Source organism: Trachurus japonicus, chromosome 12 (genome assembly GCF_045865225.1).
Source record: "Trachurus japonicus isolate A0001 chromosome 12, Traja_1.0".
Classification (NCBI taxonomy): Eukaryota; Metazoa; Chordata; class Actinopteri; order Carangiformes; family Carangidae; genus Trachurus; species Trachurus japonicus.
This window is the reverse complement of record NC_140918.1, coordinates 6,292,452-6,577,564: the sequence shown is the minus strand read 5'-3', so window position 1 is coordinate 6,577,564 and position 285,113 is coordinate 6,292,452. Positions and strand designations below refer to the sequence as shown.

The 285,113-nt window shown below is 41.3% G+C and overlaps 19 protein-coding genes across 28 annotated transcripts in view; 11 read left to right on the top strand and 8 right to left on the bottom strand.

Annotated features, from left to right (window-relative positions):
- The window catches only part of agpat2 (1-acylglycerol-3-phosphate O-acyltransferase 2 (lysophosphatidic acid acyltransferase, beta)), an 18,408-nt gene extending 3,204 nt beyond the window's left edge, over nt 1-15,204 (top strand). Inside the window, exons 2-6 of the mRNA XM_085792806.1 lie at nt 3,463-3,596; nt 10,216-10,391; nt 11,828-11,923; nt 14,788-14,860; nt 14,975-15,204. Of these exons, the coding sequence (XP_085648932.1) occupies nt 3,463-3,596; nt 10,216-10,391; nt 11,828-11,923; nt 14,788-14,860; nt 14,975-15,132 (637 nt within the window). The 3' untranslated portion in view covers nt 15,133-15,204. The remainder of the gene's footprint in view (nt 1-3,462; nt 3,597-10,215; nt 10,392-11,827; nt 11,924-14,787; nt 14,861-14,974) is intronic.
- A 4,911-nt stretch (nt 15,205-20,115) lies between these two features.
- Nucleotides 20,116-32,331, bottom strand: egfl7 (EGF-like-domain, multiple 7). Of its 2 annotated transcripts, XM_085792804.1 has the most exons (9): nt 32,187-32,331; nt 28,459-28,801; nt 27,139-27,264; nt 25,926-26,056; nt 24,745-24,840; nt 24,288-24,485; nt 21,496-21,572; nt 21,127-21,289; nt 20,116-20,592 (listed from the first exon to the last, which is right to left on the bottom strand). In XM_085792804.1, exons 2-9 carry the CDS (start codon nt 28,557-28,559, stop codon nt 20,573-20,575), a joined length of 912 nt encoding a protein of 303 aa, XP_085648930.1. In that variant the 5' UTR covers nt 28,560-28,801; nt 32,187-32,331; the 3' UTR covers nt 20,116-20,572. The 2 variants fall into 2 exon arrangements, with proteins under 2 accessions (XP_085648930.1, XP_085648931.1); XM_085792805.1 differs by lacking the exon at nt 32,187-32,331 and having other exon boundaries at nt 27,139-27,261; nt 28,459-28,659.
- Nucleotides 32,332-54,517: 22,186 nt separating this feature from the next.
- Nucleotides 54,518-68,515, top strand: LOC146976992 (torsin-1A-like). 3 transcript variants are annotated; one of them, XM_085792801.1, is made up of 5 exons: nt 54,518-54,861; nt 59,947-60,215; nt 60,293-60,468; nt 61,811-61,938; nt 68,257-68,515. In XM_085792801.1, exons 1-5 carry the CDS (start codon nt 54,630-54,632, stop codon nt 68,499-68,501), a joined length of 1,050 nt encoding a protein of 349 aa, XP_085648927.1. In that variant the 5' UTR covers nt 54,518-54,629; the 3' UTR covers nt 68,502-68,515. The 3 variants fall into 3 exon arrangements, with proteins under 3 accessions (XP_085648927.1, XP_085648926.1, XP_085648928.1); XM_085792800.1 differs by lacking the exons at nt 59,947-60,215; nt 60,293-60,468; nt 61,811-61,938; nt 68,257-68,515 and adding exons at nt 55,430-55,698; nt 55,788-55,963; nt 57,258-57,385; nt 57,484-58,044 and having other exon boundaries at nt 54,550-54,861; XM_085792802.1 differs by lacking the exons at nt 54,518-54,861; nt 59,947-60,215; nt 60,293-60,468; nt 61,811-61,938 and adding exons at nt 63,286-63,494; nt 66,686-66,954; nt 67,033-67,208; nt 68,044-68,171.
- Nucleotides 68,516-69,357: 842 nt separating this feature from the next.
- Nucleotides 69,358-71,851, top strand: LOC146976991 (torsin-1A-like). The gene is made up of 5 exons (XM_085794310.1): nt 69,358-69,553; nt 70,588-70,856; nt 70,940-71,115; nt 71,299-71,426; nt 71,516-71,851. The coding sequence occupies exons 1-5, from the start codon at nt 69,358-69,360 to the stop codon at nt 71,758-71,760; spliced, it is 1,014 nt and encodes a 337-aa protein (XP_085650436.1). The 3' UTR covers nt 71,761-71,851.
- A 1,242-nt stretch (nt 71,852-73,093) lies between these two features.
- Nucleotides 73,094-79,573, top strand: LOC146976989 (torsin-1A-like). Of its 2 annotated transcripts, XM_085792798.1 has the most exons (7): nt 73,094-73,274; nt 73,344-73,374; nt 73,862-74,130; nt 74,300-74,475; nt 74,848-74,975; nt 75,072-75,317; nt 79,505-79,573. In XM_085792798.1, exons 1-6 carry the CDS (start codon nt 73,101-73,103, stop codon nt 75,314-75,316), a joined length of 1,023 nt encoding a protein of 340 aa, XP_085648924.1. In that variant the 5' UTR covers nt 73,094-73,100; the 3' UTR covers nt 75,317; nt 79,505-79,573. The 2 variants fall into 2 exon arrangements, with proteins under 2 accessions (XP_085648924.1, XP_085648923.1); XM_085792797.1 differs by having other exon boundaries at nt 73,094-73,374.
- LOC146976990 (torsin-1A-like) lies at nt 77,120-79,573 on the top strand. Its single transcript, XM_085792799.1, has 5 exons — nt 77,120-77,392; nt 78,204-78,472; nt 78,556-78,731; nt 79,036-79,163; nt 79,259-79,573. The coding sequence occupies exons 1-5, from the start codon at nt 77,152-77,154 to the stop codon at nt 79,501-79,503; spliced, it is 1,059 nt and encodes a 352-aa protein (XP_085648925.1). The 5' UTR covers nt 77,120-77,151; the 3' UTR covers nt 79,504-79,573.
- Nucleotides 79,574-79,814: 241 nt separating this feature from the next.
- Nucleotides 79,815-84,087, bottom strand: nsa2 (NSA2 ribosome biogenesis homolog (S. cerevisiae)). The gene is made up of 6 exons (XM_085792803.1): nt 83,950-84,087; nt 82,748-82,935; nt 81,317-81,467; nt 81,044-81,223; nt 80,737-80,929; nt 79,815-80,110 (listed from the first exon to the last, which is right to left on the bottom strand). The coding sequence occupies exons 1-6, from the start codon at nt 83,950-83,952 to the stop codon at nt 80,043-80,045; spliced, it is 783 nt and encodes a 260-aa protein (XP_085648929.1). The 5' UTR covers nt 83,953-84,087; the 3' UTR covers nt 79,815-80,042.
- Nucleotides 84,088-84,335: 248 nt separating this feature from the next.
- Nucleotides 84,336-97,414, top strand: gfm2 (GTP dependent ribosome recycling factor mitochondrial 2). The gene is made up of 20 exons (XM_085792795.1): nt 84,336-84,620; nt 84,711-84,795; nt 85,290-85,335; nt 85,435-85,532; nt 85,636-85,761; nt 86,367-86,455; nt 87,217-87,305; nt 87,410-87,470; nt 88,526-88,720; nt 89,392-89,472; nt 89,568-89,716; nt 91,601-91,741; nt 91,854-91,953; nt 92,482-92,662; nt 92,764-92,840; nt 94,173-94,311; nt 95,187-95,357; nt 95,990-96,105; nt 96,810-96,992; nt 97,114-97,414. Exons 1-20 carry the CDS (start codon nt 84,579-84,581, stop codon nt 97,240-97,242), a joined length of 2,298 nt encoding a protein of 765 aa, XP_085648921.1. The 5' UTR covers nt 84,336-84,578; the 3' UTR covers nt 97,243-97,414.
- An 816-nt stretch (nt 97,415-98,230) lies between these two features.
- Nucleotides 98,231-109,468, bottom strand: hexb (hexosaminidase B (beta polypeptide)). 2 transcript variants are annotated; one of them, XM_085792794.1, is made up of 14 exons: nt 109,145-109,468; nt 108,834-108,985; nt 107,246-107,311; nt 106,695-106,741; nt 106,496-106,606; nt 105,842-105,943; nt 105,601-105,733; nt 104,798-104,978; nt 104,632-104,718; nt 103,880-103,952; nt 103,126-103,297; nt 100,183-100,273; nt 98,644-98,748; nt 98,231-98,534 (listed from the first exon to the last, which is right to left on the bottom strand). In XM_085792794.1, exons 1-14 carry the CDS (start codon nt 109,438-109,440, stop codon nt 98,471-98,473), a joined length of 1,680 nt encoding a protein of 559 aa, XP_085648920.1. In that variant the 5' UTR covers nt 109,441-109,468; the 3' UTR covers nt 98,231-98,470. The 2 variants fall into 2 exon arrangements, with proteins under 2 accessions (XP_085648920.1, XP_085648919.1); XM_085792793.1 differs by lacking the exon at nt 103,126-103,297 and adding an exon at nt 101,317-101,497.
- Nucleotides 109,469-111,194: 1,726 nt separating this feature from the next.
- On the bottom strand, nt 111,195-117,805 carry LOC146976985 (torsin-1A-like). Of its 3 annotated transcripts, none has more exons than XM_085792790.1 (5): nt 114,824-115,224; nt 112,778-113,043; nt 112,526-112,701; nt 111,689-111,816; nt 111,195-111,619 (listed from the first exon to the last, which is right to left on the bottom strand). In XM_085792790.1, exons 1-5 carry the CDS (start codon nt 114,951-114,953, stop codon nt 111,372-111,374), a joined length of 948 nt encoding a protein of 315 aa, XP_085648916.1. In that variant the 5' UTR covers nt 114,954-115,224; the 3' UTR covers nt 111,195-111,371. The 3 variants fall into 3 exon arrangements, with proteins under 3 accessions (XP_085648916.1, XP_085648914.1, XP_085648915.1); XM_085792788.1 differs by lacking the exons at nt 112,778-113,043; nt 114,824-115,224 and adding exons at nt 116,512-116,780; nt 117,611-117,805 and having other exon boundaries at nt 111,351-111,619; XM_085792789.1 differs by lacking the exons at nt 111,195-111,619; nt 111,689-111,816; nt 112,526-112,701; nt 112,778-113,043 and adding exons at nt 115,536-115,663; nt 116,256-116,431; nt 116,512-116,780; nt 117,611-117,783 and having other exon boundaries at nt 114,998-115,452.
- Nucleotides 117,806-117,969: 164 nt separating this feature from the next.
- LOC146976984 (torsin-1A-like) lies at nt 117,970-120,033 on the bottom strand. Its single transcript, XM_085792785.1, has 5 exons — nt 119,802-120,033; nt 118,854-119,122; nt 118,590-118,765; nt 118,314-118,441; nt 117,970-118,226 (listed from the first exon to the last, which is right to left on the bottom strand). Exons 1-5 carry the CDS (start codon nt 120,031-120,033, stop codon nt 117,985-117,987), a joined length of 1,047 nt encoding a protein of 348 aa, XP_085648911.1. The 3' UTR covers nt 117,970-117,984.
- LOC146976983 (torsin-1A-like) lies at nt 120,024-122,793 on the bottom strand. Its single transcript, XM_085792792.1, has 5 exons — nt 122,538-122,793; nt 121,075-121,343; nt 120,815-120,990; nt 120,509-120,636; nt 120,024-120,426 (listed from the first exon to the last, which is right to left on the bottom strand). Exons 1-5 carry the CDS (start codon nt 122,668-122,670, stop codon nt 120,182-120,184), a joined length of 951 nt encoding a protein of 316 aa, XP_085648918.1. The 5' UTR covers nt 122,671-122,793; the 3' UTR covers nt 120,024-120,181.
- Nucleotides 122,794-123,713: 920 nt separating this feature from the next.
- Nucleotides 123,714-129,612, bottom strand: LOC146976982 (torsin-1A-like). 2 transcript variants are annotated; one of them, XM_085792786.1, is made up of 5 exons: nt 129,256-129,612; nt 127,750-128,015; nt 127,482-127,657; nt 125,218-125,345; nt 123,714-125,107 (listed from the first exon to the last, which is right to left on the bottom strand). In XM_085792786.1, exons 1-5 carry the CDS (start codon nt 129,458-129,460, stop codon nt 124,863-124,865), a joined length of 1,020 nt encoding a protein of 339 aa, XP_085648912.1. In that variant the 5' UTR covers nt 129,461-129,612; the 3' UTR covers nt 123,714-124,862. The 2 variants fall into 2 exon arrangements, with proteins under 2 accessions (XP_085648912.1, XP_085648913.1); XM_085792787.1 differs by lacking the exon at nt 129,256-129,612 and adding an exon at nt 128,680-128,964.
- A 13,582-nt stretch (nt 129,613-143,194) lies between these two features.
- On the top strand, nt 143,195-169,944 carry jmy (junction mediating and regulatory protein, p53 cofactor). The gene is made up of 10 exons (XM_085792784.1): nt 143,195-144,223; nt 152,699-152,872; nt 162,764-162,914; nt 163,368-163,537; nt 164,498-164,663; nt 165,368-165,558; nt 165,672-165,758; nt 166,275-166,370; nt 167,808-168,354; nt 169,588-169,944. The coding sequence occupies exons 1-10, from the start codon at nt 143,300-143,302 to the stop codon at nt 169,899-169,901; spliced, it is 2,820 nt and encodes a 939-aa protein (XP_085648910.1). The 5' UTR covers nt 143,195-143,299; the 3' UTR covers nt 169,902-169,944.
- Nucleotides 169,945-177,344: 7,400 nt separating this feature from the next.
- homer1 (homer scaffold protein 1) lies at nt 177,345-200,220 on the bottom strand. Its single transcript, XM_085792783.1, has 9 exons — nt 198,940-200,220; nt 188,682-188,838; nt 185,823-185,954; nt 185,451-185,543; nt 182,757-182,899; nt 181,329-181,488; nt 181,089-181,199; nt 180,305-180,385; nt 177,345-179,100 (listed from the first exon to the last, which is right to left on the bottom strand). The coding sequence occupies exons 1-9, from the start codon at nt 198,942-198,944 to the stop codon at nt 178,912-178,914; spliced, it is 1,071 nt and encodes a 356-aa protein (XP_085648909.1). The 5' UTR covers nt 198,945-200,220; the 3' UTR covers nt 177,345-178,911.
- Nucleotides 200,221-202,254: 2,034 nt separating this feature from the next.
- LOC146976979 (uncharacterized) lies at nt 202,255-206,096 on the top strand. Its single transcript, XM_085792782.1, has 2 exons — nt 202,255-202,677; nt 203,419-206,096. The coding sequence occupies exons 1-2, from the start codon at nt 202,553-202,555 to the stop codon at nt 205,694-205,696; spliced, it is 2,403 nt and encodes an 800-aa protein (XP_085648908.1). The 5' UTR covers nt 202,255-202,552; the 3' UTR covers nt 205,697-206,096.
- Nucleotides 206,097-207,924: 1,828 nt separating this feature from the next.
- On the top strand, nt 207,925-213,670 carry dtwd2 (DTW motif tRNA-uridine aminocarboxypropyltransferase 2). Its single transcript, XM_085792781.1, has 6 exons — nt 207,925-208,209; nt 208,481-208,571; nt 210,464-210,558; nt 210,667-210,865; nt 212,359-212,487; nt 213,251-213,670. The coding sequence occupies exons 1-6, from the start codon at nt 208,040-208,042 to the stop codon at nt 213,428-213,430; spliced, it is 864 nt and encodes a 287-aa protein (XP_085648907.1). The 5' UTR covers nt 207,925-208,039; the 3' UTR covers nt 213,431-213,670.
- A 1,655-nt stretch (nt 213,671-215,325) lies between these two features.
- Nucleotides 215,326-227,904, top strand: LOC146976977 (cytotoxic granule associated RNA binding protein TIA1-like). Of its 2 annotated transcripts, none has more exons than XM_085792780.1 (12): nt 215,326-215,522; nt 218,088-218,184; nt 218,648-218,746; nt 220,510-220,564; nt 220,650-220,737; nt 221,919-221,994; nt 222,125-222,230; nt 222,387-222,485; nt 222,585-222,669; nt 223,764-223,902; nt 223,996-224,141; nt 225,564-227,904. In XM_085792780.1, exons 1-12 carry the CDS (start codon nt 215,497-215,499, stop codon nt 225,706-225,708), a joined length of 1,161 nt encoding a protein of 386 aa, XP_085648906.1. In that variant the 5' UTR covers nt 215,326-215,496; the 3' UTR covers nt 225,709-227,904. The 2 variants fall into 2 exon arrangements, with proteins under 2 accessions (XP_085648906.1, XP_085648905.1); XM_085792779.1 differs by having other exon boundaries at nt 223,993-224,141.
- A 1,047-nt stretch (nt 227,905-228,951) lies between these two features.
- On the top strand, nt 228,952-242,972 carry LOC146976976 (uncharacterized protein C2orf42 homolog). Its single transcript, XM_085792778.1, has 10 exons — nt 228,952-229,076; nt 231,225-231,599; nt 232,903-233,135; nt 234,323-234,888; nt 235,976-236,095; nt 238,283-238,387; nt 238,489-238,596; nt 238,735-238,835; nt 240,032-240,194; nt 242,326-242,972. The coding sequence occupies exons 2-10, from the start codon at nt 231,264-231,266 to the stop codon at nt 242,583-242,585; spliced, it is 1,992 nt and encodes a 663-aa protein (XP_085648904.1). The 5' UTR covers nt 228,952-229,076; nt 231,225-231,263; the 3' UTR covers nt 242,586-242,972.
- Nucleotides 242,973-285,113: the final 42,141 nt, after the last annotated feature.

Below are 285,113 nucleotides of genomic sequence, written 5' to 3'. Positions count from 1 at the left end.
GAGATATGGTGAATTGCTGTGAGATATGGATGTGTCAGCTTTACAGTGGACTCCAGTGAAGATCATTCAGCTTAAGGTTAAATCACTAGTACTAGCTTTTAGTAGTTTAGGAGTTAAAGTTATGCTCAATTAGGTTTTATAATATGACATAAAACGAACAATTATTATTAAAGATCATCACTCTGCAGCTGCTTCTTCATGGGCCAAGTTATCACAAGTAAAGGGAAGAGAGAAACGAAACTTGAGAGATTTGTTCATGTGTCACAATCCAGACTCCAACAGTGTTTATGCCCAGTTAAAAAATGCTCATCCTTAGTGAATGGGTAAAAGATGATCAGCTCTGGCATCCGGGGGGTGAAATTAACTACTGTATATTGAAATTTCCAAATGGCTTTTGCTGTTTTCAAAATCTCCCTGCCATAATCATTATATTTTATATATATATATATTAAATATGTGATTATGGGTGGCAGGATTGTGTACCAGAAGTGGAAATTTGCATGTTTTTTTCTCTCTTTTTTTCTCACAAAGTAGCTTCCTAGATAACAAGCCAATCCGAAACCAGAGGTACAACTTTATGATAAAATAAATTACAAGGAGGACAGATTAGGACAACAACATGAGGGACATGTTTTGAGAGAAGAGGAGGAGGAGGAAGAGGGGGGGTATGATTCATGAGGTGTGTTTTTTTTTTTCTTTTTTGAAGTGATGGTTTCTTGGGCTGAGACAGAAGACGGGGAGTGACTCTGCTGTTTTTCCCTGAGAGGGAAGGTCATTCAAGTTGGTGGTGTAACAGAGAAGCCAGCTTTGGTGTGTTGCACAGCAGAAACAGCTGGTTTGTTATTCAAAATGTGTGGTCTGGATTTGCATGGTGGGGTGGGGGGGGCGGGGTGGTGGTGGTTCTGGTCCTGCAGATTTTGAATTGTACGTTACGGCATATTCTCCCTAGAAGTGAAGTGATCCAGTCTTGTGCAAATCCTCAATAAATATTTGAAGATTTTTTTTTTCATCTCTACGTTTTAGCTTGTTTTTCCTTTTTTGCTTTAAAGTCTGACATCGGTGGTGGTCTGGGCCGTTTGCAGGATGTCGGTATGAGGCAGTGACAGGTGTGGAATCTGGAATCAGCTGCTGCCTGAGGACTTTTGGATGTTAATTAGCAGCAGATTGCAAACATAAATTCACTGAAAGGCTTTGAACAGATCTGCAAGGCGCTCTTCATTTATGCAGTTCTGCTGCCTGGTGTCTCCCCTTCCTTTTTTTTTTCTTTTTGCAAACTTCAAATGCTGCTTTTTTATTTTATTTTATTGATATATTAACATTCACCACTTGCAGCGTTGCATAACTTTTTAGATTTATTTGCTACCTCCCGGCTGCAGGAGGGGGAAAGATGCAAATCAGATCAGATGGAACGGTCAGAACGAACTTCATTATTCAAACATAATTTGAATTATTGTAAAAATGAGAATATTCAAAGTTGGAAACTGACTTTCGAACGTTTGCCTTCCGCAACGACGCAAATTAACCTTGTGCGTCGCGATGTTCGGCATTGTTTACAAGATAGCAGGAAGCAGCGGGGGTAGTAGGAGCCTAAACGTGTTGATAAAACAAACAATGTTGTCCTTGTTCTTGTGCACGACGTAGAGCTGCAGCTTGAAATATACAAGCTTTTATCCGAGATTTTAATCGGCCATTTATTCAGCTGGGGCGGTGCACCTGCATGTTTTTGTTTGTTTTGTTTTTTCATCAATCGGCATCACAGATCAACTGCGATCTGCTAACGCTAACTTATAATATTAATTTATTAATTTAATTTAATTAATATAATATTTAGATTTCCCCAAAGTGTGTTGCTGTTACATAACAGATTTGGTTGGAATGTCCTTTATTGGATGCGGGACGTAATAATAAGCTGGTATAGGTGTATATAATGAGTTTTAAAAAGACATTAAAAGTTTGAATATAATTTGAATATTTAACATAAGAAGCATTAGAAATTTGAATGTGATTTGGGGGGAAGATTGACAACCCTAGATCTGATACTGGCGGGAAATACGCAGCTGATTAGCTGATTGCAAACATGGGCCTGGGTATTTTATGTCCAGACCAACTCCACACTGCAGTCGAACACACCACCACCACCAGAGTAGTGTAGATAAATTTAAATTGGCAGTAACATAAGAGGGACCGGTTTGAAGACGAGCCAGTTTTCAGAGCGAGACGGAGGGTGGTGGGGTTAGGTCGGTGCGTGAATTTACATAGGAAAGGATTAAATCTTTAACCTTGACGGGTGCCATGGTGATTGGTGAGGAAGGATTTTAATAGCATCTATTCTGCATAATCAATTTATGACATGGGTCTCAGCCCGGAGCTGGATGTTTTGAATCTCAATGAAAGCCTCAGTGAGTCGGGGGCAGAGGTCACCTTTGATCCGAGTGGTTATCGTCTTCTGTCTCTACAAAGGTCAAGTTCTGCTATAAACAGGAAACCATGAAACTCACATTCTCTAAATTTGCTCATGTGTTTTATAAAACCAGAACCTGATGTACTAGCTGGCTTTACAGAACCTTTTAACCTCTTTTTTAGCTTGTTTTTGTTCTGGGTTTTAACTTTTTAGGAAGTTTTCAACCAAGGAGACAGTTGATTGAACATTCAGGAAGTAAAGATCCAGACATTTCTTCTCTCAAGAGCTGATGAGGACAAACAGGCTAAAAGGAGAGGGCGGTATTGAAGTTACATTTGTCCGGTGGCTGGAAATATGACACGACATGATAACGGCGGTAACGGCGTTGCTTCCTGTCTTGCTGGATGCTGAGTGAAAGTAGGCCACTGCTTCCAATTACAACATCATCAGCTGGTGTCATCATGGCGCTGGCTGGCTGTAAATTTTTTCAGCCCTTTTTGGAAAGTTTGTATTAGTTTATGGGACACAAATCAATAAAAAGGACCTTTAAGTAATGTGTATATCAAATATTAATGTGCAGTGGCTAAAATTGGATATTTTACGACCCCATTTTTAAGGTGGTAATTGCAGATAAAACAGTGTATTGATTTGATTGGACTCATCACAGTGCCCCCGTTGGCTGTAACTTCGCTTTTCTTTCCAGCGTCGGACAGGACAGGCAGATGGTCAGACTCACTAACAGGCAATTATTTAACCAACCAAGAAACAAACAAAGCTAAATATGTTTGCAGTGTGGGACACGGATTATCTTCCAGATGTCTTGTACCTCATGCACCCCCTTGTCTGATTAAGGTCAAATTAAAAAATATCCAAGCTGGTGTTTTCTTTGTTTCTGTTGTGTAAGGAAATACCTCCAGTATTTAACATTCCTCCCATACCGCCAAACTCTCCAACAAGGCTTTTTAGTTAATAATACGTAAGCTGCTGCTCTCACATGACTCTAAACAGTAACCTATACTCTAGAGGACTATATAATTAACCTTTTTTCCTCTCCCCTGTAGGATTATCCGCTCACTTGTTCGACATGTGAAATATTTCCTGGGTCTTCGGTTTGAAGTGAGCGGCTGGGAGCATCTGCAGACGGAGGGACCCTACGTCATCATCTCCAACCACCAGAGCTCCCTGGATGTTTTGGGTGAGTATAGAGATTATATAGATTTTTTTTTTTTTAACTTTACTATGTTTGCTCCATCGAATTAAAGGTACGATTGTGTAGGAATTACTCCCATCTAGCGTTGCGGTTGTATATCGCAAGCAACTCAATCGTATTTTTCATGCTGCATTCACGTGAAATTGGGCAGACAGCAGACGGACGACAGCCGCTGTACGTAACGGCATAAACAAGCCTCTATGTAAACAAGTGGTCCGTCAGCACGAGGCCAAACAATACACGTGACAATATGTTGCCATGGCGATGTCGTATTGTTTACCTGACCCACGTTTTACCGGCTTTCTCTCGACTTCTGTGACTAAAATGACATCTGGTTTGTTACTGACGGCCGTCTGCCCGACTGCAGGTGAATGCAGCATCAGTGTAACGCTCCATTCCTCCTCCTCACTGCGTTACCGCGGTGACTTTTCACAGACGCCACCTCGACCTGAGCCGACAGCTCCGGTGTCTCCGCTGAGTTTCCGTGGTTTCCTACCGTCACGCTGCCACTGAACGTAAAAACATGGCGACACGACATGGCAGCCAGCACCGAGCTTACCCGCTCCATGTAGATATGATTGATGGGGGGGGGTTACTGATTAATGAAAAACATACTTTTGAACGAAATAATCGATTTTCGTGAATAGATAACAGGAGAAGTTACACAATGTCCCTTTAAATCTAAAAGGAAACCATAACCTTGAGGCTGAAGTGTTGACTTATGGCTTTAATTTTAGATTTTTAGATATTAACACCCACTGTATGTTGGCATCACTGCCTTCTTATTGCCCTGCTGCACTGTTCAAACACTGGAGATTGTTTGTGTACAAAGAGCTGTGACGCGCACATTGATCACACAGTTAAACACACAGACCGTGAGTCAACAGATCTATACCTGCCAACACCGGCCGTCTGTCATTTCTGTCAAAGTGAGTGTGAAACAACGGTGAAAGGTCTCGTCTTTTCATTTTCCAATCCTGGCTGCTGTGTTTTTCTTGGATGATGATGACGACTGGTGCAAGATGGTTGCACAGATGGTGGCTTCTCCTCAGCAGCTTTTATTTTTATTCTTGTTAGTTTGTTTTTGTCTCCTCATCTTCAACGGCTCAAACGCGATCAGATTTTAAAAGAGGAAGAAGAAGAAGGAAGAGTCGGATGGAGCTGAGCTGTTTGATGGGGTGAAGCACCCAGGGAGGTTTCTTTACATTTTAATTTGACGTATCCACGGTCCGCTGCAGCAGAGAGAAGAGTCAGAAATGGTTGGAAGAAGTGAACCAACTGTGGGGGATTTCTGAATTTGCTTTTTGAGTACACACGAGGCGAAGCTCCACTCCCCGGCCAATAACACGGACAAGATGCTGCAGCTCAACGGAACTAACGAGGATTATTCACACTCTGCTGCTCTGTGCTTCATGGAAATGAGGCGAGGTGAGCGTTTACACGTTTACAGAGTCGACAAGGAAAACAAGCGGAGTGAGGAGGACGTGCTTTTATTAACCAATGGATGTTGATGCTGGCCTGTTATGTGTAGTGAGAGCTCAATGCTTCTGCACACCTGACTGACCAGGTAATCCCCGCTGAGTCCAGCGTCTACACTCGACTTGTTTAACCCAGTGACCGCGGTCAACCTGGATGAGCTCAGTGACACCCTGACACAGGAAACCATCGTCTTCTCTCACATTGTACAACGACTGACCGATGGCGTCATCACATGTTTTACTGTAGGGTTGACGTCTGACCCCTGGTCCAAAGTAATAAGAATTGAATGAGTGCTCGCATATGGAATCCATCAACTTGGCGACCAAACGGCACAAGGACACGAAGAAGCTTGGTTGTTCAGACCTGGTATCTGATCTCAGCAACCAACACCCTGTTTACACCAGCAGTCGGATAGAGCTTGACCACAAGAAAGTACAGGTGTAAACACACCCAAGACACACTGAGGACGGATCCAATCAGCCAAACCACCTTCTAAGGTGGTCAGGGACGCATTGTGACCACATTGAACACAAGTGTAAATGGTAATGTGTCCTATATCCGCATGCAACTACGCAGGCAGAAATACTTTGACTATTTCTTTTCTTGTTTAATTTACCCGTGCAAATATGTGATCGGATGTCAATTGGATCTCAATGTGGACACTGGAGACGCATATCAATAGCAGGTGTAAATGGTATCCGCAGTGTTTCCCCCAGAAAATTTGTTAGTTAAGGTGGTGTCTGACCTGTCGACGGGGGGGGGGGGGAGTTTCGAACCCAGGTTTCCCGCACCGCGGGCGACGTTGCTAACTGTTTTGCCAAGAGGTCAATGACCACTTGGCAAGTGGGTTAGCACGTCTTTTATGGGCGAGTGAGTTTAACTTCAGTACCGCTAACCGCCACACACCGTCTCCTCACTGGTACCTTGTGACTGTGGCTATACCCGCGGACCTCTGTTACATGTGTAAGGAGCAGGGGCCAAAATTTGGCCTACCAATCAAATTAGTGTCAGACAACTTTGGTTGGATGGCTCATCTGTAAGCCAAATCATGCAACCGACATTTACGTTTGTGGGACGGAGGGGGAAACAAATCGAAGTCCAGCCACGTAGTAGTAGTAGTAGTAGTAGTAGTAGTAACTTTAATGCCAGGTGTAAATGGGAAGCAAGATGCATCTGAGATCCGATGATTCTGACCAGTGACCACATGTGTCCACGTTTCTATAGCAGTGTGAATGCAAATATGTCCTAACCACATTGGAGGACGACCTCCTCTGCAGACGTCCTCTGAAGGACCGCCCACGCTATCGACGTCCTTTGAAGAACAACCTTCTGTACTGACGTCCTCTGAAGGTCCGTCGACTGTACGGATGTCCAATGTCAGAGATTCATTATAGCCCCCAAAATAATTTACAATGTCAAATGGATAAAACTTAATTAGATTGTGAGAACTGTGAGCAGAGCATTAATTCACTCAACCTCTCCCATACACTCACGCTCACACACACACACACAAGCCAATTGACAATGAACCGGTCCGATCATGTACCTGCTCATTAGTACAGAACACGTTAAGTGAGATCTCAGCACAAGTGGTTGATATGCATTGTAAAGCAGGTGCAAACGGACGAACTTGGAGCTGATCGATACGGTTGATCGCTGAAGACGCAGGTTAATACCAGGGGTCAAGACCAGGACGGCTAAAGACAACAGGACTGTTCCCACCGTCCAGAACGAACAACGTCTCTCTCCTACTGGTCCTGCCAACTTAATCACATCCAAACTTTAAACTACTTTACGTTTCAGACCCTCGACCCTCGCTTGGATTTGGTTTCTAAAGCAGGTTGAGCAATAGTCCTCCTAAAACCGGGTGGGAGGCGCAAATGTAAAACAATCCAGGCTTTGTGCTGACAGACCGGAGCGTGATGATGTGCTGCAGACAGAGTGCCGTCCAACCCGCAGAAATGGTTCTAGCGATGTATTTAGCGGTTTGGATTTGGCTCAGAAGATCATGGAGTGGAGTGTTGATCAATACATGAACCAATAAAAGATTCATACATCACCGGCCTCACAGGACCCGGGATACTCTGAGATAAAAGCCGTCGGTAAATTCACTGGACAGCGTTTAAACCTGTCGATTTGAATCAGAGCACGTTGCAGGGAGATTCCCGTTCGTCTGATTCTTTTTTTATTTTTGGCCGGGTCTTTGAACACACCATCATTCCTCCTACATCTCATTGTTGAGGCCGCTGATTTAGCAGGTAGGTATGTTTTCTCTCCCATCCAGGCTCCAGGCCAGCGTAGAGACAGCGGGGGGAGAACCAGGCATCTAATTAGTGCCGAAGAAACTCAGCACGAGACCGATTTGGCGTCCAAGTTGCCATGCCGACAGTTACACCCTGAGCCCATTAATAGCTGCTCATCCTCAAGATGATGTGATAAAATCCTCACCTCTGCAGAGAGGCCGCGGTCGTAAACACCGTCTGTGACGAAATTAATAATGTTTGTACTGAACAGACTGAACGGACACGTCTACTGTTTTCTATATTTTATTTCCGTTATCTGCTCTGCTCTGTCTCACAAAGGTCAATCAAACACACATTTCATAATGTAGGTAGCGGTCACAGAGATAAGTCTCATCAATAAAGAAATCCAGGGTTTCACAAGTTCGTAGATAAATATTATGTTGAGACCAAAGGTCATCTCACATTCAATTATTGGACGTCACATTCATCCAATAGGAGACGGCGTGTTTTTATCTTTGAAAGGTGTCTTTTTAATTTATTGTCAATAGTAAATAAACCAGAAACTGTACAGGGAGAGGATTTTCAGTTTCTATACACAAGCTTCTGTAACTGTAACAACAACAAGATCTTCGGGATGAATAAAATGAAAATTATAGACAATATATCAGAGAAAATGTCTGTAAGTGAAATTTAAATGAAATAAATTTGTAAGAAATTAATGTAAGGTTGTATTGGTCTCTGGATACAACCAGTTAAATGAACAACCAATGATTTTTGGGAAACAGGAGGGGTTAATTAAATAACTTAATTTCTTCTTCCCACTCTTTTTCAAATATTTATGTAACACAAGTTATAATAAAGTTCATTGTCTGTTGTTATTGCCAGTCTGGCATTTCTTTTTCATTACATATTAAGATAAGCATTTTCAATTCTGTTGTAATTGAATAAAGAAGTGATGAAATGATAAAGATTAAAAAAGAAAAAAGATAATATATAAAGCAAAGTTCAAGCAGCTTTATTGCCAATGATGTCAATATGCAAAAACAGACAGAAATGAGATGCTTTTTCACACAGACCCATCAGTGTAGACAAACAGCTCACAGTTAAAGGACAATTCCAGGCGAATTCAACTCAGGGGTGTATTTTCATATCATTTTAGGTCTAAAAGAATGAATCTGAAGATTTTCAGTTTAATTGCTCCTGTTTTGCGGTAGTTGCGTCTGTCCGCGCATCGCCACGGCAGCAATGAATGGGAGTGGATGTAAGTTCCGCTGTTTAGGCTGTTTCCAGCCCTCAAAGCCGCAATTTTTTTCCACAGACAGCGTCAGATGGCTCCTCAAACATGCACCGAGAAGTTTATTTACTTCAAGCAAGCCGACATGTTTGTAAAAGTCGATCTAATTCAAAGTCTCCCGGAGTCTCGCGCGAGACCCAGTTGCCGTGCTCGGTGTGTTCACATGCAGTGGGAAAAGCTACCGTTTGTGTCATAAACATAGGAATATCAACTCTTTACTTGCGTCAAGTAAAAAAAACTTCTCGGCGCATCTTTGAGTAGCCATCTGACGCTGTCTGTGGAAAAAAATGTACACTTCAAGCAAGTAAAGAGTTGATATTCCTGTGTTTATGACACAAGCGGTAGCTCCTACTGCGCCTGAATACACCAGCACTGCAACTTCGGGCTCGCGCGAGACTCCGGGAGACTTTGAATTAGATCAACTTTTACAAACATGTCTGCTTGCTTGAAGTAAATAAACTTCTGGGTGCATGTTTGAGTAGCCATCTGATGCTGTCTGTGGAAAAAAATTGCGGCTTTGAGGGCTGGAAACAGCCTAAGCAGCGGAACTTACATCCACTCCCATTCATTGCTGCCGTGGCGATGCACGGACAGACGCAACTACCGCAAAACAGGAGCGATTAAACTGAAAATCTTCAGATTCATTCTTTTAGACCTAAAATGATATGAAAATACACCCCTGAGTTGAATTCGCCTGGAATTGTCCTTTAAGAATATAAAAGTGTAAAGTAACAATTTAAAAAGCACAAAATGTCAGGTAATAAAAGACCAGACAGGTTTCCTCCAGTGTGAGTGTGAACCAGAGCCTGAATCCACTTCAGTCCTGTGACTCTTACTGTCGTGCTGCTGACGTGTGTCACTCTGACAGGTGTTTCTATTATTTACTCTGCCTACCTACACTGATATAAATGATTTGGACATAATGTGAGGAACACGCCTCAGTGTGACGCAGCCGCTGAAATAACCAATCGACACCAAACAAGAAGCACATGATAACATTCATAGTAGGATTTAGTACAGGCTTTAACCTGGTTACACTTAATAATAATCTACAAATGTAGTGTATTTTGATTATTTATGTGACTTTTCATGAGTAATTTAATGAATTTGAGCTGTTTTTGTGAATCAATTTTCAAATCTTAGTATTTATTGGCACATTATTTGTTCATTTATAAATTCCTTTTGTTTCTATTTCATTTGCTACTTGAAACATGAAAGCTGTGACGTCCCCGGTCCTCTGTAGACTTCACCTGCCACGAACTCTGATCTGAATAAATAAACAGAAACTTTCCTTCCCTCAGAGAGAAAAGCCTCAAATGACCAGAAAAGTGGTCAACATCTTATTTCTCAAACTTTACAGATTTGCGCCTTATTATCTTTTTTTTAATTTTAATAGCTCAGGTTTGCTTTTGAAACTCCATCAGATGTTATAATTGAGTTTTGTATTTTTAATCTCAATAAATTTTTAAACGTATTTGGAGCTGGAGGATAAACCAGGTAGAGAGTGATGAAGACCCTGTTTGACTCTTTTATCTCGTTATAAAACGATCAAACGAACGCGTTCTCTCTGCTCCTCTTTGTGTCTCAGGCCTGATGGAGATCCTCCCGGACCGCTGCACCATGATCGCCAAGAAGGAGCTGATCTACGCCGGCACGGTGGGCCTCATCTGCTGGCTGGGCGGCATCGTCTTCATCAACCGCAAGAAGACCAGCGACGCCAAGAGTGTCATGGCCGACGCAGCCAAAACCATGTTGGACGACCAGGTAATCCGCCTCCTGTCTCGGCGACGACAGACTGAGCTTTGAAGCTTGAGCTTTATTTCCTGTTTCCAGAGTTAATGTTTATTTTCCTTCATCATCGTCGTCATCATCTGGGTCGTCTTATAGATTCTCCTCGGTCAGACTCAGGCTCATTTACATGTGATGGTGTTAAATTGAGGGGAACGCAGCGATGAGACGGGCACCGTGTTATTACTCTGCAACACGATCCTGATCCTCCTCACACACATTTTTAAAATCCATGTGGTGAGACGGCGTCTTTGTGGCCTCTTCGGTCGTAATTGTAGAAAAGGCTTGTTATTAGCTCTTGGCTTCTGTGGCGTCTGAAATGACATATAATCGTGTTTTTGCTTCTGTGTGTCGGGCCAGTGTTTGTTCTCTTGACACTATTTCTCCTTTCTTTTTTTTTTCTTTTTGATGAGTTCTCCTTGAGTTTTATGAGTTTAAAGAGATAGTTCAACGGGGCGGTGTTTAGCTCAGTTGGTAGAGCACCCGCCTCATGTGTTGAGGCTATAGTCCTCGCTGCAGGCGGCCCCGGTTCGAGTCCCGCGTCGGACGGCCCTATCCTGCATGTCATTCCCCCCATCTCTGCCTCCCATTTCCTGTCACACTCTCAACTGTCCTATCGAATAAAGGCAAGAAAAGCCAAAAAAATATACTTTAAAAAAAAAAAAAAAGAGATAGTTCAACATTTTGGCCATAATCCCTATAGTCACAGCAGTAGGTTCATTACCTTTAATTATCGGTGCATGTTGTTTTGAGATCGGCGGGGCAGAGACGTGAGCTGCTCAGTGAACACAATGGAGGTGAACGGTACAGGTCCCCTGTCCCTCATCAAACTCATCAAGTTCACAATCTAACAACTCCACAACGCTCTGGTGGACAAGTTGTGATCTGCACATTCACCTTGCTATGAGATAATCATGTATAATTAGGAGATGGACTTGTTTTAGCGGCAAATGCGAAGCCGGAACTACATTCCAGACAATGGCTGCTGGGCGGAGGGATTTCACAAGCGCAAGTAGTGCCAAGTATTTGCTTTGTGTGTCGTAATGTTACATAATTATACATGATTATTTCATAGTGTGATGACCGTTCACCTACATTGTGTTCACTGAGCAGCTCACGTCTCTGCCCAGCGGATCTCAAAATAACATGCACCGATAATTAAACGTAATGAACCTACTGCTATGACCAAAATGTTGGAACTATCCCTTTAAAGACATTTTTTTTTTAATTTATCTGTTCTGTTTGTTTGGTTTTTACAAAGAAACAACCCAAGATAAATCAGTTCTCCTTACTCTCCTCAGGGCTCATATTAGTCTGTCACTCATATGTTTTTGGTTTTATGCTTTCCAAACTCTTGTGGGACGATGTAAGATAATAAATCTCCGTTCTCTCCGAACCTTTGACTCCGGCAGATCCGACTGTGGGTGTTCCCGGAAGGAACGCGGAACCAGAGAGGCGACCTGCTGCCCTTTAAAAAAGGTGCTTTCCACCTGGCAGTGCAGGCACAAGTGAGTCCCATTTTATTTTTTTATTTTTTTTGCCTCTCCTCCTCAGGTTTCACCTCCTGAACGTGTGAATTAAGTCGACGCTTCATGTGGCGTAACCAAACACCCTCGCCCTCCTCTCCTCCTCTCTTCTCCTCCACACTTGTGACGGCCCTGGCCCTGCTCCATTAAAGGGATAGTTCACCCAAAATTGAAATTTCACTCATTATCTACTCACCCTCATGTGGACTAAGGGCTGGGAGAAGTTTCAGAGTCCTCCGTGGCTTCTCTGAGTTACAGGGGGTCTCGGCGTAGCAGTGCATGTCCATATATAACGGTTGCAAATGGATACCAACTGTCTTCGTAACAAAAAGACACACCAAAAAACATCCAAATACCTCCATGCTGCTCGTATGTAATGTCCGTCTTGTATTGAAGCCCCGAAATACGAAATTGTCCCGAAAAAAATTAAATATGTCTATATTTCAAGCTTGTTTTGTAGCGGAAGCTTCTCGAAGCTCCACTTCCTGGTCAAATTCGGACAAACTGGGAAGAGGAGCTTCCGCTACAAACAAGCTTGAAAAATAGACTTATTTAATTTTTTTCGGGACAATTTCGTATTTCGGGGCTTCAATACAAGACGGACATTACATACGAGCAGCATGGAGGTATTTGGATGTTTTTTGGTGTGTCTTTTTGTTATGAAGACAGTTGGTATCCATTTGCAACCGTTATATGGACATGCACTGCTACGCCGAGACCCCCTGTAACTCAGAGAAGCCACGGAGGACTCTGAAACTCCTCCCAGCCCTTAGTCCACATGAGGGGGAGTAGATAATGAGTGAAATTTCAATTTTGGGTGAACTATCCCTTTAAACTCCTGCCAACATGTAGAGAGAGGGAAGATGAGGTGGAGGTTGGGGAGTGGGGGGGGGGGGGGGGGGACTGTGCAGCTTCCTGACACACGGGGGCGCTAGCGAGCCGACATGGCACCAGGCAACAGGATGATGATTTCACCACATCACAGTCTGGTTCACAAATGCATCGGCCAGACTTAACTCAGGAGGAATGCTTTGAAATACTCGGAGTAGAGAGTAGTTTAATCTATTTATGTTATTCCCAACTCTCCTCCGTCCTCACTGCAGCAGACTATCAGAGGACAGACTCCAGATCAGCTCGCTGCCTTTTTACGAGCTCTATCTACATTCACACACATGCACACAGGAGGTCGTTTTGCTCCAGAGTCGAGGTTTCGTAGCGCACACTCAGACAGGTGGGATGAATTAAAGAAAGAAAAAAATAGAAAAAAAAAAGAAACCGCAACTCGGTTCAATCCAAAAAGAAATTCTCTGGTGTGTGTCTGTGTGTGTGTGTGTGTGTGTGTGTGTGAGGCCATTTTTTTCTGGCTGCTAAAGATTAATATCAGCTCTGTTCAGATGTGCACTCAGGCTTAGAGGCTACGAAAATAAACCCCCGCTGCTCCTAATTAGCAAACGCATTAATATTTTCTTATATTTTGTCGAGGTGGGACGGGTTCAATTGGCTCTGAACCTGCTGTTACGTTACACACACACATGGTGGTTAGGTTTGTTTAGTGCGTTGTGTTTGGTTTTGTTCCTGTGTAAAGTGAATGTGAATGTGAATGTCAAGTGTTTGAATCTCCTCCTCCTCTTCTTCTCCTCCTCTCCTCCTCTCCTGCTGCCGCTCCGTCTCTCAGAGCGTTTGTGCCCGGCCCGGTTGAGCGGAAGCAGGACAGCCCCCAGGGGGAGCCACGTTTGGCTCAGCCCGGTCCTGCTGAAGGGCCACTGGGGGCCGAGAGAGAGGGAGAGAGGGAGGGAGGGAGAGAGGGAAAAGGAAAGAGGGAGGGAGAGAGAAAGAGCAACTCGGCCTCTATTAACAACAGACGAGGAGATGGAGATCACTCGTGTCGTGCTGCTTTTCTGTCTGTGTGTGAAGCTTTTCCTTCCTGTTGGTTTTATCAAATCAAATTCTTTCTTTCTTTTTTTTCATTTTTCCACAAAAACAAAACATTCACTGACATAGGACTATATGAATTGAAATACAGGTAAATAAAATGCAGTTAAAAATACCGTAAAGAGAAATCACACGGAGAATAGATATTTGCACCAAAGGGAATAACAGTAGTACAATATCAATATTAGAGATGTATGACAGTCTTATAATAACCCATATTCCTCCATTAGTCCTCCAAATAGAGAGTAATACGGTTCCACCTTTGTTCTATCAAATCAAATTCAATCAGATTTTATTTATATAGCACCTTTCGAAGCAAATAAATGCTTTACATTTTGGTTTAAAAAGTATAAATGTACTGTATATAAGAAGTGAAACAAGAAGAATGACATGGAGACTAATGCATGAAGATTAAAAACAACAATAAAATAAAGCAATAGTAAAAAAAAACAGGTTTAGATGAAGTGAATTTGAATTGAATAGAATAATGCCCCCGTTTCTCCCTAAAAATCGTTGCTACAGCCACAAATGTTTTGGTGTAATTCTTTAGTTTCCAATTGAACAACTACGACGGAGTATTAGGACCATATTTTTTTGTTTGTTTGTTTTTTCTCAATGTGGCCCTAATACTCCGTTGTAAACAACACAGAAAAATGAGAGGGAAAAAAAGTAAAATCTGAAATTTTTTTCCAACAAGTGGATGGGACAAAATGTTGTGAGATAAAATACATCACACATGCTTAAAGTGAACATATGATGGTCAGATCGGCACCAAAAGACACCAAACATGTGCATGGAGAACATTTTTTATGTGGTATTTTTATATGAAGGCAAAAACCCAAAGTATTTTTATTTTAAAGGTTCAAAATTGATTAATAAATAAAGTTTTAATGATGTTTTGTTGTATTTTCCAGGCGCCCATCATACCCGTGGTGTTCTCCTCCTACAGCAACTTCTACCTACGGAAAGAAAAGCAGTTCAATTCAGGTAACTAACTCTGCCCCGTCCCCGTCTCCACATCTGTGTGACTGATCCACATCTGTACGCAGAGACAGAGCCGCTAATAAAAGTTTGTGTGTGTGTGTGTGTGTGTCTCCTCAGGGACGATCACATTGAAGATCCTTCCAAAGATCGACACGAAGGGGATGACGTCGGACGACGTGGCGTCTCTCTCCGACAAATCCTTCGACGTGATGCGCTCAGCCTTCCTGGACATCTCCCGCTCCGTAACCCAGAGCAACGGGCCCTTGAGGCACTGAACATTTACCACACTCCCCCTCTCTCCCCCCTCTTCGCCTCTCTCTCTCTCTCTTTACCCTACGTCTCCCCCTTTCCCCTCCCCATTCCTCCTCCTCCTCCATCACCTGGCCAGGAAACAACATGACACAGGTTTTTTTTTTATCTCTGTCATGAAATCTCTTCTTGTCTAGTTGACGCCTGGTCCGGTCCGACTCCGGTTCGATTCCGGCCCCCGGCCCCTCGACCATACAGCACAGTCAGTCCCGACCCTCACTGTGTCGGTGAGCGGAGTGACGGACGGACGGCGAGCCGAACAGTATGGATGTGTGTCGTTCTTCATGCATGCCTTTTTTGGATGGCTCAGTCCACCTACAGCAGCAACAACAGCAGCAGCAACGCTTTGTTTCTCCGGCCGTGGACGCCACCGCATCATCGCTTTTTATTATTATTATTATTATTATTATTATCACCATTTTATACTTTTTATTTTTCTCTCCTTTTCCGCTTCTGTTCAGCAGATAAACTTTGGCATTTGCGGCTCTTCTGTTGGTAAATGTCAGTGGGTGGTTGTGCTTCTCTCATGGCCGCCTTTTTGTTTTTCTTTCTTCGGACACATTTCAAAGAACCCATCTCCTCCTCCTCCTCCTCCTCCTCTTCTTCTTCCCTTCTTCTTCTTCCTCTCCTCTTTAGTGTGCTCACCCCCTTTTTCTGCATTCCAGTCTCAAGCCTAAAAAGACTTAAAGGAGCGGGGTCTCCACGAAGGGGTGGAGCTGAGTGGAGGTGAAAGGTCGACAGCGCCCGTTGACCAGAGGACTTCTATTTTTTCTTTTTCTTTTTCTTTTTTTGTTTTTTCGCTCTGCTGTCGCTCTGGCTCTTTGGCTCTTTTGCTATTGACCAATAGTTCATGAACATGCCTCGTGATGTCAGAGGAGTGTAACTGTATCACACGGATTAACGGACTCCATTGGACTGGTCAGATGTCGGTGTTTGTGCATCGTCGGTGAACCATTGTGCTTCTTTCTTTCTTTCACTCGCTCTCTTTCTTTCTTTCTCCAAAAAGTTTAGAAATAACCTGAGCAGCAAAGTGTCTTCTGTGTTTGGTTTTTTTTGCTCTATTTATTTCCACGTCGGATTTTTTGTTGTTTTATGTTTTTCTTTTCGTGAACACAAGTTTTCACTCTTCACCGGTGAACCTATTTAAAGATGTGTCAAAATGAAAAACAACAAAAAAGGTGATTTTCATATTATTATATATACAGTATATATATAAAAAAAAAAGTGCAATGTCCAACAGTTTTAACTTTACTGTTCCAAAGTGCAAGCCACCTGCTGTGCCATGTGACTGAGGAGACGTTTCCCCATCGCTGATCGATCAGTCGCCCCCTCCCCTTCCCTCCTCTTTTTTTTATACCAATAATTTTATCTTGTACCAATGATTGATGGTGGATCAGACTGGAAGGAAGAGGATGATTAATGGGATTATTATTATCATTTAGATTCTATTAACTTTAATAAATTAACTAATTACTAACAGTCTAAACCTGCATCTCAACAAGAGTTTATTGATCCATTGGAAATGTGAAGGGTCGTCCCCCTGTTTTCGTAAAACGGCTATAAAAAGTGAATGAAGTTGTTTTTAATTGTTATGAATTAACCTCATACAGAGTATTTAGATGATTTTTTAAAAAAGAACAAAAGAGTTGTTGTAATTTTTTTGGCCTTAAGTTTGATCGGTCGTCGTTATCGTCGTCGTTTGTTGATGTTGCACTTTTTTTTCCCCGCTCGTTCACTGACGATCAGGTTTTTGTTTTTTTGCTTTATTTGTAATTACTTCTCATTTCAAACTAGATAGAACCGAACTGACTGAGCTTTGTTTTTAGTTTTTATTTTTATTTTTATTTTTTAGTTTAGTTTAGTTTACATCCAGGTCTTAAATTTCACATTAACTCACTGCCTTTTTGCAAAAAGTCACTGTTCGCCGCTTCAAACGCCATCTGAGAATGTATTTCAACATTCAGGATATTTATGTGCTACTAACTGCATCTTAACTGTTTTTGTTTTATTCTTTTTTTTTATTATTATTATTAATATTGAAGTTATTATTTTAAAGTGTGCTGCTGTCGGCATCCAAACCTATGAAATAGTATTTATTGGAAGCGTTAGAGTTTAGACACACAGACCTGCTTACGATTAGTAAACTGGGGAATGGATTTATTGATAACGTGATGATCAATACGTTGGTACTCGTACGCTGCTGTTCACGTCGTGAGTGCGTCAGTCAGTAGTTGTTGTTTTTTTTTTACTGATTTCTTGCTGCACTCACCTGCTTTAAACTCACGGCAGTCAGGGTCTCATCCATGTTCACCACCGGTGTGAAATAAACGCCCCCTAATTAATAATAATATGAATAATTATCAATTATTCTTTTGTTTTTGTTTTCTTAGTTTGAATATTAGTATTTATTGACTTTTTCTTAACTGTAAGAAGCAGATTTAACCTTTGCAGCAAGTGGTTTGAATGTTTAAAAGAAGAAAAAGAAAAAAAAAACTACTTTACCAAAATGGTTTCTTCCAAAAAATATGAATATACCATAAACGTTTTGCTAATGGAGTGTTTATCCATTGATTATTGATTTCCTGTTTGTTTTATTATGTGTAATTTTCTCAGCTTCTTCTTCATGTCATGAGCTTGAACGGGCTCTGCAATAACCGCTGCTGGTTGACTCCTTTTATTATTTTTTTGTTTTTGTTGTTTTTCTTTTTCTTTTCTTTTTTTTTTTGGGCAGTCGTTTACAAACTAATATGTAAGATACTGGAAAAAAAAAAGATTCAAAAGTATTCTGAACCTTAATAAAGCACCTTTCATGCTGAGTTTGGGTGAAAAAAAAAAAAAAACAATAAAAAAAAACCAAGGACTTCAAGTTTTTCTCTGATTTTCACCAAAGCTATTAAAGTGTAATTGGTGGTTGTAGCTTTAGATGGATACAAGAACCAGAGCTGACGTCCTGCAGAGCCTCGTATGTGTGTGGTCCCCTGATGTTACACTATAGTGTGTGTGTGTATAGTGTACATATGCACACATGGCATAGACACGCTATTATAGTATCGGGTTTTACATTGATGATGTAGTGTTCTTGACTTCACCTATTCTTCTTGGGTAGACGTGAATGCCTTTGCAAAAGAATAAATAAAAATAAATTATTTTCTTTTTTTTTCTTTTCCTAAGTTTTTTTTTTTTTTTCTTTTGGGCTTTCCACTGTCGCTTCTGTTAAAGTCAGTGATGGACAGTAAATTAACTTGAGAACAATATTGCACACGACCTTTTTCATTTCTTGCTTTTTACTGCACATTCAGTTTTATTTTTATAGCACTAGTTTATAAGGCACGTTACCTCAAGACTTCAGTTTATTACAGTGAGAAACCAGAGAGGATGACATTTAACTTTAATAGTGTAAAAAAAACAAAAAACGACTTGGTTTATTGTTATAAACAGGAAATAGATGGATAAATAAAAATAAAATGCCTTATATGGTGGCCCTGAGAGCTCAATGCTCTGCAACTTAAAGCACGTACACTGCAAAAACTCACAACACAACTGTGCATATTAACAGTAATGTGATGTGAATCATTTGATATTGATAAATTAATGTGCCCCAGCTCGGTGCGTCACTTTATTGTGTCCCCAGAGAAACAGTTGTGTTGTGAGTCTTTGCAAACACATGTGTTGTCAAACAATGAAGTTGTTTTGCTATAAATTAGTAGCACATTTGTGCAGTGAAATGAGCCTTCCAGGCCACCGTTATTATTGACTCATAAAAGTCTCAATATTCTTGAAAGAAGTGAGATGAGAACAAAGTGATAAAACGTATTTGTTTACATTTTAAAGGAGAATTCCGGTCATTTTCTAAGTAACGCTCTACAGCTCTAGGTTCTCAAGTGCTACCATAGCAAGAGACCTGAGAAAAATATGTGCAGCCCAGACCTAGCTCTCCTCTGCGAGCTGCGCAACATTGCAGTTAAACAGTGAAGTAATGGGGGCAGAACTTTAAAACTGTGACTTTTGCCTCTATTATGCTCAAAATATCACTACACATGCTTTGCAACATACAGCAGTTCCTTACCACACAACACTGACACAACACTTACTAGTCGACTGTCGAGCTCGGGACTGTTTCCATATCAATGAAGACTGCTCCTCATCTGTATTCTGGTTCGAATTAACACGCACAACCATCAAATTCAAAATGTTCCTCCATCTCTTCAACATTGGATCCAAACATATTCTCCTTCTTCCACTTTCTGCACCAATGCAGACTAGGCATGCGCTCAACAGTCGACTACTATCGGTCTACCAAGGAAGCTAGCATGAGCAGAGCTACGTGACAAAAACACACATGTAGCACTAGTTTATGCACAGTCAGTGCTGTGTGATAAGGCACTGGTGGATGGTGCAAGCATGTGTAGTGATATTTTGAGCATAATAGAGGCCAAAGTCACGGTTTTAAAGTTCTGCCCCCATTACTTTGCTGTTTAACTGCAGTGTAGCGCAGCTAGCAGGAGGAGAGCTAGAGCTGTAGAGCGTTATTTAGAAAATGACCGGAGTTCTCCTTTAATGCATGGAGCTATCTGGAGGTTTAGCTACTGCTACGTAGCCACCATTAGCATTAACAATAGTTAACAGTATCAACACACTGCAGTGACTCAGTATCGGAAAAAAGTGACGGGACACTAGACCAACCAGGCTGGGGCTAGCTGGTTAGCATGTGGCGAACTCCAGTATGAAAAAGAGACACAGATAAAAGGAAAATAAGAATGATATTAGCAAAACTTACAAATAGCTTCTTTAAAAAGCTACTTTTTATACTTAATAGTTATCTAATACCATTATTTATTATTCTTAGATTTCACAGTTGACGCTTTAACATATATTAAATGTCTGAATGCTTCACCCTTGACTGATTGGAGGATGTGTAATAGGGGAGAGGTCAGTGAACACACCACATGTTTCGATTAAAGCTTTTTATTACAAAACGTTACAAAACTAGGTAAAAAATGTATAAAAAATACACAGAAACCGTCTAGTGGAGCTGAGTTATTATAACTACAAAGTAATCATCATCATAATTTAAATAGATAAATACAGATGTCCAGGTCTGGGGCTCAGACGCAGGACACAGCTGCACTGATTCAAAAACAAAACACAGAAACAAAGTGGCCAGTTTAACCTTTGACCCTCAGGGGGAGGGGGGTGGATTTGGATGTTAAAGGGGTGATGTAATGGTAACACACACACACACTCAGACACACATACACACACACACACACATCCTGACATGGGTACTTTTACAAAAAAAAATCAAGCGTTTGACAGTGATTGAACACGTAACAAGTACAAAAAATGAACCTGTGGGGTAAATTATCACATGATTGGTTGTGCCGTGAACGCATCACAGCTCGGTTGTTAATTCTCCTGACAGGAACCTGCAGAGAAAGGGGAAAAAAAAGTAGAAAGTTGAATTAATTCCTTAATTATTGGTAGAGACTGTGAAATTTAAAAACGAACCCTGAGAGGAATGGATTTCCAAATTTCTAAAGTCCCAGAATTCAATAATTGAACGTAACGTAATAAAAAACCAAATGTGATAAAAGAAACCCTCCAGAGTTTTTATTAAAACTGTAGGTCAGAGGATGTCTATCACGTTTCCCTGGCGACGCTCCTCTAGCGCCCCCATGAGGTCGTCATTTCTTTTCTTTTCTTTTTTTTAAAAATCTTGTCCAAACACCTGCACAAAAATTAGCTTTAAATTGAATTTCTCTTTTACTTTTGATTTCGCCATTTAACTTATCATATCACCGCCAAGACGGTTATTACATTAGAGACACAAGATTTTATTTTATCATTATTGGATTTTTAGATTTTATTCAATATGGGACACCTGAGGGTTTTTAACGTTGGACTTTTTTCAACTAAGCAAATATGGATTTTTAAGTCGTCGCTGGTCGTCGTCAACTCACATGTGCCGAGTCGCTCCTCCAGGAAGCCGATCTGCTCGCTGAGGGAGTCGATGCGGTCGAGCTGCTGGAAGGAGTGGGACAGTAAGGTGGTCTTCTCCGACAGACCCTCGTCCAGAGACGGCGGGAAGAAGCTGCTGAACGGAGTCAGGACCAGCTGCAACTTCTGCACAGAAGGAGGAGGAGGAAGAGGCCGTTAATCACCTCGTAAAACAGAAATAATTGCACTTCATATGATCTTTCCTTTTTTTTTTTTTTTTTTTTACGCTCAGAAACCTCGTAAAGAATATTTCAAAAAGCAGGTCTGGCGTTTCAAAGAAAGCAAGAGTGTGTGTGTGTGATTTTATGTGCTCATGTGTTTTCTTCCTCTACCTTCTCCAGAAGCTCCACTCTGTTCCTCAGGCTCTGAACCTCCTCCGTCACGTTCTCCACCAGCCGGAAGCTCCCACCTGGACAAACACATAAAAAAACAAACAAAACACAAAGTTGAGAGCTTGTAACTTTATTGATACTTCACCTAAAAACAAAAGATGAATGATAAAAAGACAGTTAAGCAAAGTAAAAATAAACAGACAGAGGAGAACAACATGGAGAGTTTAAAGAGACTGAAACTTGAGACAACCCATAATGCACCAGTGAAAATGGCTGCTCATGCAACAAGAGAGACACATATACAGTATATATAAATGTAAATATTTTCCCCATTGATAAGAATATGTTCAATAATAGTTCCTTATAGAGAAGTTTGAAAAGTTTTAACATATTTTCTTGATGCAGCTGAAGATTTGAAATGTAACTTTTTAGTTTTACAGCTCGTCTGACGTCAGTGCGCCATGATGCGTATTTCAAAGGGGAATATTTTGGTTGCAAAGTGACGAGGCAGGTGAGGAGGTCTCAGTCTGAACCTCCATCCAGGTGTTTGATCATGAAAAGTGACCACAAGGATTTTTAAATGAATTATAATAAATTTCCTTCGTCCGAAAGCTGCATCGTGGGATGTTTTACTTTTATGGACAGACAGAGGAAGATGACGATGACGGTGTCTAAGATCTGAGGCGAGACTGTGATCCTTGACGGTTTCCTTGGAGACATCCTGTTCCCATCGCTCTCCTCTCCTCCTCCTGACGAGTGATTCACGGCCTCGGCAGCCGCTGCACACTGGAAACCAGGAGGAGGAAGAGGAGGAACCGTGGGGGTGCAGGGAGGGAGGGAGGGAGGCCGAGGGGTGAGGGTGCACTGCAAAAACTCAAAATCTTTCCAAGAATATTTGTTTTATTTCTTGTCAAAATGTCTAATTTCTAGTCAAAACTAAACTCTTTTCCCGTAAAATAAGACTCATCACCTAAAAATCAACTTGTTTTTTGTTAATTTTCACTTGTTTCAAACAAATATTCACTTGAAATAAGTAGAAAAATCTGCCAGTAAAAGGATGTTTTTTGTGTTTGTAATAACAAGGAAAAACTTCAGATTTTTTCTACTTATTTCAAGTGAAAATATGCTTGAAAGAAGTAAAAATTGTATTAAAAACAAGCTAATTTCTATGTGATGAGTCTTATTTTAAATATAATTTGATTTGTTTTGACTAGAAATTACATTTTGACTAGAAACAAGACAAATATTCTTGGTAAGATTTTGAGTTTTTGCAGCGTGGGTGAGGGTTGGGGGATTATTTGGGGTATGGGAACCAGGAGGGGAAATCGTCTGCCCCCCCTCCTCAAGGGACGAGGAGAGGGGGGGTGAAAGGGGGGGGAGAGGGGGGGTGAAAGGGGGGGGAGACCGGGGATGGCAGAGTCACTCCGCTCTGTGGCTGCTCCTCAGCACCACAGGACGAGAGGCTCAATCTCTCCCAGATGTGGTCGATTACTGATACAGGAATGAGTCGAGAAACGGGGGGAGGAGGAGGGAGGAAGGAGGAAGAGGAGGAGGAGGGAGGAAGAAAAGGAGGAGGAGGGAGGGGGGAGCTGGCGATGACCCCCAGCAGACAGGGTTGATGGAGCTGGAATGAGAACACAAGCGTTGGCCAAGACGGAGACGGAGACGGAGACGTCGTCGTGGGGGGAAGGAAAGAAAAAAAAGACAGAAAGAGAGAGAGAGGAGTCCAACACTCCCTCCACTGTAGCTTGGCAACCGTCCGTCTCCTTCATCACCACGTAAACCTGTGTTTACATCTGTGATGATCCCACAGATAAAAAAATGAAGCAGCTTCAAACTCAAACTTCTCCTCTGGCTCCGAGTCGAGGAGCTGAACTCAGTCCCACAAATAACTCACATTACTTTTTTCCTTTTCCATCTTTTCTTTTCTTTTCTTTCTTTCTTCATGTGTTTCTTTTTTTTTTTCTCAGACTCTTTTCGATGACTCAGCTCTTCTCACAGGACGCTCATCAATCCATATCACACACACACACACACACACACACGAGTCACGGGGGTGAAGCTGAGGAGTTTCACTTGTGTGTGTGATTTTTATGTTGTTTTTTTTTCTCTGCTGATAAATCTGAGGCCGTTTGGAGCCGAGCCTGAGAAACCTTCAGCTGCATATTAATATAGAGATTTCTATTTCATTACATTTATATTTTTTTAACAATATATGACGCAGCTCCTCCTCCTCCTCCTCCTCATATATATCTTTTTTTTTCAGATTTACAGTGACTTCCCCCAGAGGAGGAAAAATTTGGGAGAAATCAGATTTTGAAGTTTTCATGTTGCAATAAATCTCCTTAAAAAAAAAAAGGAGCGATAAGGTCGACACAGATTAGAAACAACCTCAGGTCAACGACCACATCTGTAGATATGGAGAATATTATTATTGTTGTTACTGGTTGCTAGGATACGGGTGGGAACACAGAAGTGAAACTCCTCACTACAACGAAACTAAACGTCGGACTCAGATGTTTTTTCTTTTAAATTTTTTTTGCTTCTTCACTCATGAGCTGAGTCGTTATTTATCAAAAGTTCGTTTTGGTCCTTGAACACATCACATGACATAACATCTGTCTGGAGTCGGCACCAGTCGCAGTGCATTATTACTCACGGTACGAGTTGAGAGTGGCATAGCGCGTACCAAAAGTAATAATGGACCGCGAAGCTGGTTAAGTTCTGTCTCTTCTTGTTCTTCTTCTTCCTGCAGGACACAGATGTTACAACATCTGGCACACGACATTTACCTGCATCGTGGTGACCGCCCACTGGAGCCTGGCTGGGCTGAGGAGGAGGATGAGGAAGAGGAGGAGGAGGATGAAGGCGATGACAGGAGCGTCCGTCTCCGTCCAGCCTGAACTCGTCTCTGCAGGAGCATCGGTAACTTCCAGCTGTGTTGATGCAGTCGTGGGCGCACGGACGCTGCTCGCTGCACTCGTCCACATCTGGCAGGACAAACGAGAGAGAGAGAGAGAGTGAGTATACAGACACAACAGGTGTTCATCTCCAATTTTTCCCTGTTAAAAGGGTTTTCCATGGAGTTTTTCCTCAGTCGATGTGAGGGTCTAAGGGCAGAGGATGTTGTTGTGATGTCATGTAAAGACCTTTGAGAAAAACTGTTTGTAAAAACGGGCTATACAAATAAAATTGCCTTGCCTTGCCTCATACAGGTAAATGTGTGTGTGTGTATGTGTGTGTGTTTACCTGTTTGGCACTGGTGGCCCGTCCAGCCCAGTGGACAAGCGCACTGGTTTGGTCTCAAGCAGGTGCCTCCGTTCACACAGGCCTGTCCACACACAGCTGCAGGACGGAGACGGAGACAAAACATTAACACAAACTACGCGTGATACCCCTATGTCGCCATTTGCATCAAATTTGATACATGAAAATACTAATATGAGTTTTTTTAGACCTCTACATCCTCACTGTGATTTTTTCTTTCCTGAAAAACCTAATGTATACAATCAGATAATCCACCAGGGTGCAGTTATTTATGCACCAGCAGGAACTTCACTTGGGACATCCAATATGGCCGCTGTCAGTCAGTGACCCAAATGTGTTTTCTCATGGATATTTTTGCCAATTTTGAAAAAGTTAAAAAGGGATAGTTCAACATTTTGGCAAATTGGCCCATTGCCATAATCCCAATCGTCATAGCAGTAGGTTTGTTACCTTTAATTGTCGGTGCAAGCTATTTTTAGAACGGCGAAGCAGAGCTGCTAGCTGCTCATGGCTCATGGGATTTCTAGGTTTCCTTCATCAAACTCATCAAATACACAATCCAACAACTCCAAAACGCTCTGGTGGACAAGTTGTGACCTGCACATTCACCACGCTATGAGATAATAACAGAACGTTACCAGACAGAGTTGTTTTAGAGGTAAATTCATGCAAAACCGCTGATGCACGTTGCCTTCAGGGACAGTTTTTCAGCAAGCAGTCTGTATTTCCCTCTAAAACAACTCGGTCTCGTAACGTTCTGATATTGGTGAATGTGCAGGTCATAACTTGTCCACCAGAGCGTTTTGGACTTGTTGGATTGTGTATTTGATGAGTTTGATGAGGGAAACCAGCAGCATGCACCGACAATTATAGGTAACAAACCTACTGCTATGACTATAGGGATTATAAGAAGAAAAACTTATATAGTTACTGCATTAATGCAAAGTAAAACTACTTAAAATTACATAACTTATTTTATCGTAGAACCGTGTTGAAATGTGTAGGTCATGCAAGGTCATTTTCTATGCAATTTTTTTTTTGTGAGAAGGTCCAATAAAGGGTCCAATTTCAAATTTTTTTTAAATTTCTGACAATTATTTAATGGTTCAGGCTTTACAGGGAAGCCACAGGCCCCGCCCCCTCTTCCACCTCTATGTTTCTACCTTGGTTACAGTTGTGAGAGTGAAACCTCCTCCACCCCGGGCAGCACTCTGGGTAGAAACGTGACGTTGTCGATGTTGCCGTCGCCGTCCCGGCTCTGGTCACCTGTCGGTACGCCACCGTGTACACCGTCCTGCATCACACAACAACAACAACAACAACAAGAGTCAGAGTCAGAGGGTCACAGGTCCTTCACTTCACGCCGCCATCGCCTCGACACGTGTTTGACAACGGAGAATGTGGTGGATGCCATGGCGATGGAAACCACGGGCCGGCGACTTCCAAGTGTGTGTGTCCGATCAGATAAGAGACGGAGATCAGATGCAAAATGTGAGATTCCTCCGCAGCCCGCTGCGCTCAGGCTCTGGTATGTTCAGTTGGCGAGCAGAGATAGATAAACCCCGGCGACGGCTAAAAAAAAGAAAAAAAAAAAAAAAAAACGAAGACGAAAAACATCCCATAATAATCATAATAATAAATATGATGATAATAATAATTTAATCAAAACCAGAGCAACTACAGCAGGTTTTAAAAAGAAAAGGCCTGCAACTTGTTGTCTGAGGGCAAAAACACAAAAACTGTAGTGATGGAGAGGGAAGAGTTAAAAAAGAAAGAAAGAAAGAAAGAAAATGATTAAAATGGAGGGAATCAGAAAGAGAGGGAGAGAAAGAGGGAGGAAAGGGAGGGAGAGAGGGGGAGGGAGGGAGTATGAGGGGGGGAGACGTGGTCCAAAATAAACATGACCACAGTCTCTGCAGGCAGCAGTTCATTTCCCGTAGTTACACAAAGTGCTCGATATTTAGATTCCACCCAAATATGTGCCACCATGACCCAGTTCTGTGCAAAATGCATATTTGTGTGTGTGTGTGTGTGTGAGTGTGTGTGTGTGTGTGTGTGTGTGTGTGTGTGTGTGTGTGTGTGTGTGTGTGTGTGTGTGTGTGTGAGTGTGTGTGTGTGGGAGAAAGTCTAGATCTATTTATGACCCCCCTCCTCCTCCTCCTCCTCCTCCTGCTGAACCCTCTCCGGTCCTAAACATGTCAAGTTGTTGTTTACGCTGTAATTAAATAAAAATCTTATCAAGGCTTAATTTGGAAAAACCTCGTTCTGACACTGTTATGACTTCACGTACAGTAAAATGTTTGAGCTCAGACAAAAATAAATGAAGAAAAAAAACTAATTGTGTCATTTTGTTGTGTTTTTGTGTTGTCGTCTCACTTGTATGTGCTGCAGAGTCGATGCCCCTGACACACCGTGATGTAGGGCTTGTGCACCGGCTGGACGTAGGACTCGGTTGCCGTGACAACGTTGTGACGTCGCAGGTCCTGGCCGCACACCCTCCTCCTGCCAGAAATGTAAAAAAAGACAAGAGCAGTGAGATTAAAAGTAGAAAACTGGAGATAAGAGAGCTCCTCCTCTCCTTCTATGGTCGTAATTTCTCTTTTTAAATTAAAAAACATGACCTAGCGATTTAAATTCCCACTTCCTGTTTCGGTTTTCAAATCTTTTATATTATCGTATGCATATTTGTTAAACTCGTAACTTTTCATCTCTCATAGATTTGGTACGTTTCCCTCTAGGTGAGTTGTTTTTGAAAAGATGTGAATTCACTCGTTTATTTGCTGTCGAATAAAAAGAAACGCAGCAACACCAAAAAGTTTCAGCATTTAGGCAAGAATTTCAGAATAAAACCACTTCCTGTTTGCAAAAAAAGAGTAATTAGGAGCTTTAATCGCTGCCTGAACCAGAAGCTGAGTTAGTGTTAAACGGTTCTGGTTAATGTGGTGCTCTAAGCCCCGCCCACTTGATTCTGAGAGGTTTCTGTTTGTTGGCGTGCAGCCTAATCGTTCCTGACTGACTCATGTAATCACTCCCGAATGTGTCAGAGTTAAGAGTCGACCTTTGACCTTCAGTGGCTCGGCTCGACCTTTAGTTTTTTCTCTCTGGGTTTATTTTTGCTCTTCGGTCTTTGTCGTGACACCGCTGAGGTTCTGAGGCGTCGGCGGCGTCAGAGTGACGGATCCACACTGCAAAAACTCAAAATCTTACCAAGAATATTTGTCTTATTTCTAGTCAAAATGTCATTTTTAGTCAAAACAAATCTCATTATACTTAAAATAAGACTCATCACATTTTTAAAAAAAGTAGCTTGTTTTTATACACTTTTTTAAAGCATATTTTCCACTTGAAATAAGTAAAAAAAATCTGATAGTGGAGCAAGTTTTTTTTCTTATTACAAGCACAAAAAACTTGCTTTCACTGGCAGACTTTTCTACTTATTTCAAGTGAAAATTAGTTTGAAACAAGTGAAAATTATCTAAAAACAAGTTAATTTTTAGGTGACGAGTCTTATTTTAAGTGGAAAGAGATTAGTTTTGACTAGAAACGAAACATTTTGACAAGAAATAAGACAAATATTCTAGAAATAAGACGAAAGATTTTGAGTTTTTGCAGTGCACAGCTGACGGACCTCACGTACCAGCAGTAGTGACAGCCCATAATAATAAACACAGGAAGGAGCATTAAGTGAGCGGTTACCCATGGTGATGCTGGTGGTGGTGGTGGTGAGGGAAGACGTGGGGGTTGCCCATCACATGAAGGATGAAGAGGGAGGAGGAGAGCAGCAGCGTTCGGTACATCGTCTTCCTCGTTCCCACGTTCAGTCGCTCGCTGTGCCGGGCGGAGGGAGGAGGAAGAGGAGGAGGAGGAGGAGGAAGAGGAGGAGGAGGAGGAGGAGGAGGAGGAGGGAGGATGAAGAGGGGGGAGGGCAGGGCAGGAGGGGTCGTGGACGGCGGCCAACGACGTCTCCTCACTCTTCAGTGTGATGATGGTGGTGGATTTCTCCCTTCAGGAGGACGATGGCGGCGGCGACGGTGGCTACCTGCAGAGAGACGAAGACATGAGACGTGATGATGATGATGATGATGATGATGATGATGATGATGAAGCAACTTTTTTCAGAGGAGAGAGGAGTGAGTTTCGCTCCAGAGGTCAGAGGTCACTTCCTTTTGAAGAGGCCGAGCACACGGAGCTGTCACTGTCAGCTGGGTCGTGTCTCAGAGAGAGAGAGAGGCGAGCGCTTTAAATAAAGTTTTAACAAAAAAAAAACCCCAACAGAGCTCATTTTAAAAACTTTAAAAAATAAAAAATAAAAAAAAAGAAGGAGAAACTGTGAAACTGAAACACGAACAGTCGAATTTTAACATCAAGAGCGAGTTCAAGCTGTGAAAAACAAAAAAAGAAAACTCAGACTTTCTCCCTTTTTTAATTAAAACATCACTCAGCGGTTCAACTCACACATTTCCTGCTTCACTTCTCAAATTATTGCTTTACATTAACTTTTTTTTTTCTTCTATTTCTGGTAGATTTAGTGGGGGGTTTTTTCCCCTCGTAAAACTTGATGTAACATAGACATAGACGTAGACGTAGATGTAAGCGTGTTGACTCAACAGCTCCAACGTCCTGCAGACTGAAACGTCTTTATGAGCAGCACTAAAAGATCCGACCTGTGTAGATGTTTGATTTGTGCGCAGGAGGAGGAGACGGACGTGTTGCTAGGCAGATTTATTTTATTTTAATTTTTTTTTTGAACATGGAGCTGGAAAAGCAAAGGCCACATGCATTTTTTTTTATATAGTGATACTACTAAGCTACTCACTCGATGCACAGTCATGAGTCATGAGTTGAACTCTCTCTGACCTGCACCTGAACGCACCATGAGAGAAGAAGACAAAGAGCTGATTGGCTCTGATCCCTTCACACCGCGTTAACCACATCATTACACACTGCTCAGGATTAAGACGACGAGGACGGAGGAGGAGGAGGAGGAGGAGGAGGAGGAGGAGGAGGACGCCCCAGCTGCAGCTTGGACCAAACTCCTGCTCTCTGATGCTACACAGCCCCTATAGGTGCTTCACTATTCACTATATAACCCCCCCACGGCCCCCCAGGGAGGGATCAACAGCAGGTTAGTGAGCCCAGAGGTGAGGCTGAGTCGTGGACTGACAAGAGCTCACGTCTCCCTGATCCTCGGCTGGCTCAGCGCCTGGAGACACGACACGAAACGAAACATCTGAGGCCGAGTTCATTCACAAATCACCACAGAAAGAGAGAGAGAGAGAGAGGGCGACTCTCAGGGGGGTGTGGGGTTGAGGTGGGGGGTGAGGGGCTTGAAAGACGACATACATCAAGGTGTGACAGTCTGAGCATCAACACTTTAAGTTATTGTGAAGTTTATCTGACCTACAGTGACCCTGGCTGCTGGTTTCTGCTTGGTTTTGGTTTTTGTCTGTTAATAGAAACTATTTGAATAAAGTTTTTAAAACGTATAAACCATAGATAGATAGATAGATAGATAGATAGATAGATAGATAGATAGATAGATAGATAGATAGATAGATAGATAGAGCACTGCAGATCAATAAAGTTTCTGGTTTTGTATAAAGTACATTTCCACACATGCCACTGAACTAACAGCATTGAGCCGAATTTCAAAATAAAAGCCCTTTAAAAGACTTTACTCTGAAGAACACATCTCACTTTCCAGAGTGTGTGTTTGTCACTACATCTGCAACTGTGTGTGTGTGTGTGTGTGTGTGTTCTGTCTAAGCTTCCAAAGTGACTCACACTGACACACACACACACACAATTTCACGCACACACACACTCACGTTTCCTCTCTCCGCCATGAGAGGGCGCTGTTTCTCAGACTTAGATTTAGCGCAACACGCTTCACTCTCACACATAGAAGTTACACACACACATTATTGATTAACACACAAGTGGCTGCATGGATAAAAAAAAACACACAGGAAAACCTCGTATCTACTCTGAGCAACAGGCGGAGGATGCTGAAGGCACGCGCGCGCGCACGAGCCAACACAAGGAATCCGCGGGCGCATGCACGAGAGCAAATGGCACAGAGTAATGATCACAAACCGTTGCAGATGATCAATGATCAGATCCACTTCACCCCCCCCGAGGGTAAAGATCCGCCACACAAACAATACAAAACACTCCCGGAAGTGGAAAGGAAAAGAGGGGGGGGATAAAAACACACAAATACACACTCATACACACATATACACGCATGCACACACACAGGTTATTATAATCCCTCCGCGAGGACTTCAACGAGGAGTCCGCTGCGAGCTCGAGACTGTCAGAGAGGAGCGCATGGGGGGTGATGGTGGAAGGACCTCCTCCCTCTCTCCTCCAGCTGGGAGGAGGAGGGGGGGGGGGGGTGACGTCACAGCACAGAGTCAGACTACACTTATTTTAGTTTGTTTATGTTTGTTTTTGTTTATATATATATATAACCCACTCAACTCAGACTTCCCAAGCTGCTGTTTAAAGACATTACGCATTAAAGGGGAAGTTCGCTTTGTTTAAATGGAAGTCAATGGGAATGAAACTTATATCCTATACTAAACTTGTATTTTTGGTGTAAAATGATTTATTTTAAGCGTAGATTTTGTATTGCACTAAAGATTTCGCCCCACATCACTTCCTGTAACCATAACCCCATTATGTAAATCTTCATATTTCATGCCAATAAAAACAATACCCTGCTCTTATCGTGCACCTGATGTTGTTTTAGGACAGATTTGGAAAGCTGTGAACCCACTGGTTGATTAAATTCAACTGTCAGAGGAAACAAAGCTACACAGGAAGTTACAACAAAAAGGAAAAAATGTGATTTTAGGTCAGAATTTCAAAATAAAATGAATTCCTGAGTGCACAAAACTTAACATCTGTTAAATAGAAATTTGAGCTTTTAAGATTTTCAGTCAGTGCCATCCCTCTTCCTTTGATTTTTACATCCAATGCAAATTGGTTACAAATTAGTTTACTTTATTTTACTTTACTTTAAGGTCAATATTAAACCAAGAAATTAAGTTTACTTCACTAATGCAGATTGAAACTAGAATGTAAAGGAATCACTATTCCCAAAGAGTGCATGTTATTAAACACTGTGTGTTTTACAGCTTTGTAAAACACACACAGTGTTTAATAGCATGCATCCAATGATGCCTTCACTGTCACACAAGCCTGAATAGGATTTGTTTTGTGTGCATAGTGCATACACTCTCAATAAATAGATATAAAAGCAACTTTAGCTTCACCTGTACCTGCAGCTTCACTCCTCCACTTCCTACCCGATTATAATGTTTAAATCTCATCAGCTGTATTTGCTATAACGACATGGAGAAGAAGGGGGAAAAAAAGGTTTGAAAACTAAATAAAACACTTTTAGAAAAACTTACCCTCGCAGTATGGGGTCGTCAGGTGCGTGTGCGCGCGCAGGCCGATGAGCAGGCAGCACGAGCCATGGGCACGAGCCGCCGGCCTGGTGGATCAGAGGACTCTTCCATGGCCGCGTTGCGTTTTCTTTTTAATGAAAACTATTTTAAAACAAAGTCTGTTATGTGCGTCGGTTTTCAAAAGCGCGGGAGGAGAGAGGTGGTGCTCCCCGTGAGTCGACCGGCGACAAATGAAATGTCTTTGGGCGTTTTTCAGTTGCTTTTTATGCAGAGCTTCCTGTGGAACGCAGGAATTGGACGGACAATCCCAAACCGGACTTCCTGTGAGTGTTTGCCGCTGATAAAACCCCTCTCCTGCACAAACACTCTCCATCCTGCTCAAACCGCTTCACCAATCTGATTTTGAAGCATTTTTCTGTCCTCCCTCCTCCTCCACCACCTCCTCCTCCACCTCCACATCTTGAAGGAGGTTAGTAATCACAATAGTAAGGTGAATTATGATTTAAAAAATTAAAATTATACTCAGCCTTCCCAAGCCATGACGCCTTGCCTGCAACCTCCCTTCTCATGCGGCCTTTAGAGTCCACAGGAAAACATGGGAATTAACAGCACTGGGAGGTTATTTGTACTTAGTGAACCTTAACACCAGGTTTAATTCAACAGCACTTCACTGCTCTGTCTGTCAGACTGTGCAGAGTCGCAGGCGGCTCATATATGCTCATGTTTACAGTCAGTAGTGCAGGAGATGCAATCTGGTAAATTGCAGCTTGTTAAACCCAAACAGTTGTGCACACGATAAGGAGAAGAAGTTTCATTTCCCCTCACACACTTTTCCTTGAATGCGTCTGCTGCAGCAAAATGTAAAAATCTGGATTATATAGTGATTCATTTTACTTTTATATATCTTTTCTCTTCACTCTTTCATTGCATATCTGTGTCTTTAATCATTATTGCTCTGCAGCAAACAACTGGTTCGAGTACGTTTGTATACTTCTTTTTAATGGAAGGGAAGGGGAACTAAACTTTATGTTTTCAGTATAAAATCCTTTGTTGTAATTGCGATGTATGGAGGAAATCCACTTATATTTGCTGCTGCACACTATGGATTTCATTCCTCCATCACTTTGACTTAGCAGCAGTGAAGCTCAGGGGATGTTAAACCTGTCTCACAATAGTTTAAAACATGTTTTAGATACATATCGAATATGAATTGGGCCCATTTTATTCCTTTAATTGTCATTTTGATGCATTTCTGTGCATTTAAACAAAGGCTATCTTGCTAAAAACAGCCACTCAGGGGTTGATAAACAGTTCATAAATATGACAGACAGTTGATAAATAGGCCTATAATAAAGATGTCAATGAAAGTGTTAAAACCGATGAGAAAAAAGTTTAGCAAAAAAAGAAACAGCTTTCTGAATTCACAAATCTACTGAAATCTACCGTTAAAGGACATTTTAGCGACTCTCTGTTAAAGGGTCAATGGTCATGAGCCACTTTTTCACAGAGCACAACAACAACTTTATAGTATTTGCAAGTGTTTTTGGAGTCCGTCCAGGTGAGGTCGGGCCAGTCTGGTAAAAAAGTACCTCAGTAAAGGTATAAATATCTGACCAGGAAATTACTTTAATAGAAGTTAAAGTCACATTTTAGGACAGTATTTGAAAGTCTTGAAAGTATCTGATATTTAACGGCACTTAAGTATCAAAGTAAAAGTAAATCAACTTTATTATTGCTTCTTCATAGTACAGCACAAATTCAAGGACCAGACAATATATTTAGAGTCTTTCATTGGAGGTTTAAGAGGCAAATCTGACCACAGCTGTGATTCGCCGACTTTTATTTTGTAGTAACGTGTAGCTTAACTGCAGTTTTGGAGTAAAAAAAAAAAAAGGTTCACATTTTATTCAGGAAATGTCGTGGAGTAAAAAGCGAAAGTTGCCATGCAGGATTATAAGTAACAGAGTGAAGGACGGATATGTGAAATTACTACTTTATGAGTATTTGTACTGCGTTACATCACAACACCTGGGTCAGGTGACAGCAGGTACAGGGATCTGCTCTTCTTCTGCCTTATTCGAAGCTTAAATCGGTCTGACAGCCAGGATTCATTTGTCATTTTGTAAACTCATGCAGAACATTTAAACACACAAACACACACACACATGCAGCAGGTTTGTGTGTATATGTGTGTGTATATGTGTGTGCTTCAGGGGTCACGAACTACAACCAGGACTTCTATACGCTCCACTTAAACTTATGATGAGAAATGACTTGATATGAAATCATAAAGTTTGTTTCCCTTTCTTATATAATGATAGATTATATCCCTCCTCCTCCTCCTCCTGCATACAAAGACCTATTTGTTTGAACCACTACGTGCAGAGGAACCATGGGAACGCTTCACTTCGGGGTCGCAGGTGAGCTCACACCGACACGCCCCTTCAAGGCTGATCGCTCAGAGGGGGCGCATTACAGTCTATAGGATGCTAAATCAGTGTGTGTGTGTGTGCGTGTGTGTGTGTTTGTTTGTGAATACACCCACTCTGTGTGTGTGTAACTAAGGTAGGAGGGTATCTAATCTCACTTTAAGGAACTCTTTTCCTTCTTTGAAATCAACACTTGGCCCCCGACAAGACAAGAGCACGAGTTTTTACAGTCGTCGTTCCAGATTTGTCCCAGAGAGAAGATGCGGGAGGGGAAAAAAGTAAAAAAAAAAAAAAAAAAAAACTGAAGCATAGCAGCACTTCCTCTTTGGGAGGAAACAGGAAAAGGCTGAGGGAGTTAGATTTTGGAGCCTGCTCCCTTGGAACAATAAAAATCTCACTTTGACAGGAAGCGGATCTGCGTCAAAGAGGACCTGACAGATTTTGCTAAAGGGCAGTAGCGGTGACCCTGGATGGATGGGGCATGAACACGAGGGCAGCTGTGCCCTACAGTTAAAAAAGAAAAAAAAAACTTTTTAAAATGCTCATGCAAAACATTTTAAACATGTCGATTTTGAGTCAGTAGCTATCATGCAGAGGAGGCGCATCAGTGTGGAAAGAAACATCTGAAACCTTCAAAATAAATGCTGTAAAGGGAATAATAGCTGGGCATTCTGGAAAAGTGAAAGGAAGAGGTAGACGACACAATACAGGTTAAATATTATTGTTCCTCATAAATATATCTAAACAAGAGCTTCCCACTTTATGTTGACGTTATACTGTATTGTCTGCGTCTTCAATAGTGTTGGAGTGTTGGAGCGCTTTTGTTGTCGCTCGTTTGTGCTATTTTTTCCATGCCAGTGCCAAAAGTTGCAGTTCCTCTAACTGACCACTAGACTGTTAGCGTCAGTTCCCATTGACTCCCGTGTTAAAACAGCAAACATTTACAACCCACTGCAAAAACAGTGTCGGTATCTACGGCTGACTCACCTGTTTACATTTTGTTAAGGCTTAATATGATTAAAGGTGTGGCCTCTTTGCAACAATGGCTGATATTGTTCACCAACAAGATTAACATGCTACAACTGATGAGTGTGTGTAACTTAAATGAAAACTTAAAGAGGAACTTTGCAGGATTTACTATGCTACATTTATACCTTAATTAAACAGCTTCGGATTGATTGTGATGGTTAAATAAATGAGTTGTAACTTGTTCCAGGGAGAATGGAGGCTCTCTGCCTTCCACGTAGCGTCTCTTGGCTGAAAACCAACTCGGTGTCCCAGCTCTTGTTTCGGCCGCACTTTGACACAAACGGGCCCCATAACGTCTTGTTTATGACGGATACACGTCGTAACGTATATATGATGACGTTATCCACCACTCCATGGATTGATTTCTCGACGGCTTTGTTTAAAACAAATGCACATGGAGGAGAGGAGGGTTAGCAAAACAGCGGAAAAGCAACCAGACTTGCATGGTTCCCCTTTAAGGGCTATCAAAATTCATATGATAAAAACTCAGAAATGCTTTTAACGCCATTATTTTTTGATGTGCGATTAATGGACGCTCTGTTATATTGACTTTTGACCCAACAATTTTGAATCAGTTGCTGGAAATGAAGTCGCAAGGAACCTGTAGGTGACATATAAAGAGGCTACGTGTCTATCTTTATTTACAGTCTGTGGTGGCTAATGCTAGCTACACAAAGGAAGAGTCTACTTTAATGGAAATCAGTGCTAACGTTTGCAAGACAGGCTAACTAATGAGCTAGCTTCTCATTTTTAAATGGAATCTGCAAATGTTGAAACCTTTAAATTGCTATATTGACTTGTTGACTTAGATACAAAATAATAATAATACAGCATACATATTATGACATTCCTACAGCAAGTTTTGTCTGGTTTTGAAAATTGGAAAAACATGGACAACAGTAGAAGAGTCGGTCTCCTGCTTTCGTGTTGTGTGCCAGTCAACGTTTAGTCATCGCCACTAATGGAGGAATGAATAATGTTTTAGGCTATATAACTGCAGCTTTTAGATATTTGATACTTTAATATAGTTACAGCAATTGAGAGCAAAGTGAAGCCAGACTTAATGTTTGTGTGATTGTGTTTGTGGTTTACTGTAAAATAAGCAGAGATGGGTGTGAATATACAGACATTCCTGCTGTTTTTAAATCTAATTTCCAGTCGATTCTGTCGTGCGTTAATGCTACAGAAAACACTGCGAGATTTCGATCAACTTTGCTGATTCACAAAGTGACAACAGGAACAAGACTCGGGCCTGTACCGTGTGTCTGTGTGCTGCTCTGTAGCTAGGATTTCCATGCTGAGCAGCCAAACAGGACATCCTGTCGTCCAAGGCCTGCTTGCTCGCCTGCCTCGCTGCCACCATACCACCGCTCCCCCGTCATCCCCCTCGGCGATGCGCTCATCCTCGGCCCTCCTGGAAATGAAAAGACTCAGTGTCGGTGGTCCCAACACTTCCTGTTCTCCACTTGTAGTTTGAAAATACATCACTCGGATCTGCTGCATAGGACTCAGAGGGACCAAAACCAAAAATATCCTTGACTAATTTTGCTCTTTGTGCTGTATTTTTTCTTCCTTAGAAGTCCTTGCATGTTGTAATGTAATGTCCCTCTTAAACGGCCTCTTTCAGCTTCATACAGTATACAGTATTTCCGTCCTGCTGCTGCCGCCAGCTCTCCTTGTCAGTCTGTCATCAACAGTGCGGAGAGAGATTAGGGAGTTAAACACATTCCACCAACACTCGGCGTCTCTGAAACACATGAGTCTGATTTACCGTAGTAATCAAATTCTCCCGCTCTGAGGCTCGCGTTTTGGACCCGTGGCCTCGTCCACTGTGGTCCGACGTGTTATTTCTTTGAAGCTGCAAGAGTGTTAAATGTGGACACTTCTCACAATAATCCTGTAATGTTTTCTCCCCCGTGCTCCACAATGATTTAATGTTCTGATCTCGCACAAATATTTACAGCAAGGATCTTTCTTACAAGAGGATATATAATGTTTCTTGGCCGTAAAACTTCATCATAGTGTAACCGGCTTTTACGACGGCCTGTCAGCAGCAGTGTTTGGCAGTTTTCAGATTTTTTTTGTGTGTGTTGTTTCTCTGAGGGTTTTCCTTAGATTTCCTCTTAGATTATAGACAAAACGGGGAAATGATACTGTGAGAACATTATTCATTTCAAGAATGGTTAAAGAGACACAAAGCATGTATGTTACATTAATGTATGTCTGGTTTCCTCCAGATGTGAAGCTTTAAAGAACGGAGGCCAAACTCTTCTGTTCCTCAGAATCCGAGGCTACGTCCACACTGAGACATTATCAAATAAAAACGATCTGTTGTCCAGTTAAATTCTGCATTTTGACCATGCAGCTTTTTGCTGTTACTCGTTCATAGTGTTTTTACAACTGCACAATAGACAATCTGCCTCCTAATAACATGGACGCATTTACATTATCTGGATGTAATAGCATAAAAGTAGTAGTGTAGATGGATTTGTGTATTGTAGCATGGATATAGCGTTGACCTATTAGTGTAGACGTAGTAACATAGACCTTTCAGTGTAGACCTATTGGTGTATGGTAGCTAGAATGTAGTAGCTTAAACGTAGAAGCTTAAATTTAGTAACTTAATCCTGGTAGCAAAAATGTAGCAGCGTAAACGTAGCAGCGTAAACTTATAAGTATAAACGTAGTACGTAAACGTAGTACATAAACGTAGTAGCGTAAGCGTAAACGTAGAAGCGTAAACTTAGTAGCGTAAACATAAATGTAGCAGCATAAACTTAGAAGCGTAAACGTAGTAAATTAACGTAGTCGTGTAAACGTAGAAGTAAACTAAGTAGCGTAAACGTAGCGGCGTAAACTTAGCAGCTAGTTGCTAAAACAGCAGCGCAAACGTAGCAGCGTAAACTTAGAAGAGTAAACGTAGTACATAAACATAGTAGCGTAAGCCTAGTTGTCGTAGTGTAGATGTGTTGCATAGACATTGTAGCATGGACATAGATGTCTTAGCGTGGATTTAGTGGACGATAACACGACCTTGAAGTTTTCAAATTAAACCGAGGTTAGTGTTTCCAAAGGATTTGTTTTAACCAACGCGAGTCGTGAGGACAGGAGATAAAAACAAAGCTAAAGAGATGTGTTTTAAAATGAATTGATTTTCTTCTTTTTTTTCTGTTTTTTTTTCTGTCTCAGCCAGTGTGGAGATCCCAGTCCATGACGCTGAGAGCTGTTTGGGTTGTTGGGGCTGTTGTTGGACCACAGGCAGGGAACACCAGCCCAGAGCCGTTACTTTCTCCTAAAGTCTTAATGATGGGTTCATTAAAAAGGTATCTAGCCCTCTAACCATGCACAGATGTACCAAAAGAAAAAGGGGCAGTTATGGTACTATATCAGACAGACTCTGGATCAGATTTATGTCAGACCACAGCCGAACCCCGGGAACACTGTGCAACAGTCTCAACATTACAGCCATTTGATCTCCTGTCTGTCTCCACTGTCCTTGACGTCCATTTTGTATTAAATGTGATTATTCGCTGTAGCTGTGTGCTGGGCAGATCAGGGCAAATCAGAAGTGACAGTCAGACCAGCGCCGTTGCCGTGGCGAACTATCCCGTTGAACCGAGGGGGGAAACGCTCAGATCCCAAACCTCCACACTACTACAACGACTACTAAGGAATATAAACCCACGGCTGCTGCTTTGCTTCTTTAAATGGTGTCGATCATTTTAATAAGACAGTATTAAAATATAGATATGACCATGTAACCTTCAAAAAAAATAAAAATTTGGTCAGTAAACAACCCTGACAACTGGGCCTCCCCCTGACGAAGCTTACAGCCACTGCACGCTGCTGCTGCACATGAGCTTTACGAGGCACGCCGCTCTTGTAACCACGTCAAAGACATTAGCGACGGGGGCCCTAATACGCCCACAAAGTGTGAGCGGCATCGCACCACCAACGAAGTGTCTGCAGTTCAACAGGAGTCGAAACGTTTAGAAAGACTAAAAAGACACTGACAACTTAAAAAAAAAAAAAAAAGTTAAGATAAACAAACGTTGAGTGGACAAAGTGGTTTTTTTGTTTTTTTTCCCCAAGTGTGTCCCTCTGAAACGCATGAACATTTTAATGCTGCCTGACTAAAAGCATCTGCACGTCATGGTGAACAACAGAAGAACCCTCTGTTTATTCTCTGATTTGTCTTAAAGCACCAGTTGTGATGTTTTGGGAAAATTCAACATCTTTTGCTCTCTTGCTGAGAGTTAACGAGAAGGTCAACATCGCTTTCAAGTCTTTACGGTAAATATGAAACCACAGCCACTCACGACGGAAATGTAGGAAAGAAAGAACAACAGCTTTGTGTTTATTCTTATGAAATACGGGGCAGTTTTACATCTCCGTGGCTGTAAGTACAGTCCGATTAGGCAACGAGAAAAAGAGGGAAATTTATTGACTGGTCTTCATCAAAACTGACAGAATTACACAATGGAGGGAATTGTAATGAGAGTTTTTAAAACAGAGGTAAACAGAAATAAACAGCAACAAAGTCAAGATCAAATACGACTCCAACACAAGTAAAAGTTGTTTCGTCAGATTTTCACTTGTGTTAAAGTCCTGGAAAAGTTGATTTTACATATCAACAAATTGTTTTATCCACATTTACAGAACCTAATGAAGTGAAAAGGCTGCTATGATACAGTAAGCACTGTCAACATTAAAGCAGAAGTAATCGATCCGGTCGTTTTGGCTAATGCTGCGTTCCAGGCAGGCTTTTGAAACCGTAAATTACAGCTTCAAGTCATAACTTACGACTTTGTCGCGTTCCAGGCAACCCACTCGTGTTTTTTCGACCTGTTTCACCTGTGAAAGTCACTATAACGGCCACTCGTAACTTCCGACCCGTGAACTCGTACCAGATCGAACTGGTACGACTTCACAGGTCGAAAAAACACGAGTTACGGGCTGCCTTGAACGCACCATAACAGTCCTCGTCCCTACGTCACCACATTCACGCACATCCCTTGGCTGCACACACAGCCCTGCATGCCGTTCTCTCTCCTCATTGGATAAAAACTGTAGGATACGAGAAAAGTTTTCTCCTCGGCTCAGAGCAGAGCAGAGTGACTGACAGACCCGTGTTTCAGACCAAACACTCTATGTAAGTGATTGCTGTCGGAAGATATAACTATTGAAGACTTATATTAAAGCAGATATCAGCTTCACGGCCGTTTCGGCTAATGCTGCGTTCAAGGCAGGCTTTTGAAACCGTAAGTTACAGCTTCAAGTCACAACTACGACTTGGTAGCGTTCCAGGTAACCCGTAGCTCGTGTTTTTACCATCCTGTTGTCTGTGAAAGTTCCCTATAACGGCCACTCGTAACTTCCGACCCGTGAACTCGTACCAGATCGAACTGGTATGACTTCACAGGAAGGAAAAACACAAAGTACGAGTTTCCTTGAACGCACCATGAGTTAGCAGCCCCCGCCCTTGTCAGGCATCAATTGGTCCTCGTGCTACGTCACCACATTCACGCGCATCCCTTGGCTGCACACACAGCCCTTCATGCCGTTCTCTCTCCTCATTGGATAACACTTGTATCCCACAAGGAAAATTTTCTCCTCGGGTTACAGCAGAGCAGAGTGACGGAGAGACTCGTGTTTAGGCTGAAATACTTCATGTAAGTGATTGCTGACGGAAAATAGGACTATTTAGGACTTATATTAACAAAAACATTCCACTGATATCTGCTTTAACACAAATATATCGCTTACTTCTGCTTTAATGCGATAACGCGTTAATGCAAATTCCTTTACTTCTTTGATGTATAGTTAATGCACATTCCATTATATGGCACATTTACATGAAGCAGCATATTTGTCCATTACTAAAAACATCATTCATCAGCCCCAAATTTAACACAAACTGTGAAGAAATGGATAAAAAAAAACTGAATCAACATGAGGAGATATTGTTATTTTCATATTTCTGAAGTTTATAAAGTTTGGTCAAAATAAACATGGCAAACTTTTAAAAACAAAAGCATCTTTCTATATTTATAATATTTCAAACACAGACTCCATGATCTCTCTCTCTCTCATCTTTATCTAACGCTGCATCAGTAGGAAGCTCAAACAGACCAAGCAAGTCCATTTAACACAGCAGGTGGTCTATCAGATTTTCAAAATAAAAGAATACCTATAACGCAGTCACATTAAACATATAAAGTAGCCTATAAATGTTATGGCAGCAGATACACATCACTTTCTGAGAAGTGGAAACTGAAACTAGATTTTGGAAGAAAAAAAAAACTTGAACAGCACAAAATATTATTTAAATATATACAAACATAAGAAAATATATTCTAGATATGATTCAAAAGTTCAGACTCCAAATTCCCTGTGGTTTTGGCTCAGGGTCGGTCGACGCGACCGCTGACTACAGTTTCCTAGAGAGTCATTAGCGAGGCCGCCAACGCCACTGCCGCCGCCGCCGCCGTCTTTTCTGGATTTCCGGATGTCTGTTTGCAGCAACAGCAGCAGCAGCAGCAGCAGAGTTGGGCATCGCTGACTGGACTCGGTCCCCCAGAGAGATGCGCCCACTTACTAATAAAAGCCTGAGGTGGTGCAGACATGGCCGACATCCTGCCTTCAAGCACACAATGGACAAAGTGTCAGGTGGTGCTGCAGGGAGGGAGGGAGGGAGGGCTGAGCGGGAACAATGCTAACAAATATGTGCATCTCACATGTGAAGCTGATGGCGGTTCAAACACACACACAGAGACACACACACACAGATACACACACACAGGCTTCCTTTTAAGGGTCAGTGTTTATATCAGTGCGCTGGGACTGCAGGGCTTTGGTATGTCTCTGGCCTGAGACACACACACACAAGGACAGGCCGGCTGCCACAGGATGTGATGAGGGTGTGGTGCTCGACTTTTCTCATTCTCCCACAGACCCTGCGACACACACACACACACACATGGTTGTGCAGAAACCAGTTCAACTAAATCTCATCAGATACGTCAAAAACACACACACACACACACACTCTTCTCGATGCCCTCTCTCTTCATTCATTCACAATAACTGCAAAAACTCAAGAATATTTGTCTTATTTCTAGTCAAAATGTCATTTCTAGTCAAAACAAATCTAATTATACTTAAAATGAGACTCATCACATTAAAACGTAGCTTGTTTTTAGACACTTTTTAACTTCTTTCAAGCATATTTTCACTTGAAATAAGTAGAAAAATTTCTTTCTTTCTTTCTCTTTCTTTCTTATTACAAGCAAAAAACTTGCTTTCACTGGCAGATTTTTCTACTTATTTCAATTGAAAATTAGTTTGAAACAAGTGAAAATGATCTAAAAACAAGTTATTTTAAGTGGAAAGAGATTAGTTTTGACTAGAAATAAGACAAATATTCTTGGAAAGATTTTGAGTTTTTGCAGTTTACACACACAATACAACATCTTACAACCACAACACAACAGAACACACACACACCTTGAGTCCTTTCCCACCTCGGAGGTTAATGAACTTGTTTTGAATTCCTTCACCTCTTTGCAGGAACTACATTCCAAGCCTTGAAAATAGCGGCTAAAACAAAGAGAGGAAGTGATGTGAGAGCACTTCCCATCGACTCCCCTCTGAATTTATCTCAATCCTGCAGACTGTGCTCTCTCCCGCTCAGACCCCACCCAGACCAACGCCACAAAAGAAAAAAAAAAGAAAGAAAGAAAGGCCCAGATTTTTTTTGCTGCTACAACCTTTTGTCCGCGGACATCAGCTGCGTTAACCCCCTGACACTTTAACGTCAAGCAAAGCGACGTCTTCAACTCGCCTCCTTTGATCCTCATCATCTTGAACCTTCAGCCTGGTTGTGATTATTACAACCACCACCCACCCACTCCCCCCAAAAACAAAAAAAAAACTTACATTTCTCCTCGACCCCCAGCTTGACGTAAATGTAGATGTATCGGTCGGTGGTGGCGAGAAGTGGAGGATACATCTGTAACATGTGTCAGGCTGTATTTTGCGCTTGATTCAATGCAAACCTGCTGTGACCTCTGACCTCTGATTCATATGGCATCCTGCAGCCGGGACGCACACACACACACATACACACACACATACACAACGGCGGCGTCGCGCTGAAGTCCCCCAAGCTCCACCGCTGTTTATTTTGTCACGATTCATTTGAATGTGACAAATTTCTCATCGTGCAGACCCCAATGTTCCCCTATAATGGAAAATATCACAGTTTCCTTGCCACAGCTGCTTGACTCTATATAATATATTAACAAGTGCATGAATGACACACTGCAAAAACTTATTCTCTTATTTCTAGTCAAAACAATCTCATTATACTTAAAATAAGACTCATCACATTAAAAAGCAGCTTGTTTTTAGACACTTTTTAACTTCTTTCAAGCATATTTTCACTTGAAATAAGTAGAAAAATCTGATAGTGGGGCAAGTTTTTCTTTCTTATTACAAACTTGCTTTCACTGGCAGATTTTTCTATTTATTTTAACTAAAAATTTGTTTGAAACAAGTGAAAAGATCTAAAAACAAGTTATTTTTTTAGGTGACAAGTCTCATTTTAAACAGAAAGCGATTAGTTTTGACTAGAAGCGAGACATTTTGACAAGAAATAAGACAAATATTCTTGGAAAGATTTTTGAGTTTTTGCAGTGCATGATTGTTTTCCAGCATCGGTTATATACACTGCAAAAACTCAAAATCTTTCCAAGAATATTTGTCTTATTTCTTGTCAAAATGTCTCATTTCTAGTCAAACTAATCTCTTTCTATTTAAAATGAGACTCATCACCTAAAAATTTACTTGTTTTTAGATAATTTTCACTTGTTTCATACAAGAATCTGCCAGTGAAAGCAAGAAAGAAAAACTTGACTTGCCCCACTATCAGATTTTTCTACTTATTTCAAGTGAAAATATGCTTGAAAGAAGTTAAAAAGTGTCTATAAAGAAGTTACTTTTTAATGTGATGAGTCTTATTTCCTATAATGAGATTTGTTTTGACTATTATAAACGAGACATTTTGACTAGAAATAAGACAAATATTCTTGGTAAGATTTTGAGTTTTTGCAGTGTAAGCTTGCAGCTCTAATCTCTATTATAGAAAAGAGTCATTTAGCAAAGCTATAGCATGTGGCTTTTAATGTTGATTGTAATGGGTCTGTATAGGCAACATTAGACAGGGGGTAGGGGGCTATGTAGGGGAGGGGGGGTGGGAGACAGGAAGCGTCATTTAGCTACTGGCTCAATCTCCAGAAGCAGATCTTCCGGTCAACGGGTGCTTCCCTGCGTTAACGCTACAATAATACATGAGTCACAACAACACGGGCTGATAGATGAGGAGGACAGGGAGGGAAGGGCGGATCGAGACGAACAAAAATCTCACCGTGCTGCTGCAGGAGTGAAATTAGAAAATCGGGGGAAAGCGAGGAGATCGGGAACTTCTTCTTGCATGTGGGGTTGTGTGAAGGCAACACGTAGCTAGAGTATAAGTGCGAGGCCTCACAGAAAGATGACACTGTCTATATGGTATATGTCACTGCAGGAGGGGAGGGTGTGTGTGTGTGTGTGTAGTGTAGACGCATTGTGTTGGAGAAATAGAGTAAGAAATAAAGTGAGTTCCTCCTCGACCACACGGGTTCAGGATCGAGTTGCACTGACGGACGCAGAACAAGCCTGACGAGTGGGTTTCCTGCTCCACGGATGCAGATATTCATGTTCTCGTCTCCGCACCTCTTCATCATCATCCTCCTCCTGGGTCTCTGTCATTGGCACCATCTGTGCCATGTAATGTATACACTGGAGGACACATCTCCAGAGAAGAAAAAAAAAAAAAAAAACATAATAATGAAGTGCTGACATCCCATAGTTACAGAAAGGGAGGGAGGGAGAGAGGGGGAAAACCCCTGCGGTTCAATCACATGAGCACACGCACTAATATGAGTTCAGGTTTCCCCTCTCAGAAAGGACACGAGTACATGTTGCGCTTTGTGACTGGAGGTAAGATTTAAAGGCCGCTCGTGTGTGTGTGTGTGTGTGTGTGTTGACCTCTAGAGCGACGCCGTCCTCCCTCTCCTGCCCAGAGGTTTCCCCCCTCCTCCCTCCTTTTTAACAAGTCTCTGCAGCCCCATCCGTCTTCCCAGCAGAAACCCTGTCAGTCGGTGCTCAGGGATTTATCAGGTTGAAAAATGAACCAGGTCTCACATGAAAAGACGACGACAACGACAGTGAAGACGATAGTTTAGTGACCGGACGGTTTTCAAATCTCAAAAATGTTAACAAAACGTAGGAGATCACAGATATGAGGACGTTTTCTATACAGACATGTGGTGGAGATTCCCCACAAGACACGAGATCTCACAGAAACTTAGTTCATAAATATCACATAGATCGAAAAGGTGTAGGCTGAACCCTTTAATTCATCATTTCAGTTAAACCATTAGAGCTCTTCAGGGTTTCAATGTAACAGACAGAAGCAGATATCTTATAATTAACAAATGAAGCCAAAATAAATTAACAGTAGTTGCAGTCAAGCCCCAATTGATCAATCCTGTTTATAGCTTTCCATCATACTATGTTTTAATTTCTTGTTACAGAGTAAATTATTCTTGGCTTTGTATATTATCAGTGCAGTTTTAACTTTTACAAAGTCAGCAAACTTTAATACTCTCCATTTGATAAACAGATTATTGGTGCAGTGGTTGTATCCTCCATGATCTTTATGGCCCTTTTTTTGCATAATGTTAATAGGTTGGAGGTTGGTTTTGTAGGTGTTTCCCCAGATCTCTACACAGTGAAATGACAACTGACATGACAGGTATAGTAATATGATTATGATCAATTATTACCCCCAAAAAAGGTATTTTCATAGACCCTTTCCAGCCATGAGACATTAGATAACTCTACAAGCTGTTCTTCTTTTTGTGTATTTTTAATTTGGCTCGGTGTTTGTGAGCTGTTAAAGTATCAACATCTGATTGGTGACGCTTCCCGGCCAATCATTGGCTGTTGTCTTGACTTGCAAAGTTTACGATATAACGATAAGACTGGGCATTTTGCAACTCAGTTAAGCAGCAAAATAGTCGTACTGACAAAACACAAGAGCATTTGAAAGAATAATTGTTTGCAACAAATCAGGCCATGCCTCCCAGGTTGCAGAAGGGTCCAAATCAAACCCTAAATTCGTCTAGTGTAGAGCCAGACGAACCCAATGTCTGCAGCAATTGATCACCATTCGCCTTATTTTCCATATGAGCATTTTTAACAAAACTGTTCTGTGGTCTGACAAGTCAAAATTTTAAATTACTTTTGGAAATCACCATTCACAGTTGTCAAAAAGAGCAAAGTATCCATGGTGGTGTATGGCAGCACGTTGGTGCACATGGCCGAAGGCACCATTACACCATTATGACAAATACAAGGTTTGGAGCAGCAGACAGACGCTGCCAAGTAGACAACGTATGTTTGAAGGAAGTCCTTGATTGTCTCAGTGAGACGATGCCAAACCACAGTCTGCAGTTTTACAACAACAGCTCCGTCGTTAAAGAGCCTGACCTGTCACCCGCTGAAAATGTTGGGTGTGTTTTTATTATTATAACGTAAAAGATGACAAAGAGACTATCGAACTATTGAGAGAGAGAAAACTGACTTTATAAACATCTTTCCTGCATCAAATTTTGAAAATCATGTTTCCACGTTTGTTTGTTTTGTTTGTTTTCCAATGTCGGTGCTTATCCAATCACATCATTCACTTTTGTTTGCAGTCGACCAATGAATGAATGCCATAATCCCTATAGTCATAGCAGTAGGTTCGTTACCTTTAATTGTCGGTGCAAGCTATTTTTAGAATGGCGGAGCAGAGCCGTGAGCTGCTCAGAGCTACGCTACTGAGGCTAATGGGATTTCTTGGTTTCCCTCATCAAACTCACCAAATACACAATCCAACAACTCCAAAACGGTTGTGACCTGCACATTCACCACGCTATGAGATAATAACAGAACGTTACCAGACAGAGTTGTTTTAGAGGGAAATACAGAGACTGCTTGATGAAAAACTGTCCCTGAAGGCAACACGCATCAGCTGTTTTGCATGAATTTCCCTCTAAAACAACTCTGTCTGGTAACGTTCTGTTATTATCTCATAGCGTGGTGAATGTGCAGGTCACAACTTGTCCACCAGAGCGTTTTGGAGTTGTTGGATTGTGTATTTGATGAGTTTGATGAGGGAAACCAAGAAATCCCATGAGCCTCCGTAGCTCTGAGCAGCTTGCGGTTCTGCTCCACCGTTCTAAAAATAGCTTGCACCGACAAATAAAGGTAACAAACCTACTGCTCTGACTATAGGGATTATGGCAATGGGTCAATTTGCCAAAATGTTGAACTATCCCTTTAAGATTTTTTAAGTTGTCCCATTGCAACAACATGGTCAAAAGCCATGTTTTATTTTAAACAGCAAACGATTGATTGTGTGAAAAGCAATTTAACATTTGCTGAATCTTTTGGGGGGTTTTGGCCTTTAATCAGTGACGTGACGTGGCGTGGGGGGTGGAGTGAGTTTAAACAGGAGCACCAGTGTGTGTGTGTGTGTGTGTGTGTGTGTGTGTGTGTGTGTGACACTGATCACCACCTTCAGCTCTTATCAGCATCTTTGGTCCGTGGGCCGTTTGCACTAAGACACTTTCACGGACCAATCGGCACTTTGTGGTTAAACGTGATTCCTTCTGTGTGTGTGTGTGTGTGTGTGTGTGTGTGTGGAGGTGGGGTGTCTAGAGGGGGGGTGGGGGGTCAAGGGGAAGTAAAGAAGGGAGAGTGAATGAAAAGGATTCCCAGAGTTACGAGGTGTAGAGGTTGCAGAAGTTAAACTCTTATCTCACAACTGAGCCTGAATCACTCAGTGTCACTTCAGCTTTTATCAGCTGAGTGTGTGTGTGTGTGTGTGTGTGTGTGTGTGTGTGTGTGTGTGTGTGTGTGTGTGTGTGTGTGTGTGTGTGTGTGTGTGTGTGTGTGTGTGTGTGTGTGTGTGTGTGTGTGCGTGTCTGTGTGTGTGTAGCACGAGATTAAGCACACAAAAATCTGCTTTGCTTTTGGTCTTTGACATAAAATTTGATTATTTTGCATGAGTTATAACTGATCGATACAGAAAGAATGAGACATTAGTTAGAATCTAGGCTGTAATTATAAGTTTATAAGTGGTTGATAAACAAGGCATTTATGGATGTATAGCACATTGTTTTACCCAGGTCGCTAAATGTGTGTAAAATAAGCAGAAAAATAAAGGAAAAAATGCAAAAAGATGGTAAAATTGTACAGAAACAGATTAGAAAAACCAGTAATTAAAGGATTTTTTAACCATTTATTCCTGATTTATAGATTGTTATAAGTCATTAATAAGAACAACTTTTGGGTTCCCAGACTGTGGGAACATGCTACTTTTGTATTTTCACCTTCATAAGGGAGACTGTGGGCATATTACAATTCATTTATAATTTTATTTTTCATTAATATTGTGACTTATAATGGACTGTAGAACCCTTTGATATTGATTTATTAACTGGATCTTGTTAATCTTGTTAACGTAATGGTCAAAAATCTGCTCCAACAGAAGCTGTTAGCTAGAAAAACCACCAGAGGAGCAGGCTGCTGTAAATCTAGCCTTGTGTTTGTTTGTTTCTACCCCCCCACCACCACCACCACCCCCCCTTTCACCTGCTGTTCCTCCCTCTCTCCATTTATTTTGGGTTTCCTTGTTTCATCCCTCGCTCCCTGTCACAGCAGGGATCCACAGATGGCGGAGAGACGGTTCACAGGTCGAACTGAACAGCCACTGATCCAGCTGCAGCTCCGCTTCATTTCAGTGGTGCAGAGGTTATGGACGTGTTTTAACAGGCTTTAAAATCTGAATTATAAAAATAATTTATTCATAAACTATTCTAACCAAACATTAAATATGTAAGATGTAAATATGATTCATGAAATCAGAGTTGTTGCTGTTGTTTTCTTATTTCAACTGCTTTTTCTTTATCAGGTAGCTTCATGGTTTCTTAGCTTCTTCTTTTAGCTTTCAGTGCCAAAGGCTGAACAGAGAGGCTAATCCATTAGCTAATAAGAAAAAGGAAAAGCAACTAGAAAAAGGAAATGGAAATTGAAGAATTGTGAAATTTTAAAACAGATATTTGTGAATAAATAATAAAACAATTCAAGTTAGTTAAATGGGATTAGCTTAGTTGGTGTCACAGGAATGCGAAGATGAAGCTGCGTGACTATGTTAATCGATTAGCTTCAATCTAAATTGTAAAACAAATTGCATTTATTATTCATTTCATATTGATTTTATGGGATTTTTTAGCTGATTTTGTAAATTCATTTATTGATTAATTGACAGATTTAATAATTTAGCCTAGTTCGCCTTTTCAAAAAAAAATGTTTTAATTATTATCATTATTGGCTATTATTATTGATGAATGAATACATATCTTTATAGTAGTCATTTGCTGTTTTGCCATTTAAAAGTATTTATGGATGGATGAATGGTTGATTAGAAATCTGAAATAAAGAAGGGTCTTTCTTGCTATTTTTGTGACACTCCTGGTCTTCCATACACAAATATACACGCATCCTGATCCTATTTCTCTGATTGAGCTGTAAATTGTAAATCATTGTTGTGTCGACTTCTTAACAGCAGAATTGAGCTTCATCTTAAGTGGCTGTGAGACACCTGTTTAAGGACTCTGTGACCCCGGTTCAGGGTGTGTTTGTTTTAGCTTTTAGACCAGAAGGACACTCACTCACTCACTCACTCACTCACTCACATACAAACACCCAAACAAACATGATTTAAAGGGCCAGTCACCTTGAAAGTCGCCACAGGTGTGTTTGTCTGTTCCCGTCCTTTCACTCGCCTCAACAGACTTTATTATGTGTAACTCTGCTGTTGTTACCTTGAAACACACTGAGCCCTGTAAAGCCTGGTTATATGACTGTAATCTTTACCATGTTGCCATTAAATTAGATCTAATCATATTTTATACGCTTGTCATACTTTTTTTCCATGTTGCCGGTTGCAGCCCAGTAACTTTAAGTCAAATTTGTCAAGTTTTCAGACACGAGAAAAAATAAGAAGTGACGCCACCGTTCAGCTTCAGTGCTTTTCTAAACGGACTGGACTGATTAGCTCACTCAACCTGGGAATGGAAACACAACACGATACACCAACAGTGCTGAGGTAACTTAATAAAAGTGACAGTTTTACTTGACTATAATGTATCTTCAACCAACCAGTGCTTCTCAAACTATCTCACATTATTGACCCCCAAATTGAGTTTTGCTTATTACAGACAGCGAGATTGACACACATGAGCACCACAGTGTTGCAGTCTGTCATTGTATTTCCTATGGATTAAATTGTAATGAAAATAAATTATTCCCTGTTTTTTTTTTTCTTTGAACCCTCAGGAACCCCCTTAAGGATCCTTTTTCACTGTGAGAACCACCATCTTCAACCAGTCATTCCCAATCCTCAGCATGCACAGGTTACTGTTTTGTTTTAATGCACTATAGCCTACAAACATACACTGCAAAAACTCAAAATCTTACCAAGAATATGTGTCTTATTTCTTGTGAAAATGTCATTTCTTGTCAAAACAAATCTCATTATACTTAAAATAAGACTCATCGCCTGAAAATTAACTTGTTTTTAGATCATTTTCACTTGTTTCAAACTAATTTTCACTTGGAAATAAGTAGAAAAATCTGCCAGTGAAAGCAAGTTTGTTGTGCTTGTAATAAGAAAGAAAAACTTGCTCCACTATCAAATTTTACTACTTATTTTAAGTGAAAATATGCTTGAAAGAAGTAAAAAGTGTCTAAAGACCAGCTACTTTTTTATGTGATGAGTCTTATTTTAAGTATAATGAGATTTGTTTTGACGAGAAATGACAATTTGACTAGAAATAAGACAAATATTCTTGGTAAGATTTTGAGTTTTTGCAGTGTGCTGAGGTAACAAACCTCCAACCTTTTTTTTTTTGCCTCCTCCCCCTTCGCCGTCCTCCTTGATCTGGGAGTTTTTGCTGCTGCCGGGAACGTTCGGCACCTGAGAGAGGAAGACTGGGGCGGATGTTGGGTATGAGATCACTTCCTGCTCGGGGTCTGAATATAGTCGTGATGGGGTACAAAGGGGGATGTTTACATAGCGGACTACAGGGGCTCTTGACACAATAGGGACCGCTCAGAGCATGTTTGTTGGATGACGGCAAGCATTGTACTGTTAGGAGTGAACTCTCTCCAGTCAACTCCAGTTAGCTCTTTGTTGCTCCCTGTTGCATGCTGGGATATCTGTGTTCCTGAACATGTAGGCACCGATCGACTGGTTCTATTAAAATATCTGCTAAAAATACCTTTGTATTAATAAATATCCCACCTTTTTTTCTCAGGTCTTTTGGAAAACGGCGAAAGCTCAACACAGTGGAACACAACAATCTTTATGTTTACATTTATTTTCTACTCTTGTTTATTTATTTCTTTGCTGGTGCTAGGAAACTGGTACAACCATTACAGCAGGAACCAGAAGTTGATGGACAACACTTGTGGATAGAGACAGAGACGCTAAAGTTACAGGGGTCTAAACCAGATGTGATAAATACATGGACTAGTTTTTCGGCATCACTCTGGAACAGGATATTCCTAATTCTAGCTCTTCTGTGCAGTTGAAAGAAGGCAGAAGTGCTTTGTATGGGAGTTAAGTAGTAGTAACGCATATTCCAATCCTTTGTTCGGCCACTAGATGGGACCAGTGCTGCAGCGTATCACACTGCAGAAACTCAAATATCTTACCAAGAATATTTGTCTTATTTCTAGTCAAAATGTCATTTCTAGTCAAAACAAACCACATTATACCTAAAATAAGACTCACCACATAAAAAGCAGCTTGTTTTTAGACACTTTTTTCCTTCTTTCAAGCATATTTTCAATTGAAATAAGTAGAAAAATCTGATAGTGGCGCAAGTTTTTCTTCCTTATTACAAGCACAAAAAACTTGTTTTCACTGGCAGATTTTTCTACTTAATGCAAGTGAAAATGTGTTTGAAACAAGTGAAAATTATCTGAAAACAAGTACATTTTTAAGTGATGAGTCTTATTTTAAGTGGAAAGGGATTAGTTTTGACTAGAAATGAGACATTTCGACAAGAAATAAGACAAATATCCTTGGAAAGATTTTGAGTTTTTGCAGTGCAGATATAAACATCCTCGTCCTCTTTACATAGCGTGCCGTTCAGGAGATGCATGGGGCTAAGCATCGGCCCGACTTGTCTTAACAAAAAGGAATTCTGCATTTGCTCCACAGGCACTACACCATTGGCTATATTTTGTGTACCGATGGTTATGGCTCCCCTGGACCTATTTATTGCATATTTCAGTTTTTTTATCGCTATTACTGCTGTATTTGCAATAGTGCTACTTTAAAGGATAAATCCTGGTCAAAATAACCCCAAGGATCAAATTATATCCCCTAACGGAAGCATGTAGAGAATAAAAGGCAGCGGCCCTAATACAGAACCCTGTGGTACACCTCGAGTAATTCTATTATTTACTTTAACAAACTTAGTCAGATATGACTCTGACCACCTGAGGGCAGTTAATCGCAATTACATGGTCCACTCTCTGTAGTAAAATGATGTGATTAATCAATACCAAATGCAGCACTGGAGTCCAGTGAGTACAGATACAAGACCTTTATCGGATGCTATGAGGAGATTGTTAGAAATTTTTACCAGCACAGTTTCGGTGCTACGATGTTCTCTAAATCCAGATTGGAAAGCTTCAAATAGGTTGTTTTTTGCACAGGTGTTCATGCAATTGATCTAGGACAACCTTCTCAAGGATCTTAGGTTGGATATGTATTGGTCAAGAGATGTATGCAGAGTGACAAAAAGGCCGCCATGTTATCAGCCTATGTAAGAAAAAAAAGAAAAAGAAAGAAAAGAAAGAAATTGCAATTGGTTCTTCGGGTTTCAGGGAATTGGAAACCAGCTGCAATGGCTTCTTCTCCAGATGGATCTGCAAAGCAAAATCGTTGGCAGGTTCAAACAGTCCAGTTGCCCCAAATGGCATATAACTTGAATAAAAATATTAAAATAGAAGGGGGGCTTTGGGCCTTGGGATCGGACAACCTTAACTTTCGGGCTCTTGTGCAATTCGAACACACTGTTTTTTAAATCACTCTCCAGGTTCGTGGGGTTGCACAGACGTGACAACAGGTGTTCCAGGTTATCTGTATCAAATGGACTCTTCCTTCCTTCCTCTCAGAGTCGTGTCTTGGCCCGTTTGATAGATTCATTCGCTTTTATGGTTTCTCTGCTCCCCATTCTCTGTGCGTATGTGAAAAGAATATATAAAAATACATTCAGTCATCTTGATGTCACATAAATCTGCACTATGGGCATTTGAGGTAAGAAAAGATTTGTTTGAAATTCACAGCATTACAGCAGATTTATTTGACATTTCAATGATTTACTATAGAAATCATCAGTAAACCATTTGAATTGTGATTTTTAATGCAGTTATTCTTGATGCTCGGTTTCAATGAGTTTAGTTTTATCCATTCATATTCAGCTGTCTGAGTTTATTTATCAGATCAGAAAGACATCTCAGCATGCAATATTTATATCTTACACCAGCTTCATTTAAACACAGGAAACCAACAGTTTCCCAAACTATCTGCATTTGTATAATAGTCACAGCTCTATATTATGACGTCTTTAAGTCATACTCGCATTAAAACACCAGGAAACCTCTGCTGCTGTAGCCTACCTGTGGGAAGTCCAGATTGGAGCAGCTTCATCTTCTTACCCTGTGGCGCCACCTTCAGGAGAAACTCTGCAAGCGACTTCATCTCCTCTCTCAATAGGTTTCGGTTTCTATTAACAGGAAATGTTTGAGGGGAAGTGAAATGAAGATGAAGCTGATGGAGGGTCCCGCATCTAAGAAAAGGGGTCACGTCTTTCTCCTGGGGACGACGCTGCTGCTGCTGTTGTACTCTGGTCAGACTGGAGCACTGTTTGATCCCATCACCGGAGTTTTCACGGCAGCGGGGGCGGTGGCTACGGGGATATTGAGCCCTTTGGTTTACTGTCACTACAAGGAGTGCTGTCGACCGGACTGGGTCTCCTTCAACTCTGCAGGTAAGAGCACCTGTCGCCTATTGACAAAGACACACACATACACCAGCCCCACCCACGGCATATTTCAGTTCACTGAGCTTTATATCAATCTTCTTTAAATTAACATGAAGGACAGATAAATACATCAAAGACAGTTTTTATCTTTGATAAAGTTAATTGACTTATATTTGTCTGATAACCGGAACGGTACAATAAACATAGTTCCCTCCCACAAAAGTCAGCAGTGCAGTTCATTTGTGCTATGCAATTCAAACTATTCAAATAAACTTTATGTCTTTATGACTTTATGACTTTATTTTCAAAGGATATGATAGGAAAGGAGAAGAAGCTACCATCTCATTCTCATGAAAGAACCCACTAACCCAAAATAACCTTCAAACAAACAAAGGCCATTTGGTTTTAAACAGTTGCAGCAGAATGGACAATGAATATTCTTGTTTTGTTTTGTTTTTTGGACACTGAATAACTGAAATACAACCACTTCCTGTTTCTCAACTTCACCACACCAGCATCCATGCATGAACATGATGAAGGTTCAACATCAATCCTGTTGATTCTCTGTTCTCAGGCCTGAATAATGACCTGCACAACCGACTGTTCGGGCAGCACATTGCGTCACGCATCGTGTTTAAGGCCGTGAATGGATTCATGAACAGCGACAACCCGAGCAAACCTCTGGTTCTGTCTCTGCATGGGACGACCGGCACGGGGAAGAACTACATTGGGAAACTGATCGCTGACAACATTTACAAGAAGGGGATGGACAGCGGCTTTTTTCACCTTTTCTCAGCCACACATCACTTCCCACATCCACAGGAACATCTTCACACCTACAAGGTACCAACAGAGCACAAACAACCTTCACCTGAAACACAGTGACTTGGTTCTGTATGATCAACAGTACATTTTCTCCTGTTCCTTCTCAGTCTCAGTTGAAGCAGTGGATCAAAGAAGGCGTCTCCAAATGTGAACGCTCCATGTTCATCTTTGACGAGGTGGATAAGATGCATCCTGAGCTGATCGATAGCATCATTCCATACCTGGACCACTATGCAAACCTGGATGGAGTTTCTTATCGGAAATCCATCTTCATCTTCCTCAGGTGAGAAGTTGAGTGGATTCATGTGGGTTTGAATCAGAACTGTTCTGTAGAAATGAATGAAATCACTTGTTTCCTGAAGCGTTCATCTTAATAGCAAGTCCTGCGGAGTACAATCAGTTTAGTGAGGATGTAGCAACAAACAACATACACTTATGACACTGTACATCTGTACTTTTATTAGGGCCACGGGCCATCGCACCAGGCACTGGCCCCTGCAGCTATTTCGGGCCAGGGCACAAATTATGGGATTATAATGGGTGTGTATTGCACGGAATGTTCGTGTCAGAATGCGTGACATCATCGGTTAGAGTGGGAGAGAGCCCAGAAAAATTTTGAATTTTTCTCTTTCCACACTCCTCCCAGTCACAATTTACACTCTACACACATGATTTTTTCCAAATTTTCAGACAATCTTGTTATCTCTCTCACCATGTGCTCAAAATATCAGAGAGACTTACAGAATTTGAATTGTAAGCCTCTAAGTGCGGCCACATCTGTTTCTGCTCCTCATTGACTCCAATACAAAGATTTTCTGAGAGAAGCAGAACGGACCCCTGTTTTAAAATTGTGAGTGTCTCCAAAATATTTACTATAGAAACACCAAATCGTACCAAATTTTTCAGGAAGTCCTTACAGCACCGTTGATCTGTGTTTTTTTCTGATAGGAGTTACTGTTTTGTCACAGTAAGCCTAAATGCGAGACCAGTGCAGAGGCAGAAAATCGCTCTTTTTCTTGACGTTTTTGTCTGTCTCAGCCTGGGGGGCCTCTATCGTCATTGGCAACCACCTCAAGTTGCCGTGGTAACCTCTGCGCCTCAGGCCAGAGCTCATTAACTTTATAAACAATCCACCTGGAGCTTGTTAACATGTTTATAAACAATCCACCTGGAGCCACACACACCAACACATACAGGTAACTTCATGTGATTACAGTTACACACACACACACACACACACACACACACACACACACACACACACACCAAAACACACAGGTAACTTCATGTGATTAAAGAGATACACACACACAGAGACACACACAAACACCAGCACACAGGTGACTTAATGTGGTTACAGCTCCTCCATATCAGAGCTCAGTGAAAGATGATCATGTGTCTGTCTGATCAGCTCTGTCTTGACCTTAAGATCGTGGGTTTGATTCCCATGTTGACAGAGATGGTATGCCCGGCAGTAGCCCCCCTGTGGTCCTATCAAAATTTCCCAGAGGAAACTTTCTAGTTGATTTTGTGATGGATTCCATTCCAACATGTTGTCTCTTTTTTTTTCTTCATAGCAACGCAGGGGGAAACTTTGTTACAGAGAAGGCATTAGATTTCTGGAAAGCGGGACAAAAGCGAGAGGAGATCGAGTACAAACACCTGGAACCGTCTCTGTCTCAGTCGCTGTTCAACGACAAAAACAGTGAGGATAAAATTGATGTGAAATTCTGTGGTGTCGTCATCTTCAGAAAGAGAAAAAACAGCTTTGGAGTCTTTTAATATCTGAATTTCTCCTTGCAGGCGGCTTTTATCATTCAAGTTTGATCGACAAGAACATGGCGGACTTCTTCGTCCCGTTCCTGCCTCTGGAGTACCGACACGTCGTCCAGTGCGTCTTGGCCGAGATGAAAACCAAAGGACTTCGGCCAAACCAGGAAGTAGCAGAGGCACTGGCCAAAGATTTAACTGATTATCCAAAATCTGAACAGATCTTCTCCAGGAACGGCTGCAAAACCGTAGCATCCAAGCTGCACTTCCACCTCTAAGGTCAACACCAGTCGAGTTATTAAATAACAGCTCTGGAATATTATCAACTATTACTGAATAAGTGGTTTGATCTCAGCTTTTTATATTACAATGAAGGGTTTCTAGGGTGTTTTTCATTTTTAATCTCTATTCTACGTACAGGTACTTAATGTAGAACACGTTTCCTAATCGTATCTATTGCAGTTTTTTATCACGTCTGTATTAGAATCAACATTTGCAGGATGTTTTTTAATACTGAGGAATATTGAAATATCCAGATGTAAATTTACTTAATATAATTACAAAATATTTGATCTGTTACTTTCTTGAATTGTTTTTTTTTTTTATCTGACTGGAGGTACACTAAGACAATGCAGAAATAAAATCTCAACTTCTATTTGTGTCACTCTCTAGTAGTAATACCTATGTTCCCTTGTTTATCTCACCAGCCTGTCACATGTTTGTCTTTTCTGTCATAAACTAAACTGTGGTTAAATATATTGTTAAAGTTACTGTCTGTAAATATTAAAGCAGAAGTAAGCGATCCGGTCGTTTTGGCCAACTTCTTGTCAGCCGATGGAGTTAGCAGTTCCCGCCCTCGTCATGGATCTATTGGCCCTCGTCCCTACGTCACCACATTCACGCGCATCCCTTGGCTACACACACAGAGAGGACCGCCCCTTTATGCCGTTCTCTCTCCTCATTGGATAAAGGTTGTAGGATACAAGGAAAGTTTTCTCCTCGGCTTACAGCAGAGCAGAGTGACTGACAGACCCGTGTTTCGGACCAAACACTCTATATAAGTGATTGCTGTCGGAAGATATAACTATTTAAGATTTATATTAACACAAATATTCCGCTTACTTCTGCTTTAAGGAACACTTCCTTCAAGAGACCTCAACACTTTAAAGAAACCAAGCATCTCTCTCAGCTTCTCATATGACAGCCAGGTCAGTAGAAACTAAAAAGACAGGAACAAAACCACCATCAGTTTGACATTCATCATCCTTCAGTCAAACTGGCAACAAAAGCAGGAAACCTCTGCTGCATGGGGCAGTGTCAAATCCAGTGGATCAGATAGGCGCAACTTCAGCTTTTTACCCTGTGGCGCCACCTTCAGGAGGAACTCTGCAAGCGACTTCATCTCCTCTCTCAATAGGTTTCGGTTTTAACAGGAAGGTTTTGAGGGCAAGTGAAATGAAGATGAAGGGTCACGTCTTTCTCCTGGGGACGATGCTGCTGCTGCTGCTGTGCTCTGATCAGGCCGGAGCACAGTTTGATGATCCCCTCACTGGAGTTTTCATAGCGATGGGGGCGGCGGCTACGGCGGCGGCTGCGGCTGCGGGGATATTGAGCCCTTGGGTCTACTGTCACTTCAAGGAGTGCTGTCGACCGGACTGGGTCTCCTTCAACTCTGCAGGTAAGAGCACCTGTTGCCTATTGACAAAGACACACACCAGCCCCAGGCACGGCATATTTCATTACCAATAAGAATACAAAACTATTATTATTAGCCTAACTATTATACACATACTGTTAGTTATAATGGTAACACTACTTTATTTAAATGGAACTTTTCCGTTCTAACGACGAAGTGTTTTCAAATGCCACTGACAAAGACATACACCAGCCCCACCCACGGCATATTTCAGTTTACTGAGCTTTATATCAATCTTTTTTCTTTCTTTGATAAAGTGAGTTGACTTGTAGCTATTGATTTGTATGATAACCGGGACAGTAGGCCTACGTCCCTCCCACAAAAGTCAGCAGTGCAGTTCATTTGTGCTTTGCATTTTTTATCTTGCAACATTTGCATAGGATCAGATAGGAAATGAGAAGTAGCTACCATCTCATTTTCAAGGGGGTCCTTATTACCAACAAAAATACAAAACTATTATTATTAACTATTGTACACATATTGTAATAGTAACAATAGCTTATTTAAATGGCACTTTTCAGTTCAAATAATAAAGTGTTTTCAAATGCAAACATAAAAACAAATCACACGCACAATGCAAATGAGGCATGAACCCACTAACCAAAACTAACCCTCAAACAAACAAAGGCCATTTGGTTTTAAACCTTTAAAGCAGAGTGGACAATGAATATTCTTGTTTTGTTTTGTTTTTTGTATAACTAAAATACAACCACTTCCTGTTTGACAACTTCACCACACCAGCATCCATGCATGAACATGATGACGGTTCAACATCAATCCTATTGACTCTCTGTTCCCAGGACTGAAGAATGACCTGCACAACAGACTGTTTGGGCAGCACATTGCATCACGCATCGTGTTTAAGGCCGTGAATGGATTCATGAGCACCAGCAACCCAGACAAACCTCTGGTTCTGTCTCTGCACGGACCGACCGGCACAGGGAAGAACTACATCGGTAAACTGATCGCTGAGAACATTTACAAGAAGGGGATGGACAGCGGCTTTGTTCGTATTTTCTCAGCCACACATCACTTCCCACTTCCACAGGAACATCTTCAAACCTACAAGGTACAAACAACCTTCAACTGAAACACAGTGACTTGGTTCTGTTTGAATAACTGTATATTTGTCCTGTTCCTCCTCAGTCTCAGTTAAAGCAGTGGATCGAATTGGGTGCCACTATGTGTGAACGCTCCATGTTCATCTTTGACGAGGTGGATAAGATGCATCCTGAACTGATCGACAGCATCAGCCCGTATCTGGACCACTATGCAAACCTGGATGGAGTTTCTTATCGGAAATCCATCTTCATCTTCCTCAGGTGAGAAGCTGAGTGGATTCCTGTGGGTTTGGGTTCAGGCTCCATCAGAACTAACTGTAGAAATGAACGGTAGAGTTTTATTTGACATAATCAGTCAGATAAGGACCCCACCCAGTAATTTGACGTTGGAAAAACTCTCTTGTCTTTTTAAAGGTATAATATGTAGCAATTACCCCCATCTAGCGGTGCGGTTGCATATCTGAACATATTCTTGATGTTGCACTCACGTGAAATCGGGCAGACGTCAGACAGACAACAGACTGCATGTATTTGTAACAGGATAAACAAACGTCGATGTAAACAAGTGATCCGCCAGCACGAGGCAAAACAATACAGGCGTGACAATATGTTGTCATGGTGATGTCGTATTGTTTACCTGACCCACGTTTTATCATATTTCTCTCGAGTAAAATGACATCCGGTTGGTTTGCAGACGGCCGTCTGTCTGACTGCACCTGAATGCAACATTAGTGCCTCCGTCCTTCCTCACACTACACAGTGGTGACAGTTTTACAGTAACAGGCGCTACCTGGAAAACTTTCTCCCCGAGCCGACAGCTCCGCTGAGTTTCCGTGGTTACCTACGGTCACGCTGCCACTGAACGTAAAAAATGGCGATGCAACATGGCATAACAGTTATATAAAACAACTTATTACTTGAGAAAAGTTATTCCATGTCTCTTCGTTTTGGCGTTTCGTTCATGGGAACATCCGTACGCGGCACAAAAGTTTGGCATTTTGCCAGATTCACAGCTGTCAAACCCGGTCTGACAGATCTGACTGTTGAACTGTTGACTGCTTGTCAGGAGGAATACTCCTCAAGATGGCAGCCGTGAGACATTCCTGACAAGCCCGAATGCGGCATCTACGTATATCTATGCAGTAACACATGACATCAACATTCTAATGCTGTTGCCACAGAGATCATTCTCTACGTTCCCAATGTAACCTGATGTAAATATTTATATATTTCGGACCCGCCAAAATTTATTAAACAATTATTTATATACTATTTTTTTTAAATTCAGTAAAATTAATACTTTTATTCTGCACCCCTCTAGACATTCTGTGGATACATTATTTTTGAAAAATGAATCCTTTTGATGAAAAAGTTGTAGCTATAACCTTTAAGTGAAATACGTATTTATGAAAGCAATATTTGATTTTTGCTAATAAAAAGCCAAATAAGTTACATACTGGGGCTTTAACAGCAAGTCCTGAGAAGAAGAAACTGTTAAGTGAAGATGTAGCAACATCTATACTTTTGTGTTTTATTTTATTTTATCATCAGTTAAAATCAGTGTTTAATTTTCCAACATGTTGTCTTTTATTTTTCTTCATAGCAACGCAGGAGGGGACGTCATTACAGAGAAGGCTTTAGATTTCCGGAAAGCAGGACGAAAACGAGAGGAGATCGAGTACAAACATCTGGAAGCGTCTCTGACTGAGTCACTGTTCAACGATAAAAACAGTGAGGATGAATCACCGAAATCCTCGTCTTTGAGAAACCGGCTTCAGAGAAAAATAGTTTTTTTTAACATATGAATTTCTCCCTGCAGTTGGCCTTTTTGTTCAAAATTGATCTACAAGAACATGGTGGACTTCTTCATCCCGTTCCTCCCTCTGGAGCGCAGACATGTCGTTCAGTGCGTCTTGGCCGAGATGAAAAACAAAGGACTTCAGCCAGACCTGGACGTGGCAGAGACAGTGGCCAAAGCTTTAAGCTACTATCCCAAAGCTAAAAAACTTTTCTCTAGCAAGGGCTGCAAGACTGTCGGTGCCAAGCTGCACTTATAAGATAAACATTTGGATTTTTTTTTTTACTCTGAATGAAAAGACTCAGCACCAGTCGAGTTATTAAATAAGAACACTAGATATTATTAACTGTGACTGTGTTTGGTCTCAGTTTTTATGTGACGATGAAGAGTTTCTAGAATGATTTTAGTTTTTAATCTCTATTCCATGTACAGGGACTTATTGGAGAACACTTTCTCTAATTTTCAACAATCAACATTTTTTTATCCAGATGTACAAAATATTTGGTCCGTTGGTTTCTCAAATTGTTTTTTCTTTTCTGACTGGAAGTACACAATCAGAAAAACACATCACAAATTAAATCTTTACTTCTTTTTATTTTTTTATTGTTTGTTTATTTGGAACAGACAGAAGAATACATCTGCATGACATCATTAGCAAAGATAAAAACAAATGATATTCCAGTTTTGTTTGTTTTGAGTCCAAAGAATGAGCAGCACGAGCCGTTTGATAGATTCATTCGCTGTCATGGTATCTCTGTTCCCCATTCTGTGTGTATGTGAAAAGAATATATAAGAATACATTCAGTCATCTTGATGTCACATAAATCTGCACTATGGGCATTTGAGGTAAGAAAATATTTGTTTGAAATTCACAGCATTACAGCAGATTCATTTGACATTTCAATGATTTACTATAGAAATCATCAGTAAACCATTTGAATTTGTGATTTTTAATGCAATTATTATTGATGCTCAGTTTCAATTCAGTTGTCTGAGTTTATTTATCAGATCAGAAGTAGGAAAGACATCCCAGCATGCAATATTTATATCTTACACCAGCTTCATTTAAACAACAGTTTTCCCAAACTATTTGCATTTGTACAATAGTCACAATTTCAGTCATACTCGCATTAAAACATCAGGAAACCTCTGCTGCTGTACTTTAGGAAGTCCAGATTGGAGCAGCTTCAGCTTCTTACCCTGTGGCGCCACCCTCAGGAGGAACTCTGCAAGCGACTTCATTTCCTCTCTCAATAGGTTTCGGTTTCTATTAACAGTGAAATGAAGATGAAGCCGATGGAAGGTCACGTCTTTCTCGTTGGGACGCTGCTGCTGCTGTTGCTGTGCTCCGGTCAGACTGGAGCACTGTTTGATCCCATCACCGGAGCTGTCATAGTGGCGGGGGCGGCGGCTACGGGATTGAGCCCTTTTGTTTACTGTCACTTCAAGGAGTGCTGTCGACCGGACTGGGTCTCCTTCAAGTCTGCAGGTAAGAGCACCTGTCGCCTATTGACAAAGACACACACATACACCAGCTCAAACACGGCATATTTCAGTTCACTGAGCTTTGTATCAATCTTTTTTAAATTAACACGAAGGACAGATAAATACAATCAACATCAAAGACAGTATTTGTCTGATAACCGGGGTGGTACAGTAAACATAGTTCCCTCCCACAAAAGTCAGCAGTGCAGTTCATTTGTGTTATGCAATTCAAACTTTATGTCTTTATGACTTTATGTGATAGGAAAGGAGAAGTAGCCACCATCTCATTTTCAAGGGAGTCCTTATTACCAACATAAATACAACTTAATAACTAGTATGTATGTATGTATGTATGTATGTATGTATGTATGTATGTATGTATGTAAATATATTGTTAGTAATTGTAACAGGGTTGCCAATACTCTCACGCATCTGGCGTGTGTCACACGCTTTTAGGTCCTGTCTCACGCTCTCACGCCACTCAAACAATTCTCATGCCAAAATCAAGCTTTGGCACTCATCAATAGGCTCTCTGATTGGGGCGTGATGCTTATCCGCGTGTCGATTGGACGGCTACTCAAGCCTGTGATCACAGCACAGTAGGACAGGGAGTTGTCGATCCGCGACCCCCCCCCCCAGCAGCACGGTGTTGAAGCCTGGACCCGACTTGATCCGAATCCGATGGCCAAAAAAAAGAGGGAGAGAGCGAAGCCCGAGACACAACCTGACCTGACCGAGTTATGTTTTCAGACTGAACGCGGCTCGAACTGACGCCTGCGGCCGGGCTGGTTGGGCCAGTCCGTTGAAAACTATAAAACAAGATGCAGACTGGGTAGCACAAAGTACAGCCAGGCAGCTCAGTCCAGAGAGCAGAGGAGAGAGAGACAGCGCAGCAACAGGTGTGTGTGTGTGTGTGTGTGTGTGTGTGTGTGTGTGTGTGTGTGTGTGTGTGTGTGTGTGTGTGTGTGTGTGTGTGTGTGTGTGTGTGTGTGTGTGTACGTCAATGTGTACGTTTGTGTGTACATGTGTGCGCAACTGCGCATGCATGCACGTGTGCCATACCTGCAAACTCCGAATGGGTATGTAGAATGTTTATTACAGAAGAGAAACACACATTTCAGGACCTGACTTGTATCATCAGGCTGTAATATAAGACTGAAAATCACAGGACATGTCTGTTCTGTCCTTTCATATATTAATAGGCTCAATAGGCTGGTCCAGGCCAAAAGCCAGAGCTCCCCACTAGAGTTTCATACACTCCAGCCATACAATGATAGGAACCACAGATCTGCTTTTTTCCCTCTTATCTGAAGCAAATGTTGTGTTTTCCCTTTATTTTCTTCTCAGAGTACACCAGAATGCTTCAAATACATGTTAAAATCACAATTTTTTCCTGGGGGGGAGCCCCCAGACCCCCCGAGAGGGATATATTTTGTCACCTATTACACCTCTAGCCTACTCAGTTTGCAGGTATAATGTGTGTGTGTGTGTGTGTGTGTGTGTGTGTGTGTGTGTGTGTGTGTGTGTGTGTGTGTGTAAGAGAGAGAGACAGAGAGAAAAACTACAATAAACATAACTATTATTATTATTATAGACAGCCCCCCCCCCGCCAAAGAATCTCACTCCAGCCCAGGACCAAAAGTTGGCAACCCTGATTGTAATAGTAACAGTAAATTGCACTTTTCAATATACTGTAAGTGTGCCATGTGAATCAAATGCAAACATCAACGCAAATCACATGCACAATGCAAATGAGGTTAAAGGGACAACGAGGAGTTTTGGAAAAGCGAAGCATTTTCACACTACATTTATGAGCCTCCGTGCGTACCGTACATTTCTTTGACCGGCGATTCGGCTGCGTTATTCTCATGACTCGCCACGAAGGAAACGCTGGTCGGCTCGCCCAGCATTTCCACCACCACTAATAATAACAAAATAACGATAGAGACAGAACGATATATTTATCGAAAATGGGCCCATTAACAAGTGTGGGTAGCGGAGATTCATCCACATTAAAGCGAAATTCCGGCGTAAGTGTAAACCATGGTCAAACACACCGTAACACCGAGTTAGACCCCCCCCCCCCCCGAGAGATCAATTTGCCCGACCGCTACATTCACGAGATCCACCAACTTCAGCAAATACCGCAATATCGCCACACACGGCGCTCTCCGGATCCACTGTCTGACCGCAACCAAAACGCCACCATTTGCCCAAAATAATGCTCAGAACTGCACCAAATGTCATCAATAGTACACACAGGGTCCCAGCACGTAGTACGAGTTGTCAAACATCTGCTAGCTTTGCCTGTTTTCTTTAGCAAGGAGACCAGATACAACTCACCTACTTCTCCTCCGGGAGCCGCTCGTTGGTGAGGAAGCCCTGACGAGTCGATCACCGAGTGCACCGGAGTTCCGCAGCTCTTAAAAATGCTCATTTGCGCCTATATCGTGGCCAGCACTCGATAATAATAGTTATAAAGTGATATGCAAGATAAAAAAAAAAAAAACTCTGATTGTATTTCCATGAGGTAATTGTTGATCTCCGGTGCACTCGGTGATCGACTCGTCAGGGCTTCCTCACCAACGAGCGGCTCCCGGAGGAGAAGTAGGTGAGTTGAGTTGCATCTCCTTGCTAAAGAAAACAGGCAAAGCTAGCAGATGTTTGACAACTCGTACTACGTGCTGGGACCCTGTGTGTACTATTGATGACATTTGGTGCAGTTCTGAGCATTATTTTGGGCAAATGGTGGCGTTTTGGTTGCGGTCAGACAGTGGATCCGGACAGCGCCGTGTGTGGCGATATTGCGGTATTTGCTGAAGTTGGTGGATCTCGTGAATGTAGCGGTCAGGCAAATTGATCTCTCGAGGGGGGGTCTAACTCGGTGTTACGGTGTGTTTGACCATGGTTTACACTTACGCCGGAATTTCGCTTTAACGTGAGACTTTTTTATAACCGAATAGAAACTCCTCGTTGTCCCTTTAAAAGAACCCACTAACCCTCAAACAAACAAAGGCCATTTGGTTTTAAACCCTTGCAGCAGAATGGACCATGAATATTCTTGTTTTGTTTTGTTTTTTGGACACTGTATAACTGAAATACAACCACTTCCTGTTTCTCAACTTCACCACACCAGCATCCATGCATGAACATGATGAAGGTTCAACATCAATCCTGTTGATTCTCTGTTCTCAGCCCTGAAGAATGACCTGCACAGCAGACTGTTCGGGCAGCACATTGCGTCACGCATCGTGTTTAAGGCCGTGAATGGATTCATGAACAGTGACAACCCGAGTAAACCTCTGGTTCTGTCTCTGCACGGACCGACCGGCACGGGGAAGAACTACATTGGGAAACTGATCGCTGAGAACATCTACAAGAAGGGGGTGGAAAGCAGCTACTTTCACCTTTTCTCAGCCACACATCACTTCCCACATCCACAGGAACATCTTCACACCTACAAGGTACAAACAACCTTCACCTGAAACACAGTGACTTGGTTCTGTTTGAATAACTGTACATTTTCTCCTGTTCCTCCTCAGTCTCAGTTGAAGCAGTGGATCAAAGAAGGTGTCACCAATTGTGAACGCTCCATGTTCATCTTTGACGAGGTGGATAAGATGCATCCTGAACTGATCGACAGCATCAGCCCGTACCTGGACCACTACGCAAACCTGGATGGAGTTTCTTATCGGAAATCCATCTTCATCTTCCTCAGGTGAGAAGCTAAATGGATTCATGTGGGTTTGAATCAGAACTGTTTAGTAGAAATGAATGAAATCACTTGTTTCGTTAAAGGGACATTGTGTAACTTCTCCTGTTATCTATTCACGAAAATCGATTATTTGGTTCTTCAGTCTGTTTTTCATTAATCAGTAATCCCCCCATCAACAAACTGAAGTGTTCCTTTCAGCTCTGAATGAGCCGTTCATATCATTCATATCTACATGGAGCGGGTAAGCTCGGTGCTGCTGCCATGTGGTGTCGCCATGTTTTTACGTTCAGTGGCAGCGTGACGGTAGGAAACCACGGAAACTCAGCGGAGACACTGGAGCTGTCGGCTCAGGTTGAGGTGGCGTCTGTGAAAAGTCACCGCGGTAACGCAGTGAGGAGGGATGGAGCGTTACACTGATGCTGCATTCACCTGCAGTCGGGCAGACGGCCGTCGCTAACAAACCAGATGTCATTTTAGTCACAGAAGTCGAGAGAAAGCCGGTAAAACGTGTTATTGTTTTGCCTCGTGCTGACGGACCACTTGTTTACATAGAGGCTTGTTTATGCCGTTATGTGCAGCGGCTGTCGTCCGTCTGCCGTCTGCCCAATTTCACGTGAATGCAGCATGAAAAATACAATTGCGATATACAACCACAACGCTAGATGGGAGTAATTCCTACACAATGGGTTCATCTTAATAGCAAGTCCTGAGGAGGAAAAACAGTTCAGTGAGGATGTAGCAACAAGCAACAGACTTATGACACTGTACATCTGTACTTTTATTGATTTTATGATAGATTCTAACATGTTGTCTCTTATTATTTTTTTTTTCTTCATAGCAACGCAGGGGGAAACTTTGTCACAGAGAAGGCATTAGATTTCTGGAGAGCGGGACAAAAGCGAGAGGAGATCGAGTACAGACACCTGGAACTGTCTCTGTCTCAGTCACTGTTCAACGACAAAAACAGTGAGGATAAAAATGATGTGAAATTCTGTGGTGTCGTCATCTTAACAGCTTTGGAGTCTTTTAATATATTAATTTCTCCTTGCAGGCGGCTTCTATCATTCAAGTTTGATCGACAAGAACATGGCGGACTTCTTCGTCCCGTTCCTGCCTCTGGAGTACGGACACGTCGTCCAGTGCGTCTTGGCCGAGATGAAAACCAAAGGACTTCGGCCAAACCAGGAAGTAGCAGAGGCACTGGCCAAAGATTTAACTGATTATCCAAAATCTGAACAGATCTTCTCCAGGAGCGGCTGCAAAACCGTAGCATCCAAGCTGCACTTCTACCTCTAAGGTCAACACCAGTCGAGTTAACAGCACTGGACTGAATAAGTGGTTTGATCTCAGCTTTTTATATTACAATGAAGAGTTTCTAGGGTGTTTTTAATTTTTAATCTCTATTCTATGTACAAGTAGCTACTTAATGTAGAGCACATTTCCTAATCTTATCTATTATTTTATCACGTCTGTATTAGAATCAACATTTGCAGGATGTTTTTTTAATACTGAGGAATTTTGAAATATCCAGATGTAAATTTACTTCATAGAATTACAAAATATTTGATCTGTTAGTTTCTTGAATTGTTTTTTTTTTTATCTGACTGGAGAACAACCAAGAAAATGCATAAATAAAATCTCAGCTTCTATTTGTGTCACTCTCTAGTAGTAATACTGATGTAGTACTGTATGTTTCCTCTCACCAGCCTGTCACATGTTTGTCTTTTCTGTCATAAACTAAACTGTGGTTAATTATATTATTAAAGTTACTGTCTGTAAATATTAAGGAACACTTCCTTCAAGAGACCTCAACACTTTAAAGAAACCAAGCATCTTTCTCAGCTTCTCATATATGCCATATAACAGCCAGGTCAGTAGAAACTAAAAAGACAGGAACAAAACCACCATCAGTTTGACATTCATCATCCTTCAGTCATATTGGCACCAAACATCAGGGAACCTCTGCTGCTTGAGCTGTGTGAAATCCAGTCAGGGTCCAGTGCATCAGGTTGGAGCAGCTTCTTACCCTGTGGCGCCACCTTCAGGAGGAACTCTGCTAGAGACACAGCCAGGTAAAGTTCCTCTCCTCTCCATTGGTTTCGGTTTCAGGAGTTATTTGGGGGGGTGAGAGTGGAAGTGACCTTAGATCGGGATGAAGCCGATGAAGAAACACGTCTTTCTCCTGCTGCTTCTGCTGCTGCACTGCAGCCCGACCGAGGCGTTTGTTGATCCCATCAGCGCAGCGGTCGGAGCGGCCGGCGGAGCGTTGGGAGCGGTCGGAGTGGCCGGAGTGGCGTATTTGTGGAAGAGGTACGCACATCCAGACGAGGTCTCTTTCAGTTCTACGGGTAACAACACCACATATGACATATTTCAGTTTTTTTTATTATTATTTAAAACGAAGGTCAAATGAACAATAAACTTAAAAGATATGATAACGCGAAATAAATTTTAATTCTATTCTATTAAAACTAATGAAATAAACTATTATATATGGATAATAATAATAATACCAGAGATGGGATCAAGTCATACGTGCAATCAAGCCAGCTCATTTTTTCTTGGGTAAGTCAAGTCACCTTATTGTTGCAATCTAACCGCATCTGGGCTTAATACAGAGAAAAGAGGAGATATTGTACCTGTCAATTAATCTAAGCTGTTCAAAAAGTATTACTTGCTTGTAAAAACACTGTTTTTGTTTAGAATTACTCCATTAAAAAACACACTTATTTTGTTGTGTTTTAAAACTATTTCTACATAATTTAGCCTACTCATTTTTTAAACTCATATTCACTTAATTTATAGTTGGACTGCATTTTAAAACCATATCTACTTCATTTACCCAGTTTTAATGGATAGTTTATGTAGGCTAAGTGACTTCATTACTGATTTTTGTCTGTCAGTATGTTAACTTTTTCAGCAGTTTATTTGTTTTTCACTGATGAGGAAATGTAGGTCTAAAGTTCAGTGCAGGCTGTTCCCTGCCAATTGTTTTTGTCCTCTTTATTAAGACCAGATACTGCAGGTAAGATTGTAATAATAAGGCAACTTGACTTGACAAAGAAAAAAATGACTTGGACTTGCATGTGTGACTTCATCCAGTCTCTTAAGACCTTAAATCAATCCCTTGGTGTCTGTCTTGTATTCCTGACTGGGTCTATCTGAAACATGACACCTGTTAAATGGTGAAATATTAAAATCCACAGTCACAGCTTTCAATTTTTTAGTTTTTTTGGACCAATTCTGGGGCAGATCAGACAATGTAGGCTGTAACAGAGTTACAACAAATTCCTGTTGTGAAATTCACCAAATCACTGTGGACACAAAGTTCCACGTCCCCAATAAAACATGTTATGTCATGTGACTCTCGATCTGTTCCCAGGCCTGAATAATGACCTGCACAACCGACTGTTCGGGCAGCACATTGCATCACGCATCGTGTTTAAAGCCGTGAACGGATTCATGAGCAACGACAACCCAGACAAACCTCTGGTTCTGTCTCTGCACGGACCGACCGGCACAGGGAAGAACTTCATCAGTAAACTGATTGCTGAGAACATTTACAAGAAAGGGATCGACAGCAGCTTTGTTCACCTTTTCTCAGCCACACATCACTTCCCACATCCACAGGAACATCTTCAAACCTACAAGGTACAAACAACCTTCACCTGAAACACATTGACTTGGTTCTGTTTGGATAACTGTAGCCTATATTTTCTCCTGTTCCTCCTCAGTCTCAGTTGAAGCAGTGGATCAAAGAAGGTGTCATGAAATGTGAACGCTCCATGTTCATCTTTGACGAGGTGGATAAGATGCATCCTGAACTGATCGACAGCATCAGCCCGTATCTGGACCACTACGCAAACCTGGATGGAGTTTCTTATCGGAAATCCATCTTCATCTTCCTCAGGTGAGAAGCTCAGTGGATTCCTGTGGGTTTGGGTTCAAGCTCGGTCAGAACTGTTCTGTGGAAATGAACGGTAGAGTTTTACTTGAAATAATCAGTCAGATAAGTCAGTAATATGATGTTGGAAAACCACTCAGCAACGTTTAAAAAAACTCTTAACATGTTGTCTTTTATTTTTCTTCATAGCAACGCAGGAGGGGACGTCATTACAGAGAAGGCTTTAGAGTTCTGGAAATCGGGACAAAAGCGAGAGGAGACCGAGTACAAACATCTGGAAGCGTCTCTGACTGAGTCACTGTTCAACGATAAAAACAGTGAGGATGAATCACTGAAATCCTCGTCTTTGAGAAACCGGCTTCAGAGAAAATGGTTTTTTTTTTAACATGTGAATTTCTTCCTCTAGGTGGCTTTTTTCGTTCAAATTTGATCTACAAGAACATGGTGGACTCACTCGTCCCGTTCCTGCCTCTGGAGCGCAGACATGTCGTCCAGTGCGTCTTGGCCGAGATGAAAAACAAAGGACTTCAGCCAAACCTGAACGTGGCAGAGGAACTGGCCAAAGATTTAACCTACTATCCCCAAACTAAAAAACTTTTCTCTAGCAAGGGCTGCAAGACTGTCGGGGCCAAGCTGCACTTCTACTTATGAGGCCCATTTATTTGTCAAATTGTTGTTTTATCTGACTGAAGCTGCTCTGCTGTTAACAGAACACATACCAAATAAAATCTTTACTGTTTGAGTCACCTTTTACTAGTGATACTGATGTGCTACGTTTCCTCTCACCAGCCTGTCACATGTTTATGTTTTCTGTCAAAACGGTGGTTAAATACATTTTCAAAGTTGTCGTCAGTAAATATTAAAGCAGAAGAAAGCAGGATGTTTGTGTTAATATAAGTCTTAAATAGTTCTATCTTCCGACAGCAATCACTTATATAGAGTGTTTGGTCTGAAACACGGGTCTGTCAGTCACTCTGCTCTGCTGTAAGCTGAGGAGAAAACTTTCCTTGTATCCTACAACCTTTATCCAATGAGGGGAGAGAAACGGCATAAAGGGGCGGTCCTCTCTGTGTGTGCAGCCAAGGGATGCGCGTGAATGTGGTGACGTAGGGACGAGGGTGGGGACTGCCAACTCCATCGGCTGACAGGAAGTTAGCCAAAACCACCGGATCACTTCTGCTTTAAATAACAGCACTGGAATATTATAAAATATCCAGATGTAAATTTACTTAATAGAATTACAAAATATTTGGTCCGTTGGTTTCTAAAACTATTTTTCTTTTTTTTTTTCTAACTGATGGTACACTGTTGGGAACACAACCAGAAAAATACATAAATAAATTCTCAGGTTCTATTTGCGTCATTCTCTAATTTGTCTTTTCTGTCATAAACTAAACTGTGGTTAAATATATTATAAGTACTGTATAGAAGTTTTTGCTAGTAAATATTAAGGAACACTTCCTCCAAAGACCTCAACATTTAAAAACTCAATACTTAAAGAAATAAGAATCAGAATTGGAATCAGCTTTATTGGCCAGTATGTTTGCACACACAGGAACTTGTTTTGGCACATTTTTCCTCATGCAGACTTTGTGAAGACACAGACAGACAAGAACAAGACGACATATACAAAATAATCAAAATATGTACAAATAAAATATATAAATATAAACCAAGCAACATCTGAGTTTCTCATGTGACAGGTCAGTAGAAACTAAAAAGACAGGAACAAAACCATCATCCGTTTGACATTGATCATCCTTAACATGGCATCATACATCAGGAAACCTCTGCTGCTTGAGCTGTGTGAAGTCCAGTGGATCAGGTTGGAGCATCTTCAGCTTCTTACCCTGTGGCGCCACCTTCAGGAGGAACTCTGCGAGAGACACAGCCAGGTAAGTTCAACTGGTAAGTTCCTCTCCTCTCCATTGGTTTCGGTTTCTGTTTACAGGTCAGGAGTTATTTGCGGTTATAGACTACCTGAGATCGAGATGAAGCCGATGAAGAGACACGTCTTTCTCCTGGGGCTGCTGCTGCTGCTGCTGCTGCTGCTGCTGCGCTCCGGTCCGACCGAGGCGTTTGTTGATCCCATCAGCGCAGCGGTCGGAGCGGCCGGAGCGTTGGCAGCGGCCGGAGTGGGGTATTTGTGGAAGAGGTCCGCACCTGACAGCCGTGGACAAGCATCTAACAGCCGTGGACTATCACCTGACTTCCTATTTCTACCTGAATTTCCTAATCCAGACAGGGTCTCTTTCAATCCTACGGGTAACAATACCACATATGACATATTTTAAAGGCCCCATGCTGTGCACTTTTCTCTGGGTTTATTTACCTTTGCAATGTTAACTTTTTCAGCAGTTTATTTGTTTTTCACTGCATGAGGAAATGTAGGTCTAGGTGTAAAGTTCAATGCAGGCTGTTCCCTGCTAATTGTTTTTGTCCTCTTTATGAAGACCAGATACTGCAGGTAAGATTGTAATAATAAGGGGACTTGATTTGACCAAGAAAAAAATGACTTGGACTTGCTTGAGACTTGCATGTGTGACTTGATCCCATCTCTTAAGACGTTAAATCAATGTGTCTGTCTCGTAATCCTGCTGGGTCCTATCTGAAACATGACACCTGTTAAATGGTGAAATATTAAAATCCACAATCCACAACTTCCTGTTGTGAAATTCACCAAATCACTGTGGATTTGACAGTTCTACGTCCCCAATAAAACATGTCATGTCATGTGGCTCTCTGTTCCCAGGCCTGGAGAATGACCTGCACAACAGACTGATCGGGCAGCACATTGCATCACGCATCGTGTTTAAGGCCGTGAACGGATTCATGAACAACAACAACCCAGACAAACCTCTGGTTCTGTCTCTGCACGGACCGACCGGCACAGGGAAGACCTTCATCAGTAAACTGATCGCTGAGAACATATACCAGAAGGGAATGGACAGCAGCTTTTTTCACCTTTTCTCAGCCACACATCACTTCCCACATCCACAGGAACATCTTCACACCTACAAGGTACAAACAGAGCACAAACAACCTTCATCTGACCACCCGACAACCTATTTCGTTGTACAGTTATGCATAAGGACAAATAAAGGCTGTTCTATTCTACAGTATTATTCTAAAAACACAGTGACTTGGTTCTGTATGAATTAACTGTACATTTTCTCCTGTTCCTCCTCAGTCTCAGTTGAAGCAGTGGATCAAAGAAGGCGTCTCCAAATGTGAACGCTCCATGTTCATCTTTGACGAGGTGGATAAGATGCATCCTGAGCTGATCGACAGCATCAGCCCGTATCTGGACCACTATGCAAAGCTGGATGGAGTTTCTTATCGGAAATCCATCTTCATCTTCCTCAGGTGAGAAGCTGAGTGGATTCATGTGGGTTTAAATCAGAACTGTTTAGTAGAAATGAATGGTTGGAAAAGTCACTGAAATAGTCAGATAAGGACCCCCAGTAATCTAACATTGGAAAAACATTGAGGGACTGAGTTTCAAAAATCCCTTTTCTCTTTAAGGCAAGGCAAGGCAATTTTATTTGTATAGCCCGTTTTTACAAACAGTTTGTCTCAAAGCGCTTCACATAGCATCATAACATCCTCTGCCCTTAGATCCTCACATCCACAGTCGAAAAACTCCATAGAAAACCGTTTTAACCGGGGAAAATTGGAGAAACCTTAGGGTGAGACACAGAGGAGGCGATTTCTAACATGTTGTCTTATTCCTCATAGCAACGCAGGAGGGGACGTCATTACACAGAAGGCTTTACATTTCTGGAAATTTGGACGGAACCGAGGGGAGATCGAGTACAAAGATCTGGAAGTGTCTCTGACTCGGTCGTTGTTCAACAATAAAAACAGTGAGGATAAATCACAGAAATTCTGTTGTGTCATCTTAACTGAGAAACCAGCTTCTGAGAAAAATAGTTTTTTAACATGTGAATTTCTCCCTGCAGCCAGCTTATATCGTTCAAATTTGATTTACAAGAACATGGTGGACTTACTCGTCCCGTTCCTGCCTCTGGAGCGCAGACACGTCATCCATTGTGTCAATGCTGAGATGAAAACCAAAGGACTTCGGCCAGACCGGAGAGTGGCAGAGAAACTGGCCAAAGATTTAACCTACTATCCCAAGATTTTAAAAGCTTTCTCTAGCAAGGGCTGCAAGACTGTCGGGGCCAAGCTGCACTTCTACCTCTAAGGTTTTTTTTATGACTGAAGCTATAATCTTGGGAACACATAACAAATACAACCTTAACTTTCGTTTCGTTCAATTCAAGCTCCTGAAGTCCGGGAGGCGCTACAGGGTCCCATTAGCTAAGGGAACCTTTAAAAAATCTTTTATCCCCAACACTACTCACCTCCTCAATTCAACATAAGTGATGCACTAACACTGAACTGCTCTTAACTGTCTTCTTCTTTTTTTTACTCTATGTTTTAACTGTGTTTTTAAAGGCATTCTCAACTGCTGTATGTTTTCAATGAGATTTTGTATCTTTATGGTGAGCCGAAGGCAAATTTCCACCATGGTGGATAATAAAGATTTATTGTATTGTATTGACTTAACGGTTTAGTAGTATTATTGATGTGTTTCCTCTCACCAACCTGTCACATGTTTGTCTTTTCTCATAACTCAGTTAAATCGTAAACTGTCTGGACATTTTTAAATTAATCATTATTTAGAGTCAAGAACAAAATCAAGGTACCTGTTTTCTGGAGTATATTTCCATGGGCATTCATTTTGCACTGATTTAAAACCTCAAAACCCTATGTTTTGGTTTCGGCCCATAGAAACCAATGGTGCACCACGTCAGCTCTGTGTCTTGATCTCCCTCATCTGGCTCTTCCTCATCTGAACTTTTACACTCTCCTACAGGGTCATCATCTTACCTTGGACTCTTATCCTCTGATAAATCAATTTCTGAATCCCCCTCAACTATTTAAGAATATAAGAATTTACTCAGCCTCTGTCAATGAGCTGTTCCTAAAGAAATGTGACGGAAACACAAGTAGGCTACAGAGTCCCGATGTCCACTACAGTGTACATTAGTAAAATTTGCTTTTTTTCATATGAAAAGTAAACAATTCAGTTCTGAAAATGTATTTCAGTGTTGCTGATGTTTATTTATAATAAACAATCAACATATAGGACTCAAAATACTTAAAATTGTAAATGTCATGCTCACTTGTACTCTTTCCCATAAAATGTGCTTGTTGCGATGTCGGCCATTTTTAAAAGAGATGCACAGGAAGTTTGGAAGGTCACACCCCCCCACACAAGATATCATTGGAAAGGGCCAGTTGTCCTCTGTAGTGAACAACAGGACTTAAAGGGATAGTTCAACATTTTGGCAAATTGGCCCATTGCCATAATCGCTATAGTCATAGCAGTAGGTTCATTACCTTTAATTGTAGGTGTAAGCTATTTTCAGTACGGCGGAGCGCAGCAGCTGGCTGCTCAGAGCTACGCTATGGAGGCTAACGGAATTTCTTGGTTTCCCTCATTAAACTCATCAAATTCAACATCCCAAAACTCCACAGCGCTTTTGTAGACAAGTTGTGACCTGCACAACCACCACGCTATGAGATAATGACGGAACGATACGAAACGGAGCCGTTTTCGAGGTAAATACAGGGTAAATACGGAGACTGCTTGCTGAAAAACTGTCCCTGAACGCAACGCGCATCAGCGGTTTTGTATGAATTTACCTCGAAAACGGCTCCGTTTTTCTCATGTGACAGGTCAGTAGAAACTAAAATGACAGGAACAAAACCATCATCCGTTTGACATTGATCATCCTTAACATGGCATCATACATCATGAAACCTCTGCTGCTTGAGCTGTGTGAAGTCCAGTGGATCAGGTTGGAGCATCTTCAGCTTCTTACCCTGTGGCGCCACCTTCAGGAGGAACACAGCCAGGTAAGTTCAACTGGTAAGTTCCTCTCCTCTCTTCATTGGTTTCGGTTTCTGTTTACAAGTCAGGAGTTATTTATTTGCGGGGTGAGAGTGGAAGTTAGGCGACCTTAGATCGAGATGAAGCCGATGAAGAGATACATCGTCTTTCTCCTGGGGCTGCTGCTGCTGCTGCTGCGCTCCGGTCCGACCGAGGTGTTTGCTGATCCCTTCAGGGCAGCGGTCGGAGCGGCCCAAACGTTGGCAGCGGCCGGAGTGGCGTATTTGTGGACATGGTACACACCGGACAGCCGTGGACAATCACTTGACTTCCGTCTACCTGAAATTTTTAATCCAGACGAGGTCTCTTTCAGTTCTACGGGTAACAACACCACATGACATATTTTAATTCATTGAGCTTTATAGGTTTTTATTATTATTATTATTATTATTATTATTATTATTATTATTATTATTATTATGATGATGATGATGATGATTTAAAACTAAGGTCAAATGAACAATAAACGTCAAATATAGTTTTATATTTGTTACGCGAAATACATTTTCATTCTATTCTATTCAAACTAATCAAATAAACTATGATATATGGATAATAATAATAATAATAATAATAATAATAATAATAATAATAATAATAATAATAATACCAGAGATGGGATCAAGTCATACCTGCAAGACTCAAGTCCCAGCTCATTTTTTCTTGAGTAAGTCAAGTCACTTCATTGTTGCAATCTTACCTACAGCATCTGGGTTTAATACAGAGAATTACTAAATAAAAAACTTAATTTGTTGTGTTTTAAAACTATTACTACATAATTTACTCATTTTTTAAACTCATATTTACTTAATTTATAGTTTGACTGCATTTTAAAACAATATTTATGTAGGCTGAGTCACTTTATTACTGATTTTTGTCTGTCAGTATCTGATTATCACTGTCTCGTTTCATCTGAAACATGACACCTGTTAAATGGTGAAATATTAAAATCCACAGTCACAGTGTTCAATTTTTTTTTGTTTTTTTGGACCAATTTTGGGGCAGATCAGACAATGTAGGCTGTAACAGAGTTACAACAAATTCCTGTCGTGAAATTCACCAAATCACTGTGGATTTGACAGTTCCACGTCCCCAATAAAACATGTCATGTCATGTGACTCTCTGTTCCCAGGCCTGGAGAATGACCTGCACAACCGACTGTTCGGGCAGCACATTGCATCACGCATCGTGTTTAAAGCCGTGAACGGATTCATGAGCAACGACAACCCAGACAAACCTCTGGTTCTGTCTCTGCACGGACCGACCGGCACAGGGAAGAACTTCATCTGTAAACTGATCGCTGACAACATTTACAAGAAGGGAATGGACAGCAGCTTTGTTCGTCTTTTCTCACCCACACATCACTTCCCACATCCACAGGAACATCTTCAAACCTACAAGGTACAAACAACCTTCACCTGAAACACAGTGACTTGGTTCTGTTTGGATAACTGTAGCCTATATTTTCTCCTGTTCCTCCTCAGTCTCAGTTGAAGCAGTGGATCAAAGAAGGTGTCATGAAATGTGAACGCTCCATGTTCATCTTTGACGAGGTGGATAAGATGCATCCTGAACTGATCGACAGCATCAGCCCGTATCTGGACCACTACGCAAACCTGGATGGAGTTTCTTATCGGAAATCCATCTTCATCTTCCTCAGGTGAGAAGCTCAATGGATTCCTGTGGGTTTGAATCAGAATTGTTGTGTAGAAATGAACGGTAGAGTTTTACTTGAAATAATCAGTCAGATAAGGACCCCACCCAGTAACCTGATGTTGGAAAAACACTCAGGGACTGAGTTTCAAAAACTCTCTTGTCTTTTCAACAGCAAGTCCTGAGAAGAAAAAACAGAAAGATGTAGCACAAAAAAACATCTGTACTTTTATTCTGTTTTATTTTATTTTTTCATCAGTTAAAATCAGTGTTGAATTTTCTAACATGTTGTCTTTTATTTTTCCTCATAGTAACGCAGGAGGGGACATCATTACAGAGAAGACTTTAGATTTCTGGAAAGCAGAACGAAAACGAGAGGAGATCGAGTACAAACATCTGGAAGAGTCTCTGACTGAGTCACTGTTCAATGATAAAAACAGTGAGGATGAATCAATTAAATTCTGTTGTCATGATCAATAAGAAACCAGCTTCAGAGAGAAATCTTTTTTTTAACATGTGAATTTCTCCCTGCAGGCGGCTTTTATCATTCAAGTTTGATCGACAAGAACATGGTGGACTCACTCGTCCCATTCCTGCCTCTGGAGTACGAACACGTCGTTCAGTGCGTCTTGGCCGAGATGAGAAATGAAGGACTTTGGCCAAACCAGGAAGTGGCAGAGAAACTGGCCAAAGATTTAACTTATTATCCCAAGATTGAAAAAGCTTTCTCTAGCAACGGCTGCAAGACTGTCGGGGCCAAGCTGCACTTCTACCTCTAAGGTTTTTTTATGACTGAAGCTACACTCTTGGGAACACATTATAAATAAAATCTTAACTCTCGTTTCACTATTTAGTAGTATTATTGATGCGTTTCCTCTCACCAGCCTGTCCCATGTTTGTCTTTTCTCATAACTCAGTTAAATCGTAAACTGTCTGGACATTTTTAAATGTCTTAAACTGAAGTTGTTGCAAGTAAATATTAAGGAACATTTCCTCCAGGCACTTCAACACTTTAAGAAAACAAGCAACATCTCAGTTTCTCACGTGACCTGTCAGTAGAAAGTAAAAACACAGGAACAAAACCATCATGTGTTGTCATATCAAGTTTATTTATATCAAGTTTATCACCTCATTAATTTTCTTCAAACATTGAACAAAACAAAAAAACGGTTGTGTTGCGTCCGCGTTCCTCCTTTAAAGTCCCGTTAGTTGAAGGCCTTGACGTGTTTACATCTCCGTGATCTTTGTGGAAAACGGTCACTCCTCGTGTAAACAGAGAGTCACCAGGTAGCTACAGTCTGTATGAAGGTTCAGAGTCTTAGACCAGCAGGACTGCGTTAATGCAGCCGTCATTTTCTGGGTTGTTTGTCACTTGGGCGTATTTACCTGAGAGGCAGAAGAAAATAAGTTACAACATTATCACATACTACATTAATATGTCTACAGGACTTAAAAGTTAAAGTTAAAGGGATAGTTCAACATTTTGGCAAATTGGCCCATTGCCATAATCCCTATAGTCATAGCAGTAGGTTTGTTACCTTTAAGCTATTTTTAGAGCGGCGGAGCAGAGCCGTGAGCTGCTCAGAGCTACGATACGGAGGCTCATGGGATTTCTTGGTTTCCCTCATCAAACTCATCAAATACACAATCCAACAACTCCACAACGCTCTGGTGGACAAGTTGTGACCTGCACATTCACCACGCTATGAGATAATAACAGAACGTTACCAGACAGAGTTGTTTTAGAGGTAAATTCATGCAAAACCGCTGATGTGCGTTGCCTTCAGGGGCAGTTTTTCCATCAAGCAGTCTCTGCATTTACCTTGAAAACAACTATGTCTGGTAACGTTCTGTTATTATCTCATAGCGTGGTGAATGTGCAAAATGTTGAACTATCCCTTTAATTGATTAAGAGTATTCAGTTTTTTACAGGAGCTTCTTTGGTGAAGCTGAATTTCTTGTTGAATGAAGTTCTTCCTGCAGTGCATGTACATGTAAATACACAGACTTACCCCAGACGACCTTTCCTCCTTGTGTGACCAGACCCAGCTCGCTGACGTTGACCTCTACGACCGTTCCTTTAGTGATGACGCCCAGGGAGGTGTAGAGCGGTGAGGAGGGGTTCTTCTTCACGCCGAGGATGGGGAGGCAGAACGTGGCCTTCAGCTCTGGATGTGTGACGTGAGCCTTCTTAAAACGCAAACCCTGAGGGAAGACAACAAGCCAACAACTTTAAACCCGAGTTCATTCATCAGTTTGAGGGGAGAATATCACAGACATCAAGGATTTCAAAATAAAACTCTGGTAACGGGATCTTACCATGGGTCTGATGAAACGTTCATACTTTGGAGGTTTACGGGTGAAGCCGTCACCGACGAAGCAAACTTTAGTCACCATCCTCTTCCAGGCTTTCTTCTGTCTCTTTCCAGTCTTGATGACTTTCAGCACTTCTGTCTCTCCTTGGGCGCGCACCTTCGGCAGCGGCACCTCCCATTTACCCTACAGTAAACACCACACATATGTGTTAAGAAACTGTTTACATACATCTATAAAACCACAAATAAATCCTTCTGCTAACAAATGAGCACTCACAGCCTTCTCTTTCCTCTTCTGTTTGATCATGTTGGAGAGGACTTTAGCTCTGGACTGTCCCTCTCTGTCCAGGAGATAAGCTGGCACTGCTCCCTCTGGCGTCTTGTCGTCATTCTTCTGTTTCGTCCTCCTCTGTTCGTGCATTTTGATGCTGCAAACGTAAAAAAAAAGTAACAATCAAGAATTGTTTTACATGAAAGTTGGGGAAAAAAGTAGGGATGTCCCGATCCGATCACGTGATCGGAAATCGGGGTCGATCACGTGGTTTCAGACTCGATCGGAATCGGACGTTACATCCCGATCAGGAATCGGATATATTACATATCTACATGTCAGGGTTTTCCTATCTGTCTAAAGCGAAGACGGGCCGCATGGGGGGCGTTCAGATGTATTACTTTTACTGTAGACGTTCGTCATGTGCGCTCATTACCCAAAGCGACGCGCATTCGGTGCAGCGTGCTTGTGTTTTGTGCACGGTCTGTGGCGCACAGCTCCACGGTGTGTGTGTGTGGCTGCGTCGTCGTGGACAAGTAACGATATGAAATGACGGCGCTTGCGAGAGTGTGAGAGACGATCGTGTCACCGTGTCAGCTCACTGTTTGTTTGTGTGTGTGTGGCTGCGTTGTTTCACTGCTGACTTCCAAGCAGCTTGTTGTTGATGTTTGAGCGCTACACACACCTGCAGCAACAACAGTCACTGCAGCTTCTACTGAGAGCGAGTCCGACGTAACGCACGTGAGACCGACACACGGACCGACCGCGCAGATGTCGCGGACATTGTTAAACTTCTCATACTGTTGAATAAAAAACTACCGTTGTGTTGCGTGATGGCAGATACAGAACCAGGTATTTATTTAAAGTTAGAGAGGGAGAAGGAGCAAGGTGAGCTGGGTGAGGGAGGGAGGGAGAAGGAGCGGAGTGAGTGAGGGAGGGAGAAGGAGCGAGGTGAGGGAGGGGGGGGGGGCAGACAGGCAGGAGAGGGTGGGATCAGGGGAGAGAGGCTGGTGATTGAGAAAGACATGATAAGCTATTTTATTTTTGACCAAATGTTCTTGTTGTTGACTTATGGATAACGGCATTAATATTATACTGTGGAGCTACTGTGCTAATATACATTGAGAGTTTGATATCATGGCATGTCTTACAATACTGCAATAAATGTCATGGGCTTGTTATTGAGGTAGAGTATTATTGTGAGATTGTGATATTGTTACATCCCTAGTAGAGCACAAAGAACAGAAAAATAGTGGGATGATACAGTTGATCTACATTAAAAACTTTACTGCATTGCCAAAGTATCGGATCGGGACTCGGTATCGGCAGATACTCAAAATCAAATGACTCGGACTCGGACTCGGGGGCAAAAAAATGTGATCGGGACATCCCTAGAAAAAAGCAACAAAAGTCAGTTTTTTCTGCCTCTATACTCACGTCTTCTTCATCTGGATCTTCTCTGCGTGTCTCTGTTTGTGGTAGAGTTTGGCCTTCAGACCGATCAGCTTCCTGGCCTTATGGGACCGCTCGTGGGCCTCACGGCTCTCCTTCTTCCTTTTCTTCTCATGGTGGTCCAGGCGGTAGCCGTGCCGCTTGCGGTGCAACTCAATGTGCTCGTTCTGGGGCTGTAAAGGAAAATCCAAACACACACAGTTTAGTTTATGTTGACCCGAAATGTAAAGGAACACAAGTTTGGTTTGATGCAGAAATCCACATTTTCCAGTCCTTACTAGTGTAAGGTAGTTAGTTGTATTATGTATTTTATGCAATTTATTTTTATGCAGTTTGTTTTTACACACTCTTTAGCACCTTTTTAGCCATCAGTATTAGCAAGCATTTTTAGATCTATTATCAAAAGTGTTTGTTGTTTATCTATTTATTCTGTCTATCTATTGTTATTCTGTCTATTTATTGCTATGTTGTTTGAATTAATGTACACATGGATTGCTGGCATCAAGAATATCCTTCGGGATTAATAAAGTTTCACCTCACAGGAAAACTAGGTGTATGGTGAAAAGTGCTTACCCGTTTTGCATAACAAAGGTTTCCAAACATGTTCAAGATAAGATCGTGACTTTAACTGATACATTCACACTTCAATTAATTGATTAATGAAGTTGAAATATCGTATTGCCACTTGTCACATGGCTGCGTGCTGTTTATGTTCCTGTTTGCTATTGTTAGTTGCGACAGACATGTGATCTGCAATCCTCCAAAATCAACTGACAACTAGATTATCACGTATGGACCAAGGTCATTCAGGTCTCAATAATAAAATGTCATGTAATGTCTTGTCTAACAACCCATAATAGCCTAGCCTGAATAAGTCTCTATCAGGTAACGTGCAGTAAGTTAAACATTGCATGTTACAGCTGAGGAGCACGTCACGTGGATGGTACACGGGTTTGACAACTTCCACAGAAAACACATTTTCAGACTTATACGACAAGTTTTACAACATGTAGATGTCAAATATTTTACACATAAACACTTTAAACACATAAACTCCTCAGACACTGAGCAGAGCAGCGTCACCTCGCCACATGTCAACCACAGCTAATGCTAACACGGCATGCTAACGCGTCAAACTACGCGGCTAAAGTCAAATAACAGCAGTTTTTAAAAAGTTGTTTTCTCACCATTGTGTCTTTAAGGTGTTACGTGTTACGATGAAATCTTTGTGAGGAGGTTTCAGTTGTTACAGATGCGGGTTTTTGGTGTTTTCTTCTTGAGGCTGCGCTCCGTCTGATGTTGTTTTCACGGAGTCTGAACTTAGAGGAAGTACGTCATCAACACGCAACCGGAAGTGCTCACCGTAAATGGGAACGACACCGGTTAATGATTTACGGTTTAAGGATAAATCACACATTAAACGGCATATTAAAATATAATTTCGGTATATAATTAATTGTATGAGTCTAAAAATGTATTTTAGATATTAAATGCATTTTTAAATATTACGGGGATTATTTTTGTTTTCATGCGCGGAACTAATAAGCCTCACTCGCTTGTTCCTGTGAATGTATTTTGGAGCTGTACCCCATGAGAGCGTGACTTTTTGACAGTGGTGAAGATGGATTTAATTTGTAGGACATTTTAAAGCCTTTTTAAAAATACTTTCAGCCTTTATTATTCCTCAGCAGTCTGTCTGTCTGTCTCCTTCATCCTCATTGTTATGGTGCAGCCGGTACATATAGTTCCGTCCAGGCGTCTTTTAATTAATGTTCCTCCTCCACTATGAAGCTTGGGAGATAAACAGACACAGACGATGCACTTTAGAGCCTTTGGCACATTTAGCAGGATGGTTTGGGTGAGTCACAGCTTTTACTATTATTATTTTTAAAGTGTTTTGTCACATTTTGTTATATTAACGCCATAACTGGCTCGTTGTCCTTCACAGGGGAGCTATTTACTGAGTGCAGGGCTGCAGAGCTGCAGGTGCAGACTGAGCTGTCATGTGAAGAGACATTACAGCCTCCTCCCTGGTGCGTTGTTTTCATAACTACATGCTGATTTATTATATATAGTAGAGCTACAGGAAACTGATCAATTATTGGATTCAGTCATAAAACATACAGAATACTACACGTTAACTGGTTTATCTGTTATACATGTTTATTTATGTATTTATTAGATTGTCTTCATCATATAGTAAGTGTTTTAGTTTGTTGAAACCTGATCTTCATTGGCAGATAAGTTTTCCATGATGTCATGGAAATCTAGACGTTCACATGTCCTGTATTTTTTCAACAACATACATATCAGATAAGAAGAAAGATTAACTAAAACTGTTTGAAGATCATAGGATATGAAATCAGCTACTTTTTAAGGCCAACAACATATAATCTTTGAAACTGAACATGTGTTTTATTTTTGGCCAAGCACTTGTGGATTTACTTTATTTTATATATCGACTAAACACAGAGAGTCACAGATTCAGTCAGATCATCATCGTTGTTCTTCATCTCCACTGTTGTAGATGACGTTAAATCGTTACGTGCCGTCGTCAACCCTGACATATCCAAGTGAGTAACTACATCCTGCAGTTATACAGTATATATACATATATATCCTGTTATTATAAATATATCAGCTCTGTGTGGACTCATGTGTTGTGTCCACAGGATCCGAAACATCGGCATCATGGCTCACATCGACGCAGGGAAGACGACGACCACAGAGAGGATGCTGTACTACTCCGGCTACACGCGGGCGCTGGGAGGTGTGTGTGTGTGTGTGTGTATGGGTCATAATTCTTCACAAACCATTTTGTTTTCCTGCCTCGCAGCTCATTAATTTCCTTCTCACTGTTTGCTGCTTTTAAGACGTGGACGACGGGGACACGGTCACAGACTTTATGGCTCAAGAGAGGGAGCGAGGCATCACCATACAGTCGGCAGCTGTGACGTTTGACTGGAAAAGCCACAGGATAAACCTCATAGACACACCAGGTAGATTATTATTATTATTATAATTATTATAACCTTTCTTTAAACTCGAAATATATTGAGGAGCAACCTCATTTACAATATAGCCGAGACAAAACACAAAACATTTGAAACATACATACCCAGTAAGCATATGTGGTAAGTTTCAGATGGTTTTGCAGAGTGTTCCAGGTTGCAGGTGCAAAAGTAAGACAAACTGGATTTTCCAAACTCAGTGTTAACAGAGGAAACCTGCAGTGTGAGCCAGTCCTTTAAACATGTATGATAGAGACTTGCATTAAAAGATACTAAAGAGTTAATATAGGATGGTAAGAGACCAGTGAGATCTTTAAAAATAAATAAAACCCAGTGTCTATCATGGCTGTTGGATAGCGAGGGCCATACAGGTCACAATGATGAGTGTTGTAGCTGTCGGCTGTAATAAACCTCTGTAATAAATGATATACGGTGTCAAGTGGGGGTGGAGTTGTAGCTGATTCATGCCTGTGTAAAATGAGAAAGAGAAAAGGATGATTTGTTTCTGTAAACAAATCCGAAACAAATCAACCTTTCATGAAATTAAAGGTAATTATTTCCTGCTTTTTGTGTGTGTTTGTGTGTGATTGCAGGACATGTTGACTTCACACTGGAGGTGGAGCGGGCGCTTCGTGTTCTCGACGGAGCTGTCGCGGTGTTTGATGCCTCCGCTGGCGTTGAGGTCAGTCCACCTGCTTCCTACGGTGGCCCTGAAGGCTCAGTGCACTGCAGCTTAAGAAAAAACACACGCAAAGACACAAACATGCTACAAATCCAGAAAAACCACCTCATCAATTTGCTGTAAAAACTCACAACACAACAGAAGTGAAAGCGCTCCCAGACTGGTCCCAGATACACTTCCTGCACTGCAAAACTCAAAATCTTACCAAGAATATTTGTCTTATTTCTAGTCAAAATGTAATTTCTTATTTCAAAACAAATCTCATTATACTTAAAATAAGACTCATCACATTAAAAAGTATCTTGTTTTTAGACACTTTTGACTTCTTTCAAGCATATTTTCACTTGAAATAAGTAGAAAAATTTGATAGTGGAGCAAGTTTTTCTTTCTTATTACAAGCACAAAAAAATTGCTTTCACTGGCAGATTCTTCTACTTATTTCAAGTGAAAATTAGTTTGAAACAAATGAAAATGATCTAAAAACAATTCATTTTTAGGTGATGATTCTTATTTAAGTGAAAAGAGTTAAGTTTTGACTAGAAATGAGACAAATATTCTTGGAAAGATTTTGAGTTTTAGCAGTGTGTTGTTGTGTTGCTCACTGATGATGAAGTTGTGTTTGCTATTTCTGTCTTTGTATGAGCTCTCAGGGCCACCGTAACTTCTCCTCTTCATCATAAACAAATGAAAGTGTAGTAAAAAAGATTTAAATGCACTGTGATCACAGCGTCTTCTGTCGCCTTGACAACAAACACCAACAGGCTCAGACTCTGACGGTGTGGAGACAGGCTCAGAAGCATCACACCCCCTGTGTTTGTTTCCTGAATAAGATGGACAAACCTGCAGCGAAGTGAGTGACTCAATGGTCCGATAACGACACTGTGAAACTTTTCTTCTCCTTTTTCTGAAATCTAACTGGAAATTTTTCTTCTTGTTTTTTTTTTCCCCCATCAGCCTCAGTTTTTCCATCGAGAGCATAAAACAGAAGCTGAAAGCCAACCCAGTGCTCCTGCAGGTAGGCCCTCAGAAAAACTTCAAACTAAATCAAAAGCTTATCAAATCAATTACTTTTTAATGGGCGACTGAAATAAGCACTTTAAATATATATATTTTTACAGTGCAATTTGTGATGCAGCAGAAAAAACAAACAATACAAAGAAAGTACATGGAAAAGACCTTATAGAGTCGGGTTGCCAGCTCATCTGTTCACCTTTATTTTTGATATTTTAATTATTATCAAGGTTTATATTTGTTCTTAATGTTTTTGTGGCTTTTACTGTTGTTTTATTTCTTTTTTTTTTTTAATTTGAATTTGAATTTATTTATTCAGGATAGCCCCTTTGAGATGAATCATCTTATTTTCGAGGGGGTCCTTCCGCGAAATGATACAATAATACAAAGTCAAGTAAAGAAAAAAGAAATACAATGAAACGCATTACAGGACTTATACATAGACACACACACACACACACACTCACACTCACACAGACAAGGCTCTCCTAACCCCAGCTAATTTACAAACAGCCCGATATCAATTTAGCAGTCAACTTACCCTTAGCAAAAAGTAGTAGGCCTAATACTTGAAGTTCATTTTATTAAGTATGCTTGAGTATAAGTATAGCAAGTTTACTATGGACCATGTACTTGTAGCGTACTAGAAAGTTTAGGCCTACTAATTTAATACTTCTTCGGACTAAATTGGAACATTTTAAGTTTATAAAAGTATACTTTATAGGTCATTTTAAGTTCAAGTATACTGCCTCAGTTTTAGTATAAAATGAGTTTACTTGTAGTACACTTTAATAATAAACTACTTTTTGCTAAGGGTAGTGATATCCGTGCTTACAAATGGGGGAAACAAAAAAAAGAGAGAGTTACAAAAATTACAGTTTATATGATAGAAATCTAGGAAGCAACAGAAATATGAGCAGGAAAATGAATGAGAAATAAGAATAAGACAAGAACAACAAAAAATAAAGAAAAGAATAGAAAGAAATAAAAGAAAAGAAAAAATCAGAAACAAGAACAGGGAATTTGCAAATGACTGAATGTATTTCACTTGTTTGGCAGATTCCCATCGGCAGCGGCCGGAGCTTCACGGGTGTGGTCGACCTGTTAACCAATCAGAAGCTGACCTGGAAGCCGAGGTCGATGGGAAACGATGATGACGGTGGACGAACGTTTGAAAGCAAAACTCTGGACCAGAATGAAGAGCCTGAACTCCTGCAGGAGGTGAACGAGGCCCGGGCGGCTTTGATCGAACAGGTAGACATCGTCGTCCTCTTGTTAAAGGGATAGTTCACTCATTATCTACGATAATAGATGTCGACTAAGGGCTGGGAGAAGTTTCAGAGTCCTCCGTCCCTTCTCTGAGTTACGGGGGGGTCCGCGCAGCAGTATTTGTCCATATAATGGTTGTGAATGGTGCTCACTTTTCTTCGTCCAAAAAGACACACCAAAAAACATCAAAATACCTCCATACTGCTCGTCTGTAATGTCCCTCTTGTATTGAAGCCCCAACATGAGAAATTGTTCCACCGGTAAGTGCAAATCACGCGAGATTTGCACTGACACAGGAAGAGCAGTGAACTGAGACACTGGGAGCTTCCGCTACAAACAAGCTTAAAATATAGACTTATTTAATTTTTTTCGGAACAATTTCTCATGTTGGGGCTTCAATACAAGATGGACATTACAGACGAGCACTATGGAGGTATTTGGATGTTTTTTGGTGTGTCTTTTTGGACAAAGAAAAGTAGTGTCCATTCACAACCATTATATGGACAATACTGCTGCCCTTAGTCGACATGAGGGTGAGTAGATAATGAGTGAAATTTGAATTTTGGGTGAACTATCCCTTTAAGATGGTCACGGATCTCCTGGATGTTTTGTTTTGTTTTGTTGTTTCTCCAGCGAGTGTTTCTGTTCCCACGCAGGTCGCCGACCTGGACGACGAGTTTGCTGAACTGCTGCTCACAGACTTCGGTGATAATTTCGACGCCGTCCCTTCGGTCAAAGTGAGTAAGAGGAAGTCTGATCGACCGGTGTAGAAGCCTGGAGGTCAGTGAACACAACACAGTGAGTGAGTGACGTGTTCCTGATGTGTCTGCAGCTGCGTGAGGCCGTGCGCCGCGTCACTCTGGCCCGTCGAGGCGTCCCGGTGCTCTGTGGGAGCTCTTTGAAGAACAAAGGTGTTCAGCCTCTTCTAGACGCCATCGTCTCCTACCTGCCCGCCCCCAACGAACGCCACCACGACCTGGTGTGAGTGAGCTTTAAATGGATATGAATGAGCTCGACTGATTTTATAACATTCATACAAATAATAATAATCATAAAAATTACAAACTAATAATAGGTATAATACAAAAAAAATTTAAATTACACATTAAAAGCAGTTTAAACTGAAAAATAATGAAGCCCCAAAACAGAAAAAAGGTGCAATATTAGAATATAAAACCATAAAAATAAAACACAACAGTGGAGGTTGAATTAAAGCAGAAGTAAGTGGTCCGGTCGTTTTCGCTAATGCTGCGTTCCAGGCAGGCTTTTGAAATCGTAAATTACAGCTTCAAGTCACAACTTACGACTTTGTAGCGTTCCAGGCAACCCACTCGTGTTTTTCCGACCTGTTTTACCGGTGAAAGTCACTATAACGGCCACTCGTAACTTCCGACCCGTGAACTCGTACCAGATCGAACTGGTACGACTTCACGGTCGGAAAAATACGAGTTTCCTTGAACGCACCATAACAGTCCTCGTCCCTACGTCGCCACATTCACGGCGTCCCTTGGCTGCACACACAGCCCTGCATGCCGTTCTCTCTCCTCATTGGATAAAAACTGTAGGATACGATAAATGTTTTCTCCTCGGCTCAGAGCAGAGCAGAGGGACTGAGAGACCCGTGTTTCAGACCAAACACTCTATGTAAGTGATTGCTGTCGGAAGATATAACTATTTAAGACTTATATTTACACAAATATATCACTTACTTCTGCTTTAATTAAAAGCAAGTCATTAGCAGATATATTGTTTGATAGTTCAACATGAGTTATATAAGTGTTTATGTTATGTTGTTTTTATTTCTTGCAGTTCACAAAATGCAACAATTGAATATTAATAACAAAGGACGTGCAAAATTACTAATAAATGAACATTTATGCAACCTGTAATTTTAGAAGGTGCTATATAAATAATAAAGTTTATATTGTTCTTCTTCTCATCGTCATTATTTATTATTATTAGTTGTATTACAGTACAGTAAATTGTATTTTCTACTATTTGCATTCTGGTGCAAGTACCTCTGCACTCTACTTATCATTTTACATTTGAAAAAAATCCAAAAAGGAAACTGAAAATAACTAAAATAAAAATTCACAATTAGTGATAAATGGTAAGAAGATTTATAACAAATGAGTGAGAAGTTAAATAATGTTGGAAGTGTCCTTTTATTAATATGATATCAGTATGTAAATGTGTTTTTATATACAGTATGTATTTTGTACAGGCACTGGTACAAAGACGACCTTTGCGCTCTGGCCTTCAAAGTTCACCCACCACGACCTGGTGTGAGTGAGCTTTTAATGGATATGAATGAGCTCGACTGATTTTATAACATAATAATCATAATAATTACAGACTAATAATACCGGTAGGTATAATACAAAAATTATACCTTAAAAGCAGAAAAACAATGAAGCCCCAGAACAGAAAAAAGGTGTATGAAGGTTAAAAAGTGCAACATTAGGATATAAAACCATAAAAAACAACATAAACAAACATTCAGTGGAGGTTGAATTAATTAAAAGCAACACCATAAAGATGAACTCATTAACAGATATCTTGTTTGATATGAGTAAGTGTTTAAGTTATGTTGTTTTTTTATCTTTTACATGGGATAAAATACAACAATTTAATCTTAATAACAAATGTATTTATGCAAACTATGATTTCAGAAAGTGCTATGCAAATATATGAATAAATATGCTATATAAATTTCCCTATTTTTGAATTTACATTTGAAAATAGTAATAAAAATGAAACTCAAAGATAAAAAACAGTTCATAATCAGTGATAAATGGTTAAATAATGCTGGAACTGTCCTTTATTAATATGAAACATCAGTATTTAAATATGTTGGTCCCTCAGACGCTGGTACAAAGACGACCTTTGCGCTCTGGCCTTCAAGGTTCTCCACGACCGGCAGCGCGGCCCGCTGGTGTTCCTCAGGATCTACTCCGGGACTCTGAAGGCTCAGACGGCCGTTCACAACATCAACAGGAACAACACGTACGTACGGTACACGCTTCCTCCTCTGCAGATCTGGTTTGATGCAGATCTTTTCATGTGACTGACCTTTGTTTTTTATTTTGTTTTATTTTTACCTCTCTGTCGTCTGCAGCGAGAGGATGAGTCGGCTCCTGGTGCCGTTCGCCGACCAACACGTAGAAATCCCCTCGATGTCGGCAGGAAACATTGCACTGACAGTCGGACTGAAGCAGGTACAACACCACACACACACACACACACACACACACTCATTCCTTAGTTGCTCACCCTCATGCTGATGAATACTCTGGAGTAGTTTTTTATTCCTCAAAGTAGAGTAGAGTAATAGGGACCGACACAAAAACGTCCATAAAATTACACAAAAACCATTTAATATTCCTCCACACTGCTCGTCCACTGCAAGCCAAGTGTCCTGAAGGGATATAGTCCAGAGTTTACTCGAAACAACGCCAAACAACGCTCTCACGTTCGGGCGATGCACCCGGACGTGACCGGACTTGCCTAAATGACGTCTTTTTTTGTGTAGTTTTATGGACATTTTTGTGTCGGTCCCTATTTTTCTCATATAAAGTTTTCATTGGACTATGAACCGGCCTCCCGGGTCTCCAGATGCACTTCGAGGAATAAAAAACAACTCTATTCTATCAGCATGAGGGTGAGTCATTCACTAATGACTGAATTTCATTTTTTGGTGAACTATTCCTTTAACAACTTTCTCCTTTTTCCTTCTTCGTCTGCAGACAGTCACAGGCGACACCATCGTTTCCTCCAAGGCCTCGGCAGCTGCTGCAGGACGCCGGGCCCAGACCGAGGGGAAGAAGAACAAAGAAAACACAACGGCCGTGGTGCTTTCAGGGGTCGAGGTCCCCGACCCCGTCTTCTTCTGCACGATAGAGCCGCCCACCATGGCCAAGCAGGCCGGTCAGTGGCACACAGAGGAGATTCTGGTTACACAAATGCTCTGGAAACTTGTCGCCACTCACATATCTGTTTTTATTTATTTATTTATTTTTCTGTTTTAGATCTGGAGAACGCACTGAACTGCCTCCAGAGAGAAGACCCCAGCCTTAAAGTCAGAGTCGACCCCGATTCTGGACAGGTAACAACAACAACAACAACACATCACTAGACGTTAGGGATGTCACAATTATAGATTCTCTTGGTACGATTATTGTCAGAGAAATAATTAAGGTATTATGATTATCACATGTTACACATACATTTTAAAGCAGAACAATGCAAGTCGGCCGGAAATAGCTCGCTCCTTCGTTGGTTTCTCTTTTTTTCCCTCTCCGGAGCTCCCCCACAGTTCTGGGAGGCACATGTCACTGTCGTAAAAAAACAAAAAACTCGCCGCCACCTCCTCCACCCCCCCTTACACGTGCTTGTGTTTACTGCTGTTTGCTAAGCCCTGCTAACACCGAGCTAACGCTAACACCGAGCTAACGCTATGCTAACACGGAGCTAACGCTAACACCGAGCTAACGCTAATACAGCCACACACAGACACAAAGACACAGACATACACACACAGGAATAAAGGTTCCAAAACGCGAAGGTGTGTGTGTGTGTGTCATGATGTATTACATTATCTTATAAAGACCCATGGTGTGTGTATCTGTGTTAGCATTAGCTCCCCGTTAGCCACAAGCTGAACTTCATCAGTAAACATTTCATGTTTCCATGGTTTCCTCCGACTTTCCGAACTCAAACCAATCACGATTCGGGACATGCATGACGTCATGTGCGTTCTTATCTCGTACTGCCGTAAGGCAGTTTCTCGCGATACTTCTATCCATTGACGAGATTTGTAACACCGAGACGGACGACTGATCTTGCAAGTGCGGTTTTCAGCCAGTGGGGGGGGTGAGCGCATTGGCCTAGACCCCATTCACTTCATAACAGGTCACTCAACCATCACAGTGACTCTGAGCCACAATAATTACAGCCCAAATCCTGCATAGTTCCGCTTTAAATCACTATGAATGTGTAAAATCAAGTATAGTCAAAATATAATTATATTACTAATAATTTAAACGTAATACTTTAAGTATCTATTAATAAAAGACTAATTATTAAATATTCAAGTCATTATTTGTCATCTATACTAAATGTTCAAGTTTATTTTAATGTTTTTGTTATTACAAACGACACACTAATATTTAAATTCCTACCAATTCAATGTTACATTAGGTAAATAGACCAGTATCTGTGCATTTTCCTTTATTCTGGCGCACATCTGCCTCTATGTTTTTACAACATCATCTTTTTTTTTAGGAATTTATGATTAATTAATTGCGAAATTGTGATTAATTGTGAAAACAAGTAATCGTGACATTCCTACTGGATGTTTTATCCAACCAGAGCCTCAGATTATAAAATGAGTCGCCGACTGAGCGTCCTCTGTCCTCTCTCTCTCTCTCTCTCTCAGACCGTCCTGTGTGGGATGGGCGAGCTGCACATCGAGATCATCCACGATCGCATCAGACGAGAGTACGGCATCGAGACTCACCTGGGGCCGCTGCAGGTGGCGTACCGCGAGACGGTTCTCCACGACGCCTCGGCCACAGGTACAACCAACACAATATAACACACATCTGAGGAGGAGGAGGAGGAGGAAGATGAGGACCAGTGGTAATTTTTTTTAGTGGTTAAACTGGGTAAACTGTTCATACTTGTATCAAACTTTTTTACATCAAGGACTCCAAAATTGACACAAATTATACCACAGACCCCCATTGGACAAAATTTTGAAGCAAACGCCAGAAATACACAAACAATCAATGTACGTTTAAATTAGGTGTAAATTTTTGAAAGATTATAGAGAAATTTCTGGAAAAAAGTGGTACAATTTCTCAAAAAAAGTTGAAACATTTCTAGAAAAAAGTGGTAAGATTTTTTTTAAAAAGAAAAAAGAAAACATTTCAGATTTTTCAGAAAAAAGTGGTAAAATTTCCAAAAAAAAAAAAAAAAAGTTTTTTTAAAAAATTAGTTAAATTTCTCAAAAGAATTATAGAGAAAGCGAAAATGTGGTACAATTTCTCTCTCAAAAAAAGGGGCAAACAATAGGAAAGGGGTAAAATTTATTGAAAAAAATAATATCAAGTAAAAAAGAAAAATTGAGAAGAAACTGGTAAAGATTTCTCAAAAAAAATCTAGGAAAAGTGGTAAAATTTATTTTAAAAAAAAGTCAAAAAATAATTAAAAAAGTGATAACAGTTAAAAAATTCTAGGAAAAAGTGGTAAAATTTCAAGAAAAAGTTGGGGACCCCCTTGAACCCTTTCAACCCTTCCACTTTGAGAACCACTGACATTTACTTTAGTTAGATAGTTTTGTTGTACTGGGGGTATACTGAAATATTTATGCATTTTCAGTGGGTATATACTGAGTATCACATAGACTACACCACTGATGAGGACATAACCACTGGTTTTCCTCCTGTAGACACACTGGACCGGACCGTCGGAGAGAGGAGACATGTGGTGACGGTGGAGCTGAGCGTCGGACCGGCGGACGTCTCCGCTGAAGTAACGTTCACAGAGGAAATCAGGGAGCAGATCCCACAGGAAGTGAAAGAGGCCGTGGAGAATGGAGTGAACAGCTCATATCTTCAAGGTAACGCACACAAACATTGAATTATAAATACAAAGCAGGCAGAAGAAGAAACAAGTGACGATGATTTCAAAATAAAAGCAGATTTACAGCCTCTATCAAACAGGAAGTCCCTCCCTTCCTGTGTTACAGTGTTAAATGAAGGACAGACTGGCTTTATTGTTTTTGCAGAACATTGAAGTGATGAATGTGTGCCTTGTGGGGAAAAAATGTGTTTTGTTTGCACTACTGAGATATCACAAGTAGGGCTGCAACTAACGATTATTTTCATTATCAATTTAAACGATTAATCGATTAGTTGTTTGGTCAATAAAATGTTGAAAAATGTCATTCAGTGTTTCCCAAACCACAAGACAACGTCCTCAAATGTCTTGTTTTGTCCACAAACCAAAGAGATATTCAGTTAATTGTCCTAAAGGAACAAAGAAACCAGAAATATTCACATTTAAGAAGCTGAAATCAGAGAAATTTGACTTTTTTTCTTTAAAAAACTACTCAAACTGATTATTAAATTATCAAAATAGTTGACGATTAATTTAATAATCAATTATTCGATAAATTTTTGCAGCTCTAATCACAAGAATGAGATGTGTTTTATAAGGACGAGACTGAGTGGTGTCTGTTTACATCGTCAGGCCCGTTGCTAGGTTACCCTCTGCAGAGTGTATCTACACTGATCCAGAGCGTCTCCATGGAACCAGGGACGTCTCCGGCCATGGTGTCCGCCTGTGTGTCCCGCTGCATGCTGAAGGTAAAAAGAAAAAACAACACAGGTCCTAAACTGTAAACGTTAAAGGGATAGTTCAACATTTTGGCAAATTCTCCTATCACCATAATCCCTATAGTCATAGCAGTAGGTTCGTTACCTTTAATTGTCGGTGCAAGCTATTTTTAGAACGGCGGAGCAGAGCCGCGAGCTGCTCAGAGCTACGCTACAGAGGCTCATGGGATTTCTTGGTTTCCCTCATCAAACTCATCAAATACACAATCCAACAACTCCAAAACGCTCTGGTGGACAAGTTGTGACCTGCACATTCACCACGCTATGAGATAATAACAGAACGTTACCAGACAGAGTTGTTTTAGAGGGAAATACAGAGACAGCTTGATGAAAAACTGCCCTCGACGGTAACGTGCATCAGCCGTTTTGCATGAATTTACCTCTAAAACAACTCTGTCTGGTAACGTTCTGTTATTATCTCATAGTGTGGTGAATGTGCAGGTCACAACTTGTCCACCAGAGCGTTTTGGAGTTGTTGGATTGTGTATTTGATGAGTTTGATGAGGGAAACCAAGAAATCCCATGAGCCTCCGTAGCGTAGCTCTGAGCAGCTCACGACTCTGCTCCACCGTGACTATAGGGATTATGGCAATGGGCCAATTTGCCAAAAATGTTGAACTATCCCTTTAAGAGTTCATGCCTGACCTATTATTGGATGTTTTCTCCGGACGCAGGCCCTGAGGCTGGCGGGGGGTCAGGTCCTGGAGCCGGTGATGTCCCTGGAGGTGACGGTCGGGGAGGAACACCTCAGCTCCGTGCTGGGGGACTTGGCCCAACGACGAGGCACCGTCAGAGACATCCAGAGTCGCCACGACAACAAGGTGCTGCTAGCGACCGTGCCCTTGGCGGAAATGATGGTGAGCTCGACCTTCCGATATCTACACATGTTGTTTGTCGCTTTTTGGTTTCATTTTTCGCAGTGAGAATTGATTTTTTTAAAATTATTATTACTATTCACACATGTTTTTCTTCATAAAGGGATATTCCACCGTCCTGCGAACGCTGACGTCCGGCAACGCCACCTTCTCCCTGGAGCTGGACAACTACGAGGCCATGAACCCCCAGGACCAGAACACGCTTCTTAAAAGAATGACTGGACTGTTGTGATTCCTGCTGGGACCACTTTCCCCTCTGAAACCAGCACTTAACGGATTTAAAAATGAAAAAAAATATGTTATTTATAATGTGAGAGAAAATAAAATCATGTTCTTTGTTAGATGTAAAATACATTTGCAATTAATTACCTCATAATTACCTGTTTTTCTACATGAAACAACACATTTTTCATTGAAATTTATCAACATTTGGGGCTCAGGTGGTTCACTTATTGGAGCACAAGTCAGAAAAGCAACCGTCATGTTAGCTAACGTTTAGCCAACAGCAGCTACGTGATAGTTTGTGCATGAAAGCAAAATAACTACAGGTCTACAGGTAGATGTTGTACAATAATGTTGGTACAACTTATTTAATGACACAAAAACAAGACTAAGTGTCTGATAAACAGTGAAATGTTCAGCTTTTATATTCTGTCGATGCACGGAGCGGCCATCTTGGATTGTTCCCTGTCTGTTTCCAATTTGTAATTACAACTATAAGGGGTGTTTTCCTGATGTCATTACATAGCCAACACAGAAAATCCGACTGTCGGCTCTAATAAAAAACCCTAAGCTCATAGACATGTTGTTATAACATGCAAACCATCACAAGCTAACAAAACTGTTGCTATTCCAACTCCAAACTGGAACGCAGCTTTAAGTTTCTCCAGGTTTCATAATACCGTCATTATGGATGATTTAATGACGCAAAAATAAGACTAAGACTAAGTGTCTGATAACAGTGTAATGTTGAGCTTTCTTATCCACCATTGATGCACGAAGCAGCCATCTTGGATTGTGAGCTTATCTTTGCTGCGAGTTTCCAAGTTGAAATTCCAACTTCAGCTAATCCTGATGACGTATTTGTGTACTTGGAAAATCAGATTTCCGAGTTCCAACTGAACGCATCATTTGTCCTAACTGCACCAGCCATGAGTTTAAATCCAACCTGCAACCTCACTTTTACTTCGATCCCTCAAAAAAAAACAACAACTCCCAAAAACTTTAAAATATCAACAATTTATTCACAATTGTACAAACATTCATAAAAAAAACAATGAGTGCATGATTGATTTGGGATGTATAACAGCATCAGATGTGATCAAGAGTCTCAGTGTGTCTCGACAAACGTTAAGTGATTTGGATTCCTCGGTTTATTATGCAAACGTAGAGTCGATCATACATGGATTTGATTCCTTTTCCCTTTTCCGTCCACATGGTCGTCGTCTCCTCTGGTTTCCTCAGACTCCTCTGTACTCATGGGGACAGTAGCTGCTGAACAGCGGCTCAGCTGGGATCCCACGGCTTCAATGGGAAAAGGGTTTTTGTGTTAGGTTTTAATACAATTTTGGTTTTAATACAGTTTTTGATTAATAAGGTGATGTAGTGATTGATTTATATAAAAGATACTCACTCCACCATGCGACAGCGGTGTGCAGACAGCCTGTTGAAGGCGTCGTTGATGTCCGTCACGTTCTTGGAGCTCCACAGCCGCTCGGCCACAGCGCTGGCACGAGGCCTGGGAGGGAGTGATGGGAAGATAAGATATCAACAACCGGGCGTCAATGTCATGTGACCCAACAACACGGTTCAAAAATCCATAATTAAAAGGGATAGTTCACCCAAAATTCAAATTGCACTCATTATCTACTCACCCTCATGTCGACTAAGGCAGTGGTTCCCAACCTTTTTCTTAAGGGACCCATATTTTTACCATTGAAAACTTTGGTGACCCCCCCCCCCCCGATGTAAAATAAAATAAAATAAGGAACATCATAACTTCTTTTACATGAAATACTTTATTATATTTCAGTAATTTAATAACAGCATGGGACAAACAATCAGGAGAACCTGTGTATGATTACAACATATTTCTTCAGAACTTGTACTTTTAAAAACATAATTGTGTTTTTAAAAGTACAAGTTCTGAAGAATATGTTGTAATTTTACACAGGTTTTTTCTCATTGTTCCATGCTGTTTTTCAAATTCATTGTGACTGATATTGCCCTGCTGTATATTATGTATTTAATGTTTTAAAACTGTTGATATTCAATCATCTATTGATATAGGCCTATAATTTATTTGTTTATCTATTTAAATACACAAATAAATGTTTAATGTGGCCCTTGAATTTAGTTGATTTTGTCACATATATGAATTAAATGCTTAGCCTACTCATTTATTTAACATTTTAATTACATTAAAATTATTAAATCCCTTAAAATCAAGAGGGCTTCGCGACCCCCCCTGGATCTTTGGCGCCCCCCTTGGGGGGTCCCGCCCCCCAGGTTGGGAACCGCTGGACTAAGGGCTGGGAGAAGTTTCAGAGTCCTCCGTGGCTTCTCTGAGTTACAGGGGGTCTCGGCGTAGCAGTGCATGTCCATATAACGGTTGCAAATGGATACCACTTTTCTTTGTAACAAAAAGACACACCAAAAAACATCCAAATACCTCCATGCTGCTCGTATGTATGTTCCGGAAAAAATTAAATAAGTCTATATTTCAAGCTTGTTTGTAGCGGAAGCTCCTCTTCCCGGTTCGTCAAATTTGGACGAACCAAGGTCCGTCCTCTTCCCAGTTCGTCCAAATTTGATGAACCAGGAAGAGGAGCTTCGAGAAGCTTCCGCTACAAAACAAGCTTGAAATATATACTTATTTAATTTTTTTTTTGGGACAATTTCGCATTTCGGGGCTTCAATACATATGAGCAGCATGGAGGTATCTGGATGTTTTTTGGTGTGTCTTTTTGTTACGAAGACAGTTGGTATCCATTTGCAACCGTTATATGGACATGCAGTGCTACGCCGAGACCCCCTGTAACTCACAGAAGCCACGGAGGACTCTGAAACTTCTCCTAGCCCTTAGTCGACATGAGGGTGAGTAGATAACGAGTGCAATTTGAATTTTGGGTGAACTATCCCTTTAACAAATCGCATTATGAGTCATACATACCAGAGTCTGGGTGTCAGGTTGGTGGCGTCCACGTATTCTCCCCACAGACAGGCTTCTCCACCGATCACGAGTTTCTTCTGAGCTTCAGTTCCTGGTTTGAAATGTAAAATGTGATAAGAAGAACAAGCAGCGCCAACGATATAATCCAGATGATATAAAGCTCTGCAGGACCAGTACGGTGGCCCCGAGGGGTCAACACACTGCAGCTTTAGAAAACACACAAAAACTCACAACACAACAGAAGTGTTTCTGGGGACACAAAAATACTAATGCTAAGCTAACAGTACATATGATCAATAAAATGTAAAAACTATGTCAAATCAAGAAGCTTTGTCTGGTCCGTCCCTTTATTGTGTCCCCCAGAAACACTTCTGTTGAGTTTTTGGAGCTCATGTGTTGTCAAACTGGTGACGCATGTGTTGCAGTGAAGTTGAGCCCTCAAGGCCACCGTAGACTAGAGATAAAACCACAACACCTTTGGTTGGGGGTTCAGTCCGAACAGACTGTTCATGCCTAGTCCTTTACAAATTGCATTCCCCCTCCCACTGAACTATTGAGAAAATAGAAATCTTTCTTTCCCCCCACTATTTAATGTATATCTATTTTATTTTTATATTTTTTCCTCATTTTGTTTTTGTTTTTCATCCTTCTCACTTTTATCTTATTTGAACTGAAAATTGTATTGGCAACTAGGGTTAATTTGATCGTGTTTATTCATCACCTTTGTCTCTGTGGCTGCCAATAAAAGTTAAATGACAAAAAAAAAGAGAAAAAACCACAACACAAACTGAAACGCAATGCATTATTAAAAATCAATTATTAGTATGATTTTTTTCCCCCTCTGATATCATAACATCAGATTTTCTCTCTCTTTATTCAACAGGCCTACACCTTTCTGCACAGGAGTGACACCAATTCAGATTCGGGGCGAGAGTCGAACAACACAACTGTTAAGAATCTCTGTGTCAGCACAACAATAGAGCAATAAAACTCATTATCAAGTCATATGACTGAGGGGAACTCCCTACACCCACACGTAAACACTGAAGAAATAATAATAAAAAAAGAAAGAAGCAATGACCAGGAAGAATTCTATTCTTGCTGAGTAAAAAGTCAATCATGCAGACAACGAACCATTGAAGTCCTGCGGGTCGGCCTTGTAATGGCCTTGCCAGTCCTGGCCGTAGGAGATACGGTTCAGGTACCAGGGAGTGGACAGCAGGGTCTGGTACCCCGACGACGTAACGTGCGCCATCTCCTTCTGGTATTGCTGCTGGGTTCCTTTCCAGACGTGGATAATTGTGTCTGGCTTCAGCTAAGTACATGAATATACATTAATAGGGTCAATAGAGAATGTGAAGCTGACGTCACGCCCGCTTTGGCGTTGTGGGACGTCGGCGCCATCTTTGGAGGAACGCAAACGTAAACAGAGTGGGGAAAACGGAGGAAAACGAGCAAGAAGTAAAAGTGAAAGAAAAAGAGATGAGGAAGATGGACAAAAATTAAAAAAAAAAAAAAAAGAAATGGAGAAGGGGAAGGGAAACGAAGGAGGAACGTATCGTGATAAACTCAAATTTAACGAGGAACAAAGGTACACAGAAAAACTACAATTTATTAACGGTGTCGATCCCTACTTTTTGCTATTAAGGGGACTGCATTCACGACACAGATTTACTCCCTCCACTAACTTATCCAGACATCGTGAACTATCTCGTTTTTGGTATTAGTGCATATACTACTGTGGCATTTTTTTACGCTGCAGTACTGTCCCACCATGACATTACTTTTAAGCGACTTTGGGGAACTTTTTTTAGGGAGACGAGCAAGTGTTTACATCCGCGATCCTCCAAAGATGGCGCCCAACGTCCCACAGCGTGACGTAACTTCACATTCTCTATAGCAAGATCAGAGGGAAAGATAGGGAAAAGGAAGGCGGGTGAAGATGTAGAAAATATGACGGTCCTGAACCTTGAACACCCAGAAGAAGAATAAGGAGTGGACTTTTCTTATGGTGTCATGTTGCTAATTAACCAAGTCTCATTTAGTTATAGCTTCAGTTAAACCAGGATTGATCCATGAAAAACAAAAAAAACAACCACCAACCACACCGCCCCATGTTCACCTCAAGACTCTCTGTGTCACAACTGTGCAGGTTTAAAGCGTACGCCTGTTGAACAAAGTCGAGAATCCTTTGTTTTGTGTCTCATTTTGTACCATTTTTAAAGGGATACTTCACCCAAAATTCAAATTTCACTCATTATCTACTCACCCTCATGTCGACTAAGGGCTGGGAGAAGTTTCAGATTCCTCCGTGGCTTCTCTGAGTTACAGGGGGGCTCGGCGTAGCAGTGCATGTCCATATAACGGTTGCAAATGGATACCACTTTTCTTCGTAACAAAAAGACACGCCAAAAAACATCCAAATACCTCCATGCTGCTCGTATCTAATGTCCGTCTTGTATTGAAGCCCCGAAATGCGAAATTGTTCCGAAAAAAATTAAATAAGTCTATATTTCAAGCTTGTTTGTAGCGGAAGCTCCTCTTACTGGTCCGTCCAAATCTCGTGCGATTTGCGCCGGCGTCAGTGCGATTACCGACTGAGCAGCATGGAGCATGTGAGGTATTTGGATGTTTTTTGGTGTGTCTTCTTGTTACAAAGACAGTTGGTATCCATTTGCAACCGTTATATGGACATGCACTGCTACGCTGAGACCCCCTGTAACTCAGAGAAGCCACGGAGGACTCTGAAACTTCTCCCAGCCCTTAGTCGACATGAGGGTGAGTAGATAATGAGTGCAATTTGAATTTTGGGTGAACTATCCTTTTAAAAATTTATATCAACAAATCAAGCCCAAATCGGGGTTTTATTGGATTAAAGTAATTCATAATAATATAATATTAGTAATTGACATGACAGACAAGTTGCTCTGGATGGGAACTGACCGTTGAAGTTGAGCGGCTCAACCTTGTAGTACCTCTGCCAGTCCTGTCCGTAGCTAATATAGTCTAGGTACCATGGGGCGGAGAGGATGGTGGTGTATCCGGCTGCCGTCACCTTGCCCATCTCGTCATTCTGGCCGCCGATCCACACATGCACTACTGTGTCTGGCTTCAGCTGCAATTGTTACCGTCATGTCTGCATCAATTTAACTCACGTAGCCCAGCACAGAGTACGGTGGCCTCAAGAGCTCAGTTTTTCCAGGAGGACAATGATGAACCTGCTGCATTGCAATTGTTATTATTGGACAACAAATTCCTCACTTTTTCTGCACTGAATTTGCAGCATGTTTGATAAAAGGGATGACAATTTTTGCAGAGCATGTGTTGAAGTCCATTAAGGTGTCTGTTGAATTTGCAGCACATTTGTTTGTTTGTTTGCATGTGTTTTTCTTCAGCTGAAAGCAAACTGAGCTCTTGTGGGCACCGTGACAAAGTCTGTGAGAAAAGGATCAACACTGAGCCACAACAGTAACTTATTATTATTATTATCACATGATATCTGAAAACTACAGCGTGATAATAAATAACCTGAGTCAGAGCAGCTGTTTCCTGCTGAGTGTTGATCTTTTCATGCAGCTTTAACCATTAAAAGGAAATTATTTCCCAAAATCTCAAACTATTCTGACACAGGAGGCAAAATAAAAAAGACAAATGACCTGTGAATGCTGATGAAGTATTTTCAGTTTCTCTGTCTCACCTTAACGCCGTTGTCAAAGACCTCCTGCCAGATCATGTAGCCCTTCTTGGTGGTGGCGACGATATCCAAGAGTCTGAAAAGATTGAGATGATTTTTTTGAAAGTTGTTTTTAAGTGTGTCAATGGACTGCCCCCAAAAGCGATGTCACAGATTTTTACTAAATCAGACAACTGTGGGACAATGACAAGGAGCAATGAGCAAGCAAAACTGTAAAATTCGAAGATGCAGGACAACATTCGGTCAATCATCCCTTTCAGTGCTGGGTACAAACACACCTATGGAATTCTTTACCACCAGAAATCAAATCCAAAACAGAATTAAAGATGTTTAGTGCTAAAGCTAAACATTGGCTTAAGCAGCAGCAGAAATATGACCATTAACTTCTCTCAAGTCACTGTCAATACAGCATTTTACTCATGTTTAATGTATTTAATTTGTGTAATTTCTTAATCTAAATTTTGTAGCTGTGTTTATTTATTCATGATACCTATTCACTGTATTATTCACTGTATTTCTATTATTGCACTTATTGTATTCAGTATCTTTTATCCTTCTTTAGCCTGACCAGGGACAAAGACTGCAAATTAGCTGAAGCTAGACGTCTTTTCATTCTTTGTGGCAATGTTGTATGTATCGTCCCTGTTAAATAAACATTAAAATAAAAAAAATAAAAAAAATATGATAGAAAGCAGAAGCAGAAGCAGAAGAAGAAGGAGGTTGGAAATATTGGAGGATAGCGATATGAAACGCACTTTTGGATGTAGAATGATTCCAGTTTGCTGTAGTCGTCTCCGAATCCCTGCTGCTCCATGAACTTCTTAATGTCCGGGTTGGACTTCCTGCAGGAAACAGCAGCAGATATTAACACGGTCGTCCACAGTGTTGTTGAGAAGACGCTGAGCAGAAGTTTCGTCTCACCAGCAGGTGAAGTCGACCTCGTCTCCTCCCAGGTGGACGTAGGCGTCGGGGAACACGGAGGCGATCTCGGTGAAGAACTGCTTCATGAAGTCGTAGGTGGTGTTCAGGATGGGGTTGACCGGGCCGAAGGTGCCGGATGGTTTGGTGCCGGCGTAGCAGGGAGTGAGCAGATCATTCTGACCTGAGAGTCACAGAGATGATTTTACATTATTACATCATTATAGGGCTGCAACTAACGATTATTTTCATTATCGATTAATTCTGTGTTTTTCAACCCCACATGGGGTCGACTGGAATTCAAATGGGGTCGCCTGAAATGTCGAGTAATTGATAAACAAAAAATTACTGAACTAATTATTATTATTTTTAAAAATTCTGATTAAAAACACCACACACAATCTTAAACAACTGTATGCTATACTTTCACTTTCTCAAATATTCTGGATTAATCTGTCGACAATTTAAACGATTAATCAATTAGTTGTTTGGTCAATAAAATGTTGAGAAATGTCAATCAGTGTTTCCCAAACCACAAGAAGACGTCCTCAAATGTCTTGTTTTGTCCACAAACCAAAGAGAGACTCAGTTTATTGTCATAAAGGAACAAAGAAACCAGAAATATTCACATTTAAGAAGCTGAAATCAGAGAAATTTGACTTTTTTTTTCTTATACCGATTATTCGATTATCAAAATAGTTGACGATTAATTTAATAATCGATTATTGTTCGGTTAATCGATTAATTGTTGCAGCTCTACATCATTATATACTCACTATAAAAACATCTTTCCACCTTATACTCACCTTTGCCCCAGGACTGAGTGTGTCCTGGTGTATCGAACTCTGGGATGACCCGGATGCCTCTCAGACGTCCAAACTCAATCACCATCTTCACATCGGCAGGTGTGTACACATGTGTGTATGGGTGGTACGCTCCCTGTGAACAGTGTGATCAATAAGCTCCTCTGACAAATACAGTGTCCTATTATATACTGTGTGTGTATATATATATATATATAATAAAAAAAAATACAGTGTCACAGACCTGCTGACTCAGCTGTGGGAACGTCCGGCTCAGGTAGGGAAAGGATTGGTCGTCCACGATGTGCCAGTGGAAGACATTGAATTTGTTCATTGCCATCGTTTCCTGCGTGAACGGACAAATAAAATAAGTAAGTGATAAGAAAATTAAGTTAAAAACAACAAGAATTTAACTTAAAGGGATAGTTCAACATTTTGGCAAATTGGCCCATTGCCATAATCCCTATAGTCATAGCAGTAGGTTTGTTACCTTTATTTGTCGGTGCAAGATATTTTTAGAACGGGGGAGCAGAGCCGCGAGCTGCTCAGAGCTATGCTACGGAGGCCCATGGGATTTCTTGGTTTCCCTCATCAAACTCATCAAATACACAATCCAACAACTCCAAAACGCTCTGGTGGACAAGTTGTGACCTGCACATTCACCACGCTATGAGATAATAACAGAACGTTACCAGACAGAGTTGTTTTAGAGGTAAATTCATGCAAAACCGCTGATGCGCGTTGCCTTCAGGGACAGTTTTTCAGCAAGCAGTCTCTGCATTTACCTCGAGGTAACAGTAAGAGGTAAGAGGTAACGAACCTACTGCTATGACTATAGCGATTATGGCAATGGGTCAATTTGCCAAAATGTTGAACTATCCCTTTAATAGCGACCTACCAGAGTCGACAGGATGACTTTGATTGGCAGGAAGTGACGAGAGCTGTCCAGCAGGATTCCTCTGTGAGCGAACCTGGGGAAGTCGCTGATCAGTGTCAGGTTGACGCTTTTCTGGAAAAAAAAAAGAATAAGATCAAGTGAAACTAAACATCCTCACAGTTTAAAAAAAAAAACACACTCATATCATCCTTTCACTTACTGCTCCATATTCATCTTCATACACCAACTGGCTGAACGTTTCCAAACCTAAAAAACAAAAACAGAAACAGAAACGGTGAAAAATAAAAAAAGGTTGTAATTAATCATGTGATGTTTTGGAAGTTATTAAAAGATGAAAAAGGATTTTGATTTAACAGATGATCGAGTATTGCTCCTTATGTTATGACTGCATGAAGTTACAGTGTGTGTTTATTAGAAGCTGCTTTGCAATAAGTTTAAAATGTCAATACAAATACTGTGGCAACAAGTTCAATTGGAAAACCAATCACAAACAGCTTTGAAACTGGTTAATCATAAAAAGGGTTAATCATAAAAAGAAACAATAAACATAAAACCAGTTGAGCAGCATAATTCATGTGAATTATACAAGGCAGATATTGTGTAACCTATAGATGAACAGCTGAACAGGTTTGATGACCTTTAACAGAGCTGGGCTAACTGTTTGTTTGTCATATTAAATAAAAAAAGAGACAATCCTGATTATCTATAATGAAAATAAAGCAGAGTTTGTTTTAAAACAGGAACTCGTACCGTGCAGCGCTCCCCAGACCTTTGGTGCTTTCAGGACGGCGTACGGCTGATTGACTGTCAGTTCGTCTGTGTGGACACAAACAAAACAAGTTGTCAAAGCTCAGCTGGTGGTGACGCACAGTCTAGAGATTAACCATGTTAATCCTCGTACCTGTTGTCCAGGTGAAACACAATGGGACAAAAGAAAAAAGAAAAATAACAAAAAGAGAATTTGGTTAAAACTGAGATGCAATGAAATAGGTTTGATATTTAGAAACAACACGTTGCATGAACACGATTACCAAATTTCCCCTTTTTATTTAAAATCTGAATTTCCATAGAAACTGATGATAAGGTCAGCTGAGGTCAACGTTTTCCTGTCTGGAGTGGATTCACCACCTCAACACGGTCGGTCACTTGAGCACTTATAAGTTTAGTGGTTATTTTTTTTATTATTATCATCATCATCATCATCATCATCACAATCACATGAGCATCATGTTTTTGTTGGATTGCACAATTAACCGCAAAATGAGCTGATGGAGCAAAGAAAGGACATGAACTCTGATAAGCAGAGACGTGCACAGAGATAACAACAATATAACAACATGCAAATTCCGTTTCTGCAGAAACTGTGGAGGGAGAAAATATTCTGATATACTAATACAGAGAAGTAAAAAAAAAAAAAAAGAATAAAGTACTCCATTACAAGTAAAGATTCAAAAGTAAAAGTATTTGTGAAGGAGAAAAAACACCCATGACCATGACTGTTGTTATATCACATTACTGGGTTGTTGCTTGTGATGCGTTCATGTGTCAGCAGCATTTTAGTGGTTTAACAACTTTTTACTGTTTCACCACCGTTTTATAAAGTAATTTCTAAGTTACGTAAGTAAATCCTCCTCCAATCAGGTGTGTGCAGTGTTTTGTATCATGATGTATGAATTTGGATGCGGTGGTCAAAATAATAGGAACACCTTTCGTCATGAAAGCAACACCATTAACTAGTTCCTCCAAGTGAGTATATTTTGATTGTAGAAACCCATTTTCTACCTTAAATATAAAGAAAACTGTTGTATTATAAGTGTTCAGTGATGTTCAATGAGAACACAGGTGTATTTTAATACAACAAAAAGTCCTGTTACATATTTTGTTCAGTAATTGCCCAGTATGAGCAGGGCTGGGTGGGTAAAGTGGGTAAAAGAGGATAATCGTGTCCAAAGGTAGTAAGAATTTAATTAGAAAACATAAATAGCATTTTAATTCCGTAGGAACTGTCCAACAAAAGAAAGGAAATGATGAAGGGAAGTGAAAGAAAGTGGTTTGGAAATTAAAAAAGTGAAGAGGTGAACAGTTTCAATCCTGTGATGGAGCAACTTGTCACAATTAAATTATGGAACCACTTAAAACTATATTAAAAAAAAAAAAATCAAATTCTAACATAGCCTAATGCATTTATTATTGAATCTAATTAAGTAAATTCTGCGACTGTGACGTTTTAAGACTTAGAAATTGGACTGAAAACGAAGAGAGTGACAAGAAATAGCCCACTAAGTGCTTATTAACAACAACAGGTTTTAAACGGGATGTCAGAGAGGAAGAGACTCACATGACTCATCAGATGCCACACTGGGGAAGCCGTCGCATCCAGAGTCAGGTGATGTGATCCACACCTGCAGCTCCGTCAGCTCGGACGGGCCGCTGCGCCACGTTTTACCCGGCTTCTGCTTCCTGGCATCTCCAAACATGTACTCATAATACCTGTAGTAGATAGAGACAGAGACAGACAAGGTGAGCGCTTGTTGTTTATATAGCGGACGCTGGTCCCTGAACGCAGCACGACGCCTTGTTTTGATCCTAGCAGGAACTTAAAAAAAAAAATAGATGAAGTAAAATGAAATAAAAACATGGAAAACTCACCTCCTGTATGCGTTCTGCAGGAGGCTGCAGCTCGGTCCGGCCGACGACTGTTTGGCGTCAATTATTTTAAAGCTTAAGCCGGACAACTTGAAGGAAACCTCCGCGGTTTTCACTTTCTGCGGAAGAGGCCACAGGGAGCCGTATTTTGAAGGCTGGGCGACGAGCTGGACTTCCTCTTCTCCTCCTTCTTCTCCTTCATATTCTAAATCTTCGATGTAGTCGAAGTAGTTTTGCTGTTTCCCCAGGCAGGAGCCCAGGACCACGAGCAGCACGGTGAGCTGTACAGCAGTGGTCATGTTGTTGAATGAAGAGCAGTGAAGTCACAAGACCTGGAAGAGACCAGGCAGCAGCATTATGATAAGGGAGCGGGGGGCGGGGCTTCAGAGCCGGAAATCCCACATTTAAAGGGGACGAGTCACTTTTTTTTGTCCAATCAAATTAAGTAGCTATAACTATTGGGCTGTGACCTGTACAATGGGTGGGATTTAACGTTGATTGTCATTAAAGCTGAACAGAAAAGAAAATTAAATTTGAGCCCACTGTGGTCGGTCCTAACATTAGTGTAATAACTCATCAGACGATGTAGGCCAAACTTTGTGCAAAATTCTATTTTTGATTAAATCGGGGATGAAAGTGTGGTATTTTTTCCCCGCATTGGATAATGCAGGCGCATGGATTATACGTCAGCCTGCTCACGATTCATCAGCCACTGATATTGGATCCATCATCAATCAATCAAACGTCTGAGACAACACACACACACCGAGCTTGGTCTCGCCCCAAGCTTTGAATATCCCACCCGCTCGATAACGACCAATCAAATTCGTTTTCCTTACTCGGGTAAACTCGTGCAGCAACTCGTGACAACTCGGTGCAACAAACAGGACAAACGGCCATTTCTGAACACCTTTAAGCACCGCTCCTTGTGCTTTCATTGATTTAATTGTAGATTTTGGACACATTATAGCAGTAGAAGTGGAATAAAAAGTAGCCTAAGACTAGAGCACTGGAATAAGACAGTAACAACACTTCCATTGACTCCCGTGGTAAGCTTTATGTGCCCCGAGTGGCACTGGCAGGATATGGGTATTGCAAAAGTGCCCAGAAAACCCATTCACTCCAATGTGTGTTGCCCATTGTAAATTGATGAAAATTTTTGTTTTTAGGTGTCTTGGTCATATCAAATTACACTTATAATTTGTTTATTATAAAATGTAGATTGAAATATTCATGTAGAAAACTGTTTGTTTGTTTGTTTGTTTGTTTGTTTTTTTACTAGCCTATGTGTTAATGTTTATCTGTAAGGGGTCCACGATGATGCTATTAACATGGGTGATCTAGAAATGTCCTTAAATTCTTGAAAATACCACACTTGCTCATGCAGAGATGTCAGTTCTTGGGCACTTTTGCAATACCCATATTCCGCCATCAGGAGGCGCTTCCATTTGACCAATAAATGGATTATAACGGTTTATAAACCGTCTTTGCTAAGACCAGAGAGCAGCATTATAATGAGGGGGCGGGACTTCGAGCCGGAAGTCCAACATTTAAAGGGGACGCAACATTTTTTTTCCCACTTGTAGCTATCCCTGGCTGACAGCCTGTAAAATGGGCGGGATTTAACGTTGATTGTCGTATAACACCGCTCCTCGTGATTTGATTGGTTTCATTGTAGATTTGGGCACACAATTATAACAGCAGAAGTGGAATAAAAAAAAGCAGACAGCAGCATTATACCTAGGGAGGGGGGGCGGGGCTTCTGAGCTGGAAGTCCAACATTTAAGTGTGTAATATCTGGCAAGGTTTATTGGCAAAATCTGAATAGGCTATACTACCCAAGAATACAGTGTATACAAAATTTGTTTGGTTTGGTCTTTTAATATCTTTTATATACATATAGTGGGTCATTTGCTTTAGAGTGTGTTGCCATCTTGCACTATCATGTTTGTATGCAAGTTTTGGGCGCATAAATAAACCAATGAAGAACAGCAAGAACAGCAATAATCCAGTCATACATGATACGGCGTTCAGTGTGTATCATATTAACCAAGTGTGTGGCTCACCCACAAAATGCAACAATGTTCATTAACTCGTACGTGAAGTGGACATGTGTGTAAAATAAGACAGCAGGTATAAAAAACAGCATTACACATAATGTTGAGTTCACTTGTACTTTCTTTCTAAGTAAGTGCACATACTGTACTGTAACATTCATCTGATGGTGATGTTATAAGTAGAATTGCAACTTTTTCTGTATCGTCTTGCAGCCACTGGTAGCAAAGACTTTTCCATCTGTGGGGTAGTACGTTAAATCTTTGGCCAGTTTGTCTGCCACTTCCTGGTTTGGCAGAAGTCCTCTGGCTTTCATCTCAGCATTGACACACTGGAGGACGTGTCTGTACTCCAGAGGCAGGAACGGGATGAAGTAGTCCACCAGGTTCTTGTCGATCAAAGTTGAATGGAAGTAGCCACCACCTACAGGGAGAGTTCAGACGTGTATGAAACTGAAACAATTGAACTGAACATTGAAGCTCTTGTACTCACTTTTAGAGTCCTTGAACAGGGACGTTTCAAGCTGCGTTTCCAAGTCTCTGAGCTTCATCTCCTCACGTTTCCGTCCAGCTTTGAGGAAATCGAAAGTGATCTGTGAAATGACGTCTGCCCCCGCGTTGCTATGAGGAAGATCAATAATAGACATGTAAAAAAAACAAAAAAAAAACAGCTTCATGTGGTTGTATCCCTCCGCCACTAAGACTAATTCTAGGCTTCACCATGACCCTGACCTTTGACCTTCAGCCAGAGATCTCAAACCAGTTGTTCCTTAAAGCAGAAGTAAGTGGTCCGGTCGTTTTGGCTAATGCTGCGTTCCAGGAAGGCTTTTGAAACCGTAAATTACAGCTTCATGTCACAACTTACGATTTTGTAGCGTTCCAGGCAACCCACTCGTGTTTTTCCGACCTGTTTTACCGGTGAAAGTCACTATAACGGCCACTCGTAACTTCCGACCCGTGAACTCGTACCAGATCGAACTGGTACGACTTCACAGGTCGGAAAAACACGAGTTACGGGCTGCCTTGAACGCACCATAACAGTCCTCGTCCCTACGTCACCACATTCACGCGCATCCCTTGCCTGCACACACAGCCCTGCATGCCGTTCTCTCTCCTCATTGGATAAAAACTGTAGGATACGATAAATGTTTTCTCCTCGGCTCAGAGCAGAGCAGAGTGACTGACAGACCCGTGTTTCGGTCCAAACACTCTATGTAAGTGATTGCTGTCGGAAGATATAACTATTTAAGACTTATATTAACACAAATATATCGCTTACTTCTGCTTTAATATAAGAGAGACTGCCTAAAATAATTACTCATCTTCTCACCTGAGGAAGATGAAGATGGCTTTTTGATAGGAAACTCCATCCAGCTTTGTATAGTGGTCCAGGTTTGGTTTGATGCTGTCAATGAGTTCAGGATGCATCTTATCCACCTCGTCAAAGACGAAAATGGAGCGTTCACAGTCGATGACTCCCCGTCTGAGCCACTGCTTCAACTGGTCCTAAAGAGGAACAGGAGCTAATGTAATGTAGAGCCAAGTCACTGTGTTTCAGGTGATGGTTATTTCTGCTCTGTACCTTGTACATGTGAAGATGTTGTGGATGTGGGAAGTGATGTGTGGCCGAATAAATATGAAAGAATCTGCTCTTCGATCCCTTCTTGTGAATACTTTCAGCGATCAGCTGACTGATGTAGTTCTTCCCTGTGCCGGTCGGTCCGTTCAGAGACAGAACCAGCGGTTTGCTCGGCTTCTGGAGGTTCATGAATCCTTCCACGGCTTTTAAGACGCTGTACGCCGCAATGTGTTGACCAAACAGTTTGAGGTCAAGTTCATCCCCAAGACCTGAAGGACCGAAAAACTTGACCTTATTCATTGGTTTCACCTACAATGTTTCAACATAAAATCAACAGTCAAGCTGCTCATTGTCCTATATTCATATCAGTAACTTTATTACTTCCTGTAGTGTGACAGTCTTTTATGACCACTGTAGTTGGGGCTTTTTTTCAGACTTTCTAAGTACTTTTTTTTTGTTTTTCTTATAAAATCAACAGTTTTTTCTCACTAATGTCTGCCTTTCTAATTTGTGCTTATAGGGATATTCCAGTGTAAGTTCAACCCATGGTCTAACGCACTATGAGACAGAGTAGAACTCCAACATGAGAGATCAAGTTTGCTGACTGCAAACTTCTCTAGCCACGCATCAAACACCTGCTAGCTTTGCCTGGTTTGTATTTACAAAAGGTTCTCCTCGATGCATGGTGCGTTAGACTATTGGCTAAACTCATGTCGGTATATCTTTTTAATATCTGTGGTATTTTCTTATAATTTTGCCATTTTAAACTAGAAAAACTGGATTTAAATTTTTTTTTTTTTAATTAAATATTTTTTGAGGGCCCAGAGAGGGTCGCCCAATGCAGGATTGGAACTGGGGCCGCCTGCAGTGGGGTGGGTGCTCTACCAACTGAGTTAAACACTGCCCCGAAAAACTGGAATTTTCAATTCCAGCACTGTTTTAACCTACAATGGCCCCAGTCCACTGTTGTAACTTAAATTCTATCCAATTATAATCTTCTATCTAAATAATTGTGTATAATTGTGTAAATAATAATGTAGACCAGCCCAGGGTCACACCAACACCAATCACTGCTGTTACATTGACCGGATCAAATGTGTTTACCATTGTTACGTGTGGCCAGCAGGGGCAGTTCCAGAGTATTTTCTGGTGGGGGTAGCGCTCTCTTGAATATTTATATCGTACAGTTACACACTGTTTACAGCATGTCTTCATCTTGCTTTTATTGGCCACATTGGATCTTTCACCTTGTAAGGAAAATGCCTATGACCTTTTTATTTTCCACTTGTCAATATTAAAATCAAAGTCAATCAATAATCAACTCTATCTTATAAATAAGAAATCTTAGCAGAAAAACAGGGTGGCCAATCAGATTGCAGGAGGGGCGAGTTCCCCCCTGTGCCCCCCATCAAGACCCGCCCCTGGTGACCAGGGGGAGTAGCCTAAGCATGTGTGTCTCTCTGTTTTGTTTAGTTCAAATACAAATAAACAAATAAACTGGCCTCTTTATGTTCGAGCCTTTCCTTTGTTTGCTTCGGGGCCGTAACAACCAAAATAGCCACTGACCCTTCACAACATATGAGAACAAATGTAAAACAGTATGTTCCATGTATGTGCTCATCATCAAGACCACCTTATTTTTGACATCTTACACCTTTTCTGTAATAACAGATATTTCAGTTTGTATAATAGGTGTGTCGTGTTAAACCCTTAACAGCCAACTATTAACAGTAACCTTAATAAGAGCAATTCCTTGTTCCTTGTTCCTTGTTCCTATACAGGTAAAATTAACTTTATTGTTACACATGAGCAATGGTTCAACCAATCAATTTACACATAAAGATTAAGATTTACTTACAGTACTTACTTAACTTTGCATTTAAAAGACAATTTAAGAAAAATAAAGCAGTCTGTGATAACCTGAGAGAGACATAATTAAAATGTTACTGAATGTGACAAACAAAAATTTCTTTCTACAGTCTATTTCTTTTCCTCATTCTTTAAATCAGTTGCACTGTTCACGATGAGACTGAATCAAATGTGTGTTACCTTGCCATTTGAAGGGCATCCCCGGGGGTTCACAGAACTCAAAGCTGTGAAAGGTATAGAAACCAAGTCCAGTCAAAACTGCAATGAAGCCAACCACTAAAGTGGCAATGAGAACGCGTTCTTCCTCCATGATCAAGTGTTACATAGTAAACTGTTTGACGCTTTGGGTGAGACGTAGCTGGAAGGAGGAGGAGCAGCAGATAAAGCTTTGAAACTTATTAGCATGATGGGTGTGAACATGTGCCCCTCCTACAACAACCAATAATAAACTATTCATGCTCCACCTTATGCACAGACAAAGCAAACCTCTAAAGAAAGGTCCCTGGAGTTCAGTCAGGTTTACTTTCTGAGTCGGTGTACATAGCGATCCATCTGATGGTGATGTTATAAGTAGAATTGCAACTTTTTCTCTATCGTCTTGCAGCCACTGGCAGCAAAGACTTTTTCATCTTTGGGGTAGTACATTAAATCTTTGGCCAGTTTGTCTGCCACTTCCTGGTTTGGCAGCATTCCTCTGACTTTCATCTCAGCATTGACACACTGGAGGACGTGTCTGTACTCCAGAGGCAGGAACGGGATGAAGTAGTCCACCAGGTTCTTGTCAATCAAAGTTGAATGGAAGAATCCATCTACAAGGAGAGTTCAGAAGTGAAGCCTAAAGTCTGAATGAAACTGAAACAACTGAACTGAACATTGAAGCTCTTGTACTCACTTTTAGAGTTCTTGAACAGGGACTGGGAGAGTGGCCTTTCCAGGTCTGTGAGCTTCATCTCTTCACGTTTTTTTCCTGCTTTCAGGAAATCTAAAGTGATCTGTGAGATGACGTCTGCCCCTGCGTTGCTATGAGGAAGATCAGTAACAGACAACATGTTAAAATTTGCTGCTATTTGTTGAAACCCAGAAGAAATAGAATCAGCTTCTTGTGGTCGTATCCCTCCACCACTGAGACTAGTCCTATAGGTTTCACCCTGTTTGTTCAGAGTCACAGAAGATGAACCATTTTGTGTAAAACTCTGTCATAATCACTGTGTGAAGTCTAAATAAGTGCTTCACAAAGTTACCTTGATCTCTGATACATTTTCTGAAATTTCATCAAGCTGTTCCAGACATATCTCACTCACAACCTGGACCTTTGACCTTGTCAAGATGTTAAGGGGATATGGCATTAACAAGATCAAAACTCCATTGTGTGACATCACTGTGACTTTTCACGTTCAATCTGACTACAAAAATTGACTCAACTCATCCTTGAGGCCAATTTTGCCAAATTTCAAGAAATTCCTTTATGGTGTTACCGAGACATTGCGTCCAGGAGAACAAAACTGTGTTTCATGAGGGCCCCATGACCCTGACCTTTGACCTTTTAGCCAGAGAAATCAAACCAATTGTTCCTAAGAAGAGACTGCCTGAAAATATTCACTCATCTTCTCACCTGAGGAAGATGAAGATGGCTTTTTGATAAGAAACTCCATCCAGCTTTGCGTAGTTGTCCAGGTTTGGCTTGATGCTGTCGATCAGTTCAGGATGCATCTTATCCACCTCGTCAAAGACGAAAATGGAGCGTTCACAGTCGATGACAGCCTCTCTGAGCCACCGTTTTAACCGGGCCTGAGGAGAAACAGGGACAACTGTTATTAATACAGAACCGAGTCACTATGTTCAAGGTGAAAAGTGTTTGTGCTCGGTACCTTGTAGATTTGAAGATTTTGTTGTGGATGTGGGAAGTGATGTGTGGCCGAATAAAGGTGAAAGAATCTGCTCTCGGATCCCTCCCTGTAAACGCTTTCAGCGATCAGCTGACTGATGTAGTTCTTCCCTGTGCCGGTCGCTCCATTCAGAGACAGAACCAGCGGTTTTCTTGGATTCTTGTTGCTCATGAATCCCTCCACGGCTTTTAAGATGCTGTACGCTGCAACGTGCTGACCGAACAGTTTTAGGTCAAGTTCATCCCCGAGATCTGAAAGACCGAGATACTTGACCTTATTCATACAGTTAAAAAGTTTCACCTTCACTGTTTCAACATTACAAAAACAACAGTCCAGCAGTTCATTGTGCTTTAGACTGCACATTAATATCAGAAATTGACTTTGTTACTCCCTGTAGACAGCAATTAAGGCCATTGTAGATAAAACTAATAAACTAATAAAAAACATTGAAGGATCAAACATGTTTACCAGAACTCTGATCGTTGAGAACAAATGTAAAACAGTTTGTTCTGTGTATGTGCTCATCGTCAAGACTGACATCACATATCTTTTCTGTAATTCTAGATATTGTGGTTTGTAATCTTGATAGGAGAAATGCCTTGCTCTTGTCCAGGTGAAATCAACTTTATTGCTAAAACACATGAACTTTGCTTCAGCTGACCAAAGTACAGACATACATTATGGAGAATATGAAGGTCTTATGTAACTTTGCATGTGGAGTATTTTATGCAATTAAAAGACACTAGGCATAATTTGAATTTTGATACTGAAACTTTTCATTTAGCAATTAAAAAAGGTTAACATAACTGGTGTGGGATGTGCCTTTGTCTACAGTATCTGTGTGTATCTCTATGTGTCTACATGTGTTTGTGTGTGTCTATGTGAGTGTATTGCTATCTACTGTATGTACCTATATTAACTTACAGCTAACACATTACATGCACTCACAGACTCTGGTAACCCATTTTACCTTTTTTTTTATGGGAATGACCCATTTTACAATCTCTACTACTGTATATGACAAATATTGCCCCTGACAAACCCATGACACACACACCCTGAAGAAAAACACCTGTGTTACCTTTCCATTTGAAGGACATCCACTGGGGTCCACAGCACTCATTATAACAGAAGTAAATGTTCTGATAGTTGTAATAACCAACTCCAGCCAGAATTGCAATGAAGCCAATCGCAATGGCGATGGCGTCTTCTTCCTCCATGATCAGGTGTTACGAAGTAAACTGGAAGTGGAAACGCTGCAGTTTAAACTTTGAACTTTATTAGCATAGAGGGTGTGAACAAGTGTGTGCCCCTCCTACAACAACCCATGAACAATAAACTGTGCATCTGCCACTTTATGCACAGAAACAACAAAACTTTACAGAAAATGTCCCTAGAGTTCAGTCAGGTTTACTTTCTGAGTCAGTGCACAAAACGATCCATCTGATGGTGATGTTAAAAGTAGGATTGCAACTTTTTCTGTATCGTCTTGCAGCCACTGGCAGCAAAGACTTGTCCATCTTTTGAATAGTAAATTAAATCTTTGGCCAGTTTGTCTGCCACTTCCTGGTTTGGCAGAAGTCCTCTGACTTTCATCTCAGCATTGACACACTGGAGGACGTGTCTGTACTCCAGAGGCAGGAACGGGATGAAGTCCACCAGGTTGTTGTCAATCAAAGCCGAATGGAAGAAGCCACCTACAAGGAGAGATCAGAAGTGAAGACTGAAGTCTGAATGAAACTGAAACAACAACTGAAACTGAACATTGAAAGTCTTGTACTCACTTTTAGAGTCCTTGAACAGAGACTCAGAGAGCGGCGTTTCCAAGTCTCTGAGCTGCATCTCCTCACGTTTCCGTCCAGCTTTGAGGAAATCTAAAGTGATCTGTTCGATGACGTCTGCCCCTGCTTTACTATGAGGAAGATCAAAACCAGACAACATGTTAAAACTGATACTAGTCCTATGGGCTTCACTATCCTGACGTTTGATCTTCAGACAGAAAAATCAAACCAGTTGTTCCTCAAGAAAGACTGCCTAAAAGTCTTCACTCAGCTTCTCACCTGAGGAAGATGAAGATGGCTTTTTGATAAGAAACTCCATCCAGCTTTGCGTAGTTGTCCAGGTTTGCCTTGATGCTGTTGATCAGCTCAGGATGCATCTTATCCACCTCATCAAAGACGAAAATGGAGCGTTCACAGTCGATGACAGCCTCTCTGAGCCTCTGCTTTAACTCAGACTGAAGAACAGGAGCAAATAATGTAGTAAGTAATGTCATACAGAACCGAGTCACTGTGTTTCAGGTGATGGTTGTTTGTGCTCTGTACCTTGTAGGTTTGAAGATGTTCCTGTGGATGTGGGAAGTGATGTGTGGCTGAGAAAACATGGAAGAATCTGCTCTTGGATCCCTCACTGTAAATACTTTCAGCGATCAGCTGACTGATATAGGTCTTCCCTGTGCCGGTCGCTCCGTGCAGAGACAGAACCAGCGGCTTTCTTGGATTCTCGTTGCTCATGAATCCTTCCACAGCTTTTAAGACGCTGTACGCTGCAACGTGCTGACCGAACAGTTTGAGGTCAAGTTCATCCCCGAGATCTGAAAGACCGAAAAATGTATTCATATACTGTTAAAAAGTTTCACTTTCACTTTGAAAACGTAACAGAAAACAACAGTCAAGCTGTTCACTTTCACATTAAGTTTATTAAAGCTACTTCAGAGTTTTGAAGTCTAAAGTTGCAAATGTGTGAGAAAATGTAGGAAAAAAACATTGTACATTTATGACTTTTTTCTCGTAATTTTGTGAGGTTTTTTTTAAAATCTAAATTTTCAAATATTTGTACATTTGTGATTCTTTAATTGTAAGTTTGCAAGTTTTTTTCTTATAATATTGTGACCCCCCCCCCCCCCACACACACACAAGTTTAGGATTTTTGTCTTACTAATGCACGACTTTATGTCACAGCATATCTCAGTTTTTTCCTCATAGATTTGGCACTTCAGAAAATTCAAGCTATGCACCTATCTTAATTTCCAGTTAATGGCTGACAGTTAGCATGAAAATGGTCTACATACACTCACTCACAGATTCAGGCATAGGAGAAACTATAGACGTGTTACAAACTGACCCTGTTTGATCTCTCCCACAGTACGTGACAAACTTAAAGACACATGATTAAAACTACATCACTTAATGTGACAAATAAAACCAACTGTCTGCAATCACTTCCTACTTCCTCATTTCAGTAGCATTGTTCATGACTCAAATGTGTGTTACCTTTCCATTTGAAGGACATCCACTGGGGTCCACAGCACTCATTGTAACAGAAGTAAATGTTCTGATACTTGTAATAACCAACTCCAATCAGGATCATAAAGACAATGGTCCAAAACGCATCATCATTGTTTTCTGCCATGATTAGGTGTAGAACCAGTGAAACTGTCTGATACCTTGGGTGAGACACAGCAGGAAGTGGGGAAACAGTTGAAACTTTGAACTTTATTTGCATAGAGGATGTGAACAAGTGCCCCCTCTACAACAAAACTCTGAGTACCACCTTATGCACAGAGACAGCAAACCTCTAAAGAAATGTCCCTGGAGTTCAGTCAGGTTTACTTTTTGACTCAGTGTACAAAGCGATTCATCTGATGGTGATGTTATAAGTAGAAGTGCAACTTTTTCTCTATCGTCTTGCAGCCACTGGCAGCAAAGACTTTTTCATCTTTGGGGTAGTACATTAAATCTTTGGCCAGTTTGTCTGCCACTTCCTGGTTTGGCAGAAGTCCTCTGACTTTCATCTCAGCATTGACACACTGGAGGACGTGTCTGTACTCCAGAGGCAGGAACGGGATGAAGTAGTCCACCAGGTTGTTGTTAATCAAAGCCGAATGAAAGAAGCCACCTACAAGGAGAGTTCAGAAGTGAAGACTGAAGTCTGAACTGAAATAACAACTGAAACTGAACATTGAAAGTCTTGTACTCACTTTTAGAGTCTTTGAACAGGGACTCAGAGAGCGGCGTTTCCAGGTCTGTGAGCTTCATCTCCTCACGTTTTCGTCCCACTTTGAGGAAATCTAAAGTGGCCTGTGAGATGATGTCTGCCCCCGCGTTGCTATGAGGAAATCAATAACAGACAACATGTTAAAACCAGCTTCTTGTGGTGGTATCCCTCCGCCACTGAGACTAGTTCTAGGCTTCACCATGACCCTGACCTTTGACCTTCAGCCAGAGAACTCAAACCAGTTGTTTCTGAGAAGAGACTGCCTGAACATATTCACCCAGCTTCTCACCTGAGGAAGATGAAGATGGATTTCCGATAAGAAACTCCATCCAGACTTTCATAGTTGTCCAGGTTTGGTTTGATGCTGTCGATCAGTTCAGGATGCATCTTGTCCACCTCATCAAAGACGAAAATGGAGCGTTCACAGTCGATGACGGCCTCTCTGAGCCTCTGCTTTAACTGGGCCTGAGGAGAAACAGGGACAAATGTTATTAATACAAACCCAAGTCACTGTGTTTCAGGTGATGGTTGTTTGTGCTCTGTTTGTACCTTGTAGGTTTGAAGATGTTCCTGTGGATGTGGGAAGTGATGTGTGGCTGAGAAAACATGAAAGAATCTGCTCTTGGATCCCTTCCTGTAAACACTTTCAGCGATCAGCTGACTGATGTAGTTCTTCCCTGTGCCGGTCGCTCCGTTCAGAGACAGAACCAGCGGTTTGCTCGGGTTGTCGTTGCTCATGAATCCTTCCATAGCTTTTAAAACACTGTATGCAGCAATGTGCTGACCAAACAGTTTGAGGTCAAGTTCATCCCCGAGATCTGAAAGACCGAAAAATGTATTCATACAGTTAAAAAGTTTTGCTTTCATTTTGAAAAAACAAAACAAAAACACATTAAAGGTAGAGGTTTGTAAACAAAACATTCCAACTGGGCACCTCTTGGGCTCAACTGTGTAGGTTACATTTAATGTTAACCTATCTATGTTTTGTGGGTGGGTTTGTCCTTGGTCCTTTTCAAGGTTATAGGAAACTTATGTTTAAATTGAACTTTAAAACATGATTAAAATCTAAAATTTGTTAAAATCTAAAATCTCTAAACATGATTAAAAGGTAAAAAATGTGAAATTTATAAATGTAAAACAATAGCCTAACGTTGTATTCAAAATTAGCCATCCTAATACTAAGAGGCGCCTCTAATTTACTAGATCTTTATGACGGCCATTTGGCCTGATGGGCTTTGATCTAATGTAAATTATGATGGAGTTCTATATATGTTGATAGATTATTTGTGTATTCTATGTCTTTTCTACTTCAACACAAGGTGTGTTCTGATTTATGTATTTCCCAACCATGTGACTCATCATGTGACCCTCAGGGGAAGGTTTAAAAATGGGGCGTCTTATACAAATGAGTTAGTCTGAAGAAGAGCAGTGCGCTCGAAACGTTACTGTCTTTTTATTTTTGATGTGCTAATAAATCTGCACGTAAGGGAGCTGAAGTGTGCGGTCTCCTCTTTTCTCTTTTTTGTCCACATTTATGTTTGAGGCCAGCACCTTTTTTAAACTGGATGTGCGCGACCTTATTTACTCTTTGATCCACAAATGCTGAATCAAACTTCACAAACAGAGTTTTCAGTTTTACAAATGGCTTTTTTGTTTTTACAAATGGAAGATTATATAGGCTATTTACAAATACACATGTATTGTAAAAACCAAAACAAATTTGTAGATAGAACGTGTGCAAACCAAGGAGCATTTGTAGAACGTTTACAGGAAATGTCTCATAGGAAATAGCCTTATACTCTCAGACTCAGGCAACTTGTTCCTGACTAGGAGAAACTATATACAAACTGACCCATTTTACAATCATCCCTGATGACACATTTAGAAAACATGATTAAAGCTACATCACTTAATGTAACAAAAAAAACATAACTAACCTAACTAATAAACGCCTACAGTCACTTCCTACTTCCTCATCTAGTAGCATTGTTCATGAGTCAAATGTGTGTTACCTTTCCATTTGAAGGACATCCACTGGGGTCCACAGCACTCATTGTAACAGAAGTAAAGGTTCTGATAACTATAGTAACCAGCTGCAACTAGAACCACAAAGCAGCTGATCACGATGGCACCGTGATTCTCCATGATCAGGCGTAGAAAGTTAAACTGTAAACTGTCTGACAACTTGGTTGAGATGCAAGAAAGTGAAAGTGAAGGGGAAGGCAATTCAGGGGAGGGAAGTTCAAAACTTTAGAGGGTGTGTGAACATGTGCCCCTCCTATAACGACCCATGAACAATAAACTGTACATGCACCACCACCTTATGCACAGCCCACAATACATTCAAAATAATAAAATATAAGGAAAACTGTAATTATGTGCAGTATTTTCAGATTAGTTATTTAAAAAAAAGAGTTATAATTATATAATATAGATCATATTTCATGTGTCCTCAGTTGAGTGGTGTTCAGCTTCCTCTATTGTTGTGGTGTTGATGTTGTTAGATATACTGTATGAAGCCCTAGGTACTTGAATGAGTGGACATATGCTCTACACGTGCTCCATTACATAATCCACAGCGGTGTTTGCGCCTCCCTGTGCTTCCTCCTAAAATCCAGGATGAGCTCTTTTGTTTTGGATGTGTTTAATTTCAGGTGATTTGTGCAGCACCACCTCGACGGTCTCTGGATCTCATCTCTGTAGTTGGTTTCCTCTCCCCCTGATATGAGTCCAATCTCGACGTGTCGATCCATTATACGGCTGATTGAGTCATCATTTAACTACTTTGATTTACCCAACAACACAGTGAGTGTCATTAATGCTCAGGTCTATTTTTGAGTATCTGGAGTGAACCTACACTTTTAAATGTAAAAAAAAATGAAATTTATTAACTATACAAAATCACATCTTTCACTGTCATGTCTGCAACATGATGTCACTGTATCTCAATCGTCTTTTATTTCAGACTTGGAGCTGAAGTTGCACTTTGCACAGCAGTGTTTAGCAACCGGTTTGATTATTACATAACAACTGTTTCAGTCCAGTATTAACGTTCATCTGAGTCATTTAGAGAACAGAGGGAAACCAAAGCTGAATGTTAAATAGGAAAATAAAGCTTTGTAGAAACAATAAACTTTGGTCCAGTGGCAGTTTAGCTTCATTTATATACACTCAGTACTTGAAACAGGTTTCTTATTTCTTCTTTTATTTGTGATGTTTTTTTTTCCCCTGGTGATGTTTTACAGCAAAGCAGTTTGATAATGTGAGCTCTACATCCACTCTTACAGACTGTCAGAGACTGAGGAACCAACAGAGCGATTTGTTTTCACAGGTACGACTCAAGACTTCCTCCTCTTTCAAATCCAAATATTAAAGAGACAGGTTCTGCTTTTAAAGAAAAAAAAAAACATTTTCACTGGACTTAGGCACAAATATTACCTTGTTTAAAATCAACCAACCGATCGTATATACAATATAATTTTGGGGAATTTTATATTCTGAACAGTCAGCATCTTTGAAGTTAAAAGAAATCACATTTTGATAAAATCTGTCTTTTGAGTTAATCCTGAGAAGAAAAAAAAATCCAGGTGTCCCTATAAAGGCAAATTTACATCCGGATATTTAAATAAGCCACAAAGACATCAGTCATATTTCTTTTATACATAACAAAATCAGTCTGTTATGTATTGCATTAATCTAATCGGATATTACACATTACAACTATACAGCTTCTCAGAGTAAAAAACATCCTGCGAATGTCTGTTCTCATATGATACAAACTATTTTCTGCATCATCACCTGTTGTGTTTGAACAGTGAGACTTTGTTTTTTTCTGTAGGACCAGTGAACCTCAACCTCAGTGTCCCAACACCGTGCGAAATAAGACAGAGGACATCTTTCTAAAAAAACATAGTGACCGCAAAGATTAAGGCAGGTGTTCTCCGGTTGTCCATACACCTGGAGCACAGATTAAAAAACTCATTCAGAAAAGTTAACGCGTCATCGATTCAGGACACGTTCAATCATTAAGAATCTCTCAGCGAGACAACGACGATTCTGAAACTCTTCATCGTGACGTAAACGCTGAGATCGAACCCTTCATTCAGCCACCAATGATAATATTCCAGTCTTATTAAGTCTTCACTCGACTGGTGCTGAGCCCTTTCATCAACCCTTCTTTCAGTGTAATCGAGAGGAAACGTTGGAGCCACACAGTTCAGCTGCTGTTACGTCCTCTCCTCACTCATTTGGCTGAGTTTTTTTTGTTTGTTTTGTTTTGATAAAAAAATAAAAGTGCACATTGTGATCGAGCGCAGTGTCCAGTCCGATTGGAGACGTTATGTGTAGTAGTCCAGCTTGCTCTCTATCGTCTTGCAGCCTTTGACGGAGAAGACTCGTTCAGATTTGGGGAAATAGACCAAGTCTTTGGCCAGTTTGTCGGCCAGGTCGTGGTCCGGCTTCAGTCCTCTGTCCTCCATCTCGGCCATGACGCACTGGACCACGTGTCGGTACTCCAGCGGCAGGAACGGGACGAAGAAGTCCACCAGGTTCTTGTCGATCAAACTGGTGCGGTAGAAACCACCTACGGGGACAGAGAGGGACAGAGAGAGAGTGAGAGAGGGGGGTTTATTTTTAATAAAAGCTGGTAATGATTAAAGACGACGACACTAGAACTCCAGCATTCATACTCACTCTCTTTGTTGTTGAACACCGACAGAGAGAGCAACGTCTCCAGGTCTCTCAGCTCGATCTCCTCTCGATTTCTGCCTTCTTTCCAGAAATTTAAAGCCGTCTGTGCGATGCTGTCCCCGCCAGCGTTGCTACGAGGAAGAACAGGAACAGGAAACAGTTTAGTTTATTGTGTATATGTTGCTTCACGGATGTTGTCGGTGCTAAAGAGCCACAACTTGAAGGTCCAACCCATGAGTACTGATCAGAGGTGGGTAGAGTAGCCAAAAATTTTACTCAAGTAAGAGTATAGTTACTTTAGAATAATGTTACTCAAGTAAAAGTAGCCATTCCAACATTTACTTGAGTAAGAAAGTACTTAAAAAAGTAAAAAAAGCTACTCAAGTACTGAGTAACTGCTGAGTAACCTCTGATTTGTACGTTTAATGATCAGCGCATAAATGTAGGCCTAATCAAATACACAAAAATATAATAACAATGAAAAAATTCAGATATTGCCAAAGAACATTTAACAACTAAGACAATAGCCTAAATGACATTTTTCACAAAGTAACATAAATTAGGACCAATTCAGCCACAATAACTTACATAGGCCTATCTATGAAAGATCTATGAACTGTCCATAAGCTCTTTGTGTGAGTGTTTGTCTGTGTGTCTATCTGTGACCCCGTGTGTGTGTGTGTGTGTGTGTGTGTGGGAAGTGACCAACACGTCCGGACAAGTTCCTCGGTGCTAGTGCTACCATGACGTGCCACTGCCATGTAGCCTGCGGGTCATTCAATGGGCCAAATTTAAAATGCTCGCGCATTGAATTGCCACTCAGAATCTCAGAATTAATTGCGTTAATTTTTATAACGCGTTAAAGGTTGAATATGTAAGATTACCAGAACAACAACAGAAAAATAATTCCAGCAGTCGATTGCCAGACCGTTGCTAGGTAAAATGGGCCGTTGCTAGGGACTCCGCTCTGAACAGAGGACAGCAGAGGAGGAGAACTATGCAGGTTATTTACTTTATGTTTCATTTTTACCGTCATTAACAGCATAATAAATGACTTGTAGCTTGTTACAGGGAGAGTGGAGGCTCTCTGCCTTCCACACCGCTGCTGCTCAGAGCCTCCGCTGTCACTGCTCTCCTCAAGTTGGAAAAAAAAAAGGAGCTCCGTGGCACCGAAAGTCCGCGACGATCGTGTTTATGACAGATAAGACTACACAAATATACCCATCCTAACATGTATATGATAATCCATTGATCCACCGATTGATTATTAAAAAGGCTTGGTTGAAAACAAACGCATCCGACCGGGAGGAGGCTGGAAAACAGCGGAGAATTGAGCCACATGTCGGCTACAGGCAGGTACTAATGTAAACAGAACGTTGACAGAAAGTCAGTTGTCGAGCCCGTCAAAAAAATTAAAAATAATAATTCAGACTAAAAAAATGTTTTTTATGGAAAAGCAATACTTTCATTCTGTACCCCTCTAAACGCCCCCTGGATGTATTATTTTTGAAAAAATATAGCTTTTAATAAATATTCTACATATTCAACCTTTAAGTTGCAGTGTAATTAATTAATCTAATTAACGCGTTAAACTGACAGCCCTAGTGGCAAACGTCACGAGTGGCTAAATCTGATGGGTGGAATGCAGTCATGTGACAGAGGCTCGGAAGTATCTCCAAATTTGCACATTGCAAGTAGCGAGTAGCGACCGGAATGTAGCTCAATGTTATAGCGTAAAAGTACCGCTTCTTCTGAAGAAATATACTCAAATAAAAGTAACAAGTATGCTGCATTGAAACTAAGTTAGAAGTACAATTTATCCAAAAAGTTACTCAAGTAAATGTAACGGAGTAAATGTAGCACGTTACTACCCACCTCTGGTACTGATCTAAGTATTGACAAGCTGGTCGTAGAATAGATTTGTGAATGTGTGAATGTGGTATGAATGAATAATGGTTACTGTACGCGCTTTGGGTATCGGGTATCAATAGAAAAGCACTATATAAATGTAATCCATTATTATTATTATTATCATTATTATAGATTTGTCACCATACTGTTTCTATGGACAGAACAATATACACAATGTAAATACAATCACACCAATTCTTTCTTATTGCCTTATTATTATTCAACTGCTCTGATCAGTTTTTTCCCAGAATTTCTATGGTTCAAAAGAGCTGTACAGTCATCTGCAACGGTGATTCAGCTCTTTCTAACTGCCTGAAAATGAGTGAAAACCCGGAGTGACCCCTTCAGCTTCTCACCTGAGGAAGATGAAGATGGCTTTCCGATAAGAAACTCCATCCAGCTTGTCGTAGTAGTCCAGGTACGGCTTGATGCTGTCAATCAACCCAGGGTGCATCTTGTCCATCTCGTCGAATATGAACATGGAGCGTTCGCAGCTGCTGACGTTGCCTCGGATCCACTGCTGCAGCTGAGACTGAGGAGAAATAGCAGCTTGTTGAATTCACACAGAGTCACTGTGTTTTCGCTGAAAAGTTAAGCGACTGAACTTATTCACTCTCTCCGTACCTTGTAGGTGAGGAAGTGAGTGGGATGTGGGAAGTGAAGCGTGGAGGTGAAAACGTGAACAAAGCTGCTGTCCATTCCCTCCCTGTAAATGTTTTTAGCGATCAGCTCGCTCATAAAGTTCTTCCCCGTGCCGGTCCATCCGTGCAGAGAGAGCACCAGTGGCTTCTTAGGCGTTGGATTGTTAATGAAACCGTTCACGGCTTTTAAGATGATCCGCGATGCGATGTGCTGCCCGAACAGGTACCGGTCCAGGTCATTCTGCAGGGCTAGGAAGTACAACAACAGAGAGTCAATGGGGTTAATGGCTGCAATTTGTTAGTGATCTGTGCATGTTTATCTTAGCATACTTTTTCAAGGGGAAATTTCATTATTTATTGATTCATTCATTCATTTTTGATGACTACTGTGACTGTGTTGGATGCAACACAATGAATGCAAATAGTTCAGTGCGCTCACATTAACTCAATGCATGAAATTTCAGAGGCCCATATTTCATTATTAAGCAGGAAAATGATTATACACATATATCCATAGCAATCAAAGAGCTTTTCAGAGTTAAGAGGTGTAATATAATAGCATGGGCCCAATCAGTCACTTGATCTCAAGACAGAAAAGTATTAGTTATTCTCACCAAACAGTAAACTGATTTTATCCACCTACTTTCAGACTCTTAAACTGAGCCGTATCTCCTCCACAGTTCTTACTGTACACAAGTCTAACTACTCAAATTAAACAGATATCTGGTTTTGCTCAAAGTACAGAAACACTAAGTCCAAAGTGTAACTTTCCTCGTTAGGTTTCAGTTTTGACGGTTTAAACCCAATAGGTGATCCGTGGTACTTCCATCTCATGTAGATCACAGGTTGCTGCTAATAATAATAATCGGTATTTGACTTTTCGTGTGTATCGAAAAAAGCTGCAAGCGCTTACCTGTTGCATTTAACGCTATCCATTTCTGATCGCAACTCTCGTGTAAATAATTGTAAATGGTCCGGCCGAGGGTAGCACCGACACCGATCACCACCGACGTCGTGATCGGATCAAACGTGTTTACCAGAACTCCGGTCGTCGATAACACATATAAGAACAAACATAAACGTGTCGCTTTCATCGTTAAAACCGTTTAATCTCTGGCATTAGTGGTGTTTTTTTTTCCTGTGCGGTAAACAACCTGACAACAACCGCGCTAATTCTGCTGCAGGCTAGCTTCGTTACGGTTACAACGCGGAAGTTCCTGGTACGTCATCGACACGCGACGGGGATCTGTTCAACTGAGCAGCCTTGGAACGTTTGTGAAGTTAGAAAATGATACAAAATGAAGACATTCTAACGTTCCAACGTTCCATTCTACTACGTTGCTTACGTAGCTAACTGACAATGCAGTACGCGCGTTCGCTAGGCTAACGTTCTAATAAATCAGCAGTTTTCAACAGTTTTAAGCGAGAAAAGACCATAACATATCACATTATAGCAGCTAAAATGTCGCCCGGACACACTCGTGTTTACCCGTCTTGTTGAAAGAAATCCACTCGGGTCGACAGCACTCGTGGAAGTGGTAAAATATGTTCTGGTAGCTCGCTAAAAACGCCGTTAGCGTCGCAGCCATGCCAACCGCTATGCTGGTGCTGATGGGCTCGATGGCTCCGGTGAGGCCGGCGGAGCAGAGCAGCGGCCACAGCAGCAGCAGGACGTGTCGCTTCCTCGGCTTCATGTCGCTCCAACTGCCGCCTGTTTATCCAAACCAGTGTAAACAATTTTAAAAAAGTGTGTAAATAGCTCGTTAAAAGCGGAGTCAACTCTCTGGGAAGTGGAGGAGGAGGAGGAGGAGGAGCAGTAAGCAAGAGGCGTTCACGTTGTCATGCACACGCAGGGTGTCGTGACGTCAGAGTCCAAAGATTCTTCGATTAATGGTAATCTGATTTCTTTGTCTTTTAAAAGTTATCATTTATGTTTGTAAATGAGATAGGGCTTAATGTTGTTGTTGTTGTTTTTTACACTATTTGATGTTGATTCTCATACATTAAGGAATTCAAAAATAACTCGGACCACCTGTTTGAAGCATAGACTGTAGGTTTGAAGCGGTTCAGATTTACAATTACAACTAAATGGTTGTGTAAATAGAAGTGTAGTGACTCAAAAGAGCAGAGCAGTGAAAGGTGAATGAGTTGAAGTTGAATTGAGGCCAGATGGACACGAGTGGACATATGTATCTTATCTTATGCAATAGATAATTATAAATGCACAAATTCAAATTATTTTAGACAGATTGAGTGGCTTAAGTGGCCTTTATTGTTAAAGAAAAAACCAACAAAGCAATTTTTATTTACTAAGTATCTATTAACACAAAACTTTGGACCAATCCTCGCTGTAGACATATGCTTGTTGGTATGGACGCACTTATCACAAATTTTAAGTTAAAGAAAAAAAGAAACATTAATTTGATTAAAATAGAAACTCTTAAATCTATTCCACTAAAAACAAAAAGGGAAAAAAGCGTAAGATAGTAGTAAAAGTAAGATAGATAGCCAGAATGATACAAAGAAAAGGAAAATAAATCAACCGATACAAATTATAGTCGAGATCTAAGTGGTTACTGAATAGCTTCATGAGTATGAAAATAATGGGATTTATTTGCTATTGTCTTCACAGTCACCAGACTCAACCACAACCAAACTGATGTATTGGACAGTCTCTCCACCAACATCAATGTATTGTAACCTCAGATGGATAAAGTTACATTATGTAGTTGTACAGCCTACTTGCCACCGTCTTGCAGCCTTTGGTGGAGAAGACTCTTTCAAATTTGGGGAAGTAGACCAAATCTTTGGCTACTTTTTCTGCCACATCCTGGTCTGGTGTATATCCTTCAGCTTCCATCGCTGCCATGGTACACTGGACAACATGTTTGTACTCGAGAGGCAGGAACGGAACGAAGAAATCCACCAGGTTCTCATCAATCAAGTTTGAGTGATGAAAGCCACCTATGAGAGATTAAAAGATTCACCCAGTTAGCAGTTTATAGGTCCACATAAACAAAAAAAACAAATAAATAGGATAATTTTATTTTGCTTTGAAGACTTTAAGAGCTGTTCAGTACTTTTGTCATTAAATGCTGATACGGAGACTAATTCCTCCAAGTCTTTCAGCTCAATTTCATCTCGACTCCGTCCTTCTCTCCAGAAATTTATAGTTGTTGCTTTGATTTCCTCTGATCCAGCATTACTAGAGGGAAGAAGAAGAAGAAGAAGAAGAAGAAGAAGAAGAAGAAGAAGAAGAAGAAGAAGAAGAAGAAGAATAAGAATAAGAATGCATTTAAATTTGACTCTGATAACCAGCTCTGGGACTTGTATTATTCTCTATAGTCTAGAAATACATAAGCTAATGTAGGAATACATTACCATGCAAATCTTTTCCTAAGCAAAACAAACACTTGATTTTCAGCGTTGATATCAAGTGTATGTACTGCTTTATCTAACAGCAGCAACTCAGTAGAGTAAACCTAAGAGATCATCTAGCAGGTCAGTTAATGTGTTGGTCCTTTCACCTCAGGAAGATGAAGATGGTTTTCCGGTAAGAAACTCCATCCAGCTTGGCATAGTAGTCCAGGTACGGCTTGATGCTGTCAATCAACCCAGGGTGCGTCTTGTCCATCTCATCAAAGATGAACACAGACCGTTCACAGTTGCTGACGTTGCCTTGGATCCACTGCTGCAATTGAGCCTGAAGAAACAACAGCTTATTGAAGCCATAGGGCTGAAGGCTGAGGTAAATGATGTCTGTGTGTGTCCATCTCACCATACCTTGTAGGACTCATTTTGACTTTTATGTGGAAAGTGAAATTTAGATATGAAAACATGAACAAAGCGGCTCTTCAGTCCCTCCTTGTAAATGTTTTCAGCAATAATCTGACTGACGAAGTTCTTCCCTGTGCCACTTGGTCCTTGCAGAGACAGCACCAGAGGCTTCTTCGGGTTGTCATTACTCATGAATCTAGTCACAGCCTTCAGGATGATACGTGACGCAATGTGCTGCCCGATGAGCTTGTTTTCCAAGTCAGCCCTGAGGCCTGGACAGTACACAGCAAAAAATACCAGCACACGGTTTTAAATTTACTGAGATAATAAGAACATGAACTACTCCTACTAGCTATGTGTGTTTTGGACAATACATGAAAGTAAATAATGGCAGAAGTTTGTCTTTTAAGTTGAGTTCAAACAAGTCATATCAACATAATAGCCTACATTGTTCTCATGTTCACACTTCACACTCCTCATATTCTCACCTTCTGCGTTGAAGGATATCCACTCTGAACAGCTCCATAACCGATTTTCTTGAGCTGAGAAAGCCTCTTGGATGAAAGGCAAAACTTTTTCAAGCAACTGAGAAAAAAGTTCATATTTTGAAGAGCTTTCATCTGTGAAAGTTGTCCACAGTTTGCAAAAAATGCTGATACACCTGATTGGATCAACTGCGTTAACCAGGACAGCTGCTGTCAGAAAAAGGTGAAGCAACAAATAAAGTTGTGCTACTTTCATTGTTAAAACCGTCTAAAAGTCAGCAGGTAAAACGGAACAAACCCAAGCGAACATCAATGACTCACTGATTCTAAAACTGGTCAAACATCTTTCCTTGAGCTGATGCTAGTGATGATGTGATAGGCTGCCAACAACACAAGGAACTTGGAAGTTGTGTTGCATGAATAGTAAATGGGAAGCTTCACAGGGGCCTCAAGTCCTAATATGATTAACTGTAACTTTGGAGTTGTGTTGTGAATTAGTTAACCAACCACCAAATGGGAGATTGCACCATGGGAATAGTGAGTGGGGGAAGCCTAGTTAGTCAACACCTGTCTTCACATTGTCCTGTCTCTTGCACAAGTCCCTGAAAAATCATTAGTGCAACTACAGCGCCCTCTACGGGACAGAGGCGTTCATCACCTGCACGTGCTGGTCTGAACATGAAAGTGTTCAACTGGCCTCTATTTTGGAATTCTGCTGGAAAATGACATGCCCATAATGAATATATAGTATATCTCTGCAACCACAAGGTCTATTTCCTGGTATCATAATAAAGGGAACACTTGTAAGATTTGTATGTTACAGTATATATGTTACTGTGTCAGAGTAAATGAGGTTGGCACACAGCATAAATCACAGATTTCATTTCCGCCTAAAATAAATTACACTTTTAGAATAAGTATCCTCTTGGAATGATGCAGTATCCACTCAAAATCTGTAGGAAACCCTAGTACAACATCTGGACATTACCTGTTCCAATATGTACGCTAATAAAGTGAAGCAGAGCAAAATTACAGGGGTTTTAGTACAGAGTAGTCAGGCAAAATCTCCAAAATGTGCCATTTTGGCCCAATCTGTGCCATTTGACTTATCTCAGGTACCAAACTATATATTTCACTCATGTCACCATAGGTGTTCATGACATCTAAATACATTTTCCCAAAGAAAACCATACAAAGGAACTGAGGTTTGACTCCAAGTGGAGCAGATTTATTTATAATGAAAATAATAATAAAATATAATCATAATAAAAAGGAAACTGTAAACCACTGCAACACAGGTAAAAACAACACAACTATTTACACTATTGTCCTGTTTGTGAGCCAAGCGTTGGTGAGAGCAGCCTGCTTGGAGGTGTGTCAGGCTATTGACCATCGTGCCACAAGAGGAAGCAGTTCTTTTTTGAGCTGAAGCAGAGAGGGACCTCGCACTTCCTGCAGTAAACAGCTGTCCTCACCCGCGGCATGCCAGCATCCTGACACCTCTTACAAAACCTCCTGGTTCTGGCTCCTTCACCGTCGTAGAAGTCGGGCATGCAGGTGGCGGCGGGAGGGGGAGGGGGCTCGGGGGGTGCAGAGCCGTCAGCGAACTCCAGCATCTCTGCAGCCAGCTGCTCCCTGAAGATTTTCTGGGTGTGCGGCTTCGTCTGCGTGGGGTGGTTCTTTCTCTTGAACAGCTCCTTGTGGAGAAGGAAGCTGTTCACCACGGCGACGTCCACAAAATGGTAAAAAAAGGTTTTATACCATTTCATAGTTTTGTGGTGGACGCTGTAGTAGCCGATGAGTGCGTCAGACAAGTCCACGCCTCCCATGTGGCGGTTGTAGTCCACTACAGTGTCCGGAACGGGGATGGACTTTGTTTGCCACACACCGGCCTCCTTCACTTTCCTCCTCACCGTCTGTCCACTGAAGGCCTCATGCACCGTGGAGCACATGGCCACTTCACGGGTGTCCATCCATTTGACGAAGAGGAGTTTGTCGTCCCGGATCCACCTCAGATCTCCCCTCTCGGCCTTTTTTGGCAAATCATTGGCCAGAGTCTGTGGAAAACCAACATGGTTCCTCTTGATGGTTCCACAACAGCCGATGTTCTTTTTTGCCAAGTCCAGGAAAAGGGCGGGGCTTGTGTAAAAGTTGTCCGTGTACACGGTGTAGCCCCCGCCGAGCAGAGGGAAGGGCAAAAGGTCCATCACCGCGGTGTAGCTCAGACCCTGGCCTGTGACGAACACGCTTTTCCCCGTGTACACAAAGAAGTTCCAAGTGTAGGCCGTCGAAGCGTCCGCCAGCACAAAGAGTTTGTAGCCCCACTTGGTGGGCTTGTTCTTCATGTACTGCTTCATAGAAATCTGGGCCTTGGACGCCACCATCCGCTCATCAATGGAGATGTTTTGGTACGGCTGGAAGTGTGCTTTACAAGCAGTCACTATCTCCGTGTACAGCGGCTTTATTTTAAAAAGCCTGTCATACTCTGCGGTGTTCCTCTTCTTCTCATTCTCCTCGTCCTCTTTGGGGTCACTCAGGTGCAGCGACCACAGGATGGCCTCAAAGCGTTCCCGCGTCATTTTGTCGGCGGGGAAGGCGAAGCCGTACGGCCATTTCTTCCTCCAGTAGTCCGACCGGTGGTGGACTGCAACGAGGCCGGTGAAGATCACAACAGCCAAGAAAGTGTAGAAGTCCTGGGGCCTCATTTATCAAAGAGCGTGTAAAAGTCCTCTTAAATTTTCAGTACGACGGAAAGGCAAAATGTGCGTACGACCAAAAAATATACACTCTTTTCAGATCTATCAAACTCCGCGGACACACGGCTGCACGGTATTTCCCTTGATAGATCACACCGGACCTGAGAAAAGCGTGGATGAGAACACGCCTCATACCCAGCCCCCTAAACGGCCCCACGCAACCATAAGTGGTCAATGCAAATCAGTTACGTGCATATTAAGTAGCCATGTGCACTCTGGAAACGTGTGGAATGACGTCAGTGGAAGACGGTGAAGACAACAGACGGACGGAGAGCGGAGAAAGAAGCGGAATTTCTCTGAAAGCGAGATACACGGTAACACGGCAATATCAGTCAGAAACATCATCTTGCATTGAAAGGCTTCAATAAAAACAAAAAAACTCCCAAATCTAAATGAAACAGAACAGAAAGAAGAAGAATCATATTTATTCTGCCCCTTATTTTAGATTATGTCATAATAATTTAAAGCAGGGTTTCCACTGCCAGTCAGTACTTTGCACCCCTTTCCACTAACCCCCAACTGCCTTTCACTGGACGACTTTGATTTTCATTTGTGCATAGCTATATATTAAAAAAAAAACAAAAAAAACATTGAAGTCCACCAGTCTGTGACTTTTCCTAAAATGATGTTGGGCAGCACCCCCCTTTGTTAAATACAATAAATATTATTCACACAAAAAATATCGATCATGTTTTCTCATTTGCTTTGATTTGCTCCGACATTATTGTGCTTGCTGCTTGCTTGTGTGTGTCCAGTCTGGCTACGTAACACACGCACATCGCAGAAATTATTTTCCAGACTGGACAGACTGGTTGTGGAAGAGTGTAGTCTACATGCAGGGGAAAAATATCAATATGATATCAAAAGAAAACGAAATTCGTTTTATAAAGCCAGTATTTAGGAGCAAACTAGTGTAAATGCACAGGGGAAAAATCTGAGTCGCTGTGCTTTTCATGTAAAGTGCCGACGTCAACACGTGTGCGGTGGTGGTGGTGGTGGTGTGGGGGGTGGGGGGGGGGTCATGATCACCACCACTTGCTACTTCAAACAGTGTCCGCGCTCCTCTCTCCCTCGCATACTGCAGTTCTCTGACTCTGCAGCGGCGTCGCCAATTCCTCTTGTTCTTCAAAAAGCGTGTAAATGCCGGTACGCCATGGTCGGACTGGTCGTAAATTTTTGCACTTACTCCCGACCAGTTTTGGTTTGATAGATCCCAAATTAGGCGGAGAAAAGTGCGTACGCACAAAATGGGGGAAAGAGCGTGTAAAAAAACGTGTATCCACAATGATAAATGAGGCCCCTGATGCAGTGCCATGTGATGAATCTGGCTCATAATCCTTATCATCATAATCATCACTGTAAAACAAAACATGGAAGAAAAACAAATGTATTTATTCACTGGCCTAGTTTTGACAGTGAAATAGGCTAAACACACAAGCAAAAAACGTGATAACCAAAACACACACTGTGCTGGGGAAGTCAATGAACAACAAACCTACACATAAACACACACACATAGCCTACTGTATGTGCTTTTGTGTTTAGACGTATTACACTTTCAAAATAAATATATAGCTACACCTGTTTTTATTTATTTTGAAAGTGTAATAAAGGTAGATTACACCAAATCAATATGTAATCGATAAAACAAACATTACACACCTTTCTGGTAATGGAAGAGAGAAATCGGAGTCGTCGCTGTTCTGTCTCGTCTCGGGATGAACAAGGTCCTCGTCCTCTGAGGAGGAGTCAGCAGGAGAAACCGGAGCTCCGGCGTCCTGTGCAAGCAGCTGCAGAACAAGCTCGTTCCTACGGACTCTTTTTAAACGTCGGTCTGACACAGGCATAATGCACGAAAGAATGCCGCTAAAATGGTCAAAAAACTGCAGGGAAATGCGTCCCAAGGTGCCTAGGTAGAGGTGTGCTCGAAGAAGACTTATTTCAAAGCAGAAGTATCACGACAAGATGTTTCAGTGCCTCGCTTCACCCTATGGCTTCACCCAGAGCCATATAGACAGATACTCTATAAAAACAAGTTGCGTATTTTCGTGGTGGCCGTGAACGCAACATCTGGACGGAACAGGGGGGGGGGGGCGCAGTATGCTTGTTGTGTTGTACAGTCTATGGATGGTATGGACATACTTATTACAAAATTTAAGTTAAAGAAATAAAGAAAAATGTATTTTACTTAAATTTATTCCACATCAAAAACAACAACAACAACAACAACAACAACAATTTTAATTAATAAAGAAAAATTAATTTTCAGTAAAATAGAAACTCTTCCACATCAAAACAACAACAACAACAAAAAACCTTAAAAGTAAGATAGATGGCCTGAATGACAGAAAAGGAAAATAAATCAACTGATAGGCCTAATGAATTTTGACAAATTATAGGTATAAGTGCATAGTGAATAGCTCCATGAGTATGAAAATACTTAATATGTCAAAATGGTCCCCCCCCAAAAAAACTGCAGGGAAATGTGTCCCGAGGTGGCTAGGTAGGGATGTTATGCTCAAAGCAGAAACAAATATCGATCTTTCAAAGCTGAAGTATCGCGACAAGATGTTTCAGTGCCTCGCTTCACCCTATGGCTTCACCCAAAGCCACATATACTTTTTTTGTGTGCTTTATTTAGATGAGGTAGGCATGACAGCATCATTTAAGCACTTACAACAAAAAATGATATCATAGACATACATTACATACACAACAAACTAGGGGAAACATAGGTAGACATAAAGGATGATGGGGGAAATACAATAAATGGGAAAGAGAAAAAAACACATATTAAAGCAGAAGTAAGTGGAATATTTGTGTTTATAAAACGGAAAGGTGAAATCCGGCGATCTGATTGGTTGTTAGCCGTGGTATATTGAGCATATACCACGGCTACTATTCTAAAGCCTTATCACAGCGTAAGCTATCACTCCGCGTCAGGCACGTATGACTGGTATGAATGGAAGTTGTTGTCATGTATCCATGACAACGGACTGTTGCAGTCCGTAACCCAAGACAGCTGATGTTTTTTCGATGTTAAAAAACGGACTAAAGTAGTTGAATCCACATGTTTAAGGTGAACTTTCACCTCCGGGGAGGGTTAACAATGGTAGAGGGGATTGAGCAGTGACTTTCATCTGAAAAAAAGCGGAGGAAAAGACGAGATGCAGAGCTACTAGGAGCTAACGTCTGGAGAGGTGGGACTATTTTTTTCACAGTGAGGCTATTTTATTGGATAATATGTATTTCTGGTTGAATAAAACTACATGAAATTGATTGCGTATCCCTCTTTCATATTGCCTTTATTGGTAACCGTTTTATAAAAGCAATATATCACTCCAGTCCGTGTATGCTCATTATACCACTCTAAGGGGGTTGTCGTCCCTCCGCTTCGCGTCGGGCCGAACAACGCCCCTTAGCCGTGGTATAATGAGCATATACCACGGCCTGTCGTGATATATTGCTTAATAATATAAGTCTTAAATCGTTATATCTTCCGACGGCAATCACTTATATAGAGTGTTTGATCTGAAACACGGGTCTGTCAGTCACTCTGCTCTGCTCTAAGCCGAGGAGAAAACTTTCCTTGTATCCTACAACCTTTATCCAATGAGGAGAGAGAACGACATAAAGGGGCGGTCCTCTCTGTGTGTGCAGCCAAGGGATGCGCGTGAATGTGGTGACGTAAGGACGAGGGCGGGGAACTCCATCGGCTGACAAGAAGTTAGCCAAAATGATCGCTTACTTCTGCTTTAAAGAATATAAACAATAAACATCGCCAGAAAATTATTATAAATTATTTCCAACGTTCAAATAGATCGTTCTTAAAGAGGGGCTATATTGAATCTCTCAAAAATACAGTTCGTTTTCATGGCTTTTTAAATTTATTTTTAATGTCCTTTATTGTTGTTGCACATTGGTGGATTTCTGGGCAAACTGTTCCAGGCTGGGTTTGGATTCTGTCCATTTTTTTTTTTTTTTTTGTGGATATGAAATTTGGCCATAAGCAGTACCAGTTGTATAAAAAATGTTGTATCTTTGTCCATCTTATTGTTTAAAAAAAAAAAGAAAAAAAAAAGATACCTTATCTTTCAAAGCAGAAGTATCGCGACAAGATGTTTCAGTGCCTCGCTTCACCCAGAGCCATATAGACAGAATGTTAAATCAAAGATAGGATACTCAATAAAAACAAGTTGCGTATTTTCGTGGTGGCCATGAACGCAACATCTGGACGGAGGGGGACCCGCAGTATGCTTGTTGGTATGGACATACTTATTACAAATTTTAAGTTTAAGAAATAAAGAAAAATTCATTTTCAGTAAAATAGAAACTCCTCTACATCAAACAACAACAACAACAACAACAACAACAACAACAACAACAACAACAACAACAACAACAACAACAACAAATCATTAAAAGTAAGATAGATGGCCTGAATGATAGAAAAGGAAAATAAATCAACTGATAATGAATTTGGACAAATTATAGGTAGGCTATAAGCTCCATGAGTATGAAAATACTTAATATGTCAAAATGGTCAGGGAAATGCCTCCCAAGGTGGCTAGGTAGGGATGTTATGCTCAAAGCAGACACAATATCGATCTTTCAAAGCAGAAGTATCGCGACAAGATGTTTCAGTGTCTCGCTTCACCCTATGGCTTCACCCAAAGCCATATAGATAGAATGTAAAATCAAACCAAACAAATTATTTTGCACCCGTTAAACTGGATGAAAAAAACTTAGACTTCTTAGTGAATAACTTGATCACGCTTGGAAAACATTTCATTCACAGATGCAAATTCCTCAAGGTGAAGCCCCTGTATATATGTCTATGTGAAGCCCCACATCAACGGATGGAAGAATGAACTCAAACTATACAAAAATCCTAGCCTAGAAATCTAGACGCACCCTAGCGGCAGCAAATATATTTAAGCAATATATCACGACAGGCCGTGGTATATGCTCATTATACCACGGCTAAGGGGCGTTGTTCGGCCCGACGCGAAGCGGAGGGACGACAACCCCCTTGGAGTGGTATAATGAGCATATACCACGGCCTGGAGTGATATATTGCTTTTATAAAACGGTTACAAATAAAGGCAATATAAAAGAGGGATACGCAATCAATTTCATGTAGTTTTATTCAACCAGAAATATATTATCCAATAAAATAGCCTCACTGTGAAAAAAATAGTCCCACCTCTCCAGACGTTAGCTCCAAATTAGCTCTGCATCTCGTCTTTTCCTCCGCTTTTTTTCAGGTTAATGTCACTGCTCAGTCCACTCTACCGTTGTTAACCGTCCCCGCAGGTGAAAGTTCACCTCAAACATGTGAATTCAACTACTTTAGTCCGTTTTTTAACATCGTAAAAACATCAGCTGTGTTTGGCTACGGACTGCAACAGTCCGTTGTCATGGATACATGACAACAACTTCCATTCATACCAGTCATACCATGGATGTATTATATTAACTGGATACCGGACCGGAAAATGGCCGCCGTTCATTTCAATGAAAGTTGCTCGCCTGGCGCATACGCCGAAAAAGTTTCTGACTTCCGGGTTTACTTCCGCGTTATCGGGCCCATAGAGCATGCGCAGTTGAGTCACCCCCCATGATGCTCTGCGGTCTCCCATCATGCCCCGGGGCAATGAGAACGAGCAACCGCCGTTCTAGTTTTGGCGCTGCGCGTTCATGTATGTGTTACTTGTGGATTTAAGGAATGAGTATTAAGACTTTTACAGACTCACACGGACTTTAAAACAAAGATAATGATTTAAAATGTAAGACGGCCGATCGTAGGTTTACTACGGTCGTTTATATGATCGTTAAATCGTTTTGACAGTTAATTAATATACGATGTTACACTGAAAACAAGTTAGTCCGAACCTGTAAGCTTAAATCACAATGGAAAATAAATCATAATTAACTGTATTTTTGTTAAACATGACAGAGATGACCACAGAACACCTCAAATAATGTAATGAGGGCTTTACTCTTACCTTTTTTATATATTTAACTTGCTGCACAGTTCACCAGTTGTTACAGGACGTTGGTGGAGGTATTTAAACTTAGTCACACGTGTTTTGTTTTTATCAACCACACTGTGATTAAAGAAAGTTAGAGCTCTTTGGCAAATGCATCTTCCTTTTAATAATTGTCTGTACTGGCTGTGTTCATAGTTTCATCATCATCATCATCATCATCATCATTAAGCCTTCAGGTGGATGAGACTCTTTGTAATTCAACAGTTTAACTTACAATATTTCCACAACACGCAGAATATCAGTGTCCACTAAATACAGCTGTTACAGAACCAGACATTTGAATTAAACACGATGCCCCAGACACAGTTGCAGATGTTGGATTTGGTAGAAGAAGAAAAAAGTCACAAGCATGTTTGTTTTTTTCCGAACAATTTAATAATATGATTATAAGTTTAAGTGATCATTTAGCATACTGACACTGAACAAACACACACTGACGACGGTGAGGAGGAGGAGGAGGAGGAGGAGGAGGATGAGGAGGACGTCCATGGTTCTTCCTCCGGCCCCGGTGAAGACGGGGAGCAGCTGCACCGTCAGGACACACACACGACACACCGACCATGGAGGAGAAGTCTCGGTTTACATTTTACCACCGTGGCATTAATTAAGCCGTAAAATAAATGAACGTGGACGTTGTGAACGGAGCAACAGGTGTAGAACATCAGCCGCGATGAGACACTGTTGACACACACACACAGACACATACAGACATCATTTGACACACACAGACACACACAGACAGCATAAATGACTTATCAAGCTAAAATTACTGAAAAATATGAGTTTTACAGGAGCAGTAATGTAAGACAGTCCGGTTTCACGTCAGTAAATGCAGTCATTACGAGGCGATCTCATCAATTAAAACGTTACGTTTAAGAATACGAGTTGACAAGAGACTAATAACAGACATTAATATCATAAAGTTAAATTAACTCGATGTGACCAAACAAAAACTCACCTTTGAGCCGTGTTTTCCACTTTTCTGAGTGATTTTAGCACCGGACAGCGTCTCATTAGTTTCAGGCATCCTCGGTCCCGAGACACACACGACCGCGCACTGCTGGTGCACGGACACAGCCGTGACGTCACGGCCAGAAAAGAGACTTTTCTGTGGCTTTTCTGGCCGTTAGAAAACATTTTGACGGATAAAAAGTCCATGACTTAAAAATATAGAATACAAAGATTAGTAATTAACGGAGGTTACAGCCGGAGGTGTCCTGTGAACAGTTTTACAGGCTTCTCTTTTACTATTGCGGTCTATGGGAAAAATCCTTTTTGGGCCCCATGGGATTTTTTGTTGCAGTACCACGGGTGGCCACTGGGAAAAATCGGCGTGCCTGCTGAGAGGATTACAGGGGGGCTGAGTCATACGTGCCTGACGCGGAGTGATAGCCTACGCTGTGATAAGGTTTTAGAATAGTAGCCGTGGTATATGCTCAATATACCACGGTTAACAACCAATCAGATTGCGGGATTTCACCTTTCCGTTTTATAATAATGATATAGTCTGGCTTGTCAGGCTACAAAAATCCTTGTACTAGCCTACATGACAAACAAAAATGCCCAGAGACTCTTTTCTTTATTGGATTAATTTACCCTTTTGGAATAAGACCCTCACATTGTTATTCTCTTCTCTTTTCTTTTCTTTTCATTGGCTTGCTAGCTGATTCAACAGTTTCACAATTTGTATCACAAATGTGCCTTAAATGTTTGTAATTTGTTGATACTTAAATAATAATAATAAAAAAAGAATGTAAAATCAAAGATACTCTATAAAAACAAGTTGCGTATTTTCGTGGTGGCCGTGAACGCAGCATCTGGTCGAAGGGAATGGAAGGGGGGCCGGCTGCGGCGTTTGAGACCCCGCCCCCTCCCCGGATTTGACAAACACCACGCACGCGCCACCTTCTCTGCTTGTAAACAGAGGCTCACACGTGACAGCGCACGGCCGCATTGTTCTGTTATGTCTCTGCTGCTCCGCTCGCGGACAAAGAACTTGCTCGGTTCTTCGTTCGTTTTTCTTTAACCGTCGTTAACGTCCGTTTCCGTCCGTCAGTTCAACGGCGGCGGCGGCGGCGGCGGCGGCCAGTTGCCAGGTGGTGCCATGACAACAACCGACGTTCTGATTCTGAAGCCGTTGCGTTTATTACACGGCGACGTCCGGTGAACAACTTCTTCATCTTCTTTATCCGACGGTTGTTGCTCCTCCGTCCGGACGGTTACCGAGGTTATAGCGTCGCCCTCGGCCGCCGCTCGCACACTGGCAGCGGGTAAACAAAGCTGGAAACCCCTTTGTGTCACCGTTTAATTTCTGCTCCGTTTTTTCTTTTTTCTTTTCTACTTTTTTGTAGCTGCGTCGCGACCGTTAACGTTAGCTCGGTAGCTAGTTTAGCCTTTAGCCTTTATTTCCGTTAGCTGACGTTAATCTACTTGTCTTTTTTTTTTTTACTTGGCTGGATGAAATGTCATTCACCATGGAGGACAGCCTGGAGTCCGGGTGGGTGTCCGTCCGACCGCGGGTCTTCGACGAAAAAGAGAGGCACAAATTCGCCTTCATCGTGGCCTGGAACGACATCGAGGGGAAGTTCGCCATAACCTGCCACAACAGAACCGTGCAGAGACGGGCCACTTTCCTGGATCCGCTCCTCGACTGCACCATCACCACCACCGCCACCATCACCACCACCACCGCCACCGCAGCGCCTCCTCCTCCTCCTCTTCCTCCAGCCCCCGGTGCCTCGGTGGCAGAGAAGCCGACGTCGAGGAAAGATGAAGCGGGTAAAGTTCGACCTCACTCCGTCCCCAAAGCAGGAAAGTCCACAACAACAACAACCAAGGCGGATAAGAGGGGGTTAAAACCCGGGATGGCACAGACATTAGACTGCATCAGCCACACGTCAGGGTCCTGGGACATTGTGACACCCAAGGCTGTGGTGGATATGGAGATCCTGGACCCCGTGGATGCCCTGCTGCTGTCTCCGGATGACCCAGCAGCAGCAGCAGATCTGGGGTTAGGGGACCGGGAGGACTTCAGCTGGGCCGGGCTCTTCTCCTTCCAGGACCTGCGGGCAGCTCACCTCCAGCTGTGCGCCGTCAACTCGGACCTGGAGCCGTGCTTGCCGTCCTTCCCGGAGGAGCAGTCCGGCGTGTGGACGGTGCTTTTCGGCGCCCCCGGGGCCGGGATGTCCCAGCGGGAGACGGAGGCCCTGTGCTACCAGCTGCAGGTGTACCTGGGTCATGCCCTGGACACCTGCGGCTGGAAGATCCTCTCCCAGGTGCTGTTCTCCGAGAGCGACGACACGGAGGAGTACTACGAGAGCCTGAGCGAGCTGAGGCAGAAGGGCTACGAGGATGCTCTGGAGAGGGCCAAGAGGCGCATGCAAGAGGTGAAATAAACCATCTTTATTCTATATAGTGAGAATATTAGTTGTTGTGGTGTGTGATCCCAGGATAGATAGTCAAACTCAATCAGACTTTGGGCATTTGCAGTCTAGAAAAGTCTTCAATAGTCCAATGTTCCACCATAAGGTGTAATAACATTTGCTATAAAGTGTTTTTTTGTTATCTAAATCTGGTTAGAAAACCTCCAATCTCATAATATTTTATTCTAAATCCATTCATCAAGTCATTTTTATCCTGTAAGTCAGTTGGTAGGATTGAACAGGACACCTAAAGATGACACTTGGGGATACGATAAAGTAAGAATCGGCCCATTTTATAGATAGGAAATAAACCATCTTTATTCCATGTTTGAGGAGTAGTTGTATGAACCAAGGATAGGAAGTCTTTTGGCACATGTACACTCTTAAAACTCTGACAAACTTTTGGCATTTACAGTCTTAAATAGTTCAACTTTCCACCAAAAAAGTGTCATAACAGTTGCTATAAGTGCTTTTCTAACTAAACTGGTTGGAAACTCTCCAATGCTTTTGTTCCCAAGCCACTGATCTTATCATTTTTAATTGTAAATCCATTCATAAAGTCATGTTTACCCTGTAAGTCGGTTGGTAGGATTGAATAAGACACCTGAAGATGACAGTTTGGCATATGATAAAGTAAGAATCGACCCAGTTTATAGATGAAATACATCATCGACAATGTAAATAAGCTGCAAATTAGTCAACAATAGGAATTAATGTTTGCTCACAGCTTAACTTCAATGATCGATGTTGATATCTGTCATTATAGTTCAGGAGCTGTGGCAAAAAATGTTATATGAATGCAGAAATACTTGCACTGCTGGTTTATATTGGCATCTCTCATACTTTCTCCAGTATGAACATGAAACTGGTTTTATTGTGATGTTAAAAAGTGTTGAATTGAACTTCAGCAGCAGCAGCAGCAGCAGCAGCAGACATCCTGAAAGCTTGTAGTTTCCAGAGCCTCATGGCCGGCTCATTCTCCTCCTCCTCCTCCTCCTCTTCCTTTGCCCCCTTCCCCCTGTGATAAACCATCTGTTGCTGCACGTTCACAGGCCTGTAATATGAGCGGGGTCTGGCCAGACATCACACTCCAGTTGGCCGAGCAGTTTGAAGGGAGTTGCACACAGAAACGTGGGAGAACAATCAGAGGCGGAGTCAGGAGAAGTGACGTGTCGCCCACAGCTGTTGGGGCTGCGTTTTCACTGCTGCTCCGCACACAGCTGAAGACACAAATGTAGCTGAGCGAGCACGTGAGAGATGCTGCCGTACATGTTTTTTTTTGTTAGAGTCGCGTCTGGGACCATATGTGCCGGAGCGTTACCTGGTTGTTAGAGCAGCTAAAATGAGTCCGAATGAATCCAACCAGAGCGGTGTGAAGTCTAAATTTAACCAAGGTCATGTTCACTGTGTGAGAAAGGAGACAAAGCCTCAGGCCTCAAGTCTTTCACCGCTTTTTGTTCAACAGATTGACACACAAAGCACAAACAGCTGGGGAAGGGCTTGGTCCAACCAGGAAGAAATTATTTTAATGACATAATGTCTCACTCACACAGTCAGAGAGCCACTTTTATTAGGTACGCCGGCTAAAAATCTGATGTAATCCAACACAGCAGCTCAGCCATAAAGTCCACGATACTAATCTAACTTCATGTTAATTACTGAGACAACAACAGCAGCAGCAGCAGCAGCACTGCTCGCACTACACAAAAACAGTTTGCGTTCATGAGTAAAGTTGTTGTTCTCAGTTTTATCCACACTAAAACAAAAAACAGAAACAGATCTGGGCCAAATCTTGGATCCTGTTGTCAGTTTCCTGGATCCTTTGTGCTGCTGGGAAAAAAGTCAAAACAAGGAGGAAGATAAGGGAGGTCATGAAATGTGACCGCCGGCATGTGACGCCGCTGCAGTGGAGCTGTAAACGGCTCAAATCATCACTAATCAGACGGGAATGCAGCCGCCATGAGTCAATTAATCGACTTGTTTTAACAGCAGAGAAAATGTTCAGCGACTGTTCAGAGTTGTTTAAAGAGACACTTGGTTTTTGGTTCTAAAAGAGTCTCATATTAATGTGGATGAATCTACGTTACCCACTTGTTAATGGGTCCATTTTCGATAAATATATAGTTTTGTCTTTATAGTTATTTTGATATTATTTAGTGGTCGACTCACCCAGCATTTCCTGCTTTCATGGGAGTAACACCGCTGGAACGCTAGTTGTCATCGTTTATGGTCGGAACTACGTCGGTATCTGATCGTCTTCCAACCTCCGACTTTCATTCTTGATCAATGAAAACATTCTTGGCAAATGCTTTCGCTTTCGTCCGTCTTGTGCCGGGCCAAGAATTTCACCGTGTGCGCAGAGGCTCATGGGAAATGTAGTGTGAAAACACTTTGCTTTCTGAAACTCCTCGTTGTCCCTTTAAAGCGAAACTCCTGCAGCTTTTCTTCTCTGTTTTATCTCTTTTAAAGTTGAGCATCTTTTTGTTTCCACCATTTTCATACGTTCTCATTAATCAAATGAAGTCAATGAAGTGATAATGGAGAGTTCTGGTTGGTTGCAGGATCATCACGTCCTGTAACAGGCTGATTGGTTGTGAAATGTGTTTTTAATATCTTTACATAGACGACAGAACAGACTCAAAATTAGAAACACATTATAATGTGATGCAAAACCAGCTCGGCCGTCTGAAGTCACCACAGAGTTGAACCATCATCAATCTGCTGTGGTGTCAATAACAACAACAACAACAAACAGCAGTAGAGCTCGTGTTTATTACAGGACAGTGTTTATTCGGCTGCACGTGGCTCCATGTTCCCTCTCACTGATGAACCCTGACAGTCGTTAATGTAATAAGCAACAGAAGAGAGAGAGAGAGAGCGCTGACTGGGTCACAGAGGACAGAAACCAGGACACATGAATGTTTGACTGTATTTGACCTTTGAAATGTACATGTTTCTCTGTCGTGTCCTGCATTGATCACAACTTCATTGGCAATTATATCGATTATTGAGTCATTTTCCAAGCAGAACTACGTAAAACTCTGCTGATTTCAGCTTCTTGATTATGAGGAGTCTTTGTCATATACCGATAGTTTCTCTGGTTTTATTAGACGTTTGTGCTCTATGAACTACTGACATTTCTCCCAAATTTAAAAAAAATTGTATCATTTAGAGCATTTATTTGCAGGAAATCATGGCAAATGGTCAAAATAAGAAAAGAGTTCCTGTGTTTTCGGACCTCTAATGTTAATAACGCAAAACAAAACAAGTCCATTGTAATTTTTAAACAACACAACACCATTTTTTAAATTTAGGAAGAGTTCAGAAGTCAACGTTGATGGAATAACCCCAATTTTAAATCGCAGCAGTGGTTTTAATAATCTCATTAAGTAGAGTGAGGTGAGCTTGTGCTGAAATTCAATAGATTTTGGAATCGAACGGCTGCCAAAAATGTAGAGAAGCAGATTTATTGAGAAAACTTTGGAGCTGGATGAGAGTTAACTGAATATCTGTCAAATCCTAAAACCAGTTGTCTGAGAAAAACCACAGAACCAGCTGATGGAGCAGGTGGAGAACCACGGCTCTTCTTCACATGATGCAGCCTCAGTGTCCACAACCCATGATGTGTGTTGTGTGTGTGTTTGTGTGGTGGTGTGATGATAACTGGGACAAAAAACACACACACTCATCTGATGTAGGGCAAACATCTGTCAATCATTCACAGAAGACTTTGCAGTTTATTATTTTTGTTCCTTATCTTGACTGTGACCCGTCGTCAAACAAAAGCAGCTCAGCTACAGTAAACCTGACACGCTGAGCTAATAGTTACACACACTTAATGACTCTGATCTGTGTTTCTCTGGCAGTGGAAACATAAAAAAACAAAAAAAAAACCTATAACGATCTGATGAAACATTAACTAAAGTGTAAAGCAGGGAGGATTCAAACAGGTGTGATACTTCACCTTCACGTGTTTGACGTCAAACATTCGGGTGTGTCTGAAATGTAACAGCGGCCGATGTGCTTTAATTAACGCAGTAATTACTTTCACTTTGGATTCATCTGTTGATTGTTTTCTCAATTACAGTGAAAAGTTTACACGTTTTAAATACACACACGTATTTTTCGGACCAGTTTTCCTTCATCAGTTGTTGTGGATGTGGAGGCAGTTTGGTCTGTTTCTGTCTCTAATGTTAATCTGATTTATATCAGCGATAACAGAAGTGTAATTTAATTTAGTTCAGCTGTACCTTAGTGACATTTATAAAAGACAAACATGAAATAAAAGATCTGAAGATTGACATTTGATATAATCAAAATTAAATCAGATAAGATTGTGTTAATGCTGGTGTGTTTGTTTGTTTTTTAAATTCACGTTGTATTTTCAGTGTCTAAATTTAATATCACTCTTCTAACCTTGTACATGAATGTTACAAAATGCATCGACATAAAAAGCAAAACCACACGACAGCAGAAGAACCCAGCGATATAAATGCAGACCAGGAAGTCCAAAGTAGGAGGGAGAAAATTAAAAAGCACCAAAACAACAACATGAAGCAACAGAATGAGATTAAAAGATAACATGAAATAAAAACTGTAGAAATTGATTTAAAAAAAACATATAAAGCTATAGGACAGTAATGACTAAAACAAAGATAAAGACAAATGAAAGCCTTGGAAATGAAAAAGAATTAAAATACATTGAGGATGTTGGAAAATGAGAAATAAAATACAACTAAGAATAGAAGAGTGAGTTTTAAAAGACGTCACAGACTCTCCACTTTATTTCCTCCTTTCTTCTCCACGCTGATGAGCTGAAAAAGTTAACGAGCTTTCACAAACCAAGAGGATAATGTTGATTAAACAGTTTGAACAGAGCAGCTCAGGCTCTGAGATTTTAGTCAGACGCTGATTGAACCACTGGCCCTTTACTTGTAGTCAAGGTGTTGTTGGATGTGCAAGGTGTAGAGACCGGAGAAGAGCCAGGTCATCGTGGTCAGACGAGGTCACGTGAGGTCGCAGCAGGTCGCGGCTTGTGGTGGTTGCCGGCGGTGACTGAGCCCGTCAGAGGAGCTCATCGGTGTAAACACAATTAAAACCAGTTCAACTCAAGAGGATTTTGTTGCCACAGGTCTGAGACGGTTTGATTCATCGCTGGTGGCGGCTCTGCAGACGAAACCATGTTGTCATTGAGTTGTGTGTTTGTGGGAAAGTTTGTTTTTCACAGCGTTGAGTTTTCTTTTCAGAAGAGCTCAGATCAAGTCGGTCGAGGCGGTTCCTCCTCCTCCTCCTCCTCCTCCTCGTCCTCCTCTGCTGCTGCTGAGATATTTCAGACGGAGACAGAAAAGTCCTCCAAACGAGACGGAGCAGATTTAGCACCGACAAACTGGAAGAGTCGGTCCTGATGACAGGGCCCGGGCTGCTATCACTCTGAGCTGAACGTCCTGTAATTATGTGCTCATTACACATTGGAGTTCATTCTGTGCACTTGCCGGCTAAATTTAGCACAAGAACAGTTTTTTTTTTGTTTAATCACATCTTTCAACTTAGGAAAGTGAGAAACGAGCTCCTGTAATGTGACACTCCCTCCCTCCCATGTTCAGCTATTGTTCTTGTTTGGAAGAATATTTATCACAGCATCCACATTTTTAGAGATTTAAATTAAAGGTTAAGTACAATAGCTGACCAAATTTGCTGTTTTTACTAAATTAATTTTTAATAAACGTCGTGGCCATGAAGGAACCAGGAAGTAAAGTTATAGAAATTACTGCAGAAAATGTTAAAAGTTGTGTAAAACATCAGATTCCTCCAGTTTTCTGGAACCAGCTGAAAAGATTTTCAGATTAAAAGCATGAAATGACTGAAACAAGTTAACAACTATGAATAATTACAGGTTTTATCTGTAAACATATCGTTTCTGCTTTATAACGTGAGATATGATGGTGTCTAGGAGTCTGTGTGGTGCCTTTGCGTGTAGTCTGGATTTCTCGATGTTAATTTCCTGACGATACATTGTTAGTTTTTAATCAGGGTTTGATTTGGAAACCATTATTTTATGAAATAATATCAGGATGTGATGACATTTTAATGATGCAGTTGAACTAAAAATCAATAAATAATGTTTTTAAATCAACTGAGCCTGCAGAAGATCAACATGATCCGTTAATCTGCTGATTATCTCCGTGATTGATTGATGACTGTTTTGCTTTATAAAATATACAAAGTCATTTCCAGTCAGTCTTCCTGAGGCCAGACGTGACTCAGTGAATTAGCTTATTTTGAAATATTCAGTTAATAATCACAGAAATCCTCCCGGTTGGGATTGTTTAGCCTTTTTTGTTGTTGTTGTTACGTTGTGTTTAGTTGAGTTAATAGTTTAGTGTCTTTAACGATAAGACGTGGTGTAATCCTGCAGCCTTTGAAGTGCCGGCTCAGCAGCTCTCACACTGAGCCGTCTCAGGCCCTCTGGCTCTCGTCAACAAATAGATTTGACTATGTAAATAAAGTTACAGCGGGGAATGAGAATGTTGTATTATTATTATTAAAAAAAAAAGAAAAGAAAGAAATGGGAAAGAAAGAAACAACAGGAAAAGAGGAGGCCTGTAAAGTGCTTTTATTTTGAAAATCTCCAGCTCAGTTTAAACCTGTTTCATTCTTCTTCTTCGCTCATTTTGCCAGGGAGGGGAGGGGGGGGGCAAGGGAGCCGGTGCACGGTTGGTCTGGTCAGCGGTTGCCACGGAGACGCAGGCCCAAGGTAAACAGTGGGAGCAGTGTGTTCGAGCTGAATCGTGCAGTGTCTTAAAAAACCCCAGAGCCCGGCGCAGCAGCAGCTTCATATATAAGAGTCTCCATTCATATCTATGGAGAGAGAGAAGCTGCACTTTATTCAAACAGAGACTCAGGGCGGTGGTACATTTCAATATTATCTGAGGGACGACGAAGTGAAGGAGCTGCATTGTTGTTGCTGTGGACGTGGATTGTGTTTTTGTGTGTCTGTGTGTGTGTGTGCACAATAGATGTTTTGATAACGTTTATCTCAGCAACAACGAACAGGAACGGTCTCTGTGGACGCACACACACAGACACAGACACACATATGGAGTGAATCAGCAACAACAGTTGGGGCCAATTTATTCTCATTGTACTGCTCTCCAACAATGTACTTCATGGTGTCATTCCTGAACACACACACACACGCACAGACACACACTGCTCTTAACTCCTGGATTTTTTTCCCCTCCTTTGAGCTTTGAAAGAGCTTTTGTTACAGACTCTGTGTAAGTTATGAATTAGTCAGACTTTCACATGAAAACCTCCAGTTATAAACACTGACATCACACAGCTATTTGTTATTATGAGAGTCCATTTTGTACGGTGGCCCAGAGAGGTCAACACAACACTGCTCCTTCAGAAAACAAGAAATTCAGACAAAACGACTTCCTCAATTTGACGACACATCATAAGCTGCAAAAACTCACAACAACACAACTGACGTGTTTCTGGAGGACACAAAAAAGTGACGGACCAGGCTAAATGTTAAGCTAATAGTTTATATGTTTGAAATGAGACGTTATAATAAACAAAACAAACTGACTTTACACCATCCTGCTGCTGTTAAAACTCAGAACCTTTCATCATCAATTAATCAGCCAATTACTTTTAATTGATTGTTTAGTTATGTTGGAAATTCTAATTGTTATCTATTTATAGTCGAGTTGTTGTTTGGAGTTGTTTTTATGATAAACACTCAGCAAGTATTAACATGTGAGGAGGAGCTGGTGAAAGACAAACTGATGAATCCACAAAAAAAAACTATTGTAGTTTTAAATTTTAGGTGATAGAGAGAGTTGGTGGAGCTGACACAACCAGTAGGAGCTATGCTTATCAGTCATTATAACTTAAATGACATAAATCAATCATTCTCAGTCTTTTTTTTTTGCTTTTTGTTGCCGTTTGTCTCTGAGAACTGGATGTTTTGTGTTACGTTCTTTAATGGAGTAAAAGACTGATGCTGTTTTGGTCGTTTCGGTCTGTCTTCATCCTTACCATTTGTTAATTTTGGCCAAATAACAAACCAAAAAACGAAAAAAAAGCAGATATTCACATGTGAGGAGAAGGAACTGGTGAAAGACAAACTGGTTAATCCATTAAAAAACGACAGTCGGACAATTGTTGACAGTGTTGGAGCAGCTGGAACAACCAGTAGGAACAGTAATTATCAGTAATTATGATAATCAATGAATGGTGTCAATCATTTTAAAGCAGACGTGAAACAATGTTGTTCCCTCTGAAAACTGGATATCTTTTGGAAGGGAAGCTGTGATTTCATTTGTTTAAAACATTTTTTAATACAGTAATTGTTTGTTGAGTTTGTTCTTTTCTTGAATAGTGACTGACTGTCCCCCTGTGTGTGTGTGTTTGTGTTGTGTTGTGTCCCAGGTGCTGGACCGACACCGAGCCCTGGACAGCATGGTGGAGCTGCTGCAGGTTTACCCCGAGGAGGACGAGGCGTACGGGGAGCTGCTGGAGGCCACCACGCAGCTCTACCACTACCTGCTGCAGCCGTTCAGGGACATGAGGGAGCTGGCAATGCTGCGCCGACAGCAGATTAAGGTAACACACACACACACACACACACACACAACACACTGATGGATAGATATACCATCTGTTTTAAGGGTTTGATTAAAGCAGGTTCAGGCCTGGTGTCGCTCACTCTTCACTAGGGCTGAAACGATGACTCGAGTAATTCAATTACAACAAAGGATCGAGGCAGTTTTTCCTGAATCGAAGCTTCGTTTAATCAATCACGCTCGAAATATACGACATGTACCGCTTGTGTTTCACGCAAACTTTTATTCCTGACACACAGCGTCATCAGAGTTCGTCTTTCGTTGCAGTGATTTGGCCTCACCCACAAGAACATACACTCCTCTTTATATACAGACTTCACTCACTCACTCGGTACGTTTACATGACACTTTGGAAAACCGAATTATTGCCTTAATCCGACTATAACTGGACAACTGAGTGCATGTAAACCCCCCAGCGCTGGCATAAGACCCCCGGAACAAAAACATCCAACCTGGTGTTGAGGAGGAGGACACGTTCCCGTCAGTTATTCCATTTTCTCAGTTGCATGTAAACTGGGACAAGGACAGAAGTCTGATTAGACGCCAAAATCGAATTTGGAGCATAGCTCGATTTAAGCTGTGCATGTAGACGTACTCACTCACTCACTCACTCACTCACTCACTCACTCACTCATGGCATCAAAATAGATTTCAAAATATCAGGTGGTTAATAAGAGTAGAGATGCACAAATATTAAAGCCTGAGGATATTCTATCTAGTAAGCATCAGTAGGCTATGTCACAATTATTAACTGTTCATTTGCAAACGCATCCTTTTAATATAGTAATGTAATGAGGCAAAACATTGTTCTCTACTACTCGATTACAATAATAATCGATAGCAGCAGCCTTTCTCTTCACTACAGTCGACTCCACCAGCTACAACGCCGTCGCTGTGTTCGGTGGTTTTTTAAAAGCTGGTAAACGAGCCCTGTACCACTGCATGGTAAAGTCCACACCCCCCCTCTCTCTCTAAGCCCACTGTAATGACATTAGCATTAGTTGCTGAGGCTCCACGCGGCGCTGATCGTCATGGTGTAGTGGCCGATCTGCGCTGCCCTGTAGCTCTGCATCAGGGGGCTGTGGAGGGCAGAGGATCAGCCAGAGAGGCTTTTTCTCCCTCCGCCCTACAGCACCCACCCCCCCTCCACCCCCTACCCCGCCCAGAGCGGCTTAACAACCAGCATAAGTATTATTACAGCAGCCACTAAACCACTCAGTAATTCTGCAGCCTCAGCACACTCCTCTGTTTTCCACATTCTCCCTCCGCTCCGTCTTTGTTGTGTTTTTTTTTTTTTTTTCTTCATTAGAGGCTTGAAAAGGGAAGTAAATCCACACAGGCTTCACCATGTAAACACACACACACATACACACACACACAGTAGAGGTCAATAGGTCACAGTGCTCCCAGCAGCAGGAAGTGACGTACAGTTACACACTCAAATACAAAACAAGAATAAACACAGCAACAAAACCATTCATTTATCAATAATACGTCACCTAACTCCGACCCCAGAGATGCGTTCAGGGGCAATTCAAATAGTAGGAAATGTTTATTTGTGCTAGTTTTGAACATTTTAATGAAAAACATTCGCATTTTAGCCCAGAAAATATGTTTCATTTACTAACTTTAGTGATTTTTTAAAATGTTATACACACAAAGTCAAAAAATCGTGACTTTAGAGCAGGGGTCTCAAACTCAAATGAGCTGGGGGCCACTGCTGGCACTGTCATCTCAGTGGAGGGCCACTAAAGTTTTCAAGACGAATATAAAAAAAAATCACAAATATTTCTGAAAACGGGGTCTATTTTCAAATATTGTACGGTAATTAGGGCTGTCAAACGATTAAAATTTGTAATCCTTTAATTTCCTGAGTTAATCACATAGTATTTTTCTTTTTTGCTTGAAATACCAGCAAGATGAATGGAAAGCATAAGAAACATCCAGATCTGGACGTTTCTTATGCTTTCCATGCTTTCCAAATACCATTTTCATGGTATTTGGTATTATCAGCTGTCAGAGAGAGAGAGCAGCCTCGTTTGGTGACAAGAAGAACAAGTTCTCTAGTGTAGGAACATGAGGAGAAAAAACATATGCAGGTTTTCTGCATCATAGAACCCCCCCCTCCCACACGCGCACACACACCACCCCCCTCCACCCCTCCCTCCCTCCCTCACCAGCTGAATGAACGGGAGATTGGGGGGGGGGGGGAACTTGCTAGTCGAAGCGGCAGCTCTACGTCGCGCACAACCACAACAACAGCAACAGCAACAACAGCAACATGTTGCAGTGGATTATCAGTGTTTGTGTATGAGACACCGGGACCACGGAGCAGAGCGACTCCTCACAGTGCAAATGCACGATGGTCGGTGTGACGTGCAGAGCAGCAGGACGACTCCTCAGTCCATGAGTTTCATGTCTCAGACCGGATCATGTGAATCCAGCTGCAGAAATATCCGGGGGACGGGAGCGTCGCGCTAACCGTAGTAACTCACACACACAGACATGCACACACAGCCTACCTGTGATCACGTCTGGAGAAGGCAGCTTCTCTGTTTCCCCAAACTACGAGCGGCCCGAGGTTAGCGCATTAATTGCGCATAAAAAATAGGGCCGTTAAAAGCATTTTGCATTAAGGCATTAACTTTGACAGCCTTTCCTACTTTTCACGTCAAGACGCGGGCCAGATGTAGGGGCCGCCGGGAGTTTGAGACCCCTGCTTTAGAGGCTGCGTACTTTATTTCCAACTTTATAAACAGAGTAACCTCATGGTGTATGTAGGGAAAGTTAAACATAAATGCTTTTATCATGAAAAATAAAAATAGTAGGAGAGGAATATACACTTTGAATATCAGTGCAGACCTACTGTAGATCTGATACTGCTGATGAAGAACCTCTCCTGTAAATATTGATGATTAATGTGTAATTTACAGCCTGAGACAAGATCTGGTTTCACTGTGAGAAGAAACTGAGTCAGTGTGTGTGTGTGTGTGTGTGTGTGTGTGTCACTGGATAGTTTAACTCTGCAGCAGAGACTTAACTCTGAGCCTCCTGATAAAGTCCAGACAACCTGTCCTGACGGGTTCACTGATGCCTCTGGAGGGTTTTTTTCAGCCTTTATTTGTTCATATTACAGTAAATTATCATCATTAAACAAAGCCACATTATCTTTTAGCGTTATTTATTTGTGGTTTTGTTATTTGTTGTAAAAGCAGATTTATTTGTGTTGGACAGGATCAGGGATAATGATAAATAACGATATGACACATTAAAGCAGCAGACTGACGGAGACAGAGTCTGGTTCCTGTTGTCGTCCTGAGTCGAACCGGACTGTGTTTACACACACACACACACACACACACTCACACATGTATCTGTCTTCACTTCTCTCAGTCACTCGCCCTCTGTGTTGTTGTACTTTCCCTCCTCTGAACCACATTCCTCACACAGTGTGTCACTGACCTGCACAAGTGACTGTGGGAGTCGGTGTTATGGTGTCTTTTTTTTTCACAGGAAATTTCACAGGATGACCAAAATGCATGAGGCAGTTTTTTTCTTTCTTTCTCATTTTTAAACCTGCTACATACCAGACTTTCTCATACAACCAACAAATAAGCTGAAAATCTACACATTTTATACGTAAATATGTCACGTTCGTTTTAAAAATGTTTAAAGGTCAGAAACGCTTCAGATTTGTTGAGGATATGAACTGTTAAATAGATAAATAAGTTAATTTAGATCCATATCTCATCAATTTAATTCACTTTATCATTAGGAATTATAGTTATAAACATACACTGAGGATTTAGGAGCAGATATCTGGAGTGAAGTTTCTGTTTGGAGTTGTAGAGGTGAAACAAAACTCAGGCAGGTGGGAAAGCTCCTCAGGTGTAAGAGGCACGTTGGTATTTCTTCTTTTTCTTCTTCTTCTTGTTTCTGAGAATCTGAAGTCAGTACGATGAAGTTTCCAGCTCCACCACCTGCTCCCCCTCAGGGCGAACCAACCAACAGCTTGAAAACAAAGCTGTATGCAAATGAATCCCTGATGCAGCCGGCAGAGGCGGTTGGTTTCTCCTGAACTGATGAGTCAGGGACAGAGAGAGAGACAGAGACAGAGAGGGAGGAGGGCGTTAGGACACAGGACACACAGGTCATTTACATGCAGTTTGCATCCGACCTGACGTGGCGTAAGGTGAAGAGAGGGGGGAGAAAAAAAAAGAGGAGGATCAGTTACAGCTGGTTTGTAGCTGTGTAGCTGTGGTGTCGTTTCCAGAGGCCTCACAGGGTTCATTAAAGGAAAACGAATGATTATTCTCTCCATCAAATGGTTCATCAATCGATCAATTAGTTGATTAAATGACAGAATATAGTGAAAAATATCAATTTCAGGTCCCGATCTGACTTGAAACGTGCAGTCGTGCTGTTAGACACACGTTGCATCCAATTAATTTAAAAAATAGAAATTCAAATTGTGACGATTTATAAAGATAAACAATACTTATTGTGAAATTACATCATAAAAGCATTGATTGTTTACTGCATAATCAAACTACCCACCTCATGTCTGAATACCTCATTGATAAAGGTGAATATTATGTGTGTTAAATATATAAATTCACCTCATTATGACATAAAACAGATAAAAGCTGCACATTTTCACACAGGAGAAGCTGATATTTGAGAATATTTGACTTTTCCCCCTGTAACTGTGCTTAAATTTCTTGGTTTCTATGACCCATTGAAATATTAATCAATGATCCAAACAGACAGTAATCAATAGTTTTTCTGTCCATTGATGAGTCATTCAGCTCCGGTGTTAAACTGAGTCAGCGGCGCAGCAGGTGGGCCGATGTATGAACCGTCACCTGAATGACTCCACAGCAACAAAAGGCCCCGGGGGTGTCGAGTGTTTTGGTGAATGGTGCATTGTGGGAAAAGCCCTATTACATGTCGGAGCGGCGGGCGGCGCGGCGCGGCGCAGCGGTGTCCTGTTGCCCGCAGGGTCGAGTCCAGCCATGAATTAAAAATGTGTTTGTTTTTCTCTTTTCTCTGTCTGAGGTGGTTTTGTAACGGAGCAGCAGCAGCAACGAGCTCCAGTTACTGTTTCACATCCACCGTGGCGTCACATGGCAACGGTTGTCAGGGCGATACCTCGAAAAAAAAAAGAAAAGAAAAAGAAAAGAAAGAAAACACCTGCTGCATTCATGGCCATACAATATATTACGTAAACATCCATCATTAGGGAACCATATTCATATAAATTCAGATTCACTTTGATTTAACAGTTTGTTTTATTGTAAAAATATGTAAAATGCACATTTATACAGGATAAATGAACAAACACAAAGTCTAAAACACAACACGATCATCTTCATTATTGATTATTATTATATATATTTATTTATTGATCTTCCCATAAAGTATTTGATAATGCAGCAAAACGCTCAACAACCTCAGATTATAAACAATTAGAAACTCATTTGATTCTTAACAATGTAAGTATCATAAATTGATCAAAATATGAAGACATATCACATTAAATGTGATAATATCTATTTTTTCCACTATTTTCTGTTTTACAGACAAATTAATTGATCAGTTAATCATTTTCATCATCGATCAGTTCAATTGTGTGTAACTTCCCTGCTGTTTTTTTTTCACTAATCAAGTTATACAAGTAAAGTTTAGCATTGAAGTAAGTTTATCTAAGTTTGTTTAAGTGTAGTAATAAAGTATATAAAGTAAAAACAGTTGAAACGATCGTCATATATGAACAATTTATGTGGATTTAAAGTAGGTAAACGAGAGAGTGAAGACATGAAACCTAAAAGTGTCTGATAGTTGAACAGTTTAAGTGCAAAATAATTACAGTAAATAGTTTAAGTGTTGTTTTTTTAAAGGGACTATTTTCAGCAGCGTATTAACACTCAGGCTTTAGCTCCACGGACAGCTTTTTTAATAGTATCAGCTTTTGTTTTGTTTACATTGAGTAAAACAGAGTAGATTATAATAATTGATTATTAAATGAATCGTCAACTATTTTGATAACTGAATAATCTGTTTGAGTAGGTTTTTTTTTAAAGAAAAAAAAGTCCAAATTCTCTGATTTCAGCTTCTTAAATGTGAATATTTCTGGTTTCTTTGATCCTTTATGACAATAAACTGAGTCTCTCTTTGGTTTGTGGACAAAACGAGACATTTTAGGACGACGTCTTGTGGTTTGAGAAACACTGATTGACATTTTTTTTAATCATTTTACTGACCAAACAACTAATCGATTATCTATTTACATAATCAACAGATTAATTGATAATGAAAATAATCGTTAGTTGCAGCTCTAGAACAGAGGATAAGTGAACTGTCTCTGGTCTCCGTCTGATAGAAACTGCTGAGATTAGATGAGATAGCTGCGTCTCCCTGCTCCCATCCCAGTGCTGCACCGCGGGAACCTGCGTCACTTCTATTTTCAGCCGCTCTGTCACGTCTGTGTTTTGTCACCGACAGACAGCTGTGAACCAGAGGTGTTGGAGGAAGTCGTTCAGTTACCTCGGTAACCACCCACCACACTCCCACAAGGAAGAGCCGTAAAAAACAAAACAAAAAAAACAACAACTTCAAAACAGATAAAACAGTTAATTACGTTGTTTGTTTTACACACAAACACAAACACACACACATGTGGCTGAGAACCAACAGGTGAACGTGTGTGTGTGTGTCACTCTCATGAGGTCATGTGACCAGGTCAGGTGACCCGCAGGATTTAAGGTCAATGAGGTAACTCCAGGTTCAAAACATGAGCAAAACTACCGACCAATCAGATCCCTGGAAAAACACAGAGGCATCATTCCTACGGGATCCTGACGGGGACAAAACACTTAACGAGCAGCGCGTTTATATAAATAAATCAGTGGATTTGTTTTGCTGCATGTGTTTATGACTCAGTAAATATCCAAACCATTACATATGACTTCATTCAGTTGATCCCATGAGATAAAACAAACCTAAAAATACAGAGTGAGTGATCACATTCCTCCTCCTCATCTATTGTCTTCAAGAGCCATAAATCAAACCCAGTTTCCCTCCGTGTGTCATTCAACTCGCTCTTTCTTAACCCGATAATTAACACATTGATCTTTTAGCTTGCTTGAAACACAAATCTGTTATTATTTGTTCACTTACAGTCTAAAAAAAACGACATGTTCCTGATGATTTCTTTTGTTTATGATTTTCGTGACAGTTGGATTTTTTGTTTATATTAAATTCCCCGGATAAACGGCCATGTTTAGTGTAAAACAGACAGAGCAGCGTGTGTGTGTGCGTGTGTGTGCGTGGCTGCTTTTTTCCCCTACTTTGCATAAAACCAGTTGAACATCAATCGTCGATCAAACTCAGGTTGTGACACCGGGACTCAGAGGTCAGAGAGGTCGAAGCAGCTTCACTGTTACAACAACAGAAGAGATTTGAGACCTACAAACACACTTTATTTACATTTCTACCAGGTACAATTCACGTTGTTTTAAGAGCTACAGAGCCCAAAAGGAAAAAGTAGATTTACTACTACTAGAATAAAATTAATAGATAAACCAGTGGGGCAATCACTCAAATAGAAAACGTGCAAACTGCAGTTCATCTTTAAGAAGAGTGCAAAGGATGTTTTTGTTCTTTCAAATGGAAGAAGAACTGATGCGTTTAAGTGTCGTCGGTGTCAGCAACTCTCATCAATCTGCGTTAAACTCACATGTGTGTTTTCTGCAGCTGGACACCGACTCAGCTGCAACACACGGAGTTAAACTTTTTACTTTAACTCTTTTTTTTCTCTCTCTTTCTCTTTTTCCTGAAGTTTAAATTCTTTCTTTCTTTCCTTCTTTTTTTTTTCTGTCTGGTCTCTGATGTCATCTCTCCTCCCCCACTCGCTCCCAGTTTCACCCCAAAAACCACTCCCTGTTCTCGTGCCTCACGTGCAGACACACAAACACACACTCTAACACACACTTTAACACACACACACTCAGTACAAATCCCTGGTATGAGCTGGTTCACATAACTCAGCTCTTTGAGGTTGCTGCTGATTACTGTGCTCTTGTTTATTTTCGAGCACCTACACACATCTGTTTTACATTGAGATATTAATATACAAGTGTGTATGTGTATATGTGTGTGTAAATGTGTGTGTGTGTGTGTGCGGGGGCCTCACAGGGAGTTTGGTGTGTGTACATTTTGTTCCTGGGGGTTGTGTTTCCACGTGGCACCGCAGCCCCCCGTTCCCTGTTTCTCACTCTTTTCACACGAGGCCGGACACGAGAGACGGACTCTCTCTCTCCACATGTGATGATGATGATGATGATGATGTTCCTGTTCCTCCTTCATCATCATCATCATCATCATCGTCGTCGTCGCCGTGGCTCCTCGTGGCTCCTCTTCTCCCTTTTGTTTGGTTTTTAGTTCTGTTATCAGTGATGTGTTTTGTGTCCCAGTAGGACACTGGGTTAGTGTCACTCTAAACACAAACATGCACAGACTTTACTGCTGCTGCTCTGTTAACTCCATCTGCTGCAGCCGGCCGGTACTACACACACACACAGACACACACACACACACACACACACACACACACACACACACACACACACACACACAGCTCTGCACTCACTGATCCTCACAGGTGGAGGAGGAGGGGGGCTTCACACTCAGGTGAGAGAGACAGGTGCAGGTGAAAAACAAAGTCAGCTTTATTTATAGAGGACATTTAAAAGACCAAAGTGCCTCACAATTATGTGCAAAACAAGAAGAACAATGACAAAAGAAACATTTAAAAACAATGGCTACAATAGAAGAGGATGTGTTTTGAAGATGTTAATGGAGGTGGTGAAGAACGAACTGAATGTGGCAGATTAAAAACAAAGAGAACAAAGAATCTGCAGATCATTATTTCTCTAATATTATATTATTTACTGTTTTATCTTATACATTTTTTTTATTATAGCCAATTTACATGTTGTTTTGGGTGTTTTTGCTGAAGTGAGAGAAAGAGACTGGACACAGCTCAGGATTTTGTCTATAAGATATTTTTTTAAAGTTAGAAAAAGCCTTTTTCAGTCTGCGGGAGAATGAGGTTGTTTACTACGACGCCTCTGAGAGCCCCGATGCAGGTTGGATTTAAAAACAAAGAGAAACTGTTTACAGAGAAACAGAGTTTGTCCTCAGAGGTGACAGACGGACAGGTGTTGAAATAACTCATCTTTAAATGTTTATTTATTGTTTCATGAGCTTAAAATGTAGAAAAAAACAGAAACATGATGTTATCTGTTTTCTGCCCGCTGGAAAAGTCAAACTTTTTCGTATTTTGTTCACCTGACCCACTGTCACCTCCACGCTCCCTGTCAGATGTTGACGTTTTTTGAAATGTAACCAAATGAAAAACAAAAGCTGCAGCAAACTGGTGTTGTAATAATCTATCTTTAACTGTCTAATTACACCGTACAAACACAACAACAGAAACATGAGCAGCAAAGAAAAGTCAAACTTTCTCATTCAAGACTCAAAGTGTTTATTGTTTATTTGCACTGTAGCAAACATGTTTCTTTACCGTCCACACACAAACAGCAGCATAAGCACTATAATAAAAACTAAGTATAAAGATAGAAAGACGATTAGAAAGCAACAATATAATAATAATAATAGGACAAAAATACAAGACTAAAAGCTAAACTCTGATGGTAACAGTTGTTTTCTATGTGTTATAATAACATGAGGTCGTGGTTTATCAGCTGTTCAGAGTCTGATGTGTGAGAGGAAGAAGAGTATAATGTTTGTTTCCGATGTGTCGATGTAAATCCCGTTCACCTGACGACCTCTCTCCTCTCCCCGTCAGATCTCCTTGGAGACGGAGCGGCTGGGTCCTCGCCGTGTGGACGGTCTGAGGAAGGAGGACGAGGAGTGGCAGAGGAAGGCTCACGCCGCCGTGCTCTCCATCCAGGACCTCACCGTCAAGTTCTTTGAAACCACGACTCGGGCACAGAAAGGTAAACACACACACACACAGACACACACACACGCCGTGACACACACACGCCATGACATCACACGAGGCGTTTCCTGTGTTTTTGCCTCTCCTCCCCCCTCCTCATCGTCTCCACAAGTATTTTAATCCCCAACCATCCCAGCTATGCACAGAAACATGGTCGCCGCTGCTGTTCACGCTCTGATCATCATAAAGCAGCGCATGTTGTTGTTTTAAGTTCGTCCATCCGTCTCTCCCGTTGTCATGGACACAATATCTCGGTGACAACGCCTTTTAAAATTTGGCAAAACACATTCACTTGGTATTTTATGATTCAACCTGGAACTATTTGATCTCAGTAGCGGAGGGATACGGACACCAAGAGCTGATTCTAGTTCTTCATCCACTAATCGACTGATGATCATGATCCGATGATCACTGACTGTGTGTGTGTGTGGTTGTGTGTGTGTTGCAGCTCTGTACGAGCGAATGCGCGCCGACCAGAGGAAGTTTGGAAAGTCGGCGTGGGCAGCGGCGGTGGAGCGGATGGAGCGGCTGCAGTACGCCGTGTCCAGAGAAACTCTGCAGCTGATGAGGGCCAAAGAAATCTGCCTGGAACAGAGGAAACACGGCCTGAAGGAGGAGGTAACACACACACACACACACACACACACACACACACACACACACACACACACACACACACAGATGTAGATGTGTGTGTGATTTACTGAGCTGGCGAAGGGAAAAAGTGGCCATTAGAGAAACGACCTCACGGCTCAGACTTCCTGTAACGGAGCGGTAACGTCCTGGGGAACAGGAAGTGACTCAGTGTGAACGACCTCACCGGCTCCGAACTCGGGTTCAGTTTCCACGGCTCCACATCTGTGTTTCCATCTGAAACACAGATGTGGAGCCAGGTAGAGCTGCAAGGCATTGTGGGAAAGGGTGTAAACGTAACATAACGTCATCGTGTCAGGGTTCCCACGCGTCCTGGAAAACCTGGAAAATGGTTGACCAATTTTCCAGTCCTGAAAAACACATTGAAATTGAGAAAAATAGTCAAATGTCCTGGAAAATCATTGACGACATCATGACACCAGCGACCAGAGCTCTGTTTGACTTTTTCAGGCCTCACCAAGGATTTCTTTCCCAAAGAAGTTCCTAGAGAGAAAACTAGCGACGTTGAGTTGATGACGAGTGTTTCCAGTGTTGTCTCCTCTGATGAGGGACAGACAGATAGTGACAGAGAGCTGTAGTGGTTGTGGTTTTAAAACAAAAACAACATGTTTTTGCGTTGTTCTATGATAAAATTGTCTTAATTTCTAAGCATGTACAAGATTATTTCATAAATAAGTTGGAGTCTTTAAATCAGACTTCTGGGAGAGAGAATGAGAGAGAGGAATAAACATAAAAAAAACTGGTTAAATGTACAAAACAAGCTACAACTGTCGAAAAGACTTCTCTGAATGGGGGATGTGTTAGCGTGTGGCGTGATAAACTTGTCCGTCAAACTGTAGCGGCTGAACATGTCCTGGAAAAGTGCTGGAAAATTATTTGAAGAAAAGACTGAGAACGCTGCGTGTGTGTGTGTGTGTGCTGCAGATGCAGAGTCTGCAGGGAGGAGAGGACGCCATGCTGCGGCTGGACCAGCTGGAGGCGCTGTACTACGAGCTGCAGCTGCAGCTGTACGACGTCCAGGCCGAGGTGCTGCGCTGCGAGGAGCTGCTGCTCACCGCGCAGCTGCAGAGTCTGCGCAGACAGATGACAGGTCAGCGTCTGAGTCAAGTTCATTTATTTATTGATTTATTCATTCATTCTTTTTTTAAAGGGACGAGTTTGTAGCTCTTATTAATTCAAAATTTTATTGGCTGATGCTAATTCTTGGCACCTGTACATACAGTAGATACATGTATAAATAATGAACAATTGTTTTGTGTTAATGTAATGTGTAAGTATTATATTTATATTTATAGCCTGTGTATATAAACTATGAGCTCAGATCTCTGGATTAAAGCTGAAACTATTGATTATTTCCATGATCAACAAATCTAGTGATCATTATTTCTTTATTATTATTATATTCTTTACTGTTTTATCTTATATTTATTTATTATAACCTATTTATATGTTATTTTTGGGGCATTTTTGCTGAAGTGAGAGAGAGAGTCTGGACACAGCTCAGGTGTTTGTCTGTAAAATATATTTTAAAAAGTTAGAAACAGCCTTTTTCAGTTTCATCTTTTCTTCATTTAACTTGTTTAAAAGAAAATCTTCACAAATCAGAGGTTGAAATCAAATATTTTACAATTTATTAAAGTTAATAAAAATCTGAATTAACGATTGACTCAAAATACTCACCAATAAATTAATTAACTAATTATTACAGTTTAAATCTGGATCTTTAGTTTTTAGTAAAAATAAAACATAAAAAAGAGTTTCAAGAAGCTGAAAACTGTTGTGATGTCACCTCAGAGCGTCAGGATGAAGTCGTTTACTACGACGCCTTCGAGAGCCCCGACGCCATGAAGGGCGTGGAGGACGCCGCGCCGCCGCCGTCCCCCCTCAGAGAGGAGGAGCTGGGCGTCCTGCAGCAGAGGACGCGGCAGCTGGAGGCTCGCCGCGGACGCATCACCGCCAAGAAAGTCTACCTCAAAAACAAGAAGGTGAGCGCGGCGCAGTGCGGCGCGGTGTGGCGCCATGGTGACGAGGTCGAGGTCGAGGTCGTTAGTTCAACGGCGAGCAGCTGAGTGATGACGTTTTTGTTTTTCTGTGACAGGAAATCTGTATCGTCAATCACAACCAGAAGATTCAGCAGCGCCAAGGAAACACGGCGGACAGCAACTCCCATCAGCCACTGCACCAGGTGAGACTGACACCTGACAGGACGTACAGACCATATATGGGCGCGACTTTCAAAATAAAAGCTTAAAAAAATCCCCTCAAGTGTTTAGTGTTTAGTTGCAGTTACTAGTTACTTTAGTTGACAAGTGGTTGAGTTATAGCCCAGAACTTTTTTTTATGAATCTTCCTTTTATTGATTATTTCACAGGTTGATTATATTTCCATTTTATTACTTATTATCGATAACTAATATACATATTATACGGTATATATTGATTCCTTTTCTCTTAGTGTGTGTGTTGTCATGTCATGGAAGCTGCTCTATAAATAACACTTATTATTGATTTAACCAGTACCCAATAATGTTTGAACTCGACTGATTGATTGATCGATTGGTTGGTTGGTTGATTGATTGATTGATTGATTGATTGATTGATTGATTGATTGATTGATTGATTGGTTGATTGATTGATTGATTGATTGATTGATTGATTGGTCTGAGCCTCTGTGTTAATCCTCTGTGTTGTTTCCTGTGAAGGTTGAATTTGAGGACGAGGAGGACGAAGCCAAACAAAACGCCAGAGTGAGTCAGGAGAGACAGAGGACGCTGGACCGACTCCGCAGCCTCAAACAGGTGAGACGCCGCCTCGGAGGACGAGTGCCGTTCTCTCTATCTTTCTTCACTCTCTCTTTCTCTCTTTACTCTCTCTCTTTCTTCACTCTCTCTCTTCACTCTCACTCTTGCTCTTTCTTCACTCTCTCTTTTCACTCTCTTTTTTCCCTCTCACTCTCTTCACACTCGCTCTTTTCACTCTCACTCTTTCTTCACTCTCTCTCTCTCGCTTTCCACTCTTTCTTCACTCTCTTTTCACTCACTCTTTCTTCACGCTCGCTCTTTTCACTATCTTTCTTCACTCTCACTCTCACTCTCTTCACTCTCACTCTTTCTTTACGTTCGCTCTTTTCACTCTTTCTTCACTCTCGCTCTTTTCACTCTCTCTCTCTTTCCACTCTCTCTTAACTCTGACTCTCTCTTTCTTCACTCTCGCTCTTTTCACTCTCACTCTTTTTTCACTCTCACTCTTCAATCTCTCTCTTTCTTCACTCTCTTTTCACTCACTCTTTCTTCATTCTCTCTCTCTCTTTTCACTCTCAAATTCAATTCAATTCAAATTCAAATTTGAACTATGAACTATTACAAGGATCAATAAAACAAATACAACTCACAGAATCAAATACCGTAAAACACCAAATAAAGGCCCTGGCGTTTATTTGCTTAAATCGCTCAAATCAACCGGCGTTTATTAGGGACCTGCGTTTATTAATAGTGTTCAACCTGGACCTCTTTCTGGGGAAAGAGGCTTCACTCCGTGGCGGCAGGCGGCGGCGGCGGTCGTTTCTCGAGGCATTACTGTAAATACGGCCAGGGCGGACTCGTTCTCTCTCTCGCTGACCTCCGTGGTCCTGGCCCGCACAGGTACCAGGAGACTGAGACCCCCCGTCATGTCGGTCCTCCGCCCTTCTTGATCCGCCGCAAGTTGCAAAAACCCTGCGGACGCCCAGTCTCTCCCCCTCTCCCACACTTCAGCACCTGTTGGCTCGCACCACCGTCCTTTTTTTTTTTTTTTGTTGATTGAATGAAGTAGGTCTATAACTAATAATGCAACGTATAGCCTAACTAAATACGCGTATGAGTAATCAGAGAACAGTAGGCTGTTTACGCTACTTTTAAAAGGAGTAAAGTCATTTAAAACGAGGAGCGAGCCGAGCTGACACTGTGCAGCCCAGGACAGGTGCTGAAGTGCGGATGAGAGGAGTGGACAGACCGGGCAGGAGCAACCAGCCCAGAGGCGTCTCGTCAGTCCTCGGCCGTCTTTAATGTCATGAGACACCCGCTATATTTGCATAGAATATTTTTTGGCAACCAGAAAAACAATTATTAGAAGTTGTTATATATAATGAAAAACATATATACACATAGTTCATATTAAATGATGATGATAATAAATAAAAAACAAAACAAACAACAATATTATATTATAGCAACAATGGTTCTCTCTCTCTCCCTCAGCGTTACCCGGGTCAGGTGACCCTCAAGTCGAGCCGCCTGCGTCTGACCGCGCCTCACGGTCGGAGGAAGGGGGCGGGGCTTCAGCCCAGCACTCAGGCCGCTGGCGTCCAGACCGACGGCGTCTCCGACCTCCCCCTCCCCCGGCTCTCGGCGCCGCCGCCTCCGGACGCCTGCGGCTGCGACAGCGTCTCGCTACCGACCATCGACCTCCAGACGCTGGACGCCTCCTCCTCCTCCTCCTCCTCTCCTCCCTTCCTGTCGCTGCCCTCCCCCTCCGTCCTGTCGCTGGCTCCTCCCCCTCCTCCTCCTCCTCCCCCACCTCCTCCTCCGCCGCCGCCTCCTCCTCTCCCCCCGGCCTCAGAGGACCAGGACCCGCTGTCGCTCCCAACGCCGCCGCTACAACAGCACCACTCCTCCTCCGACTGTGAGTCGTCGTCGCTGCCTCTCGCTCCGTTCTCGCCGCGGTTCTTCGACAGCAGCCAGCTGCAGACGGCGAGGAAGAAGCTGAGGAAGACGGCGTCGCTGGACTCGTCCCAGTGGAGGAGAGGTGAGATGGATGAATTACACTTTAAACACCTTGTTTTGTTCAAGCTCTTCACTTTTCTGACACTGCAGAGTCTCACCTCGTAGGGCATGTACATATTAAGGCTTCGTCCCGACAGCAGCGTACACAGGTTCGATTCCCGGTGTACATCCCTTTGCTGTGTCACTTCCACCTCCACTCTCTCCCTTCTTACCCTGTCACTCTTTCACTAAGCTATCATCATAAAAGCCTGAAACAACAGGAGCTGCGGTTTGAGAATTGAGAGTGATGCAAAAACGTTAAAATCCTTCGTAGACCAGAACGTCTCATTTTGGTTCAGTTGGACGTGACCCCTGGACTGAGACACAAGCCACATGCAATGAATCATGGGAAAGATTGAACCAGGAAGAGAAGCTCAGTGATGATGTCATGTTGTCTGTTGTCAGATCAATAGAACGGATCGCCTTGTTTGTTTACAACTACTTCCGGGTAGAAAACCAGCATGAGAACAGACGAGTTTTGCTATATTCATCTCATTTTTCACGTCACTATATCACCGTTTAGACTAATCTGATGTTTGTAAAGTTTATAAAACCAATGATTGGACAAACACCTACTATTTCTGTGTGCACGTTTTTGTAATTAGTCATGGTTATTGTAAATTGGCAGGGCTAACCGTTACCTGTTTAACTTTAATAACTCAGTAACTCAATAAACGGTCCATGAAAAAATATTTTTTCCAGCGGATATCTTAGTTACAACATGATTGAGCCCCTGGAGGGTTTTACGTCCTGCCGTTAGCTGTCCCTGTCAGCTGCAGCCACTGATGCTTTCTAGACACCGTGATTCCCCCAAACTGAATAAATACAACACATAGCAACACAAAACACACACACATAAATAGTAATGTTTCTTCAATCATTTTAGATTTGTCTAAACGGTGATAGGACGAGAAAAACATGATATATATAGGCTAGCCTAGCTAAACTCTCGTTCGTTACTATTGTTCTCATTCAAATTACGTGCTGGTTTTCTACTGGAAGTAGTTGAAAACAACAAGGCGATTCGGTCTATAAATAAACACTAGATATCGATCAGCAACTGTTTGGAAGCTGTAGATCCAGATTCATAAAGATAAACATAGATAAATAAAATATTATTACTAAAATAAAAGCAGAATAAAAAAGGATAAAATAGAATGTGAGTAACCGTGGTTTCTGTGTGTGTGTGTGTGTGTGTGTGTGTGTGTGTGTGCAGCGAGCTCGCCCATGGACGAGGTGCTGGCCTCCCTGAAACGCGGCAGTTTCCACCTGAGGAAAGCGGAGCTGCGTGTGCTGGCTCCCGACCCGGACGACGACAGCGACAACATCCTGGCTCAGATCCGTCAGGGCGTCCGGCTCAGGAAGGTCCGGACCCGACCGGAGCAGCAGCAGCGCCACGCCAAGAGCTTCCCGCACTCGGCCGACGCCCTGACCCGCAGCATCCACGAGGCGCTGCGGAGAATCAAGGAGGCGTCGCCCGAGTCGGAGTCGGAGGACGAAGGACTGCCCTGCACCGACTGGGAGAACTAGACCGACCAGGACCAGGACCAGAACCAGAACCAGAACCAGGACCAGAACCAGAACCAGAACCAGAACCAGAACCAGAACCAGGACCAGAACCAGGACCTTTGGTGCAATTGAAACAAAAAACCTGCATCGTTTTTTATATCAGACAGTTTTTCTTTTTGTTTTGTTTTTTATACGTCTGCATGAAACTGTAAAGACGGACCACTGTAGCTCGTAGCTCGTAGCTCGTAGCTGTGATGGGTTTGTTTCAGGAAGTCAAGACACGACACTTCCTGCTCAGCTGAAAAGGAGTTCGGTTCACACACTCTGGGAAACGTGTGTGTGTGTGTGTATGTGTGTGTGTTTTACCTCGCACACTGGAAATAATGAGATTATTGATCCCGTTTTTTTTTTGTTTTTTTTTTATGCCAACGTGTTTCCGGATCGTTTCACTCATGTTTAGTCGCTTTCTCATCGTCTTTTCAGTGTTTAAAACGAGGTTTCGTATGAAGAACGCACACGTTTCCCAAGCTGTTGAACCGCTCATCTTCTCCTCCACCTTCACCTCCTCCTCCTGCTGGATAGTAAGGGCATTTTAGCAGATATTTGACCAATCTGGGAACTAAATCCTTACCAAGAAATTTCTTCACAGTTGTCTTTAGGAACATGCGTAGTATGACGTCTTAAAATGTTGAAATTCAACTCCCGTGGGAAACCCCCTAAAAAACGACTCAAAGTTGGGGTACCCATAACTGGATTTTTGAACATTCCGAAATGTTAAATTTGGCCTTAAATAACTTGTGAGGGGTCAAACTAGGGGTTTTTCATGATTCTGAGTTGATTGCAAACATTAGTTTTACACCCAAAACACTCCTTGGTGGAGAAAAAAACAGCCACACCCACTTTTCTTGTTCATCGGAACCCCCATCACCACCACCAATAGAATGTATTGCAGAGAAGCCATTCCTTATCATTGCAGAGGTTGTGTTACATATTACTACTAAATACTCAATATAACTTTCTACCCTTTTTTCTATTTTTATTTCTATTATATTTCTACAGACCCTCCAGGATTTTGTGGTGTCGCTAAATTTATTAAAAAAGTTATTATAGATGTAATTTATTATGCAGATCGGTAGCAAGCAGCGAGAGAGAAAAGACAGTGGACATGCACCAGATTTCACATACCAGCAACAACTGAAACAAGTTTGTTCGAAATGAAGATGGGAAAAGCACAAAAAATACACAGTGGTGCTACATTGATTGCAAACATGATCATGTTAATCTGCACACACACTGAGCATCAATCTCCATCCAGCATCCAGGCGTCGTTTTTGAAGAATGGAAAAAGATGTTGCAGTGTGTCACAAACTTGTTCATTCCAGCTTGGGCCTATTGCTTGGTCATGACCGTATGGTAGCTGTTGTAGTGTATTATGGGATTTGTAATGTGAGTAATGTGAATGCTATATTGGTGGGCCATTATTAACATAATAGGGCCATATAAAAGTGTCGCAGGACAGATCTGGCCCCCAGGTTTTTGGCATGAGATTGACGTGTGTGCTAGATTAATGTCCAACAATGTAAAAAGGTAGAATATAAGTTATATTAAGTATTCAGTAGTAATAGTAGAAGTTTTTTTGTGACATTAAAGAAAACCTCTGTCATACACAGGAATAGCTGATCTCTAATGTATTCTATTGAGTATAGTAGATCACCTTTATTATAATAGCCTAAACCTAACTGCAAAAATCCTTGCGATGACAATAGGCCTACGCCATGTTTTCCTAGTTTGATAGCTAATGGGGCAGTCAGCCAGCATTTAGGAAAATAAAATGGTCAGATGGTCATCAGATTCAGTTGCACATAGGAGTTGGCTAACTAACCATATTATTTACTGTTATTTACCAACTAACAGCCATTTTGGTAAGACTTTGACGCCTATCTCTATAATGCATTATAACCATACTTATAATGAGTTATAATGTGGTTATAGCATTGTATAACTATAATTATAAACATTCATAAATTATCATAAGGCTTTATAACAATAATCATAACACACTATAAAACATTTTATGATGACTTATAAGGTCAGGTATAATAATACGTTATAATTGTTAGTAACTGGCTGACAATGCCCACGTCGATAATACATCGTAAATATAGTTATAATGTGTTATAATTGGCTTATAAAAGTGTATAACCATCATTATAAATACTCATAAATGATCATAAGGCTTTATAACAATAAGCATAACACATCATAGAGCATTTTATAATGGCTTAAGGTCAAGTATTACAATAGAGTTATAATGGTCTATAATATGTTATGCTTATTGTTATAAAGCCTTATGGTAATTTATGAGTGTTTATTATGATAGTTATACACGTCTATAAGCCAATTGTAACACATTATAACTATATTTTAATGCATTATCAATGTGGGCATTGTCAGTGAGTTCCTAATAGTTATAATATATTAATACCTGACCTTATAAGACAAGATAAAATGCTTTATAGTGTGTTATGATTATTGTTATAAAGCATTATAATCATTTATGAGTGTTTATAACCATAGTTATACAGTGCTATAACTGCATTATAACTTTTATTATTATAACCCATTATAAGTATGACAATAATGCATTATAGAGATAGGCATCAAATAAAGTGTTACCACAATTTTTAAGTTTCTTATGCATGTTATCAACGCAATGACATGACATATTTCAAGTTCTTATGCTCTCACATAAGGTGTAAAAAGTGTCTGTCAATGATTGAAGGTTGTAAATGGCTTCAACATGTCTAGCACTATAGCTAACTCCAAAATTCCTCACTTTTAATGCTAACCAACTACCAACTACCACTAAACAATACTTAGGCCGATTTACCATGGCAATAAATAAAAAGTAGAAGAAAGCAACATTTTAATGTACATGTACCCAATAGTGAGAAGTGTGTGTGTAGGCTATGTGTATGTTTCCGTTTTTAGTGGTATGTGACATCTGGTGTGCACCTCATGTCTTTCCTTCTCTCTCGCTCCCGATCCGCATAAAACTTAATGTTATATGAAAACAATAACTAGTAATAAAAACACAGACATGCAAAAAAACGTAATGGAAACACTGTGGCCACAGCTGACCACAGCTAGCCACAGCGGTCTATGATAGCAAATTTGCAGAAAAGTTGCAGTGGTAAGGCCAAAGAATTCATGATTGAATTTGCATTAAAGTAACATTGCGGAGTTTTTCGGCCTTAAAATAATGTTTCCAGACTCATTGCAATGGTAGAAAAATGGTTAATAGGATGAATGGTGCTGCCGCTGCAGCCTGAGCCGGGTCGCGTCGGCTGAAACTGCACTATGGAACTTCCCTGCACCAACATTCTATTGGTGGTGGTGATGGAGGTTCCGATGAACAAGAAAAGTGGGTGTGGCTGTTTTTTTCTCCACCAAGGAGTGTTTTGGGTGTAAAACTAATGTTTGCAATCAACTCAGAATCATGAAAAACCCCTAGTTTGACCCCTCACAAGTTATTTAAGGCCAAATTTAACATTTCGGAATGTTCAAAAATCCAGTTATGGGTACCCCAACTTTGAGTCGTTTTTTAGGGGGTTTCCCACGGGAGTTGAATTTCAACATTTTAAGACGTCATACTACGTATGTTCCTAAAGACAACTGTGAAGAAATTTCTTGGTAAGGATTTAGTTCCCAGATTTTCATATGTTGCCCTTACTAGGAAGGAAAAACCAAAAAAAAAAAAAAAACTGAACAGTGAGTCACGACTGAGGAGAATCAGCCATCTCATCTGTTTTTAGCTTCTTCACTTTACGGACGACGGAACAGATACGAAGAGAAACAGATGTTTATAAAGGAAGATACGAGACGATATGAAGAGGAGGGATTTAAAAAGAATGAGATCATGTAGTTTCAGATGGTTTCAGATCTGGTTTAACTTGAGCTGATCTGTTAAACTAGATCAGTTGAACGAATCTAGTTTAACAGATCTGGTTTAACAGATCTAGTTTAACTGATCTGGTTTAACTGATTAAGTTTAACTGATCTAGTTAAAGTTAAAGGGACAACGAGGAGTTTCTCCGTCGGCAGAACGAAAAATTCCACGACAATAAAAAAAGTCTCATATTAATGTGGATGAATCTACGTTACCCACACTTGGTAATGGGTCCATTTTCGATAAATATATCGTTTTGTCTCTATCGTTATTTTGTTATTTTAATTAATGGTGGAAATGCTGGGCGAGCCGACCAGCGTTTCCTTACTTTCGGTTTCGCGGACGCTGCCCGGCGGGTCGTTTATGGTCGGAAGGCTCATGGTAAATGTAGTATGAAAACACTTCGCTACGCTACGCTTTCCAAAACTCCTTGTTGTCCCTTTAACACATTGAGTTTAACTGATCTGGTTTAACACATTGAGTTTAACTAATCTGGTTTAACTGATCTGGTTTAACGAGCTGCAGCAGAGCGAGGGCGATACACTTTAACAAGCACAGGAAACTTGAGTACGAGGCCGGTGGCTTTACTTCTGGAGATGAAGCGATGAACCAACAGAAGAAAGAAGAAGATGAAGAGCACGAAAACATCTGCACTTCTTCACCTGTTCACTCGTTCATCTTCGTCTCCTCCTCCTCCTCCTCTAACGATGCCGTTAACACCGGGTCAGTATTCAAACGACATTTTAGACGTCAGAGCCGAAATATATACAGTACACGTGATTTACTTGAATCTAGTTTTTCTCTGATGAGCTGTTTTCACTGAGTTATTGAACAGTAATATTCTCTGACATGTGATCAATAGTGAACAGTGGTTTTCAGATATAAATGACGATTAGAGCTCTATCAAGTAACTTCTATTGATCGTTTTTCAATGATCGGTTTATTATTTAAGTTTTTTTTGTTTGTTTTTTTTCAATCAAAGACTCATTGATTCTTTTTATTTGCTTTATTTGCTGCTTTTTATCATTGGAAACTAAATATTTCATCAATTAGACTAAAATAATTAGATTTTTAGTGAATATCGACGGGCATTTTTCACATAAGATCAATAAAGTCGTCATATAAAGAGATTTTACAGAGATAGAAAAGGAAGCGGGGAAATGTTTACGATGTCGATCAGCAGTTTCCTCCTCCTTCTTTAAGAAAAAACAAACACTTTAAACACATGTGGAGCAGATGTGGAGCCGTCTGGACTCTGATAAAGGGACATTTAGACTTTTCTGCCCCTTGCTGGCGACAGACGACGCTCCTGCTCCGATCATGTGACCTTTCCGTTTATTTTGTATGTTTGTTGTTTGTTTGTTTTTTATTATTTACCTGAGAGTCTCACTCTCTTTGTTTCCACTGCCTTGTTTTTGTTTCCACACTTACCTAACGGAGTTGTTGTTGTTGTCGTCGTCGTTGTTTGAGTTTGTGTGTGTGTGTGTGTGTGTGTGTGTGATTCTTCTTTTTTTTTTTTTTTTTACCTTCTCATGTATGAACAGTGTCAAACTTCGCCTGTAACTGAAAACCTTAACTGACATTTTTTTATTGTTATTATCGTATTTAAAGTCACAAACTGACGTCATTGAAAGGAAAAAAAGTTCAACATTCAGTGAAATGCAAACGTTTTATTCTCCGAGGGAACGAGAAGCTCAGTGTCGAGACTGGAAACAGGAGGAAACAGTTCGGGGAGTTTACTGATGCTAATTATTAATTTATTACACTTTAATTAACATGTTTTATTTTAACTATAGTGTGTTTACATTTTAGATGGTCATAAATTGTCACAGCTTCACCAAAAAATTACGTACAACAGAGAAACAGAAACTGTGATGAACTGTAGTTACAGAAGTTTAAAGAAGATTGAAAGATATTTACTATAAATGGAAAATTAAGGGATTTAAAAAGGTAATTATGAAAGTACATTTTTATTTATTTATTTATATTTATTTTAACTTAATTTGTAGTTTTTAAAATCTCAAAACTATGATTAAAAAGTTAAAATTTTCTCTCGTGATATGAAGTTTAACTCTTAATATTTTTTCCTTTTTACTCTTTTACCTGATTGTTATGATTAAAAATATGAAATGCGGCAAAATTTCAACTTTTTAATTGATCATTTTGATTTTTAAACTCATAATTTTCAGTTTACACCCAAATCAAATCAATTTTTTTAATGAAAAAGTTTTGACTCACAATTATGAATTATGGTCTAAATCAGCTTCCGTACATCATTGATCTTCAAGGATACATTGATGAACACATTTTTTTTTTTTTTACTTCCTACATTCAGATCAATTCACTCTTCAGGGTTTTGTTTACGTTCAGGTGCTGGTGGGCGGAGTTTGTTTCCTTTTGGATGGAGCTAGGCTAGCAGTTTCCCTCCGTTTCCAGTCTTTATGCTAAGCTAAGCTAAGCGGCTGTCAGTGGTACTGATCTTCACGTCTCGTTATTTCTCTTGATGTTGAACTAGAAACAGAGTTACAGCCGTCAAACAAACAAACAAGCTGCTGCCAAGTAACACTTCCTGTTTACTGATTCATTAAATGTTTTTTTTTTGTTTTTGTTTTTTTTACATCAGTTGTAGCTGTAACCTTGGCAACAGATACTTGACGTTGCTCTGTGACTCCCTCACACTGTCTCAGTCTCTTTTTATTTGGTTTTCATGTTATTGTTGGTTTTTTGTTTTGTTTTTTTATCTCTTTGTCTGTTTAACATTCATTCATAGAATCCAAACCGTGACTCGTAGATTTTCCATCCATCCTCCCTTGAACGTGACGCTAGTTTTGACCTTTAACCTTTATGACCTTATGCATGTGAGCGGTTTGAGGAACGAACCCATCACAACGTAAGTGCAATAATGAAGACGAAAAAGTCATTTTATGAATTATACTGTAAGAAAATGTAAAAATCATGGAAAATGTATCCGCATGCCTAAATGTATTGAAGTATTTATTGAGACTTCATATTTTAAAGAATTTTTAAAGCGTACAAATGTAAATGTACTTTATAAGGTTTCTTTTTGTCACTCTACGTTTCCTATCATGACATTCCTCTCTGCTTTCTATATCCTACTTATTATATATTTTTTGTCCTTTCAAAATAAAATTAAGCACCAAAAATGACGTCTTTGAATGTTTTAGTGCAGGACTTTTATTTTGGTAACTGTTGAATTCCTCCAAAGTAAAACGTCCTGTAAAGTGTCGTGTTCTTCCAGGAGACAAACATTTTCTTTATTTACCCAGAAGTCATTGCAACAGTCCAGTTCAAGATGGTCAAGATGAATTTGGACTGGTTTCCATGGTAACTTGATTCAGCTTCATAAAACACAGGTCAGGTTTGTGAGAAGAGAAGGAAAAAAAACGACACGACTCTTTGATTTGTTTGTTTTTGTTTTACTAAAAACTCAAAATTACAATTTGTGTCTTTAAGCATGTGGTTTACTCAACATTTAAAATTCATTTATTCAAATGTTTGTTTGTTTTTTTTTTTTGTCCCTTTCAAACTGTTTTTATTCTCAACGAGATAAAGTCACTGCTAAAATCATTCAAGTCTCCCAAACGTACCCGAACCAACAACAACGAGCCCTTGAGTAGTGTTCTTCAGGTGTTCGTACTCGCTTCCTCTGACGCTGCTGAATTTTTGGCAATAATAGTAAATCCCACAAAAGATTAAATAATAAAATAAAATAAAATAAAATAAAAAAACAAAGTAAAAAGAAAAATAAACATTAAAGTACCACTAGTTCGCTACCGTTGATGCATCTCTGTACCAAAGGCAACATCAGCAAAAGAAATTCAAATCTGTACAGGAAAACATTTGGCAAAAAGAAAAGAAACATAAAATAAAATCCACACTTTGTGTTTTGTTTTTTTTTTCACTTCCTGTGATAAATATTTCAGAAATATTGCCAGTTTCTCCAAAAAACAAGATAAGTAATAATAATAATAATTCAACATCCACGTACCAGACGATAAAAAAAGATGAAGTGAAAACGAGATGTAAATAAAGATTCTTTGCTTTTGTACAACAACGTTCGTCATAATTATTAATCTTTAGTTACTTTAGAAATAAATTAACAAAAACCAAAAAAAAAAAAATGAAATAAGGGTTCAATCATTGCACTTCAAGTCGCAACAGAAACAATAAAGGGAAAATATAAAGAAAAAAGATCTGATTCACCCACACACACACACACACACACACACAAACTCCATGTTTAACAAGTGCACTATGAGTTTGTCATCGTAAGTTTTCTTTTTTTTAAAAAGTCGATAGAAAGAAAAACTGTTGAATAAAATCCGTCCTCGCTTGTGATCAGTCCGAGACAGAGGAGGAAAAATTACCTGAAAGTGAGAGTGGAAAGTGTTCGATTCCCTCTGATGCTCCCTTTTTTTTTTTTCCTTTTTTTTTTAGTATTGCTCTTATATTGTAGAAGAATAGAAGTCGCATCCTGTCGGCGGCGGCGGCGGCGGAGTTCAGTCGTCTCCTCGTCGTCGCCGCACTCGTCCAAACAACAACAGAGAAACGTGTGGAAGAGAAGAGAAGAGAAGACGGGAACGATCGCAGGCTCCAAAGCGAAGCTGAAAAAGTTTCGATGAACGAAGGAGCGAGAAGCAAATTAAAAAAAGAGAGAATTTAACGTCCGCTCAGACTGGAAATAAAAACTAAAAAAAAAAAAAAAAACGATGGATTCATTCAGAGTTTCTGACGTCAGAGTCGAGAAGAATCCAGAAAGAGTGGAGCGGAGGGAAGGCAGGAGCCGAGCGAAGCCCTCTTCACTTGGCTGATTGTAAACGGTGTGTGTGTGTGTGTGTGTGTGTGTGTGTACCGTTAATGCATAAGGTTGTGTGTGTAAACATCATTTACATGTGGAGAAAAACTAAAAGAAGAGAAGAGAATTCAAGTTGTTTAAAGTGAGTGGCCGACAGACAGACAGACAGGTGGCGTCTCTGCTGCTGCTGTGTAGGTGTTACAGGTGCAGGTGTGTAGGTGTGTGTGTGTGTGTGTGTGTGTGTAGGTGTGTGTGTGTGTGTGTGTCTAACTGCCCTCGATGAGCTTGGTCAGCGTGTCGCGCAGCTCCGTCAGCTCAAAGATCTTACTGTCCAGCAGCTCCAGCAGCGAGCGCAGGCTGGTGCGGAACGCCTCCCTCTCCTGCTGGCTGCTCTCCAGACGCTGCTCCAGGTCGCCGAGCTGAGCCTCCAGAGTCTGGTTCCTCGACTCCGTGTCCTGACACACACACACACACACACACACACACACACACACACACACACACATAGATCGATCAATATAGAGATTAATATAGGAAGTTAAAACGATCAATATGAAGCTAAAGACACAATCACATCTCTTGCCTCACTCCCGAGTCCATGACCAGCAGATAGACGCCATCCTTTCGACTGTGCGTGCAGTAACGAGGGAGATAGAGCCGTATCGGCCGTAATTAGCTTAGCTCAAACGCTGGAAGTGTATAGGTAGTGTTAGCCTGCCTCCTACCCGAGCCGAAATCAGCAGTCAGAAGCTCATTTCATTTCATTTTAGCTCTAAACTCTGTAAATATATCACTTTATCAACATTTCAAACATTTTTAGGTGAGAAAGTAGCCGTTTAGATCAGCAGCGTGTCGTTAATTTGTCTAAATACCAGCTGTTTACAATTTTGTTCGGACGAATTCGGCGCTACTCAAGCTAGCCGTTGTGACCAACACACTTCCGGTTACTTTCACAAAAAAATAAAACACCCGTTGCCCTTTACATACAGAAAACCATGACGATAGAATTTGTGCTTTTACTTTGAAATAGGAAGCTAACCTACCCTCGATGTAGCTAGCTTGAACCAAAATAAACCATCTTTGCTTGAACCCTCCGTTTTGACCGATCTTGTCCCGTTACCAGCATTTGACCGCTCAAGATGCCTTACCGGAGAGTTTTCTCAGCTCTGAGACGAAGATCGGCCCGTTTAGAGTTGCTGAAGAGTTTCTCTGATGACATTAGGTGGAGGCAGGCTAACACTACCTATACACTTCCAACGGCCGATACGGCTCTATCTCCTTTGTTATTGCACACACGGTCGAAAGGATGGTGTCTATCTGCTGGTCATGGACTCGGGAGTGAGGCAAGACACGGAAAAAAAAATGTTGGCGTGTCCCTTTAAATGGATGAAACTGTGCTAGATCTCATTTATACATTCAATTCAACATATCAAATTGATACCCTATCAATAATCAATAAATGCATAATCAATATCAAGTGTCATTTACAGTCAGTTTGATGATAAAATATGAAAATATTCCACATATACTGACTGGTTTTGTTTTTTTAAGTGACTCCGCCCACTACAGCTCGTCACTCACTGAGTTTTCTCTCTCTGACGCTCATATTTACGACCCGTGTGACGTGTCCTGAACGCAGCATCGTCATGGTTCACTCACCTGCAGCTTCTGAGTCAGCGAGTCTCTCTGAGCCTGAAACTCAGCGGCGCTTTGAACCTCCGCTTTGAGTTGCTCCAGCTCCTGGAACAGAGGCAACACAGAGAAGATTCACTCAGAGAGTAAATAGTTATAGTTACTAGTTACTTTCTCCAAAAAGAGTAAGTAGCTGAGTTACTGTTCAGGTCAAAGGAATCTCTAAGTGATCTGAGAAATGTCTAGTCAACACAAACTGATGAAGCCACTTAAAGGGGCGAAACGTCTTCAAAGACAAAAGCTGAGACAACTGAGTTACAACGTGATAAAAGTAATTAATTACAAGGAAAGTAACTATTTTGTTACTTAAACGCTCAAATATGTCAAATTACTTGGTCGTCCCTCCCTAACCTCCGTTTATCTAACTCCTGCTCTAACCAAATCACTCTGTATTCCTCCACACAGACGCGCTGTATCACTTCGCCTCTTCCACAGGTCGTAAACAGCTGATAAGCGGCGGAGTGATACAGCGCGTCCGTGCGGAGGAATACTGAGTGAGTTGGTTAGATCCAGATAAACGGCTTTTTCCGACCAGTTGCTGAAATGAAAATGTGTATGTAATTACTGTATGTTATTTTCTGATGGGACTTCTTGAGTCAAGCAACGGCACATTTTATAGTCAGTAACAGTAACGGCGTTGTAACGGGGGAAACAGAAACTTTTTAAATCACTCATTACTGAAAAAAGTAGTGCCGTTAGTAACGCTGTTAGTTACATCGTTATTCCCGTCTCTCGTCCGTCTCTCTCTCACCTCCTCTTTGGCCTTCAGAGCCGCCTCCAGCTCTTCTATCGTTTGGTTCAGTTCTGTCTTTTGAGATTTGATCACCGTCGTTTGGCCGCTCACACACTCCAGCTCCGTCACCTAGGAGACCAGAGTAAACCTTCATCAGTGAAGAACAAACAAACAGACAGACAGACAGATAGATGTTAGGTTGTGTGTGTGTGTGTGTGTGTGTGTGTGTGTGTGTGTGTGTGTGTGTGTGTGTGTTACCCTCTTGTGCAGCCTCTCGGCCTCCTCCTGATAGGCCGCCAGCTGCTGCTTCCACTGCTTCACGTTGGCCGTGGACTCGAGCAGCGCCGCCGTCAGTTTGGCATTGTTCCCCTTTAGAGCCGCGAGCTCCGCCTCCCAGTGCTTATTGATACTGGAGGAACTGGAGGGAGGGGTGGGGGAGGGGGGGGAGGAGGAGAAGGAGGAGAAGGAAGAGGAAGAAGAAGAGGAGGAAGAGAAGGAAGAGGAAGAAGAAGAGGAGGATGAGGAGGAGGAGGAAGAGGAAGAGGAGGATGAGGAGTAGGAAGAGGAGGAAAATGAGCAGGAAGAAGAGTTAGAGGATAAAGAGGAGGAAGAAAAGGAGGAGGAGGAGAATGAGGAAGAGGAGGAAGAAGAGGAGGAAGAGGAAGAAGAGGAGAAGGATGAAGAAGAGGAGGAGGAAGAAGAAGAGGAGGAGAAGGAGTAAGAAGAGGAGGAGGAAGAAGAGGTAGAGGAGGAGGAGGAGGAGGAAGAGGAAGAGGAGGATGAGGAGTAGGAAGAGGAGGAAAATGAGCAGGAAGAAGAGTTAGAGGATAAAGAGGAGGAAGAAAAGGAGGAGGAGGAGAATGAGGAAGAGGAGGAAGAAGAGGAGGAAGAGGAAGAAGAGGAGAAGGATGAAGAAGAGGAGGAGGAAGAAGAAGAGGAGGAGAAGGAGTAAGAAGAGGAGGAGGAAGAAGAGGTAGAGGAGGAGGAGGAGGAGGAAGAGGAAGAGGAGGATGAGGAGTAGGAAGAGGAGGAAAATGAGCAGGAAGAAGAGTTAGAGGATAAAGAGGAGGAAGAAAAGGAGGAGGAGGAGAATGAGGAAGAGGAGGAAGAAGAGGAGGAAGAGGAAGAAGAGGAGGAGGAAGAAGAAGAGGAGGAGTAAGAAGAGGAGGAGGAAGAAGAGGTAGAGGAGGAAGAGGAGGAGGAGGAGGAAGAGGAAGAAGAGGAGGAGGAGGAGGAGGAGGAGGAAGAAGAGGAAGAGGAAGAAGAGGAGGAGGATGAAGAAGAGGAGGAGGAAGAAGAGGTAGAGGAGGAAGAGGAGGAGGAGGAGGAAGAAGAGGAAGAGGAAGAGGAGGAGGATGAAGAAGAGGAGGAGGAAGAAGAGGTAGAGGAGGAAGAGGAGGAGGAGGAGGAAGAAGAGGAGGAGGAGGAGAGATGTGTAAATAAAGTTATTAAAATGTCCAGAAAACCAAACCAGAAGCAGCATCGTATCCCTCCACTGGACAAACTAGTTCCAGGTTACAACACCTGATCATATCTATAATATTTATATACAAGTCTTAGAGTAAAGTCCTTAGTTTGAATATGTTCATAATTTCACACACACACACACAGACACACACACATTTCAAAAGTCACTCGACACTTTAACACAAGAGGAACTGAAGGGATGAATCTGATCGTGCTCACCTGTGTGAGTAGGGCAGTGCATTCTGGGAAGGCTCGGCTCTGGCCTCGGTGTGTTGAGGCGTGTCCGGTGTCACTCCCTCGTCGTCCGTCCCGTTGATGCTCTCCGAGGTCAGAGGTGACTGCAGGTCGCCCGGAGCCGACTCCTGGTGAGGAAGAAACAACATCGTCGTCATCGTCGTCGTCGTCACGGTTTCCAAACACAACAAAGAGTCGTTGACTTTGTGCTCTCAGAAAACGACCGTCAGCTCTTCTCTCAACTGTTTATTGACTTTTTTTTATGACGTCACAAATTTCCGGCGACTCGCGTCAATCAAGATGCGTCAGCTCTGATATTTCTTTATGCTGCATTTTATTTGAACTCGATTTATATTCGATAAAGTTAAAGTATAGATACAGTTGTTAAGGACAGTGTGGTGTTTTAATTAGTTAAAAAAATATTTTTATCAGTTTTTTTTTTTTATCAATTACTAGACATTTCAGGCGACTCTGAAAAACACTGCACTAACACATCCCTCGCCCCATTCATGTGTTCTTTTCAGCAGTTGAACCTTATTATTTTGTACATTTATCCAGTTTGTTTCTATGTTTATTCCTCTCTCAGCCCCAGAAGTCTGATTTAAAGATGTGCAATCTGTGGCTCTGACTTATCTATGGAATAATCTTTTGAATGCTTAGAAATGTTATCATAGAACAACGCAAAAACATGTTGTTTTTGTTTTTAAACCACGACCACTACAGCTCTCTGTCACTATCTATCCGTCCCTCAGCAGAGGAGACAACAGCTCCAACACTGGAAACACTCGTCATCAACTCAAAGTCTCTAGTTTTATCAGTTCTTTGGCAAATAAATCCTTGCTGGGTTCTGAAAAAGTCAAACAGAGCTCTGGTAGCTGATGTCATGATACAGTAAGTCATTTTCCACAACATTTGACTTTTTTTTCTCATTTTCCAGTTTTTCCAGGACGCGTGGGAACCCTGCTGATTAAACTGTCGCTGTCTGAGAGCGTGAAAAGGAGAAGAGGAGGGTTGACGTCAGTGGGAGGTTTTCAGGAGACGTCAGGATCATGGACGGTGACGGGGTGGTCCTTCCCAAAAAGAGACGAGAGGAGACGAGAGGAGAAGAGAGGAGCAACTGATCAGATCAGATCATATCAGATCAGATCAATAAGCGAAGGTCTCAGGTCTCAGTGTGGCTCAGGACTGAAGCCTCGGAGATAAAACCAGGCGGGAGCAGAGCGGAGGAGCTGGAGTCAGAGGGAGAGAGACGGAGACGGAGGAGAAGAGGAGAAGAGGAGGCTGCTGGGACGGAGTCTCCACTGCGTTTACCTTCTTTTTACCAGGTTTGTTGACTGACAACAGATTCCTCTTTACCGCGCTGCCGCCCTGAGGAGCAGAGCAGGTCAGAGACAGAGGTCAGAGGTCAGAGGTCAGAGGCTGAGAAAGCGTCAAGAGACCGGCTGGGACAAGAGAGCCTGATGGTGACGATGAAGATGATTGTCAAGATGAAGGTGGTGAAGACGGTGGAGGAAGTGATGGAGGTGATAACGGTGATGGTCATGATGAAGATCAGGGTTTCTGCTGTTTACATCTAGTTGTGGCGGCCCGACACTCCTTTATTATCACCGCCACGTAGGACTGGACGGTAAACCGGTTCATACCGAATACTGGTCTTTAGTTTTGTTATGATATTGATTGTACCGGTGAAGAGCCCAAACAACGAGGACCCGTTTCACCGCTGCTCAGACATGCTAGACGATCGCGATCACGGAGTAATTTGAATACCGTACAATTAGCGATTTAGCGACCTGTGTATGCGTATGTGCTTGTGTGGGTCTGTGCGCGAGAGAGAGAGAGAGAGAGAGAGAGAGAGAAAGAGAAGAGAGAGTGAGAGAGAGAGAGAGAGAGAGAGAGAGAGAGAGTGACCGAGTCCAGTCAATATTTTTTCTGAGACTGTGGCGGGTTGTCTTGTTAATTGACGGGGTCGTGCTGCTGCATTTACCTGTGTGGAAATAAAATAAAACAAAACACTATCCAGTCCTCATAACAGTAGAATGGACTGTTTAAACCAGCACTAAGTAACTTTTCAACCTTCATAAAATATTTTCATAACTTTTGTGATGATACATCGACTTACAACAAGTTGAATGACACCTCTGTCGTGGTCTGAGGGGGTCTGTATCTCTTTCTCTGGCACTAAGCAGCTTTGAGGAGCATGGTAGGAACCCTGCTCTCACTTACTTTCACTTTCACTTTTGCGAGTCACAACAAGGAGGGAACAGGCAAAACGGCACTTTAGCAATGGATTATGTTTGTGTTTTCACTTTGAAAAGATCCACTGGAAACAGAAACTTAGTTTTGATGTCTTCTGTTAATTTTAATGCAGGATATTTACCGGGTTTCACGCTAGTGTTCATGGGAAATGGAGTCTTCCTTCAGGCAAAACACTACCGCTTTGGTCCACAGGCGCCGCCAAACTAAAAACTGAAAGTTCTTTAGTACTGCTTTAAAGCCGATCGACTGCCGTAATTCTTTTCTCATTAAAAGAATATGTGGGTAAACCCGTTACAAACAACAAGTCAAATACCGTGAAACCGATATGATTTTGAAAAATACGGTGATATGAAAATTTAGGGTCCTAGAGGAAACACTAAAGGTGGTGATGATGATGATGGAGGTGATGATGGTGTGTGTTACCTGGGAGGGAGTGCTGGTCAGCTCCATCTTCTCCTGAGACTTCTCCTTGGCCAACCGAGCCGCCTCCTTGAACTCAGCAAACTTCTCTGCAAACTGAGAGGAAGAGGAGGAGGAGGAGGAGGAGGAAGAGCAGCTGTGAACATCTGGATACGACACAACATCACTGAGGAGTCGGACCGATCTACGGTGGCCCAGAGAGATCAACACACATGTGCTACAACTATCTTCATCAATGACGACACATTTTTCAAAGCTGCAGTGAGTTGAGTTCTCAGGGCCACCGTAGTTTTCACAGTGGTGAGTCATTCTTTGTTTGACAGACTCTGTGTGTGTGTGTGTGTGTGTGTGTGTGTGTGTGTGTGGTGCTCTCACCTTGACCAGGTGACCCTCGGAGGAGAAGCCGAGGCCGTACACGGTGTTGGCTCGGCTGTCGGCCCACTGACCAAACTTCTGCGACGTCTTGGTGAAAGTCATGTTGGGGGTGATGGTGCTGTTGATGATGGCCTGAGGACACACACACACACACACAGATACAGCTGTGAGTGAGTGGGGACGGCAGCTGGACGTCTGATATCTACTGGGACTGAGGGGTGTGTGTGTGTGTGTATTCCCACTGTTTGGTAAACAGGAAGTAGTCGATGATGATTCCAGCTCAGCTCAGTGTGAGTGTTATTGATCGCACTGCAAAAACTCTAAATCTTACCAAGAATATTTGTCTTATTTCTAGTGAAAACAAATCTCATTATACCTAAAATAAGTATATTTATATACATACATAGTTATACATAAAAAGTAGCTTGTTTTTAGACACTTTTTACTTCTTTCAAGCATATTTTCACTTGAAATAAGTAGAAAAATCTGATAGTGGAGCAAGTTTTTCTTTCTTATTACAAGCACAAAAAACTTCCTTTCATTGGCAGATTCTTCTACTTATTTCAAGTGAAAATGATCTAAAAACAAGTTAGGTGATGAGTCTTATTTAAGTGGAAAGAGATTAGTTTTGACTAGAAATTAGACATTTTGACAAGAAATAAGACATATATTATTGGAAAGATTTTGAGTTTTTGCAGTGCAGTGGGATCAGCAGGACTCACAGATTTATAAAAGTTCCTGAAGTCTCAACTCTTAAGATTCTGTGTGTTATAATTCATTATTTATGCAAATGAGCTGAACTGAATATTGTAATTCACAGTTTAAACCTGCTGACTTCAACACTGAGCTTGTGGCGATGAACCTCCACAAATCCATTATTAAGAAGCAGGGAACCGAACATTCATTAAATTCAGATGCTTCATGTTTATTCTCCACAACGTGATGTTTGTTATGTTACACCTCACTCTCTCTGTTGTTTTTATAGAAATCACTGAATATTCATTTTATAGATGGATGAGTGGTGGTTTATTTCCTGGAGAGAAGGAGGCAGTCAGTGACTCCAGGTAAAATACAGAGTGAGTTTCACTTCCTGTTGTTTCTAAATGCTGAACCAGCACAAGTGGTTTTACTGGTTTTTAATAATGACTGAGTTATGAATATTCACTGAGCAGTTTCTCTAATGGAGCTTTTTCCACTTCTCTTTCTCTAAATGTATTGAATATTCTTGCTTTTATTTTCTATTTATTATCATGTTTTATCTTATACAGCTCTGGAAAAAATGAAAAGACCACTTAAAAATGATGAGTTTCTCTGGTTTTTACTATCTATATGTTTGTGTAAGTGAGTAAAATGAACACTTTTGTTTTATTCTATAAACTACAGACAACATTTCTCCCAAATTTGAAAAAAAATGTTGTCATTTAGAGGATTTATTGGCAGGAAACGGCAGACCTCGAATGATAATGCAAAAGAAAACGAGTTCATCATCATTCTTCAACAACTCAACACTCATTTTTTTTTTAACTTAGGAAGAGTTCAGAATCAACAATGGTGTGGAAAAAAAAACAATTGTAATCACAGCAGTGTTTTTTATAATCTTGATTAAATATGATTTGGTTCAGGTGATCACATGATCAGTGCCTCATTAAGTCGGCTGAGTTCAGCTTGTGTTGAAATTCAATAGATACTGGAATCGAGCGGCTGCCAAACATGTAGAAGATGATTTATTAAGAATATTTTTTGGTCTCTTAATTTATTTTTTCCAGAGCTTTATATATGTGTGTTTTTTTAATTTATATAGTTCTGAATGTCTACTGTTTTCTCACATGGTTCTTGAATAGAAGTGTAAAGATGTTGTGCAGCTGTAAAAGGGGAAAACATGGAAATGTAACAAAATGTACGACATGTGTCATGTTGCTGTTGAGAAAAACTAAATAAAAATTAAGTTGGAAAAAAACAAAAAAACTTTAAACTTTAAAAGGATCATCTGAAAGCAACACTAGTAAAGTTTCTCTCTGTTTGTTTTCTTCAGAGACTCATTGTTGTCTGGACCGTGGTGTCCTCCAGCGCCGACCAGCCGGTTCACCACCACCACATCTCTGCTATTTCCAGCTCAACAGCAGCTCAGCTACGTTGCTGCTTCAACAACAACAGACAGTCAGTCACCCGGAGACGCGCTTACATAACAACAGCGGCACCAACTCCACCCCTGCACCTCTCTCTCTCTCTCTCTCTCTCTCAAGACTAAAATAATCACTGCCACATAGATATGACAGGCCGGCCGCCCCTGCAGTGCCTCAGCGCCGAGGCCGGGCCGCAGCCGGGCCCAGAGGAGGAGGAAGAGGAGGAGGAGGACGGATCGACAGCATCACATGTTTCCAAACGTTTCTGATGATTAGGTCAAACTTTATTGATTTTATCCCCCACTAACGAGGCAGACTTTAACGTGATTGTGTCTTTAAAGCAGAAGTAAGCAGAATGTTTGTGTTAATATAAGTCTTAAATAGTTCTATCTTCCGACGGCAATCACTTATATAGAGTGTTTGGTCCGAAACACGGGTCTGTCAGTCACTCTGCTCTGCTGTAAGCCGAGGAGAAAACTTTCCTTGTATCCTACAACCTTTATCCAATGAGGAGAGAGAACGGCATAAAGGGGCGGTCCTCTCTGTGTGTGTAGCCAAGGGATGCGCGTGAATGTGGTGACGTAGGGACGAGGGCGGGGGCTGCTAACTCCATCTGCTGACAGGAAGTTAGCCAAAACCACCGGATCGCTTACTTCTGCTTTAAGATGTTATGAGCCAAAATATCACATGTTTGTCTGTTGCATACACACACACACACACACACACACACACACACCTTGGATCCGTCCAGACTGATGATGCGATATACATTCCTGGTACTGTCGAAGAAGTAGGAGACGGTGACAGCGTGTTTACTGGTGGGAACCCAGTTCTTCTTGGTGTTGGGGTCGATCTGGAAGACGTGGGCCCGTGTACTGAAGATGGGCTGTTCTCTGTGGAGGCAGGGGGAGAGAGGAGGGAGAGAAAGAGGAGGAAGAAACAGAGGGAGGAGAAGAACAGATGGAACAATCAGTGTCTTTAGCTCTGTGGTCAAGCTGCCTGGAATATGCAGCGTGGAGCTGGAACCCTGGACGGAGAGAAAGAGGAGGAGGAGGAGAAACAAAACAACAGACAGTTTTATCTTCAGCCACCGCAGCAACACACAGAGCAGGAGTCTGTGACCTAATGTGACCTAAGAAAAGACCACCTACTGAACTGGGATCAGTGTACATCTTAAACACAACAGGATCCAAACTACCACAGAGTATTTTGTCATAGACTTTGAGAATAAAGTCATAGTTTTACAACAAAAAAGTCATTATATTACGAGAATAAAGTCAGAATATTTTAACGTGTTGTTTTCGAGGAGGAAAGTTGTTAAAACAAGGCTGTGGTGCATTTCGTGAAGTTGTTGTTTTACAAACTAGGAGATACTTAATCTTTTGCCACATCAGCACCATGTTGTCATCAGTATCAGCACTTATGCAAGAAAATCCATCTATTGTGTGTTGCACTCTCGTCTGTTTTGTTTAGGCCTACTTCCGTTCCGTAGAACAGCTACCGTATCCACTTACTGGTACAATTACGACTTTTTTCTCGTGTAAAATTATGACTTTTTCTTGTAAAATAACGACTTTATTCTCATATTATGACTTCATCTCGTAATATTATTTATTCTACGACTTTATTCACGTAAAACTGTGACTTTATTCTCAAAGTCTGTGATTAAAATGTTCTCAGTGTGGCCCTGATACTCCGTTGTACCATACAGACGTGGACTGAAGTAACTAAACTAAGCAGCAGCATCACCAGGCTCAGAGCGTGGGCTACTGCAGGACGTGAACATCTGTGTGTTGTCACAACAACAACAAGTGTGCTTATGTACAACTACAAACACACACACTCTCCCTCTTCACACGTCAGGTTGTTGTTAAGTGGCTGCCGAGGCCACACAGACAGATTCTGTTCTGAAATTAAATCTAATAAAGCAGCAGATATTAAAGTTGGCTCCAGTTTTAAATAAACCACTGATTTATGATGCTCAAAATAAAATAAAAAAACTTGATGGAAGCAGCTTGACGACATCATACCAACACAAAGCTGAGATTGAGGCGACCTCAGTGACCTTCACTCTGCTTTTAAAACACTGATGCTGATCTGACAAGAAAAGCTGTAAAAAACCAAAAAAAAAGTTAAGAAAGAAAAAGACTTGAATAAGAAACTCAGACTGTAACCTGGAGAGGAGGATGGAGACAGACAGAGACGGAGACAGAGACGGGGGCGTCTTTCTTGAAACCTACTGCTGCGTGTGGGCGGTGGAGATAAAATCATGGAGGAATTATGCTTCTATAAGAGCATCAAGGAAAAAACCACAGGGATGTATGGTGATCTCTGAAATAACAGAGTCACAGAGAGACGAGGACGACCGTCTCCAGGTTTTTCATTCCACCATTTAGGCTGAATTTACACAGTTTACAGTTTTTATTTATTCATTCATCATGTCCAACACTTCCATTTTTGTGTACAAGCTGCACACCTTACTCCTTTACACTCCTATACACCCCCATCTGTGCAATAGTTTCTTGTAAATAACTGTATATATTCTTGAATGTCTCTTTCTCTTTTTGTTCTTTATGTTTGTTTTATATCGTTTTATACAGCTGCATCTTAGAATCATGGAAAAGTCCATTTCCAGTAGTTCAAGTCAAGTATTGAGTGAATGTAGATGGACATACTTTTCAGAAGGCCAACATTTCCATATTAAAAATGCTTTTTTTAAATTGGTCTTTTGTAATATTACAGTTTTTTGAGCTACTGAATTTTAGGTCTTCATTAAATGTAAACCATAATCCTAACAATTAAGAGAAATTAAATGAATAATGACTTGAAATGTTTCATTCTGTGTAATGGATCAATATAATGTTTTAGTTTCACTTTTTGAACTGAATTACTGACTTTTCCATGATATTCTATCTAATTTATTGAGCTGCACCTGTATTTCTATATTTCCATACTACTTTTTTTTAACCTTGTATGCTAAAACGCTACTGCATTTCCCACGTGTGGGATAAATAAACAGTCTTATACTGTCTTATGTCACCTAGATCGACTGATTCCAGCCAACAGGATCAGGTTGGTTCAGATCAACACTGAGCTCAGAGCTGCTGCAGGACGTCCAGGTCAGTCTGGCAGGTGAAGCTGCGTTTGGGAGTCACTCACTACGTTCACACCAGCAGCACCTGTCAGGGAGGAGGCACTGAGGCTCCGATGGCTTTTGGCTTGAAAAGCAGCAAGGTGTTACAGTGCACAAGGCCTCGTGTGTGTGTGTGTGTGTGTGGCAGACGTGAGCGCCCTGACGTAGCGAGGGTGAAGCGAGGCGGCGGTAACAGAGGTGACCTGGCAGCACCTGTTCTGTGTGACGGAGCTCAGCGGGCTCTGGACACCGCACACAGACGGGAAAAAGAAAAAAAAACAGGCCAGGAATGAAATGTGTGGCTGCGCCGGCCGGTCTGAACGACGCTCGGTGGAAATCCACAGAAACTCAGAGCAGATTTTTTGCCTGGAGATACAGAGTCTGTTTGGAAATGTCCCAGTTTTGCCGTTTTCCTCCAGAATATTAAAGCGTAACAACGAGTCGTCTTCTCCTGCTCACAGGAAAAGACACATTTACTAAAGAAAACACAGAAAAGGAGGAGATTTTACAACATAAATCACTTTATATAGAGAAGAATATACACAGACTGAGCTGCAAACCAGGTGGAAAGTCTTATTTTGAAAATACCCCTAATTTAAATGAACAAAATGATAATAAATGATGATAATTGTGCTGACAGGGATGTTTCTATATGTTGCGGCCTATATCAAAATGCAAAATGTGCACCCATAATGCAAAGCGTTATGGTCCAGATAACTGAGATCCTGTGTCACTCTGCGCTGACGGACAAAAATAAACAGGAGGGCACTTGATCCTGCAGCGGATCAGTCGCCTCGTCCCAATGTTGGTCAATGAGATCACAGATTATATTATGGAGCCGAGGACTAAAAAACCAGCTCTTTATCTTGATGTAAATCTGGTCCTAAGACGTGTGTGTGTGTATATAGTAAGTGTGTGTGTGTATAGTAAGTGTGTGTGTGTGTGTGTCCTCCAGAGGGACCAGGTTTGATTGGCGGGCTGGGATCTCCTGCCGTCACGTCTCAGCGTGTTAATTAAGTCGGCAGAGTGGAGACTTGGCAGATGTTATTTAAAGACAGACACGGTTAATCAGAGAGATGGAGGCGGAGTGTAAAGATTGTACTGTACTATAAATATTAATGTGTGTGTGTTAAATATGTAGGATATTTGTGCAGAGACATGGGCGAGTGAGTGTTTTTTTTTTTCCAGACCCAGGAGAAGAGATGAGAATAAAAGTTTTAGGGAACTACATGTGACGAGGAAAACGTTTGCCTGTTATCTGTCAGGGCGCGTTCAGGAACAACGCTCATTTGAATGGCGTTGATGATGCCGTTTACAGCGATAACGACGACAGATTTAACATCCAAATTCTCAGTCGTGTTTGAAAACAATGGGCCCTTGATAACCAGACGGCGGCGGCGGCGGTGGCGTCAGACAAAAGAAGCCTCTCAGTTCCTTCCTGACGTGTCTCTGTCTGCGTAGAGGAGCGACGCGTGGAAACAAATCGCCGGCGCTGCTGCTGCTGCTGCTGCTGTGTCTGAAGACGGCGGATGGGATGGATACATCAGAAGAAGGAACAACAGTCTCATCGGAGCGGGACCAGAAACACTGAGTCATAAGCGGCGAACAGCTTTTGTGTTCGTGTGAATGTTTGATCTGTTCAAGGCGCAAAAACAAAAAAAAACAAAAAAAAAAGATTCAGCACCGGCGTCAGAGTCCTGTTTGTGTTTGTTCGTCGGCCCTGGAGCTCAAAATGAACTTTTATCCACTTTTTTTAAGCCTCGTTCTGAACGTCTTTGGTTTCTGTTTGAACAGATGAAGGAGTTTAGTCACCGCATCTGAAGTGAAAAAGCAGAATAAATAAAAAGTGAGACATCCTGTGTCTGCAGAGCTCAACCTGTGCATCACTGATGTTTAAACTGACGCTTCTTCACACAGTTAGAATCACTTGAGAGCCAGTTCTCATTCAGCGATGACGGATGGAGAGTGTTTGTGTGAACTAATATAAATCACATGTAAAAGCCCATTAACTAAACTTACATCCAGTTTCAGTGGGGAGCAGTGCTGTCGGTCAGTGCATCAAAGTTTGTGGTCTTTAGAGCTGCAACAATGAATCGAACAATAATCGATTATTAAATTAATCATCAACTATTTTGATAATCTAATATTCGGTATGAGTAGTTTTTTAAGAAAAAAAGTCAAAATTCCCAGATTTCAGCTTCTTCAATGTGAATATTTCTGGTTTCTTTGTTCCTTTATGGCAATAAACTGAGTCTCTCTTTGGTTTGTGGACAAAACAAGACATTTGAGGACGAAGTCTTGTGGTTTGGAACACTGATTGGGAATTGAACATTTTTTAACATTGACCAAACAACTAATTGATTAATTGTTTAAATAATCGACAGATTATCGATAATAAAAATAATCGTTAGTTGCAGCCCTAGTGGTCAATTGTGTACTAATATTTGATGGGCCGGATTAAAAAGCCCAGCAATATATGTTTTTTTTCTCTGATTATGGATATTTAGATTGGTTTTGTTTTGATTTCACTGTTCACGCATGTTCAATCAATCAATGATCAGGTCTCAGTTACTAATGGTTTTAAAAGGACTTTGCTCTGATCAAACTGTAGTGAGTCACTTTATATTTCACGGTGTCATTAGTCCAACAGCGTGGCCTAGATCAAAATCTGTGCCCCCGTGCTGTGTGTGTGTGTGTGTGTGTCAGTGAGAGTGTGTGGTGATTGTTAGCCTATAATCCCTCTTCACAATGAAGCGCACTGTGGCTTTCAAGTCTCAATGACAAGTGCTTGGACAGAGGAATCTGAGCGCAGATGTTATCAGATCAGCAGTTCTCCACTTACAACCAGCACACACACACACAGTGACACACACACAGGGACACACACACACCAGTGTTGGCAGGGTGACATACAAAGATGTGCATTCAGAGGTAACGTGTTCAGATTGGCCTCTAATTGGAAACAGTGTGATCTTCATGCTGCGGCCACAGAATATTTCCCATCATCCTCCTCTGTTTGTCTGTCTCACTCTGTTCATCATCCTCACTCATTTACACCGGCGTGGTCAGAGTTTCAATTTCAACCCGTGATATTTTTCTTTGATTTATCACTTTGTCTGTTAAATATCACCTGATACAACTCATGACATCATCGTTATAAATCACAGTTTTTATATTCAGGTAAAAAAAATCTTCAATGATTAATGATCAGAGCAGCTGCTGAGTCACTTTCTGTTGATCAACTAACGGGTCGGGTTCATTTGATAATTTTCATTTCTATATTCAGACGATAATTGCAAACGTGAAGTTCAGGATGGGCGCGGCTTGAGTCGTCTGCCTGAACTAGCTTCGCAGGCTTCGCATCATTTCTGTCCGTCGAAGCTGCAGCTCATTTAAACCCTTCTTGATTTTAACAGCGGTGATATTTTTGTGTCGTCTCAGGTTTATGAGTCTCTGAACATATATATGGTTCATCATCAGGGCTTCATTCCTAAAAAGAAACTTTTCTGGTGATTGAAAGTGAAGTTTTGGACGATATCAATATTTTTCCCCCATGAGTTTCTCAGCTCTACACTGCAGCTGTGAAACCAAAATGATATTTCAATATGAAATATTATGAAATATGAAAGATCTGCTCCCTGGATGTGAAGCAGCTCCGATTTCACCATCACAGCCCCTGGTGTCTAATGAACAACCAGCAAAACAGAATTTAATATCATTTTTATGCAGCTGAGAGATGTTCTTGTGTACAAAGACTACATTTCTGCTGCTCCAATGATTATTTTTGCTTTTTGGCAATTGAGAAATCAATGTATCAGGTTAATTATTGCAGCTATAATAAATATTTTTCTTCTCCTTCTCTTTACACTGGGCCTAAAACTAACTTTTTTCCAGTCCATTAAACACTCACTAAGGATTCTTCAAATGACCTTTTAGAGATTACATACCTGATATTTTGTATTTTGCTTTTTTCTTCACTATTCCTGATTGAAAAAATACTGAAATGACTAAAAACTTCATGATTATTTTTTGTTTAAAAACCTGGTGGCAACTATTGCAGCTCTGAACTGACTGAATTATTGTTAAATAAATACAGCTGGGACTTACTGAAAAAGATGTGATGTAATAATAAGACATTTTTGTCTTTGCCCTTTTCAATTCAGCCATAAAACAGATATTAAATTACATTCAAAAGAGAATTAAAACAGTCACAAACAGGCCTAAATTTAACGAGACCTCTGCAGAAACCTGATTATTGTAAAGTTCATTATGTTGCATCGTGTGTTACAACAAAGCTGCAGACTTTGATGAATGTGGCGACGACAGGAGGAAACTCCCCGTCTGTCTGTCTGTCTGTCACCGACCTACGGCTGCAAAATAACCCTGCATTACTAACTTAGCTGCTGCCTGCGTCGTCATGGAAACAGCCCACGTGACTCAGGGCTGGTCATGAGCCGTGAACATCCTCCAACTCTGTGTCTCTCTCCCTGTCCGTCCATCCCACATGCTCTCTCGCCCAATCCCGTCCCAGTGTCTCCTGTGGGTTAACCCACTCACAGAGGGAGGCAGCAGGGTCTTGGCAGCCGGAGACCTCCAGTCTATAACACCCATATGTCATCAACAGCACTCAGAGAGGAGAGAGAGAGACAGAGCATCTTCATATGACTATATATATATATATATATATATATATTATAAAGACAATTTAGCTTTGACATTTTCACTCTGCCTTCCTTACGCTGTCTCTTCCACCACCGCCTCCTCTTCAACTGAACACGCAGCCTACGAGTCAAAGTAAATCCTGCACTTTTTCAGATTCTCCTCGACTTTGATCAAAAATGAAAAGAATCAAAAGGAGAAATTAAAGAAGTTATAGTAGAAGGTAACACAACTGTAAATAATCATAACGTGTGAACTTTACTGTCTCTCGCAGTAGAGTCCTGTCCGTTTGTACGTCTATATTATATTTATTATTTATAAAAAATAAAAATAAAAAAAAAGATAAGATACTCCTGTTCCTACTTGATGTGCTTTGATGAGTTTTAAAAATGAACAGATATGTAATATTTCCACAGTGACACAAACTTAACTCATTTCAAAAATAATGGTGAAGATCTAGTTACTTCATTTTAAAAAGCACTTCTCTGAGGAGTATTTTATATTTTGAGGTTTAGGAGTCGGACATGCTGAGTGATGGACGTGGCTCCCAGACGGAACAGTTTTATCAGTAGATTCATTTGTGATAAAAAAAAAAAGTCATTAGTTGTAGCCGTAGGCATTGACCATCTAACTGTGACGTCCCTGATTTGCGTCCAGCTGTGTCCCTCCTCTGTCCCTCACTTCCTCTCACTTCTTCTCCTGCTGCTGTCAAATAAAAGTTAAAAACAACAACAACACTTGCTTCTTATGTTTTCTATTTGAGCTCTTTAATCTAAAGGGGTTTCTATTGTATTTATTACCTCATGTTTTATTTTTCCTCATGTTTTTATGATTCACATTCAGTTTAGAAGGATATATAATGAGGAAATGCAGTAATTACTCCTATTTGAATAAGAAAATGTTTGGCGTCACTTTAAATATGTCTTCAAATGTCACTTTGCCCATTAATTAACCACAAAATATTCAGTTTACAACAATATATCAAAGTAAAGCTGAGATTCCTGCAGTCAATCAGATTTAATTACTTAACAGTAAGAACTGTATTAGTGGAGTTGTCATCTAGTAAAACAAACAAATAATAATGTGCTAGTCTGTGGATGATATAAATCCTTTATAACTCCGGTGTCATCAAAGTTGAATTACAATCACGACGGACTGTCACTACGCTGACAACATATGTCTGTGTTTCCACCGAGTGACTCAGTGTGTGACCTCCTGCTCTCACCAGTCAAGGGGAAAATATTTACTGGACACACACAGTTTTTAATCCGAGTGCCAACTTTCAGGAGAAGACAGCTAGTTTACAATCATCTATTATACAAGAATAGAAGCTGCAGTACTTGTCAGAACAGCAGAGCCTGCCCGGCTAATTACAGGCTACACACACACACACACACACACAGGACATGTTCCCTCTCTGCATCTGAGGAACCGACTGTTGTTGACTGGATTATAACCATTGGCCTTGAGAATTACAGAGGATGTGCTTTGCCAGAGGAGGTAAGCACCACACCAGCACCACCACCCCATCCTCCAACCACAATATGACAACAAACCAATCACATGCGACATCATCTGCTTTCATCTGGAGTAAGAACTAGGTCGCTCTTGATCAGGAGAAATCGCCATACATCTGCAGGTCCGTCCGCCTACATGCATTGCAATGCATTGCATTACACGAGCCAAGTGCAGGAGAGAGAGATCACTGCTGACTGATGCTGATTTTAAGAGGTTTATCTCTCTATTTGGCAGCACAAAAGTGATTATAACAATCTTTTTATTAACTATAGTATACGTCCTTATGGGACAGTCGGAACTGTAATCCATGCATGTGAGTTACTTCCAAAACACAACTTGAAATCATAATATACCAAATTAATACACTGTTTCCCCCAGGCGTTAATTCACCACCAGTAGCCAGCTTCATTACAGCCTATAATCTTTTGGCTTCTGTAAATCTAAAATGTCAGTGTATGGTGGCTGGGAGTGGACAAAATGATGTACAGATGCTGCTATCACTAGTTCAGTGTGGTATCTTTTTTTTTGCAGTTTGTATTTTCATAGCTGCCAATGTGACAGGTAGTCGGGTACGGTGGCCGGGAGGTGCAAACCAACACGAACGCTTGAGACAAATCTACATTTTGGAAACATTAGCCTATAACATATCATAAAACAAAATTACGTTACCATAACACATTTACAAGTCCCAAAACACATTTAGGTTTCAGAAAACTACTTAACAAGACAGGAAACACTTTTACAAATGTCATCAACCGGAAAGGGAACGTACCAAATCCAGGGTTGACCCGGAAGTGATAACGAGAGGGGCCAATTCAAGCTGTTGTTGTCGCCGTCAATCGAGTTCATTGTGATGTTTTGCCGGTTTTATATCACAGAAACGATTACTCCTCTACAAACATCTAGTTAGGGCCACCAGGTCAGATCACATCGATCGCTGTCCATTGGGTCACCATGAACTCCATTGGCAACAACAACAACAACTTGAACTGGCCACTCCCATTATCACTTCCAAGTCAACCACGGATTTGGTACGTTCCCTTTCCGGTTGATGTCATTTGTAAATTTTAGGGATGTCAGATACTGTCCCTGATATTGGCATAAAAATGTAATATCCGTCCATACTGCTATTTTGTTGTTTTTCTGCTGATAACGAAAACCCGATAACATAATGTCGAGATACCGAATTATGTAGCAGCGGACCGCTGCTTCAGATGCACATTACTAATTCACATGTTGAATGTATATCGGTAGGCTATCAGTTGTTATCGAAATCGGTAACCAAGTGTTGGACAGAATCAGCATATCGGATATCGGCAAAAAAATCCAATATCGGACATCCCTAGTAAACATGTCACAGTGTTTGTAAAAGTGTTTCTCGTGTGTCGAAAGTCTGTAGGTAATGATAATGTAATTTTCTTTTATGATATGTTAAGATGTTTTCCAAAACGTAAATTTGTCTCAAGCTTTGTAAAAGTGTTTTACATTTTGTAATTTTGGTTTGCACCTCCCAGGCACAGTAGAGACATGGGATGTCAGAAGTATGATATACTTAGCTAAGGTGGCTAGCTTTACTTTGAGCTCTTTTGGCTCCAATAAAAACAAACACAACAGAGTCAGTCCTACCCTGACATGTTGAGTGACAATCACAGATTTATATTGCCCATTATTGGAAGTTACATACCCCATTTTTGCTGGATTTAGTGGCCAAACTGGGTGGAAAACGCTCCTCTCGGTGGGTCTCCTGGAGGGGCGAGCTCCGGCTGCCCGGTCCCCCCGGCTCTCCCCTCTCTCTTTCCCCGACTGACTGGCAATAATAAGCCGCTCTGGTCGCTGTTGTGACTTCACGGCCACGGTGCTGCTTTCAGTCCGACATGTCTCGGCTTCTCCCTCTTCTTCCTTTGCCTGTTCTTCTGGTTATGCCCTTGAGTACATTTTCTTTTAAAGGGGGGGGTGTTGGCTTGGTTTCATCCGAGCAAACGTGTCGGTGCATGCATGATGACCGTGAACGCACCGTAGCTCCAGAAGCTGCTGTCTGTGTTGTTGGCTGTTTTGCTACCAAACTCCCTCCGTTAAGGTCCAAGAGGAGGATTAACGACCTAAAACTCCGGCTGACAAGGCCAGGCAGAGTGATTTATAGCCGAGTTAAACCCGGCTTGGTGAAGCTGCCTTTACAAAAATGTCAAAAAACAAAAGTTAAAATGTCAAATTCATACCAAAAGATAGCTTCTTTAACGTTAACCGTTTGTTTGTTTGTTCGTTCGTTCGTTGCTGCTAACCGTTAACGTTAACAGCCGTTAATGTTAGTGTTGGTGGTGTGTGTAGTGTACGCGCGCGGTGGAATGAAGACGATTTAAAAAAAAACAAACAAAAAAAAACGTTAACCGTTAACGTTCACCCTTCAATCTCTGTGAACCGACCGACGGCGGCTCATAATAAATCCCACCAGTTTCAGTCGCTGGCTTGGCTCGGCTCGGCTCGGCTCGGCTAGTCCCCACCGTCTCTCTCCCTCCTCTTCCCCGCCCCCCTCCAGACCGAGACCCCGTCCGCCCGAGATTAGCGAGTTTTACAGCCGCAAAATAAGTCCCTTAAGGCGGACATCTTCATCTTCATCTCCTCTGCTGCTGCTGCTGCTGCTGCTTCTTGGGAGGTTAAATACAGGGAGGACAGTCGCAGCATGCTCCGGGCTTCGGCATCACATCCTCCCGTAACGTTAGTCCAGTTCATACAAGATTATCTACCGAAGAGGAGGAGGAGGGGGGTTTTAACTGGTAAAAACCTCCACCGCCGTTATCTCTCGCTCGTCGTTCGGGTTCAGCCGGTGTCAGATGCTGCTGCTGATGCTCCGTCCGTCGGTCGGTTCATCATCATCCTCTCATCCCCCCGGCCGCTGCTGCCCGTCTGCTGCCTGTCTGTCAGCCCCGGCCTCTCTCACTCTCTGTCGGCTCATTCATCAGCTCAGTCCCCCGCCGCTCCGAGGGGGTCGGTGACAGATCTACGTCATCACGTTCACGTTACCGGCTTTTTTTTTTTTTTTTTTACGTCACTGGCAATAATGTGTTTCATCACATCCGGTGTATAGACCTGGCTATAAATAATAATAATCTTTTGTGTTTTCACTTTATATTATTATACAATGTATTACATTTAAATATGTATACGGTAATAATATTTATTTATATATTTAAACATTCAAGTATATTTACCTACCGTATGTTTGTATTTTGTATTTCTACAGTGTTAAACAAAAACACAGAAAGAGCCTGTGACAAAAAATATTGACTAACATTTATAAAATGTACTTTTTTCAGGGATTTTTACTACTCAATTTTATTATCTCAAGGAAATTTAAATCGAAAGCAACTGGACTTGGTGATGGAAGATGATGGATGATAGATGATGGAAGACGTTTCACCTCTTGGATGAGAGGTGAAACATCTTCCTAGACAAATAACCAAGTCCAGTTGCTTTCGATTTAAATTTCCTTGAGATAACTATGACCTGGACAAATGAGAATATTCACAGGCCTACTCAATTTTATTATTGTTATGTTAACTGATACAGTATATATTTTTTCCTGTTTCTATAAATGTTTGTGGGCACATACATTCAGTATGCACAATGTCACACAAACAAAAACCAACTAGTTACTATGAAGTTGTATATTTTGCAGGCAGGAAAACAGGTCACAGTTTGTTGACTGAGGCCCCTGACATTTGCAGCATGAAACAGATGAGGGCAGGTATAAAGCGAGAAAGAGTATTTATATCATTAAACAATATTACGATTATTTGTGTCTGTGTATGTGAGCTGTAATATTGCACATTATGGAGTTTGGTGTCTCATAGTAGTGGGCCCAACCAACATGTTGAGTTAGAGTAATACGATATTCTTCCAAGTGAGTTCCACTAATGCAAAGAGTCATATGAAGGATCACTGCGGTATAAACAGGCAGGCTGTCACTCCTGACAAACTGTGTCAATACAGGATTTAATCAGTTATTAATCAGCCACACACAGGATCATGAAAAGAAACTCTGTGCTGCTGTTATAATGAATATCCATGTAGATTCAGCGCATCTGATGATTGCCATCTTCTGGACAGTGGCTGGTATGGCTTTCTGGCAAGCATGCATAAAAAATAATATTTAATTTGTTGCACAAGGAAACTTTACAGTAGAGATCTCAAATTTAGTGAATGTGCAAGGGAAGTAAAAAACATGCAATCAGATTTATCAAAGAGCCACTTTATGTAATTTAACATGCAAGTAAGATTTTAAATTTATAGGCTCATATACATCACATCTTGCACATGCAAAATGTACATAGAAATAAGTGTGGTGCACAAGTGCTGTTTACTGTTAAGGAGAATCTGCTTTCAGCATATTAATTTATAATACAGTATCATGGTGAATCAATCAAAATAAGTGCCATGGTCCGTTAGGGATAAAGTTCATGTTTATTTGCCAAACTCTGGTCATGTGCATTGGGCATGTTTTTCTTTATTTACAGTCTGGTTTTGACTTGTGCCCAGATACAACCTTGTTGACTAAACCCTCCCCTGCTCCTGCAGTCTTTCATTTCCCATGCAGCCTACGAGCCCTGTCACAGCACAGGACAGACACAAGCAGGTGTGAAGTTGACATTTTCATAGAGGCCTGGGTTTAGAGTCAGTAAAAGCAGATTTTTTAGATAAAATGTGTAAAATATATGAAAATGAAACACATTTGAGACCAAGAGTTGTTGTTTTTTGGTTGATATGGGGAAACGGGTGATAAAGTGGTGTGGTTGTGGTGATTTATCTGTCTTCTTTTCCATGCTCACAACTGTTCAAGCTTAACATGGGATTTGTTTGATGTTTTATCACTTGTGTGAACAACTTAAGAAGACTAAAGTGAACCCACTTTGAGGTTCACAGACGGCCTCTTGACACTGTATCCAGTTGCCGGCAGAAAATTATATTTAGAACAAGACATAAATTTCATGCTGCATGCTGTACTTTTCCCCGTCAAAATAAGTCACCAGCTAACTAACTGACTAACTAACCCAGATTACTGGTTTTATTGCACAAACAAAATACAGAAGGTTTCAGGCTTCAGTGTGAACCGATGGCAAATGAACCTCCCTACGTGTTGCAGATGCTTGAGATGAAACACTGGAAGACTAGTTTTCTATTTCAAGATTACGCTGAGCATGAAAACTCAAGTCAAGCACAGCAGCTCAGAATGTGACCGACAGAGCAGCACAGAGCTGTGGAGACAGTTGTGAAGCAAAGTCATAGACATAAAAAAAACAACAATGGATACTATGACGGAGGACTTCGGACATTCGGATGCCGATGTTGAGATGAGAGTGTTGACACCTGAAGATGTTACTCAGCCAAATCTTGATGCCAGCGATGAAGTGGAGAATCTACGCAACAGGTGCAAACCAGTAACTTTTGGTTCTTAATTTTAGATATAAATGCAGCTCAGAGCCAACGTTTTTCCATGTTATAAGGTTTATTATACAGTTTTCATATCAGTAGCTGTTGAACAAACTCGCTTTAAACATAGCTCAGTAGCAACTATTTCACACGCTGTAAAACTGAACAGCACATCTTAATTGAAGAAGTGAGTTATGACTTGATCCCCAAAAAACAGCCCTAACAATTGGACATTTTTTGGAAGAACTTAATCCAATTTGTTTCTCCAAAATGAGTAGCTGCTGCAAAGTTTTGCTTTTGTTTCAGGTAATAGAATCACAGTCATGTTCCACAATTGATGATTACAGTCAATGAGCTTTTGAAATCTAAATATTCTAATAAAGGCAATTATACGTAAAACAATACATACTTCAGTTACTTAAACTCAATTAAAAAACCTTTGGGTTTGAATTAACCCATCAGGTTTTACACTATATTGGATCCATTATGTTAAATGAAGGATCAATGGAAGAAACCACAGTAGTTCTTGGATGCATGTACATGCAGTGGTAATTGTAAAAGTCTGTTTTTGATGTGTTGATTGAACTTGACCATGTAGTTTTTGGACAGTATTATATCAAAATAATGCTAAAAACTCAAAGGAAACACTCACAAACACTTTCTTCACTTGAAGAAATATGAACATGTTCTTACAGTACCTATTCTTCTCACTGCCATGTTGCTTGTGTATTCACTTCAGTTTACGTGAGGCTGTCCACAACGATGATGTCCAACCGAAGATGCAGTGTCTGATGATGGATTCCTGCTTCTCCATGGTAACCATGCAAGGTGAGGACAGTGGGATAGCATGGGAGACCACTCCTAGTCGCTGCAACACACCCTGGGGATCTGAAGCCGGGAACTCAATGGTGGATATGAGCTCTCCTATTGCGGTCCGGTCTGCAAAACCTGGGTCTGCTCCAGCAGGGAAGATCATCTTTGTCATGGATGAGGAGCTGCTTTCAAGGCGGAGGAAAACCAAAGAGAAGGCGACCAGTCAGAGGAGACAACGAGAAGTCCTTGTGGAAAGCTCTGACAACATCTCGGGAAGACCGGAGTTGGTCGAATTTTCAGAACCAAATGTGAAAATTGAAAGAGAAGGAGATGAGGAAGATCCAGTTGAGCCTCCGCCAGATAAAGAGCAACGGCTCTTCAGCTTAGTGTCTGACGGCTCCGAGATCCTCAACATCATCGTTCCTCCTAAACTGGCCACTGTGGATGAAGAGGAGAGCAAAGAAATGGTGGACAACTTGTCTTACCTGGAGGAAAGCCTCGTTCCTAAAGCAAGCGAAGAGATCAACGATAGCGACTTGTTGATCTCAGCGATTGCTCCAATGGTGTCCATTGAAGCAGCAGACGAACAAATACAGCCGTCACTTCCCATGGTTCCACGTATTATGGATCCACCAGGAGCTCCAGTGGCGTCCAGACCTCCAGGCAGAGGAGCTGCTGGAAACGTGGACTACTTTGAGGCGTACACACTGATTGACGCCCAGGCTCCAGGAAGTCCTGCTGTGACCGCACAGGAACAAGAAGAAACAGCGGCAGAGAATACCGCCACAAGCCAAGATACTGAGAAACCAGGGCAGTCTACAGATACCACCGCACCAACCACTGTGGATAATGACAAGTCGGACACGGTCAGCCTGGAGGAAATCACCAGCGAGCTTCTGGATGACGTCTTCTACGGTGGTACCGACGACTATGCCATGAATAGTCCGGATACTAAGGCTAAAGGTGGAGTTGCTGAAGGTGCACCCTTGAAGCTTACTTTGAAACCGAGCGGTTCAACTTTATTTGGAAGCCAAGAAGAAATCCTGACTCCCATATATCTACCTGAAGGACCGCCCAAAATTATCGACCCAATTTTACTGGAGGAGCCCAAGGCCATGGCCTTCCTTTACACCGACCTGTACGAGGAAGCCCTTGGCAGCCGACAAAAAGAGGAAGATACCCAAAGTATGACCTCTGAGAAGTCGTTCCACAGTAGACATTCAGATCGAGAGGCCAGGGGATATTTAGAGAAATATGTCCTGATAGATGAAACGCCCGCAGGCGAAGTGGAACCAAAGGATAAAGAAATAGACCCAGAGCAAGTTCTTCGGACATTGCCGCAAGATTTGTACGATTTCGACGATCTGTCCGAGTCTGAAAAAGGTCAGGCGCCAAACTCAGAGGAGGAAATCACAGACTTCTTCAGGACCAGTGACAATGCTTCTCCGTGTGATGTGGACCCTTTCCCTCAATCACTTGACGAGGATATAACTCAATCAGCGCCAAAGAGTAAGAAGAGTAAGGCAAAGAAAAGCGTCACCATCAAGGCAGAACAAGTGGCTGAAACCCCAGTGGATCCACTCAGCGCCTCCGACTCTGAGTTTCTGTCAGAGGATTTGGACTGGGGGCTTACAGATGATTATCTCACAAACCCAGACACGATTGAGATCAACATGCATTCAAATCAGATATTGTGGGAACCAGACTCAGAAATGCAAAAACCGGTTGCACCCCCAAGAAGGAAAGCAACGTCCTCTCCTAAGTCTTGTCTGGATCTAACACCTCTGACTCCAGTTGATGTCGTTACACAGGAAAAAGAGGAGGCTGGTGGAAAGGAGCACAGGGTGGAGGAGAAAGAGACGGCGTCGCCAGCGGAGACCGCCGACGAAGGCGATGGAGACGCAGAAGAGACGAAGCAGCCGTTCCCTGAAGTTTCCTTATCTGAGAATCCATTGGCTGCAAAGGAACCAGAGTCGCCACAAACTGAAAGTGCGAATGAGATAACAGTCAGAGACATAAAACCAGCTGAAGCTGAGGAGAAAACCGCTAAAACAGTAGAAAAAGAAGAAGAAAGAGGTGCAAGACAAAGTGAATTAGAAGACGGAGGTGTCAAAACAAAGGTTAATCCGGAGACACAAGCAGATGGTCCAGCAGCCTTAACAACAGAACCACCTACGGACAAAGGACAGTGTATCATACTTTAGACTAGTTACAGTATTTTCAATCATTTTAATGTAAAGAGCTAAAGATCTTAAAATCACAGTAGGTTAAGTCTTAAAACTTCCAATACCAAGAGTGTAAAATATAGATTTATGTCTTTGTGTCTAGTTTTAATCATTTGTACCCTGTGAATGCTGCATGAATACAACAATCAGCCAGTCTTATGCAAAACAGAGACAATAATATTGTCTTTATCTGGATCAACAGAGAAATAATCATGAACTATTTTGTTAATTGAAAGATGACCTCCAGCCATAATAGGAGATTTGTTGCTTTTCTTTGTTATTTACCATGGACAACTGAACATTTCGGTTGGCACAACAAGCTATCTGGACAATTTAATAATGTATATCATAAAATTATTGGCAGATTAATTGACAATGATTTTTTTGGGAAGTTCTTTGTGGTCCTAGACGTATAAAACCTCCACAGGAACATATATTTTCCAATATCAAGGGAGAGCTTTGGGTCATGAGTGTGAATAAAAGGGGTGGAGACTGGAGAGTGCATGTGTTTGTGTGACGTTAGGGTGGATCTTCAGCTATAAATAAGCCTCCCCAACTGTGAACCTGACACCTCGACTCAACCTGAGGTCTGTGTACTGTGAACCTACTTGAAAAAAAGAAGTGTGATAAAAAACATAATTTCACCCAATCAAAAGCAGATGTGTTCTAATATTTTGCATTTATTTGTTTTCTGTCATCTAATAATCCAAAATCTATTGACTATTTTACTAATCAAACATTTACCTCTGGACACAATTTGTCCCCTACATCAATAAAAAGTCTACTTTCAACCAGCCCTCACATTTGTTATTAACAAACACATGCACAAATGTAAATACGACAGAAGTTAAAGGTCTAGTGCAGAGTGGTGTTTTATTTGGCAAAGTCATAGCTATAATTTAATGCTTCTTACCTGTTCTCTACAGTTCAAATGAACTATGGCGACACCCAGTGTTACAAATATGCAGGTCCATATTTTCTACCTTAAAAAAAAAAGAAAAAAAGTTTCATCCTCCACCTCAAGAGGTGGCAGGAGTGAGTTGATAACTCACCAACATCTCACCAAAACAAGTGTGAGTGGCCTAGAAATGCACACAATAGATTGGACCGGCCTCTTCAGAGAGATGATAAACCTGTAAACAGTAGGTATTTCTGACATTGTGATAAGTCCCCTTCTAATTGCCATTAGATAGCTCAAGCAAAATAGAGCGTTAGACTTTTAATAAAGAAAAGATAATAAATAAGAAAGTAAGTAATAATAGAAGTCAGGCCTGGCCCAAGTCATAAGTGAACTAAGCATCTAGCATCTTGACTAGTAGTAGCCTAGTAGAAGTAGTAGTAGACTCCCAATTAACAGGTGATTGGTTCAACTCCCTTGTTGCCAGAGACCATACTTTGGCTCTCGACATTTCTGTAAGGACATTTTTGTAAGGACATTTTTGTACTTTGTAATGCAGACTGTCCTGCATTTGGAGGATGAAAGCACAAGTTGTAGACTATAAATGGAACCTGCAATCTTTTTGTGTTTGAAACTTTAGATAGATCTCAACTCAACATCTGAAACATCTGGAAATGGTTCACAACCCGTGGGTTTAGATAGATAGATAGATAGATAGATAGATAGATAGATGATAGATGGATGGATGGATGGATGGATGGATGGATGGATGGATGGATGGATGGATGGATGGATGGATGGATGGATGGATGGATGGATGGATGGATGGATAGATAGATAGATAGATAGATAGATAGATAGATAGATAGATAGATAGATAGATAGATAGATAGATAGATAGATAGATAGATAGATGTGAGTAAGGATGAATGGGTGGATAGATAGAGAGCCGGGAGAATGATAGGTGGATAGATAGAAGGATAGATGGATGGGTGGATAGGCCTGTGCATATTCTCATTTGTCCAGGTCATAGTAGGCTATTTCAAAGGAGGTTAAATCGAAAGCAACTGGACTTAGTTATTTGATTAGATGAGATGAGAGGATAGATAGAAAGGTGGGTGGAAAGAAGAAAGGAAGGAAAGGTGGATGAGGGTGAAAGGATGAATGGGTGGAAGAGATGGAAGTAAAGGAGGCCAGATAGATAGATAGATAGATAGATAGATAGATAGATAGATAGATAGATAGATAGATAGATAGATAGATAGATAGATAGATAGATAGATAGATAGATAGATAGATAGATAGATAGATAGAAATAGCCTGTCTAGCTGGTGTATTTCTGTGCTGGTACTTCCGGGTAGACGCTGCTACGTAGTGACGTCGGCAGCGCCAGGAGGAGACGTTAGCTTCCTGCTAACTCCGCGATGGACCATCATGTCCCCGGTCTTTCCTCCTCGGTCGCTCCTGAAGAAAACGGACCACAGACCTGCTGCGAGGGCTGCCCGATGGAGGACGGGCTGGTGGACGCTTTCGGAGACCTGGCCGCCCTCCCGGTCGAGGTGGGCGAGAGAAGACCGACGTGTTTACGGTGCCGGTGAGCTAACGCACAGTGAAGCTAATGCTACATAGCTATCTGGATTTTTATTATTAGAGCTGCTGCTGCTGTTGCTGCTGTTGCTGCCTCCTCCTTTTTTTCCTCCTTGTTCTCCTCTGATAATAACGTGGCGTGCTTTAATGAGGGAACAGGTTTATGTCGTTACAGAACAGCTCAACACCAGCTGAAACACAGAGAGAGAGAGGGGCTATAGGCTGGGAACTAACGGGGGATATCACATCTTCACGTCTTCAACTTTCCTCCCATGTAGTCGCCCTCAGAAGGTGTGTCTCTGTCCTTTTCTCCCAACACAACCCCTGGAGGTCTCCACGTGTCTGTACGTAGTGCAGCACCCCGCAGAGGTGAGTGCATGACGGCCACTGATGCTCAATGAATATCTGGGCCCCATGAATAAAAACAAAAACATTTAGGCTTAAAGGGATAGTTCAACTTTTTTGGCAAATGCTCCTATCACCACAATCCCCATAGTCATAGCAGTAGGTTCATTACCTTTAAAGGTACAGTAAGAAATCTAAAGCAACTGGCTAAAATCCTCCTAATATGTCACAGAGACTCAGGAATAATGTTCATATAACATGATGAACTCACCAACAACAATAGTACAGTCAGAGTATTCGCATTTTTTTGCAGACTGCAAATCATGTTTATGTTTTGAATTTACGTGTTGGCATGTTGCGCCACTTAGCCCTCCCTCCCAGTCACGCAGCGTCAGTGGCATTTCAGCCTCCGGTCTGCTTCCACTGAGCTGCCGCTACGACTGGGAGAAAAAACGAGATCGCTGTGTTTTGAATTTGACTGCATTAACCGTTTTTGGCCACATTCTTACATATGGCACCTTTAATTATCGGTGCATGTTGTTTTGAGATCCGCGGGGCAGAGACATGAGCTGCTCAACAAACACAATGGAGGTGAACGGTACAGGTCCCCTGTCCCTCATCAAACTCATCAAATACACAATCCAACAACTCCACAACGCTCTGGTGGACAATGTGTAACCTGCACATTCACTACGCTATGACATAAATGTATTATTATGTAACATTAGGACACATGAAGCAAAATACTCTGAACTACTTGTGCTTTTGAAATCACGCCGCCCAGCAGTTGTGTCTGGAATGTAGTTCCAGCTGCATTTGCCTCAAAAACAAGTCCGTCTGGTAATGTGACATGGTTATTTAATGTACCGTTCACCTCCATTGTGTTCGTTGAGCAGCTCACGTGTCTGCCCTGCCAATCTCAAAACAACATGCACCGATTGGCACATTTGCCAAAATGTTGAACTATCCCTTTAAATTACAGGTGAATATCATGTGTTGTGTTTGTGTTGGTGTTTAATATATACAGCGGGGAAAATAAGTATTGAACGCGTCAATAGACTTGCATGGTGAGATTGTCAATCACACTACACTATATAACAGTCAATTACGCAGGGGATCGGAATTGCGTTTCCCCAAACTCCAAATGTGCAAATTAACATTCAACATACACGTTTACCACACACATATAACATAAAAGTGAATATCGACAACAATAATTAAATAAACACAGATATACAGACAGACAGACAGACAATGGCCTATGATATTGTGGAGTAATAATAAGGTGCAATATGAAAAGTGCAAAGTGCAGAAAGCAGCATAGACTTGTGTATGTATGTTATATACAGTATATGTGTTCACGGAATATGACAGACTCCAGCTGCTTTCTTTTCTTTCCAAACCTTTCTGCACCGCCTCCCTTTCTTCATGTGTTCAATACTTATTCCCTGTGTCATTTCACTTTATACACATTACTTAATTTATGTACATAAATGTTTGGATTTCTTTGTATGTGTGCATTACTTGGGGTTGTTGCCGACATCTGGTGATAATTTCATGTCAGTAGCTCGATGAGAAATATGTTTTCTAAGAAAAATGTTGACGCGTTCAATACTTATTTTCCCCGCTGTATATATTTTAAATTTTACCAGGTGAAATTGCAGGATTACAGGATTTGTGTTTTGTTTATTAATCTAAATCACAAAATCTCTTGAGGCCGATGAGCTCATCTATTGTAAAGTTTGTTTGTGGTGTTTCGTCTTCACTCTCTCTTCAAAGATAAACTGCATATTTAATTTGCCCTTTTCCGTGCAGACGCCACACATGTCGACACTTAACCAAACTTGACATCTAGCACATCTTAATGAGACACTCGAGGTTGTAATCAACTTATCAGACCTCTGCTATGCTTTCAGGAGAGCCGAGTGCTTCGCACGGTGCCGCTACTCGCTGCTTGTTTGCCACAGGGAAAATGCAATGTCATAGTTGGACGGAGATTCAATGAGGAAAAGTAAGAAGTATTTTCTTACTGATGTATTAATACCCCCCCAAACACCACACCACTGCTATTTAATCCTCAGATATATTTAGTTTTTCTTTCCGTCTCTTCTCCGATCAGGCACCCAGAGCTGGCTGCAGTGTGTCGGGACAGCAGGACGCTCATCCTCTACCCCGGCCCCAAATCCCAGAACCTGGAGGAGCTGGTCAAATACCAGGAAGTGGGAACTGTAAAACATAACGTCATCATCATAGACGGCACCTGGAGCCAGGCGAAAAACATGTTCCTCAAAAACACCATGTTCCACCTCCCTAAACAGGTGTGTGTGTTGTTATAAGAAGAAACCGGATGTGTGTCTTAGAGGGCAATAATAGCAAGATATGGGTTTTGTTTCAATCAATCAAACTTTATTCGTAGAGCACTTTTCATACAGGAAGCAGCTCAAAGTGCTTTACATGATAAAAATTAGTCAACACTACACACACGTATTCACACACCCAAATCTTAAAGCAGAAGTAAGCGATATTTTTGTGTTAATATAAGTCTTAAATAGTTATATCTTCCGACAGCAATCACTTACATAGAGTGTTTGGACCGAAACACGGGTCTGTCAGTCACTCTGCTCTGCTCTGAGCCGAAGAGAAAACTTTTCTCGTATCCTACAACGAGTTCACGGGTCAGAAGTTACGAGTGGCCGTTATAGTGACTTTCACAGGTAAAACAGGTTGGAAAAACACGAGTGGGTTGCCTGGAACGCTACAAAGTCGTAAGTCGTGACTTGAAGCTGTAATTTACGGTTTCAAAAGCCTGCCTGGAACGCAGCATTAGCCAAAACGACCGGATCGCTTACTTCTGCTTTAAAAACACTGAGGAAACGCCATCTTACACTCGACAATTTGTACTTTTGCGGTGGGGAAAACCAGAGAGTGGATAAAAACTAAGATATAATAGGTAAAATGGAATAAAATAAAATAAATTTGATAAATAAAAGTATAATATATAAATAATTTAAAGGAATAAAAGTGGAAATACTGCATAAAATTACAGCTTAGATCTAATAAAACAATAAATTGTGCTATAAAACCTTAAAGTAATAAAATATTTATCAGCATAAATCACAAAAAAATTATAGTAATAGAGGAGTTTCAATCTTCTTTGCTTCTTTATTTCTTCTGCATCTCATTAATACCCGTTTCATTGTGATTCTAGTTTATTTGATGAAATATTTTAAACTTGAAGTCTCAGATCTGTAGCTCTCTGAGGCCCATGGACGTGTTCACACTCCCAGACAAGAGCCTGTTTGTACAAATGAATATCTCCGCCTACATTTGGTTTTATAGATATAAAGCTCGATAATACTGTAGAGAAAGTCTTTATTGATTGATGTAAATAGTTTGCTGAGTTTATAAGGGAAAACACAAATGTGATTGTTGGTGGTTTGAACCTCATATTAATGTGAGGTTTGGTGTTTCTTCGGATCATTTGAGGACGTTGTCAGTTACAGCTTCGGGTGAGAAGTTGCTGAGATGATTCACGTTTTCGTCTGGCCTTTGTTTGGCAGCATGAAACACTATTTGAAGAAGAGATTTAATGTTTGATATGGAGCCACTGACAAAACCAGAATCACAGATGCAATGAAAGTTTTACCTTCTGTGCCCTTTCCCTCTCAGTTGGTGCTATCAGCTGTTTCTGTAGCTGAGAACCAGATTGGTCTATTGGAGACAGTTCCTCCTCCTCCTCTTTTCCTCTTCCACCAGCTGCTTTTATTTCTTTGCTGTTAGACGATCGCTCACCTGTGCTCTGGTTTCCCAGGTGCAGCTCAACAGGACTCTGTCCAGTCAGTACGTGATCCGCACTCAACCCTCCAACATCTGTCTGTCCACGCTGGAGTGTGCCGCTGTCGCTCTGTCCATCCTGGAGCGCAACGATGACATCCAAGAGGTGATGACGTGGTGACACACAAATACAACATAAATCACAACATCTACTGTTCTGAATGTTGTTTAACCGAAAGCAAGTGAATATTAAACCAATATTTGTTGCAGAAATTTGCTTTTTCTCTTCTTAATCTTGCTGCAAGCCTGTGCTCCACTGGCTTTACATGAGCCCTGTTATTTGTATCCTGTGTTTGTGTATGATTTTGGCAAGTTGATACCTTTTTAAAGAGGAACTATGCAGGATTTTTAACTTAAGGATGCTACATTTTTACCTTCGGAGTAAATCTTATGGTTAAATAAATGACTTGTAGCTTGTTCCAGGGAGAATGGAGGCTCTCTGCCTTCCACCTAGCGTCTCTTGGCTGAAAACCAACCTTGTAAGATCAGAGCCTCTGACCCGGTGTCCCAGCTCTCGTCTCTGCGGCACCGCCACACAAACGCGCCCCGTAACCCGTAACCTCTTGTTTATGACAGATAAGACTACACAAACATTAACATTTTATATGATATATAACGCTATGTACCGCTCTATTGATTGATTTCTCGCTAGCTTTGTTGAAAACAAATGCACATGGCCAGGAGGAGGGTTTGCAAAAAAGTGGAAAAGCTGGAACCAGACTTGCGTATTTCCCCTTTAAAAGCATTCAGAATTAGCTGTTAGCAGTCCCTGTTTGTACTGAACACATAAGACACATATTTTTAAGAAGTTGCAATGAAAACGGAATATATTTTTCAACAGTCCTCTGTTTTTAAATCCGTCTGTCCAGGTCTTGCTGCGGCCCCTGAAGGCCCTGTGCTCCTTCCAGCTGCAGCACGGCGCTCAGGTCCATCACAGCAAGGAGCATCTACTGAAGAACGGCATGTACGACAAACCCATGCCCAAGAACAAACGCAAGATCAAGAGGATGGAGAAACTCGTCAGCGATCACAACATCTGCCCGAGATGAAGGAGGGACCGAGCGGAGAAACGAGGCCTCGACCGACTCGTCTCTGTCGCTGCACAGGACTGTATCACCAGCTCGTTGTAGCAGGCGTGGGAACCATTGGACTTCTTAGGATTTTGTACATAGTTACTGGAAGCTGGTAGATGTTATTTATATATTTGTCATTGATTTCGATCTGATTAATGACAAATTAAAGCTGTAGTTCAAGTGTCATAGAGTGACAATAAATCAGGTTTTATGGAAGGTTTGATGTTACTGTTATTTTTGATTATACACGTGTTTTAATTACAACAAATAATATATTTATACTAGTAAGACCCAGGTGGTTTTACATTCAACTATTAAAGCCACATAACACAGTTGGGGGGGGAATGTGATTGGTATTATACTGTGAATAAAGTCTTAAGGAAAAGAAAATATACAGTAAGCAGCGTCTCTGTGGGCCTGAAAAGGTATTTGAAGGTGCAAAAAGTCTCATATTAAATTTATACAAGTTCCAATGTTTTGCTTACTTGAACTAAAAATGTGTTTTAATTATGCAAGTTTACTGTGCATAAAATCAATATTAAAAAAAAGCATGTGGTCCTACACAACGTAAACCTTGTTTATTTACCATACATCCACCTATTAACCAACATTGAGAAAATTCATCTGGAAAAATCATTTGTTATGCTGAAACTGAACTGAACTGAAAATTTTAGCAAAGGATATGCAAGTATGGATAATTAGCTATTGATCATTCATAGTTATTGGATATACCATATAACATACATGTGTTTTTGAAAAAAAGAAGGGCTATCTTTATATTGATCTGTCTCCCTATCTCTTCAGCTTGCTAGCTAACTATTTTTTTTCTATTATTATTATTTTCTATTGAGCAATTGAAAAATACAACCTCTCAATGAGGATAATAGTACAGGTGAAAAAAAAAGTTAAGTATAAAAGTGCAAAAACATTTAGGGGATTCATGAAGGAAAACAAAACAACACCAAACAGTAACAGAAAGGTGTGAAGGATACAGTATATTAGACATTTAAATTCAACATAAATCAGAGCAGCGAAAGAAAGACAAGAAAGAAAATGAATCATGAATTAGAATAACAAAAAACGGGTTTGTTTGTCCAGGCTTAATTTCTTGGCATTTTTACTTTCTATTTTTTAAGAGCCAAAAAAACAAACAAACTATAAATTAAAACCAGGGAAGGAAGGTTTGCAGTTTCTCCATTTTGCACAATGGATGTGGTATTTGCCCAGCAAGAGGATGATATTAAAGGAATAGTTCACTAAAAAATGAAATTCAGTCATTGTTGACTCACCCTCACGCTGATAAATACTCCAAAGTAGTTTTTTATTCCTAAAAGTGCACCTAGAGACCCGGGAGGCCGGTTCGTAGTCCAACGAAATAGCGCCCGACACGACACAAAAACAGGTTTTTGTGTTGGGCGCTATTACTCTCATAAAATTTTCGTCAGCATGAGGGTGAGTCAACAATGACTGAATTTCATTTTTTGGTGAACTATTCCTTTAATAATGTTGGAGACGGATAAAGCTAAATGATCCATATAAAAAAATAATGATATAAATCAAATGGTAACTTTGGTGAACTATTCCTTTAATAATGTTGGAGACAGATAAAGCTAAATGATCCATATATATATTTAAAAAATGATATAAATCAAATGGTAGCTATCTGTAACAGTTCATTAAAATTGAAAAAAACAAACAACAACAAAAAAACTCCGATGTGTACAAGATGTACAGTAACAGTACTCGAGTACTCAGTAGTATTTTGTAACGTGTAGCGAAATTGCCCAGGTTCCCTGAACTCAACACCTTTGCGCATGCGCAGTTCGCGTCGGCCCCCGTCTGTCCGCCGCCATCTTTGTCGGCTCCCCCTCATTGTTCAGAGTGGAGATCACAGCGGCGCTTAAAAAAAAAAAAAAAAACAGTTCATACACTGCGCAATAAAACAAACAACAACCGGCAGCTGCTGCTCCCTCCCTCCGCGACAGTCGTGGATTTGCTCTCAGGGTTGCGACTTGTTCTCGGCCAGCAAGTTAAACAACAGAATGGACGATGACCAGCCCAAAACCCTGTAAGTGTGTGTGTGTGTTGAAGTGTATGTGTGTGTGTACGTTACCGTTACCGTTAGCTAACCGCTCGTACTCGTCACGTAACAGTAGCAGCTCCATTCACTCAAACGCTATATTTTTTAACCCATACGGACACATTTAACGGCGAAACACGATTTTAATGATTATAATATTATCTGGTTGTGGTTGTGCTGTGTTATTTTTCAACAATCTCACCGGACCTGTAGCATTTTAAACACCTTGTAACGAGCTAACAGTTGCTACATGTCCCTCATTGTTTGTCATCGGAGCAGCGCCTGATGCTAACTGATGCTAGGTGGCTAATTCCAGAAAAATCTAAAAAAAATCTCAATATAATGCAGGCACAGGTGGTTCATACTGCTCATACTGCTCTATTAAAGAATTTAAAGGTTGTTTTATAATCCAGGTAAATGCTAGCTTGCTGTGTTTTATTTATAAATATATATATTTATATGTGTATATATAGATATTTTATTTGTCACATATAAGGCTAAAACCAGGGTTAAAAACATTGCAGTGAAATGCAAAAAACAATCGCACGACTGTACCAGTAAAACACAAGAATAGATAAGAAAATATATGTTTAAATACATATATGTACACATACACACGTTTAAAAGGAGGATGCCAATACAAGTGTAAAGCAATTGTAAAACATCGCTCTCGGGTTGGATACATGAATAAACAAACAAATTAATTAAGAAGCCCATAAAAGCCATTGAAATAATGGCATGTTCATGATCCTTACTGCCTGTGGGGGGAAAAAGCATATATATAAATATATATGAATCCTGAGACTTGCATGCAGCAGAAATTTGCAGCAGTAAGCTTAATGTGTGAAGCCTGATGAGGAGCAGATCATTAAATTAGAGATATTTTTCAATGGACTTTGGTTTTGTCATCACCTCCTTTACATTACTTTCCATTGCTGTTGTGGACAAGACCACCTAACCCGAGTTCGAGTCAAGATCAAGACCATTACTGTATCCAGTGCCAGTATTCATAGTAAACATGTGGCTGGATATTTACATTATGCCTCCTCAGTTAAAAAGAAAAGACAATTTTATATCAAATCTAAACTAATTGGATTGAAATGTAGTTTGGATTGAACAGAAGAACACAGCACAGAACCTGCTGAAGTCTCCTCCCACTGTTGACACTGGTGCAACCAAGTTTTTCAGATGGTTACACACAAGGAGACACTTTAGTAGAACAAGTTTAATTATCTTAAAATTATTGAATTACATTAAACCAAAGTGAGCGAGTTAAAGACATTTGCGGTTTACAAAAAAGAAGAAGAAAGAAATGTCACTGCAGCTGTGGTTTTGACTGGTCTTAAGAAAAAAAAATCCTGAGTCCAGCTCGACTGATAACTTGAAAATGTGGTAAAATTCACTTCACCACTAAAATTGTTAAACGGCACTGAAACACATGTTAAAATAATGTGGATTTGATATGGACTGATGTATATTGATATATTAATTAGTGGCGGAGCATTTAAAGGAAGCCAGACGATAAATCAATTTTGGTATTATGGAGAAAGGTGGGACCACATGAGTTTTTAACTTAAGCCCACTCCTTTTTCGGACATAAGAAAAGAAAAAAAAGTCCGTAAAGTGCAGCTACTTGCTCACTGTTTCCATTTTCTGTTTTCTTGTTTACTATTTTATATGTGCGAAATAAAAGATTAATTAATTAATTTACATGTATGGATGATTTTAACCTTGCTAACTTGCTAACCCATCATAGATAGGCTAATGCTGGTGTTAATTTTGGTTTTGTGTTATTTTTATTACCGAGCCCAAGATTAACTTAATTCTATTTAAAGCCAGTAAGTGAGGTAAATCAAGGTCAGTTAGCTGAGAGATCTCAATAATAATACTTATCCCCAGCTGCTCTCTATATTTGGTTGGTGCATACAGGATGCCATGGCTATTAACAGTGTTAACAGATTTTTATTATTTTGAGACAGTGCATGAAATCTACATGTAGCTGTTAGTGTTTTACTGATGTTTTGTTTGTGTGTGTTTTGACATTTAATACATAAACTGATATGTCGTTGTAAAATTAAATGACATTTCATGCAGTATGGTTGCAGTTATTACCTATAACATGCCAAAAAAATAGCAAATAACACATTCAGATGTCTTACCTTGTCTATTACGTCACCCAATCAAATCAAGAATCAAATCATTACATTTGAGAACCTAGAAACGACAAACGTAATGGCATTTTAACTTTGAAATAAACAAATGATTATTCATTGACCAAAATAGCCAGAGACCAGTTGCCTAATCGGCAAACTGTTGCAGTTGTGGAGTCGTTTTTGTTTGTTTAATATCTGATAAACTGCGAAAAATGCACACGACATTTCCACAGAGGTCCTCATTGACGTCATATATAATGAATCTCAACAAACAACAGTCCCAAATAACCACATAACCACTTCAGATATGTGTTTTTTATTTTATTATTCAGACATGGTAACTGTATTAGTAATGGGCGCTGTCTATTTTCTGTCCGTGTTTGTTTCTGTTTGTGTTTAGGTATGTGGGGAATCTGTCCCGGGACGTAACCGAGGCCCTCATCTTAGAGCTGTTCGGCCAGATCGGACCCTGCAAGAGCTGTAAAATGATCGTAGATGTGAGTTTATCTGTTTTCCTTGTTTTTATATACTGTATGTATATTTTTGCATGAGAAAATACTAAAACTCTCCGACACCTTCCTTCCCTCCCTCCCAACATGTGTGTGATCTGATTTAGTGGCAGGTTTCCTCTGATGTTCATCCTGTTGATCCACATCTATGTTTACAGTGGTAAAACTGGACCAACAGAGGATTTTTTGAAGCCTATTGTGTTTTTCTTATTTTATTTTCTAACACAAACACACATCATTAACCAACAAATTCCTTTCTACATTTCAGTCGTTTATAAATGCTGAAATTGGCTGAAATCGATGTATCGGTCCGGCTCTGTCCAGCTGTATCGCTCACTCTCTCTATCTTTTTTTTTAAAATACCAAATGATGATGATGATGTAATTGCATTTTGCTGGGACTTGTATAACAGCCACGGTGACTTAACCTTTGTGTTTCCTGTACGCTGCAGACAGCAGGTCATGATCCCTACTGCTTTGTGGAGTTCTATGAGCATAGACATGCCACTGCCACAATCGCAGCCATGAATGGTCGGAAAATACTGGGTAAGGTAAGCTATCATATCTCCTGGGTGAGTCAACTTAGGGCCAGACTGGGTGGGCAAGGTTGAAATGAAGAGAGAGAGAGAGAAAAAAAGAGACTTGTATCCTATTAAGCCCCTTATCTGATTTCCCTCCTCCACTTCACTTAATTTGTTTTATTCCCTCGTGCACATTTATTCTTTTGTGCACTCGCTCTGTAATGACCGGGGTGGGAACACCAGTCACTGATCCTGAGAACATTTCATCTAAACACTCAGTGTGAGACTCTGTTTGTTCTGTTTGTACATGCTCACCGGTTTCTTTTGGTATGAACACATAAAGAAAAGACAAAGTCTAACAGTTAACTAGACAAAATGAATCAGAGACAAGTTATTTTTGGTGTAATATGCCTTTTTTAGATGTGTTATTATCCCTAGAATAAAGCTGTTGTTGCTTTAGAAAAGGAAAAGAAGAATTATTGAGAGTAATATTGGCATACATTGTCTTAATATAACTGAATTTCAATACAAAAAAGTCAAAGGTTTTCCATTTTTACAGGCTGTTATGGCCTTTATTATTGTGTTTTTTTTATCCAGTTACAACAAATAATTGTTGTCATTATTTATTAATCTGTTCATAATTTTCCTAGTTAATCGATCATTTTGGTTAAAAATGTCATAGTGTCTTGTTTTGGAGAAGCTGCAACCACAACACTTTGGGTATTTTTATATCAGTAGATACATTTTCTTTTAAATAAGAGTTACAAAGTGTTTTTAAAATCCTTAATTAATTAATGATCTGTTTCAGAGTTCAGTGATCATTTTAGGAGGATGTAGTTTTATTTTTCTTCATAATAAACTGGTAGCCCAGTGTGTACAGCTGCTGTATGTAGTTGAATAAACATAAAAAGGCAGATTTTAGTGTGAGATAACATCACAGAAGTTGGTGTAAATTACATTTTAAACATTTCTGTGTGGTTCTTTTATTCTTATATTCTCACCTCATGCTCCATGCTCTCATGTTTTTAATGAAGATGTTCCTTGAGTGTGTTTGAGTTAATGTAACGAGGCCGTGCTGCTGCTGCTGCTGCTGCTGCTGTGTGATCATGCTACATACATGTAACGTTCTTTGATCTACTCTGACTGATGCTCCTCTGTCCCCCCCCTTACATCTTTTATTTTTTTTACTTGCTGTGTGTTCTTTTGCAAACTTATTTCCACATAGACTCCACATAAGAGCAACTTCAAGGAAAATACATTCAGTTGAAAATATTTTATCCTCAACAGGTATTGAAGGACCATTTGAGGAGTATAACAAGTTCGTAAAAATCACTTGTTTGTAAGTCCCTTGTTATTTGGACCTTACTTCCTTCAGTTTTGCTCCAAATTTTTTTTTTTACTAGACTGAGAGTGAAATGTTCCTGATTGTGACGGTGAAATCTTAATATCCCTTTTTTTAAAAAAGAAATATTCTAATCTCCACTGTATTTTACTGTTTGATTAATTAATGCAAAGGTTTGGTAAAATTTAGATAATGATCGATTTGTCGTGGTGGCTTTAAGAACCCAAGTGTGACAGAGTACAGAGACCACCTTTTATTTAAAGAAAAGAGAATAAAGAAAGAGAAAAGTTCTCAATCACAAAAGTAAAAGTGGTGTGTGTGAGAAAAGAAAAGAAACAAACCTCTAATCAAAGAAAGAAAGAAAAAAAAAGCACCTTCCTGCCGCCTGCAGCCGTGATCCACGTCTCACCTCCGTCCTCTTCCTTGCTCTCTGCATCTGTCTCTCTCACAGGAGGTCAAGGTCAACTGGGCCACGACGCCAACCAGCCAAAAGAAAGACACGAGCAGTGAGTGGCTCATCCTCCAGACCATAATAAACACACAATTGATTGGTATTTACTGTGTTAAACAGTTGATTTCTTCTTTTTAAAGGTCACTTCCATGTGTTTGTTGGAGATCTAAGTCCTGAAATCACCACAGACGACATTAAAGCAGCTTTTGCTCCTTTTGGGAAAATATCGTAAGTGTTCTTGTTATTATAAGTGCAATAATGTATTTCTGTACTTGGGCTGAGTTTAAAAAAATCGATTTTAAGATTCATATTAATCTTCATTTGAAAGATCTGATATGGATTCATAAAATCCTTACGTAGATTGATATTTTAATGAAACATGAATATTTTTTATAAAACACCAGGTTAGATAGAGAGTTCCATATTTGAACAATTTGCAACATTAGTTTTGTGAAAATCTTCTTTCATAACCAAGCAAATTGGTATTAAAACTGAAAATAAAATAAAAATCAATAAAAATAAAATAAAATGAATCAATATTAAATCGAATCGAATTGGGACCTTTTGCATTGGAATCAAATCAATTCAGTAAATCAGTCCTATTCTGTACTATTATCATTGTTACAGTGACTTTGTCTGGCAAACCTCCAAATTAAAATGTTACAGCTACGTACAGGACATCTTTTTATGTTATCACGTGTTATAGTTGGTCAAATGATGCAATGATATCTCATCAAACTTATAATTTCACAAATTAATGGATCAAAACCATAGACTGTAAAAAAAGAACATTCAGAAAAAACAAAAACAATCTCAGACCTTTATAGAAACTCTGGCTCCCTGTTACACAGCGCCCCCTAGTGCCTGGAGGAGCAGAGCACGATCCAATCTCTAAATCCATCTCTAAATACAAATGACTCCTCTACTAAACATGTAAATGAAAAAAACAAACAAACAAAAAACATTATAGTAAATATTTAATTTGTTTGGGACTTTTCTCACCTGCAGTTTAAGTGAACTCTGAGATTAGTCGCCATGAGATGCACATTTATGAAAACATGCAGATTCAGATATTGTGGAATAAAGAAGGTTTTGACAACTGATTAATCATCCACTATTCCTCATATTTACAGAAACAATATGTAACTGCGTAAATATGTATTGGAGGCTCAAAATTCTACTGTTTGATAATCAATAACTTTTATTATTCAAAATGGCATCAATGCAGATTTGCAGGAAAAACGTAAATAAAAATAACTTCTGGTGAATAAACCCACACAACACCCACAGTATTTCTCTCTAGTGGATCAAACCAATGACAGGACGTTGTCATGTCTGAATGAAAAAGTCTTCACATCAGTTTCTCATGCTGACACCAACATTGTGTGTTGTGTTGTGTTTGTCCACAGGGATTGTCGAGTGGTGAAAGACATGGCCACGGGTAAATCTAAAGGCTATGGCTTCGTCTCCTTCTTCAACAAATGGGTCAGTGTCTGTGTGTGTTTTGTGTTAGACGACTGAGAAAACATGTTTTTGTTTGGTTTTTTCAATATTTGATGGCAGTGACTTTGATGGCAGTGACTCAGCAGTGTGTTGTGTGTGTGTGTGTCATCAGGATGCGGAGAACGCCATCCAGCAGATGGGAGGACAGTGGCTGGGCGGCCGACAGATCAGGACAAACTGGGCCACGAGGAAGCCGGCGCCTAAAACCACCAACGAGAGTGAGTTCACACTGATTTAATAAAGACTACAGGACTTTATCTCAGCCAGCTGCAGGTGCTGCACAACCTGCTGACGTCCTCACAGTCTCATTTAACCTGGTGAAGATGTCAATGCGAATGTGAATCCAAACCTTCTGTGTCTTTTTCCCCTCGTAGCGTCCAACACCAAGCAGCTGTCCTTCGACGAGGTGGTGAACCAGTCCAGCCCCAGTAACTGCACCGTCTACTGTGGAGGAGTCACAACAGGTCTCACAGGTGAGTGAGTTTGATGCTGATTCACCCTCAGTCTGAGCCAGAGGTGCTGAAACTCTCACACAGTGACATTAAAACCGTTTTTTTTTTTTCTGTCCACAGAGCAAATTATGAGACAGACCTTCTCTCCTTTCGGCCAAATAATGGAAATCCGCGTTTTCCCCGACAAAGGCTACTCGTTTGTGAGGTGAGATGATGAATTCCTGGTTCCTTCCTGATGCTGTGAATTTAGAAAAGAAAACTTGATTTACTGTAAATTCTACGATTAAAGCCCGGGCTTTTATTTGCTGACCCGGCGTATGTCAGAGACATTAACTCTAGTTTTTTTAATTACCTTTTATTCGTTTTCTTTTAGTAACATACACACATGTGCATGAGTCAACATGAGCACACCCTTGGCTTTCCTCAGCATTCTTTTGTTCTTCAACCGTATCATTGTCATCTATATGAAATCTTCTGTTCAGCAAAGATGGAAAATCCTCTCAGATCATTCTGTTGTTACCGTTTCAAGGAGTAAGAATCGGATCCAGAGCAGCATCATTTACAAGTTTAATCAGCAGCGACTAAACTCCTTCTAAATAAATGAAGCTCCGGCCACAGACTGTATAAAGGGCCGGACTGAACAACACGACTGGATGCGCCGGGTTTGGGCCGAAAACATATTTTAGTGGTCTTCTTTTTATCACTGGGACGAAATAACTCAGGTCGGACCACAGACTTCTTTGGGTTTGTTTGGCCGCCTTCAGGCCAAGAATTAATGCTCGCGAGTCCCAGAAAATAGAAATGGACCCGGCTTTTGCTCAAACATGGAGTTTGGAGACCGCCGTCTGTTTTTAATTACATTAAAGGGACAACGAGGAGTTTCTAATCGGTTATAAAAAAGTCTCACGTTAATGTGGATGAATCTCCGCTACCCACACTTGTTAATGGGCCCATTTTCGATAAATATATCATTCTGTCTCTATCGTTATTTTGTTATTATTAGTGGTGGCGGAGATGCTGGTCGAGCCGACCAGCGTTTCTTTACTTTCAGTTTTGCAACGAGTCATGAGAATAACGTAGCTGAATCGCCGTTTATGGTCGGAACTACGACGGTATGTGAACCTCTTTGAACCTCTGACTTTAATTATTGATGAATGAAAACATGAGTCCGTCTTGCGCCGGTCAAAAGAATTTTACGGTGCGCGCGGAGGCTCATAAATGTAGTGTGAAAACGCTTCGCTTTTCCAAAACTCCTCGTTGTCCCTTTAAATCAATTCCTCTGGTTTCCTCCGTGTGCAGGTTCAACTCCCACGAAGCAGCAGCTCACGCCATCGTCTCTGTGAACGGCACGTCCATAGAGGGCTACGTGGTCAAGTGCTACTGGGGCAAAGAGACGACGGACATGGTCAGCCCCATCCAGCAGGTACAGATGCCACAGGTATGAACCACAACAACAACAACAACGACAACGTTATTTCCATGTAATCTGCTGGTCCGGCCTCCTGAACTCTCTCCTCTGTCCCGGCAGCAGAGCACGGTGAGCTTCGCGGCGCAGCCCTACAACCAGTGGGGGCAGTGGTACAGCAACACGCAGCAGATCGGTCAGTATGTGCCCAACGGGTGGCAGGTGCCCAGCTACGGAGTCTACGGACAGACCTGGGATCAGCAAGGATACAAGTGAGGAACACCGTCGATCAGTAAAACCAGTCTCCTACAGAGATGTTTGTATTGTTCATGCAACAACCTCCTTCTTTTCTGTTTGTTTTTACTTGATTACTGCACATCACTGACTGAAAAAAACGAAAAACATTCAGTTTTGTTTTGTTTGAAGCGTTTTGAGGACCCAGATGTGACGTGTTACTCTTCAATGTATCATCACATAACATCAATACTGTGATAATTCCTGATGTTTCGCATTTATATTCATGATAATTCACATATTGACTCAAAGTACAGCTACATTTTGATCATGGGGGTTCCCTTAATAATCTTACGTGAGGTCTGTGACACGATCCTGATCAAGAGGATGATTCAGATTGATCCACAACATTATGTCACATTTTTATACATGTTTTCATTCAATAAAGTTGCATTAAATGTACCGGTAGTTTGCGTTGGATTTTAGTTGGATTTTGTGCATAAATGTGTTTCTGTCAAGAACAGTTACTATCAGCTTAATACAGAGATGTAACTTTACAGGATTAGTGTATTTAATTGTATTCATATTAGATTTTTTTACTCTTCACTGTATCATTAGATATTTCTTGTTTCAATTTTATTTTATTATATATTATATAATTAGCATATTGACTAGAAGTACAATTAATATCTTTAACATGTTTCAAATATTTAATGTAAAAACACAATCTGATCAAGTGGGGAATAAGTCCCCGGTCTTATTTCTGTCTATTTAAGGGTCTTTCTTACGGAAAAGTTTGACATTACACATCTGGAGGATGATACAGATGGAGCTAAAACATATTCTTATATTTTTATACATGTTGTCACTCATTTAACTCACATTTTATTTGTGGTTAACAGTGAATTTTAGTTGAATTTATCACAGGTGCAGCAGCAAAATAATCCTCTGAATAGAAGATATTTGGGGCGACAAAAGGAAACGCATCAGTGCAAAACTAGATAAAAAATTGTCTATTTTTAATCTAGTTTTTTCTTATAATTGCTGGCTTTCTATGACGAGGACAGCAAAGTAAGAATTTCATTGTCAGGGAAACTCACCTTTCCACTGTGCAAATGACAATAAACACTTTGATTTGACTGTATTTCACATTATTTAGTTTCAGTTAAATGCAGAAAAACTGAACAGACTGAAACAGCTAATTTATTCAGTTCATGCAAACTTTTAATTAATCTTGAGAAATCATTGAGGACACTGCAATAATGTTAAAAACAGAAACAACACAACGCAAACAGGAGCAGAGTGATTTATAATGATGATTTAAATTGATGGTTGCAAGTTTGTAGATTTTTTTTTTTTGGTCTTGTCCAGTGTCTCAGGTGTGCATGTGTGTGCGCCTCCCTCTAATCTGACTCCATTAATCTCACCGTGTCTTTTCTCTGTGTTTGTGTGTGTCACAGTCATTTACACGCGGCCGCCGGCGCCGGGTGGACAGGAGTCGGCGCCGTGAGCAACGGAGGGATGGTGGAGCCGGGACAGAGCGTCAACGGGACGATGTTAACCAACCAGGCCGGGATGAGCACCGCCGGCTACCACACCCACTGATCACCGGTCACAGCCGCCCCCCCACCTCCCCTCTTCTCCCCCCTCCTCCTCTCTCTCTTCAAGCCTCCGAGGTCACGAGGTTGACTCTCTGCTGGGGAAGGAGTGCGTTTTAGATGTGCTCTCTTTGTCTGTTACCACACAAAAAGTTGTTCTCCGTTAGGCAGGCTGGTACGCCATTTTTTTTTAATACATATACATGTATATATCAGCCTCACCAGCCCATAATAATAATAATAATAATAATAATTAATAACCTCCACCCACTGCCCAACTCTGCAACTCTCAACCACAAAAAACAAACACAGTTACAACAGCTATCGCAAAAATGCACCGTTGCATTCCTGGGCCCCGTTTATCTGGTTGTTTGGTGTATTTTTCTAAAGCCTGCAGATGACTAGCCAAATGTAAATGATTCAACATAGAGATATTTCTAGCACAGCCACAGTTTAGTTCATTTAAATCTATAGGAAAAGCACCAGGTTTTTGTGTTTTTTGTTTTGTTTTCAGCCCCTCAGAGCCAAAGAGCAAAAGGGCGCAAAGAGTTTTATACCAGTGTCTTTAACAATCACACACCAGATACTCGATAGTCGTCCATAGTTAAAGCAAAACGCAGCCGCAAGACGTGTATTGAGTGAGGGGGTGTGATTATAATTATCATTATTATCATTAATTATATTGTTATTATCAATAATTTTTACTCTGAATTGGAAACATCTCGCTCTCTCGCTGTCGAGTCTGTCCACCTGTTACTGAAGTGAAAACACAAGTCCAAGCCAGTTCTCAGGGTGTTGTCAGAGTCATTCTGTGAAATGTAGGGAATCACTGAGCGGTAGAGATCGACGGGTCGGGTCAAGTCGGGTCGAAGGGGGAAACGGATAAACCCACAAAACAAAACCAGATTAAAAAAAATAAAAAAAACAACTAAAAAAAACTTTAAAAACAACTAAAAAAAAAAAGAAGAAAGTCAGCGCTCCTTCCCTGAACGGACTGAACAGACTGACGGTATCAGTCTGCGGGGAAAAAAAACGTGAAAAATGTGTGTGTGCTTAACGTACGTATGTGTGTGCATGAACTGATGCTTTTACACACAAGACAATGTCCAGTTCATCGCCCCCCCGCCCCCACCCCCCACCCCTGAAACAGAAAGGACTACGCCACCTTTTTTTGCTACAAATATAATAGACAAAGTGTCGTCTTTTTTTTTTTTCTTTCTTTTTGTTTTGAGCAACTTTTAAAAATGGTGACATTGTATAAAAAGCTTCTTTTTTTTTTTTTTTTTTTTGCCTTTTTTGTTGTTGTTTCATTTCATTTTGGGACTGTCTTAAAAGAGAAAAAAAAAGAAACGTTGCAGTGACGCCATTGAATCATGTGACATGTGAAACCATTTATGTTTGTTTATTGAGCATTAAGTGGCTGTCAACTGTCAACTTTATTTTTTTGAAATTAGATTTTCAATATCTCAAACAACTCGATTGCAGGGATTACTGCCACTCTTATCTTACTTATAGGCAGACAAATATTGCACAATTACTTAAGGTTATCTTTTCACAAAATTTGAAATACTAGGGTTTTTCTTTTCTTTTTTTAATGTTTTTTGCATTCCACCTTATTTTGTAATTTCATTTGGAAGTCTGTTTTTATGTAAATAACCAAACAAGTCTGTTCAATTGTACTGAATCTGTATAAAGACAACATGTTAATAAAGGAAGCGAGCTTGCTTCTGGTTGCGGAGGTGGTTTCCAGAAACAGCTGTTTGACAGTAGCATCCCTGTCCAGTGCTGGTCCGTGTACAGTAGAGACAGTGCAACATTTGATTCTTCCAGAGGCTTCTTGGAGGGGACAAGCAGCATTGCTATGCAATGCAAAAAGCCTTTAGATTGACAAGTATTACATAATTTATTCTGTTTTAAACCTAAATGACGATTGTTATTTTGTAGATGAAGAAACAACCTTCTAAGGATCAGATTTTTGCACTGTGGCCACCGTTATTTTAATATAGCTGAGAAATCCATTGTGTTGCCTTATTATCAGTGAGTTACTTTTAATTTAACCAAAAATCATCCAAGAGTAGGCGGTGCCTAAGAATGTTTTCAACCTTTGTTTTGGCGAGGGAAGTTCTGTTGATGCTTCAGTATCATGGTTTGTGTTTTTGCTTTGTCCCATTAAAATGCTGATGCTTAAAACAGCTCACATTTACACTGTTTGCATCTGATCTTTACAACCGAGGTGAAGGTGGAGTCGCTCTGTCATTGACTTCTGTTTACAGCACACTCGCACCAACAAAGACACTACTTTAGGGTGTTGAATAGAGCTGCAACTGAAAATCGCTGTCATATGGATCTAATCTCTTATTGACTAGGGTTGCAGGTTTTGAAAAGTACAAAACTGCCTGTAGGTTCAATAAATCCCTAAATTTGACAATGAATTGAAAAATGTTTGTAAATTTCACTTGCAAAATGACAAAAGTTTATTGTAGCTGATGAAAAAACCCATGGGAAGGTTGTTTGAGGACACAGTGACCAGATGCAACGTTCATTTTAAATTGTTTTTTTAGAAAGCAACATTCAGTTTAATATTTCATAGTTTGCATAGTTCTATAAATATATCATGGATCAAACAAGCAGTACAGTGAGACTGGAGACATTTAAGACAATTAGATGTAGTTCTTTACAACATCACCTGGGATAACTTTAAAGGTTCAGAGGTACTCGGCACAGATTCAGACTCAGAATTAAGGAAAGCTTTGTTGTCTATTCAATCTACATGACATGGAAAATTTTCTTTGGCTCTGGCAAGACAAAAAATCACTGACCGACAGAAAATTTACAAACAGAAAATTTGGCTAGATTAAAATTGTAAGTGAAGAAGACAACAATGAGGCTCAAAGCTATAAAAAAGTTGTTGGTTTGATAAAATGAACACTTGAGTTCATTTAGAAATCAAAAAAGGGTACATGCACAAAACAAAGATGCGAAACGACCTCAGAGTGTGATTAATTTAACGTCCATATGGTGATCGACGCTACTCCTAAAACCGGAAGTGTTTCAAACGGCTCTAAATTGTTTCAAAACACTTTTCAAATTAACATTTTTCTATCATCATTTTGATTTTGAAGAACTTTATGTTCAGTTTCCCTCGTTTTAAATCGATTTCTGTACAAGAACTACACTTCCCATGATGCACCGCCGCCAGAGCACGCGCCCCACCCGTTTCCCCCCCACTCCTTCGTCACGTGACTGTCTCCGACCAATCAGGAGTGTCGTTACAGGCGCAATGCGGTTGTCGGGATGTAAGGAGCAATGGCGACGGTCGAGACGGTTTTGGAGCCAGAGAGGAGCTGGATTTGACCAAACAGAAGCTGAACACAGGTAGTTTGAACAATTTGATTAAAAAAAAAAAAAACACACACACACAACGGTTTGGTCACGAGCGGAGTCCTTGCTGCGGTTTATTCACATCTGCAGACACGGTCATGTCGTTTTTAATGCGGTCAAATTGTTAGCAAAACTTAAAGAGGGCAGCAGGGCGTTAATTAAAGTTTAATAACATGATTATATATTTTTTTTAATACATATTTTGGCTTCAGCTTTATGATTAATCCTGCAGGAAATTAGGTTTGCATGCATGCACTAACACAGAGACTCACTGTACACTAATATGACAGTGATGACAATCATTAAAGCAATAAAATATACATTTAATATCAATGGTGGAAAGTAATTTAATAAAATACTGCATTTTAGGAGACATTTTAGTAATATATTTTTACTGTCTACTCTGCTATATCCATTTTAAAAGTATAAATATTTTCAAAACTAATATTCATATTGCAAAAGTGTCTGAACTGTGATGCATCATCACAGCATCTCATTATTATTTTCGTGGTTTATTTACGTGCAGATTCCTTTCTTTTATAATCAATTAATGCCTATAAAATCTAGGAATATTGTGACAAAAGGCCTGTTCGTGAGTGTTTCCTTAGACTTGCATGTTTATTGTTTTGTCTCAGTTTCAGCTCAAAAATACATAGATGCTCAGATTTATTACTACTAATACGTTTTTTTTTAATGAAAGTAAAGGACCTGAGTATGTTTTCCACAAATGATATATATAAATAAACACAAAGAGATGAAAATTAAAATTAAACATTCCAGCATAAACAGCAGCAGATTGGACAAAAACATAGAAACGCTGCTAAATAAAGTAGAATAAAGTGCTACAATAAAAGTGTGTCAGTCTCGGTCGGAAGCTGAACCCATGAACGGGTTAATGAAAGGACCTGCTGCACCCACTGGACTCGGAGGCCCAAAGGGTCAGAGGTCAGGGGTCCCTGGATTTCACAGAAAGAGAGAAAACAAAGAAGAAAACAAAGAGACACTAAATGATGCAAGACAACCATAAAAAGACAAAACCATCTTCAGACTGAGGCAAAACAACTACAGACCCTTTGACATGTTTGTATCCAGTGGCATCCTGAGGTACGGACGTGAGTTAAACACAAGAAACAACAATGTTGAGCTTTAGGGCTGCAACTAACGATTGTTTTCATTATCGATTAATCTGTTGATTATTTAAACGATTAATCGATTAGTTGTTTGGTCAATAAAATGTTCAAAAATGTTCAAAAATATCAATCAGTGTTTCCCAAACCACAAGACGACGTCCTCAAATGTCTTGTTTTGTCCACAAACCAAAGAGAGACTCAGTTTACTGTCATAAAGGAATAAAGAAACCAGAAATATTCACATTAAAGAAGCTGAGAATCAGAGAATTTGGAACTTGTTTTCTTAAACGACTCAAACCGATTATTCGATTATCAAAATAGTTGACAATTAATTTAATAATCAATTATTGTTCGATTAATTGTTGCAGCTCTATTGAGCTTATATAAAAAATGTTGGGAAACACAAACACAATGAAATCCAGAAAGTGTCAAGAAATAAAACAACAATAAAAGCCACAAAGATAAATAAAAACCTTAAAGCAGAAGTAAGCGATCCGGTCGTTTTGGCTAACTTCCTGTCAGCCGATGGAGTTAGCAGTCCCCGTCCTCGTCATGGATCTATTCATTTCTTTATTTATTGAATTGGTTGAATTGGTCCTCGTCCCTACGTCACCACATTCACGCGCATCCCTTGGCTGCACACACAGAGAGGACCGCCCCTTTATGCCGTTCTCCCTCCTCATTGGATAAAGGTTGTAGGAAACAAGGAAAGTTTTCTCCTCGGCTCAGAGCAGAGTGACTGACAGACCCGTGTTTCAGACCAAACACTCTATATAAGTGATTGCTGTCGGAAGATAAAACTATTTAAGACTTATATTAACACAAAAATTCCGCTTACTTCTGCTATAACTTTAAAATAAGGTTGAACAGATCAGCTGTTTCTGCAGAATAAGAAAAACTGGATCTTCAAAGCAGGACGGTGATAAAATGTTCAAAAACTGATTTGAAACATTGTTATAAGTATTTTTCTACAATTCAGATGAAAAAAGTTTATGTTTCCTTCTCTGTGAAGACTTGAATCTCGTCGTCTGCAGCTGATCTGAGCCCCAGGATGGAGGCTGAGGTGACGGCGTCCTCCACCTCCACCTCCTCCTCCTCCTCCCTGGTCTCATCCTCCGCCGCTCAGACCAACCTGGCGGCGAAACAGCGAGACGGCCGAAAGACGACCACGACCACAACCGCGACAACGACGGCGGCGTCCACCACCCCTTCCTTCCTCTCCAACCTGGGGCGCGCCACCCTGCGCGGCATTCGCAAGTGTCCCCAGTGCGGCGTCTACAACGGCACCCGCGGCCTCAGCTGCAAGAACAAGGCGTGCGGCGTGTCGCTCAGGAACGCCACGGCGGGCGGCAGGAACGGGAAGAAGTGCACGGTGGAGGTGGTGAAGGTGATCAAGGGGGTGGATTGGACTACACGCAGGCGTAGCTCACAGTCGGCCATAGAGCGCCGAAGCGGAAGCAGGAAGTAACGGCGCCATGGGTCCTCAATTCGAAAAAAGTCTCCATACAAATGAACGGGAGTGAAAGTTTTATTTCGTGATCCGATTGAATTGTGCCATGAGAAAAAAATATGACCTCTACCTGTTTAAAACATCACGTTTCATGCCGAGAAATCAGCAGTTTGTTGTAAAACTATTGTAAAATAAAATTCCGAAGAGTCCGTAACCATAAAGACTACAGGTGGCGTAGGTGACGTCACACACCACATGCTGCCCTTTCCCGTGTCAGTTGTAGTCCGTAGAGCGTCGTCACACAAAATACATTCTTCTGTTGCCGTTTTACGATAAACTGCTGATTTCTCGGCATGAAAAGTGATGTTTTAAACAGATAGAGGACATATTTTTTTCTCATGGCATAGTTCAAACGGATCACGAAATAAAACTTGGACTCTCATTCATTTGTATGGAGACTTTTTTCGAATTGAGGACCAATGGCGCCGTTACTTCCTGCTTCCGCTTCGGCACTCTATAATGGAACGGGCAACAACAGTCATCTTCACTAAAAAAAAACTATTACTAACTCTGTGAAAAATAAATCAGTATGTAGCTATTACTTTAAAGGGACAACAAGGAGTTTTGGAAAGCGAGGTGTTCTCATACTCCATTTACCGTGAGCCTCCGCGCGCACTGTGAAATTCTTGGACCGGCGCAAGAAGGACGTCTTGCCCAGAATGTTTTCATTCATCAGGAATTAAAGTCGGAGGTTCGAAGCCGATCAGATACCGCAAAACCGAAAGTAAGGAAATGCTGGTCAGCTCGCCCAGCATTTCCACCATTAATTAAAATAACAAATATATATATATTGATCGAAAATGGACCCATTAACAAGTGTGGGTAGCGTAGATTCATCCACATTAAGGTGAGACTTTTTTATAACCAAATACAAACTCCTCGTTGTCCCTTTAACTATTTGCATAATGTTACTTTTATTAAAAAAGTACATGATTAAAATTATCTGTGATTTTAAGTATGCTGCATCATAACTGCATAAACGTTCATAAATAATCAAACCGTTTGGAAATCGGACAAAAACTGAGCAAGTTCTGGTCGTTATAGCAGAACATGCACCATAGGCTTAATGCTCTGAGAGAGAGAGTTGCCCGTCCCAAGATGGCCGCCGTACTGGCTACACCGTGTCATTGAGCAATAGCGGCGGGTGAGTCATCTAGTCTTCTTATATATTTCTATGAAGGTGATCATCGACAGCGAGGAGAGAGGCGGGAAGGAGCGCGAGGGAGGAGGAGGAGGAGGAGGAGTCCAGGTGTTTTCAGTGTGTCACCGAGGACGAGGCGCCACGGCGACGCAGCTGGGCTTCGTGGAGCTGGTCCCCACCGACACCGCCATAGCGACCGGTGACGGCGCCACGCTGCTAACACGCATCAACCTGGGCCGCTGCTTCCTGCCCTCTTGCAGACAGGGTCAAAGGTAGGGTTGTTCTGGGAATTTTCGGTTCTACTCACAAATAAATCTGTTGAAATGTCATGTTTTTTAATTTTGCATGGATGTCTGCTTATGACAAAACAAAATATTTACATTTATGTTTAGATATGATACAGTTTGTTTAAATTACCCCCAATTTCCAGTTAATTCCCATAAATTCCCCCAAATTCCCATAATTCCCATGGAAAGTTTCCAATTTGGAATATTTCCAAAATTCCCCACCTTAACTTTCCATGGAAAGTTTCTGGAAATTTACCGGGAACTTACTGGAAATTTTCCGTCCCTTTGCAACCCTAGATATGATACAGTATGTTTAAATTACCCCCAATTTCCAGTTATTTCCCATAAATTCCCGATAATTCCCATGGAAAGTTTCCAATTTGGAATATTTCCAAAATTCCACACCTTAACTTCCCATGGAAAGTTTCTGGAAATTTACCGGAAATATACTGGAAATTGTCCACCCCTTTGCAACCCTAGATATCATACAGTTTGTTTAAATTACCCCCAATTTCCAGTTAATTCCCATAAATTCCCCCAAATTCCCATGGAAAGTTTCCAATTTGGAATATTTCCAAAATTCCCCACCTTAACTTTCCATGGAAAGTTTCTGGAAATTTACTGGAAATTTTCCACCCCTTTGCAACCCTAGATATGATACAGTTTGTTTAAATTACCCAAAATTTCCAGTGAATTCCCATAAATTCCCATAATTCCCATGGAAAGTTTCTAATTTGGAATATTTCCAAAATTCCCCACCTTAACTTTCCATGGAAAGTTTCTGGAAATTTACTGGAAATTTTCCGCCCCTTTGCAACCCTAGATATGATACAGTTTGTTTAAATTACCCCCAATTTCCAGTTAATTCCCATAAATTCCCATGAAAAGTTTCCAATTTGGAATATTTCCAAAATTCCCCACCTTAACTTCTCATGGAAAGTTTCTGGAAATTTACTGGAAATTATCCGCTCTTTGCAACCCTAGATATGATACAGTTTGTTTAAATTACCCCCAATTTCCAGTTAATTCCCATAATTCCCAAAAATTCCCATGAAAAGTTTCCATTTTGGAATATTTCCAAAATTCTCCACCATAACTTCCAATGGAAAGTTTCTGGAAATTTACCGGAAATTTACTGGAAATTTTCTGCCCCTTTGCAACCCTATTCAAAGGTCAAATCAGAGCGAGGCAGACCCCGCGGTGGCGGCGGACGCCTCCAAACAGTCGGACAGCCTCTGCGTCCACATCAAACAGGCCATCGAGTGTCAGAGCCGAGCGACGCCGCTGACCCTGAAGAGCTCCGTCCTGGAGGGGCTGCACGCCTCCGTCCAGGCGCGGGAGGAGCTGTGGCAGCTCGCCACCGAGTCCCCGGGGCCGCTGGTGCAGCGCGTCTCCAAGGAAACGCTGGTGGTGAAGTGCCACCCGGACTCCCATCATCCTCTGGGGCTGCTGCATCTCACAGTGGGCGCCGGCGGGATGGAGGCGTCCAAGACCGAGAGGAGGAGCAGGGAGACGACGACGCAGCAGCAGCAGCAGCAACATGGCGTCTTCCACTGCAGTTGCCAGGCGACCAGCAGCAGCAGCGGCGGCGGTGGCGGCCGGAGGAGTAAACCCGGTGCTGATGGAGCGGCGGGAGCGCCACAGCCGTGTCTCCACTTCTACGCCTGCGTCTGCGCCTTCGCCAGCGACGAGAAACTGGCCTCAGAGTTCGCTGCTTTCATCAGCTACAGCCACAGTGGTAGAGTCACTTTACACTGAGATTAAAGGGATAGTTCAACATTTAGTCAGATCCTCATCTCACCATATATACCTCTATCGTCATAGCAGTAGGTTCGTTACCTTTAATTGTCAGTGCAAGCTATTTTTAGAACGGCAGAGCAGAGCCGCGAGCTGCTCAGAGCTACGCTACGGAGGCTCATGGGATTTCTTGGTTTCCCTCATCAAACTCATCAAATACACAATCCAACAACCCCAAAACGCTCTGGTGGACAAGTTGTGACCTGCACATTCACCACGCTATGAGATAATAACACAACGTTTACAGAACAAATCCCCATAATTCCATGTTGTTTATTAAGATTTAACGTCCTTTGAAAGAGTCGGAGATCTGTTGAAGTTGACGCACTGATCGGTATAGTTTTGCTTTTACCGCGTGCGCACTGCTGCACTCCCATTCTCTCTCTCTCTCTCTCTCTCCCCCCCTCTCTGCCTGTCTCTCTGTGTGTGTGTGTGTGTGTGTGACCAGAGTTGTTTTAGAGGTAAATACAGACTGCTTGATGAAAAACTGCCCCCGACGGGAACGCGCATCAGCGGTTTTGCATGAATTTACCTCTAAAACAACTCTGTCTGGTAATGTTGTGCTATTATCTCATAGCGTGGTGAATGTGCAGGTCACAACTTGTCCACCAGAGCGTTGTGGAGTTGTTGGATTGTGTATTTGATGAGTTTGATGAGGGAAACCAAGAAATCCCATGAGCCTCTGTAGTGTAGCTCTGAGCAGCTCGCGGCTCTGCTCCGCCGTTCTAAAAATAGCTTGCTATGACTATAGGGATTATGGCAATGGTGCAATTTGCCAAAAATGTTGAACTATCCCTTTAAATATTCCCATTCGCATAGATCTTTTTAAATGAATCCAAGTTAGCGTGAAAAGTAAAAACATTCACATTTGGAGGGAATAATAAATGAATGTCTGCAGTTTCCAGTCTTGATGCTAAGCAAGGCTAATTATGCAGATCTACTTGATGTCCCAACATGTCAGACTTTTCCTTTAATGTATTATTTGGTTGACTTTTGTCTGTCCATCTCTCTCTCTGTCTCTCTCTCAGACGTGCAGCCCAGTGCTCCCAGCAGAGTAACTGGTCCCAGTGAGAAACTCGTACATCAGACCGAACCGGTGAACTCCCACCACAAAGTGAAGAAGCTTCGTTTGGACGACTCGCTCTCTGGTGTGTGGTCTTTTATTATCATAACACCTCCTGGAGGTTAATTAATTGATCACAGAAGAGTATGTCCTCCATGTTTGTCCTCTCTTCCTTCTCTCTCTCTCTTTCTTGTCTTATTATTTCCCATCTGTCGTTCTTCTCATCTCGGGCCTCTGTGCAGCCTCCTATCAAAGCTCCATACGGTATAAAGCAGGCATCACCAAATGGCGGACCTCGGTCCGGACCCGGACCGAGTGATGGTTCGATCCGGACCCGAGACCAATCTCTAATAATAACATTTTTTTCCGACGGGACAGCGGGCTCAGCTATAGGTCAATACGGCAGCTTCACTCAATTGAGCCAATCAGATCGTTTGTTTACCCGGTGCGGCCAGTGCGTCTGAGAGGGAAAGAGAAAGGAGACGGAGTGATGACAGCATGCCTTGCTCCAAAATAAAAAAAAGTTGATGCTGAAGTCAAAGGCGAGCCGCTGGGCGTTTGTGGCCGCCGCCGCCGCCTTGGTTAAGCGTGTGTGCGCGCGTGTGGGGGCCGTTCAGAAGGGTCTCTTGCGCGCACAAGCCCATTACTTTAATGTGCGCTCACAACGCCGTAGCGGTGCGACGTACTTGTTTCCTGCTTCTCCGCCGGTGTTGTGTTGACCCCCGGTTCTCCCTCGGTCTGTAAACTTCTTCACGCGGAGCTCTGCCCCGTTTGCAAGGAGCAGGAAGCTCGTATGCGGGAAGACGTCGCTTCAGAGGTGTAGAATGTGTGTTAGAGAAACACCTATTTCAGGACTACTGACTTGTATCACCAGAACAGAACAGACATATCCTGTGATTTTCAGCCTTCCTCCATATTTAATGGAGGGGGACAATACAATGACAGTGCAGCTATCAAGATGCTTTTGACACCTTGGCCTCAAAAAAAGAAAGGAAGAAAGAAAAAAGCACCAAACAAACAAACAAACAAACAAACAAACAGGGAAACCCCCTTATTTATTCGGTCTTGTTCTCTTTAATTGAAATACAGGCCTTAAATTAATTTGCCTGGGAGCTACTTTTATTCATGGTAAAAAAAAAATGTTTAAAAAAAAGCTAGTTGTTTACTATAAAAGTGCACTATGTTAAATGTTTCCTGTGTTGAAAATTGACAATAGATATGAAAATGCACTTCGTTGGGGTAGGCTATAGCTTATATATAAGACACCATTTGGACTTTATAAGGTTTGGACCTTTCACTTGAATGAAAGTTTAGTAACTGGACCTCAATGAATTTTAATTGAATACCCCTGGTATAAAGGTAGATGTTTGTGTTAAAGCTCCATACGGTATAAAGGTAGATGTTTGTGTTAAAGCTCCATACGGTATAAAGGTAGATGTTTGTATTAAAGCTCCATACGGTATAAAGGTAGATGTTTGTGTTAAAGCTCCATACAGTATAAAGGTAGATGTTTGTATTAAAGCTCCATACGGTATAAAGGTAGATGTTTGTGTTAAAGCTCCATACAGTATAAAGGTAGATGTTTGTATTAAAGCTCCATACGGTATAAAGGTAGATGTTTGTGTTAAAGCTCCATACAGTATAAAGGTAGATGTTTGTGTTAAAGCTCCATACGGTATAGAGGTAGATGTTTGTGTTAAAGCTCCATACGGTATAGAGGTAGATGTTTGTGTTAAAGCTCCATACGGTATAGAGGTAGATGTTTGTGTTAAAGCTCCATACGGTATAAAGGTAGATGTTTGTGTTAAAGCTCCATACGGTATAAAGGTAGATGTTTGTGTTAAAGCTCCATACAGTATAAAGGTAGATGTTTGTGTTAAAGCTCCATACAGTATAAAGGTAGATGTCCATGTGTGGTGTGATGATAAAGCAGCTCTAGGTTCTATATTAATACTGTGAAAGTATCAAAGCCTCAGTCCACAGAGAAATGCACACAGCCTGTATTCAGAAACTGAGCCTTTAAAAACCAGCCGTCAGGACTTCCTGTCACTTTGTGATGTCACAAACAAAGCCCCGCCCCAGGATTTGGTTTCTCTGAGCGTTTTATTCTGAAATCTGCTCTGTTTTGTATTGGATCCCTTAAGAAAACAGTCAGCCAATCAGAGCCTCCTCTCTTGTTATGATGTTTGTGTCTAATCAGTGTGTGTGTGTGTGTGTGTGTGTGTGTGTGTGTGTGTGCGTGTGTGTGTGTGTGTGTGTGTGCGTGCGTTAGGGAGCTCTCAGGCTGTGGATGAGCGGACTGTGACGCTGGGTTTCCATCAGTGGTTGGCGAGTGTCACTGAGAGGATCCACCAGACGATGCACTATCAGTTTGACGGTAAAGCTAAAGCTAAAACATCCATACAGATATGTGTAAGAAGTTAAAGGTCGACACTAACACCTGTTGTTGTTGTTGTTGTTGTTGTTGTTTGTTGCCAGGGAAACCACAGCCTCTGATCTACCACATTCCTCAGGAGTTCTTCAACGCTCTGCAGCATCGCCTGTCGCTCGGGTCCAAGAAGAGGAGGCTGCCCAACTTCACCACAGGTCGGTCAACCGGCGTTTCTTCTCACATGTTGTGTGTATCTGTGTGTTTTATTGGGGTCTGAACTCACTGGATTAAAAAAACAAAAACAACAACAATCATGGCTCCTGCTCTTCTTGTCCTCTCTGTGTCTCCGACAGCGTTTGTGAGAAACGACGGACTTCCCCTCGGCTCCTTCTCCAAGTACACCTGGCACATCACCAACATCATGCAGGTCAAACGCATCTTCGACACTCCAGAGGTAAAACAAAAAAAAAAACCGATTCAAAATCCTGTCGTTGTTATTTTATTTACTCTTTAGTAATTCTTTATTTAGAGGATAATTGAGAGGATTTCACCAGTTGCAGAAAACGAAGCCCTGCAGGTGCAGAAGTAGAAGTTCTGGCCAAGAACACTTAAAGGGTAATTGCCGTTTTTTACAATCTGGACCTTATTTCTAGCATAAAATACGATCATTTACTCACCCAGATAACTTTGGTGTCATTACAAGTCGTTCCGACCAAATCAGCTCCAGCCGAGAGCCGCGTATATCCATATAATGAGTCTACCGGGCAGCGGGATGCAGCCTCTAAATAACACATTATCTGCCGCGAAACTCGTTCATTTCACCAATATTTTTGTTATGATAGGCTAGTGCTATTCCCCTCTGAGTCCGGGGTTAGCTGTTATCAACATCCGGGGTCTATAGGTTGACCTACTCACCTCTGATCTGGATGATGTCATCTCTGAGCGCCGCGCGGCTTGTTGCTACCGCTAATGGTACGGTTCGTTTCTGCGTGTTTCCGACTTGTCAGAACAAAATGAGGCCACAGGTTTCCTCTCTGCAACCTGGACTCACTAAAGCTCCGGCTAGTTGAGATAAAAATGGACCCGAATGCCGAAGCAGAATGATTATTATCAGAATGAGCCGGGCAGCGGTCGGAGATGACATCATCCAGATCAGAGGTGAGTAGGTCAACCTACAGACCCCGGATGTTGATAACAGCTAACCCCGGACTCAGAGGGGAACAGCACTAGCCTATCATAACAAAATATTGGTGAAATGAACGAGTTTCGCGGCAGATAATGTGTTATTTAGAGGCTGCATTCTGCTGCCCTGTAGACTCCATTATACGGATATACGCGGCTCTCGGCTGGAGCTAATTTTGTCGGAACGACTTGTAATGACACCAAAGTTATCTGGGTGAGTAAATTATCGTATTTTATGCTAGAAATAAGGTCCAGATTGTAAAAAACGGCAATTACCCTTTAAATATAAAGTGTAAACCAGATGTTGCACATTGAGAATAAAGATACAGATGTGTATGTAAAGATAAAAATAAATGGTCTGTATCTGCTGCCACGAGATTGGCTGACTGGATGACTGCATGAATAAACAGGTGTGTCCAGATGTTGCTACCAGTAGAAAAGATCATCATTTATCTTCTTTCTCTCCAGCTTCCTCTCGAACTATCTCAAAGTTTTGTGAGAAACGTCGACGGCTCTTATTCCCGTTTCCGTTGCCCCGAGCCGCCGCCGGAGCCGGAGCTGCCGGACGGATTCAGGACGGAGCGACCTCAGGCCATACGACCCATGGAGCTGCGCACCTTCCTCAAAGCCGGTGAGTGGCGACCGACCGCTCTCATTCTGCAGTGCAAGGTTATTATAGTTTTTTTTTTTAATTTCAAAGTTTTTCTTTTTGTTTAGTTTTTCAGTTTAAAGGGATAGGTCAACATTTTGGAAAATTTGCTCATTGCCATAATCCCTATAGTTCTAGGAGTAGGTTTGTTACATTTAATCGGTGCAAGCTATTTTTAGAATGGAGCCGTGAGCTGCTGAGAAGCTATGCTATGGTGGCTAATGGGATTTCTTGGTTTCCCTCATCAAACTCATCAAATACACAATCCAACAACTCCAAAACGCTCTGGTGGACAAGTTGTGACCTGCACATTCACCACGCCATGAGATAATAACAGAACGTTACCAGACAGAGTTGCTCTCAAGGCAAATGCAGAGACAGGAACGCGCATCAGTGGTTTTATACCAAGGGGGCAGTTGTCGGTCTGAGGAGTGAAGCTCACTTCCGCGTTCAAAAAACTGCAATCCCCTCGAATTCCTCTGGGGGCTGGTGTCAGAAGAGAGCGACTCTCCATAGACCCCCATGTTAAAATCGCCGACTTTACATCCTCAGTAAACATGATCAAAGCCTGGTGTCAGCACGTTTTTTGGTCTCAATCGATAGTTTCTACCCCCGCACACACTCTGAGGGGGGTGAATTTTTTTTTTACTCTACCGTTTTACTGTTATTAGGTTAAAACTCTGGCCAATTAGGGCGCAGAAACGTTGAGTGACAGGTCCGGAGTGGTCAGGAGACAGGCTGCTTCGAGGCCAGTGGGCGGGTTCTCGGCCAGCCAATCCAACATGGCGCTGTTCAGGCCGCCATATTTGAGTCACAAAAACGACTCCCCAAAACCAATGGGTGACGTCACGGGTGCTACGTCCATATTTTTTACAGTCTATGTAGGGCTGCGTACCGAACTTCGGTTCTTTTGTGGCACCGACCGAAACGCTTCGGTAGTACCGAGTATCAAAACATGCCTCGTCTTTCGGTGCCAAGTTTCGGTACCCGGAGGTTAATCACGTGATCAAGATCTGATAACGCTGCCGGTGATCAGCTGTAACATTACGTAGTTGCTGCATGCATCGGGTGACCTGTTCCTCTTCACGTCCTGTTAGGGTCGTCCGGATTTTTAATATGAAAACGTCCGGTTTTGATTGTTTTTCATGTGCTTAAATTGACTGGCGCTTTGCACAGAAAACTCCGGTATTTTGTTGCATAATTCCCGAGAGACTGCCTCTCCGTGCGGCCCCGCGACGCACACATACAGATATGCTCTCGGCTATTTCATGTTATCAGTCCCTCCTGCCTCTTTCTGTCACCTCTGTATGTGTCTGTGCGGCTCCGCGACGTGCAACTGCACATGAGGGAGCAGACGTCAGAGCAGCGTTTCCTCTGCCTGCAAAATGCTGGAGCGCAAGTGTAGCTGTTCACAGGGGCGGACCAACCATCTCTGTGTCCTGGAGGGTCACAACACGGCCGGCGGCCACCACATAGTCATTTTTTTATTTTTTTTAAAAATTAATTTATTTAATGGGACTACCTGACCGCCATGTTTAGGGGAGACCAGGGACAATAGTAACACTTTTTGCATTTAACAAATCAGAAACCCTTAGCCTATTTAAAAACCTAATGTGTCAACTACAAAAATTATGTATGAAAGTGGTTTCCTAATATTTTCAGGTTGCAAAATTCATCTAACTGCAATGAAGTTGTAACACATGCCAGGGTGATCTACCTGTTGAGCCTTAGAAAAGCTGCTGGTTGGAATAGAAAAATACAACTCAAGATTTGTACCGTGATGTGTAATGTAATTTTCATTTTTTTTAGAACTGATGTTATAAAAATTGGTATTGAAAAAAGTATCGTTCAGGAACCGGTATCGAAGTGAAGGTATCGGTACCGGTATTGAAAAATTTTGATTGATACCCAGCCCTAAGTCTATGTTTTATACGCATGTATTTCCCTCTAAAACAACTCTGTCTGGTAACGTTCTGTTATTATCTCATAGCGTGGTGAATGTGCAGGTCACAACTTGTCCATGAGAGCGTTTTGGAGTTGTTGGATTGTGTATTTGATGAGTTTGCCAAAATGTTGAACTATCCCTTGAACTCTGCTGCTGCGTCTCCACCAGGACCGGGCGGCGGTAGCGTTGGCGGTGGTGGCGCCGACCAGAAGGAGGCCGGTCCGTTTGTGATCGAGTGGATCCCTGACGTGCTGCCGCGCTGCCACATGGGCGAGCTCAGGATCGGCTTCGAGTTCGGCCACCAGCAGAGCGGTCAGCCCGAGCTCGCCGAAAAGACGGGCGGGGCGGAGAAAGCGGGTCGGACCAAGTCGGACACGGGTCAAACCAAACAGACGAAGGCTGTGGAGATCCTGCAGGTGATCGTTTAACTCTCTCTCATTGATTATTGATCGATGGACATGGATTCATATTTATAGTACCTGTGTGACTCACCCTTACGTCCCTGTTACATTATTATGCAATGTATGGATAATCAATACCCAATAATATACAGTATGATATTGATCAGTGTTCGTATTAATGCCTTTTCCTCCGTACTTATTATTATGTACATTCACACAGTCAAAAACAAAAGGAAGTATATTTTAAAAATATAAATATATATTTTTTATATCTAACAAAGACTTTGACTGATCGTACATACGTGAAAAATTAACTTTAACTAAAGGTGTTTAAACCTTTTTTTTCCTGTTTGTTCTATTTTGTTTGTTTTGCCGTGTAAACACTGACTGAAATAAACAATATTTAACGGATGACGGTGTCTCTTCACTGTTTATTGGCTTAAAACGTGTTGAGATTTTCCATTTTCCACTTCAGAATAAAAGCAGAGAAGTCGTTGTTTATTGTTTATCCAGATTCAGGTTGTATTTAATGATTAATTAATGATATGATACATAGATACATGGATATATAAAATTAAAACATATAAACAGATTTTTCTTCTTTTTTCCTAATATTTTATTTGTAAGTTCTCTAAACTCTAACTAAAAATAAATAAATCAGTCTTTGCAAGTGTTTTCTTAAGTGACAGTGTGTTGAGCTCTCAGGGCCACCGTAATTTTGAGAATTGATATTATCAGTTGTGTCAGATGCCAAATAATGATCCTTTTTTTTATATACTGTATATACTTATAATACAACATATTCACAAACAACAAATGCACAAGTAAAACAAAACAAGCAAGACAATACAATCAACAAGAACAAAAATTACACACAATACACCGATTTCAAACGTGGATGGATGAAGCAAAACTTTTTGTTTTTTGTAGCATTTTTGTAACATTTGAGCTCTCAGGGCCACCGTAGTTTTGAGAATTGATATTATCAGTTGTATCAGATCCCTAATATAATCAATTATTTATTTTCTTTTACAATAGGGGACACAAAAAAACATATTTACAGACATTTAAATAAAGTTTTCTGTTTGTGGTTTGAACCTCCCTCATTTCCCCCAGTGTTCAGTCAGTACTGAGTGTGACCAGCAGGTGGCGCCGTCCTCCTGGGCCTCGGCCTCGCTGAGCTCCACTTGGTTGGCGGAGGAGGTGAAACACGTGAAAGGTCCATTGAAGCTGCTTCACTTTGACAAAATCAAAGTGGTTTCGCTCGTCCTCTGTGTCACAACATGTTCTAACAACGTGGAAGGAAAATGAGGTGTATAACTGCATTTTCATGATTTGGCCCTGATGTGTCTTTTTTTTTTTCTTTCTTTTTTTTTCTTTCCTGCCTCCTGGGCATCGTCACAAAGCAGGAATTACATTACACACTCGCTGTGAGATGTATCACTGGAAACATCACACGGCGCTTCCAAAATGTGTCCAAATGTTCATGAATTAATTAAGATTACAAGTTAATGCCGTGAGAACATCACGCCAAATTATACGCACCGCTCAGAATAGCAGCTTGCACACAGTGTATCTACATCAGGGGCGTAGGCATAAAGGAAAACAGTGCCAGCCCCCCCCCCCGGGCCCCCAGGACGTCAGGGGGGTGTTTATGTAGCCTGTCAGTCACAGCGGAGGGGAGACGCATCAATCTGCTCCTGGAAGGAACAGCAAGCAACGTTTTGACAGGGAGAGTTTCCTCCGTCGCCTTTTAGAGATGTGTTATAGACGAGAGACAAAAGGCCTAAAGAGGACGAGGGGAGGAAGGAGGGAGGAATGAGGGAGGGAGGGGTGAGTATGAAAAGAGAGGAAAACAGAAAAAAAACTTCAATATTAACTTAAAGGGATAGTTCACCCAAAATCGAAATTTCACTCATTATCTACTCACCCTCATGTGGACTAAGGGCTGGGAGAAGTTTCAGAGTCCTCCGTGGCTTCTCTGAGTTACAGGGGGGCTCGGCGTAGCAGTGCATGTCCATATAACGGTTGCAAATGGATACCAACTGTCTTCGTAACAAAAAGACACACCAAAAAACATCCACATACCTCCATGCTGCTCGTATTGTAATGTCCGTCTTGTATTGAAGCCCCGAAATGCGAAGTTGTCCCGAAAAAAATTAAATAAGTCTATATTTTAAGCTTGTTTTGTAGCGGAAGCTTCTCGAAGCTCCATGTCCCGGTTCGTCAAATTTGGACGAACTGGAAAGAGGAGCTTGTGAGTAGTGAGGGTGAGTAGATAATGAGTGAAATTTCAATTTTGGGTGAACTATCCCTTTAACAAACCTGGTCAGACCAGAAAAAGTGATTATTCGAGGGCGACTCAGTCTCCTGGAAACTACACTTTCTATACAACTGAAGTCCGTCACCATGGAAACCCTGATACGGCTGCATCACATAGTCAGTCAGTCAGTCAGTCAAAGTTACGGTGGCCCTGAGGGCTCAACCCACTGCAACTTTCAGGCAAAACACATGAAAAAAGCCACAGACAAAAAAGAGAACCACAACACAGCAGATGTGATTCTGTGCTAAACTAACAATATATAGGCTATAATCTAAGATAATAATATGTTAATCATGTGATATCAGCGTTATAATAAACCAAACAAACTCAGGTATCCATCTGCACAACTTTTATAGCTTCATTGACAACAACACACACGGATAAATACAAAGAAAGATAAGTATATACAACATTTTAATCTTAATCATAAACATAAACATGCCAGGGGGTTTAAGGGTACATCAAGGCAAAGAAAGAAGAGAAGAAATACTTATTTAATGGATATTTTGTAAAGTGTAAAGAGATCATATGTTTTAACAGTTTTTTAATTTTCACAATCAAATAAAAAAAAGAAAAGTATTGTTTAACATATGCAGAAAGTTCAAGAAAGTTTGGCTTCTTGCCTTAAAATTTAGATTTGTGTATGTTTATTGTGTCCTCAAAAACACGTCCTGTTGTGTTGTGAGTTCTTTTTGCAGCATGAAGTTGTTTTCTCAATTCGTAGCCTATCACATCTGTTTTTTGACTTATAAATAGTGAGTTGTCTTCAGTTCAGGGAACAAAACATAGATAGATTTATACTTTGACTTGATGATCAAACCAAAATTGTTAAAGTGCATCCTGAGGGGAACATGAATATGAACTGTTATTTACATATTAACTCAAAAACCACAAATGTCTGGGATCGTCAGAGTCAGTAGGGTTCCTCCTCTGGGGACCGCGAAACGTCTCCACATGATTAAATGTAAATCCATCAAATATCTGTGGGAGGAAATGTCCAAAAAAGTCAAAGTGGCGGACCAACGCTGCCGTCCCTGGAGCCATGTGGGGGGAAATAATAAAAAATAAATAAAAGGCAGAAAAACAAAATTCAGGTTTAGGAAATTCTCACAACCACACGTCAAGCGGAACGTGATGAAGTACACGGCCGAGGCAACTCTGTCTTCCTCTGTTATTATATGACGGAGTGAGTGGAAGCAGCCCAAGATACGGCCGACTATGAGTGCACATCTGTCAGCACCAGACGACAAGACACGCACTGAGCCGACAGCTCTCTCCAGGCTCTGTCACTCCACATTATCTGCACAGAAAAATATATTCTTCCAAGTTCACTCGCCGTCCAACATTTATAAACTACATCACACAGGTTGTGACTAACTGTATACCTCCTCTCTTTTCACTGTCCAGGTTGAGCTCCACAGCATTTTTCTGAGCTGAGAGCAGGTTACATCACTTTGGAAAACGACAGATGTTTTATTTCACATAGGGCCTAGGCTATACGACACGCTCCGTCCATGGGCCGAGCCTGCATGTGTTCATTAATCTGCACTGTACACTCGCATTACCCGCCGCTTTCATCAGCCTCTAATGTCATAATGACTTCAGGATAATGCACATTACAATAAATCACGCTGAGTGACACTTATTCCTATAAACAGGTGGATTTCAGTAATGGTCATTAGACTGTCGGATCAATAAACTACTCTTAAAGATTTTGCACAACGAGTAGCAACATGACAGCTTTATATTTCCCTGTATCATTGGACTCAGCCTACTTCGATTTATTATTTATTAAAGCAGTTGTTTGAAAAACTTTTATGCAAACTTAGCCACAAAAAGGCTAGCTCCTTTAACCTATCTGGTTAAACATTAAGAAACTAAAAGATAATGAATAAGGAACTTAAAAGCAACTTCTGTTGTCGGCTCCTTCACAAATATGCTACAAAACAGTTAGCCTGAAAATTAGCATAGTAGCCTTACTAGCAACATTGTGACGCTGCACTTGACTAAAAACATAAACAAGAAAAAAACTGAAAAAACAAACAAGCAAGCAAACAAACAAAAAAACCAGACAACACAAAAATTGAAAAATTATTGAGACGGGTTGTGGCTAGCTATTTAGCACACTAACCTCAGTAGCATTGACAGCAATTAGCTAATTATTGGTGTGGGTTTCTGCAGCAGTAGAGCTGTTGGTTAGTAAAAGGATTTAGTTTGATATTGACAATTGTTCCTAGAACTACTGTAACATGTAGCAATAGCAAAACCTAGCCTCAAATAGCTTAGTCGGTTCAAACAATTAGCAGCTAACAGAGAGAGATTAGTGAACTTTAACAACTCCATATGTCGGCTCATGTTCTTTAACTTCATCATAATGAATGCTGCAAAACAATTAGCTTTAAAATCGATTATCATTTACACCCTTGCTAGCAACTGTGTGATGCTGCATTTAGCCACATGCTTTGTGGTGCTACGATTAGCAAGAATATCCAAGTGTATTAAACCACATGAAGATAAAGATCAATAAAGTGCATTGATAAATAGATTGCATTGATAGCTGTGGTAAAACAAAACAAAGTTTTCTCTGTGCGTCATTGTCTCTTCTTCCCAAAATATATTTGTGTTCCAAACATCCTCATGCAAAACAACCAAATCCCCTCAAAATGTTTTCCATATCCAAATAAACTCAATGAGGACAACCATTAAAGTTGTAGCTACAGATGGGGCGAGCAGGCATCATGTTAATTTACTCAAATGCAAACATCAAATCAAAAAGGGACATCTTCCATTGAGTAAACACAACTTATTTTGGTTTTACAGTGAAATAATGTCCTTTTTGTCCCATTTGACTTTGCATTCAGACCTGAGTCTTACAGATCCATTCACACTCTCACTTTGTTAGACTGCAGTTACAGCGTCCTTGAAAATAGACTCATTTTAAGTGTCTGACTCCATCAGCTGTGTAATAATAAGGTCATAAAAGGTGAGTACAACCTGCACGCAATCAGTCGTGTGCTTTGTGTCGTAGCTGAAACATTAAAAAGGGGGAAAAAACCTAGAGGAAACTGCGCTCATCAGTTACAGAGGTCACTGTTTTCTGGGCCAAATGAGCAAGGTAAAAAACACATAATGTGAGGCTGCCTGGCACAGACACACACACACACATTAGGCTAGATGCACACTCATTGCACCTGCACGCAACAACACACACACACACACACTCATCTGATGTGGTGCCCTTCGCTGCAAAGACAAGGGGGGAAATAGACCTGCCAACAAGTCGTCCACCTGCCAAGTGGAGGAGGCGGAGGAAGACTGACGGGACTTGTCAACACGTCCGAGATGACTGTCGACAAACCGTGACACGCAACGTTTCTACAGCCTCAACACACACACACACACACACACACACACAGTGGACTCAGAGCTGCCAGGCTGAGGCAGCTACGGCAGCGGACAGGGAGAGCGTGATCAGGAGAGGAGGAGGAGGTCGGGGGTCACTTCCGAGACAGGAAGGCGAGATAGACCACTTACCCAGCAGCCTCTGGGCTCGGCCTGTCAGTCCACGAGTCAGCCGAGCAGATCCGAGTCGACGCCCCGTCCCCTGACAATCCACATCTCAATCCCCCCCCCCTCGCCGCTTCTCATGATTCCCAACAACCAGGACACTGACTCACATTAGGAGGGTCAAGTCAGACTGATGGATGGATGGATGGATGAGCGGCGTGTTGTGTCACACTGCAAAAACTCAAATATCTTACCAAGAATATTTGTCTTATTTCTAGTCAAAATGTCATTTCTAGTTTCAAAACAAATCTCATCACACTTAAAATAAGACTCATCACATTAAAAGGTAGCTTGTTTTTAGACACTTTTTTTACTCCTTTCAAGCATATTTTCACTTGAAATAAGTAGAAAAATCTGATAGTGGGGCAAGTTTTTCTTTCTTATTACAAGCACAAAAAACTTGCTTTCACTGGCAGATTTTTCTACTTATTTCAAGTGAAAATTTGTTTGGAACAAGTGAAAATTATCTAAAAACAAGTTAATTTTTAGGTGATGAATCTTATTTTAAGTGGAAAGAGATTAGTTTAGACTAGAAATGAGACATTTTGACAAGAAATAAGACAAATATTCTTGGAAAGATTTTGAGTTTTTGCAGTGCACCGTCCTGCTCAACAGAAACTCAGCCAAAGAGAGGTGTGGAGTCAAAACATGAAGGAATAATCCAAGTGAAAACTTGATTTTAGGTTTTGACGATCATCTGTTGATCTTCATTGATTTATTGAAATACAGGCTGGAGTTTTTGTTGGTAAAAACTGCAAAAAATGACATTAACCTTCATCTGGTGTTGGCTTTCTGCTACCATCTATGGTGTTCGGGTCAGTTTTGACCTGTGTTTTAAATCAGCTGTAAAATACACTAAAAATATATTTTTTCATTTTCAATTTGTTTTTCTTCTCTTGGTTACATTGTTAGGCTTCCTTATCCATGAAAATTTTGGTTTTAATATTTTTTGATGTCGGCCCCTGGGCCTTTTTTGTCAGTATTCCCCTTGGCTTCAATTTAACCTTCCTCTTGTTAGCTTTCTGCTAGCCTACCATTTATGGTGTTAGGGTCGGTTTTGAGTCTTAAATCAGTTGTAAAACACACTAAAACAAGTATTTATCATCCCATTTGTTTCTCATCTCTTGGTTACATTATTAGGCTTCCTTATTCACGAAAAGGTTGGTTTTGCACTTATGATTTCAGTTTTAACTTAATTTTTGTTCTTATCGTTATAACCGGTCAAAATTGACCCTAACAACACAAATGTCATAATTTTAACCAGAGCATTTTAATTTCATTTTGTTTAGATAGAGGTTCATGACAAAGTCAAAAAGGCTTGATGCTATAAACAAATTTATGTGGTACTTTTATGCATTTAAAACCTGAAAATGGGTCACTGGTGACCCGAACACAACTATTGTAAACAGCTCAAAATAGTGTTATCTGGCAACAAGTGTGTTTCCATCCTCCTGGTTTTATCTGCATTTTCTATTCACACAATAAGGTGGAGCAGAAATGTGCAGAAAGTGGAAATATTTGCAAGAGAATTAATCATCAATCATATGATTTAAAGATCAGCAGTGTCATATTACATCATGGTTTCTTCTCTCGTCCTTTTTCTTCTGCAGTTTATCTTCTCTTCCTTGTTTATCTTGATGCGTGCAGCACAAATACACTAAAAACACATTGATTTGCATTTTCTTGTGCTGATATTATGTAAATGTAAATGGTTTTTAAAAAAAAAATTGCACCACATTTGGATGCAAAGTCGACGACCGGTGAATAAGAAGCGAGTCGGACTGGAACGGCCACATGTTGGTGAAATCATGCAGAGGGTTTTCTTTCTTGTTGTTGATGTGCAGACGAGCAGATTAATGCATTTAAAAGCTCGTTAGAAGAATGAAGTGACACCGTGGTTGTGTCTGTTTTATGTTTTATTCGTCTCGGCGACTGCTGTGGTTTTCTATTCTAATCCTCGTTCAGCCTGGTTGAACTTTTCGGATTGGTTCCCGTTTTGCAACATTTCACTCACTCTGTAATCTAGTTTGCCTTAGAAACCATTTTGTATCATGTTAACACGTCCTCTCTCGCATGCAAACTTTCTCTCCTCTCCTCTCCCTCCCTCTCCGTCTCTCTTTCCTTCCCTCCCTCCCTCCCTCTCTTCCTTTCAGAGCAAAGTCATCATCAGATCCATCAGTGCAGAGTCATTGCCTGAGGAAACACAGGCCAATTATGGCCATAAATAATAATGGGAGCGTGCATCTGGCATGATGACTGATGGGCCTCTCTCACAGCTCATTTACATGGCTTTTGTGTGGCCATCAGTGGCTTCGCTCCGACGTAACGCTCGGCAAATGAGCCTTTCAGGGGAATATTGTATGATCCGGGGGGGGGTGGAGGCGAGATGCCACTCAGGGGCCGAGAGCACACGGCACTCACTCGGAAAACATGGGGAATGAGAGATGAGGAAAGAGAGGAGCTAACATGTTACATACGTGCTGACACAGATTTCCTTTCTGTGTGTGTGTTAAAGGGATAGTTCAACATTTTGGCAAATTGGCCCATTGCCATAATCGCTATAGTCATAGCAGTAGGTTCATTACCTTTAATTGTAGGTGTAAGCTATTTTCAGTACGGCGGAGCGCAGCAGCTGGCTGCTCAGAGCTACGCTATGGAGGCTAAGGGAATTTCTTGGTTTCCCTCATTAAACTCATCAAATTCAACATCCCAAAACTCCACAGCGCTTTTGTAGACAAGTTGTGACCTGCACAACCACCACGCTATGAGATAATGACGGAACGATACGAAACGGAGCCGTTTTCGAGGTAAATACAGGGTAAATACGGAGACTGCTTGCTGAAAAACTGTCCCTGAACGCAACGCGCATCAGCGGTCTTGTATGAATTTACCTCGAAAACGGCTCCGTTTCGTATCGTTCCGTCATTATCTCATAGTGTGGTGGTTGTGCAGCTCACAACTTGTCTACAAAAGCGCTGTGGAGTTTGGGGATTTTGTATTTGATGAGTTTAATGAGGGAAACCAAGAAATTCCCTTAGCCTCCATAGCGTAGCTCTGAGCAGCCAGCTGCTGCGCTCCGCTGTACTGAAAATAGCTTACACCTACAATTAAAGGTAACGAACCTACTGCTATGACTATAGCAATTATGGCAATGGGCCAATTTGCCAAAATGTTGAACTATCCCTTTAAGGGGAGACACTACAGGTGAATAGGGTAAACATTTTTAAATAACAGATATCACCATGAAACTTCCCAAGTTTATCACTTACATTAAGACAAATATTTTTTGTATTACAAGTTTTGTCAATTTTTATGTGTAAATATGAAACTTCCCAAGTTTATCACTTACATTAAGACAAATATTTTTTGTATTACAAGTTTTGTCAATTTGTATGTGTAAATATGTAAATGAGGCAATATCTGATGAAATATGCGCCAATTTGCACACATTTCCAGAACCGAAATCATAACAATGGATTAAGCTACTTTCAAAATTCTTGTTTTATTTTGTTGACATATTAGAGTCAGAAGTTTTTACAGAGGAGGATTTTGGATATCTCTTTTTATCACTTTGTAAATGAGAAAATACTGCCACCAGCCCCCAAAAAATCCAATTTCGCCATGTTTTTAGGAATAAAATGTTGTATAAATCAGGCTGTGAATAATATATCAACAATCCCCTCTGTAAAAAACCTTCAGAATATAGAATGGAAGTCTGTAGTGGAGTTTTCGGGTTCAGAGTCTGAGGAAAAACTCATTTTGGGAAAACGGCCTTTAAAGACTTTACTGTAAAATTCCATAGATTGTTAATGTAAATCATACTTTTACGATTGGTTGCAGATACGGAGGAGATGACAATTTCTGGAGCCTACATAACTGTTCAGGAGAGAAAGAGCTTTACAATGATGCCTTACATGACATGGGTCAGATAACAGGCATGTCACAGTAGCTGCTAACTTTTGGTGAATTTAGGAGAAATGTACCAACAAAAGAGACAAAATGAAGTAAAATAACCACCTTAATGTGGATTTTCTACCATTTCTTTTGACTTTAATGAAAGAATACATGTTAAGGAAGAAAAATAGCCCAAAATCTGCCTGTAGTGTCTCGCCTGTGTGTGTGTGACTCACTCACACAAGTCGGTGTATGTGGGTCAGACAAAGGAGAAGTCGACGTCCGTCCATCAGCATCAATTACCGTGACATGGAGGGAGATTGATTGTGTCTGTGTCTGTGTGGTCAGGTAACAAACCAACCACCTCCCACACTTGAACACACACACTGCAGATACTTTACATGAGCCTGTCACACACCTGTCCTCTTTATCTCCCCCCTTCCCTCCTCCTCTGTCCTCTTCTCCCTCCTCTCTCCTCCTCAGTGCCTCCTCTATCGGTTGATTTCAAGGAGCCTGAGTCGGACGAATGATAGAGTTACTTCAAAACACAGATTGGTGGTGGTCAGTTTTTTTTTTTTAATCTCTCAGTGTAGGTGTCAGCGGCTTCGGGGCGGATCTTTAATCTGTCCTCTGGGTCGGTCGGTGCAGCCAGCAGCCTGCAGCCACAGAACAAAAGGCTGCAGCATGCTGACGTGTGTCCCGGGAGCTGATAAGCCTGGTTGTTAATGGTGTTAGGGTAGATTTCATTACCCCCTCCAGACTGCTCTCATTAAATAAACATCCTCCTGTCACATCCCTCACCCGCCGAGCAGAGGTGTAGCCGAGGCAGGAGGGGAGGGGAGGGGAGGGGAGGGGAGGTATGAGGGAGAGACAGACAATAAAGTGCAATGTTAATGAAAAACTTGTCAGTCAGAGTCAAAGCTCCGGCTGAACTTTGGCAGACGAACGAAGAAGAGCTGCGTTTTGGCCTAAAGATGTTGTTGTCTGTTGCTTCAGATTGAAACATTTATCATTGTAATATTTCCCATGGTCCACTAAGGATGAATTGGGAATGATCAATTAGACATATAGTGATCCTCATAATCAACTTCCTACAGAGGTTCATGATCCCCAGAAGATGAATCCCGATGATTGACTTTTTCACAAGCCAGTCAATATTTTCACTATACCCTATGAAACATCTCAATTTACACCAGATGGATGGACATAAAGCTTCAATTATCAACCTTTAATATTTGTGGTCTGCAGAGGATGAATCCTATACTCACTTTTTGCCACCTGCAGCTTGACATCTTCGACTTAAAGGGATACTTCGCCCAAAATCGATAATTCACCAATTGTCTACTCACCGCCATGCCAGGGAAGGGTTTGGAGAACTTTTGGAGTTACTGGGAGCTACTACTACAACAAGGATAAAAACAGAGATCACATTCATTTTTTCCGAACAACTTTTTCATGTGGCGGCTTCAGGACACTTTGGTCAGTACAGACGAGCAGTATGGAGGTATCTGGATGTTTCATAGTGTGTGTTTTGGACGATTCAAAAGTGAACTCTATCCGCCGCCATTATATGAAAATGCGTCGCCAGCTGGACCCCCCCTGGAACTCCTAAAGCGTTTTGATGACTCTAAAAGTTCTCCAAACCCTTCCTTGGCATGACAGTGAGTGGATGATTGGTGAATTGTTGATTTTGGGTGAAGTATCCCTTTAAAGCGGCCATTATACATTTTTGTACAATCTTTCCTCATGATCCCCAGAGGACAAATCCTAATGATTGACTTTTTCATAAGGCCTACCACCAGCAGGTCAAAGTTTTCACATCCTGTGAAACATTTCAACATCTACAAGATGAATGGTCTCAACATTTTGATCGACTACTATGAGATTTTTCCTCTTTAATTCAAGGTCTGCAGAATAAGTCCCTCCTGACTTGATGATTTCTATGAGCCCATGCAACTGTACAATTTAAATGTCTTTCCAATTACTGGATGGACTGTATTTTTGTCTACAGACCAGTGTTGACCATTAGACCACAAATTACCAGGAAAAGCAACTGTTGTGTTACTTTAAAAAAAAAAAAAAAGCTCAAATATGTCAAATTACTTGGACTCGCCCCTATAACCTCCTGTTTATCTGGAGCATGCTGTGCAGAGGAATACTGATGAGGTGGGTTAGTTCCAGATAAACGGCTTTCCTCCGACTAGTTGGACTGAAAATAAAACATATTATATAACGTTAACACTTTAATGGGTGTACTATTTTGTGAAGGGACTTCTTGGGTCAAGTAACGGTGCATTTTATTGTCAGTATAACGGTAACGGGGAAAAGAAACGTTTTTGATTACTCGTTATTGAAGAAAAGTAGCACTGTTATAACGCTGTTTTTCTTATAACAATGTCATTCCCATCACTGCTACAGGCATTCATGATCCTCAGATGATGAAACCACCAGCACTTTACCTGTGAAATAGCTCATGGTCTGCAGAGGATGAATCTTTTTGACTTCCTATACCTTGAATACTTACTAAATGATAGCATGCAGCTGGTGACCATGGTATACCAGATGCACATTAGCATTTTAGAATTGTCAGTTTCCATCCAAGTTTTGTTTATTTCTTTAACAGATTTCAAGAAAACAGGCAGCACAAAACCAAATTAATGCATCTTTATTCTCATTTCTTGCACTTGGAAATGCACAGCATACACACTCACAAAACACAGCTGTGTGTGTGTGTGTGTGTATGTGTGTGTGTGTATCATCCAGTCATTGACAGTGTTTCCACAGATGTATCACTCCCCAACCTTGACCCGGAGTGTTTTCTCTGGTTCCCTTCTCTGTCTCTTCTCCGTTTATCGTTTTTTTCCACAGTTTTTCCTTCGTGGTCGACCCGTCCTCACCCTCTCACCTGACCTTGTATTGGACTCTATACTTTTCTCCCGCTCTTCTCCTCTTCCCCTCCTTCGCTCCTCTCCTCTCCTACGCTCTGCTTTGACAAATCTACGCCATCACCCTCTCTTCATCCATCAGGGTGCTCTCATTGTTTTGACGTCTAGTTAATTCTCGGCTCATGATTTATCAAATTCTTATTACCGCTTGCTGAAAGCCTCATTCATTGTCCTGATGTATGGTAATGATAGTCCTGGTGTGGCTGCCTGAATCGCAACAAACCCACTCATTTTTCTTCCTCTTCTTTTTCTTCTTCCTTCTCTCCCTCCCTTCCTCCTCTTCCTCTTCGTGACTGCTTTTCTTTTGCAAACTGTTTTCTTTTTCTTTTCTTTTTTTTTTTTACTTTGTCCTTGTAGCTGTCGTGTCTCATCTGCCAATAATGCACGCAGACCTTTGCGGCTTGGCACACATGCAAAACAAAACACATGAAACTGTCCTCTTCACTGTAACCTATAATAAAAACGTTCAAAGCCCTTTTTAAACAGTGTTGTTCACTATACAAGACAAGTTGTCAGTGAATTTAGGTAAATTAGAGCTTCCTCTCTCTCTGTCTCTCTCTGTATTCTTCAGTTGTTGACAAGTAATTATTGTTATCTCTAAAGAGACATGCCACAGATTTCTTGTACTTTTGTTGTTGGTTGAGCTCTTACATTTAGACTTGTTTATTTTATACTGATTTCTTCCTTTTTCTGTCACAGCAACACATTTAATTCCCCAGTGCTAGAGTAAGTATTCAGATACAGTATGTTATTTAAGTGATAGTATAAGATGATTTTACAATACTCCCCTGCAAGAGAAAGGTCATGCATTTAGTATTTAAAGACTAGAAGTCACAATGCAGTGTCACCTGTGAGTCATGTACAGTATTAGCCATTATGTGTAACATTATTAGGTTGTTAATACAAAAAGCAGCATTTTAATACAGTGGAAGTAACAAAAATCACAGTGTTACAAAGAACAAAGCATCTAAACATACTTAAAAAATATAAATTAAATCAGAATATCTCAGAATAATGTATATTATATCATTTTATTGTTATTATTGATGCATTAATTCATAAATCACGTACATTTTTTTAGGATGTACCTGGATTTCAAGGGTTAAATAAAGTTTTATGCATAATAATATGTTTTAATGATCTTAAATTTGAATATAGGATATGTCTTGTGCAAAAAAAAAGTGTAATATTTTCAATATATTGAGAGAAAATGGAAATCTAGTCACCCACCTAGAGGTCAGATGATTGACCCAAAGGGCCGTGAGATGGTGATGGGAGATGGTGGCAACATTAACTCTCCATATAAGCTCCAGTGCTGTTACAGTGGAGCGACAGATTTTTTGATAACATTCAGATATTTGCAAGAAATTGGATGTTACTCGCAGCAGCTGCCGACTTTTAACGCTGCCAAACACTGAGCCTGCTCCGCTCGTCTCTCGGCCAACCACAAACCCAGTGGCACCGTGCCTGGTACATCTCCTCACACGTTTTTTTTAGTGTGTAGTTTAGGTATATATACCTCACACTATAATACAAATTCAACCCAGTACCCAACCGTGGTGGAAGAAGAGTTCATATTCTTAAGAAAACATTGCAACACTTCAAAGTAAAATTATGCATTAAATTGTTAAATAAATTAATATTATCTGGACTCTGTGACTGTTGAACATGTAAAACTGTGTACTTTTACTGTGGGCGAGAACATAGATGAACATTTATGAAGAATAAAGTTACCAATGACAGTTGATTTAAAGTATTCTTTGATGAAAACAACTCCAGTTAAACTCTACATTGATTTTTCTCTTGGAAATATAGGTAACAGTAAAAAAAAAAAGTTGTACTGCTAATTTTAAGCTGCTGTTGTTTAAACTATAATGCATTATATTCCCATCATGTTTTGTATGAAAACTTGCTCTTGTGAGAAGAGTTAGCCTAACTGTAAATCAAGTGTATGAAAGATCAGACCATTTACTTAAACCAGGACTTCAGATCAAGTTTTTTTTTCTTTTACCAGGAGCACAGTGGCCCCCTAACTTAAAATTTTAGGAGCGCAAGCAGAAAATTTAGGGGCGCACACTGTAAATCGACTTGCAAAGCAAATATTAACATTTCCTTTTCATTCATTATTCTCATACACATTGACCTGACACCTGCAATGACAGATCGTTGCCCCTTTCACATTCATCAGTGTTACAAAACAAAACAAAAAACCCATCAAATTTGCTGTTTGCTATGGGCAAGATGAAAAACTTACGTCTCAAATTTTAGGGGGCATAATGCAACATAGTGTAGCCTAATCAACTAAAAGCAAAAAAAAAAAAAAAAGTAAAAATAATGAACTCATTTTACATAAGTGACAACAGAATTATTTTTATTTTTATTCTTTAATTGTAATCTAGAGATCAACATTGCATCTGACAACATCCTCCTGCTTTCCCATGGTGCTTTGCGAGATGTAGGCTACAGACATGACATGCTATGTCAGGAACCAGTCTGTGGGCTAAAATCCCGTATTTATCCGATTCTTGACACCATTAAAAGTGTGCAGAATCAGCTATTACCACCCCCTGTTTGTAACCTACCCACGGATGTACAGACAACTATTACTGGATTAATATTAAACCGAAGAAAACGTTCAAATTGGACGATTCCCAAGTAGCAGTTCTGGAGTTTTAATTAGCCTAGCATCTTTCTTTTTTTGTGTGCAACTTCCAAGCGGATTTCTGGACGTTTCTTCGCGACGGACATCGGATACAGTGACATCTTCTGAAATCGTAAGTCACACAGAATCTAAAAAACTATATGTTACGTGTATGTGTGTTGAGATTTGACTGAATTATGACTCTGAAACAGGAACGGGTTTGATGCTAATTAGCAACCGGTGGGCTAATGCTGCGTTCAAGACAACTCGGAACTCGGAGTGTCCCAGTTGAAAAGTCCGATTTCCGACTTCAAAGCGTTCGAGATTAGACGCACCACACCAGGATAACCAAGGGTCACAAAACAATTATAAAAAGAAACATTTTAAAATAATGAAACGGATAGTTTAAAATCCAAGAGATATAACAACATGAATTCACTGTTAACAACATCAAGCCTGGGTGACAACTGATTCTCGGAGATTGCGAGCTGTCTTGAACTCAGCATAAGATGATGAAACGACCTTCACCTGGTAGCTTTTTTTTTTATTACTTGACAAAAAAATAAAATACAGTCACTTGTTAGTAGGTAAAATCATTATATGAAAAGTAGGTTTTAATATCTGTGAATTAAATATAGCAGAGTTAAAGTAGCCGACAGCAGCAGCCATACATACAATGAAAGCTTTCAAACCCTCAATGTAGTTTTTAAAGAGAATTGCTTAAAACAAGATGGCCACTTACTTTTCAATATGGTTTTCTGACTTTCTTGCCTTATTAAACCTATAAAATTGTATATTAAATTTTTAATTTAGGTAATATTCTTATGAACAATTATTTAAAACAGCCCTGCTGCAGGTTGCTCTTTGGGTTAAATGAGCACTATCCGCTGCCATTACTCATGACACAGACAGGACATGATATTTATTGATAATGATAGTTTGGATCACCCCTGAACAATGTGCTGACGAGGGAGCGACCTCCTGGAAGAATCCACCTCAGCGTTTTCCCCTCCGCTTGCCCTTTTTTTTCTCTTTCTTTTATCACTCCATCCTCTCCCCTCTCCCCCACTCTCTCCTTCTTCTCCTCCGTCGTCTCCCCCTCTTGTCCACCCTCGTCTTCAGCCTCCATGAAGGACAGACACCAGGGTGGAGCAGGTCAAGCATTAGCACAACTATCTAATCACTACCTCTCCTCTTCTCTCTCTCCTCTCCTCCTCTCTCCTCCTCCTCCACTGACAAGTCATCTGTCAACAGGCTGGCGGCCCTGGCCTCTCCATTAGAGCCGTGGCACCTGAGTATTTCTCAGTCCTGCACACACACACACACACACACACACACACACACACACACACACACACACACACACACACACACACACACACGCTCACACACACTTCTCCTGCCCAGACATCCTCCCTACGGGGGAGGAGGGGGTTTGGTTGGAGGCTGAGGATCAATGCTGCCAGCTCCGTGCATCATTTGTCACGGCGCTGCCCTCTCTTTAATGAGCTTGTCTGGCTTCAGCTCCTCCTCCTTTTTCTCCCTCTTCTTCCTCTTCTTTTTCATTCTCCATGTTTCCTCTCATCCTCTGCTCAGCTGACTGTTTCAATCTTTTAACATGTAGATCCTCTCTTTCTTCTCCGCTCTCGTCCTGCTGTCAGTCAGAGATGACTCCCTCTCTCTCTCTCTGTTCAGGTAATGATACAAGTTCGTGGGTGGAGATGACAAAGGTCGTCCTGTGGACAGTGGTGGAGCATGTGTCCATAAGATAAGATAAGACAAGATAAGATAAGATAAACCTTTATTGATCCCACTGGGGGGAAATTCACTTAAAGCAATAACAATAGTCTAAGTAAATGAGAAAAACTACAGAATGGCACCGAAATCCACTGAAAGTATAAAAACTAAAGTTATGAAGTTGAGGTGGAGCCAACTTTTAATTATTCATCATTATAGATTCATTTTCATTGTTAATTTAATGATATTCTGAATATTATGATGACACATGTGAACATTAATGGCTGAAAATGGGGCATTAGATACACAGTTTTTTTTCCCGAATTGGTATTTAATGTTTTATTGGCATTTCTTTAAGGTGAAAAAAGTTATTTCTTTAGTGCTATGACTTTAAACTTGCTGCACTTTGTTGTAAGAGAGAAGGTTTTGAAAAGATAAAGATAAAGATAAGATAAGATAAGCCTCAACCTAAACCCTTATTGGGGAAGTTCACTTAAAGCAATAACAATACTGTAAGTGAATGAGAAAAACTACAGAGGTAATGGCACCAAAATGCACTTTGAGTATAAAAAGTAAAGTTATGAAGTTGAGGTGGAGCCAACTTTTGATTATAGATCATTATAGATTCATTTTCTGATTATTTTCTTTGTTAATCCAATGATATTGTGAATATTATGATTACACATGTAATATTAATATCTGAAAATGGGACATTAAATATACAGTTTCTTTTCGAATTGGTATTTAATGTTTTATTGGCATTTATTCAGGATGAAAAAAGTTATTTCTTTAGTGCTATGACTTAAACTTGCTGCACTTTGTTGTAGTTATAATAAGAGAGAAGGTGAAAATATGTTAATTAATTACAAGGCACTTATTAACATATTTCATGCATTTGTAGCTAAATATATAATTTATTTTTTATTTGGATCCCCATTAGCTGCCACTAAGATGGTAGCTACTCTTCCTGAGGTCCACATACTACAAAGTATCACAAAAACATGACCTATCACATACAGTAGTAGATATGAGTTATTAGTCCAACAAGTCAATTTAAAGACATTTTCATTACAAAAACAAGACAAATCACATAGAACAGATCAAAGCAACAAGTCGAAGCATTAGTTCTGGTGATAAAGCACCGTGTTGCACAACAGAAATGAAGTCTGTGGGTAGTTATCGATAAAAAATACTAACTTTTTATGACATTTTCAGTATCATTTGTATGTAGAATTTGTAAAATACATAAGAACGTCATGTTTTTTTTCTTTTACAGGACAGAAAAGTAAAAAAAAGAAAAGAATAAAGGGATGCAAACATACGAAAATTAGATTTACAGTAGGCTACTACTCACTATACATTTATTTTATTTTTCCCATTTTTTGTTCTGCATTTCTACCTCGTCTTGATTTGTTGCGATAATTTCCGTACGTCATGTTTGCGTTAGAGAGTAAATGTACTTCCTGGTGCCCGGTTGCCGTGGGTAATCGGCCTGGACGGGGCTGGAGCGGCGCTGCTGCTGCTGGGCCGGTAAATATGTGACGGCGGTAAAACATGCTTAGGTAATGATGGTAGATGAGTGGTTGCCGCGGCGCTGGAGGAGCAGCTAATCTGTCTTATAGAAAAAGCAGACGAATGAGGCGTTCGCTTTGCAGTTTGTGTGTCTGTGTGTGTGTGTAAGTGTGTGAAAGAGAGAGGGAGGAATAAAAGAGGGAGGGGGGGAGGGGCCCAGAGCGACTCTATTAGAGATCTATGTGGTGCCACTTCTCGTTGGGCTGCCAGGAGTCACCTTACTTGTCCCACAAGAGCTGATGCATGAGCCCCCGGATCCCAAACACAACACCTCATCAGTGTGTGTGTGTGTGTGTGTGTGTGTGTGTGTGTGTGTGTGTGTGTGTTTTACTGGTTCATGCTCTGGATGTTTATCTGTGTGTGTGTGTCGTAGAAACACAGTGTTTTATGAGGACGGTGTTTCTCTCTGTGACCCTGAACCTGTGGCAACAGTTTGTCATAAAAACACAAACTCAGGATTTTCAGAGGCCGAGGCTTTTATTTTATTTTATTTTTAGGCCCGAGCGGCGAGTAGCACTCGCCCGAGGGGCTATTGAAATCGCGCTGTTTATTATTAGGGCCCGAGCGGCGACTGCAAGTCGCCCAGCGAAAGCCCTATTGTAATTGCTATGTTTATTATTATTATATTCTCCCTAAAATCGCATTTTTGGGGGCCTCAACATGCCCCAAAACGCGTGAATTTTGGCATGCACATCAGGCCTCGCGAAAAATTCGATATTTTAAAGTCGTTGGAAATGGGCGTGGCCAAATGGCTGAATAGCGCCCCCTACAAACACGTGTCAATGGCATCGCCATCGTCTTACTTTGTCATACACACACAAAATTCGGTACACATATGTATTATACCCAGATATACAAAAAATCCTCTTGACCTCATGACCTCAACACAACAGGAAGTCGGCCATTTTGGTTTTGATTTTTCCCGCCTAAAATTAACTCCTCCTAGAGCGTTCGCCCGATCAAGTTGAAATTAGGTACACCACATCTCCAGACCTAGCTGAGCTTATCTTGTGCTCCGTGAGTCCGTAGGTCAAAGGGCGTGGCTGCCAGCGCTCATCAGACTTTGGCGTTCTCGCCATGTCCATACGTGTGGCTCTCACGCCCACATACTTCATCCAATCAACTTCAAACTTGCTGGACATGACGATGGCTCCGCCCTGAACGTCCCGATATATTAACTTCCCACGTAACTCATAGCGCCCCCCGGTGGTAACAGGAAGTGTACTAAAATTTTGAAAATGTACATACTTTGCCCCATCAACTTCATTCCACTTCTACAACATGCAGAACCAGTTGGTGAAGCTACATTATGAACGCTGTGAAGCTACGAGTAATGGCGTCCGTGTGGCGACGCGGCGACCACTCCTCGCCATGACAATACGTTTGCCCTTTGGATGGCTTTATTGAACTCGTATCAACATGAAAATTGGTACACAGGTCCAGGGTCACGACCTCAACGTTTCCATATGCTGGTAGGCGATCTCACTCATTTGCCCCCTAGTGGAAACAGGAAGTGGCATATTTTACATCAACATTGTCCGATTTCCACGAAACTTCACATGTGTGATGAGGGACTGACCCTGAACACACCTGCATGCATCCCATTACTGCCCCCTGGTGGACGAACCTTTAACTGCTCATAATTCCTTCATGCTTTGTCCGATTCACTCCAAACTTCACATGAGTGATGAGGGGCCACCCCTGAACGCACCCACCCACAACTGCTTAGCGCCACCTGGTGGATGAACGAAGCATTGCAGCCCCGACATGCCTCAGGCCCCGCGGTGGCATGGGCGAGCGAGGGCCCGTCATCGCCGCTTGCGGCTTTAATTAGGGCCCGAGCGGCGACTGCAAGTCGCCTGGCGAAAGCCCTATTGAAATTCGTTCATGCCCCAACGTGCAAGTGACCCCAAAGTGCAAGTGACCCCAAAGTAATCAAGTAGTGAAGTAATCATGTGGTATGGAAGACCCCCGGGGAAAAATGCTATATTGAAATTGTAATGTTTATTATTATTATTATTAGGGCCCGAGCGGCGACTGCAAGTCGCCCAGCGAAAGCCCTATTGTAATTGCTCTGTTTATTATTATTCTTTCTTTCTTTCATTCTTTTTCTCTCAAAAGGATCGCATTTTTGGAGGCTTCAACATGCCCCAAAACGCGTAAATTTTGGCATGCACATCAGGACTGGCGAAAAATTTGATATTTTAAAGTCGTTGGAAATGGGCGTGGCCAAATGGCTAAATAGCGCCCCCTAGAAAATTTCAAAACATCAGCCCCGCCTTTGTGTGTCACCTAGACGAATGAAATTTAATGGGCTTATAGAACATGGCAAGACACACAAAAAAGCCTCTTAATGACATGGTGAAATCACAACAGGAAGTCGGCCATTTTGATTTGAATTTTTGACCTGTTTGATCTAACTTCTCCTACAGATTTTGTCCGATTGACTTCAAATTGGCTAGAGACCACCGAGATGCCACTCTGATCAAAAGTTGTGCTCCGCAGGTCTCTAGGTCAAAGGGCGTGGCTTCTGTGGCCTTGAGGATTTTGGCGACTTTTCGTTTGCTCGCCATTTCACCTTCGAACAGCTCTAACGCCCACATACTTTATCCGATCAACTTCAAACTTGCTAGACATGATGACGGCTCCGCCCTGAACGTCCCCATATATTAATTTCCTACGTCACTCATAGCGCCCCCCGGTGGTAACAGGAAGTGGCCAGGTTTTACCTTAACGTGTACTGATGCCACATAGTTGACCCCATCAACTTCATTCCACTTCTAAAACATGCAGACTAAGGTGGTGAAGCTCCATCATGAACGCTGTGAAGCTACGAGTAATGGCGTCCGTGTGGCGACGCGGCGACCATTCCTCGCCATTAAAATACGTTTGCCTTTATGATGGCTTTAATGAACTCGTATCAACATGAAAATTGGTACACAGGTCCAGGGTCACGACCTCAGCGTCTCCATATGCTCGTAGGCGATCTCACTCATGTTGCCCCCTAGTGGAAACAGGAAGTGGCATATTTTACATCAACATTGTCCGATTTCCTCCAAACTTCACATGTGTGATGAGGGACTGACCCTGAACACAGCTGCACGCATCCCATTACTGCCCCCTGCTGGATGAACCATTAACTGCTCATAACTCCCTCATGCTTTGTCCGATTCACTCCAAACTTCACAAGAGTGATGAGGGGCCGCCCCTGAACGCACCCACCCACAACTGCTTAGCGCCACCATTGAACAAAACATTGCAGCCCCGACATGCCTCAGGCCCCGCGGTCGCATGTGTGAGCGAGGGCCCGTCATCGCCGCTTGCGGCTTTAATTAGGGCCCGAGCGGCGACTGCAAGTCGCCCAGCGAAAGCCCTATTGTAATTGCTTTGTTTATTAGGGCCCGAGCGGCGACTGCAAGTCGCCCAGCGAAAGCCCTATTGTAATTGCTCTGTTTATTATTATTCTTTCTTTCTTTCTTTCATTCTTTTTCTCTCAAAAGGATCGCATTTTTGGAGGCTTCAACATGCCCCAAAACGCGTAAATTTTGGCATGCACATCAGGACTGGCGAAAAATTTGATATTTTAAAGTCGTTGGAAATGGGCGTGGCCAAATGGCTAAATAGCGCCCCCTAGAAAATTTCAAAACATCAGCCCCGCCTTTGTGTGTCACCTAGACGCATGAAATTTGGTGGGCTTATAGAACATGGCAAGACACACAAAAAAGCCTCTTAATGTCATGGTGAAATCACAACAGGAAGTCGGCCATTTTGATTTGAACTTTTGACCTGTTTGATCTAACTTCTCCTACAGATTTTGTCCGATTGACTTCAAATTGGCTGGAGACCACCGAGATGCCACTCTGATCAAAAGTTGTGCTCCGCAGGTCTCTACGTCAAAGGGCGTGGCTTCTGGGGCCTTGAGGATTTTGGCGACTTTTCGTTTGCTCGCCATTTCACCTTCGAACAGCTCTCATGCCCACATGCTTTATCCGATCAGCTTCAAACTTGCTAGACATGATGACGGCTCCGCCCTGAACGTCCCCATATATTAATTTCCTACGTCACTCATAGCGCCCCCCGGTGGTAACAGGAAGTGGCCAGGTTTTACCTTAACGTGTACAGATGGCACATAGTTCACCCCATCAACTTCATTCCACTTCTAAAACATGCAGACTAAGGTGGTGAAGCTACATCATGAACGCTGTGAAGCTACGAGTAATGGCGTCCGTGTGGCGACGCGGCGTCAAATCCTCGCCATGACAATACGTTTGCCATTTTGATGGCTTTATTGAACTCGTATCATCATGAAAATTGGTACACAGGTCCAGGGTCACGACCTCAACGTCTACATATGCTCATAGGCGATCTCACTCATGTTGCCCCCTAGTGGAAACAGGAAGTGGCATATTTTACATCAACATTGTCCGATTTCCACGAAACTTCACATGTGTGATGAGGGACTGACCCTGAACACACCTGCACGCATCCCATTACTGCCCCCTAGTGGATGAACCATTAACTGCTCATAACTCCCTCACGCTTTGTCCGATTCACTCCAAACTTCATATGTGTGATGAGGGGCTGACCCTGAACACACCTGCACGCATCCCATTACTGCCCCCTAGTGGATGAACCATCAACTCATCATAACTCCTTCATGCATTTTCCGATTTGCTCGAAACTTCACGTGTGTGATGAAGGTCCGCCCCTGAGCTCATCTGCCTACATCTGGTTACCGCCCCCTGGTGGATGAACGAAATATTGCGTTTTTTTGCTCCTGCCAGGGTTTTTCTCCCTTCTCACCACAGCCCCCGGGTGCCTAAGGCCCCGCGGTGGCGTGGAGTCGCGAGGGCCCGATCATCGCCGCTTGCGGCTTTAATTATTATTATTATTATTATATTCTCCCTAAAATCGCATTTTTGGGGGCTTCAACATGCCCGAAAACGCGTAAATTTTGGCATGCACATCAGGACTCGCGAAAAATTTGATATTTTAAAGTCGTTGGGAATGGGCGTGGTCAAATGGCTGAATAGCGCCCCCTAGAAAATTTCAAAACATCAGCCCCTCCTTTGCGTTTCACCTACATGCATGAAATTTGGTGGGCTTATAGAACATGGCAAGACACACAAAAAAGCCTCTTAATGACATGGTGAAATCACAACAGGAAGTCGGCCATTTTGATTTGAACTTTTGACCTGTTTGATCTAACTTCTCCTACAGATTTTGTCCGATTGACTTCAAATTGGCTAGAGACCACCGAGATGCCACTCTGATCAAAAGTTGTGCTCCGCAGGTCTCTACGTCAAAGGGCGTGGCTTCTGGGGCCTTGAGGATTTTGGCGACTTTTCGTTTGCTCGCCATTTCACCTTCAAACAGCTCTAACGCCCACATACTTTATCCGATCAACTTCAAACTCACTGGACATGATGACGGCTCCGCCCTGAACGTCCCGATATATTAATTTCCTACGTCGCTCATAGCGCCCCCCGGTGGTAACAGGAAGTGGCCAGGTTTTACCTTAACGTGTACTGATGCCACATAGTTGACCCCATCAACTTCATTCCACTTCTAAAACATGCAGACTAAGGTGGTGAAGCTCCATCATGAACGCTGTGAAGCTACGAGTAATGGCGTCCGTGTGGCGACGCGGCGACCATTCCTCGCCATTAAAATACGTTTGGCTTTTTGATGGCTTTAATGAACTCGTATCATCATGAAAATTGGTACACAGGTCCAGGGTCACGACCTCAACGTCTCCATATGCTCATAGGCGATCTCACTCATGTTGCCCCCTAGTGGAAACAGGAAGTGGCATATTTTACATCAACATTGTCCGATTTCCACGAAACTTCACATGTGTGATGAGGGACTGACCCTGAACACACCTGCACGCATCCCATTACTGCCCCCTAGTGGACGAACCTTTAACTGCTCATAACTCCCTCATGCTTTGTCCGATTTACACGAAACTTCACATGTGTGATGAGGGACTGACCCTGAACACACCTGCACGCATCCCATTACTGCCCCCTAGTGGATGAACCATTAACTGCTCATAACTCCCTCATGCTTTGTCCGATTCACTCCAAACTTCACATGTGTGATGAGGGGCTGACCCTGAACACACCTGCACGCATACCATTACTGCCCCCTAGTGGATAAACCAGTAACTGCTCATAACTCCCTCATGCTTTGTCCGATTCACTCCATACTTCACATGTGTGATGAGGGACTGACCCTGAACACACCTGCACGCATACCATTACTGCCCCCTAGTGGACGAACCATTAACTGCTCATAACTCCCTCATGCTTTGTCCGATTCACTCCAAACTTCACATATGTGATGAGGGACTGACCCTGAACACACCTGCACGCATCTCATTACTGCCCCCTAGTGGATGAACGAAATATTAATTTTTTTTTGCCTCCTTCCTGGTTTTTTCTCCCTTTCACCTTCGCGCCACATCCCCGGCGTGCCTCAGGCCCCGCGGTCGCATGGGTGAGCGAGGGCCCGTCATCGCCGCTTGCGGCTTTAATTCTTATTTATTATTCTTGCGGTCTTTAAACCCCAATTTGGCCCCTTTCCCCAACTCGAAAATGCGTGAATTTTTGGTGGGACGTCCGGCCTCATCCGAAATTCGATATTTTGTGGTGGTCGCACATGTCCGACGCGAAATGGCGAAATAGCGCCCCCTAGAAAGTTGAAAAAAGCCCATAGGGACTTTCGCTAACTTTGTCCTAGACCGACGAAATTCGGTACACTTATCTACCATACCCAGATATACAAAAAAGCCTCTTAATGTCATGGTGAAATCCCAACAGGAAGTCGGCCATTTTGATTTTGATTTTTCCCGCCTAAATTTAACTCCTCCCACAGCGTTCGCCCGATCAAGTTGAAATTAGGTATACCACATCTCCAGACCTAGCTGAGCTTATCTTGTGCTCCGTGAGTCCGTAGGTCAAAGGGCGTGGCTGCCAGCGCTCAATTCACTTTGGCGTGCTCGCCATGTACATACGAGTGGCTCTCACGCCCACATTCTTCATCCAATCAACTTCAAACTTGCTGGACATGATGATGGCTCCGCCCTGAACGTCCCGATATATTAACTTCCCACGTAACTCATAGCGCCCCCCGGTGGTAACAGGAAGTGAACTAAAATTTGGAAAATGTACATACTTTGCCCCATCAACTTCATTCCACTTCTAAAACATGCAGAACCAGTTGGTGAAGCTACATTATGAAGACTGTGAAGCTACGAGTAATGGCGTCCGTGTGGCGACGCGGTGACCATTCCTCGCCATGACAATACGTTTGCCCTTTGGATGGCTTTATTGAACTCGTATCAACATGAAAATTGGTACACAGGTCCAGGGTCACGACCTCAACGTCTCCATATGCTCATAGGCGATCTTACTCATGTTGCCCCCTAGTGGAAACAGGAAGTGCCATATTTTACATCAACATTGTCCGATTTCCACGAAACCTCACATGTGTGATGAGGGACTGACCCTGAACACACCTGCACGCATCCCATTACTGCCCCCTAGTGGACGAACCTTTAACTGCTCATAACTCCTTCATGCTTTGTCCGATTCACTCCAAACTTCACAGGAGTGATGAGGGGCCGCCCCTGAACGCACCACACCACATGCGGTGACTGCCCCCTGGTGGATGAACGAAACATTGCATTTTTGGCCTCCTTCCAGGTTTTTTCTCCCTTTCACCTTCGCGCCACGGCCCCCGCACGCCTCAGGCCCCCGCGGTCGCATGGGTCGAGCGAGGGCCGATCATCGCCGCTTGCGGCTTTAATTTATTTTTATTTTTATTTTCTCTGAGTGCTATACAGAGAACCGGGGCTTTTATTTTGAAAATTCTCCCACACAAACTACAAACTTTCCTCTGTGATTACTGTTCCCTTTATAAAATCTATCTATCTATCTATCTATCTATCTATCTATCTATCTATCTATCTATCTATCTATCTATCTATCTATCTATCTATCTATCTATCTATCTATCTATCTATCTATCTATCTATCTATCTCTATACCTTTACATCTATCTATCCTCCTTTACTTCCTCTCTTCCATCTCTTCCACATATCCTTCCTTTCTCCCTGTCACCCTCATATTTATCCATCCATCTTTCCTTCCTTTCTTCTTTCCATCCACCTTTCTATCTATCCACCCAATCATCCCTACACCCTTCTATCCATCCATTAATCCATCTATCCTTCCGTCTGTCCGCCTCTATCTATCTATCTATCTATCTATCTATCTATCTATCTATCTATCTATCTATCTAGCTATCTAGCTATCTAGCTAGCTATCTATCTAGCTAGCTATCTATCTAGCTAGCTATCTATCTATCTATCCTCATTTTCTTTCTCTCTTCCACCTTTCCATCTATGCATCCACCCATCCATCCTTTCTTCTTTTCTCCCTCCCATCCTCCTATTTATCCATCCATCATCTATATTTCTTTCCTCTATTCCTTTCAACCACCCTTCTGTCCATCTATCCTTCCATCTGTCTGTCCATCATCCATCCATCCTTACACCCTGTTATCCATCCATCCATCCATCCATCCATCCACCCACCCATCCATCCATCCATCCACCCTCCTTTTCTTCCTCTCCTTCACCATTCATCTTCCTTTCCTTTTCCCTCACATCCACTATTCTATCTATCCACCCAACCATCCCTACACCCTTCTGTCCCTCCATCATTCTTCCAGCTCTCTGTCCATCCACCCAACCATCCCAATACCCTTCTATCCATCCCTCCATTCCTCCATCCCTCCTTCTCTGTAGCTCTCCAGTGTTGAGAAGCTGCTCAGCCTAAAACCAGAAGCTCTGGTGTCTCCTCTTCCTCCTCTTCCTCCTCCTCTTCCTCTTCCTCCTCCTCCTTCGTCTCCAGAACGAGACCCAGACTCAGATTTATGAGGCGTTCGAGGCTCCTGCTGAAGCTGGGAATCACAGCTCTAATGGACGACGTCCTGTGGATCCAAAAAACATAAAGAGCGACCGAGCAGGACGCTACAACTCCTCTGTGTGTGTGTGTGTGTGTGTGTGTGTGTGTGTGTGTGTGTGTGTGTGTGTGTGTGTGTGTGTGTGTGTGTGTGTGTGTGTGTGTGTGCACGGGAGCGAGACGTAACGGTTGTCGAACGTTTGTCCTCAAACACTCTTTTTAAAATGCTTTTTTAAACAGCCTGTCGTGATGTGACTTGTTGTCCTTGAAGCCATTCAGATATAAATCGCTGCGTTTTATCGCTTTAATATTACCGCTGCCGCCGCCATCATCAAGACGTGAAGTCACACTGAGAGCTTCTTCTTCTTCTTCTTCTTCTTCTTCTTCTTCTTTTAGACTCACATTTCCACCAGTGTTCATTGGAAAAGAGCCGGTGGTATCAGCCTCTGTGGGCCGACGCACAACCAGGGGACACAGCTGCAAAACCTGTTGTTTTTTGTGTGTTTTTCTCTTTTTTTCTCCCCGATGTTTTACACAAGATATTCATTCACTTTTAGTCTTTGTTTCTCAAACTCTGAGGGAGTTACACTGTGAGTTTCTGGAAACCAGGGAGAGTTGTTGTGATTATCTCTGACAGTTTGTGTGTCTGTGTGTGTGTCTCTGCTCCAGGTGTGTAGCTGCTGTTGTTATCTCTGTGACACAAACAGGAAACATGAATGACTGGTCCCTCACTTTCAGAGATGGACAGAGTACTCGACCCCAGTACTTGAGTAAGAGTACAAATACTACTGGTCAAAATTTACTCTGTTACAAGTAAAAGTAGCTCAGTTGACATGTTACTCGAGTAAGAGTAAAAAAGTACTTGCTTTTAAAGGTACTTAAGTATCCAAAAGTACATGCTTTTAAATTTACTTTAAGTAAAAGTAAGAGTAAGAGTACATTTCTTATTTTTCACATCAATGAATTACTATATTTTTTTTCTAAATGAATTTAAGGACCTTTTAACTCTTGTTTCTGAGAATTAACTCTTTGAAACCAGCTGCACTGATGTGCTGCTTTTAGGGGTTAGGGTTTCCTTCTTTGACAAACACAACTTGTGTTCAATAGTTTTTTAGAAAAAAAAAGAGCAGACCTGAAAGTAACGAGTACTTTTCAGCCTTCCTAGAAATTAACTCGAGTAAAAGTAAAAATATTTGTCTCGGAAATGTATTCAAGTAAGAGTAATAAGTACCAAAGAAATCTAATACTCAAGTAAAGTACAAATCCTCTAGATATGTACTTAAGTACAGTACTCAAGTAAATTTACTCTGTTACTGTCCACCACTGCTCACTTTATCGTGTCTCCGCCCGGCCTGGTCCCGGAAACACGTCTGCAGTGTTTTCTGAAGTTGTTTGTGTTTTTGCTTGCGTTTTAGTAAGTTGCAGTGTATTTTACAGTGAAGTGCATTGAGCCCTCAAGGCCACCGTAGCAGAGGCCAGACAGTTTACTTACATGAAACTGAGCTGCAAAGACGTGCTGACGTGAAAGAACTACAGTGCAGAATAAGAGAGGAGGAGGAGGAGGAGGAGGAGGAGGAGGAGGAGGTGGTGGTGGTGGTGAGAGGAGAGAGCAGAGGGGTGAGGGAGGGGCAGAGGGGAAGGGCTGGTATTGATCATCCGCCAGGTGTGATGGATAGCGCAATAAGTGGCAGCGGCCAGCGGAGGAGAGGAGAGAGTGATTTCTGCTTTTCAAAGTCCTGATGAATGAGAGCGTCGGGAGGAGGAGGAGGAGGAGGAGGAGGGGGAAGGGTTGTCGTCCAGACGCCGGTGCATGATGGACTGCTGTGTCAGACGGAGAGAGAGAAAGTGAAAAAGAGAAAAGAGGAGGTGAGGAGGAAAGACAAGGGCTGAGGAAGAGGGTGAATTAAGGGATGGATGGATGGATGGATGGATGGGGAGGAAGGAAAGTGTAAGAGGAAGGTAAGTGAGGGGGGGAAGTGGGGTGAGATTTTAAAGACGGGGGTCAATAAAGAGGAAAAGAGGAAAGAGGAGGTGACGGAGAGAAAAAAAAGAGAGAGAGATGAGGGCAGGAGGCGACAGCAGAGTGAGTTCATCTTTATTAATGGCCAAAGAGCAGAGAGGGAGTTATTAAAAAGGAAAAAGATGAATGAAAGAATGAGTGGGAACGAGGGAGGAGAGGGAGGGGGAGATGTGATATACGCCCCCTCCCGGCGCTCTGAAATCCAATAACAACACTGAGGAATGGGCCGAGACTGGAGGAGGAGGAGGAGGAGGAGGAGGAGGAGGCACTCACAGAGACAGACAAACACATGACGAGCGTCGTTTTCATTTCTTCATTAACACTGATAATTATATGTTGTATGTCTGACATTATTGAAAACACACTGATAAGACCAAGAAAAATGAAATAACATTTTATGTAGGCTACTTCTGTGTTGTTTTCAAATTACATATTCACACTAAATGAACTCTACATATAATATATATACAAATGATAACCTGCTTTTTTATTAAATAAATATCAGTAACAGGCTAATTTAAATGTTTAATGAGGACTTCATGTTGGAACATCGTCCTTATTTACAGAGTAGAAGAATAAATGAAAAGACAATAGAAGAGCAGACAGTGATAGATGTTAAATTATGACAAATCAATATAAATTTTTATGATTAAAGGGATAGTTCACCCAAAATTCAAATTTCACTCATTATCTACTCACCCTCGTGTCGACTAAGGGCTGGGAGAAGTTTCAGAGTCCTCTGTGGCTTCTCTGAGTTACAGTGGGGCTCCGTGCAGCACTGCATGTCCATATGACGATAGCGAACGGGGCTCACTATTCTTCGTCCAAAAGACACCGGTGCAAATCCGCTACAAACAAGCTTAAAATATAGACTTATTTAATTTTTTTCGGAACAATTTCTCGTGTCTGGGCTTCAATACAAGAGGGACATTACAGACGAGCACTATGGAGGGTATTTGGATGTTTTTTGGTGTGTCTTTTTGGACGAAGAAAAGTGAGCTCCGTTCTCAACCGTCATATGGACATGCAGTGCTGCACGGAGCCCCGCTGTAACTCAGAGAAGCCACGGAGGACTTTGAAACTTCTCCCAGCCCTTAGTCGACATGAGGGTGAGTAGATAATGACTGAAATTTGAATTTTGGGTGAACTATCCCTTTAATAATGCACATAAACATATTACTATATATAATGTAGATTGTTATAAAGTCAATGCTCTCTGTAGTTACAGTTGAGCCTTTAGCTGAATGTACAGTATCGAGATTTTTGTCCCTTTCCAGATAGCCTACCGTACAACTGTATTTAGAAGTTGTGCAGACAGCTTCCTGTTAGTGGGGTTTGACAATAAGCTGAGTTTGTTTGGTTTATTAGAACGAACGTCAATAGCCTATCACATGATTCATAGGGGTGGTTAATTGGCCCAATTTCCCGATTCGATTCGATTACGATTATTGAAGTCTCGATTCGATTACAGACCGATTTTCGATTATCAATGATTATTGTCATGATTATTATCAGTCAGTTGCTGAATTATTATTAGCCTATTTTTATTTATTGAAAACCACATATAAATTTTCTCTTTGTGCGTTGATTGCTTGTTGGCTCATTTTTTGATTCTTGGATTTTTTGTTACAATAAGTTAACTGATCATGGACCCTTTGTATTTTTGGACGTGTCACAAAGGAGATTTAAATTAGTAAGTCACTTTTTTTGAAAGACAGATGCAACACATATTTTACAGTAGGCTTTAGATAATGTACACATAAAAACAGAACACAACACACGTAACTAGTGATCAAATAATATTGCTCTGGAACAACCAGCTTGCACACATTTTACTTTAGCCTACTGTTATAAAAACAGAGCAAGCTGTGTAACTTCAACTTCAGTGATCAAATCATTGCTCTGGAGCAACCAGATTCTTATGGAGGAAGACCAGCTGGTCCTCATGTTGTGACGTGTTAACAGCGCTAAAGCCAGAATTAAAACAGTTTTTAGCAGCTTTACTGCTATGGTTGTAGCGATGCTAATTTCTGTTAGCCCGTCTATGGTGTTTTATATTATACAACGTTAGCATTAAGCTAGCGGACTTTATGCTTCAAAAGCAAGCTCACTGCTGTCTGTCCCATAGAAAAACATGACAGCGGCAGCCTAGTTTGGAACATGAACCACGTGACCGCGCTGGCGGCGACATCAAAAGCTGTCGCCACTCAATTGTATCGATCTTGTCTCGCTCCGGCACCGTTAGCACCTGGTTAGCACCTTGTTAGCACCTACACACTTGCTCGCTGGCTCAGTTACACAGCCTCTTGTTATGACAGACAGACCGCTCCACCTTGTGGTTAAATCCTGTATGACATCCAGTAACAGGAGGACTCGCCTTTGTATTACAATTTGAAAAATATAAAAAAAAATAAAAAAATTGAAAAATATAAATAATCGATTTTTGGAAAATTAAAGCAGATATCAGTGGAATGTTTTTGTTAATATAAGTCCTAAATAGTCCTATTTTCCGTCAGCAATCACTTACATGAAGTATTTCAGCCTAAACACGAGTCTCTCCGTCACTCTGCTCTGCTGTAACCCGAGGAGAAAATTTTCCTTGTGGGATACAAGTGTTATCCAATGAGGGGAGAGAACGGCATGAAGGGCTGTGTGTGCAGCCAAGGGATGCGCGTGAATGTGGTGACGTAGCACGAGGACCAATTGATGCCTGACAAGGGCGGGGGCTGCTAACTCATGGTGCGTTCAAGGAAACTCGTACTTTGTGTTTTTCCTTCCTGTGAAGTCATACCAGTTCGATCTGGTACGAGTTCACGGGTCGGAAGTTACGAGTGGCCGTTATAGGGAACTTTCACAGACAACAGGACGGTAAAAACACGAGCTACGGGTTACCTGGAACGCTACCAAGTCGTAGTTGTGACTTGAAGCTGTAACTTACGGTTTCAAAAGCCTGCCTTGAACACAGCATTAGCCGAAACGGCCGTGCCGATGATATCTGCTTTAATAATCGATTCATAATCGGTCATTTAATAATCGCGATTAATCGATTATCGATTTTTTTCACCACCCCTAATGATTCACATGTTATTGATCTGATGGACTGTTAGCTTGGCGTTAGCTCAGCTGGGTCTGTCACTATTTTATGTCTCTGAAAACACTTAATAAATCATCATTACTTCATCATTACAACTGATAAAACAATCACACATTGCATATCCTACAGCCCTGATTCTCAGTATAAACAGAATAATCTGTTTGTTTGTTGACATATAAGTTTATCTCACCTTCTGCATTTAGAAATGAACTGCTCCAATTACAACCAAATGATGCTGAATCTGGGAGGCTATTTGGGGAATAAATTGGGAGTTTACCAACCCATAAAACAGCACTATTAATGTGTCAGCAACAGCAGTAAAATTTTAAGTTTTTAGAAACAATATATTGGCTAACCTTTTTAAATAGGATATATATTACTAAAGTTTAAACCAGAGCCACAATACTGACACGGCTAAAAGGTCATATTTTTATAAATATGTTTATATAGCCTGTTTTTATTGCAGGATAACTTTTCTCAGGGACTAACCTGTTAGACAGCAGCCAGGATTAATGTTGTTATTCCAGCGATCCCTCTTCAGGTAGGACCCAGTTAATGGGGGAAGGCAATAAGAGTGGCTAACAGTGGCTGTAATTCTGCTGAGAGCAGCTTTGCTTTGTAAAACTGATTTGCTCAGGACAGAGGAGTCGTTAAGCACCGCGGCCGAGCCTCCCACATCCTAATGCCTCTCTAATCTCCTTTGGTATCACTAATTCTTTTCGGTCTATACCGCCATTAAACTTTTTCACAGGTTGTTGGCAATGAATTAAATTACCCTGGATGTATTGAGCAAGCTAACCATAAATTGGCCTTTGCTGCCCACAGTGGTGCAGGTGGGGAAGCTGAGCTGAACACACACACACCGGTTAACTGGCTGCAGCTGCACAACAGAAAATGCAAAAAGTCAAGATACACAGACTCCTGTAAGCTTCAGCTTCTACGGAAAATAGATTAATGTCATTTAAACACTTAATACGGCCACATTTTAAATAATGTGCCCGTATTCATAATGTTTAAACTGTATATGAGCAAACTAGGAGTAGAGCGGATGTAGCCTATAAGACAAATTACACCAGGGGATAATAAAATATGTTTTGATCTTAAATTCAAACCACACAAACGAAAATCGAAATAATTTCATTTTGAAACAGGTCAATAATTGATCTTGTTGAGAGGCAGAATGACCTACCTACTTTTCTACCTACCTACCTACTTTCCCTACGTACTTCTTTATTGCCTACCTACCTACTAGGGCTGAACGATTTATCGTTTTCTGATCGAAATCGCGATTTCAAACAGCGCGATCACGTGATCGTCAAAGCTGCGATTTTTTTTAGTGCTCCTGACTGACCTAGGATCTGTTTTCGACTATTTCACACATGCATGCCGTCTCCGTGCCATCCTGCCACTTCTGTCCCATATGATGGTGACTGTCGTTCACACTCCAACACAGTAGGTGGCGGTACTGCACCTTAATGTTGGTGCGCCGGCCGCCAGAGAAGAAGAGCGGCCGGCTGCAGCATGCAGAGATCACATGATCACAACAACAACACAGACACGGGTGCATGGACAGGTCGCGCTTGCCCGCTAATACGCTATATTGCTCTAAAGGTCGGTGGTCAGATTCTTCTGGAGGAAGACCAGGTGGTCCACATGTTGTGCCGTGTTACGGTCAGGTTACGGTGCGTTCACACCGGGCTCGAGTAACAGTGCTAAAGCCAGCATTAAATTAACGATGCTAATTTATGTTAGCCTGTCTATGGCGTTTTACATTATACGTTAGCATTAAGCTAGCGGGCTTTATGCTTAGTTGTGACACTGGCTGTGTGTTTTGAACGTTGTTTCAAACTATGTGGGTTTGATTAAACATCTTTGATGCTTAAATATTGCTGCTTAATATATTGCTTTACTCCTCTTTTTATTTTATGTATGCCATTTTTACTGTAAGGCAGGCTATAATCTTCAATTTGGAGTGACAAATAAAACCTTGAAGCAAGAAGATTTTTGCCTTTTGTTTGACATTGATGTACATACAGTAATTCAATAACAGTTGTAAATAAGGTTTAATTTTTAATATTTTACAGTTCAAAAGTAAGCTCACTACTGTCTGTCCCATAGAAGAACATGACAGCAGCAGCCTGTCAGTCAGCAACAGGAGGATCTCCTTTGTATTAGAATTTGAAAAATATAAATCGTTTTTTTTCCACCACCCCTAATATCGGATCAATATCGGTATCGGGCCGATATTGAAGGCTGCAATATCGGTATCGTATCGGAAGTGAAAAAGTGGTATCGGGACATCCCTAAATGTTACTGTACATTATGTATATTGCACTGAAACATGATTTGAAGAAAATCGTGAAACAAATCGAAATCGAAAAATCTGCCAGAAAAATCGCAATTAGATCTTTTCCTAAAATCGTTCAGCCCTACTACCTACCTACCTATTCTCCTGCCTACCTACTTTCCTACCTACCTATATACCTCTTTATCGCCTACCTACTTTTCTACCTACCTATTTACTTCTTTATCTACCTACCTACCTTCCTACCTACCTATATACCTCTTTATCGCCTACCTACTTTTCTACCTACCTATTTACTTCTTTATCCACCTACCTACCTTCCTACCTACCTATCTACCTCTTTATCGCCTACCTACTTTTCTACCTACCTATTTACTTCTTTATCTACCTACCTACCTACTTTTCTACCTACCTATTTACTTCTTTATCTACCTACCTACCTACTTTTCTACCTATCTACCTCTTTACGTACCTACCTACTTTTCTACCTACCTACCTACTTTTCTACCTACCTATCTACCTCTCTATCACCTATACCGACCGACCGACCGACCTATACCTACTTACTTTTCTACCTCTTTATCTACCTATCTACCTACTTTTCGGGGAGCATACATCAGTTCGACTGCCCAAAAGTCTGACGGCTCATTTTTCCGACTACCCATTCTACAGGTTAGGTTTAGGGTAAGGTTAAGGGTTAGGGCTACTTAAGTCGAAGAAATGGGAGGTCAGACTAATGGACGCAAAGATAAAGAAATGTATGGTCGGAGTCGGTAGTCGGACAGACGTCATGCGCCCCTACCTTTCTACCTCTTTATCTACCTACCTACTGTATCTACTACCTACCGACCGACCACCTACTTTCCTACCTACATACCTACCTTCCTACCTTCTTACCTCAAAACTTTCTTACCCACCTTTCTACCTACCGACATACTAACTTAGGGACTGTTCGTTATTTATCATCAGTGCCACCGGAGGGATTCACAGGACTTTTTTTTTTTTTACATGACCCCCCTGTCGGAGTCAGTAAATTTTAACATGACCCTGCATTAAGCCTTATCAAAAGATACATGTGTGTGCCTCCATGTGTAAGAAAGAGAGGGAGGGAGAGAGAGAAAGTAGATATAACATGCTAACTGTTAGCTACCGTAGCTCAGGCGTCGGTCTCCCGTCAGGTAAAAGCTGCCGTTTATATCTCAAATGTAGTTCATGAAGTTGTTGAAGCTGTTGAAATGTAGTTCATGAAGTTGTCTCCGGTAGAGTTATCCATCACTACAGTTGAATTAGCCGCTAAACTGCTGGATGCAAAGTCTTCATTTAGTTCTTGGTGAAGCGGTTAGCATCGTCGCCTGTGGTGCGGGACACCCGGGTTCGAACCCCACTCAGGGCAGACCAGAGCAATATAAAATAACGTTGTGATTTGGGGGCTGTTGCTCTCATTGTCATCAGTGCTTGCAGCTTTGAAATGTCCCGTTTTTGTTTTGTTTTTGTTTTTTGCGGGCATTGCAAAAGTGTCCTCCAGACAAAAAGTTGAATGACCCCCCTCGCTGACCTTTTTTTTTTTACTGGACCCACCCCTCAACAAAGAATATTATGACCATAAATAACGAACGGTCCCTTACCTACCTACGTATCTACGTAGAAGTTTAGAAGAGTCTCAAGCGATGTTCACATGTAAGGTGTCTTTTATCTCAAATTTTTTATCTGAACTTTTATCCACATTAAAACTCAGTTTGAGGTCACTGAAAACAATAATTTCTGAGAACTCTGGTTTCTTGTTTGCGGCGTTTTCGCTTCCCAGACGTCATGTGACAATGCATTGACGTCAGGTGTGCGACTGTGAGATTTTATATATATAATATTACACTGTGTGTATTTATCTGGGTTCGTGTAGATAAAGATCTTTATGAAAACAAATGGAGTGGGGGAAAGCTATGCGTATGGCGTCAGAGCATCCTTTGAAATACCTCCATACTGTATCAAATGTGATGCTAACACATGAAAGGCAGAAACTAAAGCCGTCCTCTCTCTCTGCTGACACACATTCATCATCACCATTGTTTTTTTTCTGTGGCTCTCCAACCTGATGCGACCTCACACAGTCGTCGGCAGCGATGTGATGCAGGACTTGGCCCTGGATGTATAAAAACCAGGTGGGCAAACCTGCCAGCAGCTCAATTATCTGTCATTAGCAGGCGGCAGCGGCGCGGGCTCGGGGCTAATTTGACAAGCTAAACCCGATGCTCTTTCACAGTGGACCGCTTCAATGGACATGAGTAAATATATTCTCAGGCTAATGCGTATAAATAGAAGAGCGGTGTTTGAACAGCTGAGAGAAAATGAAGGGCTGGGGAGCGTGGGTAGGCTACAGCAGACAGAAACAAGAGGAAGGCCTGAGCTCTGAGCGGCTCGATGAGAGTCGACCTACTCGTGAAAAGAGGCCGGTGAACGGCGTCGAACCTTCTGATAGTATCTCAGTGGACGTAGTGGAGTGACCGGGGGGGGTTTAATCTTCCTTGAATCCCTTTTCTTCTCCCAAACCGGCTTGTTCACACTGATTGAAATAATCCTGCCGCCTTATCTCTGCTGCGCCCCGCTCAATAATTAATTCATGATTAGTTGGCGTTTGTGTACGTTGGAAAACAGGCAGGTGTTGACAGGACTATCCGGTCTTAACCCCCCCACCTCTGCTGTCACGTCTCATTTGTTGTTATTTACATTTACATAGTTTTGTTTTCAGATTTAAAAACTCACACATATGCTTATTTATGTAATTACAAATTGAATGTCTTGTTTCTTGAACACATGAACTGCCACCAAAGGCAAACATACAAACAAACAAACAAACCCATAGGCCATTTGTTCAGCAGCAAAAATGTGTCACAACATTGTTTTGCATTATCAGCACCATAAGTGTAGTGTTGCCATGGAGAAGGCCCAGACAACCAATCACATTCTCAAGATCAAAAATCACATACATTTTAAAATTCACACTGAAATCACATTATCTGCACATATAATCGCAATATGACGTAACTTTTTGTATATTGTGAAGCCCCAGTATCACTTTATAACATGAAAAGTTTATAATTCACACAATATGTTTCTCGTGCAACAATAAGTATATTTTCAACAGGGATGAGAAATGATGAGATATTATTTGTACCAATGCCAGTATCAGTTCTACTTATAAATACCTATAGAGGTTTTCAGTGTCAACAGCGCTGGTTTATTAATTTTATTGTATAAACATTTAAACATTTCACAATATAATGTGATTAAATTGTTACAACATGATGAAAATATATTGTAATGACATAAGAAACTTTGTTAGAACAATAAACTTTTCACATTATAACATGATACTTTTATTTTTACCTTTTTTACACTAACAAGTCACCTTGGATTTGAATCAGACTCCACGTTAGTCAAGCTTTTTCAATCGGATGCAAATTTGAATCTGTGCATTCATGTATGGATGGACGGTCTTTACAGTCAGTAAAGTCTTTATAGGCATGCTGGGAGGAACATGAGGTTCTCCCTCTTTAAAATAAAGGCATGAGAGAAAAGACAGAGAGGATAGAGAGAGATAAACAGAGTGAGAGACTGAGAGAGAGAGATGTGTCCTGCTGTCGGTCGGTCTGAGTGAGGATGGACACTCCTGTCTGACACATCAGGGGGAAAAAAAACCCAAAACAATAGTGACAGAGAAACAGGAAGTGACACGAAGGGCGAGAGATCTCTCATCACCTCGACATCCTGTGAGAAACCTCTGGATGGAGACTGAGTCAGCGGGTCAGACGCTGAAGGACTGTCACTGCAGATACCAGCTGTTGACATCTGGCTGCTGCAGGAGACACAGTTTAATGTGTTTCTACCACCACACATACAGTACAGCACGTGTTATTCACATGGAAATAAAGTCAGTTACGGTATCAATGATTTAATCATCAATAATCTCATCATTTGAGTTGCCAGGTTGTACCCCTCCCCCAGAATGACTTATTATGTAAATAAATTCCCATCTGGTTTATGTGTTGAATGAATTTGTTCTTTCACTTTTGTCTCCATGAATTCAGACAGTTTCTTTTTCTGGAGGAGGCCTATTGGTAACACTTTGCAATAAGGGTCCCTTAATTAACGTTAGTTAGTACGTTATTAAGCATTAATTAACTGTTTACAGATATATTAACAATCATTATTATGTATTACTTAGGATTAGGAAACACATTAATTAATGTAGCCTATTAGTAAGCAGTTATTTAATGTTTACTACTAATAATAATAGTAATAATAAAAGTTTAATAATGTAGGCCTAATTAGTTATCATTTTATATGCATTACTCAGCATTAATTAACACATTAGTTTATATATTAATGCTTAATAATGTACTAACTAACGTTAATTAAGGGACCCTTATTGTAAAGTGTTACCGGCCTATGTATTTTTGTTGTTTTTCCCAGCATGCGTAGATGCCACTTGTCAAAAAGTACGATATTTAGGTGGTGTAGAAGTATAAATGTAAAATGGTAAAGTACAAGTATGTGTACCTTTGCTGTCCCAGAGTTTTGGGTACAAAATATATCCTTTTATGGATCAATACATCAAATAAAACAAAAAGGACTTGAAGACTTGAACACTACTCTTTTAGTTTTCTGCCAATATGAACAATATGTGTCTTTTTTTTTTTTTTTAATAGTTTGCGTAGTGCCAGAGGAGTGAGTGATTGATTGGTTCTTCCTTCCTTTCTCCCCTGATGACCTCTGACCCCGATACCGCGTGACGTACAGTATCAGGAGTGAAGCCGAGCTCGGTCTGACCTGTTGATCCTCACGCCGCGCTAACACAACCCAGAGACATTCCTCTACTTGTTCTGGCGCTGATGCTGCGAAGACCGACTTCTATCCTTGGGAATAACCTGGTTTTCCTCCTCCTCCTCCTCCTCCGTTCTCCGTGTTGACCAATATCAGGGTTTTTCCACTTTCTTTTTTTCCCCCCTCGGAGAACATGTGGCATCAATCGTTTCTTTTGGCCAGACTCTCCCACTTTAATCCTTCTTCTTGTGAGACAGAGCGAAAAGAGAGAGGGGGGAGAAAGAAAGATGGGAGTGTCAGCGAGGAAGCACACGGCAGCTGAGGGTCATTAATCACTGTCATGACGGAGAGAGACGGAGGATGAAAGACATGAGAGATGGAGCGCGGCAGACATGGCAGGAATCTCTCCGCAGAGATGAGATGAATCGGCCCCATTCAGCGGCCTTCGCTTTGTTGTTCATACGAGGCTGCGACATCACATCCTGAAGCTGCTCTGAGTCAGTGAAGCAGCGGCGTCCCGCTCAAAAGAGACGGGAAGTGAACGCATCACGCTCCCGACCGCTGAACAAATATGGATTGTGTGTTGAGTTACTGCCTGTCTGTCCAGCAGCTCTCACAGGCCGTGGGGGTCTCATGGTCGGAGGCAAGACAGTGTTCAAAGTCCAGGTCTGGACCCCCAAACTGTCTGATCAGAAAAGGTTCAAAAACCCCGGGATGTTCGTACAACTTGTTGTTCCAGTCTCCAGATCAAAAGTTTATAAGGAAACCTGAATGAAAAGGCACTCAGCTGAACTTTCACTTTGCCCCGAGCTCTGGTGCTGAAAAATGAAGCCAACATGATGGAAGAACAAAAAAAACGGCAGTTCCTCTAATGACCACTAGAGGCTGGCTCCATTGACTCAAAGTGAAAATGTCAAACTTTATTGAAGAAATACCGTCTATGAGGTGTCCAGAACAACATACTAAAAGTCCTAAGAAATCCTAGTTGGGGAAATATGTTTAATTTTCATCAATCTAAAGTCTATGGTGCCAATACGGCCAGAAAACAATACACCCCAATGGGGCAATTTTTTTCCTTTACAGTCCTATCACAATGAAACTTTACACAATGACAGTATCCATGAAATGTAACATTTTTTGTATTACAAGTTTATTTGAAAATTAATTTAAATATGCAAATGAGCAATACACTAACCAAATATGCCCAAAATACACCACCATTATGCTAAGTTTCCAGCTTCAATTTTATAAATTGAGTTTGAAATTACTCATAAATGTTATATTAAAAAGTAGTCAAAACTGACCAAACAAGGTGGTTAAATTTTGTATCCTTCCTCATAATCTCATTTTTTTTTAATGTTGATATTGAGTCTGATATTGTAAATTGGATGCGTTTTATTAAACAGGCAAACAGCCAGGGTAAGAGCTCACCAGTTCACCATTTGCACCAAATTTCTGACATTTCTTACTTAAAAAAGTATGTTTTCTGTTGGCTCCAGGGGATTGTTTTGACTTTGGTAAAACTTTGGAAATAAATAAAAACTTCTTACAGACCCGAACCAAGTAAGTATGGGATATATATAACATAATCACAATTCGCTAGAGGTTCAGGGATTGAAGGACAGACAGTGTGAAGGTTCACTAAGCATCCCCTCTAAACAAAGGTGTTGTCAGATCGATCCAGACCTCCTCCTGCCCTTGGGGAAGACATTGAACCTCAAGTTTCTCCTCACTTTGTGGTTTCTTTGGGTAAAAGTCAAACGTGCTGTCTCCTTTTCTAAACATCTAGAGCAAGTCGCACAAGCTGCAGCTGAGTTTCTGTCTCGAGCCTGGAGTCTCAGTGATTAATGAGGTGTTCCTATACTTCTGGAGCAGCAGTAAACCCAGTAGTTCCAGTTTTGGAGTCGAGCGGCACCACACAGGCCGGGCCACTGGGAGAAACACTAATGAACATATGCAGTGGGCCGTATACAGCACTGAAGCAACCCTGGAGGCCAGAAAGCTTCTTTTGGATTATGTGTGTTGGCGCCATCTTCCCGTCTGGTATCCAGGTCTTATAACACAGCCATGGGAAACAAGAGAGAGAGAGCATTATTTAAAAACAGGGGATAACAGAGCATTGAGTCTTAAGTAGTTCAGGTGGAGAGAAAGAAGCTCTTTGAACCCCAGCTTTTCTCTCACCGTTTGCTGACCGTGCATGGCGTGAAGTGAAGCGATTGACGCTTTTAAGGTTTCTGGTTTGGGAAAGTGACAGAAATGAAATTAAAAATCAACACCGACCACCCTCGCCAGTCTCGCTCCTCACTCTCCCCACTTTTAAGCCATTTTTAGCCATTTTCCACCAACTGAATGTTCAACAGAGCTGTGAACAGACGATCGATGATGCAAAGTCATCCACAAGTTTAGCTGTGTGTTAGTTTGATGAAAATTGGGATTAAAAACTAAACTAATGGCAATTATTGATCATGTAACCTGCAACTGTCTGTTTTGTGGGTCTTCAGACTGATTTATGAATCTGATTTGTCCTGCAAACTTTCATCAAACCATGTAACATGATTGTGAATATTTTAATAATGTGTATAATTGTTTTTGATTGTTATTTTTTTTGTCATTTTATGTCTTTATTTGATAGGATAGTGTGGAGAGACAGGAAAAGGAAGATGACAT

Coding starts and splice junctions, on each gene's coding strand:
- egfl7 (XM_085792804.1), bottom strand. CDS start 28,559: ATGTACCGAACGCTGCTGCTCTCCTCCTCCCTCTTCATCCTTCATGTG. Junction 21,573..24,287: donor GGGCGGTCACCACGATGCAG/GTAAATGTCGTG, acceptor GTGTTTGTCCAG/GTGGGAGCTTCCGGCTGGTG. Junction 20,593..21,126: donor GGAGGAGCGACTCGGCACAT/GTGAGTTGACGA, acceptor CTTTCTCTGCAG/GTTCCTGTCAGGAGAATTAA.
- LOC146976989 (XM_085792797.1), top strand. CDS start 73,101: ATGAAGCCGATGAAGAGACACGTCTTTCTCCTGGGGCTGCTGCTGCTG. Junction 74,131..74,299: donor AACATCTTCACACCTACAAG/GTACAAACAGAG, acceptor GTTCCTCCTCAG/TCTCAGTTGAAGCAGTGGAT. Junction 74,476..74,847: donor TCCATCTTCATCTTCCTCAG/GTGAGAAGCTGA, acceptor TATTCCTCATAG/CAACGCAGGAGGGGACGTCA.
- LOC146976976 (XM_085792778.1), top strand. CDS start 231,264: ATGGAGGCTGAGGTGACGGCGTCCTCCACCTCCACCTCCTCCTCCTCC. Junction 236,096..238,282: donor TTTGGACGACTCGCTCTCTG/GTGTGTGGTCTT, acceptor TGCGTGCGTTAG/GGAGCTCTCAGGCTGTGGAT. Junction 238,836..240,031: donor GCATCTTCGACACTCCAGAG/GTAAAACAAAAA, acceptor CTTTCTCTCCAG/CTTCCTCTCGAACTATCTCA.
- nsa2 (XM_085792803.1), bottom strand. Junction 81,468..82,747: donor AAGATCCAGATGAAGAAGAC/GTGAGTATAGAG, acceptor TTACGTTTGCAG/CATCAAAATGCACGAACAGA. Junction 81,224..81,316: donor AGAAGAGGAAAGAGAAGGCT/GTGAGTGCTCAT, acceptor TGTTTACTGTAG/GGTAAATGGGAGGTGCCGCT.
- hexb (XM_085792793.1), bottom strand. CDS start 109,440: ATGACCACTGCTGTACAGCTCACCGTGCTGCTCGTGGTCCTGGGCTCC. Junction 107,312..108,833: donor TGTGGCATCTGATGAGTCAT/GTGAGTCTCTTC, acceptor GTGTCCACACAG/ACGAACTGACAGTCAATCAG. Junction 103,953..104,631: donor GAATCATTCTACATCCAAAA/GTGCGTTTCATA, acceptor CAATCTTTTCAG/ACTCTTGGATATCGTCGCCA.
- jmy (XM_085792784.1), top strand. CDS start 143,300: ATGTCATTCACCATGGAGGACAGCCTGGAGTCCGGGTGGGTGTCCGTC. Junction 144,224..152,698: donor CCAAGAGGCGCATGCAAGAG/GTGAAATAAACC, acceptor GTTGTGTCCCAG/GTGCTGGACCGACACCGAGC. Junction 163,538..164,497: donor AACACGGCCTGAAGGAGGAG/GTAACACACACA, acceptor TGTGTGCTGCAG/ATGCAGAGTCTGCAGGGAGG.
- homer1 (XM_085792783.1), bottom strand. Junction 182,900..185,450: donor TGACCAGCACTCCCTCCCAG/GTAACACACACC, acceptor CTTCCTCACCAG/GAGTCGGCTCCGGGCGACCT. Junction 181,489..182,756: donor GCACTGCCCTACTCACACAG/GTGAGCACGATC, acceptor CCCTCCCTCCAG/TTCCTCCAGTATCAATAAGC.
- LOC146976991 (XM_085794310.1), top strand. CDS start 69,358: ATGAAGCCGATGAAGAAACACGTCTTTCTCCTGCTGCTTCTGCTGCTG. Junction 69,554..70,587: donor GGTCTCTTTCAGTTCTACGG/GTAACAACACCA, acceptor ATCTGTTCCCAG/GCCTGAATAATGACCTGCAC. Junction 70,857..70,939: donor AACATCTTCAAACCTACAAG/GTACAAACAACC, acceptor GTTCCTCCTCAG/TCTCAGTTGAAGCAGTGGAT.
- LOC146976990 (XM_085792799.1), top strand. CDS start 77,152: ATGAAGCCGATGAAGAGATACATCGTCTTTCTCCTGGGGCTGCTGCTG. Junction 77,393..78,203: donor GGTCTCTTTCAGTTCTACGG/GTAACAACACCA, acceptor CTCTGTTCCCAG/GCCTGGAGAATGACCTGCAC. Junction 78,732..79,035: donor TCCATCTTCATCTTCCTCAG/GTGAGAAGCTCA, acceptor TTTTCCTCATAG/TAACGCAGGAGGGGACATCA.
- LOC146976983 (XM_085792792.1), bottom strand. CDS start 122,670: ATGGAGAATCACGGTGCCATCGTGATCAGCTGCTTTGTGGTTCTAGTT. Junction 121,344..122,537: donor GATGTCCTTCAAATGGAAAG/GTAACACACATT, acceptor TCGGTCTTTCAG/ATCTCGGGGATGAACTTGAC. Junction 120,991..121,074: donor AACATCTTCAAACCTACAAG/GTACAAACAGAG, acceptor GTTTCTCCTCAG/GCCCAGTTAAAGCAGAGGCT.
- LOC146976984 (XM_085792785.1), bottom strand. CDS start 120,033: ATGCAAATAAAGTTCAAAGTTTCAACTGTTTCCCCACTTCCTGCTGTG. Junction 118,766..118,853: donor AACATCTTCAAACCTACAAG/GTACAGAGCACA, acceptor CCTGTTCTTCAG/TCTGAGTTAAAGCAGAGGCT. Junction 118,227..118,313: donor TCTGTTCAAGGACTCTAAAA/GTGAGTACAAGA, acceptor CTCTCCTTGTAG/GTGGCTTCTTCCATTCGGCT.
- LOC146976982 (XM_085792786.1), bottom strand. CDS start 129,460: ATGAAGCCGAGGAAGCGACACGTCCTGCTGCTGCTGTGGCCGCTGCTC. Junction 128,016..129,255: donor GATTTCTTTCAACAAGACGG/GTAAACACGAGT, acceptor TGTACTTCCTAG/CCCTGCAGAATGACCTGGAC. Junction 125,108..125,217: donor GGTGTTCAACAACAAAGAGA/GTGAGTATGAAT, acceptor CTGTCCCCGTAG/GTGGTTTCTACCGCACCAGT.
- LOC146976992 (XM_085792801.1), top strand. CDS start 54,630: ATGAAGATGAAGCTGATGGAGGGTCCCGCATCTAAGAAAAGGGGTCAC. Junction 60,216..60,292: donor AACATCTTCAAACCTACAAG/GTACAAACAACC, acceptor GTTCCTCCTCAG/TCTCAGTTAAAGCAGTGGAT. Junction 61,939..68,256: donor ACTGTTCAACGATAAAAACA/GTGAGGATGAAT, acceptor TTCTCCTTGCAG/GCGGCTTCTATCATTCAAGT.
- gfm2 (XM_085792795.1), top strand. CDS start 84,579: ATGCACTTTAGAGCCTTTGGCACATTTAGCAGGATGGTTTGG. Junction 91,954..92,481: donor TGACAGTCGGACTGAAGCAG/GTACAACACCAC, acceptor CTTCGTCTGCAG/ACAGTCACAGGCGACACCAT. Junction 92,663..92,763: donor CACCATGGCCAAGCAGGCCG/GTCAGTGGCACA, acceptor TTTCTGTTTTAG/ATCTGGAGAACGCACTGAAC.
- LOC146976985 (XM_085792788.1), bottom strand. CDS start 117,749: ATGGAGGAAGAAGACGCCATCGCCATTGCGATTGGCTTCATTGCAATT. Junction 116,781..117,610: donor GATGTCCTTCAAATGGAAAG/GTAACACAGGTG, acceptor TCGGTCTTTCAG/ATCTCGGGGATGAACTTGAC. Junction 111,817..112,525: donor GCCATCTTCATCTTCCTCAG/GTGAGAAGATGA, acceptor TCTTCCTCATAG/CAACGCGGGGGCAGACGTCA.
- LOC146976979 (XM_085792782.1), top strand. CDS start 202,553: ATGGATACTATGACGGAGGACTTCGGACATTCGGATGCCGATGTTGAG. Junction 202,678..203,418: donor GTGGAGAATCTACGCAACAG/GTGCAAACCAGT, acceptor TATTCACTTCAG/TTTACGTGAGGCTGTCCACA.
- dtwd2 (XM_085792781.1), top strand. CDS start 208,040: ATGGACCATCATGTCCCCGGTCTTTCCTCCTCGGTCGCTCCTGAAGAA. Junction 208,210..208,480: donor CCGACGTGTTTACGGTGCCG/GTGAGCTAACGC, acceptor CCTCCCATGTAG/TCGCCCTCAGAAGGTGTGTC. Junction 208,572..210,463: donor TAGTGCAGCACCCCGCAGAG/GTGAGTGCATGA, acceptor CTATGCTTTCAG/GAGAGCCGAGTGCTTCGCAC.
- LOC146976977 (XM_085792779.1), top strand. CDS start 215,497: ATGGACGATGACCAGCCCAAAACCCT. Junction 218,185..218,647: donor GCTGTAAAATGATCGTAGAT/GTGAGTTTATCT, acceptor TGTACGCTGCAG/ACAGCAGGTCATGATCCCTA. Junction 222,486..222,584: donor AGTCACAACAGGTCTCACAG/GTGAGTGAGTTT, acceptor TTCTGTCCACAG/AGCAAATTATGAGACAGACC.